This window comes from Sciurus carolinensis, chromosome 8, assembly GCF_902686445.1.
Source record: "Sciurus carolinensis chromosome 8, mSciCar1.2, whole genome shotgun sequence".
In the NCBI taxonomy this organism is placed as follows: domain Eukaryota; kingdom Metazoa; phylum Chordata; class Mammalia; order Rodentia; family Sciuridae; genus Sciurus; species Sciurus carolinensis.
The window spans coordinates 81,962,976-82,251,333 of NC_062220.1; the positions used below are offsets into that span (position 1 = coordinate 81,962,976).

The window sequence follows — 288,358 nt, forward strand, 5'->3', positions numbered from 1 at the left end:
GAGGCCACTAGATGGCGCTTGACCTGCATATTGAACCTGTCAAAGTCTCCTCACACCAGGAACCTGGATATTTCCAGGGTCCCCGCTTATCCTTCAGGCACTGAAAGTAGGCTACTTCAAGGGATCCAACAAAGTTTTCTAATTCCTTTTTTAAAATTAGAAGAAAAACTGATAAAATAGTCCTGAATTATAAACATCTTTATACCGATACAGTAATAAAATATACTTAAATATATATGAACATATATTTATATATATATATGATACACATATGATCATGTGCTGCTTACTGATTTTTCAGTCAATAGACCACGTGTATGATGTTCATCCAACATAATTATATATTTAACGGAGCTGAAAAATTCTTATTGCCTAAAGATCTTTTGGTCTCCTAAATTCATTAACTCCCAAGTTTCAATTCAGTGAATATGTTATTAAAATTGACACAGGTGCATTAAAATAGGTTGATGATCATAACCTATTGCTTATGTATATTTATGTATAAATATTTATTGCATTAATTCATGCTAATATTATATAATTATATATTACAAACTATATTTAAGTTTTCATGTGTTCCACATCTGGAACGATGGGACAAAACAGGTTAATTTAACAGTGGAAAGCGTCCCTCACATGTTTGTGGTAAAGTTGGTATTAACAACCTACTCTACTGCCAGTTGTATAAAACTTTAGTACAATCTTTATAAAACAAAATACTTGATAATGATAATAAATGACTACCACTACTTTATATATTTACTATATTCTCATCACTATTTTAGAGTAGACCTCCATTTATTAAAAAGTTTTCTGTAATGCTACATGGTGATACATCAGCATATTAAATATTGTATTAAATATTGGCCTCATACATCCAATATTTAATACACACCAAGAACCAAAGCAGGCATAAAGATATCAAGTTGAATGATTCCTGGTGCACATTAAACATTCGATGAATAAATGAGTGAATGAGAAAGGTCACCTCTAAAGATCAAACAGTTACTACATGGTGATCCAGCCAACCAAGCAAGCTGTGCCTCCTCCTTCCTGTGATTCTGCATAGCCACAGAATATTAGAAACTGGGCCAAGGGAGGATAAAGGACTTGCCCAAGGTCACACTGCCAGGAAGATGGTAGAACAGGCACCAGAGCAAAGGTTTCTGAGGGTCATACTGCTGGATCTTTCCACTGGGGCACTGGATGACATGAACCAAAGGCAGAGGAGAGCACAAGACGAGATCGGGCTATTTTCCATATCTAGTTGAAGATATTAAACAGCTTTGAACTGCCAGGATTAGGGTTGTTGAAAGAACCCTAATATTGGAAACTTAGAAAAAGAGAAGTAATACTGTCAAAAATGTCACTCCACATGGGGAGGACTTTGCATGGGGGGTGGGGAGTGAGAAATGCAGGAAGTGCCATCCACCTCCGTCACCCAGGATAACTTGTTTTCTGTTCATCCTCCTCACCCCGCCCCCAGCTACCCCACAGCAGCCAAGCTTTGGGTCTGCATCAGTTTGGCAACTCCAAAATGGAAGGACTGTTTGGAGACAAAGTGGCCAAGCAGTGCCAGCCAGAGAAGGGACAATGCCCCACACCCACAGCCTGCTGCTCTGAAGTGTCTTTTATCTCTATTTTTATGGACAACTCTTGGCTTTCAGGCCCTGTTTGTGCTTTGTCCCTGGTCCTTACTGACCTATTTGATTCTGAGGGTAAGCTTGGTCCCAGGCAAATGTGTTTTCACGCACAGTGGAAAACAGGGTTTCTTCTAGTGCCCCAAGCTGGGCCCAGCAACTTAACCTTGGTCATGAACTCCACCCAAGTGAAGGAACAAAAGGGACACAGGGCAAACAATGGTGCTCAGAGGAATGATTGATGGGTGGAAAGCTGATGGTGTTTCCTTCTGCATCTTCCCTGGAGACTTTCAGAGAAAAGCAGGAGGAGCAGGGAAGAACAGGAAGTCTTCCCTGCCATCTTTGCACTTTGCCTGGAAGGCTGCAGGTTGGGCCACCAAGTCCACACCAGAGTGTGTTCCAGATGCTTATAAATGGCAGGGGAAGCTCAACTGGGGATATTCTTAACCCTCACGACATCTGTGAGCAGCCACAGTGATTAGCCTTGGCAGGGCTGTTGATGACAGTGGAGAGGTAAATATTGAGCAGGGGAAAGGATTCTTAGCAACCCAAATGGGTGTTACTCACAGCATGGTTTACTGATGTCCCACCACCTTAACCGTGGATGCTGTTCCTGAGCCTCAAGGAAGTATAAGCTAGTGGCGTTCCCAATTCCTAGGTCGCTGCTGGCGACCTCAACATGGCATACCTGGAACTTACTCTGGGAAAGTGAATTTGCATTCACCTTGGCAACAGATGATCAGAAGTGCACTGGAATCACTGCCGGTTCCTGGGACAGGCAGACACCAGAACATTGGGAAAAGCCTGAAGCAACCTCCCTGTCCCCGCCCTCACTCTAGTCAGGCCAGTCATTGGTTACCAACATACCCATGGGGGCTTGCAGCTGAACAGGTGGAGTGGCCTTGCAATGGTGATGATGCAGTGGACTTTCCTGCTGCAGCATCTCTGGGTAGTAAATTGCCCTTCACCCAGGTCTGTGACAGTTCCCATCACTCTTCCATTAACTGCACACCTACATGTGCCTGGGGGCAGAACTGAAGACTTACCTGATACATACGATCCCAGCCCTTCACCTTCCTCATCTCCTTAGGAAACAACAGACCACAGTGCCTGACCCAGGCAAGCCTCAACATTCTCTAGTTCGGCTCCTTTCCCATCTCCTTGGCATCAGTATTAAAAAAAAAAAAAAAAAAGACTGCATTATATTGCAAAAACAGAGAACAAATATCCACTGGGTCACAAACCAGTAAAGCAGAGCTGCAAAGCCATTGCCTCATCGTGCTGACACACAGGCTTCCAACAGTGCTCCATTGTGCGTTTGTTTTAACCAGGCCCTTCAAGAACTATATTTTGGACTTAAAGTCTGTGCAAGATCCCCACTTGTCCACCAGATGTCGCTAATGTCTCGCATTTTGGTTATGATGGTGGCAAAGGCCTCAGTCAACAAATATTAATTAAGCAACAAATGTGTATTGTGTGCTGTGCTGAACACTTTATAGATAAAAATTCCTTAGTCGCAGCATTGTTTTGAGGATAACAGAAGGTAACATATAAAAATAATGGATTATCTCAGGAACTCTGCAGAGGAGAAAATTTGTTTGGTTGGTTGTGCAGTGTAAAATTGGAGTGGAAAGTTGGGACCTTCCTGAGGTTTGTTTCAAAGGCCTATAATGACATGTCCTTTAGTCCCATTGTGTTTCACATTGGCTAGTAGAAGCTTCCAGAATTCGTAATGGCCAAATTTAATTCACATTTCTGTATTTCTTCTGAGAAGGCAGACACCGACAGAGTCTGTGAAGTCAAAATTGAAAGTTTGGTTATAAAGGAAGAACATCTAGAGCCCCAGCTGGTGGCACCTGGATGACCTGCTGCCCAAGCAAGTGGGTGGTGTTTTGGGTAGAACTCTAGGGGGTTTGATGCTTTGAAGTCGTTCCACACGCCTACTGGGAATGCCGAAGGTTGGCCTGGAGTTTGAAGCGTGGTTCCTTAGTCAGTGCATCCTGGTGTAGATGACTGCTGGCCCACTAAGGTCTTGAGATGGAGATAGAGATGGATGAGGAGGGGAGTCAGTTGTAGGTTGATTTATGAAAGAAAAGCACCCACCAAGTATAATGTCAGGCCCAGGCTGAACTGACCCTCCTTTGGCTTCTCTTGCTTTGCTGTCTTACAAAGGAGACTTTAGAAATCTCAGGGCTCAGAGTGCGGGTTCGGTCCTCTAGTGCTCACGGTGACTTCTAAAAGCAGCCCACACCACAGAGCACCAGGAACAGAGCGGCCTGTGTCCTCAAGCATTGTCAGAAACGGCAATGCTTCTGGAATGCCAGCTGGAAACCTGGGGCCTGGCAGGTGGAGCTGCTGTTCAGGAGCTCCTGGCCTGTCGTCAAGGGGAGGGGCAACTAGGGGAACAACGGGGTGGGGCCCAGGAAGGCAACTTCTCCAAGAGTGTTCCTGAGTCTTCCAGGAAGCCATGGGATGGGGATCAGAAGATCGGAATGTGCTTAAGGTCTGATCTGCCTCTTTTCTTCCTATGTTAACACTAACCTTAGTATTATCCCGACTTGGTAGCCAGATGTGGACATCTTTATTGAGATAATTTGGCAGAGTCATTACATGGCCCCTGCTCTGCATGCACCGATTCCAAAAGGAAATCGTTTGGATTTGTCACTTTAGCATGTCACTTTAGCATGTACAAGGGACTGTCACATGAGTTGCCATTACATTACTCACAAGTGCTCCCCAGCAGGGGTGTTATTATTTTCTTGTTTGACAAGATAGGGAATAAGGATAAGAGAAGTTCAGTAATTTGCCCCCAGCCATTCACTCCCAATGGTGGAGTAAAAATGTGGATGCAAACCTTCAGATTCGCATCCTGTATTAACAATTATCATGAGCACATACTAAATATCAGGCATTGCATTAAGCACATTACACACATTTCCTCATTGTATTTCTATACAACCTTGTGACAAAGGTAGTATTTTGCTGATGTAAAAACAGCAGCCAAAGGCAAAATAGAAAGGTTCACCAGTTCCCCCAGCTCTTGATAACCTAGAGTTGTTTTCCAAAGAGTGATGGGTGAGACCTGCTGTAGGATTCAGATAAGGAATAAGGAGGACTTAGTGTCAGGTGCGGTCATCCAGGAGGACTTTGGAGTGGACTGAGCCTTGTTTGGCAGGTAGGGAAAGACTTCTGGGAACCTTGCATTAAGGGGTGGAGAAGAGACTGGGGCCCTGTGGGGGTCTGGAGCTGGGGGAGAGTGGGACCAAATGCAGTAGCCTGGAAAAAATGCAGCCAGGAGAATAGGCAGATCCAGGGCTGCTTGGGAGGCTGTAGCCACTTTGGCCCTGGAAAGCAGACCCTGGTGGGTGCTGGTTCCAGGGCTCTCTTGGGTTTGTTGCAGGCATGTGTCCCTAGAAGGAATGCAGAGTCAGCACTGGGCGCAGGGCATGGAAGGCCTGAGGCGTTCCTTTCCAGCTTCCTCCCACCGCTTTTTCCCTTCCAGCTCCTTCCAAGGCCCAGCCCAGGTCAATGGAATACAAAGACACATGAACAGTTATTTCCTACATCATTTTTTAAGTTAAGACACTTAAAAAAAATAACTAGAAAATGAATTCATTCTAGCAACCACAGATCCACAGCAGCTTAACTGCGTGGGTTGTGAGAGATTGTAAAGGTGGCCGGGCACAGCCCTCCACTGATGCCTGAATGGCCTTTGAAACAATCCTTGGTGGTTGGCTAAAAGTTTGTTTGCACATCTCTGATGGGAAAGAGCTCACTGTCCTTGAGGCAGTTCCAGACTTCTGTTAGGTCAACACACCCACATACCTATACTCACACACAGCTGTCTACGCATCCTTAGCAATCTGGCTTCAAGATTTAGCACCTTGAAAATAGCAAGGAAGTCTTAGGTATATTTTATTAATTAATTAATTAATGAATTTAACAAATGTTTGGTGCGTGTTATTTTCAACAATTTAATGAGCAGAAATCCATTTATCTCTACGTGTAGAATATGTTTCAAGGAGCACCAAAGTCAGATATGGTGGTGCATGCCTGTAATCTCAGTGGTTTGGGAGGCTGAGGCAGGAGGATAGCAAGTTCAAAGTCAGCCTCAGCAACTTAGCGAGGTCCTAAACAACTTAGTGACACCCTGCCTCAAAATAAAATAAGATTAAAAAGGACTGGGGATGTGGCTCAGTGGTTAAGAACCCCTGGTTTCAATCCCTGGTATCAGATTCCTAGAGCCTAGAATTTGCAATCAAGGTTTAGATTTGCCGCCTAGAGGGCGTCTCAATGGAAGGATTTTGACCTGAGGAGAAACATGATGAGGTCTGCTTTTCAAAGCTAGTTTCTTTGGAGTTTGGATATTACATGGAGGGAACTTTAGACTAGAGGGTGGAGGACTATGTAGGAGGTGACTGTAATGACTGAACGGATGGACAGCAAGGACCTGGACTCATGTGGGGAGTGGAGATGGAGAAGGGTAGGTGGCGGACAACTTAAGAAAGGCCGTGGCAGCAGAGCAGTCCAGTTGGATCCCACAGTTTGTACTTGAATGGACGGGGGCACCACTTGCCGCCCAAGGCTCTCCCGAGAAGAGAACTTTGAGTCTTGCCACATCGGAGAGCCACTGTTGCTGCAGAACTTGGGGAAGTTCTTGCCACTGCCTGAGTCTCCAATGTGGGCTGGTGCTTTTGACTTTCATCTCTCTACTTCGTATTCTGTGTTCTCTTTTTTTTTATTTTTAAAAGATTTTTAACATGTATTTATTTATTCATTTATTTATTTTTGCAGTGCCAGGATCAAACCCAGGGCTTCACACATGCCAGGTAAGTGCTCTGCTACTGAACCACAGCCTTACTTCTCCTCCCTTTATTTATTTTTTTTAGTGACGACTCCAAGAATAAGGTGACTCCTTCAGGGATTGTCTCAAAATATGCTTGTTTTCACTCAAGCTCTAACTAGAAATGATAGATTCTAGCCACAAAGACAACTTGGGAACTGCAGATGTCTGTGAGCAGCAAAGCGGCCTTCAGGAGAGGAAGCTCGACACCACTTCCTGTGGACATGGTCTCAGGCAGACCAGCTTCCAAGGCCTTCCAGGGTCTTCATGGAGAAAAGGCCAACGAGGAGTGCCTGGATCTCCACCTTCCACTTCCATGTTGCACACCTGGGAGGGCATGTTAGAGACACCCAAAGATACCATGGGACCCACTGTGGGAGCTTGTTCTATTCTTTCTGGAGAATTCTCAACCCTGTCAAGATTTTCAACATGGTATGACTGTAGCAGAAAGTAAGCGGCGTCATGCTGGGTTAGGCAGGGGCAGAGTTCAAAATGGTCCCTCCCCTCCCTGGGACTGGCTTAACCTGATTCACAAGTCCCATGCAAGGAGGACCCTGAAGCTCTTTTATTCCAGGTTGGGATGGGAGCCCTGGGCTCAGAGGAGGCTTCAGAGGTGGCCACCAAGCTCCCTCTGAGACCGCTGTAGGGAGGGGTGAAGTGACCTGGGTAGAAATGCTTACAAAGCTGCATAGGAAACCCTAACCCAGTCCCTGGAGGACCCTGAGCCCTAGAAGAGGGATTGTGATTAAGATCCACAGAGGGGACAAAAAGAAGGCTGAGTTCCTCCTGAGCAGATCTGCCATAGAGGGAAACAAACAAACAAACACAAACCCAAGGGATGTGACTTGACCCAGCTCTGCGTCTGGTTGGGGATGGGCTCTCAGGATGTCCCCAAGACCCCACAATTCTGTATGGTTTGCTCGCCCTGCTCATCAGGGGGCCTTTCTTGTGCTGGAGAGGGAACCATTGGTTCTCTGCTTAGTTAAGACAAGGCTCGTGCTGCCTTCAGGAATGCGTCACTGAAGAACCCTGGCTTGCATAAAGCAACATCTCCTGTGTTGAAGGAATTTACGAAAAGCAAACATAAAAGTTGCTCGCTGGGGATTCAGAAGACCTCAGACACAAAATGGGACCTGATAGGGAGCCGGGGACCTGAACTAAGATTCGGTGGCTAGTGCATCACAGCTGGGCTACCTGTTTCTTTGAGGTTTGCTACTTGAACAATAGGTTCTGAGTTCGCGAGAGCCTTGGTCCTCTTTCCAGTGCTGACTGTGAAGAAAACATGGTAGCATCCTTGGCAGTGGGCATTTCCCTTTCTTCTTGTGTACTCATCCAAAGCTAAAGCCTAGGGCTTTCCATTCTCCCTAACTCCCACCTGGCTCGATTCTAGGAGGGCCCTGTGGGGTCAGCAGCCATGCACGAGGTGATTAGGGAACCTGACAAAGCAGTAGAGCTCAGTGGTGCTCGCTCCTCTCTGCTCCTGGCTGCTGTGGCAGAGGTTCTGTCCTGTTCTCTCTTCCTGTTTGCCCTTGTCTCATGTGAATGCCAATTCCTGGAGATTAAGGGCCCTAGAAAGTTGTCTTCAGGTTACTTTGTTTTCCTGTATAGAGACAAGCCCTTTGCATGGGTATGGGTATGACAACAGGTGGCTTCATCCATCTGGTACTAGCAAAGCCAATCCTGCTGGCCACACATGGATTGAGGGAAAAGAAGTGTATTAGTCTGCCTGGGCTAAATTCCCCTAACAAGTCATTGCCAGATCTCAGGGGTTCAAATGCTGACATTTTATTTCTCACTTAAGTTCCATGTCCTTCCTAAACTGGAGTTTGGCTTCATGTTGCCGCTGCTCCAAGACTCAAGCTGATAGTGCTGCCTTTTTCTGGGACAGCGTGGGGCTCCTAGCAAAGCAGACATGGCAAGTATGGACCTTGGAAAGCTCAAAGTTACATGGGTCACGTGTCTCTCTCCACTTTTCACTGGACAGAGCAAGAGTTCAACATGGCAAGAGATATAATTCTCCTGCCAGGAGGGGTTACAACATGCCAAAGGCCTCTTGACTTTGATGGGCAAGATGTATACATGTCCTGAAGGGAGAGACTGAGAGGTTCTAAACACTGATGTGGCCTACCACCGCGCAGATGAAGCTAGTCTCTCCAGTGGTCCCAGAAATTGCTAGTACCCTTCTTCCTATGCCATCTTCTCCCAGCTCCTCTGCTTTCAGGGGTTTTACTCTAGGGCCAGGGTATCACCACTGGGCCTGGAACTTCTCTTAGTTCCTGGCCCTGCTCAAGTGGAGCAAGGAGTAGACAGTGGTTACCTGATTCCCCAAATCTCACAACAACACTGAGCCAATTTCTGACATGTGGTGTTCAGGGCCTGCCTGCCACAGCCCAGTGGCAGGGTAAGGGACAGGTTTCTGTGGGCAGCTTGAGAATCTCTTCGTCTACTTGTAACTCTTTCAGCGAGCAAATGATTTCTGAGTTCCACACCAAGCACCACATGTCACTGGAACATCATGGAAAAAGCAAGGAGTGATGAGCCATGAATAGTATCTTTAACATAGTCTTATATTTGGAAAAGCGGTTTAAAAAAAAAAACACTTGAAAATACAAGATAAGGTAATGTTACTTATATAAGTTTTAACCTTATATTGCTTGGCCATTTTTACATATAAATTATTGCTTACTAGCTTTGATAAATACACAACACAGTCATATATACAGAGGCAAAAAGCATGAAATAGGAGAAAGGAAAACACTGTTAATGGCAATTCTGGTAACTCAACAAATGTTTCATATTTACCAGCTCTTCTAATGGTGGAAAACTACCAAGTGTAGTCCCTGAGAAGTTAGGTAGACACCCTGATTGCGGGTTTTCTATTTTCTAATTGTTAATGCAGGCTGACAATGTCACTGGTACATTAAAAGGCAAGAGTCCTTGCTTCTGGTCATCGATTTCATCCTCTTATTTAATAACAGTGTAATACGAATACAATAAATAGGCTATGCAAATAAATATTGCTCTGCTAAAAAATGTTTAGTATATACAGCTTTGCTTTATACAGTAGTACATTTCATCTAACTTTTTGGCAAATATTAAAAAAAATTTTTTTTCCCTCTGTCTGAAGTGAAACTGGCCCACTCACTAATCAGCAGGCTGAAATTTTAAGGACACGTGTTTGAAGCATTTTGAAGAACTCCTGTGTTGGACGACTGCAGTGGACCTGATCTTCCAAATTGTGATGTTGTCGCGCAGGTTCTGAGAAGCTTGAACTGGCTGTGCCATTTAGGAGCAGGCGGTTCTGGATCTGCAGTGTGTGTGTTGGCTTAGCAAAACTGTAGTGCTAGGATCCGGGCCACAGCAAAGGGCCAGCTCCAGGGATCGGATGTCATCACCAGCATCCTCTTTTCCATGCTCCTGTGTCTTTCCTACTCATAGGCGAGTGACATCTTTCCCCTACAAATTGGGAGGTGTGGGTGTTCGCTTTATTCTCATGCTTCTAAGTTCAACGTATGCACCTCACTACCTCTGATCGGTACTGGTCTAGGGAAATGAATATGTTCTAAACATAATTAAGGATGCTAGAAAAAAAAGAAAGTAGGTCATAATATACATCACTACAACCATCTGGCAATTATACAGATCATAAGGGAGGGTATTTAAAATATGTAGCCTATGGAACATCTGCAAATGTGTACACATTTTTTTTTTTTTAATTGGAAAGCTTGTGATTTTTGCCTACAGAAACCTGTGTTCTGCTGTCCTGTGCTAACTTCCAAGCAAGCCTGGTTTGCTAGATGCTAATGAATCCAAAGACCCACAGGGCTGAGGGAGAGTCATGCTGTAACAGAAAGAACCCACTTAGAGGTGCCCATTCATCACCCACTGGTGAAGTTGCCAGATTACACAAGAGTTTGAGTGAGTGAAATTTTATGCGATCATAAAAATCCAAGGGAAAGCAGGAAAAGAGCTTTAACATCTCCCATTCGCCCTTCTAGTCAGAATGAAGGCAATTCGGAAAAGGCCTTGATGAACATCTGGAGAGGGAACAGGGCCATCCCCATTCACAGGGGGAGCTTATGTTCTGCAGTGGCCTGTTGGCTGATGGACAGCTCAGATTTACTGTCTTGGAAATCTCTAGAATCATTGGTTAAATTTCAGAAAGGCTTAGAGATTTTACATGTTCAGAGGACAGGGGTAGAAAAGCCAATCTAAACCAAACAAAATCATACCTTCCTTTTGCTTTGGAGGAGAAGACAGATGAGCACTACACAAAATGTATTTAGACACAATGTCCATGTGACTTTGTTTGACCAAGTGTACGTATCTGAACCGGGGTCTACGCAGCATGTGCTCTGCTGAGTAGGTGGATCTCCACATAAAATTAGTCCTCTAAAAGTAATCTCCAACTTGGCGCAATGTAGAGTTAATGTAAATATGTTCAATTATAAAACACACAGGCAATGTCAAAATGGCTTTCCATCACTGCACTGGTCAAACTCTGGTGGTTAGCTTACAGAAAAGACAAAAATGGGTGCTACATGCTTTCAGTCCATGCCATTCTCAGCCCAAGGGATGAGCCTTTTGAGTGCTTGATGGGTCATCAGGGAAGGCTGTTCTGCCTGGTTCTATGGTTCTGGTCTTATTTCATAATCAGCAGCATGAAGTGTTTCTCTGTGCGGACCAGCCCTGGGTGGAGTTGTTCCTACAGAATCCTGTGAATTTTCACAGGAGTGAACTGTAACATGTTGGGCCAGACTGTTTCTTTGAAAGTCCTAGCAGAAATGTTCTCCATGTGGTTCCTGGTAAGCCCAAGAATCAGCTCTGCTATAAAGGTGTCAGGAAGCACTCGACACACCTCAGTAATGAGGACGAATGGGGTGTTGACGAGACAGAAAGGAAGCAGGTCTGCACGGGCACTTAGGAGATGAACAGGCAGGAATGGTGCAAGTGCACCAAGATTCACTTGCTTGGAGAATAAAGGGTCCGAATACACGAAGCAAGGCTTTGTATTTTAGCAAGGTGACAAGCATCTAGCTAGCAGGGAGGACTGGATTATTTCCACCCACAAGCTTTTTTGTTCATTTGAAGATTGAGGGAGATCCTCTAAGTCAGTCCTTGGGAACAATAAGAGGACTTATTTGCTATAGGAGGCCCATCTTGTAGAACTAGAAATAATAAAAAAGACTCAGCAGATTGTGAGACTTCATGGGGGTGAGGAGAAAAAGGCAAATTATATAGCAAGGCTTCCTGCTTTGGCTGGGAGGTGAACTATAGAACTTCTAAGTCTCCAACATAAATTAGACATTTGGATATTTCTGGGCACTTTCTATTTGCTGAAAGACTGGTAATCCTTACTAAGCTATTATCTTGCTCTTTTTAGAGAGTGCTAAGTGCTTCCCACACCTAGTCTTACTTCACCTCCCTCAGGGGCTGGTCTCATTCCATCCTGTGGGCAAGGAACCCATCCATGCACGGTTATGCAAAACACTAAGGCTCCTCCAGGCACGGAAAGCAGACCTTTATGATTCTGTTACTTCAGTGCGCAGTTACTGAATGCCTACAGTGGATCAGGGACTGTGCTTTTTCAAAAATCATATTGTGTCCCATAAAAAATAAAAGCCTGCTTACAAATGTAAAGAAAACCCAAGAATTGAAACAATAAGTCAATTTCTTAAAGACTACTATTTTTCCTTATGGGCAAAGCAACATAGTCTACCTTGCCTATACTGCAAATCAGTTGTACAGAAACTAATTTCACCTGCAAGCATACATTGGTAAGCGATTGTAGATGCAAAGAAGTACATGCCTTGACATTTCTCCTCTGCACAGCAGGGCACGGCTGCCAAGCGGCAAGTCCTCCTGTCTCCCAAAACACAGTGGCTTCTGTTGTCAGTTTGTATTGACAGAATCCTCTCCCTCTCCCTGGAAATCTAGAGGTGCCACCGCTGTCTGTAGATTTTCACAATCCCTGGACAGCCTGTTGTATGCACACTCTTACGGAAATAGTAGTTCATTGTATGTCAAGACATGTTTTCTCCTCTTAATGCTGGCACATCTGAAATTGAAACTTGGACTGGATCAACCATGTGATCTTAAGAAACCAGACTGCTCCATTCCCAGAATGCTTCTGGCTCTTTCTGCCTTCTCATTAGGAGAGCAGCATGGAGGGCCCTCTCCCATCTCTGGTGGCTGACATCACTTCCTGAACACACTCTGGCTGGCTTTCCTGTGCATTTCTTGTGAGATACTGATAAAACTCAGCGACTTCTTTTCTCACAGGAAAGCGACTTGCTGGGCAGAGTCCTTCCCGTGGCTCAAAGTGCTGCAGTCACAGGGGAGGCAGGGCAGTGGGCTCATGCTCGGGGCTCCAGCCTGTGGGAGAGCTCAAACAGGGCCTGTTGGCTGTCGATGACATACAGGTGGTTCACATAGGACTTCAGCTCTTGATGCTCCTTTGGAGACACGTCACCTCCTATTTTTTAGAGGAAAAGCCAACAATCAATCTCATGAGAGCAATGATGTCATTTCTAAATGCCAGTAAATCCCACACAAAGGCTTAGAGTAAATCTTCCCAGTAGGTCCTCGCTCTTCAGAATCCCAGGAGCAGCATCCTTGTCCTAACAGTAGCAATCCCTTCAGCTAGGCCGAATTCCTCAGGTTGGGCTGTCAGACTGGCCAGGTGTTTAGAGTAGTCATTACCTGACATTATACCCTATGTAGAAGTTATGCTGCCCTCCTCTCCCCAGTGAGGAAACTGAGCACAGAAACACAACTTAGTGATGTGACCAGAACGTGAACACAGGCCCAGTAGCTCACTCCATGGTCTGAGCTCCTGTGCTGTGTAACCTTTCCACCCACAGGTGGCCTGCACTATTTGTATACCCCAGTCTGGAATTGTTAGACTGGGATAATCTGTTCAGCTTAAAAACACAACAACTTAATATTTTGTTTTTTTTGGTTTTTTTTAGATTCTGTACACTTCTTTGGTATCCTTATTTTGGGGGAAACAAATAGTGTAAGATTGAATAAAAGGATATAGGAGAACCTAAGGTACAGCTAACTATCACAGAGGGTTTGGAAAGTGTGTGTACAGATTGAGGTCTGCTCAGAGAAGGCCAGGGCTTCCCACTCACAAGTCCAGAGTGGTCAAAGAATCAAGGGGCCACAGGAGGGTTACTGTGCTGTAACATGTACATGCTAGGTTAGTGACACCTCTGATAAGGAACCAGAAATAAGTACATGGACAGTGGAGCAAGCCCAGTATCACAGTCAAGAAACAAAACCAGGAACAAACCAACTTGCAGTTTAGGGAGAAGGGATTGTTATGGTTTGGATATGAGATGCCCCCCAAAAGCTCACATGTGAGATAATGCAAGAAGGTTCAGAGGAGAAAGGATTGGGTTAAGAGAGTCTTAACCTAATCAGTGAATTAATCTGATGGAATTAACTGAGTGGTAACTGGAAGCAGGTGGGGTGTGGGTGGAGAGAGTGGTTCATTTGCGGCACGGCTATGGGGTATATATATATATATTGTATCTGGAAAGTGGAAATGCTGGAATGTCTGTCTCTCTCTGCTTCCGGATGATGTGAGCTGCTTCCCTCTGCCACACTTTTCCACCATGATGTTCAGTTTTACCTCAGTCCCCGAGGAATGGAGCCAGCTGTCTATGGATTGAGATCTCTGAAACCATGAGCCCTCAAACAAACTTTTCCTCCTTTAAAATTGTTCTGGTTGGGTCATTTAGTCACAGCAGAGAAAGAGCTGACTAAAACAGGGATCAAAGCACTGAAGTGAGACAGGGCAAATGTGGTCACAATGCATCCTCAAGCCTTGTGGAATTGCAGGCAGGGGTCCTGCAGGCAGGGTGTGACTCTGGAGCTTAGCTGGGGAAGGAGAGGGACCACGAAGTCAAGCAGATTTTGCAGTACTTTTTTCTCCTGGCAAAAATACCCCCCCCCCCCCCATACACACACGTGTTCTATGACATATACATTTTATGAGGAAATAATTAAGATTTGTCTGTCATTGGTGGCTTGTAACTCTTGTAACTTTTAGTTGCTTTTTGTTTTTTGTGGTGCTGAGGATTGAACATAGGGCCTCATAAGAGCCCTACCACTGAGCTACACTCCAACCTGACTCTAAGGTTCAACAGCAACCGGGCTTCCTGACTTCAGCGAATGAAAACCCTGGGAGAGAAATGCTTTCGTCATGACCCAAGAGCTGCGTTATTCTTGAATGCCTTCTCTGGAAGAGACTGAGAAACTGCTTTTGGGTTAATAAACACTGACTTGGGAAACATGATGCTATAAAGATAAATTTGTTATAAGTTTGTGAATCTCAAAAAGATGGTAGAATGAGTAGCCCCAACCGTGACAACTGGCACCTGTATGACACTGTATCATTTGTAAATGACTTGATTAACATTATTTTATCCCAAATACTGATGCTGGTTTACTAGGCCCATATAAACTGTTAAAATGAACTCAGATAATTCAGTCCCAACCCAATTTTTAAAGATATATAAACAACAGAACCCAAATTGGCTTGAAACTTTAATTTCTCCTTTAACTAGTGCTCTGCAGACACGCTCTGCTAGGTAGGAGGTTCAAGACCAGCCAAGTCAGTATAATCCTCTTGCCCACACTTGGAAGACAGGTAATCTAGCATTTCTTGATGGATGAGAATGATACGTTAGAATTAGCTGAATATCCAGCAAATATTGGAAAGAAAGTAAAGGAAGATGAAAGAACTAGAAAGCCATACTCATGAGTGACACTGGGCTTATACTTTTGAATGAATCTCCAAGATAATGATTTTATAACTGTTGCTATTATAACTGCATTGTACTTATATACTTAATGAATCATATAAGCACATATTAAATGGTATTAACTGATGTGAATACTTAGAAAATCAGGGTCCTGTTTTTAAATTCTCCTTTTCAAACAAAAAAACTTCACAATCCATACGGAAGTTCAATTTCTAATTTGCTTTGTTGGGGGACACAATTGCCAGCCAAGAGAGACACTGTGTAGAAAGTAAGTACTTTTTAAAGAATGCACACCAGATAGTAGCACTTTCCTTAAGAGGAGACTTTGAGTCTCTATTCTGCATATACTTTTGTATCATTGAGATATATTATTTAAAAGGAGGATGTGTTATTTAAGTTTTACTTAGCTGTCATCTTTGACTGATTCATAATTATTGGACTCAACTCTTTTTTTTTTTTTAAATCACACTTTTTATTTATAAAATCTTCACAGGGCAGAGCAAAGGCATGGGCAAGGAAGTTGGTCAGCCTCAGTTTGTACAACAGTTGCTGAACTGGCCTCTGAGCTCCAGTTTTCTGCTCTGTACTTACAGGGTTAACAATGCACATTCACTAGAATGGGTGTCAGGATTCTGCTACCCAATGTGAAAGCTCCTTCAGCTCAATAAAGCTGATTTCCTTCCTTCCTGCAATGTTCTAACACCATTTAAACACATTGTAAATTATGCCTGAGATTTTAAATGGGACAAATATTCCTACATACATAGTCTCAGTGGGGATTCTACAAAAGTGTTCAGAAAAATACTTTCTCAGCTAAAAGGCAGCTCCAGACAGGAAGTTTTTGTTGGAAAAGAGAAGATTCTGGAAGTCTGCTTTAGACACTTTTACAAACTATTCCCATTCTAAGAAGGACCCAAGCAAGAAAGTTAGGGACAGGGTTGCCCTGCTAACCTCACCTATAATTTTGAGGTGATAGGCAAGCAAAGCAGCATTTTTCTGGGGCAGGGGTTGGGTGGAAAGCTTGATTGTCTAAAGACACTCTGGGCAGGGTAAACTTGCTCCCATGAGGGACTGATGATCTGTCATATCTTGTCTTTCTCTACATCCCAAATATGCAGTGAGGAATCAAAGTGAGAGCTAAAATATGCTATATATATATGTATACATATGTGTGTATATTTATTTATTTTACATGCTGTTTAAATTAATGACCATAAACACTTGTGAGTTAACCACAGTCAGTACTAGTGTGTATTCTATATACATTCCTGATGTCAACTACTCACCAAACTGGTTAGTCCTGCAGTGTCTCAGGGTTCGAACGGTGTCTGCAATCATGTGCTAGAAAGTAAAAAAGGAAAAAATATATCAATGGAAGTGTTATTTAGGGTGTTGCTGAAGTAGCAGTGCTTTCTGGGAAGGAAGGAGAGTCTGACACCTTTAGGTGTAAAGAGATGAGCTATACTTGGAGCAGAACATAATTTCAATTGATTATATTGAGCTTGCATAACAAAAGAATATTTAGTCTTTGTGTGCAGGAACAGTGGCTCCCAAACTGGGCAGCACGGATTCTGGGCCATGGAAAAGCATGCTGTGAAGATATGCAGTCCTCCCACCCCATCTCCCTGTCCACGTTTGCTTAGGCTTTTCTCTGCAGGTGAGGTGGTGCCTTCTCTCTGTGAAGCCTTTCGGAGATCCCCCTTCTGGACCTGGGAGGCTCCTTTCCCACCATTCCCAATGTTCTTTGTGCTCTGTGCATTGTCCCTGTCATTACTCTTGGAACACAGACCACCAGAAGGCTCCCCAGCACCTACCATGTGTTGCACATGTAGAAGCCCATGTCAGAGCAGAAAGCTTTGTGGACTCAAAGGCTCAAATGGTGGCGGGATGTGGGATGCTTATGAAAGATCAATGCTTTCTACAACATCAACATCTTTACTAACTTCTGTTTATAATGTACAATCCCTCCTAGCATCTTCAGTATTCTAGTTTAATTTCTTTCTTTCTTTGGTTCCAGGGATTAAACCCAGGGGTACTTAACCACTGAGCAACATCTCAGTTCTTTTTATTTTATATTTTTTTATTAGTTGTTGATGGACCTTTATTTACTCTCAGCACCATGTGGTGCTAAGAATCGAACCCAGTGCCTCACACATGCTAGGCAAGTGCTCTACCACTGAGCCACAACCCCAGCCCCATGCTTTTTACTTTGAGGCAGGGTCTTGCTAAATTGCTGAAGGCCTTACTAAGTTGCTGAGGCTGGCTTTGAACTTGCAATCCTCCTGCCTCAGTTTCCTGAGTTGCTGGGACTACAGGTGTGCACCACTGCACCTGGCTTTTTAATTTTTTAAAGTCCTTATGATCTCCAGTCTTCTTAAATGTGCAGCTGCTTCTGACAAGATCCGGTCACTTTATAATTTGTAACTGCCATGGGCTCCTAGCTGTCTCTGCCAGTATCAGTTTTCCATGATGATGGACGCAACATTTTGGGTAAAACTGTTCTTCACAAGGATTCCTCCTACTCAGTTGCCAGAATACTGTTGTCATTATGTTCTAGTCCTCTGGAGTCTCTGGAGAATCTACAGTAACTCCCTACTTTGTTTCATACCAAAATCCAAACACGATCCTGTTTTTCAAGAATCAATATCACTCATTATCTGGCCTTCCAGAGCCCCGACTGGGGCACCTTCTCTCCTGTTTTGCCTACACGTACTGAACACAGGATCAGCCACATACAGCAAACCCTCAGTGGATTATTGCTGAAAGAATAATGTTAACACTAAATAAAATTTCTCACTTAAAATCCGGCAGAACAACAGAAACAGTGTTTGAATATGGCCTACTGATTAAATTGTTCTCACGACTGTACAGCTAATGTACTTCTACTCAACAGTGGAAAATTAAATGGGACAGTGGTTACAGCAACAGCTCAAGCGGCATGTGCAAAGGAAATGAGACCTGACTCATGTCTATGTGAATGTATTGTTAAATTTCCTTCCCCAAATTTACCCCTATTCCCAGGATAGTTTTCTCCTTGTTTTAGGCTGTGGTGTCATGTTGATCTCTATCATATGCCATTTGTGCAGTTCTTGCGAGTCTCCAGCTGATGTTAAGGCTGGGTACTGCATGTGGCAATGAAATCTGAGTCCCCATTCTCATTTCCAGGCTCTCTGAAGGGGGAGGGAGGGAATATGTTAAAAGATGATGCTCTTAATATTGAGGGATAAAAAGAAAAGGAGAAATCCTTTGTTTCTTCGTCATTTAACAGTTTGAGATGGAAACATTTAGAGTTGCTGAGGCAGCAAGGAACTTAGCCCAGGGAACAATAGAAATCTTATTAGAGCCAATGAGCACTTCTGGATCTGCATGTGGTCTGATCTAATGTGTTGGCCTGTGTCAGCCAGATAAAGATAATACACTGAATTATCTGCTAGCTGGCTTAAGTTAATATCCATCACCAGGAATTGGTTTCTCACGAGTTAATTCACTTAGGTTCTATTGGTTCATTATTGTGAAAGATGATCCTATTTTAACTTCAGTGAAACCCTGGCCTTTGCTAAAACATTTCTTAAAAATACTGTCTCTACTAGGAAGGTCAGTCTCACTCTCCAGCATTCAAGTATAATACAGATCTATGTGCAACATAAAACTGATTTTTTTTTTTTTTTTTTTTTTTGGTCCTTTTGGAAAAATTCTAACTTCACCCTCTCTTTCCCATGTAAGGATGAGTCAACCTGAAGCATGTTGAGTCTTAGGTGCTATCTTACATCTGAAGAGGACCAGGAGTTAACTGATAGCACCAAGTCTGCTCTGTTTAGAAATGCTATGCTAGTTACTGCCTGATGGTGTTGTGCACCGTGGGCCTGCTGTGTGCCTGCACAACTGTACCTATGTCCTCATTCTCTTCTCTAGAACTTAAAACAGATTATTACTTATGCCATGCTACTTCCTTAAACATTCTTAAAGAATTAAAGGTACTAGCTGGGTACGGTGGTGCATGCCTGTAATTTCAGTTTCTCAGCAGGCTAAGGCAGGAGGATTGCAAATTGGAGGCCAGCATCAGAAACTTAGCAAACTCTTGTCTCAAAAGAAAAAATAAAAAAGGCTGGGGATGTCGCTCAGTGGCAGAGCAATCCTGGATTCAATTCCCAGTACTGAGGGAAAAAAAATAGGTGTGTGTGGGGGGTGCATTATTAACCCTAGTGAAATCTGTATCATCTAGAATTTGTTTTGGTCCCGTTACTAGTTGGTAGTCTTAGCACATGAAAGCTGGCATTAAAAAGCTTCTGATAGATCACTGGAGAAAGCAGGAAAAGATCATTGATGGTGGAGAGAAGGAAAGGGTGTAGAAAGGGCACAGGAATTTTTCTATGGCATTCACTTGTGCCTTTATGGAATTGTTCTCTCATTTTGGTGGCGCTATCTAGGGGAAATGACACAGAAGTTTAACCAGATCACTGATTCACTGTAGGCTGAAGGTCAATCATGAGTCTGCACTTAACGGTAGGCAACAGTCAGGTCACAAAGAGCATGGCTGTTCTGACTTGTACCCTCTAGGTCAGGGTGAAAAAATGACTAGACCTTTATAGAGAATTCTACTTGGTGTGACCTGTCTCATCCCACAGCTTCACACATGTTATACCAAGCTCATCTGGTATTCTAAACCAGATGTGTTAGCCAGGAGTAAGTATTGATCAAAAGCTTCATATTACTGTAATCATTTAATTAATAGCAAACACTGGAGATTAAGGAGTTAGAGAGTAGAATTCTAGTGAGTGTAGCCTCTGGTTGCTAATAGGTATGCTGTGATCCACAAGACATCACACAACAATGAAAAAAAAAGTACACAAATAACACTTCATCCATTTCTGGCTGGGTTGGTTGGACTGGATTCAGAGTTGAACTCTGATTCTAAAATGTAGAGAGATTCTTGAAAATGTATTGACATTTCCACTTCCAAATTAATCAGCCAATGAAGCAATTGTCTTCAGAGTAGTTAGGTGCTGTGGAAAGACATCTGAAGATGTCTGCTTTCAGATTCTAACTGAGCTGGGGAGCTGTGCAAGAGCCATCAGGCTCTTCCTGTGCAGCTTGGCCCTGTGTGTGGCCAGTCAGCCTGACACTCAAAGCAGCTCTCTCATGAGGCAAAGGTCAGATGCCAAACTGTATTTGGACACATCAATTTGAACTGCTCTTTGGTCATGGTCTGTGGCCCCCACCTCAATCAACCTTCTCTCAGAGGCCTGACCCAGTCTCACTGGGAGCAGGGGTCAGTTCCTGAAAGAGTTCACGCGAGTCCATTACCATTACTGAAAAGGTCACTTGAAGGTCAGGATCCCTGGAGAAGGTTACCAGGATCATCTTTAACCATGACGGAACATTTAATCTATGACACTAAAGTTCATCTGTCAGACAAATCTGTTCTTCTGGGAGTATAAGTGGGTCTCTCTGGAGGACTCCATATCACAGCCCTTTGTCCTTACAGGTAACTCCTCATCTGCCCAGAGTCAGGCAGAAGGGCTTATGGAGCCAACTGTGGGACAGAGTACCTGGGAGAGTCCTGAAGAAATTTCCAGGAAGAGGCATTTGGGGAATATGTGGGAGACAGACTAGACCCCGAACTCATGAACAGGCAGTTCCTGTGTCAGAGTCCATGAGGGGTGGCCGGCCATTCTCCTCATAGGCTGATCCCACAAATCCCTGTTCATATCCAAGCTTGGGGTACTGGGAGGCAGACACATCTACCCAGGACTTTCTCATTTCGTGTCTCAAAAGCGATGCACATTGAAGCATCAGGAGTTGCTCTAGAGAAGCAAAGTTCAATCTTAGGTGTGTGAACTCTTCCTAACAGGAGCTTTCCATTTGTACTCTGGTTCCATGATACACTCTCAACCACTGATATTCACCTAATGAAGTGCTATTTTTAAAAATGAAAGGCACGTTTTCATATTTCATCTCTAAAATCTTGCTAGCACACTTATTTTTAACTGAAATACATGGTGTATTGACAATTTAGAACACGTAGCCAATAAGCCCCTGGAAGTCTCCATGTGTTTGACAGAGAAACATACAAGCCGACAGACTTTCTTTACAGAGGGAGAAAGGAGAAACGATTAAATTTACCTACCAGTTTTTCAAAATTGACGAGATTATCCAAAAATGTTTTATTTCCTTCATGAATAAATGTTACATCTGAAAATAAAAAAACAAAAAGACAAATGTACTTTAGGAAAGGGTCATGGAGCAGTGCTGAGGAGCTCTGGAAGCAATGCAACCTGTGAATTTTTCTTAAACCCGATGGAATTATTCCAATTATTCCACACATTTGACAAGGCAGTTTGAAACTAACCCCAAATAATATCTGCTATGAAAGTGCATGATTTCTGTGTGTGTGTGTGTATCAGTTTAACATTACTAAAAGAATGTACTCTGCACTCTCAGCGAAGTGTTGATTTCCACCTGCTAAAAAAGAAACTTAACATTATTCTCTGACTTAATCGGTCTTTTATATCTTTAGGCCAGACAACTGAGCAGAAAATAAATGAATACTCACACACGACAGGATTTTAATATTTATGTGTTTTTTTTTTAAATCCCTGGCAAGGTATATTGGACTTGCTTGACTTAAAACAATGACAATTTAGATTTAGCTATTCAAATTTAAATTTTTGACTCCCAGAGCTGGTGCCTGATTCTACATGGAAAGTGAGTTCTATATGGGGAGTGAGTGAGGAAAGGGGTGGGGCTGGGTAGAAGGAAAACATCACTGGGGAACAGGGAAAGCAGAATGAAGGTACACTTTTGGAGGGAAAGCTAAATTTGGTTTGAGACTCACAATATTCAAAGTGACCAAGGAGTTGCGAGTGCAGTTCAGTGGTAAAGGGCCTGCTTAGAACGTACAAGGATCTGGGTTCTATTCCCAACACACACACACACACACACACACACACACACACACACACAGGAGCTTCAAATAAAAATCTCTTTTGGCCTGCAAGATACAAAGATGTGCCTCCTGAAAGATAATTGGAAATCAGACATATCGAAGATAGTAACCGAAGCTCTGATAACAAATGATGTACATAAAGGCAGATCAGAGGGTCCATCACTGGGCATTAGGAATTCCTTACAGATGAGGATCACAATAAGAAATATACTATAATTTAAAGGGCATACAAATATTCATGTTCTATCACAAACATGGAAGGCCAACCAAATAAAAATAATTTTCAAAAATTGTATTCAAATAACCTGATAGGAAAGAGGGGAATGAAGGGCTTTAAAACTCCAATAAACAGAAAGAGATTGTATTTGCATTTAATTAGGACTTTTATTCTGCTGGTCCCTAGGGGCTAGTATAAGATATAGAGCTTCTGAAGTCTTCCTACAAAACACGAGGCCACTGAGCTTTGACTGTCTGCCAGGAGATGACTCCAGTGACATGTTATGACACACACAGATACAACTCTTTGACCAAGGTGTCCCTTGTACACAACTTCCAGTGTAGCATGCAATGTTTCCATAGGCTTCTTTTCCTTTTTGTTTTTTAGACTGGTGTCCTGATAGTAAAACAATTCACAATTAATTACACAATCTTCTTACACTCTCTGGTTATTATCTTTCAGAGATTTGCTTTCGGAAAATAATTGCAAGCTTTCACTCTGTGACACTATATTTAGAAAAGTATAGTCAACAGAGTTAGCTTTTACCTCTGGTGATAGCAAATAAAACACTGCTCACTGTCTACATTAAACAAAGTCTGGAAGCTTGGCCAACTACTTCCTCACAGAAAATTCGACTACAGACGCCTCTCAGAGTTCTTTGGTCCCTTTCTTCACCTTCTCCCCATGTTCCTAAGGACAATGGGGACAATGATGTCAGACACAGCTTGAAGGGTTTTACCTGCATTAACTCATTTAACCCTCACAGACGACTATCCAGTAAGACCCTACGAGGAAAGCAGGAGAGAAACTTGGGCCCGAAGGACACTGCCAGCTGATGCATGCCCCCTGCCACAAGCATCAGAGCCAGGATTCAAACCAAGGGAGTCTGGGTCCCCTCACCATGCTGTCCCTCCAGGCACCTCAACCTGAAAAGTCTTGGGCCTTTCTTGCTTCCAGTCTCAGTCAACCTGCTAAATTTCTGGCACACTTGCTGCCTCTGCAACTTTTGAAGTGTTTTCCTCCTCACTCCCTCCTGCCTTAAATCTCTGCTCTTCCTGGGAATTCCCTCTCAGGCTGAACTCAGGGACTCCAGGGCAGCAGACAGGGAGGTGAGGAGGAGGCTGGTGAGCAGGGAGCTAGCTAGACCAAGAGGGCGGGGCTGGGAAGGGCTGCAAGTGGCTGAAGATTTGATGTGGCTAAATGGCAGATGTGTGATGAGGAAAGAGTAGGAGAAAGTAATAGGTGGTGGAGCTCAAAACTAGGATGTAAGAATTTAAGTCAGGGGATGTGACTTTCCAGGCCCTTTCAATCAGAGGCACCTGAACACGGTCCAAACACCTCCTGAATTAGAACTAGATGAAAGGACACTGAAGAGATGGTGAGTGGTGGAGGGAGAAGAAACACACAGCACCCTGACAGTCCTTTCCTTCAAATACCCCCCAAGTTTGCGAAAATAATCTCTGCTCTAAGATACACATACAGCCCCCTGCAGGGACTACCGTTAATCCGCAAACACCTCTTGATCATTCACATTAGTGCAAGGGACCATCATCTTCAAAAATCACAGAGTCCACATGCCACTCAGCTGCTGGGGACCTTAGCTCTGCTGGAGCCTTCCTCCAGCACTCATTTAGGGCTTCCATTCATCCCTTTCAGAACTGGCTTCCACAGCACAGTGGGGAAAAGTACATCAAAGGCAACAAAATTCAACTGGGAAAGAGGAAAAGCTGGCAGCTGGAAGGATCCCCAGGTAATCCACTTACCTGATAATCTGCATGCTTACAAACACAAAGAGTGACACCTGGGAGGCCTGATCCTTCCTAAGCACCCAAGGGGTTCAGGTTGGTTCTGCTTTCTAGTTAAAAGCAACTCCAAGTAGACGGTACAAAACAGGGAGGAAAAAGAGTTTTCACTGAAAATTAAGCCAGTTGCTCTAAATCTACATTAGTTCATTACCACTTAAAAAAAATTACACAATAAAAAAAAATGTGAGCATTAAATAAAGTTGTGTATTTTTTAAAAAAATACCTCATCTTGGGCATGGTATATATTTAAAAAAATTTCATCCTGTTTTCTTCTGGAAATGATTTCAGACAAAAGTGGAAAGTTTAAATCATAAAGAATGCTAATATTGTTTAATTTTTGTAAGAAAAATTAAGGTAAAGGAAAAATAAATACTTATTTAAACTCAAGAAGACTTCTAATGAAAAGATGAAAAATGTTTTAATTTCCTACTTGTTCTTTTGGAATGAGTGAATGTATTTTCAGTAGAAAAAAGGAAAATTTGTTTTGCTGCCAACAAAAAGGTCTAGATAAACTCAATAGAGCAGAAAATTGCATCTAAGCTAAGATGTAAATGTGAGACACTTGACTGCATTAAACATTTTTGGGGAAGAACCACTAATACACAGTTCTGATCTATTTAAGTTAAAAGGATAGTATCAACTAATTTCTCATGACCTTAAGAGTATTTGTTTCAAAAATTTTTTTCTTACCCAAATCAATTCCTTTCCCACAACCTTCTGCATTTCCTAGTGTCCCTTCTTCTGTCTAAATGATTCTAAGTGCTATTTATTACCTGCCACCCTTTACCCTCCAGTTGATGTTTTATTTAGCAAGTAAAAAGCATGAGCCCAGATAAACTTATCTTAAAAGCAAATAAATGCCAAAAATCAAACAAACTTTTAAATTGTTACTTTGGCATAGCAATCTCTCCTTATTTCAGCCACTGACACAATCTTTTCAGTTGGAGTGGAACGTTCTGTGCATCTATCTTTGGGTTGCCTTTATGTTCTTGTTTCACGGGGATTCTTGCTTCATATTAGACAAAGAACAAATGAGGGGCCGTAGAGAAGGACAGGAACTCACAACAATCCTGCAGACTCTGGCTGTTCTGAAGCAGTTGAGGAAGGAAGCCAGTTTTATTGCCAGTGGGGTAGCAGTGGGGAGAGGCAGGCACTGCAGTTTCCATGCAAAGCACTTCCAGAATCACTTTTAGGGGTCCAGTCATTGGGCCTGGCCTGATCCTGCAGAAGTTAGCTGGATGAAGGGGAATTTCTACAAAATCCCTTCCAAAAATCAAAACACGTTCAAAAAAAAAATCCCAAATCTTCTTTTTCTGGGAAGCACACAGGTGTATCTATACACAGAATGTCAGGATTATAGACAGAACCCAAAAGTTCCCTTTCATTTGTCCCCTTGGTTTGAAAGAGAGATCACTGAGATACCAGTAAATTTAAATGACAGGTTTCATGATGAATTATATGGTGCTCTGAAGAAGAGAGTTCAGAGGTGTCCCTTGGAGCTGTCAAACGCTTTTCCAATTGAATTCCACTCCTTGAAAACAGAAGGTACACTCTCTACCAATAACTTTCATATAGTACATTGCTTTTGATAAAAGGGATTTCTCACACAACAGCACCCTATGGGCTGCATCTCCAAAACTTAGCTTACAAACACAGAATGTGACTGATCACCACTTGGGTCCTTTATGCCAGTCTTCCTCTTGTTTGAATTAAGTATATTGCAGACTTAAAGAAAATAACACAAGGCTTAGAAGAAAAGTAAAATAAAAACACAAAACAATGTCAAGCTTTGTTAGTCAAGTGAAAATCTTTGACATCAGATCAAGCACAATTAAGCAGTCTAGGTATCTCGAAAATATTTGAGTATTTGAAAAACTATCACAAGCAAACAGTTATGAATCTCAAAATTCCTGTAAAGAAATAAACTGAGATTCCTTTTTTTGACTTTCATAGAGTGATAAACTTCTGAAAGATGGAATTACATAGTATAAAAGGTAGAAAATAATTACCTTTAAGCAATAAAGGCATGAAAGGAATTTTTGGTGGCTTCATCTTTTTGAATGCATCTCTGTAGGCTTTGTGGTTTAGGGAAGGATCCTGCAGATTACAGAGATAAAGAAAAATCAATTGTGCTATAGAAAATTCCGAATCTACTTTTGCTATACAATTTGAACATGACTTAGATATAGAGCAGTTCTTCTTGAGAATAAAGTAGATAAAGGTTTCCTAGGAGAATAAACTCACTAAATTAGGGCAGGAAATTTAAGTAATGAATGAAACTCAAGTTATTGGTTTACAATAATGGGAAATGACTGTAAAAGAGAGACACCTTTTGATTGCCCTATTATTTTCCTCAAATAGGTTCTTTAAGTACAGTTTCCTCTGTATAATTTCTATCATGAGGTAACCTCAAAGGTCTTTTGTTAAGTACACTGGGAAGAAAAACTGCCCTCATAATGCAGACAATGCGGAGAAAACACGAGAACACTGGTTTATTGTGTTATAAAAAGAAAACTATAAACTTTGGATCTAAACCTAAGAAACAATAAAAAAAAAAGGAGAAAAGGAGGAAAAATAATGCAAAAGGTGCGTTAGTTGCTACTAAATTTATACCGATAAATTTCGTAGGCTTTTGAAATGGACCTGACTTAAAACCTGCCTTCTGAAAAACCACACTAAAAGGATTATTCTCAGCACCTTTTTTAACACAGAGAGGAAGAAGCAGTAACTGCCAGCTCACTTCATCCCTTAAAAAGCAAAGCTCCTATTTCACATGTAAGCAAACTAGCTGAGGCTCTCTGCCGGTGGAGCGCAGAATCCAACCACCAAAATCTAGGAGGAAATCTGATGCTCACATTAATTTGAAGAATAAGTCCCCTTTTAGCCCACTACTTACTGTTAAACTTTCAAGTTCAGAGAAAAGTTTCTTAAACTTCCCAGGGATTTTCTAAAAAACAAACAATAAAAGGTCACAGAAGATAGTTATTGTGAGAGGTGTTGGGAGATTTCATTAAGTCAGGCTTACCTGTGTCACATTTCTGAACATAAATACCTCTGTCATCTGGCTCTCCCCTGATTGCTTCTCATTATGCAATTTTCATCATCTTAATAGGACATTGCTTAGAAATGTTGCTAAAAATAGCTTAAAATAACAGTCACATGATTCAGGGAATCTAGCTGCTTAGACATTCCACACATTGGTGATTATTTAATAAAAACTTAGATTTTGGTTCCATAGCCTACCTTTGATGAATATGCTCATCTTCTTAATAGTCTTGCTGAGTGGGAAAGAATGATGTTGGCTGACATTTTTTTATATAAATGATATAATTGTATTTTACCGCAGGGGTGGGTTAGTGAAGGGCCATGAAAACCTATGTGACAAAGCTTGCCCTTTAATGGGTAGAATCACTGAATTGTCAGTTTTGACCACACCAACAGGCGGCATGTGAAAGGACAGGAATGGGAAACTATACCATCCTCCCAAAGAAAAATTCAGGACAAATGAAAATGGCCCGAAAGGTTGCAGCCTGTCTTCAACATGAGGAAGCGAACACCTGGATGTTTTCACACTGACCTAGCGACCTTCTGGGTGGAGAGCTCGAGCTTGCAGCCAGGCTCAATGTGAATTCTGACTCTGCCCCTTTCCAGCTGTGTATTTTGGTGAGAGTCTGCAAACTCTCTGATGTTAAGTTTCTTCAGCACACATAGTGAGTCAACTCATAAAATGAATACAGTCCGTGGCTGACACTTGACAAATTTCAGCAATTAACACTAATGATGTTCAAAAAGATGTCTGTGGAATTTGTTTCCAAAGGGAGTAAAAAATGATGAGGCAAACCCTCATTATTAAATGATTCATAAATGTTTTGTCCAATTTCATAATTTTGAGTGTGGACTCAGTTTTTCCCAGCAAGCAGGTAGTGCATTAATACATTTGGAAACTGCTCCCCTGCCTTCACCTCCTGATGAATGTCAGACAAATTTCAAGATATACAATGTAGACTTCTGCAACTGATTTTAATTTTTCTTCTGAGTTGTATGTTGTGGTCTGTTGGATATTCCACATGAATGTCCCAGTGGCACCTCACAGTTAACGTGTCCAAAGTCAAACTGTTCTACTCCAGGGGTCTGCCATGACTCAATTCTGGCCCATTGGCTGCTTTTGTTAATAAGGTTTTATTGAAACACCATCATGGCTATCCATGTATGTGGCTGTTCTTAGACTACAATGGTAGAGTTAAGGAGCTGCAACAGCAACAATATGGTCCTCAGAGCCTAAAATATATCTGGACCTTTATTGAATAATTTGATGACCTCTCTGATTCAGTTCCTCAAACTTATTTCTTTTACTTTATTACCTACTTCCTTTTTTTTTTTTTTTTTTTTTTTTTTTTGTGCTGGGGATAGAACCCAGGGACACTTAACCACTGAACCACATCCCCAGTCCCTTAATATTTTATTAAGAGACAGGGTCTTGCTGAGTTGCTTAGAGACTTGCTAAATTGCTGAGGCTAGCTTTGAACTCACAATCCTCTTGCCTCAGCCTCCTGAGCCACTGGGATTACAGGCATGCATCACCATGCCTGTCTAGGGCGTATTTGGGATAGTGTGTTTACTTCCATTCATCTAGTCACCAGACCTAGAGATCTTGTGATCATGTGTGACAGGGATGCCCACCCCAGACTCCAGCAACTCCCCACTCAAACTCCAAGGCCCTGCCGCTCAGGGTTCTTCTTTCTCTTTTGCTCCACCCAGGGGTGCTCTACCACTAAGCAATATCTCCAGTCCTTTTTATTTTGAAACCGGTTTCACTAAGTGGCCCAGGTTGCCTTGAACTTGCGGTCCTCCTGCCTCAGTCTTCTCAGTAGCTGGGGTCACAGATGTGAGCCAGGGTTTCCTGTTAGTCTTCTCAGCTATCCTGGGATGGAATGAGTCCCTTCACCTGCTCCTCCGTGGTCCAATGGAGGCAGGTTCAGGGCTTCATTCCTCATATGCACCCTCTGTTCTAAGATATCCATTTCCTATCAGCCAGGGCACTGATACAGTGCCCTGCACACAGCAGGTAGTCAACACTATGCAGATTAATGTGAGCTATTTAAACATAATTGAATCATTTCTCTTCCCAATATTTGCAAATCAAAGTTTCTCTTGAGATTTAATTCAAATTCCACTCCCCATAGGTCCTTGCCAGTCATTTGTCTTCCTTCTTCTCTGATAGGTTATGACATTTGTCACCCATCTCCTGTAACCTTAGGATGTGTGTGAATGTCTTGTTTGCTTAACCAGAGCAGGCAAGTCTTTCATTTCTTTTCTTTTGAACCCCTTTAAGGAACACTGATACTGACCCCTGGATCACAAAGTACATTCCACCAGAGATGGCCCCTGACTGAACCAAAGTGAATCCATGGAGAGAATAGTACAGTCCGTGACAGGAATGGCACCTGAGAGGACACAACAGGTGACAGGAATGGCACCTGAGAGGACACAACAGCGAGCCATACACAGGTTAGAGCCTGAACAGAAGATGCAATGGTTACAGAGTGAAGAGCGAGAGAAATGGTACACAGTGAGGTAGTCAGGGCAGGGAAAGGAGAGAGAAGGAAAGGCAAGTCGAGGAAGAAGGGGGCAGACCATGGAGAGGCGCAGGCTGAGTCTCACGTCTGCGGCTGGCTCTTTGATCCCTGGGTTAGGTCCTTCCCACGCATGTCCTCAGGGCCCATGTGACAGATATAGAGTGGCTCCTACATTTTCTAACCCCCAAACCCTTCATCATACAAAGAGGGAGAGCCAGCATATGGGGGCCTGAAACTTGTTACATTTTGTGGGCCTTCTTTTTAAAATTACTTTATTTTGGCAAATTTTACAAAGATATGCATTGTCCATGTGAACACACTTCCAAATGAGAGGCCCGAAGCTTGAATTCATGAACATCACTGCAAGCCCACTTCTGAGCACACACCATCATGCAGGCCAGACTGCGACCGGACTGTCAGGAAGCCCACAGGAGGAAGGGTGATTGTAGCTGAGGAACATTCTATGATTTTTATCACTTTCATATATATTAGAGAACCATTTTAAAGACCATTGGATGGAAATGCTTCCCACCACCTTGACCCATTACTGTTTAGCATTTTTAGCCTACTAGCACTTATCTCATTTAAACTATTTAAATCAAATCCATTTATTTAGCAATACTAGGGATGGGCCCTAGGGCCTTGAGCATACTACCACTGAGCTATATGACCTACCCATAAATCAACTTATTTTAAGTAAAGCTTTCCCTGGAATTTCTTTTTCTTTCTTCTTCTTCTTTTTTATTTTTTAAATTTGCCCATGCCCAAACCCCCTGCAGTGGGACCCCAAGGCTCACCTCCCAGGTCTGTGACAGTCGGCTGACAGAAGCAGTGTTGAGGCCCATCACAATGGCAAAGAAAGAATTCAGGTTTCTCTGGGCTTTGCAGCTATGGAATAAAGGAAAGCAGAGAGCATGTTGAGGAAACATTCTTTCAATGGGTGATGGCAAAAGATAAAGCTGGAGAGACTCTTTCAGGCCAGAGTTCAGTCTCCCTGCCCTTCACTGCCCAGGAGAGGAGTGGGAGCCCTCAGCTGTTCCTAAAGCAAAAGAAATGAGCCCAGTGCTTCCGCTGCTCTTTTGGGAAAAGGTCTATGCTCTTGACACCTCCTGACATTTCACAAGATTCCCCCCTCCTTTAAAATCTATTTTGTATGCATTTACAACTTCAACAGAAAATCTTTTTTTTTTTTTTTTTTTTTTTTTTTTGCGGTGCTGGGGATTGAACTCAGTCAGGGTCTTAGTGCTTGTGAGGTGAGCACTCTACCAACTGAGCTATCTCCCCAGCCCCAACAGAACAATCTTTAATTCATTTTTCTCTCTCTATGCCATACCCTCATCTCTTGAATTGGTGTGCTGTGCTTAGGTTATGACAGTCAAAAGTGCTTCTCACCTCATGAGCTGTATTCTCCTCACCCCACTCTACTTAGGCACATTTTCTATGATACTAACAAAATGACTACTATATTATGTATGTATTTAAAATAGAGCATATATCCTGGGGTTCTGTCTCACTTTCTCATTAAAAAATAAAGAAATAAAATGAAAGCTAAGATCACATTGAGACCCAGGCACTCCATGAGGTTATCCGTTCGGCGTAACATCAATCACTAGAGACCAACCTGGTCAATATTCCACTAATTTTCAAAGTCTGGAGAGAGGATTTGGATCTCAAGGCCAGTAAGAGCAACCTGTGAATTCCAGACACTTCTTTATCTGGAGAGCATTTGAACACCACTTCTCTGAAGCAAGGCTTTAAGAATAACAAACTGTTCTGCCATGATAATTAAATATCAATATGTTTAGCAGTGAGCTGGGCATGTGGCAGGTACCTAGTAATATTAGTTTAGCTTTCTTCAGATGCTGTCTCTTCCATCACATGTCCAGCAGCGTCTCAAAGGGAATTTGGGGACAGGGTCCACAACTCTGCTTTTCCAGGTAAATACCATGTTATATTATGTACTATAGGTATGTTGCTATCATCATCAAGGGCTACATAATATTTCATCAAGAACATATTCCATGATTCATTTATTCTGCTAGCGTTGGCCTTTAAGTTATTTTTAGTTCCTGACAACTTTTACTGTATTTATGATTTTTTCAGTCACTATATGATGGGGCAAAAAACTATGAAGTCTTTAAAGGTTCTTGATATACACCACAAACCATGGTCCCCCAAAGCCATAAATTTCCAGAGGCACAAAGAGTAAATAAGAATGTGTAGTTAGTAACCAGGGAAATGGTTTGGGCTGTTAAAGTAACTTGGAGAAGAGGCAGAGGCTGCTGCCTTGTGAATTAGACACTGTCCCAGCCCTGCTGCACCCAGGTTCCAAGACAGGGAGGAGGTTCTACCCTCACAAGCAGTGGAACCGGGAAGGCACTGCTGCCTCCACACCCAGTGTCAAAGATAGCTGGGATGGCACACGTCATCAGGCACCTCACTCTGGAGCCTCCGCTGGTAGGGCTTGTCCCTCTGAGTCCTGTCAGCTTTAGGCTGTCAGCTGTCCCTGAGAGGTGTGAGGCACTGGCCCTCATTTCAGACCACCCCTTTACCTGCATCCTTGTCAGCTTTCCCCTGGGTGGATCTGGCTTGGGACATTCCATTAATATGAGAATGGTTGCTGCCTTAGGCCTCAGTAACGTGCCTCCACCTCTCCTTGGCCATTAATTCACTCACTGCACTCCTTCTGCCTCCTCACACCCCTCAAAGCTCACACCAACCAGAACAGACAAGAACTAGCTCCACCTCCTAATCTGATGTTTTGAAATACCTGGCCCCCTGGGCTGAGGCTCTCTTCAGAAGGAATGTTCCAGCCCTCTGTCAGAAGCACCTTGCTGGGGGGTCTCTCTCACTCCAGGCCCTCCCACCTGATGGAGGCCCCAGTGGTTATATCATCCCTTCTGGGCAGTAGGCTCTTAACACTAGAGTATGTTCCCATTTTTTATATTCTGCCCATATCTGATTGCCCTGCATACAGCAAGCCTTTTACACAGCATTTCCTGAAGTTGAAAACAAGAACTTTTGGGGAAATAGTTTTATTATTTTTATGATAAAAAGTTTATTATTCCTGTTTTTTGGTCAGCATCATTTATCATATAAAATTTTAAATATAATTCACATCTTTTTATCTGTTAGCTCCCCACAAATAATTTTCCTGGTCCATAAAGCTTTTCCTTTATAGGCAAACATTGAAAAACAAAACAAAACAAAACAAACAAAAAAAAAACACATGCTGACACCTGAATCTGTTTAAAAAATAGAATTGAACTAATGTAAATACAATTTATGCTGAAGACAAATTGATACAGTGCAAACATCAGCTACCATTCCAGTCAGGAATCCTGTTACCACTGGGGTCATTCATTCCCGAAAAGAACAGACTGACACTAAACATTCCAGCCCAGCAAACACTCCTTTGTCTTTGGGAGGAAATAAAATCCACTCAATCCACAGAGGTGGGGGATGGGGATGCTGAGAAGGGAAACATGAATATGTAAATAGGATGCCTTAGGCAGGGAAAACACTTCATGATTGTGGAAATTACTGTTTTCCCTTGGTTGTTCCTACTAGTGTGATTATAAGGAATTTAACTTTACGTTTCTGTTGGCATTCCATCCCATGGGCCAGGATAGAGACCACTACCATAAATAATTCAGGAGCATGGAGCTATATGGAGAAGATATGAATATATTTCTTTTCCCTGAGGATAGACAGAATCTTATTCTAGGAATGAAGCTGGGGGTGTCATTTTACTCCTTGGAACATTGATGTCCTATTTCTCCATGTAACTGCCATTTCTAAGAAAGCTTTTTACCTAAAAGAGACTCACCTTCAGGAATTCCAATCTATTTTAGAATATACAGGTTGAATTAAAAAAAAAAAAAAGAAAGGAAGAAAGAAAGAAAAGCATTTGGCAAAAAGCAGTCCAAGATTCAACCTATTATTTTCTCTTTTATCCCAGTCACAGCAGACCTGGGTCGGCGCTTCCATGATCTCTTGCCTTGGGAAACACAACCTCCTTCTTTGGGGTCTCTTCACCTACAGCATACCAGGCCAGCCTATCTGAAGGGCAATTCTGATCAGATAGGTCTCCTGCTCTCAGGCTTTCAAAGGATTCTTTCTGCCTCCTTAATTCAGCTGAAAGGCAGGATCCTTCGGGGTTTGCTCACGTTTTCCTCTGCAGATAAATCTCTAACAGCTTCTTTACGAACACCTCTCGATATTCCCCACAGACTCTGCCTCTGTCTGCAGTGAGTGCTCTAGGAGAGTGCTCTTTAGATCTTTACCTATGGAACTCCACCCAGAATGCAAGCATGTCCTCAAATGCTACTTTCTTCACCATTGTTTCCTGATTTGTTCCACACCTTGGGATATGAGCTTTCCCCTCCCTAAAGTCCCTTATAGAATCAGACCTTACCCCACGGCATTCTCCAACTCTATTCTGCACAGCATCTAGTTGAGCTACAGGAGGATCCCCAGCTGACTGCAAGCTCCTTGAAGGCAGGATCGGGCAGACTCAGTCTGATTTCCCATGCTACCTTGTACAGATCTGTACCTAAGACTGATAAGTTCCTTGACTATGCTGCCTTGACGTGCACAGTCGCCCTCCAAATCTATGGGTTCAACATTTGTGGATTCAACCAGTTGCAGTTCATGTACTACGTGGTTAGGCCCATGATGGTTGTGTTTGCATTGAACATGTATAGGCTTTTTTTTCTTGTCATGATTTCCTAAACAGTTCAGGATAACAGTTATTTACAGAGTATTCATAATGCATTAGGTATTATAATCTAGAGAGGATTTAAAGTGTATGGGAGGATGCGTGTAGGCTCTAGGCAAACACTATGTCATTTTATATAAGGGATCTGGGCATCCTTTGATTTTGGTATCCTGAGCAGAAGCCTAGAACCAATCCCCTGAGGACACAAAGAGACAACTGTACTTGACAATTGTGTGATATAAAAACTACTTTGGAAGACAAAGAGAAATAAAGTGGGAAGCCTAGGAGGCAAAAGTAACTGGGGAAGATTTTGATCTGGGCAGCCTGCTTCTATTGGGGAGCTGTCCAAAGAACAGTCTTAAGGGAGGATACCAATCTTGTACTTGAAGAGACAAGTTATTGAAATTTCATTCAACTAACATTTACTGAGTCACAGCTGTGCACCACATTTTATGGCAGTCACTATCACTGATTAGAAACAGTTCTTGTCTTAACAGAGTCCAGTGAAAGAATGAAAAGGGTAAAACGTATGCATGTGCCCAGGGGAGTTAGTGCACCCAGCATCTATTTTTATTATTTTAATTTATTTACTGTTTTCCTTTTTTTTTTTTAATTTTGGACTCTGCATCTAAAAGTCATCTGGAGGAAGTAATGTTTGACCAAGGTCTTGAAGAACAGCAGCAACTTGCTGGATGGAAGTGGCCATTCTTGGCAGAGCCAATAACATGCATCCAGACTTGGAGGTTACTGTGCATGAGAGACATATTCAGAGTGGCTGCAACACAGGGTGCACCTAGTGGGTGAGGTTCAGGGGGAAGGTAGGGACAGCTGGTCAAGGGCCTCTAACAAGAGTTTGTAGAAGTTCATACTCTATGCATCAAAAAAGCAATGGCAGGATCCCAGAATGCACCTGATTTTCAAAACGTCTCACGTCACCTTCCTCCATTTGCTGAACCACATTGCAGGGTTGTGTTCTGTTATTAGTTCTGAGCATGGAACACAGCACTTCAGTCTGTTATTTTTGATATTTACTTTAAGATATAAACACTTCAAATGCAAAGACATAAGTACTCAAAAAAATTTGGTCACTTATCCTGATATTATGCTTTATCTCCCAACTCTTATCATCATCACAAAAGGAAAAAATAAAACAAAAAAATTAAAAAAACCCCAAACCACAGTAATTTCTCAAGGAGATGAGGAAAATATTACTTTTCACCACCAGAAACTTACTGAGCTGCGATTTTGATGAATTTTTTCACCAGCTGCACTCGCTTGCCCAGCTGGCTGCAGAGCAGAATCTCTGTGGCCACCCAGAGCTGGACTTCATTGCATCTCTGGAGAAGGAGGCTGAGGTTCACAGTGTGCTCCCCACTTCCCTGTCTGCTGAATGTGAAGTAGATAAGCTCTTGCTGAAAGAAAATGTACCCACGCCAGGGTTTATTTTTTAGTACAACAACAAGTGGACAGAAAATATAGTTCATTTTTAAGAGTTGCTTCAGGTATCCACACCCATATCATTCACATATTAACAGAAAATATAGCACATAATAGTATATTAAATTCAAAGTGATTGATCTTTGGTTTTAGAGATGCCTCATTCAATAATGCTCACCTAGAATCCTTGCACAAAAATAAATTTTTCAGACTGTAAGGAAGATAACTTAAAATGATAAAAATCAAAATATTCTAAAGTTATAATCACAGATCAAATGGAACCCCCAAACTTCTTATGTAGAAAACTCAAGTGAAAACATGAGCACTACTAGTGTTTGTTAAGGTACACATCAGACTTTAAATCAGTCATCAAATTTTAATGTGTTAGGACCACCTGGAGGACTTCTAAGCTAAGACTGTCACAGCCCATCCCTGATTTCTGACTTAGCAGGACTCTTGAGAGGCTGAAAATGCACAACTCTATCTAGTTTCCTAGTGGTTCTGAAGGTGCTGGTCTGGGTACCTGCTCTTTGAGAACCACTGATAATGAGGTATTGTCAAAATGTAAACAGAAAGAAAATCGAGATTAAGAGCAAGTCCTAAAGCAGGACCAGTAACTATTTATATTGCCTGTACAAAAAGCAACAGAAGAGATTTGTTTTTAAATGACAGTGTGTGCACATTTGACAGAAGTAATCCACACTCTCCCCTACATAAGCAGCAACACTTCCCACCCCACCAACATTGCTAAAGAGTCATTTAGCCTGACTGAGTTCACTACTTGTTCAAATTCAGATCGTAATGTTGAAATTTTTAAATGAGAAAATGTAAAGAAATACCCAGACAATCCAAAAGAAAAATGAAACTTAACGGTTCTTAAATAGGGTGTGAGGTTCTCCTTCAAAAGGAAAGGCCATTTTGGAATGAAAAATGTCATTATGTGACAAAACAAATCCAACATATGGTCACACAGGGCTGTAACATTTTTCATGTCCTGATTCCTATGAGCCTTTCCAGCAGTCAAATTTACTCATTAATTGTCTTTAGCATTTTGCTCCTAATCGATTATTCAAAAATGTTATACTCTATCCACCAGAGAGATGGTAATGGACATAAAAGTTTGGAAAATATCAAAAATTTGCAAACAAGTATTTGAAGTCTTAGAGCACAGTCTAAATTTATGGAATGTTTTTAAGTAAAAGGATGGATGTGCACATCCTTTACATATGTATGTGTGCATATAAAAATATGATTTTTATATAATTACTGTAAACTTCATGAAAAAAATGAAAAAGTCAAAATCAAATATAAAATCATTCTTCGATACCATTAGAGCATCATATATGTATGTATATATACATGCACACATAAATCATATACTCATTATTAATGTATATACAAATATAAAAATACACCATATTTTTAATACTTTACACAAGCATATAATTGCACTAGAAGCAAATAAAGCATAATTACATAATCTGATTTCCCTAGGGCGGTCGAACTTACAATATATTTTAAGTCCCCAAATATCTTTTGGATCATGCTATGCTAGTATAACTCTACCACTGTATACCAAAAAAAAAAAAAAAAATCTCTTCAGAAAGAATTCACAGTTAAAATAGCATTAGCGTTTTGATCTTTTCACTCCGTACTTACCTCGTGGATTGAATTGAACAGACTCCAATCAAAATTCATTAATTCCAGAGCAAGATCCCAGGTGTTCATTCCCAAAATCCTCATCGACCTTTGCTGTGATTCCTCATTTTCTGCAAACGGGTTCTAAACCAACAGACAAGCAAAACAGGAGCCTCAATAAGTCCCACATGTTTTACAGTGAATGGCTGCCTATAGAACGGCACCAGAAGCCCAGATTAGAAAGGTAATCTTTTCTGGGTACGCTTAATATTTTTTTCCCTGGTCTGTTCACCTTCAGTGAGTTATAGCCAATTTAGGAAATGGTCTTGAAACCAGTAGAATGTGATCAATGATACTTCACCTAGTTAGCTTCCTCCTCCCCCTCCCCCTCCCCCTCCAGTCTGCACACACCCACCCACAAATCTGATTATAAAACACTGCCCCGGCAGACAGCATAATGAAAGCAAAAGCCCTGAAATCACTTTGGCTTCTGGTAAGAATTAATGTGCCGGGAGAGTTAGTATAAAAACAAACAAAAGAAATGTCATAGTGCACTTCAATAAAGATAGACATGGCTTTTACAGGAAATACGTTTAACAAGCCTCATCCCAGCTACACATTTACAAGTTTTATTAAAAAGCCCGTGGAAAGTGAAAAAAATTCAACATGAAATAAAAAAAAATAAAAGCTATTTCATTTTTATCCCATGGTAATTCATTATTTTAAATATTAGCTGCTTTCTCTACAAAAATGGGGACTAATCACTATGAGGCTGGTGACAGAACTTAAAAATCTGGCCTGAAATAATTAAATGCCAATGCAACTTTAAATCTATCATCACTATTAAAGCTATTAAAAAATAATCTGGCACTTTTCCAAAATATTTGACACTTTTTAATTAAAATAGGAATTCTTCCACCATTCGAGGGGTTGGACTTGAATAGCTAATGACTTAAAGAGAAAGGGACTTTGCAAAAATAAGTGACATAGCAGAAAGAAGGGATGGTTTCAGATGCCATATAATAAGACCTACTTCTAATTTGAAAAATAAATGATTTGCATTTTAGAAGTTTTACATGTATGAAAAGGTTTCCTAATTAAAAACATTTTAAAAAAAGCAACTCATAACAAGACCTTCATAGAGATTTCCCTCTGAAGAGCGCTGATCCTCTTCAGAGCAGGTCAGGTATAAATTGCCTCTGTATCCCCAGTGCTGGACACGCCAAGGAGCTCAGAAAGTGCTGACTATATGAATGCGCTTGCAGGTATGGAGGTGCTGGGGTAGGGGACAAGGTTTCTCAGGGGTTCTAGGATGGGACCAGGCGGACTTCACCACAGATTGTCAAAGGGAAGCAACACTAATAGCAGCTGAATAATTTGGAGTTGTAAGGGTGTGTTCACTTGGCTTTTTGTCTAACTTTTCCCTAAATGTGCCCCTTACCCTGGGACTGACCCCCTAGTTGGTTATTCAGGGTTGTCCACTCCCTTGTCTAGGGAACATTTTATATTTCTTTATCCTACACCTACACGGCTCTAATTCCCAATTTCTAAAAGATTCTCTAAAAATGAAATCAAAGTGCTAGTGGGTTCCAAAATTTTCACATGGGTTATTCTTGTGTTTCCTGTGTTATTCTTCCCTTATGATGTTCTATTTTAACTGAAATTCTTTGCTGACGAAACATTTAAATCTATGATTCCCAAGGGGAAGTGTGAAGTGGTGCCCAAAGTTGGTGGGGAAGACAATCGAGGGCAGGATAGAATCTGGCTCCTCTGAGAACATATTCCACTGTACCCACTTATTCCATGGAGACATAGCACCGGCATGCCTCAGACTGAACAGTAGGAGCTTCGAGCTCTGGGGAGCTGCATAGAGGGCTGTGTGGCTGAGAGTGGGAGACAATTCAATTGCAGGTCCCTTCACTACAAGGAGCCCCACAGTGGCTACATGTTAGATCACGGGGAAGGGTTTAATCTATCTCAATATTTACGAAAAATACTGTGCAGAGCTGGGCTTGGTGGCTTATGCCTGTAATCCTAGTAACTCTGGAGGCAGAGGCAGGAGGCTCACAAGTTTGAGTCCAGACTCAACAATTTAGCAAGACCCTTAGCAACTTAATGAGAACCCGTCTCAAATGAGGAAAAAGAAAAGAAATGAAAGGTCTAGGGATATAACTCATGGTAGAGTGCCTCTGGGTTCAAGGCTCAGTTAAAAAAAAAAAGTGTTCAGTACTCAGTTGGTCATGTTTCACATGGGACCTGTGACCTGCTAAAGGTCAGAACAGTAAAGGTCCAAGTAAAGCAAATGCTTCCCACTCTTTTTCTTCCTCATCATCTATAAGTGAAAGGAATGGGCAGGAGCTTTAGACTCGAACATAATGGGATTTAAAATCCTAGTACTCTGCCACTGGGGCATGGTGGTACATGCCTATAATTCTAGCTACTTGGGAGCCAGAGGCAAGAGGATTGCAAGCTCAAGGCTGGCCTTCTTAACAAGAACCAGTCTCAAAATAAAATGAAGGCAAAGAAAAAAATCCTAGTACTCTCCCTAATGTGGTTTAGGAAGCTAGAATGAGTATCTCAGCCTTTCTGAACCTTACAGGGTTATTGGGTGTGTTAAATGAGATCCTATATGTAAAGTACTCAGTATACACCTATCGGGTAATAAATATAAAAATTGACAGGAACATTATTATGTTAGTTTGATATCCTGCAAATAATTTTACAAAAAAAATGTATTAAAACAATTTTGGTTAACTCATGTGGTATAGATTTCTCAATTAGGTATGCAAAAGGAGCCAGCCAGAAAGATGGGCCCCAGAGATGACTCCATGAAAGGAGAAGAGGCCTTGACTCTAGAAGCTGTGATCTCATCGTTAGAGTCTGCTCTTTCTAGATAATGGATCTAGCCTGGTTCTGCCTTTCAAGAAGCAACCCAGAGACTGAAATCTTGAGGTACAACAACAGCAAAAAAAGATGCACTTAGGCATAAATGTTCTTAAAATTCAAATTGAAAATAACAGAAAGGGTGTGTTCTACATTTCTTCAAACTCCTGTTCTTCAGTGGTGTCTGAAGTCCATCATTATGACCCCATCCTACACGGGGAGAGCTGATAATCCACCCTTTCTTCAGGGAAATGGAGCACTCTCAGAGTGTACCAAGTGCACTGAACCAAAGCATTCAGTCTGTTTCCCCCCTAAATTCAACCAGGGAACGTTTCTCAGCTTGATCTCCACATATCCACCCAAAAAAGAATAAGCTGAATTGAAATTCCATCGGAGAAGCAGTCACTTGCTTCCAATCCCTTATTTCAGGAGGATCAGAAAGCAGCAAGAGAAGGTCAGAGCTACCAAAGTGGGCCTCTCCTTGATCTGCAGAAGCAGTATGCTCTGGCAGCTGGTGGGGAGGAAACAGAATATATATATATATATACATAATTTTTCCATTACAAAGCATGTGGAAATATGCCTTGAGTCTGACATTTAGATTTTAAGTACAGAGCTACAGGTCCTTACCAAAGTGTCAGCCAGATCTTTCCGGTAGACACAGATCCGACCAGATGCCTCAAGGGATTTGGAGATAGCCAAGTCATTTGGCTGAAGTTCGTGTTTTTCTGTATTTTAAGAAAAAAGTAATTAGAAGCACAAGCAGGCCTACACAACACATGTAAAAAGAGTTAAACTTGCCCATGAAAAATATTCAAAAGTATAGTAATAACTAGGATTTAAAGTAAATTAGTTCAGTTCCACACACTACAAAATGACACCAGAGGTAACATGGATATCACTGCTCAGTTCAGCGTAGGCCTTAATCAGCTTGAATGCTATGGAGTAGAACTCTCCTGAAGTTCTTCCTTATAATATTTAGTCATTCTTTAGAACACAGGACAACTCAAGGAACAAAGTAAAATTTACTCATCATCCTGACTTTCCAAAATAATTATGCTCATTTACATATTTGCAGTTATTATACACATGCATTTATAATCATTCCCACACATATAGGTTTGTAATTGGGTCCATTTAAGGCTTTATATTCTGATTTTATTATAAGCACTTACCCACTTATCAAAATTATTTATATATGTCATGTTTAATTGGTTATGCAACAGCCCATTATGCCATCATTTTATCTTTCCTCTACTGTTGAACATTTAATGGTTTCCTTTTTATTTTTTGGGGAGTCATATAAATTAAATGACATGATACATGGTAAGTACTAGCACAGGGTCTGGCATATAATAGGCACTTGATGAATGGGTTCTATTAGCATAGTGGCCATAATAGATATTGCTGAAGTCAACATCCTTGAGCATAAATCCCAGTCTGCTTATAGATGATTTCTTAAGGTAGATTCCCAGTACTGAAATTATGGGGTCAAAGGGAAGGAATATTTTTAAAGTTATTGACACAAACTGCCAAATTATTTTTCAATTCTTTTGTTTAGAAAAACAGTATATTTTCCTAAAGATAATTTTAAAACTTGCACACTGACCAACACTGATTATTACTTTTTGGTAAGTTTCCTATTTCGCTAAAACCAAAAGTATGATTTTCAGTTTATTTTGTGTTTCTTAACTGCTAGTGAGGTTGAATATTTTCACATATTCCTTTTCCATTTTATTTCCTTCTTTGCAAACTATTCCTATCCTTTGACATTTTTTTTCTACCCCATAGTTGGAGCCCTCTGATAACACCATAGCTTTCTTCATAGAAAATTACCCTCTTCCAAACTACAGAACGCATACAGGAATAGCCTAGAATAATACTTAAGTGTATTCCAGTGTGACACAACCAACTTCTCCTAAGACAGCACTAGGTATCCTGCTTGACTGGGAAGTGCAATATCCCACATGCCTGTTCCTAGATAATCAGCTCAAATGCCAAATTCTGTTTTGAACATTTTTGCTTAATACAGAGCACAAAATGTTAATATAATATATTCTTAATGGTTCAGCATTATAAAGACCAATAGTAGTATAATAATGTCATGCTGTTGATGTAGGTAGTAAATGGTCCCACACAGCTGGGTTCTGAAAAACTTTCAAGTCTTTTGCTATACTGTAAAAGATCAAAACTGAACTGTAACCTCTGAATAAGTGAGTAGGTTACTGTTAGCACACACATATATATACACCCATAGTCTGGGTACAAAACAGCTAGATACCTACTAAAGAATAGTACTTTTTTAAAAAAAGAATAGTACTTTTTCTTTTAGAAAAATCTACAAACCTCCAACATTTCAAAACTTTTTTTCTTGATAAGACAAAAACAGATCTCATTGTCATTTCATCTGGAAGTAGCATTAAAACATTATTTGTGAAAAATTATGCAAAAAGAGCAATAAATACGTTAAACTTTTTTTTTTCTATTTAAAACATTATTGTTGCCAGGCTGGGTGGCATGTACACCTGTAAACCCAGCAACTCAGGAGGCTGAGGGCAAGAGGATCGCGAATTCAAGGCCAGCTTGGGAAACTCAGTGTGACCTTGTCTTAAAATTATAAATATAAAGGGCTGAGGGTATAGGACAGTGGTAGAGCACTCCTGGGTTCAATTCCCAGTACTGTAAGAAACAAAGCACTCCCCCCAAATCAAAAAAACAATAACAAAAACATGATTGTTTGGGAAGGTAATAAGATGCAGGCAGAAAGGTACTTTCTGGGTGGAGGTGGATTACTGGAGATTGAACCCAAGGAGATCTACCACTGAACTAAACCCCTAGCCCTAATTTTTTTAAATTTCTATTTTGAGAAAGAATCTTGCTAAATTGCCCAGGCTGACCTCAAGTTTGTAATCCTCCTGCCTCAGCCTCCCAGGTTGCTAGGATTATAGGCATGAGCCACTGTGCCTGGCCAGAAAGGTTTTTTACATATTTAAAAACAAACAAACAAACAAACAAAAACCCTAACAGATGGGAAATGGTGGCACATTTTCAAATCTGTGGGATAATTCCAGAGATAAGCTGACATTTCTACTGATGATTAGCAATGGACCCCATTAGAACTCATTGCACATCCTGATGAATCTAATTTAATAGAGTATGAAAATGATACTTCACGGCCATCAAATAGATATTGGGTAGTAAAAGAGCCACTCATTAGTTGCCAGATTCTGCAGGCTTGAAGTCAGCCCAGGGCCACTGGCAAATGTATTGCAAGGTTTACGGAAGCTCCTTCCTTCTCTAGCACCTTTGGTCATAACAGGGACCTAAAGATCACTTCCTGCAGTGGCTGCATCTTGAGCAGCAAACATTGGTTTTGATAAAGCTCAATACTGTTTAAAATCATTTAAGATTTTTGGTCACTTTAAAATTAAATACAATATACATTTATCATACTTATCTAAACCATATTATTAAAAATTCAACCACTTCTGCTGGGTGCAGTGGTATATGCCTATCATCCCACTAACTCAGGAGGCTGAGGTAGGAGGATTACAAGTTCAAGGCCAGCATCAGCAACTTAGCAAGACCCTGTCTCAAAACAGAAAATAAAAAGGACTGGGGATGTGGCTTAGTTGGAAAGTGCCCTTGGGTTCAATATCCAGTACCAAAAAATAAAATAAAATAAAATAACCACTCCTTGATTAAAATACATTGTATCTACATGGTTTGCTTGTTTTCCCCACTAGATAATTTTTTTTTTTTTTTTTTTTTTTGCAGGGACAGGTGCTGGGAATTGAAACCAGAGCCTCACATATGTGAAGCATGTGCTCTACCACTGAGCTACCTTCTAGTCCTTGATCATGCTTTGATAGGCTGTACAATGAGAGTTCTGGAGAGGGGAGACTCTCTTTCATTAGGTCTAAAGAGAAATGCCATGTATGAGGTGTAATGGACTAGTGTGTAGGACCATTTGACCTGCCTGTAAGCCTCAAAGCAATAGGAGCCAAATCTGTTACATGATGCTTTAACTAGTGTCATGTCACGTATATTCTCGGGTTCACCTCTTCCTATACAACAAAGGAAAACAGGAATGTGGTCTATCTGCTCCCCTCCCCCACCTGCCCATCTCTGGTTGATGAATTCACAGAGTACTCCCATTTTTCAACTTCTGATGCTCAGTCACTTTCTTTGTATTTTTCCCAGGGTTAATGAGATATTAAATAAAGATAGTAAGCCAAAAAGGAGGCCAACGACACTGAGATCTGACAGACCCCCATGAAAACGATGGGGTCTGTTCAGGCCAAGTAGATCAATAATGTCAGCTTGTAATCTGTGTGATCTTATTCAAAACAGACAATAAACCATTCTCTGTGGATAAATAAAGTCCACCAGAAGGCGAAGCTGTAACTAGGCCTTCGCTCCCCAGGTTCACCTAAGGTACATTGCTCTGTGAGCTCTGGCTTATTGTGCAGTTTCCTTTCTTCTGACAGGAGTCTTTATGTATTAAACTGCCAACCAGCAATAAGACTATTTCAAGGCTATCTTTTTTTTTTTTTTTCATCCCTCAAAAAATTTCATCCTTTAGCAATTTCTCAAGTTAATTTAAATATGAAAATGGAAGAGTTATCTAGAGTACAAAATATGAAAAGCTTTATAATGCATTTCAAAACACTGGTGTGCCTCACTATTCAGTTCTGGGGAGGAAATTCAGCATCTAATGCTACCCCACTGTTGTCATGGAAACACCTCTGGTAGGCAGCTTCTCATTGTTACTGTGGTCATCCAGCTGCGGGCCCAGAAGAGAGGAGCTGAGCGTTTATCCTACAAAAATGTCAACTCTCTCCTTTTGGAGGAAAGCCAGTGAAAGATTAATATGCGAGTACAGAAAATAATTTACCCCCAGAGAACGTGATAGCCACCAGAGCCAGATCCTCTTCTGCATGCTGGATCTTTTCTGCCACCACTTTGAGGATCTCTTGTGCTGTGCTGGAAACTTTTGCCTTCACACTGACATAGGAGTGCTCCGTTATGTACACGTGGCAGAAAACTGCACAAGTCAAAACAAATTGTGAACTCACTTTGTTGTTCTCTTCATTTTAAAGCATATGCAGTCAGATGTATGCATGTGTATAAGCATAGGAGTGCCCCAGATTATATACCTGTAAGTAAATGCCTGCAAACAAAGCTTTGATGTTATAAAGTTGGTAAACAGGCATAAATAGTAGTTAGGCTTCCCAAACTATCTTAGAAATGTGTGCTCCTGGCATGGAGGTAGAGACTGTCTGACTAGAATACAGCGGAATCTGTGCTAAACAGGACTGTACTTTTGAATCCCTTCATTGAGAATGGCTGAGATCTTCCAAAGCAGCATATTAAAACATCTAACTCATAATTTTTTATTTTACACTCCATTTCAGAACAGTCTCAGTGGATCAATCAAAAACAGCACATTTGCTATTAGAATTCTCATAAGCTTATCTAGAAATCTGTCATGTGTCTTGGTTTTTGTGTTCCGCTTTCTCTGTCATTAAGAATCACCCTCTTGCCCCCATATCAAAGTAGTGATGAGTTTAGTTCCAAATTGAGGTCACATTTCTCACCTTTATAATTTCCTCTTTTATTGTCTGTGGTGCTAATAATTATTACTAGGACATTATCGCCATCAGGGTAAAGGCTCCTGGAAAATTCTTTTTTGTTATGATTTAATAGCAGAAACTTTTATTAGCAATGCACATCATTAACACACTGCTTCTTAAATCAGCTGCTCTGACTGTATAAAACACTAGCTGCTTTAGAATAAACAGAAAGATAATAATATAATTGGATATTCTGCTCTTCTATAAATAAAGAATGGAGCTCTTAAGAGAAATTTTATATGCAATTTAAATGGCACCACAAAAATTAACCAAGACCTGCTTTCATAGAAATGCAAACAAAGCAAAAGTCTAACCATGAGTTGACATGTGTAGAACCTTAAAGCAAACACATTACTAGAAAGCACTTGACAGATTTTGCTTGGTTTGGTTGGGTGTGCCACTAAAAAATAGCTTCTAATAAACAGTTGTTTTATATTTTGTCAGTAGGCTTGTGAGGGGAAAAAAAGGCTTCCCTTCTTTAATAGAAAAAAGCAATTTTTGAGAAAGGCAAATATCCAGTTTACAAACCACTAAATGGAGTATTAGTTTACACTTTGCTTTATAAATAAATGAACAGAAAGAGGCTGGGAGCCTTAAAATACTTGGACTTTTTGAAGCTCAGCTTGGAAAGCTACACAATTAAATTAGAAGGTAAATGGTTGAGGGAGTTCAGAAATTAACACATCATGAGGTAAGATAATTTTGTTTGCTCTCACTTGGGGCAGCTGATGATGTCAGACAACAGACCCATCTACCTACAGCATTACACACAAACACCACAGAACAGAAGAGGCATACTTGTGACATTTTGTTTTTAAAATATTCAAGAAACTGAACACATATTAAAAGTCTCTACTTCAAATTTCAGCACTTGAAGAAATATGAGTCAAAAGAGAGCCTCAAAGTCATACTAGTGTGAACACTTTAATTCATTGTTTCCTGGCATTGGACTCAATCTTTCTCCCAACAGGAGGAAACCACTGCCACCATTTTGTTATCAAATCTTCAGCAGAATCAGCCTTTTTGGTTTCTGGGTTCTAACGGAATGAACCTTGTAGTCATGAGCCCCCATTGGCTAATGAGCACTGGCTGGGGACACACTAGGAGCAAGGTGCTGCCTGACGCTGCTTTGCTTTGAAGGAATTTCCACCATACACCCTTCCTTTCATTGCTCTCCAAGATTTTCTTCCCTAAATTTCAGGGACTGCCTCAGCCAAAACCCTGCACACTGGCATTGGTGGCCTTCCCAGTTAGTCCTGGGCAATGAACAGAGCCAGGGAGAAGATTTCGGGAGGAAAAGACTGAGTTTCCAGTGTATTGTGCCACTCTGCCCAAGAAAGCAAGGAGGTTCTTTGCACATTCTTCTTTCCTCGATTCTCAAATTTAAAAAAATATCCTCGGTCCATTGAACAGTCCTACAATCTAAGAAAACTACTGCTTAAAGGAAGAAAAGGGAAATCATCCCATCTGATGCTAACAGGCTTGTCAGAGGGGTATGAGGGCCAGAGAGATGGTTAAGGGTAAGCTGAAGTGTTCAGGAAGGAGAGCGATGGTGACTAACTGCAGTTGTATCCGCCCCAAACCCTCACTGAAAATCCGACTCACTTTCCTCTGCTTCAGTCACAGTTCCTCTATGCTGGAGCCAGTTCTCCTTAAGACTGAATTGGTGGAAAAGGGCCTTATTCTGTGAAGAGGGAGAAAGAGAACAATGAATGAATGTATTCCTGCCCTTTGGAAAACCACAGCTGTTTACAACATGTTCCAAAAGCGCTAGCCAATTTTTTTTTTTTTTTTTTTTTTTTAATATGAAATCCACCCATCCAATCTTAAAGAAATACTACACTCGGAGTTGCCTCAATTGACACACGAGAAGGTGGAGATTCTGAGATAGGATGGGCTGTGGCCAAGGCCAGGAGCAGTCAAAAAGCCCCTGTAATTACTCCTTGAATCAGCTAGAGAATACTCCCACATTTTCCACCTCTTGCTACTACAAACATCCAAAGAAACTTCTCCCCAGAAAGACAATTGCTTTTCCTATCTCAACACTAACCCAAAGTTACAGCTATCACAGTCTGAGCTTTGGCTTTTATATTTTTCACAAAAGCAGCTTGGAGATGGTTTCCTACTTCTCTTGTAGCACAATGACTGTCTTAAAGGTAACAGGTACATTACAGTCTCCACCTTCTAAAAAACTTGCCCCTGAGGTCTTATTTTGTATGTCCCCCTCATCAAGTTAAATAGGAACATATATATTGTTGCCATTAACTCCTTTTCTGTCCTGCTGAGAATGTAAACCTTTTCCTTATAAGATTTCCTAACTCCTGGGTGTTTTGGGCATGAATATTTTAAAATTTAAATTTTTGTCAGTCTGGGGACAGCAGAGAAGCTCTGAGTCTCCAAACGTATCACAAAACATTTAAAATGTCATAAAGTCAAAGGCTCATGGCTAAAATCAGATCCGTACCAGCACAGGGAAACCACAGCAAAGCAGAAAAGGGTGAGAAGCTGCAGCCCTGGGCCTCCCTGCCTTGCCCAGCTATGCCTGAGCAGTATTCATTTTAATTATGAAGAAAATCAAGTGGTGTCGTGGTTGCTCACACTTACAACTCCAACAACTCAGGAGGCTGAGGCAGGAGGATTGCAAGTTCAAGACCAGCCTCTGCAACTTGATAAGACTATCTCAAAATAAAAATTAAAAAAAGGATTGGTGATATAGTTCAGTGGTAAAGCAGCCCTGGGTTCAATCCCCAGTTCCACCACCACCATCAACTGAAAAATAAATAAAAATAAATAAAAAAAAGAGAGAGAAATGCCAAGTGAGGCAAGGCAAGGTCTCCAAACCAGATCTCCCCATTTCCAATACTGAAGGGTCTACCTACCTTCCTTTGTGGTGAATATTCATCTACAGTGCTGAAAAGAAAAAGATTAGAAGTCAATCTTTGTCCTGAATCCAGAATAATGCAGTTATTATCACAGAAGACTGATTTTTCAGGCACTGGCCAGAAGATTTTCCTCTTTAAAAAAGATAAAACACAGTTGGGCACGGTGATGCACACCTGTAATCCCAGCAGCTCAGGAGGCTGAGACAGGAGGATCTTGAGTTTAAAGCCAGCCTCAGCAACGGCAAGGCTAAGCAACTCAGTGAGACCCGTCTCTAAATAAAATACAAAATACAGTTGGGGATGTGGCTCAGTGACCAAGTGCTCCTGAGTTCAATCTCCAGTACTCCAAAATAAAATAAAATAAAATAAAAATATAAAACACAGTATTTATTAACTTACTGTGTTCGACACTCTTGACATTGGTTTTGAATTTCAAACAAACCAGGAAGGAAAGAAGCTAGCTATTCCACAGACACACCATGTTTTCTACCCACAGAATGTAAAGCTAAGAATTAAGGGAGAGACTGGATTCATTTGGTCCACTGAAACTAAATCCTCGGGTGGGTGTGGTGGTGCATGCCTGCAATTCCAGAGACTCAGAGGCTGAGGCAGGAGGATCACAAGCTCAAGACCAGCCTCAGCAATTTACTGAGGTCCTAAACACTTTAGTGAGAATCTGTCTCCATGTAGTGTAGTGGTAGAGTTCCTCTGGGTTTAATCCCCAGTACCATGAAGAAGAAGAAAAAAGATTAAACTTCATTGATGTATTTATCATATTTAAATGTATTGAACCATAAATTATAGTTTCCCAAGTACACAGGTCTGCCTTATGGCATAGAGCAACTCTCTCATGAGAGATTATTTTGACTTGAAGTTGTCCCTCCTCTTCTGTTTCATTTACTAGTTTATATATTCATACTAATCTTGTGCTATGGATATTTAATATAATGGAGACTGAGATAAAAGAAGACCATCATGGTTCACAACATTCATTTCTAACACACTGTCCTAACTTGCACCTGATTTTTAAATTTCTAACTGTGTAATTTTGATGATTGAGGACTAAAGCTTACACACGGTTTGCTTATACGATTAATTTATGTAGACATTTCATTTGAAAGGGGACCTCCTTTATTAAAATTAAGTCAGGCCTTACATCTTAATTAATAATCAGAAAGGCCTGACTAACATTTTCTATGAGAAGTGTGCTTATGATGGCTGATTGACAACATATGTGCTTCATGTTTACCACATATTATACTAGTACACTGTTGATCAGAGAACAGCTCTTTCTTTCTAATGAATTCTGCAGCCATATATGAAAACTGAATAATGACTTGATGTTTTCATTTATCAAAATTAATAAGGAAAGTTAGGGTAAAATCTTGGGAAAGTCAGGTGTTGCCATTAACATAAATGAAAGATATTTAAAGGACGCTTGCACACGCCAAGAGTCACTAGGTAAATGACTTTCTCCAATCTTTCTAAATTGATAAAGAAACTTCATGGAACCTACAAAACTGAGCTTTTAAAATATCCCATGACTCACTACTGGAGCTTGTTTATGAAACTTTTTTCCTATTCTATAGAGATAGCTATGAGTCCCCGACAAACTAAAACTGCAGACTTTTAAAATAAAAAATTATTAAATAACTCTTTTCAGGCAGGTTGCTGTGGCCCAGTTCTGTTTTGTTTTGTTTTGTTTTTTCCTCTTTCGGGTACTAGGAATTGAATTCAGAGGTGCTATACCATTGAACTACATCCCAGACCTATCTATCTATCTATCTATCTATCTATTTATTTATTTATTTATAATATACATTTTTTAGTTGTTGATGAACCTTCATTTTATTTTATTTATTTACATGTGGTGCTGAGAATAGAACCCAGTACCCCATACATGCCAGGCAAATGCTCTACCACTGAGCTACAACCTCAGCCCCTTATTTTTTATTTTGGAGGGGCTCCCTAAGTTGCCAAGGTTGGCCTTCAACTCTCAGTCTTCCTTTCTCAGCCTCCTGAGTCATTGGGATTACAGGTCTGCACCTCCATGCCCAGTAGTAAATAAGCGTAATTTAGTGTTATTTCATTTTGAGGTATAAAAATGAAATACTCAATTTATTACTAGAAAAGCTAAGAAATTAAAATGAAACCAAGTGTCAAATGTTCAAAACCAACTTTATGTAAAGGACACCCCAAATTCTTTTACACGTGCTGTGTTCATTAACTGCCAGAAGGAAAACTACTTACTGACGACGATGCATTCCAAGTATTTTTTGAAATTCTTTCAATTCCTTTTCAAGTATTGGATATTCGTAGACGTCATCTAGAACATTCCTGTATATGGTCTGGGGGGAAAAGACAAATGGCAGCTGAAATGGTTTTTTGTAAGGATCAAGACTCAGGGCTGACTGACGCAGCTCAGAGTGTGTTTGAAAAGCGCAAGTCCCTGGGTTCCATCCCCAGTAAAGCCAAAAAAAAAAAGAAGAAGAAGAAAGAAAAGAGTCAAGCAATGAGTACCCTGCCCAAAGTGGAATCCAGGACAATGCAGGGGTTTAATTCTAACTGCTCAATCAGCTGCTTTTAGGGGTTATGTGTAGGGAATACTAGAAAAAGAGACCCCTAGTTTGTCACCAGAGATTTCCATGCCTATTCTACATTTTAAAAAGTATTGTGTCCATCTACAACTACAAAATATTATTTAAAAAAGTAAGGTACACATAATCATTTGGGAGGAAAATGTACCAGTGAAACTAATAAGTTGTTTTGAAAATAATATAAGTGTAGATAAAGAGATCAGGTTTTCACTGGATATCTAAATGACACCTAAATGTTAAATTCAAAGTCATTTCCTTCATGAAATGCTGACTTGGTTTAGTTGCTTGCCTCTTCGAACATAGAACTCTTCCCAGCTAGAACTCTATTCTACCATGTTAATCTGTACACCTAATATGGTTTTGGAGTCTAAAGGAATCCAACTGTCTACTGATCAGCTCCAGAGAATTGTCTTTGCTGAAAAGACATTGCAGCCCAAATTGGATAAATCAGTTTATCCAATTCAAAATATAAATCTAAATATATTTTAAAAATTATTACTGCTTAAAATTCTTAAAATATGCCATGTCATGAAAAAGTTATACACTTATCAATAAAATTTTAAAATGATAATGTTTTGTCCAAGTATTATATACAGATATAGAACTTGTTAGTTCAAACTTACAATAAATCTCAACATAATAAATGGGATCAAGTTTTGAAGTATATTTTAGTTCACCTTCTTTATTTCATTTGCAAAGTTCTCATGACTTACATATTACCTTATATATAATACATATATTATCTTAAATTAGTGAATATAAACTTTGTCTTCTCTATTTTTCATAATAAAATTTTAACAATCAAATTTTTACTTATGCAGGAAAAGTCAAGCCTTAGAAATCAAAATTAATTTATATTTTCTCTGAATCACAACTTGACTATCAAAAAAAAGGTGAATGGGGTTGGGGTTGTGGCTCAGTGGTGAAGTGCTTGCCTAGCATGCGTGAGGCACTGGGTTGGATCCTCAGCACCACATACAAAACTAAATAAAATAATTATTAAAAAATTCCATTTAAAAAGAAGTTGAATGACTACTACCCACAAATAAGACTTTTGAGATGTATAACTGAAAATAAAATCTGTCATTTGGCATCAAAGAGTATCTGGGGGTGTTAGATTACCTTTAAAAACATTTTTGAATGTTCATCTTCATGGAGCCAGTCTTTGTAGAGAGCAATCCACTGGGAAACAAGATGCAAGACTTTACGTTTCCGACATGGAACATCTGAGTTTTCCTCTTTGCCTTGATACTTTTTAGCAGAATAGGTGCAAACGGTTAAGAAAGAATATTATGTTTTTGAAATAAAAAAAAACATAAAGAGATTCATTTATTTGTGTCTTTGCAAAATAGGTTAAAGCACATTTCCCCAAGAATCTGCAAGTACCTAAAAATTCAGGAGGAGAAAGGAAAAGCAAAAGGTGTGCACTGAAAAGAGCAAAAGCCAACCCAAGGATGTGTCCTGGGCGGGAGGCCCTGGCATGGAGGACTAAACCATTATACTGGCAGCTGCTGACATAGTCCCAGAAGCAGCATGAGATTACTATCCATTCAGAGATACCAGATGGCTGTTGATTTCAAGGGTGGCTTCTAGAGAAGACCTCTACATAGGTGAATACTATTTTAATAAAAGTTGAATCAGAATTAGGACAGATATTCTTTAATCCTCATAAACTTGCATTTTGTAATAACAATTACCCCTAAAGTAGTTTCAAATGAACATAGATTTCTGAAGCACAATTTGTGGTATGATTCAAACGTCTAATCCTAGGAATTTAGTTGAAAAAAGAATTAGATAAGTGCATAAACACATAGGTAAAAGGACAGCTAATTTTCATTTTCATTAAAAGAAAATTTAAAAATAATATAGGAAAGAACCTGAATGCTTCATCACTGGACAACAGTTAACTAGGTTACTATAATACCCATTCAATGGAATATCCTGCAGCCATAAAAACGATGGTCTGGTAGTTTACATGAGACATGGAAAAGTTACAATGTGCTGTTGAGCAGAAAAGCCATAAGAAAAGGATATGTTGGGGTGATCCATTTCTGTTAATAATGCTTACATAAATAATTTCATCATTTGGAAGGATATATGCAGAATAGTTAACAGTGGCTTCTAAGTGTCAAGAGATTTCAGAGTGCATGAATTATTTTACTTACTACCATTTCCTATTTGTATATAATGACCATGTGTTAATTGTTAAAATGATATACAAATAACAGCAGCTAGGCATGGTGATATGGGCCTATAATCCAAGAGACTCGGGAGGCAGAGGCACCAGGATTTTAAGATTGAGATCAACCTCCGCAATTTAGTGAGACCATGTCTCAAAATAAAAATAAAAAGGGCTGGGGACATAGCTCAGTGGTAAAGCACCCTTGGGTTCAATCTCCACTACAGGAAAGAGGGTGGAACAGAGGGAGGGAGGAGGAAAACAAACCAAAGGCAAAGTGTTTAAATGATTAGGAATGAGACAGCAGCTTGGAATTTTCTAAACTAATCTATTCTTTTTGCCTCCAAAACCATCATTTCTGAACATTGTGAACACACCAAAAAGTTAACTAGGTTTAGGAAACACTGTGATACCAAACACAAGTAACCTTGGGGTTGCCAATAGGATTATATATTTTTTAATGCTGATAAATAATTCTAAAATAGAAGGCTGAGGATGAAGCCCATTGGTAGAATGCAAAAGGCCCTCAGTTTGTTTCCCATCATTTTAAAAAGAACACAGACATTCTAACCAGGCTTTGCAAATATTTTTAAACATAAATCAGTCCTTGTCTCCCTATTCTACAAGAATCGTGGGGTCATCTTTAATGTCCGCCAGTGAAACAGAATCAGTGAAGCACATGAAAATCTGTTTTAGTTCTTCTCTGAAAGCCAAAATGTAAAGATTTGTCCTGCAGCATTTCTATTTATACAAATATTCTTTTCTTCTTTTCCTGTGAAAATAACATCTTAACTAATATAAAGAAAAAATAAGCTGGACAATGAAATATAACAACAACTTCTTATTTTCTTTAGGTCAGCACATATAATCAAAGATATGAGCTTTTAATTCAAATTGCATATATGTATTCTACAATTACAGACCAGCAGAATAAAGCAGTTTTAGGGGCTGTATCTATTTGTAGAAATTAACATTTATTTGTTTCACTTTGTTCTTTCCTCTCTGAAAGATACATATTTTTAAAATATCTACTGATTAAATTTGCATTTGTGTTATTGACTTTTCCTACATTAAGGTACACAAATTCTTTCATCTCTTGTCCATGCTAAATTATACTGATTTATAAATTCAGCTGGGGTGGGGGGACAGTGTGAAGGCACTGAGTGAGAGTTACAACTTCTGTGTAATGCATGAATATTAACTGGCCCAGAGCTATAGCTTAATGTGCTTTATGATGATAAAAGCTGAAAGCTACTAATCCTATTACAATAAAAATACTCATATAAAATATTCAAACCCACACAAATGGCTCTAATCTATAAATAATGTTTAAGAATCACAGGGAAAAAAATACCCCTCCCCAAATCTGCACTGCTCTTTAGAAATTGGTAGTAGTGGAATATAAAAGATATATTCACTAAGATGCACACAAATATCTCACATTAATAAGGATGCCATGTTTTTGTTTTCTTTTTTTGAGATTTCAAAGATGGCCATGTGTGTACAAATACAGAAATAATCATCTAGAAAGACTGGATTAAAATGTTTTAGATTTCATGGATCTTGATAATCCACAAAAAGTTTACTAAGAATTTGAACTAAATTTTCTTAGTCAAAGACTCAAAACATCTTTATAGCCAAGGAAACTTTCAGAGAATGCTTAGTAATATCCTCCAAGAAATGAAATTATCAAATGGTAATAAAAATAGTAGGATCATATTTAAAGGTAATAGTTTGAAGGTATCTAATTCACTATACACATATAATTCATATTACTTAATAGGTAGTAATGTTTTAGAAACAGGTTAGTATTAAAATGTAGATGAAATTAGTTCACAAATTTTTTTTTCCAAATATGTCTGAAGGAGAAATTTAAAACTTCATAATTATTGCTACATTTATTAGCAAAGCTCCATTTGGAAACTATGAAAGAAGTCCATACATATTGAAACTTTGCAAATTGAAAACTATGTTTCAAGATCAGAAATTTTGAATTATGAAACAAATCTAAAAATTGTCAAAATTCCTATACCTTCGCTTGGTCGGAAGATACAGCAAAGCACTCTAAAAATGATCACCATTTCTAACTTGTATATATTTTTAGGATGATATTACTTTTATTATTATGTACTCTGGGGAGTTTTAAAGTGTTCTTTAAGGCAAGAAAATGCTGTGAAGTTGGGAGACATGTAATAATTACTTAACAGGAAAAAACATTAAGTGGCCATTATCATTAGGTCTTAATAAAACTTTGGCAAGTACAAAAAGCATACTATTTTCCTGATTTTTTTTTTTTTTTTAAACAGGCTGGAATAGAATCTCCGCTTTGATTTAATGAAAATGTAAAGGTTTTTATTAAATGCTTAAAGTCTTTAATTAATTTAATTATAAGAATAAAAGTATTAATTAAATCTAAATTGATTTATTAAAAACTTAAATGCTCTGGAAGCAGCTTCTTTAAGCATTTTTGAAGCAAGAAGCCCATCTGGAGACTTTGGAGAAGTTGTGTGGCTTCGTCCTATGGCCTTCTGATGCTTCCATGTGGCATCCCTACTAGTTAGTGGGTAAAATTATAAGGCTATTAGCTGCTTAATCACATCCATCATTCTAAGACAGCACGCAGTGACAAAGCTCTGAGAGGGTGGCAGTTGATTCCAGGGGCAAGTTTAGACCTCCTTGTATGAGAATGATCTGTGTACCCAGGGATACTTGCCCAGGAACACAACATCACACATGTGCATTTGTTTTCTGCACAAGTGGTCTGACTCTGACAGACCAATTCTCCTCTAAGGCCACTTCCTGTGTGATACTGGCCTGTCCACTCAACCTCTTGACTCTGAGGCCCATTTTATCTCCAGATTTCTAAACAATCATGAGAAGCAGATGTAAAGCAAACATAACATAAGCAGTATCATTTACCCAGACCGTAGAATGTGAAAACAGCAGCTCTGCATTTCCATCTGCCCCTGTCTATTCTGTCTCATTCCATCTTTTACCTTGGACATCATGACATTAATATTTAACATGTCCGCACTCTACCGTGGGGGTGAGTAAATTAAGAAAGGCAGTTAATTCCTAATGTGGGACATCTGTCTGAGAGGAGCCCACGCAGCATCCTGAAGTTAATGAAGGATATTGCCTTAAGAGCGCCTGGCACAAGTCATCAGTTGTCATGAAGACGGTGTACGTGAGAAGGAAGTCATCGAGGAGGGTCTCTGCAAAAAAACAAATGCGAGGTAAGCAAACTGGTAACCAGGAGGGCAGCTGCGATCCAGCCTCTAATAGTGCATGAGGCAGAAACCTGGTCAATGATGGCGGCGGTGGGAAGGGTGGGAGTAGAATTTTAGCCACAAAACACATTATGTATTAAAGTTAGGAATTGAAAAATTCTTTACATAGAAAGCCTCAAGCAATGGGATATGTTTTCTTGCAAGGCTATCTAAACATACAACTCTCATCTTCCCCCTCCCCAAAACATGAGTTATATTTGTAGGTAAAGGTATTTGGAAAAAACAATGCACAAATAATGTGTTAAAAAATAAATTTTGTAAGACTTCCCAGTATATATACTCCAGTCCTACAGGGAACAAAGCCTTCATGTTCTAATAAATTAAGGTTTTCCAAAGCCATTTATTTACATTGAGGGTAAGAACAATGGAAAATAAAACCCAGAAGACACATATGAAGTACAAGGCCACTCACTTTCATCTCTCAAATGCATCTATCTCTAAGAAGTTGAGAAAATGATGTGTGATTTTCTGACTATCATGAAGACAGACTGAGCTGAGTCCACTTAAAACTGGGGAGCAGGCACAGCATAGCACAACACGCAACTTCTTAATTCCTTTTTCTTTTAAGAAATAGAGGTTCCATTTTTTAATCTCCTCTTTGTCTTGCCTGTTCTAGGAATATGAGGCTGCTAAACAGGCAAACTCAACCTCCAACGTAGTTTCCCAAACGATGGAAAAGATTATACGTAGGATGCAGAGTAGTGATTTTGACAGAGTGGTCCTTGTCTAGGCTCTTTAACTTAAAATTCACTTTGTATGTGATTTAACTTCCATTTTACATTTTGGTCATCAAATTTTTAATTGCATAAAATAGTAATAAGTTATACTGGTAAAAAGATTTTATACTATGATGGACTGAATGTTTATGCCCCCTCCTTCATAAATCAAAACCTCACTCCATAATGTGGTGGTAGTAAGAGAAGCTTTTGGGAGGTAATTAGGACTAGATAAGGTTATAAGGGTGAAACCTGCATGGATAGACTTAGTGTCCCTGTAAGAGTCCTGACTTCCTTTATCTACCATACAAGAACACAGAGAGATCACTACAACCTAGGAACCAGGAATTGAGCCCTCATCAGACACTGACTGCCAGCACCTTGATCTTCAGCGTTCCCAGCCTCCAGAGCCACAAGACATAAGCTACCAGTCCGTGGAGTTTTGTTACAGCAGTCTGAGCTGAGGCGTATACTACATAGTATTTATGCTTGCTAAGGTCTATACTTTATAAATGTGTAGGTATAAATAATCACCTGGTACACAGAGGTACAAATATAAGTTGAACATTGGATGAAAGAAAAATTCTGGAATTTTTAAAAACAACTAGTTGCATTTACTCTAAAAGTTGATTGAGGCAAACTACAAGGCCATATTTACACATACAAAATTCTCACATAAGAAGTTGTGGCTGCAGAGGCAGGGAAAACAGTATGGAGATTTCTCAGAAAACTTGGGATGGACCCACCATTTGATCCAGTTATCCCACTCCTCAGTTTATACCCAAAGGACAAAATCAGCACACTACAATAGCACAGCCACATCAATGTTTATAGCTGCTCAATTCACAATAGAGATTGTGGAAACAACCCAGATGTCCTTCAATAGATGAATGGATAAAGCAACTGTGGTATATACACATAATGTAATATTACTCAGCCATAAAGAAAAATAAAATTATGGCATTTGCAGGTGAATGGATGGAGTTGGAGAATATTATGCTAAGTGAAATAAGTCAATCTCAAAGAATCAAAGGCCCAAAGTTTTCTCCGATAAGTGGATGATGATACATAACAAGGGAGGGGGTGGTGGGGGCTGTAAGAGAAGAACAGAGGAACTTTGGATTGTGTAGAGGGAAATGGGGTAGGAGGGGGTGGGGGAAGGAAAGACAGTGGACTTAGACAGACCTTATTATTCTACGTACATGTATTATTACACAAATGGTGTGAATCTACATTGTATACAACCATAGAAATGAAAAGTTGTACCCCATTTGTGTACAATGAGTGAAACTGCAGTCTGTAAAAATAAAATAATAATAATAATAAAAAAGTTGTGGCTGGGCACAGTGGTGGATGCCTATAATTCCAGTTACTCGGGAGGCTGAGGCAGGATTGCAACATTGAGGTCAACCTTGGCAACTTAGTGAGACCCTGTCTCAAAATAAAATTTTAAAAGAACTGGGGATGTAGCTTGGTGGTAGAGTGCTTGCCCAAGATGTGGGAGATGCTCGGTTCAATCCCAGTACCTTACAAAATAAAAAAAAAAAGAAGTTGTAGCTGATGACTGTATCAGCTATATCAGCAGCATGGATTAATTTATTTCTATGTTTTGTTTGCTTACAGAACATTAAGGTAATTCTAATCCACACTAGTAAGTGGCTGCAAAGGGTAATGCCAAAAAGCAAAGCTTGTTTTTAAATTGCAAGATGCTGTTAATTAAAATGAACCAGAAGTGTTAATTAAGAGTATGAGATCTTCACCAAAGATATTTATGATATTTCTTACCAAAATAATAAATTTGACAAATGGCAACTAAAATAAGCTTAAACTTGCAATGCTGAATCTCACTGCAACATGCCAGCAATGAAGCAATCACTGGCCTAAAGCAAATCTCCAGGCAGGTGTGCGTGGGTTTTGCAGGGGGAGGTGGGGCCTGTATTAAGCCTATACAAGAAAGCTATGGTGGTGATCAGACAATGCACAGCCCGCATTCACAGAGGAACTAGAAGGTCCCAATTAGAGTCTCTGTTCACAAAAGTTTAAAATATATGTACAGAAAGGCATAAGAAGCTATATTCTAGATCTGCCCCAAACTAGTTCACCTGGCAGTACAAGTTAATGACTGGTAATTATAATGAAAAATTTGGGATAGTGACTTTTATTATAGTTTTTTAAATTGTTGAAATTGAAATCAACCATTTACATAGTGTCTGAAACCCTAGGATAGTTTGGAAATACAACTTGAAAGCTATCACTTTGAAAGCTATTTAATATTAACACTCCCATAATGGCAAAATTTTGCTGTAATAAATGTGATGGATTAAAATTCAACTTCTCCGGTCTGATTAGAAATTAAACTGAGTCTTTTTGTGTGCAATGTTAGATACAGGCAGCAAGGACAACGGAGTAGCCTAGAATCTATGTTGGGGACTTCAGTGGGCTCTTACAGGTAGGAACCACCAAAATACAAAAACCCTTGGGGGATAACGATAAGAAATTCACGTTTGACATTTAAAGTGCTTGATGTGACATACAGGTTCAAATTCTGGAATGTTTTTACACTTAGCTGTATTTAATGAGGTTGGAACTATTCTCTAATCAAGATTTACTCCATTAGTAGCTGAGATTAAAAAGTACACCATTAACTTTGACATAATCAGCCATCCTATGCTGAAGCAACCTTAATAATGAACTGAGTGGCTATGAGAGTCTTGCTAGATGGTGGCAAACCCATCTGGCATCCAATTCAATTTATCAGTTCACATACCACAATATTTTGTTAAGGGCTTTGACCCAGAAGTGCTTATTTTCCCCCAAACTACGACCATATTTAATATCCAACAGCATTTACCTAATTATCTCTCTGCCATAGAAAAATTAATTAAAATAAAAACAAGAGGCTGCATAAAAACATCTCCAGTAACATCCTAATGAACAGAATAATTAAAAATCTTAATGAATAGAAGACTCCCTATATTCCTACCTCAATCTTTTTCTTTTTAACTTCTATATTGTTCTGAAATTTTTCTAGAGCTTTCCATTATTCTTTTTCCGCATTGACATTTTTTTTCTTGCTATACAGATTCTGAAGTAATTGGGTAATATGAATTAAAAAACTGTAATCAAAATGATGCACTTCAAATAAAAGAGCATTTTATAATAGCTATGTTTCAAAAAAGTCTGTCCCAATGGTATTTAGAGATATTTTTAGAACCACAATGGCTATATGAATGATTCCCTGAAGACTATTAGTCCACAATAGACATTTAGAAAGACTAGCAAATCCACTGGCATCCATATTAAAACACTATAATTATCTATTATATTACATAGTACTTAATTAATAGTAATTTAAGGCTAGACAGAAAAGCACTTTTGTGCACATAAAAGCATCTTTCATTTAAACAAATTCATAGCTGCCATATATAATAATGCTCTGAATAAAGAGATGTATTCATTTTGATTTCTAACTCTCTGAATATCTAGGTATTAATATACAAAAAAAAAACAAAAAACTTTTCTTTGAAATTCTTGGCTCATCACTGATTTTTGTTTTTTAGACAAGGACTTAAAATGTTGCCCAGGCTGGTCTCGAACTCAGAACTCATGATCTTCCTGCCTCAACCTGCAGAGTAGCTGGGATTCCAGGTATGCACACCATGCCTGCTCCTCTTCACTACACTTTTGGTATCATCCTCCCCACTTCCATCAAAATGAACGGTGTTTCTGTGGTGCTGAGGATTGAACCCAGGGCCTCATGCATGCTAACCATGTGCTCTACCACTGAGCTACACCCCTTGTTCCCTAAAAAGAATCTTTCTCTAGTGACTCTTTTAACTCTTACAGTATAAAAGTAACACACAGCAATCATCAAAATAAGAAGGTAAACTATTAGTTTTAAGAACTATGTAACTTGAAATAAAATACATCAGTTTGCAATTAAAATAGGAATGGCTCTAAAATTCCTAGGTATAATTGTCATACTGATATAAAACAGAACTCCCTATCACTTGCTATTATTTAAAATTTTAAGGCCTAAGAAAGCAATTCCCCATTTTTATTTGATTCTACTTAAACATATTTTCTTTTACGTATCAATTAAAATATTGCTCATCCTTATTTCTAGTGTTAGCAAGCACTAAAAATTCCCATTTTATTTCCGCAAAACACAAGTGTCTCTAGAGTATCCCTGAGTTGTGTCAAGGTAGAACAGTTAGCAGTTTGGTCAGACCCTTTTGATAGCATTCTGTTATGCAAATGTAATCAAATTACAGAAACTGCTCTGAATATTACCAAAGGGTTAAGTTTAATGCCCTTCCTTTCTTTCTTTGGTTAAAAAAAAAAAAAAAAAAAGAACAGAACAAAACAAAATCCTTGAAATAGAAGAAATCATAAGGAGGGTAGAGTTACTTAGGAATAACTGTAGAAATCTACCTCTGTTATTTTTTCAGCACTCATAAGCAAAAATGCACTGTAATAATGAAACCACTCATCTGTTAAAGTGAATTACCAAGAAAGCAAATGAAGAGTCTGACAGGCAACTGCCTGTGGTAGCTATTTAATCTAAGTATGGTAATGTGAACATTCAACATCTCTGTGCTAACTCATATTCCCCTAAGTACTATTAGCAGTTTTGTTTCACCTGCACTTCTACTGCAGATGCAATGGAATTTAAGCCACACTAAAATATGTCCTACATAAACCTTTACTTCAAGGAGCCAAGAAAAGCTTTGAACTCAAAAGGGTCCATTTCTGGCCCTGGAATATTATAACACCATTATTTTTTGAATACTGCCAAAATGTACTATGTAATTTGATTAAGCACAAATTTAAAAAAAAAATTTAATGTTCAGACTTTGAGACATAAATTAAAGTGCTAAGCTATTAAAGCTATGATTCTTTCCTGGTGTATCTTACATTTCTGAAAGTGATATTAATAACTTTAAATATAGCTGTTTACCACGGCTTTTAAATTCATTCATTTCCTGTCTATTTTTTACAATTTCACCAGAGTTTTACATACCCATTCTAAAACTAACAAATCTTGAGATTTAATCCTGTTTTTAGGTATTTGTTGCACAAGAAATGCTTATTTATTTAATGTTGTTTGCATATAAAATCTTCAAAGTTATCTCTTTAATGGCAGGAACTTAGTATAGACAGGGTTTGGGTGTGCTCTTCAAATAATCAAGTCTATTTTTATTTTAACTGTAAAGTTTTGTTGTGGAATCTTTCCTGCTTTTCTTTGGGAAAGAAAGGTTGGAATCCAACAGGTATTATGTTCTTAGCTACGTTTAAATCCACACACTGTATTTGTAAACGGTTTCTAGGAGGCACAAGAAGCAATGACCAGGTTGCTGCGGCACACAGCGAAGGGGCTATGTTTGCAGTTCCCCCTCGGATTAGGAGGGGCAAGAGGTCCTATGAGCAACTTCTATCCCAGCCCCAATTAGTTGCTCTCAGTATAGGAACACAATTATAACCTATATGTGGCTCACATGTGAGTCTTCTAAGACTGCTGAAAAACCCAGAAAATGATATAAAAATACAAAGGGGATTAGAGAGTTGAAATTCTTCTGGGGTAGCCTGTAGTACAGTATGCCTAACCTCTCTGGACCTCAGTGAAGTCACTAGTGCAGTGGATGGCATCTTTATATCTAGCAGAGCTGCAGTGAGGATTTACTAGGACAGTGTAACTAAAGCAACCAGCAGAGACCCTGGTCCACACTAGGCCTTCCTTCAATACTGCCTGTCTTTTATTTTCGTATGATAAAATTACTCAGACTCTGTCCCAATTCTCCAAGTGTCACCAATCAACCAACAAAAGCTGAGTATAGAGAACTGACTATGAACTTCCCATAAGAATTAGAGGAGAAAGTTGTAAAGGAAAAGATGTGGGTGTGTCTGACTGATTCACAAAACTGCCCTGCAGGCCTTGTTTAGCAGCTTTTAAACATGGTTTTTGGTATTTGGCAATAATTAAAAATCAGAAGATCCTGGCAAAACGTGGCCTGCATCGCATATTGACAACCTGGTTTAGAGCCAATTTACCTGTTTATGCAGGGTGCCTGCTCCAGTTTATCATCATTCTGCCCTGGCTGGCTTTACTCACTCGTTTTTAACTGTATAGATGTGCAAGTTTGTTAAGTCCTGGTCTACAGAATAGTTGTAAAATGGCAATAGAGGAGACTTCAGAGTACAACAGAAAAGTAGGGCAAGGTCAACTCCTGGAGGGCCTCTGAGAGCTGGACTAAGGGACTTGGGGCTCATTCCATAGAAAAAGTGGAAGTTTTCAAGATGGGGAGTGATGAGAAAGAAATGGTTGGCTCAAGACTGCTGCATTAGCAAAGTCAGGAAAGAATAAAGAGAGGGAGTTGAGTTTACCCTTATAGACCTTTGAGCTGGCTTCCCTGGTTACCCTAAGGTAAGCCATTGGGCAAAAACCAAAGGTCGGCGGTTGCCAAAGAGGCTAGAGTTATGATTATAGAACCACTCTATAAATAGGAAGGCTGAGGCCACCATGGTTTCACTGGAAAGACAGTAGTGGTCTAAGGATGTGAGCTGGAGGTAGGGGTATTGCATGTTTTGGGCAATGGTAGAAAAAGGAGAATTAGGAGAAGAAAGCAAAGAAAAAGAGAGTAGAGAATTGAGAGACACAAATGTAATAGAGTCCAGAAGGCTAGAGGATTGGAACGCAGACACTGCTGGGAGGAGGTTCTGTGTGTTCTGCAGACAGTCCCTGATGTGATGGCCTTGGAGCGGTGGCCCTTAGTAAATGTTGGAGACATGGTCTAGTGAGACTAGAAGGAACTAAGAATATACCTACAGCTCTTAACTACATATCATCCTTCCTCCAAAGACTCTTGTTACAGTTGTAGGGCTCACTGATTTGGAACAGCAGTCACTCTCAAAAAATAAGCCAGGAGAAAGAAATTCTTCATGATCAATGTGAGTAACACTTAATTTAACAGTATAGATCAGAGCATGGGAATTGTCATGGGTATGAGGCCTTCAATACCAATCTGCCAGCATCTACCAATAAAAATTAATATCTTTGTTCTAGGATTCACTCAGTCTAACATAATTGACTCTCTGAACTGCTGCTTGTTCACATGATTAACATCACATAGTGCTAAGGCACAAACTGTGTTCCTAAGTGCTTGTCAACTAAACAAGAGAAAGCTTCAGAAAATAGAGAAAAATTAATTTAAACATATCTTAAATTAGAAGCCTGAGACATGGTTATTTCAAGCAATTAATAGTCACTCTAATACTTGAATCATCTCAGGTCCAGGTGTGATGTTTTTACTTCTCAGGCACTAAGAAGAATCTACATTATCAGCTTCTTTCCAAACGTGAAATACATCACAATTCTGAAGGTTAATGTTTTTCTGGTCACTTGGAGTCACTAGCACTGAATTTTAGACAAAATCGTTTTGTTTTGTATCTGGTTAGGACAGAAATTCTAGATCTAGTGGAGAGAACTTATTTCCCTCAAAGTTAAGCAGTGGATAGCCAACTGCCTCTTTTATAGTTAAGAATTTGCATTCAAGAAAATTTAATGTATTGCCCACATTTTAAAATATTCCAAGGACAAATATATCAACCAATGAGTGGTAGCAGCTCTGCCTTATGTTCTGAGTTCCAGAGCAGTCAATGGAGTTCTTTAATTCTTCTGAACAACACATGGTTGCTTTCTTTCACAGACAGGTGAAAGGGAGATTAGGGTTTATGTTCTATCCACCAAAAAAAAAAAAAAAAAAAAAAAAAAAAAAAAAAAAAGGTTTGGTCAGCTACTGTTTACTCAAATCCTCCTAGTAAGGGCTGATCGCTGTGTTCTCTGCTGCGGAAGACATGAAGCTGTTTGCAGGGTTTTGGAATCTGCTTGGTGATAATCAAAGACCACATTAGGCAGCCTACAAGCCCCAGGCTGATGGATATCCTGCTGGTGTGAATGAGCATGCTTCCACCCCTGCCCACCACTACCAGCACATCTTTCAGTCCCAGAGACCCCAAATTTGTTTCAAACCACGCCTATTCCTCACTCTGCACCAAAATGGCAGCAGCAGCTTTACTGGGCAATAAGGAAAAGCAATGGAGGGAAAATGATGGCGACCACTGCATTTGAAAATAACCCTAACAGTCTTCCTTTACTGAGCACATATTGCATACTGGCACCAAGATCTTTACCTACAGATCTGAACTCTGCACACCCTCCCTAAGAGGCAGGCCTTACGGTCTCTTGAGATGATGACAGGAGGTTGTTAAGTGAGGTGAATACCAACCTGAGGCTCCTCAACAGGGTGGTGTTGGAAGGGCCTGGTTCCCAAAGTCAGCTAAGCCCCAACTCTGCCACTATTGCTCACTGCACTTGGCTCTCCTGAGGGTGTAGGTGCAAACAGTCCATGCTGGTGGGTGGGGGGAAGGAGTGCAGGAGCATCATGGAATCCCCAAGTATGGAGAGGGGAAGAGTCATAGACACAGGAGCCTGATCTTCGGCTATGCATAGTCAAAGGTGCCTGTGTGTGAAGTTGGTTTCCCTGAGTGCCAGTATGCTGGAGTTCCTTTGTCCCTACTCCAATGGTATTTTGTTATTTTCTACTGGCCACAGTCAGTAGATATAACTGAGTAGTCAATTTGCTCTTCTAAAGGTAGAATTGACCATCACATGGAAGGGTAAGACCACAAATTCATTAAATGTTTTAATGGCCAATTACACATACTACTTTTAAAAAAATTGAAATGTTAAGGCAGAAACTTTTTTTTAATGAGAGAAAAAAAAATCTTTCCTTCTAGATAAACTTCTCCACAGCAAACATTAGAGATACTGAAAATTATTAACCAGAATTACATTTTGTTCACTCTTTCCTAGATTAAAAGAACTGACTTCCATGTCAAAGCCTCGGTGGTCTCTCATCTCAGGTATGGTCTACGCCTATCAGCCCAACACCTGGGCAAACAGATCATTAAATGTTTCAGGCTGTCATTGATCAAGATTTTTTTTGGCTAAAATATGTTGAGCACACTTATGCTAAAGGCTCTCACCCAAGTTCCTTAGTTTTAAATGGTTCTAATAGCTCCTTTTGATTTGTTTTGTTTTTTGGTGCTAGGGATGGAACTCGGGGCCTTCTGCTTGCTAAGCACATGCTCTACCATGGAGCTACAATCCTGGCCCCATTTGTTTTTTAACAAATGCGTGTATTACTGAAACCTACAAACGTCATTAGGCCTTCCTCTTACTACTGAAATCACATGATTAATCATGATATATTACAGATATGTAAAAAGCACATGGATTCTGAAATATCACCGAGAATAATCTAAACACAACATAACAAAAATTTTTTAAAAAGTGATTTGTCTACTGTCAACACACTGATTAGGCGTCCTACAATTCAGTTCTGACACTAACTACCTGGGGTTAGTACAGACAGCACAGGTTAGGCGCTTAGTTCTATGAGACTTCACTTCTCTTCAAACACCAGACGCAAGTCCTAGGTTGTCACCTGTACTTCTGATAACTAGCTATAAATTGGGAGCTTTCACAAAACCTTCCTCAGGTCTGATAATTTACTGTAATGGCTCACAAAACTCAGGTGCACATTCCCTGGTTCATTATAAAGGCCAGTGGTACAAAGGAGACAGATAAAAAGTCAGGTAGATGAAAGGCTGCATAAGGTGAGCTCTGAAAGGGCCCCTGTGCAGAAGCTTCAGTCCCTGTGGAGATGGGGAGTACCACCCACCTGGCAGATGGCTGTGTTCACCACCTGGAAGCTCTCCAAACTCCACAGTTCAGGATTCTTATAGAGGCTTCGTTATGTAGGAAGGATGGATTAAATCATGGGCCACTGGTAACTGAGTTAGTCTCCCAGTCTGCTCCCCTCTTTGGAGGTGATGGGATGGGTTAACCATTCCACTACTCTGGTGATAGTCTTGGACTTTCTGGTGACCAGCCCTCATCCCGAGCTATCTGGAGACCTAGTCACCAGTTACTAGCATACAAAAAGACGCTCTTATCACTCTGAACATCCAAGGCTCTTAGAAGCTCTTATGTTAGAAACCAGGGACTGAGATTGACTATTAAAATAAAAGTTGCTCCTATCATTCCTCTCTCTCAGAAAAGTGTTTTTTAGAGCTGAGTGTCAGGCAGGCAGAGACCAATATATACTTTTTACTGTTATAATAATATGATACAGAAGTATATGCTATAAGCTACTCCTATAATTCATTTTACTCGTGACTTTGTTTTTTTCTTTTTTTTTTTTTTAAATATATGAAGTGTTTCTTAGGATAAGTTTGATTTCTTTTATGAAAAGGTAGCACATGCCTATAATCCAGGAGACTCAAGAGGCTGAGACAGGAGGACTGCAAGTTCAAGGCCAGCTTCAGTGACTTAACTAGCTCAGCGGTAAAGTGCCCCTGGGTTTAATTCCCAGTATCAAAAAATATATATACATATATATAATATATGTAATTTGTATATATATATATATATATATATATATATATGTAATATACATAAACGGTCTAAGGATTTTAGAGTGAAAGATGTAGAATTCTCAAACATGAATTCAATGGCCCAAGTCAGACATGAGGAGGTACTTACAGTTAAGTAAATCTAGCATTCTAATAAAAACAAGATTTGTCCTAAATTTTTCTTTTTTAGTACTGGGAACTGAATCCAGAGGAACTCCACCAGCGAGTTACATTCCTAGCCCTTTTTCATTTTTTACTTTGAGACAGGGCTCACTAAATTGTTCGTGTTGGTCTTTAACTTGCAATCTTCCTGCCTCAGCCTCTGAGTTGCTGGGATTACTGGAATGTCACCTTGCCCAGAATACTGACTTGGTGAGGTGAATATAAGAGCTTATCCAAACCATCTATAGGTTTTTAAAATGCTTTACATCACAATATGTTTATGTTTCTTTGACAGAACATATATATAGTTGTGGTTTCAGGTCTACAGTGTCAAAAAAAACAAAAACAAAAACAAAACAAAAAAACTAAAGGACAACTTCCATTATAAAATTACATGTCATTTTCCATTTCTCTAAGAATCTGGGCATTTTGCTTCTTAGATATTCTGATTCAAAGTAAAGAGCAGTGCATTTTCCAGCTTCACTTGCAGCTAAATGTGACCATGGGACTATGTTTTGGTCCACAGAGGCCCATGTGATGGACATGTATATTCATGCTTTCTGCATCCTGCTGCCTGGACCAGCATGCTAGTAGCCATCTGAGCCTGTCAGATGAAGGTCTGACTCTAGGGACACTGGAGTTGGAATGAATCTTAGCACAGGCTGATATCAGAGTGGCCTGATCAGCTTTGGACTGCATTTCTCCATAACTATTTCATATTTATACCATGTTTAAACTGCTCTTAGTTTTTCTACAATATGCAGCCAGTGATGCCTAATCACAAATAATACATTTACACTGCACATTTTCAAAGGTTCAAGCTTGTGATCAGTAATATAATCTGGTTTTCAAGTTTCTCAATTATCAACAGTAGGAAAATAATAGATAAGCAGCAATTAGGTTCTGTGGATTTATCCTGATCTCACTACTATGGATTTCTAGAATCTACTAAAAACACATTTGCCTCAAATGTTTTTGTTTTGAAAGACCAACCAATCTCCCCAGGAGACTGTCAAATGGTGTAATATGTCTTAATTCTGAGACATGCATGCTATGCCAATCAACCTTGGCACAATTTGAGCTGGCCAAAATTGTCTACAAGTGCCATTAGTGATTTTTAAAAATAGCTTGCATTGTCTCCAAATTCACATCAAATTGAATCAAGATCTCAGAAGTCATATTTTGTATGTCCAATTCTGCAGAGAAGATTCAAAATTAGGATGGGTGCTGGGGTTGAACCCTGGCCCCTGCCCATGCCAAACACATGGTCTGCCATGATCTACTCCTCTAGTCCTTTCTTTTCCATGATAAAACACATGACATGACACTAGATTTGAAAAATCTATAAATCTGTGACACAAATCACAATAAATGACACCAAACAAGACCAGAAGAAAACGTGGGGCCAGGGAAACCTAAGTTGCCCCAAGTACTATGTGAATCCTTCTTCACAATGGAAACATGTAAAGCACACTGGAAGGGATATAAGATAAAGGAAGATGCAGAAGAGTACATCCATACATCTGCCTAAAACTATGATTACTTTTAGTCTGGGAATTTAAATGTCAGTATCCAGCAAGGTAATTTCAATGGGTAATTTCAACTTGTAATATTTACACTAAGTGGAGCTCATGTAAAAGATTTAAAAGACAATTCACCAAATATCGTTAAATGATGAATAGAGACAAGACTACCAAGTCTGGAGCAGAAAAGGGAATTGCTCTGAAAATTATTTTCTGTCACATTTAGATTATGACAAGATTGTTTGGGATTTCTGGGGTTTAGTTATCTGTTCACCTATATTCAACAATTACTTCTAATTCTGTTTATTTCTAAGATGTGGGGGAAGCATTGCCAGCCCAGTAGCAGGCGTAAGCTCGGGCAAAAAGTTGCAAACACAATAAAAAGAATGGTTTCAATTGTACATCGAGAGAGCCCAAGGGCAAAACACGAGAATCATGGGAAATGGGAGAGGACAGTTATGGTAAGAGAGAACACAAAGAGAACTATGAAGAAAAGCTCAGTTAATAGGTAAAGGCAAAAATTCTCCCACACAAAGAATATTCCTTTTACATACGAGCTTGTCTGTGGTATTACAACCTTTAAATGAAGCAATAATTTGATTGAAACATGCTGTGAGAGGTTAACATGCAGTGATTATAATTCAACTAAGGGACATCAAGTAACACTTCTGCACACTTGCAAGACGATCTGAAGTACACACAGTTACGCAATTTTTTTTTTTGTTTCCATTTTTTAGATAGGATACTAACTGTTGAGGAAGATGTCACAGTATTTTAAAATTCAGACAAGGACATCTGATACTCTCACTTTAAATCCATCAGTTGTCTGGAGAGATGACACAAGATCTCTGAGACACAGAGAAAGAGACAGGGAGAGAAAGAAAGAGTTTTACCAATCTCTGACTTGTCTGGAGCAATTTCACATTTTTTTTTTTTTTTCCCCCAATGTGGGGATCCAAGCCAGGGCTGCACCCATGGCAGGCAACTGAGCTACACTCCCGCCCCTCAAGCAATCTCATCACTGGTGTTAGAGGAAAAACTTCATTGCGCTAAAACTATTTATTAATTCTCAAACTCCCTATTGACACAGTGTCTTGTCTTCATGAATGTCTCCTTTCAATTTCTGTTGCTCCTTCAGAAAGGCCTGATTTATACCACACATTGAAAGGTGATTCTGGAAATACAGCAGGGCACGGACAAAATAACACGTCTTTCTACTAAAATCCAGTTTTAAGTATGCCAAGTGACACAAAACTTACTGACAAAATATGGTTTAAAAACTTGAGAACAGAATTTTCCTTTTAAAAGAATGAAATCCCGAGCTACCACTAAATTGAAAAGCTATGCTGTAGGGATGATTTTTCTGAAGAATTACAGATAGAAAATTAATGAGTTAGACTGAGGATTTGTGTTTTGAAAGCAACCGTCAACCAGCTGCTGTGGTGCATGCCTGTAATCCTAGTGTCTCAGAAGGCTGAGGCAGGAGGATTGTGAGTTCAATGTCATCTCAGCAACTTAACAAGAACCTGTCTCAAAAAATAAAAAGGGATCTGGATGTAGCTCAGTGGTAAAATGTCCCTGAATTCAATTCCTGGTACCAAGAAGCAATTTTTTAAAAAAAAATTATTTTACATCAAGAAGACTACGTAGATGTAAGCCAAAGTCTTATTTGTATAACCCTAAAACTAAGGACTACTACTGGGACCTCATAATTTACATTAACTTCCTGACTTTTTTTTTTTTTTACTTTATTAATAAATATACATACTCATTTACATAAATGTCAACAGTGGACACAAAAGAAAACAAGAGGAGAAACTGAAAGAGAAAATACATTAAAAATTCGATGAAAATGTTCATTTCCCCTAGTTTCACCTACAAATATTGGGCAAGCACACATAACTGACTCTGCCTTTCACTGAAAACTCAAACTCATTGAAAATGATCACACCTTTTATGAATCTTTTATGCTGAAATCATTTGCAAAATCAAATTAAAATTCAGATTATAAACCGTAGCAAAAGCATGGAGTAAACAGGAAAATGATGCAGTTTTAAAAAATGCATCCCAGTGACCCACTCTCATTCTGAATGGGCACTATTTCTCTGAAAGGTATGCTGTACACCTACTTATCACAGTCTTACCCATTAAACATCTTCCTTTGCCCACTGGTTATGCTGTAATGAAAATGTCCACATTGCCATTATTAGTCAGTGTATGTTAATGAGCTCATACTTCAGTTCAGTCCTCACTCATTTCATCTGCTTCAGTACCAACAAGGGTATTAATGCAGCCACAACGACTGGCAGTGTTAAAGCATCAATTCCCTTGTTATCGTACATAATATTGCATGTTAAAAGGTGGTGCAAATAGATGTAACCCAGAAGATGAACATCTTAAGTGAAATACAGAGACAATCTGGTTTTCAGGTCACTTATCCTGAGTGGTCTGATAGGGCGTCTAGAATCTCTCCCTCTTTTTTTAGCATTCTCAAGCAATTAGCTGGCCATCTTGCTCACAGCTGGAAATCAACAAGCAGATTTTTGTGTTGAAGATCACCTTTTTTTCTTAAGTCGTGGTAAGGGAATTAATCCAGGGGTACTCTCCACTAAACTACACCCAGCGCTTTTTATTTTGATTTGAGACCAGAAATCTCACTATGTTGCTGAGGCTGGTCTTGACTGTGATCCTCTTGTCTTGCCTCCTGAGTGACGGGATTATAGTGGAGAACCACCATGCCTACTGATTAGTTCACTCAGTAGGGAAGTAGCCTGACTTGAGGAGTGTACCACTTGAGTTGGATTGTACATTTTTTTTTTTTTTTTACTTCAGTTATATATTGTCATCCTGATTTCTATTCCCTAACAAAAATTATCTTTAGACTAAAGGCTAGGAGTATAGCTGAGTGCTTTTCCAGTTCAATGTCCACGCAATTACTGAAGCAACTTAGTTAACTTCTAAACTCAGCACCTAATGTCATTAATGCAGACAATTATTCTGCCCAAGGATCCATCTAGTGGATGAGGCTTGCATAAATGAATTGAGTAATCTTTGACCCTGGCCTTCAGGTCCGAAGGGTCCTGCCATCAAAATATCATGCAGTCTGGGGGCCTCTGCTTTATAAACGAAAGAACATTTCAACCTAGTTCTAATTATCTCATCACTTTGTCAACATAAATTTATAAAATCTCCCATGCTTCCATTAGTGGTTGACAAATACATTACATTCTCCATATTAGTCCATCAGGAGAGAAGCTAAGGGAACTGGCCAACAAAAATCAACCAAAACAAACCAAACAAAAACCACCACGGCACGAACAGGACAGGGCAGAGTAGAAACCCTATTCTAATTTGGGCACTTTTATTTCAGTTCTCTCTTGACAGCATTTGGGGAGTTTTCCGGTCACCAAGGATAGCTGCTTCAAGTCTGCTTATGTGGAAAACAGACCCTTGCTGAGCCATGGGGCTCTTCCTTTGCATCAGAGGCACACCCAGGGCAGCTGGAGTTTGTGGCAAATGAATTCGGTCTTCCACTCATTTTTTTTTATTAGTATGTATGCAAGCAAAATTAGCCTAATATTTAAAAGTGACAGGTTCATAAAGCTGAAAAGACCTTGAGTGCATCCCAGTTCAGTTATTCATCTTGAAGAAAGCTTCTTTCACAGTTTAAGGTAGTAAAAGGCTGATATCCTTATCAAACATTTCTATGCACATAGATTCTATGGCCCCAACAGCAGCTATTTACCAACTCAGGGAAAATGTAATACTTTAAATTTCTTTATTTCTCTTATGTTATCTCTTATTTTAATTAACCTCTCTTTCTTTTGGCTCTGAACTTTATTTCAAGTTGATTCCGAAATACTTTAAATACATTAAATTATCTTGCAGCCAATGTATTTTTTTCATCTAAAAAAGTTTTATTAAAGTGTAATTGGCATAAAATAAACCTGATGTACTTAAAACACACAATTTGATTAGTGTTGACTTACTCATACACCTGCAAAATCTTTATCCTAATCAAGATAATGATCTATTTTAAAGACACGTGAGTACAATTATCCTAAACTAGTTCCTATAATGATATTGGCTACTTAGCACTTACCTTTTAACATATAGTAATTTCAATTTATTCTGTATAACTAATCCCTTCCCTAGAAGATAAGTCTCCATGAAGATGAGGTATTTGCCTATTGATTTCAATTGTACCTTTATGCATTTAGAATGATGCCTACATAGTACTAAGTCAAAGGTAGTTACATGTAGAAAGATGGAAACAAAGTTTTCTAGAGTATTCATTCAAAATGTATTTAGAAACTATCAAAAATTAAAAGTGCACTGTTACATTTTTACAGCATCTGTAAAGTTGAGAGTATGAGAGATATATGTAGTATATTTCATAACTGGGGGAAAACTGCAGCTTTTCTCTGGCATAGATTATTTCTGATATCCCAAAAATGACTTGGTAAATAAAACTCTGCAAATGGATTTACTAGCTGCTGATAAATCAAGCTGTTTCTTTGGAAATGTTTATAGCATAATTTCTCATAGGAACTTTAAAAGTTTCCCATTGGAACCGGATTATATACAAACACACTTAAATCACCACCATGTATGGCCACTGAGCCTTGGATTCCAAGCGCAGCACCCCACCAACATTCTAGCTGCTCCACGAGGCTGAAAAAATGCCGCAGCAAAATTAGTATCATGAAGTCAGTCCTAATTCCTTCTGTTCTCATGCAATGGCTAAGTCATGATGTTTTTACCCCTAAAATGACCTCAAGATTCTGGAGGTCATCTACCTGCATTCTCAGGTCTCCCTGGATTCGAATTCTAGGGCTCTCTGACATATTTTGTAGCAAAAAAGGGCACCGAGTCCTTTGAAGCAATATCTTAGTGATGAAGGCACCTCGGAGATCATTTTACTTACACCTTGCTTGATGTCTCAGGCTGGTTTATATGGAGCCTGGATCTGGGACTCCCAGCTTTACAAGATCATTTCAGTCCCTTTTCTACTGTTTGTATGCGTTTTCTCTCCGTTCTTGAAACATTATTTTCAACAGAAGTAGTATCTTGGCCATGAGACCAAAGGGGCACCCAGTGATTTCTGTAGGGGCAATAGAACCCTTGTAAAGTCCAAATGGGTTTCATTCACTAAATCATCACCTCATTCCAAGAGCTGAGAAGCCAAACAGTTGTGTGGCCTCTAGTTATGTCCTTTACTCAGAACTACTTTAGTGGAAGGAAAAGAGTACAGTTAGTGAATTGCGAACTTCTCAGAATGCTAAGGTTCCAGGGACCTGTGGACATGCTGCTGGATATGGAGCCCTGGAGAGGGAATGGGAAGAGGGAGAAGAAAAGCAGGGATGATGGCCCTAACTCTAAGAGGCAAGGATACATGTGAAAACATTAGAAACCTACAGTAGGTATTTTAAAAGATGTAAGTGAGACAGACACAGTCAGTGTTCTATTTTAGAGATTTCCAAACCTGGTCACATGTTAGCATCACCTGGGAAGTGCAAAGTTAGGAAGACCTGGGTCCCAACTCAGGCCCACTGAATCAGAATCTTTGGGTATTGGCATTTGTTTAAAAGTGCCCTGGTGCTGCTAGTGTGCAGCCACAGATGAACTACACAGGTCAATTTGTTACATGGTTTTATAAATAAAAACGAAAGGGACTGAAGGTGTTGCTCAGTGGTAGAGTGACTTCGTAGCATGCACAAGACCTTGGACTCAATCCCCAGCGTCTTGGGGGGAGAGTATCAAATAAAAAGAAAAGTATAAATAAATACAAGACAATTTAAAGTGCACCTCAATTGCGTATGACCATAGACTTACCATTACCTGAAAATTTCTCTACCTACCCTCAAAAAGTTTTAGTCCTACCACAGGGATGGCTGCTATAGGGTTATGATGGTCTCAGGACCTGGGTGAGGAAGCACTGTTCCATCCTAAAAGTCAAGTAAGGAAGTAGAACATTTAAATTGTGTTCTAGGGCTGGGGAGATAGCTCAGTTGGTAGAGTGCTTGCCTTGCAAGCACGAGGCCCTGGGTTTGATCCCTAGTACCGCAAAAAAAAAAGTAAATTGTGTTCTACTTTTCCAATGATCAGAAGAAAAGCATTCTTAATTTTCTTCCATAAAAACCACATATCAAGGGCTTGTTATGGGCCTGGTGCTGTCAGGGATGGAGAGAAATGTAAGAAAAACTGAGGCATCTGTCCTAGTTTTATTTGAAATTCTGTCAGTGCAACACTCAAAAAAGCCACCAGTTTGACCACCAAGAACTTCTGGACTCTCCCCATCAAGTGAGACACTTCTATACTGGAAAGCAGGCACTGCCACAGAGCTGTAGCCTTAGAGGAGCAGGGAGGGACTCCCTTCTTCAATTACATGCTCTACCCACTATGTGCTGCTAACAGTGAACCACCAACACTGAGGCATCCATGGAACAGTCAAGGCAAGTCGTACTGACATTTCTACACCAAGGCACGTTATTAGAATATAGAATATACAGAAGGGTTTTAAAAAAAAAAAAAAAATGAAGCCATACCTTAAAGAAATCAGGTCAGGCTTAATGAGAACCAGCCGCAGGCTTTCCCTACTCTGACTACCTTGTTCGCTCTGCTTGCTTGTTTTCCTTGGAAGCCTATCATCATAAGTGCATTTTCTTCAAAAAGATGAATAAGGAATTAGGAAATGGGAATAAGGAAATGGAAAATAACATTCCCTCTCATGTCTTCCCTAAGGCAGACTCATCACAACACATATTCAAAAAGAAAGATCAATATCAAGGTTTTTCTCTATATAATCAATCAGATACAGTTTCCCCTCTGCTTTAAAACAGAAGTCATTATTTTCTACAGACGCATCTCTAAGTCACACAGACTTATCCTCTCCAGGGAAGGGAAAGGGTTTCAAGTGGGGCCCCGCTGGGACCCCAGGGCTCAGGGCTGGCTGGTTCTCATCTGGTACCTCCATCCTGCAGCCCCTCTACTCACGGCTCCCTGATTTTTTTTTTTTTTTCTTTCAGTCCTGCCTTTCCTGTAATTCTCGTGGGCTGAGAATGCCCAATGATGCCTGCCCTATTTCTGAGAAGATAAAAGATAGAGCTACAGAAACTGCTTCTTTTTTCTCCAGCCCTCTAAAATGTTTCAAGTCAGAACTTGAACCCTGAAAGAAAAAGAAATCTTTGACAACAGCTTCCATCACTTTCCACACTCACCAATAAACATCCAAGGTTTAGTTTTTCCATTTCAAAAAATGAAGAACTATATGGTATGAGGAGGGGAAAGGCTCAAAAGTTTAGATTACAAACAATTTTAGTGCCGTTTTCTATTTGGAAGTTACCTGCTAAATGAGTAAACAGAAGAGAAAGTATTAGATGAGAGAAGATTTCAAAGTCGGTTGCGAAGGAAGATCTAAATGCTTGGTTGGTTTACCTGTTCCCTACCAGCATTCTCCTCTCTTCTGTTTGAGAGTTTAGGGAGACTTGCTCACTCATCATTCCACAGGTATCCCTGGAGGACTCCTTGTGCCTGGTACTACCAGGAAGGCAAGGTCTGTAGCTGGGTTGATGAATGTGGGTATGGTGGGTGGGTGTCAAATCATTTATGAAAATCATTAGTAGGCTGCTTTTCAGCATCTCTACAACAATTTTTGTTTTTCAAACTCAGCTTGATTTGGTGATAGAGTACTGTATGAATTATTGAATTGTTGCTATTCTATTCTCCATTCAAGTAGCAACAGAAATAAATGCTTTATCTCAAAAGTCTGGCATGCACCTTTCTAGTTCACTCAATTCAGTAAACTTTTCTACTTGCATATTAATATCAATTGTCCTATGTGAATGTAGGAGACCTCCTCATTGCGGTCTGTGTCTACATTTTCACAACCAAGTGCCTTTTGTGGGAAAGAGAAGGGAAAATACATCTCTTTCTTGGTTGTCTTCCCCAGTCTCTGGTGGATACAGGAATGTTGGGATGTAAGAATCCAGAACAGGCTCATCCCGATTCCAGGACCATTTATTTCTTCCCGCGTATACTTTCCTCCTCATTGCCACCAGGGCCATGTGGAGGGGCCACCATATGGCTCCCCTGGCCCCATATGGCTCTACCTCGCTAAAAGGGGCGCTCAAGAACATAAAAATGCTGCTGCAGGCTTTTATTGCAGCCCCTTCTCGTTTTCCTCCATCTGTCTTCCATATGGTTTATGCGGCTCCATTAGGCTCTTGCACACACAGGCCCTGATAACGAGGGCTGCCCCCCACCCCCAAGATAAAGAACTAGAACTCACCTCGGTCAATGGCAAGGGGCCTCAATGACTTTAAATATACCATTCGTTTAGTATTCTAACGAGCACAAATGAATAAGCACTTTTCTTCAACGTACATGCAAAATTTATTTTGTTTTCTAAAATTTTATCAACAAAAATCACCTGATGGCTTTCTGGTTGTATTTTTCTCCAAGTGCTGCACTTGAAGTTTTGAAAAGTTTTACATGGGGCTTCCACTTAGGTGCCCCTTTTATATGTACATAACTCTCTCCATAGTTGACTTTCTCCTTTTTATCAAATTCTCCTTCTATGGGAGGAAAAGTTGCTAGTATTTTTACCCTCAAATGTCTCTGTAAAACTGAAATTTCATGTGTTTCCTCCCTCAAACTCTAAGGAAATAAGCTGGAATCAGGTGGGGCTGACCCTGACTAGATCCCCTCCTCCTCTACTTAGGTCAGGGCTGTGTGAATCAAGTCACTGAGTCCTGATCCTCTGCTTTGCGTGCAGGTGGCCAAAGTGACATATTTGACCTTGGGGTTGGTATAATTGAGAATAAAAATCACTAGATACCATGTACATCCCCATTCCCAACAGAAGACAACAGATGGCATTATAACAGTAATAAAGGTGATATGTCATTCCCATGTTAAATGGCCAAACTGTTAGGTGAACACCTGGGTCATTTTTCTTAAAAGTAAGGAGGATAGGTTGAGGGTACAGCTCAGTGATAGAGTACCTGACTAGCTTGCACCAGGCCCTGGTTTCCATCTCCAGCACCTCAAAGAAATGGGAAGGTGGGGTGGAGAGAAAGAACAGAAACTAATGGCAAGTAGTAAGAAAAAAAAAAGAAATCAAATTAAATAATTTCTATGCTTATGATATTAAGCAGCAGAAAGCATCCAACACCTCCAAAGCTCATCACATTTCAAGTGTCCCATCCTCTTTCCATGACAGGCAACTTGACTACCTTCTAGTGCAAACCACCTGTGTAAAGTAGTCTGGCAATCAGTATGTGGGAAAGTATGCCCACTTCCATGATAATTGTGCCTGATGAAGCAGAACATGGGAATAGTGCTTAAAGTCATGAAATATTAATCTGCAGACATACAAAACAACCCAGCAAGTGTCACAACAATACTTTTCTTTTAGCTTATTGTGTTGTGTATAAATGAGAGTTATTGATTTTCCCAATTAAATGCAAAATATTTACCTGAATTTTGAAATAGACAATAACATTATTGTAGGATACATGATTGAATCACTTTCTTTTTTTTTTTTTTTAACCAATTCACATATTTCACACATCACTGTTTCTCTTATTGACCTTTATAATGTAATATAGATCCAGCCATAACTCATGTTCAAACAAAACTAAGATGCTGGGCACAGGGCACACAACTATAGTCTTTGCTTTACTCAGGAGGCTGAGGCAGGAGTATCTCAAGTTTGAGGCCAGCCTGGACAACTTGGTGACATCTTGTCTCAAATAAAAAAAAATAGGACTGGGGATGTAGCTCAGTGGTAGAGTGCTTGTCTAGCATTTTCTAGGCCCAGGGCTCAATCTCTAGTAACCCTTCTCCCCCCAGCAAAACAAAAAATTACTGAGATGCAAGGAAACTGTATTTCATGATCTCTACTGCATGGTAAAAATCTAAGTGGTGATTCTGTACTAATACACCCTATGGCTCTCTTTTCTTGATGCAATCAGTTTTGCAAAGTGTGGGTATCATAGGTGCTATGGTAGCCACAAAAAGTGCTTTTTTGTGAGGGGATCAAGTTGCAAAATTCAGGCCAACACCAGAGTCCCATTCACTGGAATAATTGCTCCAGGCTGGAACAAATTGCAAATTCTGGTTCAGAGAAGCAAGTACTCTCCCTTCTGTGATAAAGGAAATTATGGGTAAATCATTTTGCAAATGGAATAGTAGTGTTTTTAAAAGTGCATGGATAAAAAAGCTACGGGTACTTTGCTCTCAGGTTGAATAAAAAGGACAAATCTGATCAATAGGGCTCCAAAGAATTACAGTTTCTAGTCTGGAAAGCTGAGTATCATTTTCTGCACCCCAGGGCTTGCTCTGAGCTGCAGTTTGTAAACCACTTGGAAAAAAGCAGAAGTTGCTGCTGAGCATAGAGCTGCTGAGTAGTTGCAGTAATTGTTGACATTTCGGCAGGGAAGCTGCTGCCCCCAGTTCAGCACTTCCTACATGCCAGGTAAATGCCGCTAACCTCCCTTCCCTTGTATTTCTTTCCATTGCACAAGGGTTATTGAACACTGGCCTCTTGCCAGTAGCCTTTAGGTGAGATTTGGTAAAAATTACCAAAGAGAAAAGAACATCTGCCTTCATATCATTTTCTTTGTACAGCTACTTCCCAGGCAGCTGCTTAGTAACTACATGTGTCCATTTACTGGATTTAAACAAAACAGCACAAGGCAAAGGGGGAGGCACACAAAGCATATGCTATTTCATCCCACCTGGTTTCAGCCAACAGTGGGAGCCTCGCCCCTAAGGATACTGACAAGGGCACCAGCAGCTTCCTGCAAGTCGGGAAGCATGAGACACCCTATGCCTTACCTGTTTCTTTGTCCTGGACTTCCTCCAGGTGCAAGTCATTCAAAAGGTGCTCCAAGATCTTCTCTGGGGTCCCAGACACCACCACGTATCTGTCAGAGAGCAGAGAGTCCACTGAGTCATCCTCGGTGGAAGACTGCGAGCGGCTGCTCCATTCATCATCCTCATCCTCCTCGTCGATGTATTTGAAATAAGGCACATCGAAGGTAGGCAAGGGCAGCTCTCGGTCTGAGAGCACCGCTGAATCTTTCCTCTCTAGATGAGGGTCAAAGACCCTCAGCCGGGAGCTGCCCATTGTGAACAGTTACTAACAAAGGCATCCCCTAAATGCTAAAAGATCTTGCCATCCCTGTCCTTTCACTGGGAACTGAGTCCATCTGGCTGCTAAGAGCTCTGCAGTCAGCTAGAACGCCGGAGAGGCGAGAGGCGGAGAGAAAAGAGGGAGGGAGGGTAGAGGAGGCAGAGAGCGAGTGAGATGGAGCGAGAGAAGGGAAGGCAGCAAGGGAAGGAAACGGGAGCGCGTGCCTGCGCGGCTGCAGGGGAAACTCTCACCTCCAATCGCTCTCCGCGCTCCCCGCGGTGGGGGCAGGGCCACAGCACTGCACTTTCTTCAGCAGCAGGACGGTCTGGTCTTGCTCTTTAACCTGAACAGTCGTCACTTCATCATCTTGCTTTAATTGTGAACAGGAGTGATGGATGGGCAAGGGAAAGAGGGAGAGAAAATTAAAAAGGAGCTAACTAGTGTTGCATGTGCTAGCATGGCTTTATAGCACCATTTCTTTAAAGATTTGGAATAAATCAGGAGTAGGGCCAAAAGTCTCCCTCTAACATACAGAATCTAGACTCCAGGTCTATAAAACATAAAGCAGTAGAGAGACACAAATTGCTTAAAAGAAAAAAAAAATTTTTTTAAAGTAGAGGTGGAGATGGGATCCAAAAAGTTCATTTAAAACTATCTGAACAATTTGAATTAGAGAATACAAAGTTCAAAGTTTAAAAGAAAACACAACATACTAACTGCATATAGCTTTTGTTTTACCTGGTTATTGTTTTTAAACACTCTTTTAAAAACCCTGGAAATTATATAAAAAATATACATTATTTAAACACTAAAGAATGAGCACAGCCTTACTTGAAAACTACCCATTCAACCATTCAGATAATTTCCCCCCCCAGATTCAAGATGGTCTTCAAATTTATCATGTGCTTGTTTTGCCAGCGTACAAGCAAAAATGGATCTCTAGTTAGAATCTAATCGAGGCTGAAATTTGGACGTCATGCGTGGCTGCACTGACTTTCTTCACCTCAGTCCCTTTTTAAAAGGAGAGAAGGCTGAACCATCATTCATTTCTGCACACACAGCTTCCACAGCCCAGAGCCAGTGTGGCCCGCTGACGTGGCTCAGTCGCAGAGGACGCTCCCTGCTGACCCAGCAGTGTGGACCCAACTCTGAGTGATGAACACTTCCAGAGGGTTTAGTGTGAAACTCCCAATGTGCAACACCCAGGAAGCAAAAGGTAGCCGGGGGAAAAAGAACCACAAGATGCATGTAAGAGAACCTAACTTCTATACTTCTGATGATTTGAGCAAAAAGGTGAAAGCAAGAAAAGTTCAGAACACGTAGGTTTCACCTTAAAAATGATGCCACCTCTTTGAACAGGTGTTAGGATTTCATGTTTCTGCTACTAACAGAAAAATCCCACCTATAATTAGATACAAACCTAAAGGAGGTTATCCCCACCGCTGATGACTAGAATGTGCCATGTCCATTGTGCCTTATTAATTGCTTCTATAGGCCAATCTGGGATGCCAATGATTTTATTCATCTTTCATAAGAATGGAAAGGTACTAATCTTGTCATAATTCCCAATCAACTCAATGATTGTGATTTTAATTTCTAGTGTTCTGATTTCTAAGAGATATAGAGATCTAGTCATCTAAATCCTCCCAGATTTTCTTAAAAACAAATAGTATTGGTCATTCTAAATAGCAGTTTAATTTTATGATCATTCTTTTAAAATCTTTTAGTGGGAAATCATTTTACTATGTAAAACTGATGTATTACATTTCAGCAAGGTCAGACACACAGTTTCTGTGGCAATTAATGTTGGATATTCATTGTTCAACTCCCTGAGGATGGCAGTGTGACTCCCGAAACATGAATACCAATGTGTAATTGCTATCTTTCATTTCTCTGAAGCAGTTCTTTTGTTATCCATGTGGCTGAAGTGAAATAAAGAGGCTAGAGAGAGGAGCATATATTGACCAGAAAGGAAAAAAAAGAAGGAATGAGGGTTTGCGATACTAAGACCCATAGACAAATAATCGTGTGATTTGAAAGGATAAAAATCTTTCCCTGGTTTCCTCTAGTCATAAGCCAATACTCATTTTATATGACTGCTGTCATTCTGAAGTACGTTTTACATTCTATGTGTACGTGATATATGGCATTATTAACTTCCGTGGGCCACGCGCATACATATGGATGGGAGGGCTTCTCTAATGTCTGTGCAACGGACATGTATTACATGACTGTGCACAGCAGCCATACTCTACTAGGCAGGGCATTAGCTGAACCAGATTGATGTACTATCAATAGCATCTTATGTCATTGTAATAGGTTCCATTTTGAAAACCTGTTAAAAATAAAGAAGAGAAAAAACAGAAAAATCAATGAATGAAGGGAGATGTAAGTTATCAAAAATTTGCCATGAACACATAATAATCCTGTGCATTACATCTGGCCCTCAAGAAAGAAAGTTAAATGAATGCTTATGATCCACACACTCTTAACAATTTTTTCATCCTGAAAAAGAGCAGAGGTAACATATTTGAGGTTCTGGGTTTGTAATTTTATTCTGGTGCTTGCTTGGTTAAGAGTAAAAGTATTAAGAGAGTTGATGATGAAAAATATGTTCCATGATAAATACTTCATGAAAGGCAAGTAAAATGTTCCAACATTTAATTGAGCCCAGTGTGGTGGTACACCCCTGTAATCCCAGCAACTTGGGAGACTGAGGCAAGAGAATTGCAAGTTCGAGACAAGCCTCAGCAACTTAGCAAGACCCTGTTTCAAAATACAAAATACAAAAAGGACTGGGGTTGCACAACCAGGGCCTTGTGCATGCGAGGCAGGCACTCTATCAACTGAGCTATATCCCCAGCCCAACATAAGGATAATTTGATGAGCACCCTAGGATGTTTCCAATTGCAAGAAACAAGGAAAACGTAGAACCTTCAGGATTTGCCAGTTGAAGATAAGTATGGTGATCAAGAGAATGGGAACACCAAATGGGAAAAAGATGTGCAAAGATTGCTTATGGGGAGACTGAGCAGTCTGTTTCAGACAGCTGATATTTTAGTACTGATAAGACATTATGCTGGAGATGTTTGGCAGGCAGTTAGAAGAAAAAAAGAGAGTGAAGAATAAAGAGGGAGAATATTAGAGTCACAGGGAAATCTTCCTGTTTTTGAGACTACAAAGAACAAAACCAAGAGGAGTCAATAAGGAAAAAGGTTGCCGCAACCTTGTAAAGTTCACCAAGACAGTCTAAGAAAAAGTGAGGAGGGGATCACTTGAGGTCAAGAGGGGGAAGAGGAAGTGTTAAGGCAAAGTGAACAAGAAGGACGGGAACAGAGAAGGAACAGTCTCTCGGGGTTTCATTATGGAGCGAAGGCTTCAGCTTGAAGAGGCTGTGCAGCCGGGGTTAAGCACAGAGGTGGGAAGGGGACAGTGGGAAGAGCTGACAGAAGGAGGAACACAAGTGGAGAGTCAGGCTAGAGAAGGGACAGATTTCTTCCTTTTAGAAAGGCTGAAGATGCAGGGTAAGGAATAAGGAAGCTGAGGTAGATCGCATGAGATGGCCTCTATCCCGTCAGTAGAGTGGGAACTGAGACATCCTCTGGAAGGGGGCACTGAAGTGAAGCTGGTGGCCTGAAGAGAACATTACTGGAAAAGTGGCTTCAGGGAGCATAAGGGGATAAACTAGTTATGAAAAAAGGATTGCCACGCAGCTTTGCAGACTGCTGAGGCTACAAATCCTGTTTATGGTTTGATGATGTTCTGCTTTAAGTGCTCAGGAGCCTGAGAGGAAAAGCGCTGAAGAGCCCAGTATGGACTGGTGAAGGAGACGAAGAGAGACGAGGGAGGCACGCGAGTCCAGGCCCACCGCCACTCCAGGGAAAGAGCTCATCATCACAGCGTCTGTCTGGCTGGAGACAATTATTGAGTTGTGAACTCTGAGGGACTGAGGACCAACTCCTCACAGGGGCTTAGGTGCAGCTCTTGATGGAGGAGCCAAAGTCTGAAGTAGAGCAAATCTAAGTGGTGAAGAGGAAGAAAGGAACCGCCCTGTGAGAGACACATATTTTGAGTTTTTTCCATGGTTTCTGACACAGAGATCCTGATAACCCTTATAATCTCCTATTTGAGAAGAGCACTAATATCTTTTATTAAAGTATTTGGTGACCTTTTGTCCTTGGCTCCTAATGCAGCTCCAAAATAGTTCCAGAGGTAAAAAGGTGAAAGATAGTCTTTTGTTGTTTATAATAGACCTTTCTGTGCCACACTAGAATTTAAAGAGGTACATTTGGGAAAGTCCCTAAATAACCACACCATGGGGGACTGTTTGCCAAGGGCACCAACCACCAACTCAGAGGGCTGGGACTCAAAGCCCCAGTCTCCACCTCAGAGGAGGGCTGAAGGTGACTTGGTCATAATGGTCAATGACTTAATCACACCTACGTAATGAAGCCTCCAGAAAACCCCCTAATAACGAAGTTCAAGGGGCTTCCAGGAAGGCAAACAGAAATTTATCCACTTTCCAGGAAAGTGGAGCATCTCAACTCCACAGGGAAGGAAGCTCCTGTGCTTGGGATCCTTCTAGGTCTTGTCCTGTGCAATTTCTTCATCTGACTGCTCATTCATATCCTTTAAAAGATCCTGTACAATAAACTGGTAAATGTTCTCCTGAGTTGTATGAGTCACACTAGTTGAACCCAAGGAGGGGATTGTGGGAACTCCAATTTATAGCCAATAGGTTTGAAGCATAGGTAAAAGATCCTGAAACTTGTGACTGGCATCGAAAGGGAGCAGTCTTGGAGGACTCATATGGGGGACTCAGCTCTCAACCTGTGGGATCTGATGCTGTCTCCAAGTACACAGTGTCAAACCTAGCTGAACTGCAGGACATCAATAAGCTGAAGTTCACTGCAGAATCATTGCTCCGAGTGTGGGAAAACCTCACATATTCGGTCATAAGTCTGTGTTGGTTGCTGAGTGGGAGAACGGGGGAAAAACAAATTGCTGTGATTTTTCCCTATATTTTCAGATCCTGACACCTGGAAGTTGGCCTGGCACAAGTAGTTAAGTCTTGGTATTCTGTTGTAAGTGATTTTGTAGAGAATCGACACTAGACACCACCACTATGTGACCCTGATGGGACATAGAACAAAAACACAGCCACTCAGCAGTCATATCTGAACACAGGCATGCACATGGTCTACCCCACAAGACACTCAAAAGCCCAAATAATGCGAGTGACTGTTGTTACTTTTTTCAATGATAGCTGTAGCTTAGCCCCACTCTGCCCTCTGAGGAGAGAGTAAGATTAAGTAAGAAATTCAGTCACAAAGTTATCCGTTTCTTGACAGCATCTAGTCCAGCGTAAAATCCTACTTCCTTAAGTGTTCCCAAACTCTCCTAACACACACCCACGTGCTTTCTTCTAGCACCCTCCTACTGAGTTGCCCCAGGGGTCCCTCTGGTGTGAGGTGTCAAGATCCTTACTCCCACAAGCAACAAACTCAACTGGAGGTGTGTTTCTGGTGGTCTTTGGCTGGAGGGCACTGACGAGGTACCAGAGGCTGCCCTGCCCTATGCAGCGATAATGAAGACAGCAATTATGGAGGTAAGCATAAAACACATTTCCGTGTCATGGTGATGAGAGCTATACACAGAACATTCCCGTCAGTGATGGCCAGGGATGGGGCTGGAGATGCTGAGGTAGGAGCCAGACAACAAACTACCCAGGACTGTGGGAGAACATCCTGAGGCACCTAGCTCAGGGGAGGGGCTGTGGTAGGTGTGATGATGACACAGAAGGGAAGTGGGAATGGGGTGAAATTACAGGGGAATCATGCTTTCTTGCCTCCGCCCCTGGTGCTGAGCCCTGGTGGTACCTGCCCCTCCTTCCAACATACTCTTTAGCCTCCAGGTCTGTAGAAACCAGTTCTTATCCCTAATCTCTTGAGGGGATGGTAGGAGGAACAAGGAGCCCCAAAACTGGCCAGATGGATCCTTCACAGCTTTGCCTGTGGGGTCATTATTTGGGATGAGAGGGAAGGTGGGGAAAGAGGAAGCACAAAGATAAACAGGTGCTCTCAGCTGAAAGTCGGGGAGCATAGGTGATAAGAGGGAAAGCCATTTGCTCATGGAACCCCAGGATTCTGAACAGAACCCATCAGGAATATGAAAACAGCAAGGCTTCTGAGTTTTTCCTTTGTTCCATATTTTGGATGAGCACCTCTGATCTATTTTCTGTTTGGTTACTCTATCATCCTACCTAAGAATTCCAAACACAAAATGGAACCAGTGCTTTCCTCTAACTTAGATTAACTTCCATGATCATGACCGGTTTTTATACTACTAAATCTAACTTGTAATTTGTTTCTTTCATTTATTCATGTGACTGACAGACTTATTTTTAGGAAGAAAATACCTAGAGAGTCATAAAAATATGGATTGTTTTCAAAAGGTAAGGTGAAGACTTGATGCTCATGGTTTAGCAGGTCCTACTTGTACTGTCCTGGGTCAAGCTTCTGACTGTATTGGCTTTCATGTATCACTAGCACTACCAAGGAAAAGTGATCATGGAGGGATTTCTCAGTCCTGCAGGAATTGTCACATACTTGCTTGGTTTTCCCTTTTCAGAGATAACGGAAAAGATTCCTCTCCCGAGTACTCCCGGGAAACGGCTGGCGGCATGCTCTAGGTCAGTGTGTCCTTGCTACTTTATGAGCCAATACTTCACAAGGGTCCTGAGATGGGGGTTCACTGAGGGGCTTCAGGGACTCAGAGAACCCTCTGAAAATATATGGGATTTTTATGTGTGGTCTCATTTTTCTAGGCAGAATCCAGAGTTCTCAATCTAACTGAAGTCTATGAATCCCTAAAGGAACCATGCTCAGGAACTCGAGTATTTATCACCTCATTTAAGGAGCTTCCCTGATAAGTCTCCTGTCCCTAACCTCTCTGTGCAGATGGGATATCCAAGGAACCCTGTTAGGGTTTCTCTCTTTGTCTTCTCCACTAAATGAGGACATCTTGAAGGCAGGAAACGTGCCCTCCATTTCTCTTTCTAACCCAAAGGCCAGGGCCTGGCATATGACAGTCACTTGATGAAGATTCACTGAACATGCAAATCAGTGAGCGAGCGCAAAAGGGAGGTAGGTGAATCTCTAGAAGGCAGAACTCGGTCTCAGGGGATCCAAGGCCACCCTTACTAGAAGGCTTCTTCTTCTCCACTCAGTGCTTTACCACCTTGCTGCTCATCTCCTGATGGACCTGTGAACTTATGTGTTGTAACCAGTTCTCTTGTCACTGACATTTAAGAGGCAGGTAACTAACATGCTAGGAAGGTGTCACCAAATGGTACCATCTCTTAATTGACCCATGAATAAAACAAATGGGTGGCCATGAACAGGTCAAACAGCAAACCAAATTGTGAACTGGGTCTGTCTTTTATGCCATTGATGTCCCTTCCTGCTCTACTCTCCCCTAACCAGGATCCCCACTACTCCTCATGGGACCCACTGCTTCAAAATCACCTAATTCAGGCAGCGTGAGAGAATCTTTCAAATGAAAAACAGTGAGAAGCACTTAATTCAGTGATAACACTAATCAAGAAGTCATACAATGGTGAGTGTAGTGGTACATGCTTATAATCCCAGCTAGTTGGGAAGATCACAAGTTTGAGGCTGGCCTGGGTAACTTAAGCAAGACCTTATCTCCAAGTTAAATTTTAAAAAAGCATTGGGGATGTAACCCAGTGGTAGCACTTGCCTGACATGTGTGAGGGCCTGAGTTTGATCCCCAGCACTTCAAAAATGGAAAAAAAAAAAAAAAAAAAAAAAAGAAGTCATACAGGTAGCACAAGTTCTAGTGCTGTGTTCCAAGTTTGTGAACACAGTTGTGACAGGTGACAGAGAAGGAAGGTGGTGAAGCTGAGGTGCCCTCCAGTGACAAGGTATACTCCAGTGCCCAAACCCAGAAACACAGATGTCCCCTAAGGTGATCAGTGTTCTTTATTATAGATCACTGCTCTCAAAGTGCTTTGCCAAAGCAAGACAACTAGTGTTGGGGATCAGGTGCATCAAGGCCCTGGTGAAGTTCACAATTCCTAGAATAGGCAGTTTGGCATTACAAATGGCCCATCTGGTTTGGGAACACCATCTAGGGGACTGAATTTGAAAAGAAGAGGTACTGGGGCACAGCTCCATCAGCTCAGGTCAGGCAGAGCTCAAGACACAGCAAGGGGAAAATGAAGGGCTGACAGGGACCTGGGCAGGGACCAAGGCAGGAAGTTACACATGGCAAGGACTGTGTAACTGACACATGTCTGGGCCCACCTACGTCCATAAACTTGGGACCCAGAGACAGGTAGGTTAAGTGTGATAGAGGCAGGACTCCCAATACAAAAGCTGCCTTAGGCCTAGTAGGCTCAAGAACTGGACAGAAATTGGACAGTTCACTTTAAAATGATTAATTTTATGTTATATAAATTTTACCTCAAAAAGGAGAGGGAGAGAGGGAGGGAGGGAGGGAGAGAGAGAGAGAGAGAGAGAGAGAGAAAGAGAGAGAGAAGCAGACATGAATTCAAGGACACAGGGATTTTCTGACTGAAATACAAAGGACTCTGCACCAAGCAGTCACCAGGGTCTCTGAGAAACATGCCCTAGGAAGTTCAGTTCAGGTAGCTGGAATGTCTTAGACAGATGAGATCAGAAGAATGAACGAAAGTAGGTTATTTCCACTCTCTGAGCTATCTTGCCTTGTGGGAGAAGGAATCCTGGACTTACTCATGATGTTCCAGAAAGGTAATTTTCCACTGGTGGGTGGCAAGATAATGGAAGCTGATTGGGGCTCGATTTAAGAAAGCGCTAACAACAGAGGAAGAATGAGCCATCTCCCAAGCTGGGGCAGAGCCTGTCAACAGTATCACAGAATGAGCAATGATGATTGTGGATTGAGAATGAGGGCTAGGCTCGACATCCTTCCCATTGCTAAAGTTCTACGAAATTCATCTGTCTTGATTCTGCTTTTCTCACACAAGCCCCAAGGGTTGGCTCTCTTAAATAGGAAGAAGGCGAGTGAATTAGCAGTCAGTATCACTTCCCATCTTGTGCTATGGATATTCAAGCACAGCTTAGCAAACCAAACCACCAATGCCCGCATCCATTTTGTGCTATAAATGCGGGTTCAGCAGAATTGGAATACTTATCTGGAAAAAAAAAATCTCTGGTCAAAAAGAATTTTGTCTGAGACCAACTTTCACAGAATTTGCTGACAGTGTATCTCACGATTCTTCTTTTTTTCTTTTTTCCATGTAAAAACAGAATCAAACACAAAAGGACAAAAGAACATTGCGGGCAAGACAGAACTGGTTAAAAGAAAAAATAAGTAAGCAGATGTGTGTCAAGGCGAGTCATTAAGACTACAAGACCAAAGGTGCTGGCCTTACAAATTCATCTTTGTACAGGTTACCCCAGCAGAAGGAGAGTAATTAAATAATAATTAGTTCTTTATTTTTATACCAGGCATATTAAAATTAATAACTCAAAGTAAGGCCTAATGGGACTAATAAAATTCATCATCCTCAAATGTACAGAACCTAGGTGAAGTCTGACTCTCACAGGTGTAGAAGCAAACACAAATTTACTGTGGAACTTGACCAAACACTCTAAGAAAACCAGTAAATATGTTTGGGTAGAAAGCAACTAGCTGCTAAGGAAGAACTGCTTTACATCCTACTGCCTCTAAGAATTTTATCATATAAACAAGTTTTCTAAGAATCCTAAGTTAAGAGCAAGCCCAGGAACTTGATGCTGGGCCTACTTCAGCTAGTAAACCTACTGTACAGTAAAGCAGAAGAGATGGGGATAAACTACAGCATCTTGAAATACACAGTCTATGTGTTTTTATCACGAGGATATTTCAACATGCTGTCCTAGCTTGATGGATCATCCCAGATACCAGCAGAAAGTGTTCAATGGAGGAGCTATTGACAGAAGCGTGGGCAAATCTGAGGAAACTAAGCAAAAATGGAGAGAAAATCATGAGCTAGCAAAGAGAGGGTGTTGACCACCACTGGGCTAAGAGGGTCAAGTATGGGTAAGAGAGAGTACTGGATCCTGTGGGAGCTGGAGGTGTAAACGAGAGGCACCAAGCAAGACCTGTGGTCACTGCCAGAAATGCAGGAGGAAGTTGGGCAGAGTGGGAAACAGTACCCAGACCCACTTCCTGCCATTCCTGCTCTATGGTCTGTGTCTCCCATCAAATGAGTTCCATTCAAGCTAGAGAGCAAGAGAGGGGGCTGATGCAGTCCCAGGGGTCAGAACTCACTGCCCACAGGCACAGCACATAGGTGAGAATGGGGGAGAGGATGCAAATGGAGACAGACTGTCATACTTCACAATCCATGGTCTCTAAGAAGTGGGGTCAATTTAGACTAATTTAGGCGACACCATATGGGTCCTGTCCATTTTCCTGCCGTCAGGAAAACAGCTAAAAATCTAAAAACTTTGGGGCAGGGTGTATATTAGCATTTCCATATTTGACTGAGTTTAATTCCTACATACTTTATTGTCCTAACTCTTGTCTGTAATGCCAACACTACAATGCAGTGCCTATAGCTTGCTTCATCCTCCACTCTTTCCATGTGACATTTGACAGGTGTTTAATCACACAGATGTTGATTTTTTTATTCATAAAAGCTTAAATTTTATTAAATCTTTTCCAGCAAGTCGTCTAGTCACATTATAAAAATTTTGGTTAATTTCCAGATTTGGGAGAGGGGATGGAGAAAAGAAGATGAAGGAGAAATGGTAGGGCCAGTTCCACTCTAATGTTAGTTGCATGAGGACAGGAACTTGTCTGTTTAGTTTTCTGTTTCATCCTAACCAAGAGCAAGTGCCCATTAAATGAATGAATGGCCTGGTGTATAAAGGAGAAGAGGACGGATACTATAAACTGGAATAGCCCAAAAGCAAGGACAGAGATGTTTGGTAAAGGCCAGGAGGCAGAGATCCAGCTCCAGAGAAGCTAAGTTCAGAGAATAGGGAAGGACAGAAAAGAGAAATTAAAGCTACAACAAAAAGGACAAGATCTAGAGGATCTGAGGCTAGGAACTGACACTGAAGCATCTGAGTCATGGAAAAACCTCTCTCAGAGCAGAAACAGAGCTTGATTTTTGACTCTGGGGTCTTTTGAGCCACTTCTCACCCAGGGAGAGACGGGTCCTCGAGAAGAATCAGGTTCATAGCTATAGTCAGGATCTCAAACTGTACTGAGAAGATGGGTGATATGGGTTGTCTTATCTCGAGTCAAGTCCTGACAACTATCATTTAGCTGTGTTTCTGGGGAAAAAATATGTATTTCCCAATTCCCAAAGCATCATCTGAAGTACAATTTCCTTCAGAGGAATTTTAGGCATTAATAAAAAAAAAAAAAAAAAAAAAAAAAAGAAAAAAGAAAAAGAAAAGAAAAAAGGACCTACTATAGGCCCAACTCAACTACCATTCAATCACTGATGAGTACATAAATCTAATTTGTTAACAATCCACATGCCTTACCAAGATTCTTTCCACTGAAGCCCATGCTCCATTTCTCTCTCTTTCATGGGTAATAACAATTCTTAACAGCATAAAGATTGAACTCAGATGGCATTCCTTCAAAGAACTTATGGTCCAAATAAAATTCAACTGATATTCAACAAAGCAAAGATAGATCTGCCTGGGTTCAACCCTAGCCTTGCCACTTACTAGCTGGATAGTCTTAATGAAGATGTTTAATCCCTTTGAGCATCAGTTTTCTTACCTCCCTTATAGACTCAAGTCAAGTGCTAGACATAGAGAAGTCCTCAAAAATAGGATGCAGAAAAACACCCAGCTACACTGTAACAATAAACCATTCAAGTAGAGGAATACCCAAGTATTACAAAATTGGATTTATATCAGGGCCTTGCTATAATTTTGTTCATATATATGTGTATGTAAATATCATCTGAATTTAAGAAAACACAAAATAACACTATCAAACCTTCTTTTTCATTTGCAGTAGAAGCCACTGTACCACTGACAGCAGAGAGCATCATGGGAGTTAATTCCAGAGCTCACTGAACCTGGAAGAAAGGAGGTTCCATACCCTCTGTCACAGGATGACTGGCAATGATGAAATGGATCCCTTTCATGGGAAGGCAGAATTGCTTCTCTCTGGCAATCACCATACCCTTCAACTTGACATCTCAAATCCCAAGGACACACCTCCAGAGACCAAAAACTAACAGAAGGGAGACTTAGAAGAGCAGATGTCTGTGCCTCTTACAGTTTGTAAAATAGAATTTCAAGAGTTTAACAACTTTGGGGCCCTTTGTTTCTGGGTGGGGTTACTGATGATCTGCAGGGGAGTACCCACATCCTTTGGTGTCAGCATAACTCAATCGTGGACAGGGGAGAACCAAGCAGGGCCTGACATCAGCCACGGTCACTGGAGGGTAGGCAGCTGGAGTTCTGCTATTGTCTGCCGCTTCTATGTTCCAGATATGATGGTTATTTCTTTCTGTTGAGACTCATGAGTTACATCCATTTGCCCTGGTTGTTTTAGTAGTTCCAGGGGAATATGTGATGGGCCAGCTGAGCTGAGAAATCACCAAGAATTTTTGAGTCACCAACCACCTGTTTGCTGAAAAGTGGGCGTCATCAGCATCCCCAGAACCATGCAGCCTGGGCCAAAGGGCAACTGAGGGCACTGCTTTCTGCACGCATGCACATGCACACACACGTAGGTACACAGGCATACAGTCTGATACAGGTGTTTGAAGGTATAGCACTAAATGGCTAGCCCTGACTGGTTCCTATGGCTTTGGCTTCTCCTTTCAAATTCCTCCTACAGGATCTGAAACTCAGTTGCATTTGATTCTTCCTGAATAAGTGAAGACCTGATTCAGAAACTGAAATTATTTAAAAAATAATGTATGTGTCTTTTTAAACTCTGAACAGATCCAGCAGAAGTATTCTTCAAACTTAAAAGGGAAGTAAAGAAAGTATAAAGTAATGCACTTAAAAAATAGAAATTATTGAGGCAAGAAACTTTTTCCAAATCTTTCATGTGCGTGCATGAGGATATACTTTTGGTTGTGTGTGTGTGTGTGTGTGTGTGTGTGTGTGTGTTCACACACGTGTGTGTGTAACTTCAGAAGGCAAAGCAGGAATGAAAGGCAGCCCCAGTATGTATGCAAGTTATGGAATGAAAAATTCCTAGTTACCATAGCAACTGCTAGATCACATGGGATGGGTGCAAGGAGATATGAGGCATCTTAAGCAAACACTTGCTTTTTTTTTTTTTCCATGTTTTGTACATTCCTGGGTGCTTTTAGAGAGGCTTGCCTTTAGTATCTGTGGTAACCATCTCAGAAACTTCATTACACAGTTGGAAACAAGACTGGTAGGAGGAAAGACAATGTGTCGCTCCTAGTGCATTGCACAATTACAGACAGTATTAAAAAGGGTTGAGAATTTAAAATGCAATGAAATATTCCTACAATGATTTGGAAGTCAAACAAGCAAACAAACAAAACCAGGAGGTAAAACAGAAGAGAGAAGGTTAAAATAAGACAAAACTTTGACTTGAATGCTTGAACTTGGGAAATGTTTCCTACCGTCCACAGTTGTCACCTCTATCAGGTCCAGTTCCACCAATGCTGACTGAAGGGCTAGTGTCAGACGTGGGGGATATAAAAGTTCAAATGAAACACAGGGACCACACTCAGAGAGTAAATTCTTCATATGAGAGACTGACACATAAAAGATATAAATTAGCATTTTTTAAAAACAGTGGTTTGAAGTTATGCTGTGGGTAGTGGTCAAGTAAGGCATCCAGCCAATAGCAATAAGAGACCATTTCTTGTTATTTCCAAGAGTTCAAGGCAATTAAGATCTACTGTTTTTTCAGTTTGCCAAGATTTGGGAGTTTCAGATCTCTTCCCTCTCAGGACATTCTGAACTCAGCAAAACAATTCCAAATATTTAACAACTTGACTTAAAATATGGCTTTAATACCCTGATAACAGAGACAGTTCTAGCTGGATATGCTAGATTAGCCATCTGTCCCATATCAACACCATTTCACAAAGAATACATTTTTAGAAGTTCTTTCCATAGGAATATTTTGGGAACATAAGAGGACAGAATGATTCTTGGCAATGATAGGCATATTCAATTAGAGTAAAAAAATAAAATAAAAGTTACTTGAAGCTTTCAGAGCAATTGGTATCCATTAGAAAATGGTGATATTTCCCTCCAAAAAGTTCAACACTCAAAGGTATAAAGGCTGCTGGATTTGGGGAGGAGAGTCTTCAAGGTAAGAAAAGAATTTAGAGTCAGAAGAAATCTTATATCTCTGATATCCTAATTTAATAGATGAGAAAAACTGAAGCTCAGAAAAGTAAAATGACTCAATAAACTTATACTTGATATATTTAACCTGGGAAGAAATTTGTGAACAGAATAGAATTTCAGTTCCTCCAGAATAAAATGGATTCTGTGTGTGTGTGTGTGTGTGTGTGTGTGTGTGTTTGTGTGTGTGTGTTGCTAGAGATTGAATCATGTGCATACTAGGCAAGCATTCTACCACTGAGCTATACCCCCCAGCCATAAAATGGAATTTTAAAAATCCTAATAACAAAATAATAAGCTAACTGATTAAAAATTATGAATGCAATAGGTCACCAACAAATCTTACTTTTACATTATAAAAAAATCATAGCTATACTAAAGACTGAGCAAAAAGAATGATTCTAGTAGAAATTTAAAAATAAATAATATTGAGTGTCTGGTTACAAAATGGGGAAAAGCTTTCTAATATTAAAGGCATTTAAATTTTTTTTAATTTATCTTTTAATTTTTTACAGACTGCATTTTGATTCATTGTACACAAATGAGTACATCATTTCATTTCTATGGTTGTAACACAATGAAGATTCATACCATTCATGTAATCACACATGTACATAGGGTAATGATGTCTGTCTCATTCCACCATTTTTCATACCTCCCTCCCTCTCATTCCCTTCTACATCTTCTAAAGTTCCCCCATTCTTCTCTCACTCCCCATCCCCCACCCCCCACCTCCCACCCCCATTATATATCATTATCCATTTATCAGGGAAAATATTCGGCCTTTGGTTTTTTGGGCTTGGCTTATTTCACTTAGCATGATATTCTCCAATTCCATCCATTTATTTTCAGATGCCATAATAGTATTCTTCTTTATGGCTGAATAGTATTCTATTATGTATATATACCAGTTTCTTTGTCCGTTCATCTGTTGAAGGGCATCTAGGTTGGTTCCACAATCTAGCTACTGTGAACTGAGGTACTATAAGCATTGATGTGGCTGTTACTGTAGTATGCTGATTTTAAGTCCTTTGGGTATAAACCGAGGAGTGGGATAACTGGGTCAAAAGGTGGGTCCATTCCAAGTTTTCTGAGTATTCTCCATACTGCTTTCCAGAGTGGCTGCACCAATTTGCAACTCCACCAGCAATGTAAAAGTGTGCCTTTTCCCCACATCCATGCCAACAACATCTATTATTGTTTGTTTAAATTTAAAAAGAAAAAAAATGAACAGTTTCACTCATGTGAATAAAAATAACTAAATAGGAAACAAACTGAGGAAAACTATACATAATAAATATGACAAAATTTTGTTGCCTTTTGTATGTGAGGAACTTTTCCAAAACAATGAGAAAACTCCCAGTGGAAAATGGGCAAAGTGTGTAAATGGAAGTGTATTTATGGAAGAAAGAAATATAGGTTGATATAGCTGCAAATATTCAACTTCATTAGGAAAGACATGCAAATTTGAATAAGACAGTATATCCCTCTTCCCTCTCCCCCATCAGCCTGACAAAGATGCTGAGTTTCTTCTATGAAAAGGTGTGGCACTCAGGGAGGTGAAGGTGAGGGCGAGGGCTTGCAGGGCAAGCGCGTTCATGTACTGCTGATGTCAGCAAAAGCCAGCCCGCGCTTTAATGGAAAGTAGCTGGGCGAAAACATCAAAGGGATTAACCTGATTCATACCTGTAATTATGCTGCTAGGAATTTATCCTTCAGAATATACACTTTGGTAGAGATTTTTTTAGAGTGGGGCATGACAGATCATTTATAAAAACAAAATTTGGAAAACACATTTGCCCCCCAGTGGAAGGGTGGCAGAGAGAGCGTGCTCTGAAATCTTGAGGGAAGCCTCACACTGCCAATACTGGGGACAGGAGGCAAGTGAAGGGGAAGGGCGGCTCACCACTTTTTCTTTGCAAGCTCTACCATAGCTTCCTATGATTTCTAAATTCTCTATGAAGGGCATATATTACTTTTTCCATTAGAACTTTTTAAACAGTAACAAAAAAATCTGTAGCAGAAATGGACTAAAAATTCCAGCAAGTGGCCTGATACCTTATTCTGAACACCTATAACCATCTTGCAGGTGAAGCTTGTTTTCAGAACAAGTTCATTCAATAAAATAGGCCCAAGACTATGTAAAACAATCAATTTTGTGGGGGGAATATATTTTGTAGCTAGAATATGGAGAATGGGCATGGTAAACTGAAATAACGTGGCTTTCTTTAGATTTGAGGTGTATGATCTTTGCCATTTACGATTTGTATCCTGAACAGGTAATCATCCAGGAAGTGAAAGATGATGCTTAATTTAGCAAATGCTTCATAGGAATGTGAGGAAGTGATTTTTCTAGAAATAAAAACCTTATTCAAAGAAGACTGTTTTCTCCCTTCTGGAAGCTCCTCCTAGCTCTTTCTTCTGTCTGCTTATTGACTTCTTTACTCTCGTCTGTCTTCTTGTCCTTCTCCCTAAGTGGTGTTGTCTTCAGGGCTCAAATCACATCTTGTTTATTTCTTTGTCTGTTCTGTTTTGTAGGATGCCTGGGTCACAGATGCTCAGCAAATGCTTCTCTCAATGAATGAAGAAAATTAATTTAGTCCCTAAAAAACTTGCTCTATGCATGAAAAAAAGACAGTTGTACAACACTAAAAATCAGCTATGTCTTCAACAATGTCAACTTCATGCATTGTAGAAATGACCACTGCCAGTCATCCCACTCCTTGGCATATACCCAGAGGACTTAAAATCAACATACTATAGTGATACAGCCAAATCAATGTTTATAGTAGCTCAATTCACAATAGCTAAGCTATGAAGCCAACCTAGGTGCCCTTCAATAGATGAAGGGATAAAGAAAATGTGTATATATACACAAAGGAATATTACTCAGTCATAAAGAAGAATGAATTTATGGCATTTGCTTGTGAATGTTTGAAACTGGAGACTATCATGCTAAGTGAAATAAGTCAATCTCAAAAAACCAAAGGCTGATTGTTCTCTCTGGTATGAGGATGCAGACTTGTTTAGGTGGGTGGGGGAGGGAGGAGTGGAGGTTCACCAGATTCGGGAGCAGGGATGGGAATAGGAAAGACAGTAGAATGAATTGGACATAACTTTCCTATGTTCGTATATGAATACATGACCAGTGTAGCTCCACATCATGAACAACCACAAAAATGGGAAGTTTTACTTCATATATGAATATGTCAAATTACATTCCGCTGTCATGTATAACTAAAAAGAATAAATTTAAAAGGGAAAAGCAAGTTACATAGCTATTTGGCTCTTACTGTCTTTGCACAGTGTGATTCTTTCTAATCAGAGCCTCTGAAGCAGCTGCTAATGGTGGCAAAACTAAGCGTCTGCCCCAGGCATCAGCGTGCTGGCCTCCATCTGAAGACCCGAGGGCAACAACCAAAGCCACCAAGTTCCCTGGCGTCTGCTCACCAATTCAGGTAGGGAATGTTTCCATTCCTTCTGGGACTTCCTCAGGCCCGTGCACCCAACTCTTCTCTCCTTCATGGGGTCCCCCAGGCTGAGATGCCTGCGGCTTGCTCTCTTGCCATTGGAGCAACCTCAAAACTTGGGTGTGTCAAAGCCGCCTAAGTTTTTTTGACCAAAGTGTCAAAACAAGACACTTCTCCACTGCATTCTTTCCCAAAGGTTCTGGACTAGCTGGATGTGGAACATAAAAGAAGTCTGAGTGAAGACGTAAAGATGGCAAACCACAGGGGGTGGAGCAGAAGGACAGAAGCAGCTGCAGCTGCTGAACACACTCAGGGCCACTCTGATCTTTATTCATGAGGATTTTTCCAGGGTGTGGTGGATTTTCTCAGGTCTGGGCAGATCTCCTCTGTATGCCAAGATTATGAGTAACACCGAAGGACAGGAACCTCAGATTTACTGACTTGTGACGGAAATGGGATCTACTTAAAATGGAGATGAAGGTCAGATGTGCTCGCCAAGCTACAATGGAAATGGCATTTAATGGTTCAGCAAGTCATTAAAGGATTCGGTGCACAGGAATCTGGCATTCAAGTATGTTCCTTAAAGACAATCAGTAAAAAATTGGTTTTTTATTTATTTTTTTCCTGGTGCTGGGGATCCAACCTAGGGCCTTGCACAAGGTAAACAAGTGCTCTAACACTGAGCTCCATCTCTACCCCCAAATCGGCCTCTTGCAGGCTCAACATCTTTCCACCACCTCCTGGGTTTAACCTTTAAGAGCAAAGCTGCAGGTCTACCTCAGCACCAGCCTGAGCCACGTGTGCTCCTGCCTCTGCCATTCTATATCCTCAATCATCTTTTAAAATTCCAGTCCTATATGTCATTAGAGGAGATGACATTACCTCCATGATTTTAATTATCCTCTTTCCCCATGTGTTTATAGATATGAGTATTGTTTTAATACTGAGATAATTTTTTGGCCATGTGCTTCCAAACGGGTGTTTAATGAGAAGCACTTAAGATTGCCTGCCTCCCTTGATTTTTTGGTGGTGGTACTAGGAACTGAACCCAGTGGCACTTGACTGCTTTACCACTGAGTTTCATCCCCAGCTCTTTTTATTTCTTTATTTTGAGACAGGGTCTTATTAAGTTGCTGAAGTTGGCCTAGAACTTGTGATCCTTCTGCCTCAGCCAAGTTGCTGGGATTACAGGTGTGTGCCTCCATGTTGGGCTTCAGTTGCTCATTTTCTGATGGATAACAGATTTTAAAAAAAAAAAAAGAAAGAAAAAGAAGGAAATGGTTCCACAAACACATTTTGTTGAAGGCAAGGGTCACTTCAATCATGTTAGCCTCAAGTTAGGGGTCCACAAAATATAAGTTCAAGAACAAGAGATAAAAGCACAAAGACTGAATTATAACATCCCTCTAACAAACCTAAAGGATCTCCACTAATTACTATTTTTATTAATCATTTTTTTTTTGCTTCTGATTACAGAGACTAAAAAGATTATACTTTACCAGAAGAATATTATCAATGAAAGGAAATATTTTAACATTTTCTCCTGTATACTCCTCTCTCCCTCCTTTCTTCCTCCCCCTCCCTTTCTCTCCCCCACTCCTCTTTTGTACTGGAGATTGAATCCAGGGGCAGGGGTACTCTACCACTGAGCTACAGCCTCAGCCCCTTTTATTGTTTTTAAAATTTGGGGGACAAGGTCTTGCTTAGTTGCTGAGGATAGCCTCAACTAGCAATCCTGCCTCAGCCTGTGGAGTAGCTGGGATAGAGGTGTGTGCCACCAGACCTGACCATTTTAATATTTTCATGTGATTAACGGACTTCCAAAAGAATGAATCAATCATATCGTATTTATTGCCCATCTTAGAGGAAACTGTTTGTAATCCTGCTTAGCAGGTGCCAGTTTGTGAAACAAAGTTTCTTTATCAAACCAACAAGACACATGATGATCTCTAAAGCTCCTGGGGATGTCCATGATTCTCAGAGGAAAACTCCAAGGTACGCAGATTCATTGCGAAGAATCACAATCCCCTAACTTGTAATAACAGTAAGTTCACTGAGCAGGGAGAATGTGATAACGTTCACCAACCATAAAATTAAGTTTGGGATTTTATCATGCATTGTACCATTTGGGTATCATTAGAACACTTTATTCATAAGGGTGTCACCATAAAGCTTGTTCTACCTCTATAAATCCTAGCTAAGGCAAGATCATACAAGGTTTAAAGAATCCTCTGGATGAAGTACCTCTCTTTCTCTCTCTCTCCTTTGATGGTGCTGGCCAAAATTTCACCTTGATGTATTCTACTCCCACCACCACCTTTGAGGTCACCATGATATGCTCCTATGACTCATTAAGTTTTCCCAAGACCCCTTGCAAATCCTTACCCCCAAGCTACTTCCTGTCATCTTAATTGTCTTATGATCTACATTATCCTCTCCTTCTTTGTGTCTCTTAGATTTCGGAGAGCCCCTAATCCTTTACTATGACTCACTGGGCCTTAATCATGCTCAGCCATTCCTGGAACCTGAACAGAAAAGACATTTACAAAGGTCTGTTAGAACTGTTGAGCCCTGTTCACTTAATTATGTACATTGTACAGTAAATGAACACACATGCTACATTTTATTTCTCCACCATATATATATATATATATATATATATGAAGGAAATATAGGAAAAAGGGGTGGGGCAGGAGCGGCATGAAAATGTATTCCAGGTAAACCTAAGTGCTATAGCACTGACCTCTAAAACCTGAATAATAATTATTTTTGCTTCAATAATGGAGTAGACAGCTTCTTAAAAATTAAAGACAAATTTTATGTCATGGAAAATAAGAACGTGATTATGTTTTAAGGAAAATGTGGACATTTAACATGATTTATTAGAAAAATATGCATTGCACACTTGCTTATAGTCTGTGATGTTCTGTTATGATATTTTCAGTAATCTTCTATTTTTGTTATCTTAAAACAACATTTAGGACTGCCTGGTACCAGATGGAATCTTTCCTTTCCTCCCACTTCTCATGGCAAAAGGAAACAAGCTTCTTTGCATCCTACATGGAAATCTTTTATAAATCTTTTAAAAAATTTTTTATCAACTAAAGTATGTGAATCACTGAGAAACCACCAAACTTTGGCCAAATCAATATGATGCATACACATATATAGCAGAGTAAGTTGTACTTAAACTGAACATAGCTGCCTGTATAATGCTCATTAGCAAAAAGCTTTCACATTGCTGGTACCCACATGCTCAAAATTCACCTCTACGAAACCAGGATGACTCTAACTCAACTTTCTAAAGGAAAATAATGATAGTGTAGCAGTATGTTTTAGGGTATAGTGAATCAATTAGAATTGAGTTATCATTGGGCATTTTGTCTTCACCGGCACTGAGGCCCCAGAACTTGAGTTCTTTGCAGCAAATCTGTAACATGTATGTCAGTTACTGCTTCATGTGAAACCAAGAGAGAGGACTGCAAGGAAAGGAGAGTCAGAAAGTTTTCAAAGGAGTGAGGGTGACCCATTCTTCCCTTTCAAACCTATTCCCACACTGAGGCAGAGGAATCTCAAAATTTACTTCTAATCGTCTTTCTCGCTTTTGCTTAAATTCTTGATAGCAGCTTGATATTGCTCTTAGCACACAATGTTAGGCTAAGCCCATGAGGTCCTGCGTCTTCTGGCCCTGCCTCTCCAAGCCCAGGACACTGTGGCCTCTTGCTTCTGCCATGTCCTCGCTGCATCAGGCCCCTGACATCATGACATCTGTTCTTTCCTCTGCCTGGCTTCCCCAGCCTCCTCACCTCCCCTCGCTCTTCTGACAGCTTAGATTCTGTCCTCTAAGGGAAATCTGCATGACTCCCTAGACTAGTTGAGTCCCTGTTAGAAGCTTCCAGAGCTCTTCATAAAACTTACCACACAGGTCACTGTGAATTCAGCCTTGGAATTTCTTGTGGAGCATCCAACTCCACAAAAACAGTGGCCCCTCAGGGCAGTCCCTGAGCGGTCACAGTCCTGCTCCTCCGAAGCCTCCTTTTCATTTCTCCAATTCCCAGTGGAACACAGTTATCAAGAGTCTCCATCTGTCTCCATCTTTTCTGCAATGTTTTGTCCTTAATTATCTTATTATAATCCCAAATAAAACTAAACGGCCAAAAGTTTCTAGAATTACTTGACCAGACAATAGTCTATAGATATTAATATTGTTATATTAATGCAGGTCAGGCTTGCATTAGAGTAGTGATGAAAAGAATATAAGGTTGTCTGGGGTATGTTATGGAGGCAGCTAGACTGCTAGGGTCTGGGTGTGTGTGTGTGTGTGTGTGTGTGTGTGTGTGTGCACGCATACGCGTGTGTGTAAAAGCCAAAGAAAAATAACCTAATTTTTAAAACTTCACTTTAACAATGTCCAACTATCCTGGAGATGATATGGTCATTTAAATTTCATAAGAAAAACAACCTATTAAACCTTAGAAGCAGCATCCATACGGCACAGAATAAAAGACCCTTTGACGACATAAGTTTTTGATAAATCAAACTAACCGAGCCAGTATCCATTTTCTTAATTGGGCCTTTAAAAATAAACTTGAACATTTTCAGAAAAGTAAACAGCATAATGACAAATTCTTCTTTCTTAAAAAATGCTGAAACTAATTTAAAAAAAAAATGTCAAGACTTGCAACGGGCTTCCTTCAAGAACCTAAAAATACAGCTAATGAGCAGATGGCTCCACCAGGCAGCATGAGCACATCACTGACTCTCACTGACAGTCTAACTGCCATTTGTCTGGAGGGAAAAAAAACCCTCAAATTTAACTAAATGTGTAAACTTTGTGCCTGAATGAATGGGAAGAGCATGACTTGCTATTTGGAACTGTGTTTCCAAGATTAATTTCTCATTCTCTCAATACCTGTGAAAATTATTCAGACACTTCATTAAATGGTGACACCTGATGGAATGGTTATTTTCCACGTGTAAATCCTGTTCCTAGCTAGACTGTAAACTTCCTGGAGTCGAGAACTACCTTCTACTACTTTTTTGTTACCCTGTGGCCAGGTGAATCCTGATTAAAAATGGGACTAAAACTATTCACTCAAGGAAATCTGTTTTCTGTGAAAAGATATTTTACTACCAACCCAAGTCAGGATTTTGTTATCAAGAAAACAAAAAACAAAAAAACACTAATGTGGTAACTTCTTAGCTTATAGGTGGACAACTTGATGTGTCAAAAACAACTGTCTGGGATGGGGGGAAGGAAAAATAACAGAATGAGACAAACATCATTACCCTATGTACAAGTATGGTACGACTCTACTTCATGTACAACCAGAGAAAAAACAGTTGTACCCCACTTGTGTACAATGAATCAAAATAAAATAAAAAACTTATCAGTTCTGTATTCTGGTTTTTAATACTAAACAATAATATTATAAAATTCTAGTTACCTTTAAGTAATTTTCTTAGATAAAACCAATGTACTGGTATACTTCAAACAATGATGAACTTGCTTAAACTTTTGCTCATCTGGATGTAGAATACAAGTCTGAACAGAGTGATAAAATACTTTTCCTTTTGTATTCTAAATAGAGCAAACAGAGGATTTCCACCTTCTGTTTAATTGCATGTTAAGAAAAAAAAAGAGGCCAAATGAAAATCAGAAAAATATGGAACCAATTTTTAATATGTAAAATAAGAGTGACAGCAGCTGGAATACTCCAGACCACTTCTCCCCTACTAATCCTTAAACAAGGAACCCTTTGACGTAGGCAGAATTCCAGGATGAGGCTGCAGGAAACAGGGAAAAGGAAATTCCGGTAGAGGCTGAGAGATAGGGACCCTGGTGTAGGCAGCAGGCTATGCCAAGATTCAGTTTCAGAGTGTGCAAAATCCCCTTCCCACCCATATTTCACGAGTGAATTAGAGAAGGGGAAGGAAGTAGGGTGGGTCCTCAGACTTAACAAAGGAACTGAAGAAAACAGGGTGGGGAGAGGCAGGGACACGGCAAGGCCCCTCAGGAAAGGCTTGCTGAACATGATTTTCACATACATTTTATAGCTCCTCATTTCTACGTATTAGGAAATCAGTTCAGGAGCTGTGGTTGGTATTTCTAATCGACAACTTAATACACTACAAAGCATAAGCTACATTTCGGGAAAAACACAGCTTCCGTTTTTCCAGTAAATAGTGCAATTATATTCCAGAAAACAGGACCCACATCTAGACATCTACTTTAATCCAGCTATTTTCCTGATACTACAATGTGAACAGCTTATGAGCTTTTCAAACCTAAGGTCAGGCTCGAATTAAGCACAGACCCCGTCTTTCCCCCTTTCCTTTCCTCCCCACACCCATCACCATCCCTTCCTGTCTCCATCCCCCAGGGCTGCCCACCGAGCCATTTCCCCTCCTCAAGTTTATCGTGATCCTGTCATCTCAGCTTCCTAGCCTCAGGCTCGTCCTCTCTCCAGTGAGGATGGCCGAGGGCAGACACTGCCCAGGCGATTAGACTTGCTTCACTCTGGACCCAGATCAGCTTCCGCTGGCTAATCTGTCAGACTGAAACAATACCATTTATCTCACGAAGGAAGGCCCCACCCCATCTTCCTTTTCAGTGAGAACTAACAAAACCAAATTCTGGCTCTTTATTGTTTTAAAAACAAAGTAAAACTCCTCAGCCCTCAAAATCCTCCACAGTTGGGTTCCAGCCTCAATTCTCACTAAGTCATTCTCCTGAACCTTTATCAAACTCCTCTCCCATCCCTGACTTCTCCTCCTTGTACTCTGGTGACAAGATGGTTTCAGATTTCTGAAAAATATATCTTGGGGTTTGTCATCTCTGTGTATTTTTTTCTAGTGCTATTCCTTGCTCTGGGAAGGCTTTTCTTCAATTAGAATTGTTTAAGTCCAAACTCAAAACCTACGTTAGGGCCTAGGTTGAACTCTGTCTCTGCCACAAGTTTCCCAGTTGTGGCCCCCACGCTCATGCCTGTGTGTCTCGGGATTCGCATCACAGCTTTCTTGTATTGCTGTGATTCGTTTCTACATCTTTTCTCCACAACCAGATCATAGTTCTTGAGGATAAGGAGCCACCATGGTTATTTTAAATCTCTAAACATTCGCTGAAATAAAAGTCTGGTAAATGAAAGAATGATGGAGAGCATTCTAGAATAACAGGATTAGTCAAACCAACTCAGACACATAAAAATAGGTCAGGAAAGCAACCCTAGGAGACACAGGAAGTTCTGAAGAAAGCATCGATGGCATTGTAGCAAAGGCCAAGGCTTTGGACAAATAAGCCAGTTCATTTGAAGTTACCAGAAATAATCTCCACCTAAGGTGTTTCAAGGGGATTGGTTTGAAAAGAAAGTTTATGTAGTCTCCACACTGTTAGCTGGAACCCCAACCTAACAATTCATTAAGGAGATAAATACTAAGATGTCAGATACCTGAAACATACTACAGGCAAACAAAGCAAGGTCTAAGGCTCAAGTGACTTTTGGGCAAAGGTGACCACCATTGCATCGATAAACAGAGCATTCCTGCATCTACCCTATACCAAAGAAGTCTTAATCAAAATTCAAATATCACGGGGCTGGGGTTGTGGCTCAGTGTTAGAACCTTTGCCTGGCATGTGTGAGGCACCGGGTTTGATTCTCAGCACCGCATATATGTAAATAGAAAAAATGTTCATCGATAACTAAAATACATATTTTTTAAAAATTCAAACATTATTTCTCATAAAAAAGAACACACAACCCCATTACCACTCTCAAATTCTGCCAGTGTTAGTGCCTATCTGGCTCTTGAATTCTACCACCCTCTCAGTCCCCAGTCACTGCCTGGGTTAGGGTAGAACCTCTCACCTGACTCACTGCAAAAGCTTTCTAAGGTTCTCTCCAACATTTCTTTCTTCTTCGCTCACATTTTCCTCTAAACCAATGCCAGAGAGATCTGACAAAGCTCACTCCTGATGCCACATCACTTCTTTGGTGGCTCTTCTTTGCCAGAAAGGCAGGCCTGAACTCCTCAGGGTGGTTTATTAGGTCTTTCACAACTGAATTTTAGCCTCCCTTCCAGCCCACCTCTTTCCATTCCCCACAAACCACCAGTCTCTAGTTACATTTTCCTGCTGGTTCCTCTGTCTAAAATGCTCTTTCCTCCTGTCTTTCTCTATGACCATGAGTCAAGCCCCAAGTCAAGGGCAGAAGTCCCCATCTGGAAACATGTGCCCCCTCCTCTATTGATACAATCATAGGATTATGGTTAGGATAAACACAGCCCACATAAGAGGTAATTTCTTTAAAGAATTAGTGACTAAATGTTAATCTTCCTATTATAATTTAGAAGACACACCTCCCTGCTGTACCTCCCATCCTCCTCGTTAAGGACTCACATTATAATTTTCAACACGTAGGAATGAGTACTGCCTAATTTTGCCTACAGTTAGTTAATAGAAAGCAGGAAAACTGAGTGCTTCCTGAGAAACCTGTGATAATTACACACTTAACTTTTTTTTTTTTTTTTTTTTTTTAATTTCAGAAACACCCTGGCACAGGCACAGAGCGAAATGTTTCTCTAATTGCATGCATTTACAATCGTGGCATTTACCAGTTAAAGAAAATATTAGAAATGCCTACTCACAAAGCTCTAATCCCCTTCAATTTGTAACAAGATGTAACAGCAACAAAGCCTTTGTTCTATCAAGCGCTCCTGTCATTCCCAAGGCAGAAGACTTCAAAGTAACTTCCTCATTGGTGCATATGTATAAAAAGGGATGGAGCACTCTAGATCTAGAGCAGCAATGGAGCTTAGTAAAAAGAACAACTCAATAGGCAATTTGGATTCTAACTTAAATTTCTGCCACTGACTGTTTGACTAGCAGGAGCTCAGGAATGGTAGATGAGGCAGATGAAGTATTGTAAAATAATAAAAGAAAGGAAACCTGTATTTAACTCCTGGGTTTGGTCATTATTGTTAAAACAAGAAGAGGAAACAGTAGAACTGGGTTTATGTTAGTTAACTGCAGTTTCTTCTGTACATGCTGTGCGTTAGAACTGAGCTTCCCCGGGCAAGAGATGACTGTGATTACAGGGGGAAAGAAAAAACGCTGCATCCATCTCAGGAACATCGTGAACTTGGTGGGCCAGCGGAGGTGTAGCTACAGCAAACCCTCAGGACATGAAAGATTAAAATATAGTTGAGGGTTTTATTTTTAATAGGTTATCATAAAAAAATGTCAGTATCTAGTATCCAGTAATTCATTTGGCAGAACAGTATATCAACACCAGCCCTGAGAATGGACTGGTTCAGGAGGTGTCATCTCGCAGAAGGGAGATCACAGGATGGTCGACTTTACACATGTCATGAAGAAAGAGAGATTCTTGGTGTTCTCCTTTCCTTACTTTCAGTTTTACAGGAAAGTCATAATTGCAGCATTCATTTATACACCATCTTCCCTCTCAGAAGCATTAACACTTCCAAGGTGTTAATTCACCATCAAACAACACCATGTAAAAAGTAGAAGACCTTAGTGTTCTATTTTACAAACTTGAAATAAAGTCTTAAAGGTAAAAGAGCAAATAACCATAAGCAAAGTTGCAAATCTTTAACCACTAAATTTCTGTCTCATGTCAAAAGCCTTCTGCTCAACACTAAGTTCAGATTTTTACTGTTACATCTTTGGAGGGTATTATAATCTCATGAATTATAACTATTTGTAACATTCTGAATTGGAATTGAACTAAGCATAAGACAAAGGCCACACAGGTATCTTGTTAATAAGCATAAAGTTCTTGAGGCCTAAAGCTGAAGACCCCTGACTTCAGTGAAGTGGTAGCCTACATTCAACTTGGAAAGATCTTGCCCCTTCTCAAGCAGTCACTGGTTCACTGCATCTAATCTGCAATCGATTACAAGATAGAGTATTCATTTTAAGGACCACTAGGAAAAAATGCTCAAGAATACACGATGATGTTTTTGTTTTTGTGGTATTGGGGATTGAACCCAGTGACTCACACATGCTGGGTAAGTGCTCTGTCACTTTTTAAATTCATTTTTTATTTTGAGAGAGTCTCACTGAGTTACCCAGGCTGACCTCGAACTTGTGATGCTGGGCCTCAGCCTCCCAAGTAGCTAGGATTGCAGGCATGTGCCACTGAGCTCAGCTGCACTATGATCTGTTTTCATATCATCAATAGTTAAGACCCTGATTTCAGACAAGCTAAAATGTAGGGACATGTGCACTGTGAAATCAGTAAAACAAGGCGTAGGAAAATTATCGCTCTTCTGACTGAAATGAGTCAAAAGGAGTATTGTTTTCGGAAATTTAAGCTGCAGAGTACGGTATTCAAAATCCTAAGCACATGGATATACTCTGGTATTCTTGAGCTTCAGGGTGCTTTGAACAATTTAAACAAGTCCCTAAAGTTTTCCATAGTACCTGCCAAAGTGAAGGTGTCTGGGATTCCTAGCTGCACTTAAGGTCAATAGTCAGCCCTGAAATAGTTCAATCACAAGGCTTTGAAACTGCCTAATTATTCTCCCCCTTGAGACACTGTTAAAATTTGAGGCCACACTGTTAGAGAAGTGCTGTTATAAACTAAGCAGCCAGCCAACCTAGAACATCTCACCTTCTCTCCTGCTCAGCAGGACCCTGACAGCTGCACTGCCGGACTCGGAGTAGAAAAAGCATGAAGCAAATTTTCCCCCTTGGAAGGGAATGAAAATAAAATTCCAAGGGAAAATTAAAGTCAGAGAAAGACATGTTTATAAGCCCCGAGGAATGTTCCCTTTCAAGAGCAATCCTGGAGAGTGCTGACCGAAACTGAAGTCTTACAAACAACAACAAAATCAGAAGACAACAAGGTTTAGCAGAAGAAAGTGGCTGCTCTGGCTTCCCAGTGGGAGGGCAGCCTTCTCAGTTCTAAGGCTGGAGCTGAATCACTGCTTTCAGGGCACCAAGCAGAACGACCTTTTTCCAGCTATAACTGCGTCCAAACAATGTCGCACTTGTTGGAACACGGCATTCACAAGACACAGGGGAATCTCCCTCTGACCCTCCCACTTGGTGTGAGCATCTACATCTGTTCTGTCCTCATCTATTTCTAGTGACTTAGGATACATTCGTTTGGCACCCTCATGCCAAACATAAAAGTACACCAGAACATTCTTTCAAAATCCATATTCTTTGAACTATCTGATGGGACAAAACTTCCAAAGTCAAAGTTGGAAGCCATCAAATTGGGGTCATAATCGACAGGCATTCATGTTTGCCTAAATATATTCTCATATATCTATGAGGCTTACTTTAGAGAGCGTTCTTTCACAAAGCTAGTGTCATAAATCACTAGCTTACAGTTATGAATAGCTGTCATTTTCACTAAGGAGGATACTTTTGGGGAAGGAAAAAACCCCAAACCTAAATAATTTAAAATAAACTATTCTTTCCTTCAAACATATAACCAGGTAGAAACATGCTCTACCCCTTCAAACCTGCATCGCCAAGAGGAAAAGGGCTTACGTGTTCAGGCTTCTCCGGTTCTTTTTTGTCTGTCTGCAAAAACTGACAGTTTTCTCTCGCCAGCTTCTGGACCAGTTCAATGCGTGCGATATCATCTCTCTCTTGAAGCTTGCACATCACCCCGGCCTTAAGAGTTGGAGAAAAAGCGAAAATATACTTAAATCCACAGTCCCAGGACATGGCACCACTGCAAAGTTCACCTTATAATAGGCTCATTTTTTTCTGTGACCTGGATTCAGTCATGATCTTCGTAAAATATTCCTCTGCCTTTCCCAAACTGAAATGATATTATTTTAATCTAGAGATGTCATGCCAAAAGACATGAAGTTGAGATCATGTATCGGTCTACATTAAGAGAGCGAAGGGCAAACTAAATCATTTGCTACTACGTGTGTGCCTGATATGCTGCTATTTGTCTGTCCCTGACAGCCTGTTTCCTGTTACATAAGCAAAGCCTAGCAAGAGGTTAAAAATTCATGGGAAAGTTAGCCAGGAACCACTCTGGCAAAAAGGGTGAAGTGATACAGAGTCCTAAAAATAACAGTCTACAACTTCTGAATTCTTTAGCTTCACTAGATCATTCCGTAGACAAATGCACACTTAATAAAAGGATTACAAGATGATTTTTTTTTTTTGCTCACAACTGGAAAATTACTATGCAACATGAGTAAAATACTCCCAACGTTGCATTAAAAAAAATAGTGGAAATTTTATTTAAAATAAGAACTTGGAAAAAGAAAGGTTAAAATTTTTATTCAACAGGGTTTGGAAATGGTCCACTAAGTATCAAAATTTTTATTAGGTCCAAGTATCTAAGGAATAATCATGAGAAAAGAGGTGAATCTAGGACTTTGGAAATGAAAATACATATATATATACATATATATGCATATAAATATATATAATGAATATAAACGTATATGGAAACATACGAAACATGTATATATACATATACACATATATATTTATATGCATTCATTCTAACACACAATTTATAAACTTTCTGCTCAAATTCTTTCCAAAATGGTTCACACTGACATACCAAAGCATGATCTAATAAAGAGATCTGACGTTATGCTTCAGGGAAGTAGTCAAAACTATAGAATTCTTATTTTACACAACACAGCGTGCAGCATTTGAATGTAGTACTCAGCAACATGATCAAATATGGGGAAGGAACTCAAAATTGATACAAAGCTAGATGGTCTTCATGGTTCGTGCTAAAGCCACCATGTTGTTGAATGGGTTTCATAGAAATGGAACTGTCCATTGAAAGCAATGACAACAACTTTATTCCCAAGGGCAGTGACATCCCTTTTATTTAGTGATTTCTCCAACTCAGAAGGAAAGAAAGAAAATCCTTCAAGTGGCCCGAATCACAGATTCCCAGAGGACAGCAAGTAGAATTCCTCCAACAAAGTCAGAGAGAGATTTTTACAACATCCTTCACTACTGGTTTTCTGTTCTTTTTCTAAGTTTACTTGGACAGAGATCTCAGTTTATCTGAAGACAGACCATACACTATTGTTGGAATATCCCACATCACACTAGACGAAATTCTGAAACTATGTAATGTCAACCCATGAATACTAGTTTTGTCTTTTAAAGTCATTGACACTAGGCCTATCCCTTTTCCAAAATGACCATCTTTCTAATACGTAAATATAAATATTAACTATGTCCTTTTAATATTTTCAAGATACATGCCCCTAATTCTTGAAGTTATTTTATTTATCCATTCAATCACTCAAAAGACTTTATATGAGCAACAACCCACTATACTGAGACAACAGAGGTCAGTAACATCAAAATTTCAAGGTCCCTCACATCATGGAACTTACATTCAATAAAAGTTGTAGACTATATAACATAAATAGAAATATCAGGTGGTAATATGTTACAGGACAAAATAAAGCAGAGTAATAGGAGAGAGATTGATTAGACATATTAATGAGATAAAGATGTCAGGGAAGTATTCTCTAGGAATACAACTTTGGAAGGAAACAAGGAAGATGTAGTGTGGACACCCAGAGGAAATGTGTTCTTGCTGAGGAACAGCAGTGCAAAGGCCCTGAGACATTCAAGGACCAACAAAGAATTGCTACAGCAGAACAGGGTTGGTCAGGGGCACACTGGCAAGACTGTTCACAGAGGTGTAGGACCAGATCACCTAATTTCCTTGCAGACTGTATAAAGAGTTAGGATTCTTTCTCTGAGTAAGATATAAATCCTTTGGAATGTTTGGAACAGAGGATTGGCATTATTTAATTTATACTTTGGAGGGTCATTATGTATTCTGGGCAGGGTGGGAGGAATCTAGAAGACCATTTAGGAGACTGATTTTCACATAAGGGACAGCGTGGGACTTGGGGCAGTGGTGGACATGGCAAGAAGTTGTTAGAATCTGGATATATTTCCAAGGCAGGGCCAGCAGATCTTGATGTTTGTGCATATTGAAAACATCAGGCCTGAGCAACTGGAAGGATGAAGTTGTCATTTATTGAGACTAGAAAAACTGGGGGAAGGTCTAGGAAGGAAGATATCTATTGTACATCCCAGTGGGGTTGCCGGAGGCTCAGGGAAGGAAGGTGTAAATTGGAATCTGGGGACGTCAAAGTGCAGACACTTCTCCAGTTTCATGAATGGAAGGTTGTAAATCCAGGAGCTGAGTCAAATGTTCAGACACTGGGAAGATGAGTGATCAGAAAGGAGACTGAGGAAGAGCAGCTCCTGAGGAGAATCTGGAGAGTGTTAGAGATGTTTCAGGGCAGAGAGAGGAAAAACCTCTCTCTAGATGCTGCTCAGGAATTAAAGATGTTCAAAATAATTGACGTTACATTTGACAAAAATAATCAGTGACTCTGAAATGGTGAGGTGGGAGAGACACAAGCTTCATTAGCAAGCGCTCAATCGTGTTAGGGAAGGAAGGGGCCCCGGCTGGAAAGCCAGGTTGAAAGGAGTTTTGCTTGATTGCTCATTGGTGTTGAGATGAGGGGCATTCCAGCCCCTTGATCATATTTGATTTGATGATTTCATATTTATATCGGAAGTCACTGGGTGGAGAGGGAAATTTGATGATGCAGGAGGGGGAATGTGCACTTTCACGAATAATGTTCTTGAGCAGGAAAGATAAAGATCCTCCCTCAGAAGACAGAAATATAAATATTTCATCTACTGGAACAGGAGGGAAGGGAAAGTAGAGGGACCTTGGGGAAATTCTTTTCTGAAGGCTTCCACTTCCCAGAAAAGTTATTAGCTGAGAGCAGGGATGGGGGACGGGCGTGAGAGGATGCTGCAGGTCTCACCAGAAAAGAGGCATGTAATAGCCACTGAGTTGCAAACGCTGGCAAACATCTCTGCAAAGGGGCCAGAGAGTACATGCTCTAGTAATCGCTTTGTGGGCCACAGGGTCTCTGCCACAGTGACTCAGTTCTATAGCAGTAGCCCAAGAGCTGCAAAAAAACAGCAAGTAAGGTGGCACATGCCTGTAATCCCAGTGACCCAGGAGGCTGAGGCAGGAGGATCGCAAGTTATAGACCAGCTTTGGCAATTTAGTGAGACTGTCTCAAAACAAAAAAACATACTTTGGCAATTTAGTGAGACTGTCTCAAAATAAAAAAACATAAGAAGAGTTGGGAATATAGTGAAGTGGTTAGAGAGCCCCTGGGTTCAATCTCCCGTACCACACACACACACACACACACACACACACACAAACACACACACACAAATAAATAAATAAATAAATGAGCATGGCTATGTTCTAATCACACTTAACAAAAAAAGAGGCAACAGGGTGTGGTGTATCAACTCCTGGCCTAAGGTAAGAGGAAGGTAGCAAAGAGAAGGAGCGCTGATTGCTGGGTTGGCCGGTAGACCAGAGGTAGAGCGCTCGCCTGGCACACGCGTGGCCTGGCTTCAGTCCCCAGTGCCGTCCCCACTCCCGCCGCCAATCAAGTATTATTAAGGGCCCACTTGGTTTTTACCACCCTGGCCTTCCTAATAAGGGAATATTTCTGTTTGTCAGTATTTCAATGGAGCCCATAAACAGAGATGATGCTAAATACACTGACGATCGGTGAAGATGCTCTTACAATCAATTCCGGGGGGCGGGGGTAACAAGAGGGCCAGGGGTGCCAAGTATTCTTTTAAAGTAGGAAGGCATGGGGACTATTTAGGGCTATTTCTCCTTGCAAGCGAGTAACATTTTTAAAACATTATATCACTTAAAGGAATATGTTTCTGTTATCTAGAAAATTAATTTATGCCTGAGCCCAAGACTGATTCTAATTCAGAAACAGTCTTTCCTCTGGTTGTGGTTCCTCTACACAGTTTTTTTTTTTTTTTTTTTTAACAACTGATAACAGCATTAATCATGAAAGGCTGGGACTAAGAAGAGGCCTTGGCTATTTTCTTGGTTTCTGTGGGAAGACAAGCTTGTAAGGAGCTCTAACCATTCTTCACATTATGATTAGCATCCTGAACACAGGCTCTTCTTTTAGGAGGAAACATTTTTATTAGAACCAGATATTTGGGTGCACCAATCAAATACAAATATAAAAAAATAAGCATCTATCTAGCTATCTGTCTTGCAATAAGGAAAGAACCCAGGACCTCCGACGTGCTGGGCAAGCATTCTGCCATCAGGCTACATTCCCAGATCCAAATATGTGTTTTAAACACAAAATGCTATTACTTTTATAAATGAATTTCAGATTAACTTAATTACTGTATATTTACTCCACTATCTTCTAACTGAAGAAGCACTAATACTGCCTTGATTCTCGAGTCCCACATAATTTCTAGATACATTTTCGTGAGACAGTTTTATAGCACTCATTGCAAAACAACTACCAGAATAACTTTCAAGGAGGGTGATGAATGCTGCTTCATCCCTTGGGGGACTTTAAGCCCAGAGCGATGCCTGTATATGGTTTATAAGGTAGTGCTCTTGGGAAGAACGACGCTAAGCCAGATGTCCTCCGGGTCCCTTTCACAGCTCCATAATTTAGTGATTTAATTCAAGAAATCCATGAATTTATTATGTGATGGATTCAAACTAAAACACTTCTTCTCAGCAAAGGAAACAATCAATAACGTGAAGAAAGAGTCTACAGAATGGGAGGAAACCTTTACCACATGCACTTCAGATAGAGCACTGATCTCTAGGATATATAAAGAATTCAAAAAACCCAAATAACCTCATCAATAAATGGGCTAAGGAACTGAACAGACTTCACAGAAGAAATACAATTGACAAACAAATATATGAAAAAAGTGTTCATCATCTTTAGCAATTAAAGAAATGCAAATCAAAACTAAGATCATCTCACTCCAGTCAGAATGGCAGTTAGCAAGAATATAAACAACAATAAATGTTGGTGAGGATGAAGGGGAAAAAGGTACACTCATACACTGCTGGTGGAACAGCAGATTGGTGCAACCACTCTGGAAAGCAGTATGGAGACTTCTCAGAAAATTTGGAAAGGAACCATTTGACCCAGCTATCCCACTCCTTGGTTTATACCCAAAGGACTTAAAATTAGCATATTACAGTGACACAGACACATCAATGTTTATAGCAGCTCAACTCACAATATCTAAACTATGGAACCAACCTAGATGCCCTTCAACAGATGAATGGATAAAGAAAATGTGATGTGTGTATATGTGTATACACACACACACACACACACACTGGAATATTACTCGGCCTTAAAGAAGGATGAAGTTACAGTATTTGCAGATAAATGATGGAGCTGGAGAATATCATGCTAAGTGAAATAAAACCAAACCCAAAAAACCAAAGGCCGAATGTTTTCTATGATAAGTCAATGCTAATCCATAATGGGGGTGGGTACAGAAGAATGAAGGAACTTTGGATTGTGCAGAGGGGAGTGAGGGGAGGGGTGTGGGGATGCGAAGGATGGTGGAATGAGACAGACATTACAACCCTATATACATGTATGACTGCATTACTGGTGTGACTCTGTATCATGTAAGCCAGAGGAATGAGAAGTTGTGCTGCATTTGTGTACAATGTGTCAAAATGCATTCTATTGTCATGTAAAACTAATTAGAACAAATAAAAAATAAAGAAATCCATGAATAATAAATCCATGAAATCCATAATAAATTTTTGGAGCTTTGTTATGGCAGGAGAAACAAGATAACTAATAGCCCTTCATCTAGACTTCCACATTTTTGTCTATTTAATATAGCTATGTGAAATTAATTATATACAGTTTACCTAACACTGCTGAGCCAGAAAAAAATTAAAGATTAATGTGTAATTGTCAGAAGCATCATTTAAGAGTCTTATTTCAAGGTCTGTTTTGAAAAAAAAAAGAAGTCTTTGTAATGTATAATTAAAGCTGTTTATATGGTTTTCAATATTTAAGAAGAGAAATGTTATGGATGTCAATGAAAAGTCTGTTTCCTTTATAAATGGAGTCATAAAGTTGTTGGTCAATCCCCTCTGGAAAAATATGAAAGCTGGACAGAATTCCCTTAGGAAATGGCACATGGGTGATAACCGAGCAATCTTTCTGTCACACAAGGTAAGATAGCACAGTTCCAAGTCTGCAAATATTCTCTGCATCATCTTAATTTTAAATATCACTTTTTCTCTAAAATACCTTGGCAAAGCATCATGCAAAAATTGCTATCAGCCCTGGGTACAGGGGTGCACCCTTATAATCCCAGCAACTCTGGAGGCTGAGGCAAGAGGATCACAAGTTCAAGGCCAGCCTCTGCAACTTAGTGAGGTCCTAAACAACTTAGTGAGACCCTGTCTCAAAATAAAAAATAAAAAAGTCTATGGATGTGGTTCAGTGATAGTGCCCCTGGGTTCAATCCCCAATACCAAGAAAAGAATAAAAGTAAAAACTTACATTAAATTAAAAATAAAAATAAATTGCTAAGAGCAAGGCAAAAGCAGGAAGTAACAGTCCATCTTTCATGAAAGCACTGTTTGCAAAAATAGAACAAATGTCACTCAATACAATCTAAGGGTATTCTAATGTGTTCTTATTGATTGCTACATGATATATTTATTCCATTAAAAATTAAACTTTGAAGAGAAATTCACTCAATATTTTTTTTTTTTTTTTTTTTTTTTTTGCGGTGCTGGGGATTGAACCCAGGGCCTTGTGCTTTCGAGGCAAGCACTCTACCAACTGAGCTATATCCCCAGCCCTTCACTCAATATTTTTTATCACTTCTAAACGAAAATATAAATGACAAAATAAAACTCTGATGAGTTGGGATGATACATTATATTACTCAGCTGTATACCCCTACTTCCCAAACGGAAAATATTAAGTATTCTTCTCAGGAAAATTCAGAAGACAGGGCATAGCAAAAAAATAAATAAAAATTTTTGAGGGGCAAATATTTATTTCCTCAAACTTCTTCAGGGGAAAAAAAAAAGAAAAGAAAACTATGAAAAAGCTCTCCATAGCTGAGATGGACAAACATGTCATCTGACCATTGAGGAAGAATGACAAGGGGCCCACAGTGGCTGCACAGAACAGAAAGAGCGACGGTCAAGGCAGTTTTGCTAAACCCCTGGTGTCACCGCAGCAGACCCAGACCCCAGGCTGGGGCATCAGGCAGCCCTGGAAACCACTCCATGCCTCTGAGCCCCTCACTGTCCCGGCAGGCAACAGAAGTGCAGGGAGGTTCCCTCTTCTGGGCCCATGAGTGGAATCTCGGGGTGGATGCGCAGCCTGCTGGGACAGAGCCATCCTGTGCCTAGTGCAACCTCATCCTGCCAGAGCCTGCTGAGAGCCCAGGAGGAGGCGGAAACCAGCCCTGTGGAATTCATAATCGCTTCCCTCAACTCCTCTCTTAATCTTCATACTTACAGAATGTTCCCTCCTGGTTAAAGTCATAATATAATATGATAGATTTACATAGTTGATGAAGGGGCTCATCCATTCCACAGGCTTGATTCCTGGAGCTTTTACAGTAGAGTAGGGAGGCCACCAATATTTTATCTTGTTTCAGTCTGAGAGAAATTACAGCTCAGAGTTGGAAGCAGAGCAGCAAAATTGAAAAATAGTTAAGACACCAACAAAGGGAATGAGCAACCTAATGAATTACAACATGAAGGATATAAAACAATTATGTGTTTTGGACGACAATCCAAATATGAGTTATCTTTAGGGTCTTTTTTTTTTTTTCTTTTTAAAGTACACGTTGGCTACTGATAAAATTTTAAATATTTACCATTAAGTTGTATAATTTACAATTCTAATCACCTAATACTAAAATGATTGATTCAAATGGGGGATAGGAGACAGTGAAAATAATTATCAAATCTTGTGGTCAGTATCCAACTGACTCAAAGCAAGAATTTCCAAAGTTCAACCAATTACAAATTAGTCATTAAAGATCTCATTTTGAAAAAGATTCTTTAGGGAGTTTCAAGATGGCGGCCTAGAGGGCAGCTGCATTTCACGTTGCCCCAGGACGCAGGATTCAAAAGAGGAGAGGGTGAGAGACTTGGGACCAACTCAAAGCCGCCGGGTGAGTCTCTCCCGTTGGGGAGGCGTCCCGGATGGGGCGGTAGCCCCGGATCGCAGGGAATTTGTGAAGTGGAGTTGCTCGGCGAGACGCCCCTCCCCCCGCGGGAGCGGTAAACACGGACAACTGGGATCATCGTAGAGGAGGCAGCTCAGCACAGCGCTTGGACTCGGAGCAACCACTGGGGCTCCGGGTGGCTGCCTGAGGAGGAGCTGCGTGGTGAGCTGTTTAGACCCAGAACGACCGCTTCTCAACACCGGGAGGTTGCCCGGAGGAAGAGGAGAAGTGCGGTGGGTCGCTTGGTCTAGGAGTGACTGCATCAGAGCCACAGGTGGTTGCCAGAGGAGGAGGCGAGTGGTGAGTTGATAGCACTCAAAGCGACCGCTCCTGAACACCGGTGGCCTGCCTGGAGGAGGAGCGCGGTGGGTCACTTGGTCTCGGAGCCACCGCCCCTGAACACCCGAGGGGCTACCCCCGAGGAGGAGGAGGAGGAACAGGGCGGGTCACTTGGGCTTGGAGTGACTGCCTAGGGCTACGGGAGGTTGGCGGGAGGAGGAGACGCGAAGTGAGTTGCTTGGGCTCCTAGTGACTGCGTTGGAAACCGGGCTGCTGTCTGGTGGAGGAGGTGTGTGGCGGGTCTCTGGGTGTCTGAGCTATTGTACAGGGCTCCAGGTGGCAGTTCAGAGGAGGGGCCGCATAGCCAGGTGATTAGGTGCAGAGTAGGGTCCCAGGAGCTAGGTGGCTTCTTGCTGGAAGAGCCACACAGAGACACGCCTAGGGGCGGAGCGAAGGTTCCAGGACTGCGGGCAGATTCTCTGGGAGAGGCAGCCTAAGGAGATTCGCCTGCGGAGGGTGAGGCCCCCAGGCCCAGGAGGTAGGTCCGGGCCCCTGGGAACATTGCAGAGGAAGACAGCCCAGCCCAGGCGGTAGTTGTAGATTGAGGGGAACCTCTAGGAGGGCAACTGACCAGCGAGACGTTCCCACTGAGTGAGTCTTCCCTACCGGGAGAGGTTTTCCCACAGGGACGGTAAAACCAGAGACACAGGCACAAACAGGACTTGCCTCAGCCCGCAGCCTAGTTCCCCGTTGGATGACCATTGGTTAACAAGTGGAGACACCTCTGACCACTAGCAGGGAATATACGCCACCTGAGGGTCACCACCCTAGAGAGGCAGCTTCTTCGTGGAGCTCCGCATTATCAACTTCCTCCAAGACTTCAGGCTACTGAAGGATAAGGGGATATACTAGCAATCTTCAGGGACATTATAAGTCGATAGAGGAAATCTGCAATATCTTAGTGACCCACTGATTCCTGAACAATATGAGAAAACAAGGGAAGAAAATGCCCCAAACAAATCTAGATGTTACATCAATAGAATCCAATGATAGCATGGCAGAAGAAATGACAGAAAGGGAGTTCAGAATGTACATAATTAAAATGATTAGGGAAGCAAACGATGAGATGAAAGAGCAAATGCAGGCATTGAATGATCGCACCAATCGACAGTTAACAGAGCAAATTCAGGAAGCAAAAGATCATTTCAATAAAGAGTTAGAGATATTGAAAAAAAACCAAACAGAAATCCTTGAAATGAAGGAAACAATAAACCAAATTAAGAACTCCATAGAAAGCATAACCAATAGGATAGAACACCTGGAAGACAGAACTTTAGATATTGAAGACAAAATATTTAACCTCGAAAACAAAGTTGAACAAACAGAGAAGATGGTAAGAAATCATGAACAGAATCTGCAAGAACTATGGGATATCATGAAAAGGCCAAATTTGAGAATTATTGGGATTGAGGAAGGCTTAGAGAAACAAACTAAAGGAATGAACAATCTATTCAATGAAATAATATCAGAAAATTTCCCAAATCTGAAGAATGAAATGGAAAATCAAGTTCAAGAGGCGTATAGGACTCCAAATACACAAAATTACAATAGACCCACACCAAGGCACATTATAATGAAAATACCTAACATACAAAATAAAGACAGAATTTTAAAGGCTGTGAGAGAAAAGAACCAAATTACATTCAGGGGGAAACCAATACGGATATCAGCATATTTTTCAATCCAGACCCTAAAAGGTAGAAGGGCCTGGAACAACATTTTTCAAGCTCTGAAAGAAAATGGATGCCAACCAAGAATCTTATACCCAGCAAAGCTTACCTTCAAATTTGACGATGAAATAAGATCATTCCATGATAAACAAAAGCTAAAAGAATTTACAAAAAGAAAGCCAGCATTACAGAACATTCTCAGCAAAATATTCCATGAGGAAGAGATAAAAAACAAAGAAGCAAATCAGCAAAGGGAGGAATTATCCTAAAGGAACTGTCAAATAAAGGAGGAACCAAGATGTGTCAAAAATTTTAAATATGAACCAAATGACTGGGAATACAAATCATATCTCAATAATAACCCTGAATGATAATGGCCTGAATTCATCAATCAAAAGACATAGACTGGCAGATTGGATTAAAAAGAAAGATCCAACAATATGTTGCCTGCAAGAGACTCACCTCATAGAAAGAGATACCCATACACTAAAGGTGAAAGGATGGGGAAAAACATACCATGCACATAGGCTCAGCAAAAAAGCTGGAGTATCCATCCTCATTTCAGATAATGTGGACTTCAAGCCAATGTTAGTTAGAAGGGATAAAGAAGGACATTTCATACTGCTTAAGGGAAGCATAAATCAGCAAGATATAACAATCATAAACATCTATGCCCCAAACAGTGGCTCATCCATGTATGTTAAACAAATCCTTCTCAATTTTAGAAACCAAATAGACCATAACACAATAATACTAGGTGATTTTAACACGCCTCTTTCACCACTGGACAGATCTTCCAAACAAAAATTGAACAAAGAAACCATAGATCTCAATAACACAATCAATAATTTAGACTTAACATTTATAGAATATACCATCCAACCAAGAGCGAATACACTTTCTTCTCAGCAGCACATGGATCCTTCTCTAAAATAGACCATATATTATGCCACAAAGCTAATGTCAGCAAATACAAGAAGATAGAGACACTACCTTGTATTCTATCAGATCATAATGGATTGAAGTTAGAAATAAATGAAAGACTAAAAAACAGAAACTACTCCAACACCTGGAGATTAAACAATATGCTATTATATGATGAATGGATAACAAAAGATATTAGGAAGGAAATTTAAAAATTCTTAGACGTAAACGAGAACAAAGAAACATCATATCAAAATCTCTGGGACACTATGAAAGCAGTACTTAGAGGAAGATTTATTTCATGGAGCGCATTTAATAAAAGAAGTAAAACTCAAAAAATAAACGACCTAACACTACAGCTCAAAGCCCTAGAAAAAGAAGAACAGACCAACACCAAAAGTAGTAGAAGATAGGAAATAGTCAAACTCAGAACTGAAATCAACGAAATTGAAACAAAAGAAACAATACAAAAAATTGACAAAATAAATAGTTGGTTCTTCGAAAAAATAAACAAAATTGATAAACCTTTAGCCACACTAACAAAGAGAAGACGAGAGAAAACCCAAATCACTAAAATTCAGAATGAACAAGGAAATATCACAACAGACACGACTGAAATACAAAACATAATTAGAAGCTATTTTGAAAATCTATACTCCAACAAAATAGAAAATTTCGAAGACATCAACAGGTTTCTAGAGACATATGAATTGCCTAAACTGAACGAGGAGGACATACACAATTTAAATAGACCAATTTCAAGTAATGAAATAGAAGAAGTCATCAAAAGCCTACCAACAAAGAAAAGTCCAGGACCAGATGGGTTCTCAGCCGAGTTCTACAAAACTTTTAAAGAAGAGCTCATTCCAATACTTCTCAAAGTATTCCATAAAATAGAAGAGGAGGGAACCCTCCCAAACTCGTTCTATGAAGCCAATATTACCCTGATACCTAAACCAGACAGAGACACATTGAGGAAAGAAAATTTCAGACCAATATCCTTAATGAACATCGACGCAAAAATTCTCAACAAAATTTTAGCAAATCGCATACAAAAACATATTAAAAAGATAGTGCACCATGATCAAGTGGGTTTCATCCCAGGGATGCAAGGTTGGTTCAACATCAGGAAATCAATAAATGTAATTCACCATATCAATAGACTTAAAGTCAAGAATCACATGATTATTTCGATAGATGCAGAAAAAGCATTTGATAAAATACAGCACCCCTTCATGCTCAAAACACTAGAAAAAATAGGGATAGTGGGAACATTCCTTAACATTGTAAAGGCCATCTATGCTAAGCCCATGGCTAATATTATTCTAAATGGTGAAAAACTGAAAGCATTCCCTCTAAAAACTGGAACAAGGCAGGGATGCCCTCTTTCACCACTTCTATTCAATATCGTCCTTGAAACTCTAGCCAGAGCAATTAGACAGACCAAAGACATTAAAGGGATACGAATAGGAAAAGAAGAACTCAAACTATCCCTGTTTGCTGATAATATGATTGTATACTTAGAGGAACCAGGAAATTCCACCAGAAAACTGTTAGATCTCATAAGTGAATTCAGTAAAGTAGCGGGATATAAGATCAATGCACATAAATCTAAGGCATTTCTATACATAAGCGATGAATCTTCAGAAAGAGAAATTAGGAAAACTACCCCATTCACAATAGCTTTGAAAAAAATAAAATACTTGGGAATCAATCTCACAAAAGAGGTGAAAGACCTCTACAATGAGAACTACAGAACACTAAAGAAAGAAATTAAGGAAAACCTCAGAAGATGGAAAGATCTCCCATGTTCTTGGATAGGAAGAATTAATATTGTCAAAATGGCCATACTACCAAAAGTGCTATACAGATTCAATGCAATTCCAATTAAAATCCCAATGATGTACCTTACAGAAATAGAGCAAGAAATTATGAAATTCATCTGGAAGAATAAAAAACCCAGAATAGCTAAAGCAATCCTTGGCAGAAAGAGTGAAGCAGGGGGTATCGCAATACCAGATCTTCAACTCTACTACAAAGCAATAGTAACAAAAACGGCATGGTATTGGTACCAAAATAGAAAGGTGGATCAATGGTACAGAATAGAGGACACGGACACAAACCCAAATAAATACAATTTCCTCATACTAGACAAAGGGGCCAAAAATATGCAATGGAGAAAAGATAGCCTCTTCAACAAATGGTGCTGGGAGAATTGGAAATCCATATGCAACAGAATGAAACTAAACCCATATCTCTCACCATGCACGAAACTAAACTCAAAATGGATTAAGGATCTCGGAATCAGACCAGAGACCTTGCATCTTATAGAAGAAAAAGTAGGTCCAGAGCTTCAACATGTCGGCTTAGGACCAGACTTCCTCAACAGGACTCCCATAGCACAAGAAATAAAAGCAAGAATTAATAACTGGGATAGATTCAAACTAAAAAGCTTTCTCTCAGCAAAGGAAACTCTCAGCAATGTGAAGAAAGAGCCTACAGAGTGGGAGAAAATCTTTGCCAATCATACTTCAGATAGAGCACTAATCTCCAGAATCTATAAAGAACTCAAAAAACTCTACACCAAGAATGGAAGTAATCCAATCGACAAATGGGCTAAGGAAATGTATAGACACTTCACAGAAGAAGATCTACAAGCAATCAACAAACATATGGAAAAATGTTCAACATCTCTAGTAATAAGAGAAATGCAAATCAAAACCACCCTAAGATTCCATCTCACCCAATTAGAATGGCGATTATCAAGAATACAAGCAACAACAGGTGTTGGCGAGGATGTGGGGAGAAAGGTACACTCATACATTGCTGGTGGGGCTGCAAATTAGTGCAGCCACTCTGGAAAGCAGTATGGAGACTCCTTAGAAAACTTGGAATGGAACCACCATTTGACCCAGCTATCCCAGTCCTTGGCCTATACCCAAAGGATTTAAAACCAGCATATTACAGAGTTACAGCCACATCAATGTTCATAGCTGCTCAGTTCACAATAGCCAGATTGTGGAACCAACCTAGATGCCCTTCAATTGATGAATGGATGAAGAAACTGTGGTATATATATATACAATGGAATATTACTCAGCCATAAAGAATGATAAAATTATGGCATTTGCAGGCAAATGGATGAAACTGGAGAATATCATGCTAAGTGAGATAAGCCAATCTCAAAAAACCAAAGGAAGAATGATATCGCTAATAAGTGGATGAGGACACATAATGGGGGGTGGGAAGAGTTAGTGTTAGGGTTAGAGTTAGGGTTAGGGAGGGGGGCAAGAATGGAGGAAGGACTGTATAGAGGGAAAAGGGGTGGGAGGGGTGGGGGGAAGGGAAAAAATAACAGAATGAATCAAACATTACTCTATGTAAATTTATGATTACACAAATGGTATGCCTTTACGCCATGTACAAATAGAGAAACAACATGTATCCCATTTGTGTACAATATTAAAAAAAAAAAAAAAAAAAAAAAAAAAGATTCTTTAGTCCTTTACTCCCACATAGAGAATGAAGTGGCTAGACTGTTTTATTTATGTGAAAATACAATGGCAGACAGAGAGTAATGCAGCATCCCTGCCACTTAAATATTTAAATAAAAACAATGAGACAGATGATCACAGAAGCTAAAATATCTGAGTGCTTACTATGTACCAGGCATTGTACTAGTTGCTTCACATGCAGTCATTTAATTTTCAAAACAAACCAACAATTATCCTTATTTTACAGAAGTTAGAAAAGCAGTTTGCACAGAGACTAAAAGCAGGGGTGCAGGAGCCAGGCTGTCTTACTCTTATATAAAATGATGGTGATCACACGATACCTTGTGGGGTCTGTTGTGAGGTTTAAGCACACGGGCAAAAACAAGGACCTTAGAAGAGTGACCAGCATGTCCGAAGTGCTGAGTGTTGATACTGGATGTTATCAGCAAAAAGAAAGAAGGGGCCTGGGAGAGCTGCCTTGCCCAAGGCGACTGTGGCAGAGCCAGGAAGAGAACCCAGGCCGGCTGGTCCTGGAGGCCGGGCTCTTATACCTCACACTGTGCTGCCTAACCCTGGCTGAAATTGGTTTATGTGCCAGAACTACAGGTGTTTTCATTCTAATTTTAATTTAATTTATTTTTTTTCAGGGCTGCAGGCTAAACCCCGGGTCTCTCAAATGCTAGCAAGTGCTCTAACCACTGAGAGCTACATCCCCAGCCCCCGGACAGACACTTTTTAAAAATTTGCCTGTATTTTTTAATTTGTTCTTTTTGAGATATATACATGGGAATAGAGTCATATTAGACATACATGGAGTATAACTTATTCTAATTTTGATCCCATCCTTGTGGTTGTACATGATGAGCAGTTACACTGGTCGTGTATTCATATGTGAACAAAGGAAAGTTCCATCCAATTCCTTCCACTGTCTTTCCTATTCCCATCCCCCTCTCCCTTCCCTTCATTCCTCTTTGTCTAATCCGATGAACTTCCATTTTTTTTTTTTTATAGTTTAATGTATTTTAATAGCAAACTTACAGGAACAGCACAGAAGACAGACAACATTAAAAACATGTACTTGCATGTAGGACAACTCAGTTAGAAAAGTATAGTGAATGGATGGAATCTACTGTATGATAAAAATGCTACAAACACCATTTAGTTGCCGTCAATAAGAAATTTACTTGTTTAAAAAAATCCAAATGCTGGCATTGTCCAGAAAAATTTAACAGTTTTATTTGTAATTGTTATAAAGTTGAACTGCTGAAACTTGTTCACTGAAACATTTTGACTTGCATTAATGCTTTACATCCCCGCATTTATATTAAAAATTCACACACAAATGAAAATGGAAAAATGGCCAATACCTGATTTCTGTCCCCTATTTTTCCACTTGCAATCATATACTTAGGTACCTTTTGACCCCATGGAAAAAAATATCTAACGTTCAGAACTACCAATAACAGGAAGAAGAGAAAAAAAAAATTTTTTTTTGAGAATGAAATGTTTCCCATCATAGTGAATTCTTAAGCACGTTCTCCACGTATGCGGCGTGCTAGTTGGATGTCTTTTGGCATAATTGTTACACGTTTGGCATGGATAGCACACAGGTTGGTGTCTTCAAAAAGGCCAACCAGATAGGCCTCACTTGCCTTCTGCAAAGCACCAATAGCTGCGCTCTGGAAGCGCAGATCTGTTTTGAAGTCCTGAGCAATTTCTCGCACCAGACGCTGGAAGGGGAGTTTGCGAATCAGAAGTTCAGTGGACTTCTGATAACGTCTAATTTCACGAAGCGCCACAGTACCAGGCCAGTAACGATGAGGTTTCTTCACCCCTCCAGTAGAGGGCGCACTCTTGCGAGCAGCTTTTGTAGCCAGTTGTTTCCTGGGTGCTTTACCACCGGTCGATTTGCGGGTGGTCTGCTTTGTACGAGCCATGGTAGAAAGATCTCCTTACTTACCCCCCTTCTCCTTCTGCTGGAGCTCGGCAAGCTAGAGGCGGCGCTGGCGTTAGAGAGCGACGGCGGCGCGGCCTGAACTTCCATTTTTGACCATCCCCCTTATTGTGTGTTAGCATTCCCAGGGCAGAGAGAACATTCAGCCTTTGGCTTTTTGGAATTGGCTTATTTCACTTAGCATGGCAGCCTCCAAATCTTTTGACATGACTTCATTTCAACCTCACAACAACCTTACATCTCAATTTTACAGAAATGAAAACTATTCATAGTAGGTAGTGCCCAGCACAGTGGGGACACCATGGCGACAAAGATGTGGTAGTGCTACCCAATGGGAACTCACAAGTTTAGAGCCGCTAAGAGACTTGCTCAAAGTCACCAGTCATAAGGAAGAAGGAACCATGCTCTCTTGGTTCCGATCATGTGTCACACAGTGCTGAAACAGGGAGTTTCTTAGGTAGAAAAAATATTTTTAGTGAGAGAAGGAAGAGAAGAGGCAACAAATGAGAAGAGACTAGAGTTCTCTGGTAGGAAGGAAACCTATGTACGACAGGGCCCAGTCTCTCTAGGGTTAGTGACCATCAATCCTTTCTGTGCCCAAAGTGGGGGCATTTCTTCCAGAGTAATAATATTTAATTAAGTACCACAAAGAATGAATGACAAACAAATGTTCACTTAAATTGTTTAATTTTTATACCTTGGAGTGAAGATTACCTGTATGCCTGGAGTCTGGCATACAGGTGTTCAATCAATTACATATACATGAAGCATCAAATAAATAAATCGTATAAATTATACACATTTGTACATCCAGGAGCTTGCACACTTATTTCTAATTCTGCCTAGGAATCCAAGGGCAGAAATTCTGAAAATTTTCTTTAAGCTCACCTGCCATGACCTGAAGTACTGATTCCACCCAAAGAAGCTAGACTGGTGGGCCTGTGAATCAAACCAACAAAACTGGATGTTCCAGGAGCTTCCAGGTGGCAGCAGATGAGGCTTGACAGATCAGAGCAGGTGACAGTGGCCCTCCTTCCTGCACAGCTTTGTCCTATGCCACTCATAATTATGCTTTCAGTGAACTTGACTCTGGATTTAAATAGAATCTATTCCTCATCCAATTACTGATTCATTGGTTTCATGGTTTCATTCTTCTCTATATCCTGTAGATATGGTTATATTACTGCTGTTTAATAAAATCACAAAATCTCAAAGAGCAGGATTTGTGTGTCCTTTTGAGAAATAAAATTGAATTCAAACTGACTTCTGCCTATCGAATAAATTCAAAACAAATGAAGAGTAAGAGCAGTTTAAATTTAGAAACATTTTGGGCTGGAGATGTAGCTCAGAAGTACAGTATCAGCATGCATAAGGCCCTGAGTTCTACTCCAAGAACCACAAATAAATAAATAATTTAATTAACTTAGAAGTATCCCACCAATAAATTAATGATTTACAAAATCTTTGCAAAAGTAGTAAATGCGCTAAGTTGGGGATTCCTACACAGGTTTGCTTGCAAGTCTGAAATGTAATGTCCATAGGAACTTATCTTTAACATTATAAAAGCAAAATAATGTGAATTTTAAAAATGTTACAGCCTGTTTAATCTTAACTGAAAAAGTTAATGGAACTATTCTTTTTTTAATAATTTATTTATTTTGATTCATTGTAAACAAATGGGGTACAACTTGTTTCTCTGTTTTTACATGAAGTAGAGTCATACCATCTGTGTAAACACACATGTACATAGGGTAATGATGTTGGTCTCATTCTGTTATTTTTCCTCCCCCCCCCACCCCTCTTTTTCCTCTATACAATCCATCCTTCCTCTATTCTTGCCTCCCTCCCACCCCCATGTTATATATCATCATTCGCTTATCAGAGAGGTCATTTGGCCTTTGGTTTTTTTGGGATTGGCTTATCTCACTTAGCATGATACTCTCCAACTTCATCCATTTGCCTGCAAATGTTGTAATTTTATTCTTCTTTACGGCTGAGTAATATTCCATTGTGTGTATATACCACAGTTTCTTTATCCATTCATCAATTGAAGGCCATCTAGGTTGGTTCCACAATGTAGCTATTGTGAATTGAGTGGCTATGAACATTGGTGTGACTGCATTACTGTAGTATGCTGATTTTAAGTCCTCTGGGTATAGGCCAAGGAGTGGGATAGCTGGGTCAAATGGTGGGTCCATTCCAAGTTTTCTGAGGAATCTCCACACTGCTTTCCATAGTGGTTGCACTAATTTGCAACCCCACCAGCAATGTATGAGTGTGCCTTTTTCATAATGGGACTATTCTAACCAGAATCAACAGATTTAGAAACGTCAAGGTGAAGGGCAGCAGGTCAACCAGGCTATGAATCTTCAGATATTCCACTTTGATATAAAGTTTCTGACAGCCATAGGGTGTCCTAAGTGTTTATGTCACAATGGTTTCTAGAGAACAAGCTGCCACCAAAGCACACCCGCATGCCGTGGCTTAGTGACCACGTCACAGCATGGAGCAGAGCATCTCTGGCAGTAGAGGCATGGAGCTCATTTATAGGGACAGCTGTGGCTGTTGGTGCCATCAGCTGCCCATGCTTTATTTTCTTGCTTTCTCTGGAAAGTGGGCTGTCTCTCTTAATACAGTAGTTCCCCTTTATCTCCAGGGGACATGTCAAGAGTCCCCTGGCGGATGCTGAAACCACGGCTACTACTGATCCCTATGTCTACTAAATCTTTTTCTTGTCATGTATGCACACATACCTATAAATCAGTCTCACTAAGAGATTAACAACAATAACTAATGATAAAATAGGACAATGGTAACTACACTACAAAAATGATAGGAACGGCGTCTTTCTCAAGATATCTTATTTACTGGATTCACCCTTTCCTTGTGATGTGAGATGAGGTGAATGACACAGGTACTGTGACATGGTGTTAGCCTGCTGTATAAGGGTTACTTAAACACAAGTCATGTGGGACCTTGACAGTTCACCTGATAGTTGAGATAGTTACTGAGCGACAAACAGGTAGGTAGTATATACAGCATAGACACGGTGGACAAAGGCATGAATCAAATCCTTGGGAGGACAGAGCCAGAAAGCACCAGATTTCATCTTACTACCCAGAGTAGAACACAATTTAAAACTAATAGTTGGGCTGGAGATGTAGCCAAGTGACAGAGTACTTGCTTAGCATGTATGAGGCCCTGGGTTCCATCTCCAGCCCAGCACTACAAAAACCAAAAACAAAATATCACTATGAATTGCTTATTTCTGGACATTTCCATTTAGTATTTTTAGATAGACAGTGGGTAACTGAAACTGCAGAGTGAAACCCTTATAAAGGAGATTGGCAATTCAGGGTCCTTCTTGTGAAGTACTTATATACCAAAACTAAGTACTTTATTCCCAGCAAATGGCTATTTACAGAACACAAAAGGTAAAATACGTATCTTTTGCAAACACCTATACCATTTCACCACCCTGAACAGAGGAAGGCAGAGCAAGGACCTGCCGCAGAACTGACAGTACCTGAGGATCCAGAGTCCCCTCAGCTTCTGTCTCAGCCACACGTTTGTCACTGTCCTCGTCATCCTGTTCAACTGCTTAAAGAAAAAGAACAAGAGAAAACAAATTGTAGCACCATAAGAAAAATCCTTCATGTAATTTTCTTTCAGGTAGCAATTTGGCAGGAAAAATGATGCTAGGTAGATTCATAAAATGTAAATAGCAGCACTATTTCTTTTTTATTTTTTTAGTTTACAATTTCTTGATATTTGGATGAAAAGTTAAATACATCACTAGATATTTTTCATGTACATTATATCATCTATTAAATCAATGGCAGCAGGAAAATTTAATCTCAGTTATTCACCTAAATCCAACCTGACATTGTATCAGTGTTGTGCTTCACCAAAGGGAATCTGGGGTACAGATAAAGGCTTCTATTCATTTCAGTTGAGAGGAATCTTTTTTTTTTTTTCTTCCTTTTTTTGAATGAGGTTTTCTGGCAGGCAGTGTAAATGTCATACAGTAAAGGAAACATAACATTTTATATCTTGGTTGCTTGGTGCATTGTTACTACAAAATTCTAAACTGAGTCCTGAGTCTACCTCTCTGTTCACCAGCTTCTCCCTGTCCAAGTCCTTATCTCCCTTCACTCGCTATTGCAATAACCTCCTACACTAAGCTCTTGATTTCAGCCTCTTCCTTATCTAGTCCAGCTTGGGCACAACTGCTAAAATAATCAGTCTCAAAAAGTATAAAAACAAGTGCCAGGTGTGGGCCTATGTATTGTTTATCTTACTAAGTGAACAGCTCATCACAGAAAGCCTTCCTCCAACACTCTACCTTCCTTTAAATCTCCATCTTCATACTAACATTCAACAAGAAAATGTATTTTATGTAATTCAGATCAAAATGTGATGACTGGATAACTTTTCTCTCTATATCACCTGTACTTTTCATTTTAACTACTATTTACTAAGAACCTACTATGTGCCTGCCCCTTCCTATGAGTAAGGCAGATAAGCTCCACGAAGCATACATATCACATCTGGGAAAATCGTCAATAACAACTACTACTGTAAATGAGAATTTAAAAAAATAAGATGAAATTGAAAGTCACAATAAGGGCCTTAAAGAAACAAAGAGGGGTACAATGGCACATGCCAATCATCCCAGCGACTCAGGAGGCTCCAGTAGGAAGACTGAAAGTTCAAGGTCAGCCTGGGCAACTTAGTGAGACCCTCTCTGAAAATAAAAATTAGCTCAGTGGTAAAGCAAAACTGGGTTCAATCCCCAGGAACGAGAAAGAAAGAAAGGGGGAAGGGGGGAGCATGGCAGAAGACCAACTAGCAGAGGTCACTGTTCAGAGAAGGTCACGGGTGGTGCTTCTTTAAGAAAGTGATACTGGGGCTCAGACCTGAAGGTTGAGATGAATGAAGCTACCCAAGGCAGGGGACAGCGACATGAGCCAATCCTGAAGGAGTACAGGCCACAGTAAATTTAGATTTGATCTTAAGAACATGAGGAACCATTAAAGAATTTTATCTGAGGAATTGCACGATTTGATATATGTGTTCCAATGTTCTTTTTGGCTTATTCGTGGAGAACAGAATCAAGAGAGTCAAATGGAAGCAGGGGGACCAGTTAGGTGACTGTTGCTACCATTCTGCCTAGAAAGGACAAGGGCTCATACCAGAGGGTGACAGTGAGCAGGAGAAACTGCAGGACTTGAGTTTTTTTGTTTTTGTTTTTGTTTTTTAACACAGAATGGACACAACTTTCCAGTGAACTGAATGCAGGAGATGAGAAGAGGGAGAGGCAGCAGTCAGTGATCTCTTCTAAGCAGGATAAGCTATTCCTTCTATCCACCATAACGCTGACCCTTTCTGCCTTCTCCAGCAAAAGCACAGCAACCTAGCTAACAGTGAGTAACCTGCTTTACTTATGGATTCACTTTGCATTATTTCGAGTACTTTTAAATATTTGCTCTCTGCTCTGTAGTTTTTAGAATATCACTTCATGTGCCTTTTGCTTTTGTATGCCTTTCATGCCCGGGGTTTGGCCTCAGCATGGAGCCCCCTACAGTGCTGTGAATACAGCACCCCGCAGCAAGCCCTAACTGGGACCAACAATTCATCCCCAAGGGACCACAATGGCACTACTTGACTACATCTACTTACATAATAAGCTGCTTTTTTTTAAAGCTATTTGTGAAAGATGAAGGAAGGAAAATTCTGTTGAAGCCCACAGACCACTAGGGTAAGTCCTGCAGTTGAGCATCTATAGGTCAGCAGGAATAGTGTAAAGGGGCAGAAACTTTTCTCCTGTTTTCAGGGGAAAAAAAAAAAAAAGTGCCATTCATACTTGTTCAAAAGGGGCCCCTGGTGCTACTGTTGCCCAGTTTAGGAAGAAACTTCAGAATGAAGAAAAGCACTCATGTTTTCTTGGAAAAGCTAGAGGTGAGAATAACAAAGGAAAAACAAACTCTAGAATAACATCGAAACTCTACTTAAAATGGCAGAGGGCTGCAGAAATGAGGAACTTCCCTCAATCAACTGAAATCAGAAGTACCATCCTAGATGGCAGGTTGGATCATGGCACATGAAGACCAGCCATGCCTTGGCATTTCATTTGTGCTTTTGGATTTTTGCTCTTTAAAGCTTTAGTTTCGATGAATGATGAAGAAAATTAAATTCTGGGCTATTTTAATCTACTAAATTCACTTTTTTGTTTCGTTTTAAAACAACAGTGTTTTGGGGTGTAAACATTTCTTTCTCTTTCTTGCCTTATTAACCTAGGACATAGAACATTTAGGACAATGAATAACAATTTTAGGACTGAGAGTTAACACTACATGTTGTTGAGATTTAGGCATGATTCTTAATATAAAGAAACAGAGTTATAGTTACTAGTAATACCCAAGTTGTTCATTCCCATCATTTAAAACATTAAAATTTCAGAATAAAAGTAAATGGTACATGGAAGTTAAAAACAAAACAAAACAAAACAAAACAAAAAGAAAGAAAGAAAGAAAAGAAAAAGAATTATAGGAGGATTATACAAATATAAAAGCAAACTTTGGATAAAAAGTCAGTTCTTTTTTTCTAGCTTTTCCACAACACAATGCTTGCTTTGTTCTCTCATTCATCCATTTTGTGGTGCTGGGGATCAAACCTAAGGCCTCCTGCATGCTAGGCAAGACCTCTACCACAGAACTACATCCCCAGCTCCCAAATGCTACATTTATTGTTGCAACTTTGCAGACTTTGAAATCTGCTATTTGGCATTACACTTAAATTAACAGAGAATGAGAAACACAAGTTAGTTAAGGCATTACAGTTGGCACACTGGAGAGACTTTCTGCTGGACTCTGAACCCCAATACCCTGATGGTGAGGAAATGACAATGTTATAACACATAAGCAACATTATTTTCTAGGAAATACTGAAAAATCACAATTCCAAGGATGCATTTTAGCCAGTGGCTCACATATGCCACTTGGGAACAGAAACTTATTTAATCTGGATTTACAAGGATTTATGATCACCCCATGAAGTCACATGCATGAAATGCGTGGCTGGAGCTATCTGAAAAGGAATGCTCGCTCTGTTGAACCTTTAATACGCAGATTAATGTTAATGTCAGGGAATAAATTAGGAGACAATTTCCCTCTTCATGCCTCCTACCAGTGAGGAACCTGTGGTAGAAGGAGGAAGAAGAAGCTATTCAGATTTGTGAGTCTAGTTTTTCTTTTATCTGATCAAATAAAGGTAGGTTGGGCAAATTTTCCTATGCAAATATTGACTCTGGGACAGTTTCTTCCAGCAGAACTCGTACACAAGGAATGACAGCTTCTGGGCCCAGGGAGGCTGGGACGCTTGGTCTCTGCCAACACAAACCATCCCCTTATCTCTCCACACTCAGAATCTAAAGCAAGAAACAGCCTTTGAAAATAACTTACCACAACAAAAACACAAGTTTAAGATCTAGAGCATGTACTCTGAATAGTGAACATTAGAGCCCACAGGAGACCAAGAAAATATGTGAATTAATTAGCACTAATACACACAAGAATATCTAGTTTAAATGTATCTATTTGTAAATTAGCCAAAAGGGATTCAAGATGAGTGACAGTTGACAGTCCCCAAGGATCCCAGGGCTTGCTTTGATGTCACTTTCTTGTTGACTTAGGAGCAAAAGGTTTTCTCCCTGCCACCCCATCCCCAACTTACTAAGATAGGTGCTAGGAAAACTCTCCTAGTAACTCCACTAAAAAAAAAAAAAAAGGGGGGGGTTGGGGGGAACTGATGTCCTTTCAAAGTGAGGCTTATTTAATCTCTGATCAATTTTGTACAGGTAAGAGCTACATTAAACACACAAGGAATATAGGGCACTACAGTTGGGACCATTCTTTAAATGTTAAACAACGCTTTTTTTTTTTTAACTTATAAACAAATGAAAAATTTTCCTACAGACAGAAATTTAGTATTTTAAGTCTCTTTGTGAAAAATCAACAAATAGAGTAAAGAAAAATAATTCGTTAGGTTCTTTGCCAAGAACTTAAGTTTGGGCAATAATCTTTCACCTGCACAGCATTTTTTTTTTTTTTTTCAAAGAGAAATCCCTTTCATAAAGGATTCATCTGACATTCAGCCTGAAGAGTTGGGCAGGTAAAATCATGCCCATTTTACAGATCAGGCCATCAAGACTAGCAAGGTGAAGTTCTCTTTTCTAGTCTTCATATGTAAATGTCTGTATCTGCAACTGTTCCTCTCTGCTTCAGTCAAGGATGGAGCAGAACAGCACTGATCAAACTGATCCCAACCAGGACCTTTTTTTTTTTCCTCTCTTTTTCCAATACTGGGGATTGAACCTGGGCCTCATGCGTGCTAGATAAGTGCTCTACCGCTGAATTATATCCCTGGCCTTTGTTATTTTATTTTGAGGCAAGTTCTCAAGAAGTTGCCCAGGTTGGCCTCCAATTTTTGATCCTCAGTCTCTGAAGTAGCTGGGATTAAAGGCATGTGCCACCACACGCAGCTTTTGACCAGGATTTCTTTTCATTTTTAATGAAACAGAACACGATGCAAAAGAAAGGATAGGGAATAGAGCGAAGATTGAAAATGCATCACAGCTAGTATTTTTCACAAGTGGGAATGAGATGCATACCAGGTCAGGATCTTTATGTGTTCTATGGGTTGTGGACATAAAAATGTTAGGAAAACACTACGGTTTCCAGGCTGCAGGAGGCAGGACCCAGTTTCTCTTTATGTAAATAATCAGCTGTTTTTTTGTACCCTCCTGGAACTGGTCATAATATTTACTTTTGGAGGCCCCACAAAACAACATGCCATGCACACTCAGCAAGGAGCACATCCTGTGCGGGAGGGAGGGCAGGGAACCGAGCCTGCAGGAAGACAGGCGCAGAGAGCAGACTCACTCTTGTCAGTAAATAACCCAAACGCTTCCCAGTGCTCAAATCTCTTCTGGTCTTTACAAAGAAAAGAAAATGTACTTGCGACTTTTTACATCACCTTTTGTTTTGTTTTGCTTTGCTTTTAGCATTGACATTTGAAAATGAGGGATGGGTATTCACCACCCACACACTCCACATGGGGTTACAACCTGGTCTGTCCAGAGCCACTGGAGCTCCTCTGAATGCTGACCAGTGACAGCAGCTTCTCTGTCCCAACAACCTGCTCTCAGCCCCAAGCTGTGCAGCCTCTCACCCGAACCTGAGACTGGTGATTTATAGCACTCTTTTCTGCTTCCTGAACCCTCAGAAAAATCCAAGCCTGCCCTGATCTCCCTTCCTTCTCTCTTCTCTTGGTGATCTTATCTGCTCCTATGGTTTCAACTCCTCACTGTCATGCGGGCCATTCCCACATCTCTGCCAGCATCTCCACCCTCTCCTCTGAGGTCCAAGCGTGCAGCGCCAGTGACACGGCGAACACTTTCATTTCACACACTGCGACATATCACCTACATGCAAGCTGCGGCCCAATCTGTCCCTGAGAAGGAGTGATCCTATGGAGCGAGGACACCAAGGCCGTGAGTCACAGGCGTTACCTTCGCTCTGCTCCACAGCCCCTTCCTCTTCCTGGGCTTTGTATGTACTTTAGATCAGCACCACCTTCTGAACCGGGAAACCCCAGGCGTCTGTCAGCCTCGCACCACATCTGTCACTTCTCCACCTACAGCATTTCCACCCTTCTTCTGGGCCACTGTCATGGCTCATGACCTCATCGGCTCTCACCTGCTGCTGTCACAGCCTCACTTCTCCATACAGTTGCCTGAGCTGCATTTCCAAAGCGGGAGTGTGATCGTGTCACCCCCCACCTGGCCTCTGCTACTTAGAGAACATGACACTAATACCAGACCAGCTCCACAGTACCATCCCCAGGGACGTGTGGCCCTGGAAGCTCTGACACCAGCACTCCACTCTTCAACAATGACCAACATTCAGGCTGAAGCCCTCACCTTGGCCTCGAAAGCCAGGCCATCGGGTCTCAGACTCTCTCCCCAGGTGCATCTCCCACATTTCTTGTTTCTGGTCTGGAGTGTCCTCAATCTCACCTCCACCAGACAACACTGTCCTAGTCCACAGGTTCCGGGGCCCAACTACCCCTTTCATGAAGAGGCCTCTGAGTCCTCACTACCTGCATCTGAGGCCCTGGACAAAATGAAGAGCCCCCTCATGGACTAACAAAGTTTTTTCTGTACACTACTGTTTTTATCTCAGTGTTTTATAGTTAGCAAAACAAATAATCTACTAATCTTACATCTTGAATTGCTCAAAAGGAGAGAATGTTTTCACATTCTCAACACAAGGGATAATTTCCAGTACACAGTATGCTGCACAAAGGTGACCAATTCAGAAAGTAATAATTATAAGTGAGATCCAAATGGAATAATGTAACATCCCCTGGGGAGGAAGGGACTGAGATAATGCAAGTGGCTACGAGGAAAAGGTAGACTTTGACAGGTAGATTAGGAGAGGAGAGGAAGGCAGTCAAGGTGGCGAGCTGACAAACAGAAGAAAGTTGGAGAAAAGCTTGGGAACAGTGACAGTGCAGTGTGGTGACAATAAAAAAACAAAACTGGGAAAGAAATTGGGCTTTACTGTAGTTTGGATCTGGAACATCCTCCAAAGTTCTGTACGGTAAAGGCTTGTTCTACCCCCACCCCCACCACCTTGGCACCATTGGGAGGTGGTGAACCTTTAGGAGTTGGGACCTAATAGGAGGTGTTTAGGTCACTGGGGCATGGTCTCGAAGGAGACTGTGGGACCCTGATCTCTTGCTTGCTTTTTCTTTCACTTCCCAGCCATGAGGTGAGTAGTTTTGCTCCTCCATGCACTTCTGCCATGATGTGCATCCTTGTCACAGGCCCAAAGAAACAGGGCAAATCAATTATGGACTGAAATCTCCAAAAGTGTATATAAGACAAAAGAAAACTTTCCTCTCTGTAAGTTAATTATGTCAGGCATGTATTATACTGACGGAAAGCCGACTAACACAGGCTTGAATTTTGGGCTAAGGAGATTGAAGTTCATTTAGAAGCAAGTGAGGTGGTGTGGGCAAAGGAAATATCACCATGATTGTGAGAAATATGTACGTTCTAACTCTTTCAGGCACTTGATAAACTTTTAATGTGGATTATCCCATTCAATCTTCCCTATATCCCTGTGGTCAAGATACTAGCATGCCTGAACTAAAGGCTGCTGGGAGCAAGTTAATAATTTGATACCTTTTAATGTTAATATGTGTTAAATATCTGTTCAGCACTTATTTAGTTGGACTAGTGAAAGGCTAAGTTTCTATTAATAAAAGATGAATACCATTTCTTGGGATTCAGCATTTACCTTTTTGAAATCATCTCATTTGGTAATTTCTAAAATTATTTTTTTTTATTTTAAATTGACAAGTTATAATTGAATATATTTTCTGACACTTCTAATACTTAATTTTTATGATACTCATAATTTTTCTTACACAGTTATACATGCATGGATAAAAATCACACTGTCCAGGCTGAGAAAATCCTCATGTTTGATTTGACTTTAGAATTATGACTAATCACCATCCAAAACCTCGCCAGTCTACAGGTTAGTGGGGCCCCGCCTTGGTGGGCCCTGAGTAACGTGCTTTGATGAGAAAATATTCTCAATATTCACTGCGAAAGTGTTCCTTGGTGGTACACAGATAGATCTGTGTGTGTGTGTGTGTGTGTATACATTTATGTCCAGCAAGGAGCATTTATAAACTTCCAGTAGATAAGACCAACTTCCTTGGCAAAGCAGACTCCATTTACATTTTGTCACTTTTATTATTCTTCATATAGAAATCTGAGTTAAATGAGATGATGTATCTGTTATCCCAGTGATGTATTAGGACAGGTGTACAGTTGAACCCCTCCCTAATCTGATTCCAAATGCCACTAATTATCCTCATTTTACAGATGGAAATGCTGAACCTGAGAGAGGCTAAATAGCTTGTCTAGAATTACACAGGAAGTCAGTGGAAGATAAAACCAAGTACCGAGGTCTGACTCTATCTGTACCAATAGGCTGCAAAGATTAAATTCTCTAAGCACAGTGGTGCATGCCTATAATCCCACTCAGGAGGCTGAGGCAGGAAGATCACAAGCTTGGGACCAGCCTTGGCAACTTACTGAGACCCTGTTTCAAAAAATAAAAAGGGCTGGGGATGTCGCTCAGTGGTAGAGCACTTGCCCAACATGCATGAGGCCCTGGGTTTGATTCCCATGAGTGAAAAAAAAGAAAAGAAAAGATTAAATTGTCTTAAATTAATTAAACAGAAGTAAGGCTGAAAACTAAGAAAGCAGGAGGTTTACTGCCAACCATCTGAGCAAGAACTGACTTGAATCTCCTACTAGTTCTGTGAAAATTAGAGCCATAATGACTTAAACATTTTTTAAGTGCTCCTGCCCACTCCCTCCTCCCAAGCCTTACAAACCATGCATTTATATAGAGCAGATTTTAAAAAAAATGTTTGCTGCATAAAAGAAATGTATTACTTTCACTCACATTTGAATAAAGGTGTGTTGGAAATCCACCACACACAGAAAACACAATCAATCTACAGTGAGGAGACTAAAATAAGATGTAGATCAAAAGCTCTGGCATCCTGGCAGATGCTCCCCATGGTACACACCCCAGGCAATGCACTGAGGGGTTCCAGGGCAAGGGAAGGGCTCTGGCTGCCCGCCGCCGCCGCTGCTGCCTCACGGACTCCGGGATTTATCCCAGCCCCAAGGCAGAGAGGATTCCATGTCAATTCTGTGTCTTTGACTCATGGACAAGACCTTCCAAACTTCCTTCTCTTCCATTTCTTAGTAGGTTTTTATGGTGTTTTCTTTTAAGTAAGAATCAATATAAGCCCAGTTAATGGAAAAGTTACTCAACAGAGAAAAATGATAATGTCACTAGAGGAAAGGTACCCCATATCAGGTCCTTTAATCTGAGCATAATCATTTACCCCATTAACCAGAGCAATAAAGAGCAATCAGTACTTGATCCCAGTAGCCCGTTTCTGTTCCTATGCTTACCAGGCAATGTACCAGGGGAAAAAAAAATTGTAATGCAAAGACAGTTTGTATGTTATCCTGCTAAAATAAACCCTCAATGGATAAAAAGCAAAGTAACCTTAGCTATAATTCTTTGCCATTTTTCTTGAAAGGCAGAATGCTTTAGCTTTTTTTACATTCCTTTCGAGGATATGTTCTGGTGACGGGACAGATTCAGGCCAATCTGCTATAATCACACCGTACAAGACAGGAACAGCAAAGGCTCTCAGACACTGCACGGTGTTCATTCATTTAAAAAGACCTTAGTATATGCTACTACTCTACATAATTTCTCTCAGGAATTAAATTTTAAAAGACTTATCTCGGGTAGTAAAAGAAATAAGGTTTCAGAGTCCGTGTTATGCCATCAAAAAGCTATGTGCTTTATGCAGTGTCATTTAACCCGCCAATAAGCCCCAGAGGCACGTGCCATTAGCTCCATTTCCAGAATAAGAAAATGAGTCTCTTGCAGCCACTAAGTCACAGCAAGTGGCTAACCAGTGCTGAATGTGAGTCTCTTGATTTGCTCATGACAGCTTTTCATAATTCTGCCGTGGGGACTGTAAGCCAGAAAACAAAATAGGTCAGCTCTATATGGAACACTCGTATTAACTAAGGCTTTATAGGAGACAACCTACATGTTAATGATCACATTCATACAAGTTTTTGACACTCGTCCCATGCTCTTTTTGTTTATTTCCAAATTGTCACTAATTCTACTGCTAAATCTTCCTGCTGATGTGACCGTGTAGAATTCTAAAACATACAGAGGAACCACCAAGAGTCCCCTGGGAGTCCCTGTGTTCGCAAACAGAAGCAAGGACACCATATGGGCCACTGAATAAAAACATAAAAGGAGGAGTACAGCGTAAGAAGAGTCCAGAAAAGACCTGACATTTCCCTCTACCCTCATCAAAATTGATCCCACTAGAATTTAAAGGAATTTCTTTTCATAATACATTTGGGAAGAAATGTAGCAGTACTTCCAGGGTACTTCTAGTATATGACCTATATCAAGTTCCTATATCAACTACCAAGCTTCAGTTTCGTTTCTTGTAAAAAGGGGGAAGGATACTAATAACCATGACCCCAGGATGGATGTGTGGAAGGAAGCAGGGGTGAGAAGCACTTAATCACTGGCAGCAACTTCTCTCTCTGTGTATGATAACGTGCTTTGCTCTTTTGTGTTTTCATCTTGAATGGGATCTAATCAGATCATGTGTCCTCGGGATGGAGCAGAAAGTAAGAAACATAAAGACAAAGTCATTAATATTCATACGCCAACGTCCAAGGTAGACTTCTGCAGCATGACAACCGGACAGATCTGAAGAGGAATGTGACCCGCCTCTGTGCCTCAAGAACCAACCATGTGACTGCTGGATCTCGTACTCTTCTATCCTGTGATGAACAGGCCCCGGGTTTGTCCCCCTTGAGGGAGGAGGTCAGAAAATAATGGGCTGGACAAGCTTGAGCTGTCCCAGGTTGCTTCCAGTGCACAGTGGGAAGGAGGGAACGAGGCAGAAGAGATGGGTGGTAAGCACGGGGGCCCATCTCCCCTGGCTGGGCTTGGGCCTGAGAGGTGAAGCCAGGTAGAATTCAGAGAACACTGAGGACAGGTAGGCTGGTTTACACACAAATTCAGGCTTGAGACACAGTGGAGACTGCCTTAGGGTTGGCTGCCAACCCTCTCACGAGGCAAGCAATCTCAGAGTCCATCAGCAGCAAACACAGTTAGGAACTTTATTTTTCCTGAGTGCTTCTGACCCAGGATAAGGAGCTCTTCTGCATTTATGAGGTGCAATGTGGTTATTGACATATGTACACACTGAGGAATGATTTTATATTATTATATACAGTCATCCCTTGGTATCTGAGAAGACTGGTTCCAGGACCTACCAAAATCCGAGGAAATCCCAGGCCCATAATAAAATGGCATAGTGTTTGCATACAATCTACATGCATCCTCCTGTATGCTCTAAATCATCTCTAGACTGCTCATAATACCTAAGACAATGTAAATGGTATATAAATAATCATTATACTGCATTATTTAGGGAATGAGGACTAGAAAAAAGAATCTCTACATGTTTGGTATAGACACAACCATCATAGGCCTAACTACATAGTACACAAATGAGACGTGAGGTGAACAACACTCAAAATACAGGTGCTGGAGAAACTGAGGATCCAGGGAGAGGAGGCGGCTCCCAGCAGGGTGCCCTCCACCACTTCAATCATGTGGACGCAGCATAGTGCTCAGTGCATGGCAAATTTGTTTTACCCATTAGTACTTTCTGCCAGTTTTTAAAAAGTATTTTTGATCTACAGTTGACTAAATCCACAGAAGTACACCCTGTCAGATATGGAGAGTCAACTGTATATATCTATTGTGGAATGATTATATAAAGTTAACGTATACAACATCTCTTGTATTTATATATATATTTTCATGGTCTGTACAGCGTCTGTACAGCAAAGACTTCTTCCTCCTAACTGAAAATATGAACCCTTTGGTCAACATATCCCTATCCCCAAATCCCACCTAACCTTGCAGCCTAGCCAAGCCTCTGGGAATCACCAGTTTGCTCTTTACCTTTTTGACTCTCCCCGCCTCCACCGCCCCACATAAGTGAGACCATGCAGTATTTATCTTCCTGTGCCTGGCTTATTTTGCTCTGTAAAATGTTATCTGGATTCATCTATTTGCCACAAACGACAGCTGTTATGGCTTAAACATGAGGTGCCCCTCAAAAGCTCCTGTGTTAATGCAGGAATATCCGGAGATAAAATGACTAGATTACAAGAGCTGTAACCCAATTAGTCCATCCTCATTTGAAGGGACTAACCAAGTGGTAACTGTAGGCAGGGGGTACATGCCTGGAGGAGGTGGGTCACTGTTGATGTTCCCTGGAGGTGTTCACATTCCCTGTGGCCTCTTCCCCTCTCTCTCTGCTTCCTGGCTGCCATGAGGTGAGCAGAGCTCTTCCACCACACCCTTTGGCCATGATGTTCTGCCTTGCCTTGGACCCAGAGTGATGGAGTCAGCAGACCCTGGACTGAAACTCTGAAAACTATGAGCCAAAACAAACTTTTCACCTCAAATATGTTCTTGTCAGGTTTTTTGGTCACAATGACCAAAAACTGACTAACACAATGGCATTTCCTTCTTTTTAAAAGTAGTATAGTATTCCAGTGTATATTTCTATCACATTCTTGTTCTCCATTCATCCACTGATGGACACAAGAATGACCCACATTGTGGCGATTGTGAATAACACTGCAGTGAACATGGGGGCACAGATATCTCTGCAACATAATTTCAATTCCTATGGATAGATGCCCAGAGGGGGACTGTTGGATCATATGGTACTTCTATGTTTAGTTTTTTAGCCTTTTGAGGAACCTCTATACTATGCTCCATACTGGCTGAACTGATTTACATTTCCACCAGTAACATTCAAAGGTTCCCTTTTTTCCATATCCTCACTTTACCTTTCCTCTTTTTGACAATAACCACCCTAACAGGTATGAGGTGAAATCTCACTGAAGTTTTAATTTGCATGGGTCTGATATCTAAGGCTACTATTTTTTTCATATATCTGCTGCTCACTTTTGCTGTTCACTTGAATGAACATATATTCATTAAAGTCTTCTGTCCACTTTTAACTGGGTGTTTGTGTTCTTGCTATTGAATTATCTGAGTTCCCTACACATTTTGGGCATTTCTCCTCATCAGATGTATGACTTACCAACGTTTTCTCCCTCTGTCTCTTCACTCTTGTAACTGTTTCCTTTTCTGTGCAGAAGCTTTCATATCAATGCAATCCCATTTGTTTATTTTTGCATTTATTATACTTTTAAGGTGTTTTATAAAAAATGCATTGCCAAGACCAATGTCATGGAGTGTCCCCATATTTGTGTGTGTGTGTGTGTGTGTGTGTGTATGTGTGTGTGTTCGTGTTTATAGTTTGGGGTCTTAAATTTAAGTCTTTAATCCATTTAGAGTTGAGTTTTACACATGATGTGAGATAAGGGTTGAAGTTTATTTTTCCACATGTGAATATTTAGTTTTCCCAACACCATTTAGGGAAGAAACTGACACTGTGTATATTTTTCAAGTCCATATTGAAGCCATATTTCCTCTCAAATGAATAAAAGTATATGTATTTGAATTTTTCACATAAACTGACAAAGCCATAGATGAGACTGTTGGGTTACAAGACTAACCATGAAATACACTGGCTCATGTAGGCCTGATGTTACAAGTAAAACAAAGTAGCTTCAATAACTCAGATTTAGGTGCACATATTAGATCTGAATTCTAAGTCCACAGTCAGTTTTGATGATGACTGAGGACTGGAGGTGCAAGGCGCTCAGGCGTTAGAGCCACCACACCAACTGTATCAGCACCTGTGGAGGTGTGATGATGTAATCTGCCACTTACCTCACCAGTCAGATGGACACACCACTGCCTGGGGACACACTCCCCACAACACACAAACACACACACATTCCTCCACTGTCAGCAAGAAGGGTTCTCAACCAGAGATGACTGACAATATCTGATTTCTCCTAATCATCCCCTCACCCCACAACAGGATGGGGAAGTTTGCTTTCTTACTCACGGGCTAAATTCATGCTTGATGTATAAGGCATCCCTGGGACAGAGGGGAAGAACCTGCACTTAATTCCACTCTTCCAAACACACTAAGATAAAACTCAAACTCAAAATGAAGATAATTAGAACCTACTAAGCCAAGGTGGAAAATGCATCTGTCTTGCTTTGCTCTCTGTGGTAACTAGAATGGAGGTACATAGACACTATTTACACCCCCCTTTTATTTTTGCTGATGGAGGGTAACCAGGAATTGAACTCAGGGGCACTCCACTGAGACACATTCCCAGTCCTATTTTGTATTTTAGAGACAGGGTCTTGCTGAGTTGCTTAGAGCCTCACTTTTGCTAAGGCTGGCTTTGAACTCGTGATCCTCCTGCCTCAGCCTTCTGAGTCACTGGGATAATAATCATGCACCACTGCACCCAGCCCTCAGACACTACTTCTAAAATATTATCCTCCATTCCCAAGGCTATAAAGATAACCTCAAACTCAAATTTTTCACATTCTTCTACCAGAAAATAAAAACATGATAAGGTATAAACTTCTCCAGTTGATCTTAATAGATCAACAAATGCTTTGTTTTTATTAAATGTTTGCATTTTCAAGAATGGAAGTTAAACCAGTTGGCAAAAGGATAACCCACCAAGGCCATGGTTGGTTTGGGGCACGTCACTGAAGCTAGGTTCAAATTCACTTCCTCTTTTATCAGTGCAAATCAGCTCCAAAAATGTTCCTGACAAGTTTCAAATAGAAACTTCGGTCAGAATATTTGCTATTCCTGACTCTGTTCACCAAATAAAGCTTGAGAATAATTCTCCTTACTTATAAAGCTTTTAATAATAGTGTCATGAAAGCTTTACAATTCTGTTGTCATTCCCATCAGAAAATCTCTATTTAGGTAGAGAAATACTGACAAGTCAGGCAATTCTGCAATAAATGAACCAATAGTAGAAGTATAAAATGTGTTTTTAATTTTCTTTACCATGCCATGTGCATTAGAACAACAAACAATGGTTTAGGAGGCTGAGGCTGAGGCAGGCAAATCATGTTCCAGAACTGGTCTCTTTTACCATATTACTATAAGCACCTTAAAAGGTGTGGAGAGCTGGGCGTGGTGTTGCACGCCTGTAATCCCAGTAGCTCTGGAGGCTGAGGCAGGAAGATTATGAGTTCAAAGCCAGCCTCGGCAAAAGCAAGGTGCTAAGCAACTCAGTGAGACCCTGTCTCTAAATAAAATACAAAATAGGGCTGGAGATGTGGCTCAGTGGTTGAGTGCCCTTGAGTTCATTCCCCAGTACCTCCCTCCCAAAAAGAAATAAGAACAAATGCCTTTCATAAAAAACAACTCATTCCCTGAGTCTGCAGATCATATAGACTTCAACAGGTATTTGTCAAGATCTAGCATTTAAATCAACTAGGGTTAAATAGAGCCTGGTTAAAATTCTGATGCTGGGGCCTCTAACCACAATCAAATGAAGGCTCAAGAGGCAGGAGCCAGAAATTAGCACTGTATCAGGTAACTATATATAGTTATCTGTATACAGATAACTGCAATACTAATTAAAATTGAGGACCGCTCCTTTAGAAAATCAAAATTTCATTTAGTCAAGGAGGAACATTGGGGCTAGGGTTATAATTAAGAGGTAAGAGAGTTTTCTGAGCGTGCACAGGGGGATTCAATACCCAGCATCACTAAAAAACGAGAGATAAGGTTTTACCATGTTTTGTATCACTGTGACCAAAACACCTGACAAAAGCAATTCAGCTCATAGTCTCAGAGGTTCAGCCCACATAGCTCTGGGCCTAAGGTGAGGCAGAACATCATGGTGGAAAGGCATGGCGGAGAGAAATAGCTCAGGGCATGGCAACCAGGAAGCAGAGAGACAGTTCCACTCACCAAGGGACAAAATATACACTCCCAAAGGCACACCCCCCAGGAACCCACCTCCTCCAGCCACACCCTACCTGCCTACAGTTACCACCCAGTTAATCCCTATCAGTGGATTAACATACTTGATTAGGTTACAACTTTCATCATCTGACCATTTCACTCTTGAACATTCTTTATTGCCTCATATATGAGCTTTTGGGGTACACCATATATCCAAACCATAACAAAGAAATGTCAAGGGTTGATGCAGCTATTTAGAAGGAGACATGGGATTATTTTATAAAGTACCTATCCATAACTGTTTACACATCTCCAAATAAAAACACTTAATGTCCAAATGTATTGCCTAAACTAAAAGTGTATAATATATGCCTTCACTGGCTGCAGGATAAAAATATTTTATCACTAAATCTCATCCCACAAAAAGATCTCAATCACTGTAAGACAGTATTAGAAACAGTATTTTTATAACCTATCTGAAAAACGCAAATAGCTGGAACCACAGCTTGTTTTTTTCCACTCACAAAGAAAATGACTTAGAAATCCTCAAATGTTAAGTATTTATGTGTTATATAAGTGAAAAGAATAATGCATAAAGTAAATTTCACTTTTGCCATAAGCATTACTTACCCTGGTAGAATTCATTTAAAACAAATTACAAGCTTTGAGTTACTCACTATGGAGCTGAGAACTGCTCCATTTTCATGGCTATTTACACAATTAGACTTTTAATGTGACGAATGATGGACAATAGCTGGGTCATATGGCCAGGATGAAGATTTCCCTTGATGGCTCTTACTTGTCAATATAAATGACAGCAGAAAATGTCCCCTGGAGGGAAGGGAAGGACCTTCTGTAGATTTTCACTGAGAAAAAAGTCAATGACATGAAAAAAGTTTGGGAAGGAAATTAAATTATCTGCAGTTATTATTTCTACATTCTTATGGAGTAAGATAGCAATGTGTAATTGAGAGATGTGAACTTCTCAGCACTTAGTACCTAGCACATGACCTTCTGGGAGGTACATTCCTTTTATTAAAAAGAAAAAAAAAAAAAAGAAGAAGATGTTATCATAGGTAACAGCCAGTGTAGGAATCAAATTTCCTGACTCTATCCCCAGGACTGCTAGATTTTGGTGCAACACTGAAAACAGCATATGGCAAGTATTCTTAAGGAATATTTTAGTACCTATTAGGGATGACTTTAGCTATGAATGCAGTTTTCCTTTTAATTAGTTGATCAACTTCTAATATTTCCTTTAGCATTTTAACACTTCATACTTAAAAACATCTATGGATTTCTTTTATTTGGCACCTTAGGGGCATAAAGAGAAGCTGTCCCAAAATTATAAATTCTGAAAGTGAATGATGGACAATCTCCTTACCGCACCTCCACTACTGTCTCCATGCATCCCTAAATATAAACTTTTAGATGTTCAGGGTTAGTCAGATACAGGGTTTTTGGTGAATGCATGTCCTGTTGGGGCACCTGGTGATTAGCATAATAGCCTCTGGGCCCTGCCCTGAGTACTGGGTGCCATATATCATGTGTTCATCCGGGAAACAGCTCCCACTCCCCAGAGAACCAAGAACAAAGGAGCTGGCAGGCTTCAGGGGAGAGGCTGCCCAGGCAACAGTGTGTTAAAGACACCCATTAGTTGCCTCAATCAGCTAATTAGCTCAACAAATGCAAAACCTAAATCATTAAATCAAGTGGCCCTATGACTGCATGCTGGCTTCTGATTCAGTGTCACTAACCCAGCAGGGCGAGAACAGAGTAGTTCCACAGAACACAAAATGCTGTCCACACTGGGGAATGAGAATGGGATGGGACTAGACTTTTTTAAGAAAGTTGAGCCCTGCCAGGGAGTTTCAGTGACAAAAAAAAAAAAAAAAAAAAAAATACCATGGAGACCTCTGTGTTTATGCTTTGAAATTTAAATCAATTTAAATATAAATTGCTCTTCCTTTTTGTCATTATGAGAAAGAAATAAAATGTGGGTTTCAGATCTCTGGTGTACAAATGGTCATTAACTTTCATTTGACCTTGGGTGTAGAACTAATATTGAATTGATGCACAGGGTACTCTCATTATATTCATCTAGTTGCCTTACAGAAAACACGTTCCCAGGAGCTGCAATGCTAGAAGCTACTTCTTAGATTTCAACTAAAAAACTTGATTGTCCCTTTAATGCTTCTCCCCCGCCTCTCTGCTCTAAGCCCCAGGAAACTGTTTCTCAGGATTCACCTATGTGAATAAAACATGGGCAATAACAAATAGGAATCTGGGCTGGGGAGATAGCTCAGTTGGTAGAGTGCTTGCCTTGCAAGCACAAGGCCCTGGGTTCAAATCCCCAGCACCACAAAAAAAAAAAAAAAAAAAAAAAAAAAAAAAGAAACAAATAGGAATCTGAATATCACAAAATCATCGTCCTGGAGCACATAAAAAGAACCTGTTCGGTGTATCACCACATTCCAGGGACAGACCATCAGTGTCCTCTTCTCCTTCCCAGAGTCTAATTCTCTACAATAGGAACAAGCTCCCTGTTAAAGTGATTTAATTACCTTTGTCTATTGAGTGTTATAAATGTTACAAATCCTCACTCAAGTGTCCTGTAGCACATTTTTGAAAAGTAAGGCCTCAAAAACCTGGCATTTCTGGAGTCCACTCTGCTGTGATTGCAATTATTTACTCCATGGAAAACAGTTTCATTTACTATCTTAATGGACATGACCATTTTGTAGGATAAAAAAGAAAATCATCTTGCCTTGTTTTCTTATTTCCTTAATTTTAAACAATCTTCAGGGTTAAAGGAATCTGACTTCCTATACTTGATACCCTCAGATTCTTGCTATTCAGAAGAAATCAGCGCAAAGGGTGATTTTCTTTTATAGTATGCCACTGAATGGTTATTTATCATTTCAACTTAATGGCTCTAATTATAAAAGACAGTGTCACGGGATTTTTTTAAAGGCAATTTTCTTTGTATCCCAGTGGGAGAGTTAGGAAAAATTTACAAAGCATCTGCTGCATGCATTTTCAATTATTCCTGAGTTTCACCAGGGCTATTATTTTCTTGATTGTAAGAGTTTCACATTTTCAATATCCTTTAGCTTTACACTACATTGAGAATTACTGTTTCAAGACTCTTAATATGGTTTTAAGCCACTACAAAAAGAAAAAAAAAAAAAAAAAAGATACAACCTGTCAACCACTGAACCGATCACTGCTCGATAAGAACATGCCCTGGTGGAGACAGGATGTGAATGTACGAATCAGTCAGCAAGCAGGGACGGAAGAACTGTCTCTGGGAATGTTCGAACAAGGAATTATTATAGCACTGGAGAAGGAGAGCGATTTTACAGACTCAACAATCAGCATGGTGTTAGGCAAAGCTCTCTCTTCTAGGGAAAACACTCTAGATCATCCATCAATCAGGAAGACAATGCTGTATTGGTTATTTTAGGGGAAAATACATGTTACTTCTCTCCTTTTGATTGACGAATACTAAACAACACATTTATTGGGGGCTGGAAGACATCAGGGAAGGCCTGTGCTAACCACAGATGAGAGTGATGGGCACTGGCAGGGACAGCACCCAGGAGGTGGCAAAGGAAAGGAAAAAAGAACAAAAACAAAACAGGTGGAAAAATTAATTCTGAGAACACAGGTGCACCCTTTGAGGACAGCCTGAGAGTGTCTTGGAAAAACTGAAATGGTTGAAAATATATCACCAAAACATAAGCAAAATCTCTTGATTATTTAAAATACAATCAAAAGACTTATGTTATAAAGTAGCATTTTTAAGCTCAAATGTTCATTATTAGAGCACTAACAGATTAGAGGGAAAAAAAATCTTTTAAGACAAGATCACAATAGTTCGTTAAGAGCACTTAAATTTTTTCAGTAAAAAAATTATCACACAGCATCAGAAAAGTACAAGGAATTTGAGATACAAATAATTACTTATACTAGCAGGTGAGTCTGTCTTCATTGATCCTTAATTTTATCAACAACTACTCTAAAATTCCATGCCCCTGAATATGAGCTGTTTACAAAAGGATCAGAATAAAGTCAAATATGGTGCTATATTTTAAAAAGAATCCGTTGGTTAAAAATGAAAAGAACTTAGAGTACATAAAAGTAGGAGCAATTACATAGATTTTCAAAGGGATTTTTCTTCTAAATGTGCAAAAGAAAAGGCCTTATTGTCTATTATTCAAAGTAATCAAAATTAATTTCATTTCTCATGACAAAGAATGAAACAAGAATATCTTTTATTTGGAATGTGTCGGCTCTGAAGTTGAACATGACTTTTCAATTGTATCCCACCTCAAACCTCACAAATGCCTCATATCAAAACAACCTGTAACACGTGATTCCCCGGCGTTAAATATATGTTCTTGGGAGGGGATTGGAAACTGCTAAATTTTCCTAAAATGTGTTATTGGTGACCAGAGATTATTACTAACAGTAGTCCTAACGAGCTGGGACTTTACCTAGGTTACCAGGGTGATGAAAACACCCACACCTGGTCTAAGGGTGCACCATGATCACTAGGTCCAAGGGGTCGCCTACTTGAATGATCTACACAGAGTCCCGTCTCATGGCAATTGATAGTAACTGCATTGCTGAGATCATGCTACCATTATAAATGCCTCTGTAAGCTTGAATGTAGGATTCAAAGATGAGAGAACATATATTCTTTGAACACAGAATTTGAAGATGATAAAACAAACTAGAACCTATAAGACTAGAAGAAACAATTTAACACTAAACACTGGCTTCCTTTTCATCTTTCTAACATAATAAAAACAATGCTGTTTTCTAAAAGCTAAAACTAAACACAGTAAGTGTAATCATTTTACACACTTTTTAAATTTATTCCTGGGATTTGAACTCAGGTCCTTGTGCATATCAGGCAAGCATTCTCTCACTGAGATACATCCCCACTCTATTTTAATTTTTTTTTTTTTTTTTAGTTTTGAGACAGGGTCTCACTAAATTTGCTCAGGATGATCTGGAACTTGGGATCATCCTGCTCCAGGCTCCCAAGTAGCTGGGAATACAGGCATGAAAACCAAGGCATCCAGCCATTTTATACATTTTTATATTATATATCTCAAAGAAAAACACTAAAATATCTTTATACACAAATAACACTTTAACCTAAAATCCCTGACTGGTTCATCCTAGAAACAGAAAAAACAATGCTGTTATCCACAACTCGAAAAGTTTGAGTTTTCACATTATTCCTTCCCATTCCCAGTAACAAGAATGTTCAATGGGAATTCTTCTTCACAAGTGACATCTTTAATGTCACAATGCTGAAACTTATTTGCCAAAAATGGGAACATAGCTGTAAATGATAGTACTTGGGGAGGAAAACAGGTTTACTTGCTGTCTGCAGACTTCAGCCTGTGTGGGGTTACTTCCACTCTGAATCTTGAGGTTGGGACAGTGCAAACAATCCCTCCTGCAGTGGCACATGCTCTTGCCTGTGCTGCAGTCCTTTTTCCCTTCTATTGGTTTTCTTAGTGGAACTGGGTCTGCCAAGCCTTGGTTCATGTGCCTTGTGTGGCCTGGCATGACCTCTCCCCCTCCCCATCCTGCCATTGTCCTACTGTTCCAGACAGGAGCATTTCATCCTTCCAACCAGATCCCTCATCAACCCTTCTGCAGGGCTGCCCTGACAGAGGTCCTCTCCCACAGAGATTGTTAAACTGCACAGATTCTCCAAGCCAAGAATCTCCCTTTTTTGTTTTCAATTGTTTTTCTGTCATGTACACATTAAAGAATCTTTTTTTTTTTTTTTTTTTTTTTTTGCGGTACTGGGGATCGAACTCAGGGCCTTGCGCTTGCGAGGCAAGCACTCTACCAGCTGAGCTATCTCCCCAGCCCCACATTAAAGAATCTTAAATAAAGCAGTTCCAAGGTTGGGACTAAGTAAATGAAGGTAAAAAGTAAAAATATTAATATAATTACATATTAGAACTGGAAGATACTTCCACATTTACTGGATTCTATACCAATCCCCACATGATGCAAATTGAAATCACTTAACTAAAGTCACAAAGACGTTTGATGACAAAAACAGACTGCAGAACCCTTTTAATCTCCCCAAATTTGAATATGCCATATATATAGGTTTAAAACACTTAACCAGCCAGCTATGGTGGCACATGTCTATAATCCCAGCAGCTTGGGAGGCTGAGGTAGGAGGAGCATATGCTCAAAACCAGCTTCAGCAACTTAATAAGGTCCTAAGCAACTTAGTGAGATACTGTCTCAGAATGAAAAATAAAAAGTGGCTGGGAATGTGGTTCAGTGGTTAAATGCCCCTGGGTTCAATCCCAGGTACCACGCAACCCAAACCTAACAAACTTGGGGCTAAGCAGACAGAGTGAAATTTAAACACTGCCAGGGACATTTACCAATATAAGATTACTGGACTTCCAAAACAGAAGCCCACTGTGGCACAAATTTCATAGAATTGAAAGACAAATGGGAGTTAAACATTTGGCCTTGGAGTCCCCAGAAAGTGGCAGAAACACATCTGTCAAGACACTTATGAGGTAACTAACATTCGCATTGGGATAAGCAACACAACAAAAATAAGAGCAAGAACTGTTCATTTTTGTAAATCTTGCAAGGCCTTCAGATGTTCTTTACATCCACTAAGGTTAGCTCGAGGAGAAGAAAAATGTTTAAAGGCACATCCTAATGGCCTCTTAGAAAATTACAACAAAATGGATTTTTTACTAAGCTAGAGTCTTGAATCATTCATAGAACCTGTATTGATTGGCAGTCACTTTTATTTCTATTTGCACCATGAGCTAAAACTAAAACTTTTTCTTTATACTAATGCTCATTTTAATAACCCTTTGCAGTCAGACATAAATCTGGCATAACCACCTGAGCCCTAATTAGCCATTTTACTGCAAGACAGAAGATACTAAGGTAATGAATTCCTCTGTCAAGCTCCAGATGTGCCAACTATCACTTTAATACTTTTTTATTTGATGTATACCAGCTTCTATTTCCTCTCCCTTAAAAAAAAAAAAAACAAAAACAAAAACAAAAACAAAACAAAAAAACTCAACATAGTTTTAAAAAACAAGAAGCTTACATAGAAATCCTCATACTGCAGCTGGAACTCTAATTAAGGCTGTGCTTAATGGTTCTGTATTTTATCACCTCCTAACTTCACAATAAGTTTTCTTTTTTCAGACAGCCATTGACCCATTAATGCATTTTATTTATGAAATACATGTTGTGCTTTAAAAACAGCAGGGGCCAGATTTGTCCTTGCTCACTATCATATTCTACAACGTAAGAGCATATGGCAGGGCCTGACTAGATGTGGAAGGAAGGAATGAATATAATTCTGAGGACTTAGGCTCTCTTGTACCTTGCCATTATTACTTTTCATGTCAACTGAAGTACTGAAAATATAGGGTAAAACAGGTGGGTACTTCTAGAATATGCATATCTGAATTCTCTGAACATAATAATACATACTCTTGGTTATTTTTACCTCTAAGTTGTTCCCTATTTGTTGTGGCTGGAGGGTGTATGAGAAAGGATTATTTTTGCTTTTCTCTAAAATAATCTTCTTTGTCTACATTAATTTTCTAAACAACAATAACAACAGAAAATCCATTATATTTCATTAAAGTCAGGGACAAAAGAAGAATGCAACTATTATTGATATTATCTACCCTTATGTTACAGGACCCTCACTAATGAAATAATAGAAAAAAACAAGGAAGAATACAGATTGGTAAGAAACAAAGCAGTCCCCACTGATAGGTGATACGTTACATAGAAAATCTAAGAATTTTAAAACAAGCTACTATAATTCATTTGAATTTAACACTTGTATGAGACACAAAATCAAGAATTTGCATATAGAAAAAAAAAGAAAAAAAAAGAAGAAAAGAAAAAAGTCCACTAGATAGATAATAAATGAGGATATTGGCAAGCAGATTCTAAAGTTTATGTGAAAAGTGAAAAGACCCAGAATAGCCAAAGCTGCACTGAAGAAGAAGAACAAAGTCAACAGAGTCAAAGGCCTGACTATATGTCATTTCAGAATTTACTATAAAGCTATCGTGAGCAAGACAGTAAGGGATGGAGTAAAAGAATAGACAACTAGATCAATGGAACAAAACAGGCAGCCCAGAAGTAGACCCACACAAAAGATAGTCAACCAATCTTTTTTTTTAAAGATTTTTCATTTTTTTTTTAAATTTGTTTTAGTTTAATTTTCCCTAGTGCCCCCCCCACCCTATTGTGAATTAGCATCCACATCTCAGAGAAAACATTCAGCATTTGGTCTTTTGGGTTTGGCTTATTTCTCTTAGCATGAATGAGTTTCTCCAACTCCATTCATTTACCAGCAAACGTCATAATTTCATTCTTCTTTAAAGCTGAGTATATACCACATTTTCTTTATTCATTCATCTCTTAAAGGACACCTAGGTTGGTTCCATAGCTTAGCTATTGTGAATTGAGCTGCTATAAACATTGATGTGGCTGCATCACTGTGGTATGCTGATTTTAAGTCCTTTGAGTATAAACCAAGGAGTGGGATAACTGGGTCAAATGATGATTCCAAGTTTTCTGAGGAATCTCCACACTGCTTTCCATAGTGGTTGCACCAATTTGCAGTCCCATCAGCAATGTATGAGTGTGCCTTTTTCCCCACATCCTCACCAACATTTGTTACTTGTATTCTTCATAACTGCCATTCTGATTGGAGTGAGATGAAACCTTAGAGTAGTTTTGATTTGCATTTCTCTAATTGCTAGAGATGTTGAACATTTTTTCATATATTTGTTTGTCAATCATGTATCTTCTGTAAAGTATCTGTTTAGTTCCTTAGTCCATTTATTGATTGGGTTTTTTTTTTTTTTTTTGGTGTTAAGTTTTTTGAGCTCTCTGTATATCCTAGAGATTAATTTTTTATCTGAGGTGAACAGAGTTACTTTAGATTATGTAGAGGAAAGTGAAAGGAGGGAAAGGGGTATTGGGGTAGGAAGGATAATAGAGTCAAACAGACATTATTACCTCATGTACATATATGACTGCATGACTGATGTGATCCTACAATATGTACAATTGCAAAAATAAGAAATTATACTCCATTTATAAATGATTTATCAAAGTGCATAAATGTATTCTACTATCATGTATAACTAATTAGAACAAATAAAAAATTAAATATAAAAATTTTTTGGCTTAGTTTAGATGCACACAATACCTTTACTTTATTTATTTCTTTTTATGTGGTGCTAAGGATCTAACCCAGTGCCTCACATGTGCTAGGCAAGCACTCCACCACTGAGTCACAACCCCAGTCTGTCAAGCAATCTTTTATAAGAAGTAATATAATGAAGAAAAGATTGTCTTTTCAACAAATGGTGCTGAAATAACTGATGCCAAAAAAAAAAAAAAAATGATCTAGACACAGACCTGTATACATCACAAAAATGAATTCAAAATGGACAACAGACCTAAACGTAAGACATAAAACTATAAAACTCCTAGGCAATCACATTGGAGAAGATCTAAATGATTTCTGCTTGGTAATACCTTTTTAGATGCAACACCAGAGGCATGATTCATGAAAGAAATAATTGAAAATGCAGATTTCATTAAAATAGAAAACTTCTGTTTTACAAAGACATGGTCAAGAGAATAAGAAGAAAAGTCATAGTCTGGGAGAAAACATTTGCTAAAGGCATATCTGATATGGGATTGTTATCTAAAATAAGCAAAGAACTCTTAAAACTCAAAAAGTAAATGAACAAGTCAATTAAAAATAGACAAAATATCTGGACACTTAAGCTTACTGAGGAAGATACACAAATGGCAAATAATCACATAAAAGTGCTCAGCATCATATATGAATTAAAACAATGAAAATATCCTATAGGATGTACAAGCAAGCAGTGAATCCCAATCGGAGCTGTGGGCTTTGGGTGATTATGATGTGTTAATGTAGGTTCATCAGTTGTAATAAACATACCACTCTTGGGCAGTCTGTTGATCGTGAGGGGTGCTATGCAAGCATAGGGACAGGATGCACATGGAAACTCTCTATACTTTCTGCTCAATTTTTCTGTGAAGCTTAAACTGATGTAAGAAATAAAAACTACAAAAACTTTATTGAAAGAATGAAAATGATGAGATATTACCACACATCAATTAGAATGGCCCAAATCCAAAACACAAACAACATCACATGCAAGTGAGGAGGTGGAGCAACAGGGACTTCCTAATTACAGGTATAGCTACTTTGGAAGATAGTGTGGCAGTTTCTAATAAAATTTAACATATTCTGATACACAATCCAACAATCACACTCCTTGGAAGAACTGTGAACATACCCCACAAAACCTGCAGCAATGTTTACAGTGGTTTTATTCAAAAATGCTCAAATGTGAAAGCAACCAAGATGTTCTTCAATAGGTGAATGGATCAACAGACGATGGGACATCTAGATAGAATATTATTCAGCACTAAAAGTAAGTGAATGATAAGCCATGAAAGGACAACGAAGAACCCTAAGTTCATATTACCAAGTAAAAGAATCCAGTTTAGAAAGGCTACCTATTGCAATGATTCTAACTATAGGACATGTGGAGAAGACAAATTATGGAGACTACAAAATATCAGTGGTTATAAGGGAAACGTAAACAGGTATAGCAAAGAGAATTTTTTTCCCCCAGTGCTGATGAGCAAACCCAGGGCCTCATGCATGTTAGGCAAGTATTTTATCACTGAGCTACACTCCCAGACCAGACAGAGGACTTTCAGGGCAACAAAACTACTCTGTATGATACTATCAGCAGTATGTGGGTACATTCTATTATATGTTTTTCCAAACGCATGTAAAGTACAGCATCAAGATAAACCCTAATGTAAACTATGGACTCCAGGTGATAACAGTGTTTCAAAGTAGGCTCATCAATTGCAACAAATGTTCCATTCTGGTTTATGATGTTGAAAATGGGAAGACTACATATGTGGGTCAGGAAGTACAAGAGAACTCTATTCTTTGCATTCAATTTTTGCTGAGAACCTAAATCTACTCTAAAAAATAAAGGCTATTTTTTAAAAAAGATTCATAAAAGACAGCCTGAGGTACTATTGCAGAATGAGAAGAGGACGATTTAAAATAAAAGAATAAATAGTTCTTGTGTAACCCAAACCACAAGATAATCCAAAAATACATCAAACGAAATTGTGCAACTTTTAAATGGAGAAAAATTTTAAACAGTATTGAAGAGCTAAACAAATGGAAAGATACCCTATGTTCCCTGGATGGAAACATTTGTTATCTCAAAAAGATTTGAGATAATAAATGAACACTTTTCTATAAATTGAACACTTTTTTTTTTCTTTATGGTATTGGGGATTGAACCCAGGGTCTCAGGCATGCTAGGTAAGCATTCTGCCATAGAGTTACACCACCACAAACACACTCTTAAAAATCCTTATTGAGATTTTCATGGAATTTGACAAATTTAGACTGATAAGAACAAGAAAACTAAGAAAAGATTTACCTTTCCCCCTCACTTACTCAAAAAAGTCTTATTATAAAACTCTGGTAATTAAAACAGGATACTGTAGCCACAAGGGTAGGTAAATATAACAATGGAATAGAGAGACCAAAAATAAATCTGAGTGTACATATGACCTTCAATATTATATGATGAAGTTACCATAACAGGTCACTGGCAAAGAATTCAATGAATTTTACTGGAGTAACTGGCTTAACATGTAAAACTTGATTTCCACATTACATCACATATATAAATAAAGTCCAGATGACTTTAAGTTTCAAATGTGAAAGAAAACTTTAAAACTGTTCACACTTGGCTATTGATCTGGCTATTCTACTTTTATTAATTTTTACAAGAAAATAATTGGAAAAGAGCTAAAAGATCTATGTATAAGAATATATGTTCAGGTCCTTCTATTATTCTTTAATGAAAAAAGATTCTTAAAATCTAAATGTGACATAGCTGCTCAGTTCACAATAGCCAGATTGTGGAACCAACCTAGATGTCCTTCAATTGATGAATGGATAAAGAAACTGTGGTATATATATACAATGGAATATTAGTCAGTCATAAAGAATGATAAAATTATGGCATTTGCAGGCAAATGGATGAAATTGGAGAATATCATGCTAAGTGAGATAAGCCAATCTCAAAAAACCAAAGGACAAATGATATCGCTAATAAGTGGATTATGACACATAATGGGGGGTGGGAGGGGTTAGTATTAGGGTTAGAGTTAGGGTTAGGGAGGAGGGCAAGAATGGAGGAAGGAAGGATTGTATAGAGGGAAAAGAGGGGTGGGAGGGGTGGGGGGGAAGGGAAAAAATAACAGAATGAATCAAACAACATTACCCTATGTAAATGTATGATTACACAAATGGTATGCCTTTACGCCATGTAGAAACAGAGAAACAACATGTATCCCATTTGTTTACAATAAAAAAAAAAACCTAAATGTGAATCCCAAAATTAATTACATAAATTGTATAGTATATACAGCTAATAAAAATGATGATGCAGATCTATATTATTGACATAAAGATTAATTCTATGACAAATATTTTATATATAGTTATGGAAATCAAGACCATTGTATTCATGGAAATCAATGGAATTCACTTAATAGAACAGAAGAGAGAACCTAGAAATACACACACACACAAGTAGCTTACAGAATTTTCAACCGAAGTGCAAAAGCAATTTAATGGAAGAAAAGATGGGGTTTTCAACAAATGTCGTAGCAATTTCAGAGGCTAAAACCTCCCCCCAGCAGGGTCTCACACATTCTAGGAAAGTGTCTACCACTCAACTCCACCCCGCATACTGATCTTTTGCAGTACCCTGTTCACACTGCCCTCCCTCCTCCAAACCCAAGATGGCCATTCCATGCTTCCTTTTCTCCACCACCTTCATAATGTCCAGTCCCTGTGTCCTCAAGAACAGCTGAATGCACAAAGGAAGTGACATGACTGTAATAAACTAACTCACGCTAAGGCATTTTTGATTCAAAAAGTATCTGCGAGGTAAGCAAATCTTAGAGCTTCTAACTGGAAAAAGAAAAATATATATAATGCCTGGCCTATGTTAAGACATTTTTGTGCACTTTACTTCCTTAAGTTTTGCCATCATTTTGATTTTGTCATAGTCTTTCTGCCCCAAATGTCTTATCCTAACTTAACTTTACACAAAGAAGTACTTCCTTTCTGATTTTTATTCCATTCAACACTGACTTCCTCCCTCCAAACAGGGAGGAATGACACAAGATGCTGCTTTCTGCCATTTCTCCCTAAGCAAGCATTTTTCTACTTCAGTGAGTCTCTATTTCATATTGGATTTCAGCAGAGAATGTTGTTTTCTCCTTTGAAATGTATTTGAAAGCCCCCTTTTCCTTTCCACATATTACTTCCATAGATTATATCCCACAGGTAAGAGGAATCAGATCTATAGAATGAGTTCTATGAAAAATTTGTTTTGAAATGTCATTAAACAATTAAAATGCTTTCAGAAAAACTAATTTTAGGTTAAGAAAAGTATACAGTCTTAAAAGAAAAGACACCCATTATACTACTTATTGTTCTCTATTGTCATGATATGTAACGCAAGGTGATTATTTGCTTTTTTTATGTAGTTAGATTCCTTTCAGGGATGCAATGAACTACAAACTTAGTTTTAGTTTATCCTTGAAATCTGAAATAAATTAGAGCAAAGCAGTGAAATTTTACCTTAAAGAACTACATATAACATCATGTGGTAGAATGAATCCTATTAAAAACAATGGTGACACTTCTTTGCATCCTACACCAAAGCATTCAACTGAGATGCATTCAACTGCACACTTACAGGTGATATGTGAAATATCCACAAAGAATTATAATCTTCCCTCAGCCCCATAAGAGACTACTCACCAGATTTCCTTGCTTTCAAAGCAATAACAGCTGCTAGCTCTCTCTGCACCTAATAAAATATTAGAGAAAAAATCAAATTAGATGAAGAAAAACGTAGCTACCAAAGCAGTACTTTGATTTCAGATATGCAACCCCAATTAAGACCAGTTGCAATGAGGCCTAAGTTTATGCCATCACTGTTTTTTGCTCTTAATACATGGAAAAGTCTCTGCATAAGAATTATAGGCCAAAAATCTGGAACAATCATACTGAATTACTTTTTTTCTAAATCTAGTTGCCAAATGTATACATTGTGAAATATTAATGTAAATATGCTATATGTACTTCAAAATTAAAACTATGTAACATTCAGAAATAATGCAAATATGAATTAAATTATTAAAATATACATGATATCCTGACGAAGATATTAAATATTACTTATCCCTCAAAGATGCTAGTTTATGTACAAATTCTAGAAACATCGAGATAGTTGATTCTGACTTAACTGAACCTTTGCTCAAATGCAGTGAATGTCCACTGCAGGCCTGACAGGTTTACAGTAACCATTTGAATAATACAGCACCAGAAACCAAGTGTCACTAACTCACCGGAGGTGCAATGTGAATATACAAAATGACCCTTAATATCTCAAGTGTTTTAAACCTGTTTATCTTCCAAATTTTTTAGAACTGACATGCCTTCTTGTCCCTCCCACTGTGAAAGCTTAAATCCCTCCTTAAACACATTCTCAAAGAGGTACATCAAAGACAAAAAACATAAGCAAAGTTGCTTTCAAAGATAACATGAAGATAATCTTTGTGAACTCTATGCTAGGTTGCAATAAAAAAAAAAATGCCTGAATGAGTAAGGTCTTCCCCTTTGCCACACAAGCTCTGGAGCTCAGAAGCACGTGTGTGTTGAGTTATTTTGGAGGTGGTGACAGTGGGGAGTTGGGGAGGGTCATGCAGCTGAATATATTACGATAATAACACTTCAAAGGGGGAGTACGGGAGTTCAAGGTTAAGTTGCAGATTTGCTATTCAAATTAATTTAATTTATATTCATTTACTGGAAGGTGAGAGCAGCAATGTGCTAGACTCAGACTCCACTCAGGACTGCTTTCCCAGAGGCCAGGGCGTCCTCACCCCAAGGGAGGCAGCTTGAAGTGCTTTCCCTGTGTGCTGATGTGCATGTCATGGAGAGTGTGTCTTCATGATTTAGCTCATCTTTGATGCTGTTCTCTCAGGACAACTGTACAGTAGCTAGAAGGTAATCATTCCCTGTCTCTCCAACACTGGGAGTTTGAACTCTGAAAAAGCTCACGGCTGGAAAGTTTACTGTTAAGACTTAGGGGGAGAAGAGGACAGGATGGGAAGGTGGATGGAAGTCATGAGTGACCAGAGCAAAACCTTTATGAATACGAGGGTGTATATTCCAATAAACAAACAAGCAACACAATTAAAATATCATTTTGATTTTGTCATAGTCTTTATACCCAAAAAGTCTTATCCTAGTTTAACATTACTCAAGAAGTACTTTCTGATTTTTAAAACATTTTTTAATTTTATTTGTTCTTATCAGTTGTACATGACAGCAGAATGCATTTTTACATTTTGATAGGTAATACACAGAGTGCATTACCTATCAGCATGTATTTATAAAGGTTTTGCAATTCAGCCAGACCTAAGGAACTTAGTAAGACCCTGTCTCAACATTTGAAAAAATAAAAATAAATAAATACATCAGAAGAGCTGGCCCCAGCACCCACCCCCATCCCTCCATAAAAGAGTTGGGCATGAAAGTAGGTGGTACAGTACCCCTGAGTTCAATACCTAGTGAGGAAGGTAGGGCAGGGAGGAGAAATGCATGGTTGTTAATTTGTCAGGAAGAATAACCCTCTCCTACCATGATCTATAACTCCTTTCTTATCCCCATAGGGCCAAATGAACTGCAGAATTCAAAATTTCATAAAGGCATGGTTTCTACATCATACCATCAGTGAGGTCTGAAGCAGTAACTTGTCAGACACGTGAATGTTTCTGCAATGCTTATGATTCATATCAAATGGAATAGAGGAAGACTAGAAAAAGCCTCAGGTTTTGATATCCAATATGTTCAGTTTCGGTTAGATTTTGCTACCATGTAAGCTATGAAATACTTTTGATTTTCAGAGCTCTTCCATTTCAGAATTGTGAATGTGGGAATGTAAACCTCTGCTTACTTTACACTAAGTTTCTCTCCCTCATTTTTCTCATGTTTCCTCCTGTCCCACAGTTATTTAGTCACTACTTCTTGTCTACTAAGTAATACTTTCTTTAAATAGGTTGGATTTTCATCTATTCCATTAGTTCTTAAACCTGACAGTACTTAGAATCACTTGGGGAGCTTGAAAAAAATACTGATACACCAACCCCAACTCTCTGGGGCAGAGGCCCGGGTATCAGTAGAAGCTGTTTCCAAACTTCCCCCATAACTATAGGTTGCACCTGGGGCTAAGAATCACCACTCTGTTCCACAAGACAGAGTAGTTTCCCTAAGACTCCATATTACAATCTTATGCTCATCTCAACTGACAATCAATCTTTATTTTTTATTATGCTGTCCTCTAATTTAATTCATTTGTAAAGGAACATGGCCTTTGCTGTGGCTTAGAGATAAAATTATGCTATAATCCAATCAAATGATTAGATTCACTTACTACATCAGCAGGTTGACAGACTCAAGTACATGGAAAATTGCAAGGAAGCTTTTTACAAAGCTTCAACTTTAATTTAAAATACTGTTTACTCAATACACAAAGCAACTGTATAATTCAAAACACATACAACTGAGGGCATACTTGCCCTTGTGAATATCAATAGAAATAGAGAATGATTAAGGGACTGATAAGACATATCCCCAATTTCACCTTCTCCCCAGTGACACAGGAGAAACTACAGTTAGAAACACGCAGAATATTTTGGCTTTCTATCTTCAATAACCAGCAGGATAAGGAATACTAGATATCTATGCATAGAAGAATGAATTTAGGTCTCTATCTTTCACCCTCCACAAAAGTCAAATCAAAATGGATAAAAGACTTAGAAATTAGGCCAGAAACCTTAAAATTGCTATAAGAAAACTGGATCAACACTTCAGAGGGGCAGGCACCAACTTCTTCATCAACACCCTTAAAGTTCAAGAAATAAAATCAAGAATCAATAGGTGAGATGTCATCAAATTAAAAAACTTCTGCACAGCAAAGGAAACAAAAAAGAGAGTGAAGAGGGAGTCTACAAAATGGGAAAAATCTTTGCCAGCTACTCCTCTGATGGGACTAATATCCAGAATATATAAAGAGCTAAAAAAAAACAAAAAATAAAACCTCAGTGCCAAAAAATATACATAGCCCAATCAATAAATGGGAAAAAAAGCCTAAATAGTAACTTCTCAAAAGAAACACAAATGGCCAAAAAAATAAATAAAAAATTGTTCAGCATCTCTAGGAATCAGAGAATTGCAAATCAAAATTGCACTAAGATTTCCTCTGATCCAGTCAGAATGGCAAACATCAAGAACATGAATAATAAATGCTGATGAGGACGTGAAGAAAAAAGGTATACTTTTACTTTGTTGGTTATACTGTAAATTAGTATAAGTGTGGAAAGCAGCATGGAGATGTCTCAAAAAACTAGGAAGGGAACAACCATATAACCCAGCTATCCCACTCCTTGATGTTTATCCAAAAGATCCAAAATCAGCATACTATAGTGATAAAGCCACTTCAATGTTTTAGCAGCACAATTCATAATAGACAAACTATGGAATAATCCCAGATGCCCATCAATAGATGAATGGATTAAGAAAATGTGGTATATACACATAATGGAGTTTTACTCAGACATAAGAAGAATGAAATAATGGCATTTGCTGGTAAAGGGAGGGAAATTAGGAGAAAATCATGGAAATGAAATAAGTCAGACTCAGAAAAATCAAAGGTTGGACATTTTCTCTCCTGTAGAGGCTAGAGCAAAATAAAGGAAAGAAGGCAGTTGGGGAAGAGATCAGATATCACAAAGATAACAGTGAAGATCAATGCAGTAAAAGAAGGAGAACCAGAGGGAGAAAGGAAGGAAGGGAAAGGGGAAGATAAATGGAATGAATTTAACAAAATCATGCTATATGCATATGTAAAGATACCAAAGAGAATTTCAGTTCTATATATATGTAAAAGAAAGGAAGTTTCATAGAGTAGAGGAAGAAGGCTAGTGGAAGGGAGGAGGTAAGGAAAAGGAGGGGAAATGGGGCTTAAAATCAAATTGCTTATATGCATGATTTTCTCAAAATGAGCCCAATTACTATATGTAATTATGATGCTCTAATAAAAAATATGTAAAAAATAACCAGCAAGACTGATCACAAAATAGCCCTGAAAGTCAGGGAGAATTAGAGCCAATCTCATTTCCAGCATTCTGTCTTCTTTCTTCCCTCGCCCTTTCCTGGGCATCTTCAGTCTCAAACCCAACTGCTCACAAAGCTGTTTTGCATCAAAGCTAAAACTCCAGAGGCAACAGGAAGTGTTAAATGCAACTTCTGAGTACTAGAGAGCATTGGATGGAAGAGGTTAACTGAGAAGACATGAGCAGGCTTCCTGGAAGAAGAGACCCTTAAAAACAAAGCGGAGAGCTAACAGAAAGCTAATGAAGGCTGAACAGAAGAAAGTTATGAATACTGGAACATCTTAGCCACCCAAAAGGTTTTCCTTACAAACTAATTTTAAGTAGAACCAACAATTCAAAGATTTCCTGTAGGTTTTCAAAAAATGTAGAAACATTTAAATTTTGATACTGTGATAAAAATGTTTTGAAAACATGGAGGCACTGCTGGGTATGGTGGCTCATGCCCGTAATCCCAGCAGCTCCGGAACTTAGGCAGGTGGATCAGTTCAAACCCAGACTCAGCAACTTAAAAAGACCCTAACCAACTTAGCAAGACCCTGTTTCTAAATGAAATATAAAAAGGGCTGGGGATGTGGCTCAGTGGTTAAGAGCCCTGGGTTCCATTCTCTATACCAAAAAACAAAACAAAAACTATAACAAAAAACACATGAAGCCCCTTTTCTAAATTTTTAAAATTAAATAAAAGAAAAAACACACCCCAATATTCTTCAATGTTTTATTCCCAAACATACTAAACTTTTAAACCACTATAAAATCTTAAGCTACTATAAGCTTTAAGAATTCTAGAAAAAAATAAATAAATGTGCTTCTTAATCCCTGTCCTTTTATATAAGACACAAACTCAGCAATGAGGTGTTTGGACTTTTCTCCTATGAAGGAGGTGCACAAGCTGAGTAGTCATTTTCTTTGTTTCTCAGAGGTCTGTTTTCCTATTTGCAGGCTCATTATTTTATTCTGAAGGACTAATATTGCCACAGTTCTGACACATAATCTTGTGATTAACTGTTCATGCCAACCAATAATTAGAAATTAAGAAAGTTAGATGTCTAGAACTACTATTTTCTTTTTTAAGTTTTATTTAACAAATATTTGTTTCTCCAATAATTTTTGTCACCATTTCAAAGAGGTGTTTATTAAGTATGTGGGGATGATAAAATACATTTATGCTTACTCATCTGTTTCAAGGCAATTAAGGATATTTAAGAATCTCTCCTATGGATTATTTTGTTGAATGCACACACATAGCTTATTAGTCTTATCATGACTAAGATAATAACTGATCAGTCATTCAAAGCCTAACATATGTAGATGTGGTTTGAAACCAACAAAATGACCTGGAATAAAGTCCTTCACTGAGATTTTTAAAAATCTGTTATTTAAGTCTGCTCCATGAACATCTAATTTGACAGAGGTTCTCATTAAGGCAAGCACAGTGGTGCACACCTGTAATCCGGCTACTCAGTAGGCTGAGGCAGGAGCATTTCAAGTTCAAGGCCAGCCTAGGCAAATCTAATGAAACCCTGTCTCCAAATAAAATATAAAAAGAATTGAGGGTACAGTTCAGTGATAGAGGGCTTACCTAACATGTGCCCTCAAGGCCTAGGTTCAATCTCCAGTACAGGGGGAAAATAACCTGATGGGTTTAGTTTATCATAAGCATACTGCAAACTAACAACAGAAATGGGATTCTTTAGAATGGATAAGAGTGTTTTCAGGAATATTACTAGAGGAATGATATTCAGGTTATAAAAAAAAATGGATTCCAGAAAGATAAATATCTAGTGGAGGTATCTTTGTTTTGGTTCAAGAGCTATAGAATATCTACAGGTGGGCAACCAGGAGATAGTCACCTCCTGTAGCTAAACTTGATGGACACAGCAGTCCTCATTTACCTTGTCCTCCTTACACAACTGGACACTGCCAGTCATTCCTTTCTTCTTAAGCACTGGGGCTCTGTAACCTCATATGCTGTGGGCTTTTCTCCTTCTTCCCTGACTACTACTTCTCTTCTCCCAAGGATCCCCTTTTCCTTTGCCTTTTCCCCACCCCAGTACCACAGATTGAACCCAGGGGCACTCTACCGCTGAGCTACCTCTCCAGCCCTTTATATTTTTTATTGTGAGATGGGATCTTGCTAAGTTGTCCAGGCTGGTCTTGAACTTGTGATCCTCCTGCCTCAGCCTTCCAACTCGCTGGGATAAGAGACGTGCACCACAGCACCTGGCTCTAATTATAAACTTTGATGTTCCTTAGTGATCTCTGTGGGCTCTTTCAGCCCTCCTCTGCTTCCATTAACTCACACGGCTTCCATTAAATCCTTGACTCCAGTCCAGACCTCTTGGTCCCCAGAGCCCAATGTCCACCTACCTTCTGGATCTGAAAGTTCCACTAGTAACTCAAACTCAACATTTCCAAAGGTGAAGTCATTTTTATATCGCTTCCCTCTACCTTAAAAATCTGCTCTGTGTCCCATATATCCAGTCCATGAATGGTACCACCAGGCACCCACAGTCTCAGGTCAGGAAGCGAGATATCCCTGATTTAGCTCAGTCCACCACTTCTTCCCACGCAGACCACAACCTCTAAGTTATCTCCCTTCATCCCACATCATTCTTTATTCTAGCCAAACTAATAACCCTAAAATATAAAATTTATGGGCTCACATCTCTTCCAGCAAATTCTTCAAAGACTTCTCCATGATACTATGACAGAGTTCAACATCTAATATGTTTTTTAATATTTTTCTGATCTGTTCTTCACTATCTTCTCTATTTCTATTACTCCTTTCAAAATCATACTCCAGCCTGGTGTGGTGGTGCATGCCTGTAATTCCAGTGGCTCGGGAGGCTGAGGCAGGAGGATCTAGAGTTCGAAGCCAGCCTCAGCAAAAACACAAGGCCCTAAGCAACACAGTGAGACCCTGTCTCTAAATAAAATACAAAATAGGGCTGGGGGATGTGACTCTTGCCAACTCTCTGGTGGTCCAGTGCCCCTGAGTTCAAATCTCCAGTACAAAAAAAAAAAAAAAAAAAAAAAAAAAAAAAAATTCATGCTCTAAATTAAATAAATAAATAATGATAACCTATGCTCTATAAGACTATGCTCCTAGTCTTATTAAAATATAACATTTGTAATTCTCTGAATGTGTATGTTTGTTTATTCTGGGCTTTTCCTCGTGCTGTCTAGAATGCTTCTCTGCTGCTCAACTTTGCATGGCTGTTACTTATTTGTCCTTCAGGCCATAACTTAATTACCATCTTCTCCTGAGTGCCACCTGTCTCCCCTGATTGAGTGAAGTCCTGTTTGGACTCCCATAGCATGCTACGCTTATCTCAATTATAATAGCACTTTGCACACTCCAGCAAAATCTCCTCTTTAGCTGGGACTCTCTAACACTAGATTTAAAAGCCCCCTGAAACAAACTCTCTTGTTCTTCATCCTACCCTGGCTCCTGGCCTCATTCCTCATGTATATATATATATTTGTGATTAAAAGAAAAAAAAAAAAAACAAGCTCTTATAGTTGCTAGTGTGAAGACAAGACTTGAGGAGAGAAGATCAATGATCATGTTCTTCAGATGTTTGAACTTCAAATGTTTGGAAGATAGAGGGTGAAAATATGACCAACGGATAGAAGCTGCAAAAGAGCAAGTTAATCCTTAGAACTTTCAAATATCCAGAAGTGCCCACAGTGGAGATGGTTCACTATGTGAGGTTCAAGGAACAATGCTTCATATGGGAAGGCAAGTATCAGAAGCACCCAGGACAAGGAGTGACTCTGGAGATTTGTTGTACAAATGCTTGCTTCCCCCATGACCCTGCTATAGTCTCACATGCGGAGTGTTCAAGTCACTAGGATGGTGACATGCCGGTCTGCAGGTCAACAGTTGTGATATTATAGACATCTATGCCATCTGACAGAGATACAGGTGGTGACAATCTGAACAAACAGATGAAAAACAGCTGTGGGAAGCCACTTCTTATTGTGGAAATTTCATGGCCCAAAGAACAGGGAAGCTACAGATGTTTGAAATAAATCCAAAAAAGCAAGCCAGTGACACTAATTTCTTTCCAAAGAAGCAGTTTCATCCACTCCTTGGGCTTTCAGAGTGGTTCATGATCTCTGATCAATGATGTCTCCAAAGCCCTAACTGTTGGCCAATACAAATGTCCTGATCAATAAAAATTTCATACATATGAAATGAATTTTAAGGAAAAAAGTATATATTGGACATATTACTTTTTTCAATAATGAAATAAAAGATTCACTATGTTCACATCATTAAATCTTTTTTTTAAGACTTTATTTATTTTTATGTGGTGCTGAGGATTGAACCCAGTGCCTCATATGTGCTAGGCAAGTGCTCTACCACTGAACCCAACCCCAGTGCTACATCATTCAGTCTTTAACTTTTATATCTCAAGTTACTTTTTTCCATTTTCTGGTTAGTCCAGAGGATTTTTACATGTACATGACATTGTAAATATTCTTCAATAGATTTTCATGGTAAAATGTAATAAAGTATTCACAAAGACATAACATAATTCACAAATCTACACCTTACTATGCCTTTTCTTTCATGGCACATATACTTTCTTACATGAAAATGCCTTTTCTCAATCACTGCATTTTTTGGAGTCATTTGAAGCAATAGTCTAACCCTGTTTTAGTCAGCTATTTCACTGCTATGACTAAATGATCTGACCAGCACAATTATAGAGGAGGAAAAGTTTATTTGAGGGCTGACAGTTTCAGAGGTCTGAGTCCATAGAAGGCCAGCTCCATTCCTTGGGGCTCGAAGTGAGGCAGAATAAATATCACAGCAGAAAAGTGTGGTAGAGGAAAGTGGCTTGCATCATCAGGAAGCAGTGAGAGACTCCACTATCCAGATACAAATATGTATACCCCAAAGCCACATCCTACGTGTCTCTAGTTACCACTCAGTTAATCCCATCAGGGATTAATTCACTGATTAGGTTAAAACCCAGTCATTTCTCTTCTGAACCTTCTTACATTGTCTCACATGTGAGCTTTTGGGGGACACCTGACATCCAAACCATAACAAGCCCTATCACCAGTCAAATCCCAGACACCAGGGATCTTCTGTGGAAGGGGGTCTTCCATCTGTAGGAAGAGGTTTTTAGAGAACCTTTTTGGGATATTACATCAGAAACACTCATACTGGGATAAACCCAGATTAACTAAGACCCTTCCCAACTGCAAAGTCTACAAAAATTGCTCACAAGTGAGGGGTTCCTTGAAGAGCAAGATTCAGAACCCAAGACCCAAAAGTCTAAAACAGGAGTAGGAAATCTCCATTTATTTTATACTTTCAGAGCAACTGTAGGATTCCAGGTGGGGACTGTGAGATTTAAATGAGTTGATATATATAAAGCTTCTGGAAAGGTCCCTGGCATGAAGTAAGTGTTTTTGTTTGTTAGCTATCATTGTCACCAACACATTATTATAATTAGTATCCTTGAGCTGCACAATAGATAACAATAGAAGAAGGAACATATCCAGTCCTTAGTTGCTTTAATATTTGAAATGCTTAATCTCCTTCTTCCCACCTAAATTGTAAACTACCGGGCAATCAGTTTGGCCTCAACCCATTATGTTTCATCTACCAGCCCACACACACTGCAATTAGCATAAAACTTTCAAATAGAGTTTACTTTTAGGGGTTGAAATGTTTTATTAAAAAGTCCTAGACAGTGCTTCAAGTGCATATATTTTCAGAGTTCACTTTAAAAATAAACTTATATTTACACAAGACCCTGAAGCTTTCAGAAATGTATGAAGGATAAATTTTAGTTGCAGAATTTCACTTTGAAACTTCATGGGTATTATCAACATAACTAGCTATGGCCTGGCAGCTTTTGATATTCAAGGGAGAAGGCTGTTATAAATCAAGGGATCATGGACATGTATTCAATAAGGAATATATATTAATTTATATCTCTGCTGTAGCAGATTACCACTCATTTAACTGCTTAACATGACAGCACTTACTATCTCATCTTGCTGTGGGTCAGAAGTTCATGCTCAACTGGGTGGTCAGCTTAGCCTCACAAGGCCAAATCAAGGTATCCACAGGACTGTATTCCTACTGGAGGCTCCAGAATATGCTTCCAAGTGCCTTCAGGATGTTGGCAGAATCCAGTTCTTGCATCTATAAGGCTGAAGGTCCCATCGCCTCACTGGTTGTTACCTGGAAGCTGCCCTTAGCTTCTCTGTAGCCCTCTTTCTGGTCCTTACACACTAGTGCCTACATTTCAGTGCCAGCAATCAAATCCTCTCAGGCTTGGAATTCTCTTCCCTTTCTCCATGACGTTAACCATAATAATCAAGACTTATTTTTTATAACTTTAATTTTTTTGTCTCTCATCATCATCAACACACAATATGCATGATCTGAAAAATACATTGCAATGTATACTTATGTTTTTAAGCAAAACTGCTTTTTTGTTGTTTTGTTGGATTATTTACTTATAAGTCATATGCTTATTTTCAAAATTTGGAAAATGTATAAAAATAGAAGGGTGAAAAATCACCCACAATCCCAGTGCTCAAAGAATTAATCCTGTGCACACTCACTGCATGCTGACTACCTGATATAAACTGTAAAACTGATTTATTAATCAGATTATTGTACCTATTGCTCATGGCAACGTTTTTGGTATAAAAAAATATTGGAATCACAGGATTGCAGCTAGAAGTCATGCAAAGATCACCCTATTCAATTCCATATTGGGTACCTTAATCTCCTACACACAGTACAGAGCATAAAATAACTAAACAATAAATTGCACACTTTTGTGGCACTTACTATATGCCAGGACACTGTTCTAAATGTCTTTCATGTAGTCACTGCCTTAAGGATCTGCATATTGCCTTACATACCTGACCTATGGCAACCTGTGCAGACAGGCTCTTGAAAATGTTTTGTAATTTGTATAAACATGACCCAGAACAAACTGAATTCATATTTGCACATCATAGCTCACATGTGTTTGTAGTTCCTTACTCAGTTCCCTGGTCTCTTCAGACTCTTCTACAGACCACTGAGGCCTGAACTAAAATAATTTCCAAAGATCCACAGACTCCTTTGTTTTAAAGAACAAAGTTTTATTGCATAAGTAGAAAAGTCTAGTAGGTTTGTCAAGGGTTTTATGATTTTTTTTCTTTCTTTTTTTCTTTTAATGGTGCTGGGGGTCGAATCCAGGACCTCATGGATGCTCAACATGTGTTCGACGACTGAGTTACAACCTAAGCCTCCATATTTTAAAATCTTTTGTAAGTTTTTTGGGCTTACTTCCAAGATACAGTTTTGCTTTGTAAATTAAGTATTAATATATTTAAGCCTGTCCTACTAGGAGATGCTTTATTAGAATTTATTCCTTAGTATTTCCTCTAACCGAAATTCAAATCGAATTAAAATGCTGTTTTAATTTTTCTATGATTAGCAAAGAATCTATTAAGCTTGAAAAAACTACTATGTTATCTGCTAAGAGATAATATATTCTCAGGCATAGTTTCCTATTTCTGCTCTAGATAACAGTATATTGAATGAGATTTGTCCTGTGGTCTTAGCATTCCTGCTGAAACACCAAGCCAAGGACAATTGGAGGAATCTGCTCAGAACCAAAGGCCAGAGCTAGAGCATCTCTGCCAGATTCCGTCAGCCCCGGAAGCAGCAAAATTCTTCAAAACCCCTACAGCTCCTCTCATCCACTTCATTCCAGGAAAATATCAGGGAGGCCTGAAGATTATTCAAGAGTTGTCAACAACTGGACTTTTAGTATTTGAAGACACCGACTGATTTGCAAAAGTGAAGGAAAGTTATAGATCTACCCAAAGCTTCACCTAGGAGTGGGAATGAGATACTCAAAGCTGGCTGGAGAGAACAGTGGTGAGAAAGATTAAAGTGTTTTTCTGCTTTTATCTTATCAAGTCCAGCTCATTTAATAAGCCATTTAGAGTTGTCTCCCTATATCTATGAGGAATTGGTTCCAGGACCCCCCAAAATACCAAAATTCTCAGATGCTCAAGTCCCTTAAATAAAATGCTATGGTATTTGGATAAATCTAGGTACATCCTCTCATATACTTTAAATCATGGCTAGACTATTGATAATAGCTACTACAGTATAAATGCTACATAATTGTTATACCGTGTTACTTAGAGAACAATGATGTGAAAAAAAATTTGTACATGATCAGTACAAATTCAATTTTTTTCCCCAAATATTCACAGTCTGAGGTTGGCTGAATATGGAACCTGAGGACATAGAGGGCTGACTACATATACTTGGTTTTACAGTAAAAACAGACACAGGAATGCAAACATCATTCTACTTGTTATTTATGTCTTAACTTTGCCTTTTTCCCTTATTTTATCTCTGAGAAGGTTTTTCTTCCATCCTAAGCAGATGCTTCAGTCACCATCATCTTTTGGGTTTAATCTGCAATATCAGGAATATCTGCCTAACTGAATTAATTATTTTAAAAATCTAGTTGAGGAAGCAGCATCTGCTAGTCTCTGATGCAGTGTAAAATTAAGTTGGAAAAGAAAAAAAAAAAAGCATATACCCCACATGAACTTCCGCTTCAGAGTGCTTCCCCACCTTCCTCTCTTGGCTTGGGTAAGATACACAAGGGATGGAAAGGAGGGCATTGTGAAAAACATGCATGAATTTGCCATCCACACTATTATTACCTGGTAGACCCATTCCCTCTTGCCCTCAAAACAACAACAACAACAACAAAAAAAAAACTGTTTTGTTTTTGCTTTTGTTTTTGAGGGATTTTGCAGTCTCCTCTGAGAAATTTTTTCACCATGGGTTTTTCTATTCTTATCTGAAGCATAAGCAAATGGAAAAAATGACTTTGAAGGCTTCCTTCCCTTCTCTCTTTCTTTCAGAGGGATCAACGCTGATGTTCTCAAAAAATCAAAAATTCCACTGAACTATAACAGCGTCTTATTCTATGTCTTTTTTTTTTTTTTTTCTTTTGGGGTGCTGGGGATCGAACCCAGGGCCTTGTGCTTGCAAGGCAAGCACTCTACGAACTGAGCTATCTCCCCAGCCCCTTCACTTTCTTTCTTTGTCTTTTTTTTTTTTTTTTCTTTTTAACAGCGTCTTATTCTAAACACTGAGGTATACTATAGTACTTGCAGCATGAACGTACTGAACAGCTCGCTGTTCAACCGAGTTGAGCTTAATGAAACCAAGAGAGCTAACGGGGTCTTCTGGGTTCACTTAACAGTCTGATTCTTCCTCCCCATTTGGATCCATCCAACAAAGATGTCAACGGATAAAGCTCCTTACTGCACATCCCAATCCTCTCAGGAGCTTCAGTGGCTATTTCTGTCTGCCAAATGAAATCTCAACCCCTCCCTCTGCAATGATAGATATGAGACAATTCACCCTGCCCACCTTACACATGAGATTCTGTATCATTGCCACTTATGCACTGCACACTCCTGCCACACAGAAATGATACCCATTCCTTAAGCATACCCATCTCTGGCTTTTTGCTCATGCTGCTCTTTCTAATTGGAATGCTATTCTCTGTTCACTCTCACTGTCCCTTATGTCCAACATACATCCAAGGCACCTTCCTCCATGGGACCTATCTTAAACCCATGAGCACCAAAACTTTTTCCTCTGACTGTCAAAAAACATTGTACTTATACAGAAAACTGATCTTATACTACCTTTTTTATTTTTATTCTTTTTGGTTTTATCCTCTGAGTTCACACAGTGAACCCCAAAAACCTGAAAACCAGTCTCAATGAACTTCTAAACCACTAAATCAGACAAACATACTTACAAATACTTACAAATTTCTAATAGGTTAAAAACCAAAATGCTATTTAATATACCTTAATAGGCATCATTTCATGACAGCCCCCAAATAAAGAGAGAACTCCAGAATCAAAATCCAAACCCAACCTGTTGAGGTCCAGTCAGTGAAACCAAGTTTTCTAAGTGATAATAGAAAACTATCTTTTTCAACCCTATACTGTTGTTTAAAATTCATATGCACTCTTAATTCAATTTTTAATATAGCCTATTATAAATGCTTCATCTCTTCAAGTGGATAATGCACCCTGTGATGTAAGACTGAACTGTGAGGGTGCACAGAAAACATCAACAGAACTGGACAAGATCAAAACCCACCAAGTACCAACCACTCCTTAGCCTCTTACACATTTCTTTCTTGTTCTTCATAAATCAACAGCAGGCAAATTCACAACACCTGCAAACTAGTTCTTTAAAAGATTTCCCATATAGAAGTTCATCTCTGCATTTTTTTAACAGCAAAATATTGAAAATAATCACAAAATTCAAATATAGAGGACATGCTAAATCCACAACATGGGATATGACAGCACCACTGTAATTGTTGTAGGTAATACCATTAGCCCTGGAAACACAGTAAAAGGTAATAAATACAAAATCAACAGTTTGGGGTTTTTATTAAAATAAATATACACACAAGAAAAATGACCTAGAAAATAATAAATCCTTCAGTGTTAATAATGGATTGCTTCTGAAGAGTTTTTCATTTGGGACATTTTTTGGTTAAAAAATCATGAAGTTTTTACACTCAACTTAAAAAAGTTAACTGTCAGATAAATGTAAAAGAAACTGTAAAGCAAGATCAATAGTGTTGATAACCGTCAGATTTACCATTATTTTGACCTTCACAGATGTAGGAAAGAATTCAAGCTATCTCTACCTCATATCTACATAACATCATTATATCCTCATTTGTACAGCAATATGAAGTAACAGAAACTAATTCAAAATTTACCTTATCCTATCATCATCCCCCCCAAAAAAAAGACAAAAATTCAAAAATTTTCCCTTTTTATATGCCCCTCATCCTTGTCCACATATGGCTATAACAGTGACTTAAGTGTGCAAAATTACTTTCATCTAAGGCAGACATAAGAAGTCCTATTTTAAACAAATGCACACAGAAGTGAGCCAGTATGAAATGTTCATGGTCATTCTTTTATAATTCCTTTGGCTTCCCTCAGAGAGGATTTCAGTAACTTCAGAAACCCATGATGTCAATATCTAGACTGAGGGCTGAATGCTATATTTCTGTTCCTTACCAATTATAAAAGTTCCTATTTTCTATATGTATTGCATATCAAAGTGGTTTTCTTCATCTTGAGAACAGACACCAACACTATAATATTCACACACACACACACACACACACACACACACACATACACACAGCAAACACACACAGCGCTCTTCCTCTCTTCCTGAGGGATTCACCCAGAAACATTTTACTCTTGAATGGGCTCTACTCACTCATCTTTCTGAATAGATACTTTATTTTTTTGGCGCTGGGAATCAAACCTAGGACTTCAATCCTGCTTAGCATAACTTATACTGAGGAACACCCCAAATCCCTGAACAGACACTTTAAAATAAATGTCCCCGCAATGGGCTCATTTCAGTAAATGAAACAGTATGTATTAAAACAAATTCTCAAAAACCAGATTCTCCCCAAAACCAAATTCTCAGAGTTAGAGTTCCATAAGATCACCACATAATCTGGGTAGACTCAGATAGTTTATCGGAATTAGAGATGGACTTAGTAATTATTTTAAAAAGGTATGTGCATGTATACACACTTGTATTTTATGGTGTTTGTGGATCTATTCCCAGGATGATAAAAACGATTTTGATGTGAAACAGCCATTGAACATATAACATTTTTGATTAACAAGGGCTGGAAGTATACTGTTTAGCCATCTATTCAGGTATCAACAGCCACAGACTTGTGAAGTATTACTGTCAGATCCCAAATTAGGAGAACTGCAGTTTTTTAAACCTGCTCTGCATGTGTTCTCACAGCCCAAGGACCTCTGAAGGTGGTAGCCAGGAAAGGGCGGCATTGAAGCAGGGGCGGGGTAGGGAGGAGCAAGCCCTGTGGCTCCCAATAAACAAAACAAGCAGCCTACACCAGAGAGGCACTACAACTGCACCTTTAAAACGCACCTCAAAACAGATCTGAACTCTTAGGTCTTGCGTGACACCTTCTCTCAGAACTCAGTCTACCTGGCTCTTCCCCAAATCATGCAGCAGCTCCTAAGCCACTGGAAGGGCTGGAGCCAGACTAAGGACTCCAGGTAGGAATTTTACATTCCCCATAGATAAGAAATAGAAGGTAACAAGATGTTTGTGAACCTGAGGCAGCCAGACAGAAGGTTAGTCATTCCCTGGAGGAGTGACTTAGTTTTTTCCTCTGAACAGACAAGCCTGCTCAGGTCTGTGAAAAACTGAGGGAAGGAGATTAACTACACTCCATTTCTCAATTTCCCAGAAAGAAAGAGGCAGATGGCCAGTAAAGGGAGTGAGTAGAAACTAGGTGTTTGTGTTTTCAAAACCCATTTCTAAATGGTTTTGAAAAAAATTATCACTTGATTGTGCTCGTGACGCACTCAATGTGACAGATACTGCCCCCTTCCACTCACCCAATATTACTCAGACCTTGCTAACTTGGCAACCAGTCCCTTAAACAGGTCTCGAGAAGCCTATCATTTTAAAGGTTCATTGAAATCCAAATCCCATGCAATTTCTGCTTCTTAAACAAGTATCAATATGATAGTTTCCAATTTAAAAAGCTGTCACTGCTGTCTTCAGATACTACCACTCAGACAGGAATTTATCCAGTGTATTGAATCCAGATTGTTGAGTCATCAAGAACTGACAAAGCTGGGTGTGGTGGTGCGGGCCTGTAATCCAACAGGCTCAGAAAGCTGAGGCAGTAGGATTTCAAGTTCAAAGCCAGCCTCAGCAACGGCAAGGTGCTAAGCAACTCAGTGAGACCCTGTTTCTAAATAAAATACAAAATAGGGCTGGGGATGTGGCTCAGTGGTTGAGTGGCCCTGAGCTTAATCCTGGTACCAAAAAAAAAAAGAACTGACTAAAGAACTCCTAGCCACTTTAACTCCTTCATGCACCAAGGAAGGGTTATAAATAGACTCCTGTGACAGATACAGCTCAAAGAAAACAACTGAACTTTCAGATGAAAGATAAGTCATGGCAAATGGGAGAGGAGCTTTAAATGAATAAAAGGAAAACATGAGAACAGGCTCTACTGCTGAGAAGGCAAAGAATCTTTAAAAGTTGGGTCTTTGAATTGCATTGTGTCATGCTTCTGCTGACAGAACCACTGTTCTCATTAAGACCAGGCTCCTGGTGGTTCTGTAACAAGTACTGTCCAAGAGAAGTCTAAGGAAAAGAAGGCCTGAGAGGAGAATCAGGTTGAGTGCAGGCCTTGTTAATAAGAGCACAATCAGATCAGTTTATCTATAAAGCAGGATCCCAAATGGGGGAAAGTGAGAAGAAGACTTCTATAAAAGAGGATGCTAGAAAATCTGAGAGAACAAATTCATGGTTGATGTGAAACAGATGGAACTATGTCACATTCTCTAGACACCAAGCAGTGAAAAATGCTTTTGTGAGGTTGACATTGTACAGCAGTTAGTTATAGTCACCTTTTTTTTTTTTGCCCTACAGAGATGGAAAGAAAAAAAAAAAAAATCCATAGCAGGGCCCTTGTTCTCTGTTTCACCTAAAGTTCTATATCCTAGTGTAGGTTTGTGCTTCTTGGGTTTTAGTTCCTTCCAGATCTTCTCAAACTGAGAGCAGACATCTTCCTTTATAACTTGGGTTCAGTTGACAAGATTCCAGCTCTGTGGTATTTCTCAGAGGAGTGATGACTTCAGGACCCTATCAGAAGGAATTTGGAAAATACCAATATACACATCGGAGGCTGCAGCTCTATGTTCAAGTCAGATGAACTGAGGAAAATGAGCCCAGGGATAGAGCAGAACCACACAGCTAGAGAAATCTAAATGGATGAAAAGATAGAGTGAGTCAGCTCTGATGAGGAATACAGGGGTGCCAGTCACACGGCCCAGGAGCATTCGATGATGGTCACATCTCCATTGATCTTTCTTCCTAAATTCTGAATGCCCTTTCATCACTTTAATTCCTCTCTCAAGATATGGCCACAGACTCCCCACCAGCACCAGGTCTGGGTTTCGCTCTAGACACTCAAATTGTCTTCTCTTTCACCAGCCTGAAGGGCTGACTTTGCCAGACCAAGCAGCACAGAGGACACCGCGGGCTGCTGCCCCTTTATCAGTGTCTCTCGTGTTTCCATCCAACCAAGTACATTTCACAGCTTAACTGAACGCACATCACCTCAGGAGTTTGACAATTAAACGAGGAGCAAACCTCACAATGTTTACTCAAGCCCAGATTAAGATGTCTATATTTCCTGTCTCCACAATTCCCATTGTGAAAATGTAGCCATAAGAAACAAATAACGTAGTAGGTGTTGTTTTGGGTGTTGGTCTAAAGTACACAAGAGTGAAGACTAGAATCAGTTTTTACTCCTATTTATAAGGATGTCCCTGCTTCCATTACCTGTCTTTGGACACTTCCCAAATAACTTCTCAGTTCTCATCAATGCCTCAGTGTTTACCTTATTTTCTAAATTGACATCCTTGACAGCTGTGGCTTTGAAACAATCCATGATGTACCATAAAATTTTCCCTGTGTTTACTTTAGTCTTGAGCACGCAGACTCCTAGGTTATAATGTGAATATATAAAAGTTACCTCATCAATTCTGAATACTCTATTTGTCAAGAACACTAGAAAAATTAAGTTTAAAAATAAGATAATGCTAAGAATTTCAAGGATGGAAACTAATGGGCTAAGAGACTCAAGGGCCTTTCTCAGTTGACCAGTAATGATTGGCCCTCCATAGACTCAGAGTCGAGGAAAAAAAAGGGGGGAGGGGTTCAATTTATCAAAAAAGCCAGGGGATATTAGAAAAGAGGCCAAAGTGCTAAGGTATAAACCATATGTGCAACAGGGAAAGTCAAATTGAGTCCAGATCACAATCCCCAGAGCATTTGTGAAGACGTCACATAAAGGCAAGGGTCTCTCACACCCTGTCCTTCCTTAAGCTGAAAACTTCTTATAGAATTAACTATTTAAGTTTTTGTTTGTCAGGCACTGAGAAAGGTCAACCTTTCCTGAAAAATTATTAGAAACATGACTGGAACATTTTAATCATTTATGTTTTATATAAAGTTGACAATTATAAATCAAAAGGAATCATAAAGACACATTTATTTCTACTCATGCACTGTTCATCATGTTCCTTTAATATGAAAAATCACCAGAATTTTCTTCCAGAGTAGAATTTCAGGTATTTTTTATAGATTACAGGATCTTTCCTGCTGATAAATCCAAGAGAAGGACTAGGAAATAAACTATTAGGACTAAGGAAATGAGGATTTTTTTTTTTAAGAGACAGGTATACAAAAAGCTCCCAATTTTGAATTTAAAAAGATGAATCTGCAAGAGGGCACAGCTAACTGTACTGCTAGAAACCACTGCCCCCTTTCAACTACCCACAAAATACCTTCACCCTCAGAGAGAACATGGGCAACTCTACATAACAAACACGGCTTTTGCTTGCATTACTTTATTGCCAGTTGGGGTCATGGTAGAGGAGAATGGTTAACTTGGGTGATGCACCCTAAACATCTCCCTTCCTGCAGGGGGTTAGCACTTGGGTAGTTTAAAATGTATCTACCAGTGCCAACAGGTACTGCCACATTCTGAAGAGGTGAACCTAGAACAACAGTCCCTTAATAAAAGGTAACAGAATGGCCAATTATCGAACTTGGAGGGACCTTAGAGATGATCTAGTTCAACCACTCAACTTGGCGAAGGTCACACTGTTAGAAAAAAACAAGAATCAAAATCCTCAGTCTCAGCACAGGAATTTTTTTTCATTATTCTAGGCTAAGCAAGCATCAATTGAAAAGATGAATTTTCTCCTTCATCCTTTATTTTTATTCCTAAATGCCACTCTTATATTTTACCTCAATTTATTCAATCTTCAACTTGAGTATTTTCCCGGTATGATTACTTCAATGAAATCCATAGTAAACTCTCTCCCTTGAACTTGACTTCCAGGGTAAAAACCACAGAGTTCCACTTCCTCTCCCTGTCCTCTCAACTCCCTGGTAACCTCTTACTGTGGGTCTTCCCAAGACTCCTTTATCTATTCCCAAGACTCCTTTGTCTACCCTGCTCTTCCATTTGCCATGTCTGTGTCTGCTTCATAGGACTTTAGTCCAATCTCTGTGAGCACCAGACTCATGTCTCCAGGTCTTCCCTGAATACCTGTATGTTCTTATTTCCGTAAACTCAGTATGTCCCACCGAAATCATCTCCCTTTCCACATATTTTGCTGAACTTCTTAGGACTATCCTTGTGTGTCCACGCACAAGAGTATAGAACTTTAGTTGTCTGACTCCTCTTCTCCCTTTTCTCAGTCCTATTGATTTTTAAAACTTCTTTATGCTCCTTATTGAAATTGTATTTCTTTTGATTTCCATAAAATCCACTATAACCTACGTTTTCCTCAATCTTCTAACAGTCTCCCAACTCCCTTCTTTCTTAAAACATTCACTTCACCAAATTAATCTGTTGCTCAAAACACTTTTTTTTTAAACTAATGCCTTCTCCTCTAACCAGGTAGGTCTACTAACTACTTTCCCATTGCACCTTCCCATTCCCATGCCTGCCCACAATAAGTCCTGCAGCTAGAGGACACCTCCCAGATCATCACCTGCTCAAAGCCCTGCTGTCTTCAGTGGTGATTCAAGAACAATCACCTCAATGGTGTTCTCTGCAACTGTTTTTGCTTTAATGCCTAGACATCACTTTCTCTGGTGCTCAGTTTCCAACCACTTCATATGCCAATTTTCTAATATACCTATCTTGCCTTCTTGATATGGCTGTAGGAATCAAAACTTTCATGTCTTTACCATTTCTGAAATAAATATTCTATATTATGAAAAAAATGAGAAATGACATTTAAAAGAACCGGATTAGGAGATAAAACATTTCCAAGTTGATTTGGGTTTTGTTTCTTCCTAGCTAGGTGAAGTTATATAACCTCTACAAGATTTCATATCTGCAAAACAGAGTTAATACCAGCTACTTCGGAGAACTGTGGTACAATTTAGCAGAATGTACATGTATGTGTACATACACACATACACACACGGTATGTAGCATGGTATCCGGCCCAGAGTGAGTGATTTTTTTAAGATGCCAATTATTATTTTGATTATCACTCCTTCATTTTGGTCAATATTTTAAATAAAGTCATTCTAAACATTTTTTTCATAACATGCTGTCAAGATTTCATTTCATGTGACATTTTACACCACTGATCACCACATCTGATTAAAAATTACTTTCCTAAGCTGCATTCCAGAGGGCTAGGACACACAACTTTCATCCTTCAAGTTATGCCCAGGTGACAAGACTGGTGCATAACACTGCAGATAGTTTCATCCATACGTATAACACAATCAAGCATGATTTTATGCAATTATCATTTTATTAATAGAATTCAAGCAGAACTAAAGAATCTTTGGGCAAGGTAGAAAAACTTCCCAACAGCCAGGTCAATGGATAAGATTTTGTAATATAGGATTGCTAGAGCCTATCAAAAACAAGTTTGATGATTAATGACCCCAGCCAACTTTTGCTCAGAAGAAAGCCATGAACTTTCCTTCAACCAGCAATGCTATTACCAATAGTGGATCAGTGGCTTTAATAACCACAACATTGCAGTACAGTACATTAAAAACCAATGTCCTGACTGAGGATGTAACTTCGTGGTAGGGTGTTTGCCTAGCAAGTGGGAGGCCCTGGGTTCAAAACAAGTACTGCAAAAATACAAAAATAAAAACTAACCAACCAACCAACCAATAAAAACCAACGTCCTGCCCTTTGGTTGCCTAAAGTGATTTTTCCCTAGTGAAACAGATTGTCTTTTGTTCTTTGTGCAGCAGGTCACAATTTTTCCTATGTTAAGTCATACTGGATTTAAACAATCAGATACTACGCCTCCACGAAGACTACAGGAACTTTCCACCAAGGCTATCTGCAATCTTGCAAGAGTGTCTGCATCAGGGCACAGAAAGTCAAAGCCACTGTCTCACTCTGCCATGCCTTGGACGTCCCACAATAAAGAGCAGCCAACGGGCAAATCTCTCTCTACACCATCACCTGAACAGGATCCCTTGGAAGACCCAGCCAAATTACTTCTGTACCCCTAGGCAGTGAAATTGCATGGCCTTACCGCAGAGGTTAGACGAGCAAGAATCTCATCACTGCTTTCTTCGGAGTCTTCGATTTTCTGATGAGACCTTTGAGAAACAAAAAACAAAGCGCTCAACTGTGGATGCTCAAATTTATCTACCAAGTTATAGTGAATAAAGGGCAAAACCTGATGTCAGCGTTATGACATAAATGAAAGTATGCCAATAGCATTGTCAGTAAAGCCACAGAAACACAACTATTCCTTAAAAATTAACTAGCAAGAATCTTTTTACATTTGGGCTCAGTGTACATGCCTGTAATCCAAGCAGGTGGGGAGGCTGAGGCAGGAGGATGGCAAGTTCAAAGCCAGCCTCGGCAACATAGGCCCTAAGCAACTGAGAGAGACCCTGTCTCTAAATAAAAAATAAAAAGGGCTGGGATGTGGCTCAATAGTTAAGCACCTCTGGGTTCCAAAAAGAATCTTTTCACAATGCACCAACTTAATTCTAAGGATCAAGGACTGTTCTTCAAATATCACAGAATAACCCTGACATACCCAATCTACAAATATGGGTATGCACAAAAGTACATGAGCATATATATTAGGTGGTGAAGCGCTAAAATTCCCTTGAGATATAAATGAAATCCAAGTTTTAAAAAATACAAAATGAGAATTTTCCACTACACTTGAGTTTTAGCTTAAACAAGTTTTCTGTGAAATAGTATGTTATAGGCCAAATACCATGATGGAAGTTATGAAAATACAAAGGCAGAAGAAATTTGCTTTATCACAAGACCAAAGACCAGTTGGAAAGCCAAAAACCAAACAAACAAACAAAAAAACCATGCGTATGTGAAATGACTAATAGGGTGATATCAGTCTGTTTAGGAAAAGTCACATTCAAAATGTTTTTACCAGTTCATAGTTATACATAATAGTGGGGTTCATTGTGACATAATCCATTTCAGTCCCAGTTCTTCCTTTTTCTCTCCTTTCTTCCTTCCCTCAACTCTACAGGTCTTCCTTTTATTTATTGATTGATTTGTAATTGGAACTTTATGTAGCTCTACATATGGGTAGAATTCACTGTGGTATATTCAGATGTGTACACACAGCGTGATTTGGTCAATTTCATTCCACTGTTCTCCCTTTTCATGTCCATTCTCCCTCCCCCTCAATCCCCTTTCTCTACTCCACTGATCTTACAATTTCATGGGATCCCCTCCTCGGCCACCCTGCTTTTATTCCTTCTTTCGCTCTAGCTTCTATATACAAGAAAAAAAAAGTTTGATCCTTGACTTTCTGTCTGGTTTATTTCACTTAGTATGTTGTTCTCCAGTTACATCCATTTAACAGCAAATGCCATAATTTCATTCTTCTTCACAGTCAATTAAAACTCCATTGTGTATACATACCATGTTTTCTTAACCTATTCATCTGTTGATGGGTACCTGAACTGGTTCCATAACTTGATTTTTGTGAGTTGTGCTGTTATAAACATTGACTTGCCTGCATCACTACAGCATGCTGATTTTATTTTTTCAGCATAAATACCAAGGAGTGGGATAGTTGGGTTATACGGTAGTTGGTAGTTTCATTCCTAGTCTTTTAAGAATCTTCACACTGGTTTCCTAAGTGGTTGTACTAGAAAAATCACATTTTTAAATTAAGTTGTGAAAAGATTTTCACAAGACAAATATATACTAATATTGAATTCTCTACTAAAGAAAAATCTTACAAATTACATTTTTTCCTGGTTTTATCAAAGAAAAAAAATTGACTAATACCAACTGAATATATAAAATTGTCTCCCAAATCTATTTCCACAAGTAATCCCTTTCGGCACATTCTATGCATGTGGAGGGTTTCACGGTAATTGCCCTGTAGAGCCATGTTATCAGAATCACAATTCAGTGATTGATTTCAATCTCAGAAACGGCAGTGGGCCAGCTGGAGCACAAGCCTTTTGGGGCAGGAAGGTTTCTCCTAGCTCACAGGAGAGCTGAGCGGCAACTCTTCAAGAAGGGAAAAGCTAGTCGGATCAATTCCAGCATTGGCTTCTTGCTTCTGTAAATGTTATTATACCCTTTTTCAGGGGAAAAAAAAAAAAAAGTCACAGCCTTTAAATCAAAGCAATGAATTACAAGCCACTGCCTTTACAAGAATTGCTAGATGCTGGTATAAAGCAGTGTTCAGGTTGTCAAATACCTTAATTACTCATGCAGCAGCAAGGTGTCTGAAAGTCTTGCTAATGATCTGCCCAATAAAAACAGTAGGAACCAAGCATTATGCCTTAACATATTAAAAAAAAAAAAAAAGTTACCTGGATAATGAGTCTGTCAAACAACAAATTTTATTATTAAAATTCTACTGAGATCTATCTGAAACTCTTTACAACCTAAGCCACCAAATCAGACTTACATGATTAAGCTTAGGTCACTGAAGGGATCTGACAGGAAATTAAGAGCCAAGCACCCTAGAGACAAGGCACCATGCAAGGGCTTCTGCTTTGTCTACCTTAGAGAGTGTGGGTTAGTGCTGACTCTTTGTGATTCTCAGACCCCAAAAGATCCCTGGAGGATTAGTTAATGGGCATGAGGTGTTTAGTGCTAGCACAGATTCTGCCATGAATCTATTTTCAATAAACTGCTGAAAGAAACTCAAAATTCCAAGGGAAGCACATGTGTACATGACTGGTAATGGTTATTTCATGAGCAATCGGCTGAGCTGTGGTTGCTCTAGTGACAAATAATTCAGTCCCTGTTCAGAAGCAAAACTATCTTTCATCATTCTTCCAGCACAAAACATGCCTTGGCAAAACGTTTCTGAAGGAAACAGGTATGAAAGAGAGTGATGATCTCCTGGGTGCTATCCCACGGTCCATATCCCACTTTTACCACCTCAGTCATCACGATTTAGATTTATACCCAGAATTCCCAAGTCATTCTCTAGCTTCGGAATCCCCCTGAGCTTGCCCTGTTTCTCCATCGCCTTCAAAGTGACTCCGGCTGGCAATTCCAGGAACTTTACGCTCAACCATGCGAACTGCACCTAGCTCACCCTGACCCTCTTGCCTCCAGCCCTGACCATCTCTCCAGGCCTCCCACTCCTCATGGCGCTCTGGTTACACTATGGTCGTCCCTTCCTTGGCCAACCACCAGATCCTCTTGCTTCCCTTCCTGGAGCTCGGCTTTCCTTTGGTCCCTCCCTGACAGGCCTCTCTGTCAGTGCAGGCATTCGATCTCTCTTGAGACTTTCCAATCCACTCGTTTGGCTCTGGTCTCTCTTCTTCTGTCCCATCTCCTAAGATAGATACCAGAATCACCTTTCTAGAGCCCAGGCCTGGGCTTGCTATTCCCAGACTCCAACCCTTCAGGGATTATCCCCACTGCCTGCTGAGAGCTCTAAAATTCAGAAACATTCTTCCTTCCCTATCAGCAGACCTCAATCTCCCCTCCACCCATAGTCACCTGCCTCTCACCCGGAGTAAAGGAGGTTCAGGGGGAGGACCTTTGAAGAGCTTGAGAAGGAAGGAAGGGAAAAGGAAGAGAGAAGGCAGCCCTTGGCCACTCTCCTGCTCTCACCACCATTGCCACTTTGTACCTTACTCCCTGTACCCAACCTTGTCAAAATGCCAGAAATATGATGCACTTTTCTTAGCAAATGCATTCTTACAAAATGTAGATTAAACTCTCATTGTATAAATGCAAATACACATCAGTGCAACCCAGGAAAGACAAAGTTCTTACTTATCGAATGAAGCAGATAATGAAAGAGATGCTGCAGAAAAAAAATCAAGTCTAATATATGCATATTTGCCATTATTACCAAAGGGGGCTGTGTTGCTCAGTAGACAAGAGAGAAGAGAATCTGTGACTTTGGTGTGTCAGTGGTTGAAGAAAAGAAACAAGGAAACTCTGGCAGGAATCAGCAACTAATGGCAGTGGCAAATGACAGACAGAGAGAAAGGGAGTGACTTCAGGAAGGGAGACCCACCCCTAAGTGTTTGTGCCAGCAGGAAGCTCTAGGCCAGCAAGCTCTCTCTTTAGGAATTCTCCTGCTTGCTTCTCAAGGACTCTGTTGATGAACAGTCCAAGCCAGACCTGGTTAATTCTCCAAGGGAAAGTGCTTAGTCCTGGTGAAGATGTCTTTATAAGTTGCTGAAATCTAACATTGAAGGGTGCTACTATAAGGATGTGGGGATGGCGGAAGCGTTGCTCCTCTGCCCTTGTTCCTCCAACTACAGAACTGGACACATTATCATTCCAACCACCCCTCCTCCACAGAGAAAAGAACAAAAGGCCCTGCCCTTCCTCCAGCCTTCCCCACCTTACTTGGTGGCAACTCCACCCTCTCAGTTGGAAATCATCCTTGACCTCCCTCTCCTTCACACCCCATGCTGTATCCATCTTGAAGCCCACACTACCACTGTGGCCACAGCCACATGTCTCGCCTGGACCCAAGAGTCACAGTGATCTTGCAAAAATGTAAGATACCGCATGTCTCTCCTCACTCAAAATCCTTGAGCGACTGACTCCCTATCTCACTCAGATAAAACCAAAGTCTTCTTTAAGAAGGAAAGAGGGTGTAAATTCACCATGTCCAAGGTGGTGATTTGCTCCCCCTGTACATCATTGGTCAGCCTCACTGCCCACGCTGTATGTCATAGCCTCAGAACTTGCTCAACGTATGACTGAAAGTTTGAACCCTTGGATCAATGTCCTCCCCTTTTCCCACCCTTAACTGAGATATTCTGAAGAGGTCCATATTGCTTAACAGAGCAAAGTCCAATTTAAAAAAAAAAAAGTAAGTAGGAGAATGAGAATTACATTTTTCTTGAAATCTTGATATCATGAATGCAAACATCTGTTCACCTTGAAAGAAGATAATTTTTCAGAGTCAAGCTGCTAGTTATGCTGATAGAGGAAATTTACAAAACAGTGATAGATTGTGAATATGACAGGTTTCATTAAAGGTCCAGTGATGCATTAGTCTAAAATTAAATAAAATCAGATACTGGTGTCTCTTTTTCGCATGTTATCTTGAGGAATTGAAGACTAATACTTCATATTTAATTAAACAGCTTCATTTCAAAGGCTAACATACTCCAATCCTAATACTTTTTTTTTTTTTTAAACTCAGGACAAGTACTCTACCATGAACTACCCCAGCACTCATAAGTTCAATTTTTGCTAGAATTCCTGTAGTACACTTAAATAAAGATGTGCTCTGATGAAGATTAAGCCATCTGTTCTCATATGTGGAATAAGCCTTGTCTATAAACAACGGAAATTTCGTGCTTGCTCAGGAGAGGGAGCAACGAGTAATAACAAAGAATAAGAGCAGAGTAATGTTTTCTAGAAAAATGTTTAAAGAGACAAATGGAAATTTTTGTCACCTAAGATCTTAATAGAAAATTTCTGCGGAGTTTCACTGTGAAAATGATTTTGAAAAGTACTCGAAAAATTTTTTTGTTTACCTGAACAGTGTTGCTTTCTATCCAGGTGTCATGAGAATCAAATTAGAAAATGTCAGAAGTACAAATGGTAGGTTTGGGACATTGGCATGGCAGACTTGAACTTGAGCTACCCAGTCAGAGGCTGTGAATCCAGAACCTTTCAGAAACTACGGCGGCCAATGGAGTTCTCCTGTCGCTTACACATGTCAAGTAGAAAAGGAGAAATTAAGCAAGATGGAGCATAATGAGAACAGGGGTAAAGAGGTGAGGGGGTGGGGACGGAGGCGGGCTGCAATGCTTCAGAGGATGCTAAGGGGACCTGAATTTTGGAAGCCATTATTGTAGAGCTGCCACTAAATATATGACTGGGTGAGGGCACTTTCAGAGTGGTAACAGGGAAGCAGAGAAGACCAGAGACTATGGGACACTCTGTGTTTCAAGGTCACTATTTTAAAACACAGGTTTTATTATTGTTTAGGAATGGCCAACCTGGATAATCAGAAGCCCATGGATCCAAAGACAACTACCACTGAAAAGATAGATTGCTACCATTCCCAAGAAGAAGGGGAATGACATACTGTGAGGGACTGCATGGTCAGTCAGGAGGCAGGGAACATACTGGCAAGAATGTTTTGCAGTTCCCATAAGAAGTACCAGATAAGGCAGGATATACAGGCTGGTAACTAACTAGTTTGAATAATTTCACCAGGCCCTGGGCACAGAGGCTGTCCCAATTGCTTGGTACCTAGACCTGGGGTGATTAGAAGGTGGAAAGTGGCCCAAAGAGTTGGGAATGGGAGAAGGCTGGGACAGGATTGGTTGATTGCATATAAAAGGTATGCTCCCAGGAGCTCTTTGTCTCTAGAAAGTGACTAGTCTTTGAATGGGGCAGTCTCTCCAGAGTCAGCATGACATCAAAACATTGAAGCTATAGTTAATACAGTCAGGAAGATGAAGAATAAGCAAGGGAGTCTAAAAAAGAGAAGCCAGTGGAATAGGAGAACCAAGGGATGCCAAGTGGAAAGACTGCTTCCAGAAGGCAGTGATCAGGTGTGCCACATGACACTGACCCGTTGCATAAGATGAAGACTAAAAATCAACCACTGCATTTAGCAACACGTAGACTTGTACACATAACAATAACGCTTCCAGTAGAGAAAGTATCGCTGGGATGCAAGAGCCTCCCATGTCTTCCTCTGTCAAGGACAAGAGGCCCAGGGGCCCACGCGCTCAGCACATCTCTGGATAATTTCTAGTTGAGGAAAAGGGAAAGATGCTTTGAGGCTGAGCTCTTGTACCAAAACATGCTCAGTGGTTTAAAAGGGACTTTTTAAATTACTACGTTAGATTGATTTTACTGGATTGGACAAAAATTTGGGGGACTTCTTTTCCTTCTGACTACCCAACAGGATGGTGGCTCACGTAGACAACAAACACCAAATCCCCTTAGCAAAAGACAAAGAAGCTACATTTTTTCTTTACAGATCTGAGTGCAACCTGAGTTCAATTTTGGCAACCCTCTACAAGTCTTTTAATAATAGTATAAGCGTCAGCTGCTCTGTAATTGGAAGGACATAGTTTTATATATGCAAGGATCACAGGCTCTGCCTGCTCAGCCGCCTGCCTCTCACACACTGGGTGAGCTGGGAGCTGCTATAACGGCAGCTGAATTGAAGTAGGCTTCCCCGCAGTCTAAATCCTCATGTTAATGTTGGCGAGAAACATCGTCCCAGTTCTGAAGGAATTACTAGACTGACTCTCTACACTGTTTCTTCCTCACTCTTTATCAATTCTCTATCTCCTCCCACCCAAAACACAAAAACAGAGTTTAGAAAAAAGTACACCCTGGGTAACTTGACTTGGCTGTCAGTCTGAATGAGGAACCATGACTGTTCTCTTTTCCCGAGATAGCACCCTTGACAACCAATTCTCTCCTTTTGAATTATCTATGCATTTGGGGTATAAAATTTATTTTGTTTAAAATAACTTTTTATTTTGTTGCCTCATACTAGCCTGGAAACTTGCAGCAGCTTCATTTCCCCTCCTGCTTTAAAAATTCATTTTAAAAATCCCTAATTTTTTTCTCTTTTAGAAATGCATTTGTACAGAATAGAATTGTGTTCATATAGAGACATTAAGTGGTTCTCTCAAGTTCTTTGAAAGGCAGAGAGAAGATGGCCTATTAGAGGGACCTAATGTTGAGCTTCATAGGTAGACCCTTAGAGCTTTCGAATATCAAAAAGCTTATTAGAAGGACCAAAGAAAAAGGTTTTCAGTCCATAAATGAATAACATGCATGAACAATATAAGAATTCCGAGGGCTTTTAGAATGGACCAAAATGAAACAACATACAGCTAAGAGTGACACAGAAGAATGGATTAAAATTTTTTCTTTTTATTTTTTTTTTACTACAAAGAACAAGAGCAGTAAGTCACCCAAAGCAAGATCAACACAGAACAGCACACAATGAAAGTTTTGTGGTCAAGGTAGGACTTGGGCTCCCCCTTGAGGGTTGGGTAGAATTTAACTCACAAGTAGGGAGACAGGAGAGAACAAGAGCATCACATCACAGGAGGAGTAACTAGTATGGGCAGGAGGCTGAAGGGATGCAGACTGCCAGGTCAGAGCAGGAGTTAGGTTGGAAACACAGGCATGGAATGATGTGAAGGGTTCTGACAATACAAATGCCACAGGACCAAGTCCCTGTTCATTTCAAGTCTATATAATCAGAAACTTGGCTTCCCAAAATTTATCCAAGCACATTCTACCATCACATATGAATTCACTTATAATTCTAGCACAGGGGGAAAAAAAAAAGGATATTCTTTCTCTCCAGTAATTTTATCTTTTTATATTCAATACTTTCAATAAGGGAAACAGACAGGTTCATAGGGTCCCCAGTGACCATTTGTCTGTAGGAGTCAGTGATCCCTCACAAATGCACATGTTCACACCAACAGTAAAAACTTGCTGAAAAACATGGCATGCTACAGTGATTCTCAACTCTAGAAGCTGACATTTGTGTCCATAGTGATCAGTGTGACAAAATCTGCAATTCATATTAGGACTCAAATTTTAAAAGTATTTTCATTTTTAGAAATTAGAATAGACTCAGGCTTTCCGCAGAACAGTCATCTCACCCACTGGCGTTCTGATTTGCTTTCTGAGGTGGGAAGAAGGAGGTAGTGTTAAATCACAAAGACTTCTTGCAAGGTGATTTCTGCTGCCCTCCTGCCCCTGTTAATCTGGGTACACCCATGGGATTGCACACATATCCATTCTGCGTGCAGAACAGGAAATGGTTGAGAAGAGCTGCTAGCAAATGCCAGTCCCTCAGAGTCAAAGCCAGTCACACCATCTATAGTTTATAAGCACCCCAGTCCTTAGAAAGCCCACTGAAGTTTATTGAAATGCTCCTTGCCTTTTCTTAGGATGCTTCTGACCTTATTAAGAGCACATTACAATAAAGGACATTTCTCATACTTGGCCTATTTGGTGATACTTGAAATTTGCTTTCTTATTGTAAGGTCCTCTATAAGAAGCAGCGGCGGGAAATCTATATCATTTCACAACTCAAACATTTTCCACAGCTTCTGTTTATAATCTTTTAGAAGGGGATACTAGAATGATACCCATAACTTCTGAAGATTCCATAGCAAGTGTTTACGGAAGGGACATTAGAGCTATATAGAAAGGATCCAAACACTGAGACTCTGTGCTTGCCACTTTTGTGTGACTTTAACTAGTTACCTGGCCTCTGTGCCTCAGTTTCCTCACTTATAAATTAGGATAATAACAGTATCTGTCTTATGGAAATCTTCTGAAAGTGAAATATGGAACATAAGGTGTTTATTTAGCACAGTACCTGACATAAAATATATTCTCTACAATAAATCTATTAGCACAGCATCTCATAATATCCTGAAACTTTTATCTTCCTAAAAACAAACTATTAACCATGCAGCAATGTCACCTTTTAATTAATAAGAGTAACTTACCTTTGTTGCATTATATTGACATGTCTGTTTGAACCTACATTCTTACCTAAGAATGAGGACAATCCATTTGCTCTTGAAAGAGTCAACAATATGGAGATATATTCTACAACCTGAAATGTTCTATATATATAAGAAAGATTTCAACTGAAATTTTAATTTGTAACTCATTTCTGAAATAAGCTTGTCACTATCATTAAGTATAAACAACTGCATGGCAAAGTCTATATCATGGCTCAAGTTTTGTTCTTAAGCCTCTTCTAATTTTAATTAATTTTAATCATACAGTGATTCAGTATCTTCATGTGATAATGATTTATGTGTTTTAATTTGCCAAATATTGCATCTAGATTATTTTCAGAAATGTCTGCTGAGCTCTTTCTTAGCAAAGTCACGACTTGGAATACTGGATAAGAAGTGAGTTATTATTTCATTTCGTCCTTAAGCCCAATCATGATTATTCCTAATTTAGATCATCTACTCAAATCAGGAGTAGTGTGGTGCAGCTGGTGAGGCATGGACATCTGGGATTTGAATACCAGTTTGGTCACTTAGGAAGCGAATTTAATTTTCAGAAATTTATTTTGCCTTCCTGAACTTGCATCTGAAAAATGGGAATAGTACAACTACCTCCTAAAACTGGATAGTGATCTTAAAGAGCAGAGTGAAGTCCCTGGACACAATATGTCTTCTCTAAGAACAATCCAACAATAGCGTATGACAGCACCCACTTACAGCTCACAGATGCCAGCTCTCGAAGGAATGAGAGGAACAAGTTGCAGCAGAAGTTTGACGCCATTTTGCCATTCTTCTTCTCTTTCAAATTCACAGTACAAGTAGCTACATTCATCAGATGAAAACTGGTAGAAAACATAAGTGTCCTGAAAGTACAGATGCTGGTCCACTATTTGAAATTGAAAACAAAAAAAAAGATGTGGATCAGTTTTTAAAAATACATTATTTAGAGAGTCAAAAATCAAATAATAAATTGAAAACCAATAATTATGAAGGAGAAGCCAGAGGTAAGACTATGAGTCTACCTTTTAAGCTCATTCATGTTTACTATCCCATTGAATCAAAAAGGATTTAACCAGCCCATTTTGATTACTTGAAGTTTTGCCAGTAGATTCAAATGTATTTGATAATTCTTCTGCTTCAGAGATAAGAGCCAATGAAATCAATATTGACTCAAAGAGGGTGGCAAGAAATGTTTTTCAGTGCACAAAAGCAAACTAATATATTTAATTTCTTCAGTGACACGCAAGTACTACATGACGGCAAGTTTTAGGTTAGCAAGAAACTAGGTGTGACTGTGCCCCTCTGAGAGGACATTTGGTGATGTCTATAGACATTTTTGGTTGTCAGAACTGGGGTGTGTGTTTGTGACCGTAGCACCTAAAAGGCAGAAGAAAGGGATGCTGCTCAAATTCTGTTATGTACAGGAGAGCACCTGCAATAGAGACCTACCCTGTCTAAAATGTCAATACTAACATGGTCAGAATCCCGAGCTTGAAGGAATTAAAAGTTGTAGACTTTTCCAAAAAACATTAACACAAAATGTTCTGCTAACCAGAAGGCTGAACCTAGCAATTGAGCTGATAATACCTCCATTCCTCAAAGGTAGTTAACTGATTTTCTAAATAAGAGTATTAGGTGCTAGGTATTATTGACTAAGAAGATTACAACCATGTCCCCATCTGTACCACTCTTTCACAATGGCACCAGGGGTATTCCCTCAATAGTCATTACCTATAGGGAAAAAACAAAAAAAAAAGCCTTCTCAGGGACCAGCCAGCACCTGAGAGATTACACTAAATAAAGTATTCGAATTGCTTGGTTTCCAATCCTTCAATTCCCTGGGCTCAACTAAGAAAAGAGATATCGCCATCTATTTTAGTTTCCAGTTTACATCTATTTTCTATCCTGTTTAAACAGCTAATCTTCATAGGTCATATCTCTAAGCATTCATGATTACTTAGTCAGTTAAAATGGCATACACGTCCCACTCGTAAAATCAGTTTCTGATGATTAAGTACAGCAAGATAAATAATGCATTTGGAGCAACTAAAGATGTCACTGATTTAAAAAGTCTGTGAGCAGAATCTTGAGTAGAAAAGGGATATGGTAAGGGAAATAGTTTTAAAGGTATCAGTCTATAAATCAACAAGTACCTAATAATTTTTTAGAACATATGAAAAAAAATAAGTGAATCAGAAGTTGACTTGGTACTTTTAATTAGAAAATAAGAAAGAATATGGATATTTACCTAAAAACAATTTCTATCCAGGTTGTAACATAATCTAGAAAATCACATATATTTTGGTCTAACAGTTTAATAAAATAGTGATGATTCTTTAAAGCATGTAAGTACTAACCTGATGACATGATTCCCATGTCTAGTAGGAGCTGCCAGACTCCTATGGCCATAGATCTGCACTGGACAAAAGGACAGTGTTCGAGAAGCCAGTCGACTAATTCTGACCCAACACAGCTCCTCCTGGACCAAAGCAAAGCAATTCACAATGAGAAACTGGCTTCATATTTGAAAACAAACAAACAAACAAACAAAAAACCCTGATGTAAAATACCATTCCTTTCCTTTGCTTGCTTTTTTAAACAAGCCAAGAACAAGTGACATAACCTCTTATTCATCTCTCAGATTAATGCTTAAATATCACTTCCTTAGAAACACTTAAGAGTTAAATGCTCTTGCAGTGTTTCTTCAAATTACCTACATGTAGTAATCCTACATATTTTCAAATGAATGATATATGTTTCTGCCTCTAGAAAATAATTTTTACGAAAATAGGGACTTTGTACAACTTACTGTGAATCCCCAACAATTACAAAAGCCTGAGGCACACAATAAGTTCTCAAAACAATTTCATAATATTTGAATAAATAAGGGAATAAATTTAGCAGCCCTTTATATAAACATAATGCTTCTGCCCTGGTAAAGCCACATAACTCTCAAGTTGATGGTGATAAACTCTGGTTCAACCATTTGTAGATTTGTATCTAGTCCCTTTGAGAACAAAAAAATATTCCAAGGCGGCTGGACAAAATTGTAACCATAGTAGGTGAAGAATAGTTTTGTTTACAATTCTTCCAAGATTAGACCCCAAAGTTTGTCTCAAACAACAAACTTGATTGTTCATCTAATATAAGTTAAATAATCTTATTAAACAGCCTAGATCATAAGTTCATAAATCCAGATGTATGAGTAACCAAACACAAAACACCTTCTTCGTAATCTGTCTTAAAATACTATAATGCCACAGCCTGGGTACTACAAACAGTATCTTCATGCCTACTTTTCCATTAGCATCAGCCTTAGGGGGAAAACAAAGCTTTCTGAAATATGCTTTTTCATTCGCAGAAATGTCATTGAATTTCATCCTCCTTTATGAGAAAAGAAGGTGGAATTACATTAAAATGTAAAAAAAGAGAAAAAAGAATGAAAGAAAAGAAAAAAGAGTGGCATCATGTAATGGAGATCTTTAGTCTATAGTCAATACTGAAGGATCAGAGACGTCATTGTTTATTTGTATTCCTAAACATTTTTTTTCTATCTCTTGTGACTGGCATGATCACAAATACCCTGGAAACATACCTAACTGACAATACACAGGACTGCCATGAGGTGCTACATTTTTAGGGCTGAAGGAAAATAGGCAATGAACTTCTCTGCTGAGCTACTTGGTCAAATATTCTAGCTTTTGATAAAGCATGTTTTTTGGGTAAAGTATCACTATTGAAAAAGATACCCTAAGGCACTTAAGCCAGTATCGGACATGTTCACTTGCAAGTGAAGAAAACAGAAAAACTAAGAGTCAAATATATGGATTTTTTTTTAAACAAAATGAGAAAACAGATATCAACAAAAGAGGCATTTAGACCAAATGGTTGGTATTAACTTCTAATTTTATAGGACATCTTTGATGTTCAAGGTTCAAAGTGTTAATTAACTAATTCCTCAACGCCTCTCTCAATTAGCCAATGTCTTTGGGCTTTGAGAGCAATTTTGTCCCACAGATTAAATCCTGTATCATCTGAATTCATTTTCTCAAAACAATGGGGCTCCCTCAGCCTGCTGAGTGTATGACATCACCTGGAATATAGAACCACATAATAAAACATTTATTTACTAAACAAACCACCAAACTGCAGAAGGTGGCCACGTGGATACATCTGCTTGTACAATGGTGATGTAGATCAGGCTTCTTGGAATTGTGCTTAGGAGTCATCTGGGAGGGTAGGGGAGTCTTGTTAAAGTACAGATTTTGATGCAGCAAGGCTGTGTGGGACCTGAGATCTCACTCCTAATCATCCCCCAGGTGATACTGGTGACCACAAAACCCCAATCCCCCACCTCTCCCTTCTCTTTGGGAAAGGCTCACCCTGTTTGGGGGGAAGGGCTCTGAGCCCATAGGCTAGAAGATGGTATTGTCATGACAATCTTAATAATAACTATGCCTCACCTTCAGATAAGCTACTGTTTGCTTTGCACATGATCCTTTTCTACCTCTCCCTTAATTTTATGTTTTAAATCACTTTCCACTTATACCAGGGAAAACGTTAGGGATAATGATAAGCAGTAATATCACTAAAGCAAACAAAAGGAGGCGAATTGCCCCTGCATTTAATTCCTAGACCCCTGACTTGCTGACCAGGTTTGCAACGATCTGGTCAAAATATCATCATCTCAGCACAAGGAGAGCAGTGAGAAAGCACACAGGGGTGGTTGAAACAGAGCAACTTCATTACCGACAGCAGTTTTTACCCACAGTGTATTTTCAGTCTTGTATTCAATCCAGAAATTGTTCCCGGTACATGCAGATCTAACTACAGTTGCAATTCTAGGTAGGAACACTGTGATACGGAGGTGATGGAGCTGCAAAGCCTGTGCGTTTGCTATAACAAAACATGAGTTTTACTAATCTCTGGAGTGGAAAATTTGGTTTTTCTTGTCCTCCTCCTCTCTCCCATTACAATTTTAGCAATTAACTAATGGTAATGCATATGCTAACCTCAAATGTAAGTGGGATGGTGGTATTTAGTGACTGATTTATGCAAAGGAAATGAAGTCCCAGAAGCCAGTGGGACTCCTCCTACAGGATGAAATGAATAGAAAACTTTTCAAAGTCTTGAAAGTGAATTCTTACATAGTACATGGGGAACACTTTGCTTCAATTTACTACCAGACAAATGAAAATGACCCACTCGAAGCAATCATACTAGCACCTCATCTTTAAGTCCAGAACATCAATCAGTCTTTAGATTAATGCTGTTCTGTCCCAATCACAGCAAAATACACACTCCAGACTCTGCTCGCACTAAACCCGAGCTTGGGCAGGATGGCTATTTTTCCTGACTAATGTATACCTCCCAATCCCCTTTTTCAATCTGTATCCATGGAGACCTCAACAAATGAAAATAACACCAACAGAAAACAATGATAGCCCTTACACACAGCCTGTGCAGGAGCTGGAACAAATCCCATGAGTCTGCTTACAACTAGATCCCAAGACTTACACATATGATTGTACTTTTTTAACAAGTCAGATGTGCCTAAAGTTGACACCATCACCTACTGAATAAATGAATCAAAGACAGACAGACAGACAGAAAGAAGCTCTATGTGAAGTAGTCCAACCACTGCAGTCCCTATTGGTGCCTGTCCTGTTAATGTGGCCTGGGCTCTGAACTAGTTATTCTCAGATCTTGGGCTATGAATCTCACCTGGAAAGAATAGGGCACAATGATGCTTTTTGAAGATATTCATGAGCCAAATATGCAAAAGCACTGTTCATAAACAGAACAGGCAATGTTTAGCCTATAGCACCTTTTTCAAAACTTACGTAAAGGCTTATATGATTTCATACGGGATTTTAAAGAGTTAATTCATTGTGGTTCCTCCACATACTTTGTATTTGCTTGATTAATGGCTCCTAAGAATACAGAGCCTGCCAAATTTTTTATGTTGAAAAAAATATGGTTGGTTGCAAGGAAAGGTTACTAACTTCTTAAAAGGCATAAAGGAACTTTCTGAGGCATGAAAATCTATATCTCCATAGTGGTCACACAGATAATGATTACATAAGTGTGTAATGAATAAAAATTCATCAAGCTGCATACTTAAGGCTTGTGCATTTTATTGTGTATAATTTATGCCTCAATAAAAAGACTCTTCTTCTTCCAATAGCCTGAGTATTGCTATCCTCAGAATCCAGGCCATGATGAAATGTGTCCCATCTGTGGTCAGTGGAAAAAACAGGAATATTATAAATATGAATTTTTCATAAAGCTAAATTTATTTAACTTAAAGGAACATCTTTTATTCTGAGAATACTTCTACTTTTTTTGTACTCATTTATCTGAGTACTATTTCTACTCTTTATGGTATTATAATGTCATTTCTTAAAGAAAGAAGAGTGTAATAAATGGTAGTTGTTTCTACTTGTTTTATTTTTGTAATTTTCTATTGGTATCATTCAGTATGGCTTCATATCTTCACCTGGCAAAATAAAGAGCTGATAATCCACTTTTGGCTTTCCATAAATTATAAACATATGCTCCAAATGTTTTAGGTATTCACACTATTGGTCCAGCTTTACTTTTTTTTTTTTATTGTAAACAAATGGGATAAATGTTTTTTCTCTGGTTGTACATGAAGTAAAGGCATACCATTTGTGTAATCATAGATTTACATAGGGTAATGGTGTTTGATTCATTCTGATATGTTTTCCCTCCCCCCACCCCTCCCACCCCTCTTTTCCCTCTATATAGTCCCTCTTTCCTCCATTCTTGCCCCCCTCCCTTCCCTCATTATGTGTCATCATCCACTTATCAGCAAGATCATTCCTCCTTTGGTTTTTTGAGATTGGCTTATCTCACTTAGCATGATATTCTCCAATTTCATCCATTTGCCTACAAATGCCATAATTTTGTTATTCTTTATGGTTGAGTAATATTCCATTGTGTGTATATATATATATATATATATATATATATATATATATATATATATATATATACATACTACAGTTTCTTTATCCATTCATCAATTGAAGGACATCTAGGTTGTTTCCACAATCTGGCTATTGTAAATTGAGCAGCTATGAACACAGATACGGCTGCATCTCTGTAGTATGCTGATTTTAAGTCCTTTGGGTATAAACCGAGGAGTGGGATAGCTGGGTCAAATGGTGGTTCCATTCCAAGCTTTCTAAGGAATCTCCACACTGCTTTCCAGAGTGGCTGCACTAATTTGCAACCCCACCAGCAATGTATGAGTGTACTTTTTTCCCCACATCCTTGCCAACACCTATTGCTGCTTGTATTCTTTTTTTTTTTTTTTTTTGGTGCTGGGAGTCAAACCCAGGGCCTTGTGCTTACGAGGTGAGTACTCTACCAACTGAGCTATCTCCCCAGCGCCGCTTGTATTCTTGATGATCACCATTCTAATTGGGGTGAGATGGAACCAGCTTTACTTTAAACCTGGCCAAGAACACATTTGTTTACTTGAATACATCTCTGCCCTTATTCTCTAGTCAGGGAGGGGAAGCCTCATGCTCCACCAATCTGCCTCTCCCCACTCTGAACTCTACTTTTGATGGGACTTACTCTCACCTGGAGAGCAAGCAACTCTCTCTGCTCATGGACCTCCAAAGAATCCCCACAGGGCCTTGATTAAATCCCTAAAGAAGGGTCCTGTATTTCTTATTATTTCTCAGTATAACACCTTCTCAAGAAAATATAAAATACCACATCTCAGAGGAAGTACAACAGAATCCACACACGTAGCTGGGGATTCTGTACCCTAACTTCAGAACCAGAATCTAACTATAAACAAACAAAAAGATAAGTTCAACAAAAGAAAAGTTACTACCAGAATCCTCAACAGACAGAACACAGCAACCTCCCCACTGCCGGTACTGATATGGCCCCACCTCTCTGTGATCAAGGTCATGATTTAACATGAGCTAGGTTTTTGCTTTTGTTATTTTGTTTTGTTTTGTGGGGTTCCCTCCCCCCCCGAAGTAAAATTTTTGACACAGTGTAGGAAACTGTTACCTGTAAAACCCCTTAAGATTCACTCTGTCTTTCACCAGGTCAGCTGCCTGAACGATTATAATATTCCTCAGTGCTCTTCCTGCACATGAAGAATTCTCTCCATAAATCTGAATGAAAAAGACAAACATTCACTGCAGATGTAGAACAATAACGTGACAATGTGTAAGCTCCCAATAGCATGCTATATATAAAAAATCATGACCAAATCCCTAAGCTTGAGACACATTTTAGCCTATGTAGCTATAGACCTATAATTACCTCATTTTATTTTAGCTACTGGTCCACTTATGCTATTAAGCTATAATAACTATTTTCCAAATGCTAACGTACTTTTCCTAAATATAATTATAAATAATTTTCTTTTAAAACACAAAGTTTTCAGTGTAAAATACCCACTATATTTAAATATAGTTTTTTCTATCACTGCAGTAAGTTGAAGAATACTTATATACTAACTCTGCCATATTGATAATGCATTCATATAAAGGTCTTGGAAGATGGGAAAATAATTTTTTCCTTATTCAGTGAACATCTTGAACCATGACACAATTTGACAGCAGGCTGTTTTGCTCCGAAGCTTCATTCAGCTGCTGAACTCACAGCTAATTCCAAGCATCCTGGTTTCATCTATAGTATTTCACGATTTCATCTATCAGATAAAAATTTCATTTAGCTTCTTTTTTTAATCTTTGAATTCCCTCATAGGAGTCTATGATTCTCAGGAATGAAGGAGGGCACTTCTCGGCTCTAGAGAAGTCTCGGTCCTACTTTTTAAAACTTCCTTCTTTCTAATTGCACCTTTCTCCATAGCACACAGCTATCTCATAAGCAAAGGAGGCTAAATAAAAATGAGCTGTCTGCATAAGGTAAATACTCATGAAAATTTATATATCTTGGTGGATGCAAGTTTACATCTTTTTAAATGTTTCTGGTTAAAAAATATGGTTTTTTTTGGTGGTGGTTGGGATTGAAACCCAGGCTCATGCCTACTAGGCAAGTGCTCTACCATGTGGCTATGTCCCCAGCACTCTTGGTAAACTCCTTTTGCACCAACAAAACATTATGTATCTTCTCTTGAAGCAAATAAATTGATAATCTCTTGATGATAACCTGACAGGGAACATGTTAACCACGCTCTTATACTTCTTTAATCAACACAATACCATCACCAAAATGCAACCTGATGAGAAAGTGAAAAGGAAGTGATTTATTTTTAACATGTTAAAATATTTTTTAAAAAATCAAAACCTGGAACAAGTCAGATGACAGAAAGTATTACCAAGGAAGAGGTATGAGTCAGCTGACACTCGACTAGTCCTGACATCCTAGGAGGTTCATTCAGTCAGTCATTCAAGAGACATGGGTTGAGCAACTGCCAGTATCAGGACTTTTCTAGATGCTGCAGATACAATGGGGAACAAGGTAGAAAACATTCTTGCCCTCAGAAAGCTCAGTCTCCTGAGATCCTAGAGAATGTAAATGTTTGTCAACTGATTCTTTCATGCAACCTGGGGAAGATGTCCCTGTCCTTTCTCAGCAATGAGCACACAGGAAGTACCCCTCCAGTAGATAACTATACGCATACATCTTACACTATTTGCAAAATATGCTGTTTCTATCAATAGAGAAAATTGAAAAATATATTACATATCTACTCTGCTGCATTGATAATGCATTCATATAAAGGGTGTGGAAAATGGGAATCACCCACACCCATCTTGTGAACATCCTGAATCATGACACAACGTTCAGAGCATCTCAAACACCTTCACCGTGTCATCCTTGGTGGAGAGAAAATCACTGCAGAATCCCTGCAAAACCCCATGAGGTCAGGAGCAGAGGCGACAGCAATAACTGAAGAATTCTGCACCAGAAATTGTGAATCATTGTTACAGAAAATGCTGTAAGAGAAAGAAAAATGAAAAATCATACCTGAGAAGGAGTATGTTCAAGGTACGGATTGGAAATTCTTCTTGACAGAGTCTATTTTAAGAGGAAAAACAAGAGGAGAGGTTAGAATCAAGTAAACCTTTGTAACAAAAGAGAAGACACATGCAACAATGGCAGGTCCAGGAAGTATACCTGCTAAAAATTGAGTTTAAATCTCAGTCATGGACCACATGGGATTAGCTTCCTTTTTCTGACAGGGTGTTATTCTTCCTTATTCTGATCAACATTCATACCAAAAGGGCCTCAGGACATTCCACTTGACCAGATCCCAAACTGGGAGTACAAACAACGAAAGCACCATAGAAAGTCTGGGATTCTGAACTCATCACTTTATTCTTAATGTGACTGGGATTCCATTCACTTTCATTTCCATTTTCACCTGCTCCGTTCAGACCCTCATCACTGTCTGCCTCAGCTGAAGTGTTAGCTTCTCAGTGGATTCCTCTGCCCTCTAGTCACCCCCGCTTCAAGTCATCCTGTCAACCTCAACTAAGCTCCCCAAACCACCCCTTCCACATACAGGGGGTGCTTTATTGCTTATGGGAGTGAACCCTACGCCACTGGCCCCACCGCAGCCTGCCTCCAAGAGGTTTCAAGTGTTCTCTGTCCCTCTCCCCACAATCTTCTCCAGTTGAGTAAGATCTACTTGTCAGAAGAGCATGCCACTCATACCCCTGCCTTGGATCACACCATTCTGCATGTTAAAAACTTCCATTTTCCTTGATGATTCCCTGAATCCCACTGACTTCAAAGCCTAGGTGTGTGCATGGCCTCCTGAGCAAAGCTCCTCCCACAGGGTTTTGTTCTTCTTTGGAGCTCTTTGTTTTACTCTTATGCTCACAGTAGTCCCTGGGTGCTCTGCACTGTGCAAGCCTTCCCCCATGGAATCCACAGGCTCCTTAAGGGAGTGTTGGAACCTTGATTGCTTGGTTTTCACAACATCTAGCACACAACCTTACATCAAGATGCTTATTTTTCTATTTATTTTAGCTATCCATATATCCATATCAACCAAATAAGTATTTGCTGAATGGTTTGTATTCCATGAGCTAATTTCTCCTCCCCAACAATCTCATAAGCAGCACCATCACCCACACATGCCTGAGCACAATGGAGAACGATTATCACTTCCTGTCGCAGTACAGGGAAAAGAACAGAGAACCTAACATTTACTGAACTTCCAGTCTATGTTTAAAAGCTCTTTATACCTCCATTCCAAAGCTTGCAGTCTTTTGACAGCCCAGAGGTTTTAGCCTGCCGCCTCCACTTCTTAGAATAATTTGCTAAATTTACAAAATATACACCACCAGTATCTGAACCTTCTACCAAACTTTAGCCTAAAAAGAGAATTTCCATTCTGCCCTGTGCCCACTCCACATAACTCCCACACTTCTTATCTTTTAATTAAATTGAAATAAAATTATTGACTCTTTATTCAGAAATGTCAACTGATGCTCTGCTAAAGATGTACAACTTGCATCAAAGAAAATAAATGTTATAAGGTAGGTAACCCATTTTGAATCCCCACTGTTCTGGTCTACTCTCTACACATTCCCAATTGGCCTTGCCGAGGCCTTTTGTCACCTGACCTAGGTAATATATTCATTTATTTTTAAAACTTGCATATGTGCCAGATGTATAACATGAAAATGAATCATGTTAAATTATTTCCCTCCTAAACAAGAAGAATTTTTAAAAAATATGGCAGACCAGAACTAACAATCTTTATTGCTCTTCTAATTGCCTGAATTAGCTCAAAAAAGAAATCCTTCACATGGTATAGTTAAAGAGAGAAATTTTTAGGTAGAAACAAGTTCTACAAAACTAGGCAGGGGTATTTTTCACAAAAGAAAACAAACCATTTGCCCTTCTCTCTGCTGCCACCCTAAATCTGGCTGTCTCCACACTAGTATTACAGACACACAATCCCACTTAACAGAACATCCCCCATGGATGGCTTGTATCCAAAGATCGGTAAGGTGAGTAGATAAAGCAATGGGATTCTTCTATACTGAATGGATAACACTGCTAGATAAGCTGCTAGCCCACAGGGAATGGAGAGTAACATAATAAGAACTGTCTTTTATAGGACACAATTCCTATATTTGTTGTCAGAAGCTCCCGTGAAGCCCTCACTTAACAGGTCCCAGGGGAGCTCTGTTTCATTAACACTTGAGAACAGTAGTTCTCAAATTTGTCCACTGAGCTGGGGGGAAGCCACAGGGCTCTTTGGGGATCTCAGTAAAGTACTGACCCCTTAAACTTAAAATAACTCTTCTAACTCTGTAGCTCTGTAGAAACCATTTTGTTAGTTTTCAAACTGATCAAAAATAGCAAAGACCAAAGAAGTAAGAAGAAAAAAAATAACATGAGGGTTATTTTATCCATTACCTCATTTTTAACAGGTATTAAGAAAGAACTACTAGTTAATTTTATGTGAGGAACCCATGGGCCTACTGGCTGCTGCTCTATGCACCTGGGGGACTGCTCTTGAGCATTTACTGGGAGAACATCCCAAGAATACCCTAGAAAGTGCAACCCCCTCTTAATATCCTTCCCTGAATACACAAGTACTCAAGTTGTTCTCCTCCCACCTTTGAATCTCCTGGTTTCCCTTTTCCCCTCAGCAGTCCAGGGCTTCTTCTCAAAGCTCCAGTGGTAACTTACTTCCATTCATTTCATATTTATGAAGAAGCTACTGAGCTCCTTGTCAGGTACTGTGGCCACTTCCAGAAATAGATACAACAAAAAGAAACTATCCCTCTTTGTGTGTGTGTGTGTGTGTGTGTGTGTGTGTGTGTGACGCATGCACGCACGCAGGCACATGCACTACTGGGGATTGAATACAGGTACACTCCACGACTGAGCTATGTCCTCAGTCCTCTATTTTTTATTTTGAGATAGGTTCTCACTAAGTTGTGAATGCTGACCTTGAACTTGCAATCCTCCTGCCTCAGCCTCCCAAGTCGCTGGGATTATGAGTGTGTGCTGACTGTACCTGCTAAACCATCCCTTGTTTACACGACTCCTTTATCAGAAGATACAAGACTTAAAGAATGTTTTAAATCCAAGAATTCTCCTCCTTGGTCCTGATTTTCCTGTCAGTTTGCTCTGTCATCTCGGGTGGCTATCTGCCACGGTCAAGCATCCTCTTAAAGGCCCTCAACACAGCATCTCCTAGGCGCAGCACACTGGCACGGCGATGATTCCTTTCCTCTTACCTCCAACAGCCTAGAGCTATGTAATCTGGATGACTCTCTCACCAAAGAATCATACACCCCACAGAGAGAAGAATATGAACAACACAAATGAAAACGAATTTTACTTCTAATTTATTTCTCTTCCTTTCCATTTTAATGAACCACAGAACATGGTTCCCTAAATGATTCCAGGCAGACTTTATATTTTCAACATTTATTAGAAAACTGCAATCACAAATGGACTTCAAGAAAAAATAAAGGCACAACTCAAAAGGATAAGTGATGAATAATACGTTACCATTTTTTTAGTTCAGTGCCTACTCAATTTAAACTATAAGAGTCCATGAAGCTGGGTCTGAACCACACATGGAATTCATTCCGAAGGTGCTAGAAATATCTTGCTGAACATATTTCACCAGATCTTAAAGGGGATGCCTTAGTCCATAGGTCCAGTAACTTAGGTGACCAAAGAGTAAAAGAAATGAAAGGAGAAGGATTTCAACAGTCACACTTCAGCAGTCACAGAAGTATAACCTGCCCTTGTTACCAACATGAACCAATAAGAACTACCAGTTTATTGATAATGCAAGAATTCAGCTCATGATACAACTTTTTGTCACCTTCAACCACTATCCCTTTTCCCATTCTGGGTGGTCAAATAGAATATGAAGATGGAGTGGTAGAGTAAGCACATTTGAATTTCTTAGAAACCTAGGAATACAAAATGCTTCTATAAGTAACTGATGGGCACAACAAGTTTAAGAGGTTATAGAATAGAATAAAGGTGGTGATCTGTTAAACTCACCAGCAGATTTCTGAGACTGTGGGTCCTTTCATAGTCCCAGGATAAACCTGCATCTCAATGAAAGCTTGATTAAGATTAAAAGGACAGAATTCCAGGCAGTCTGTGGGCTTGAGAACTGCACAGGCATCACAAGTTAGTTCAGTGCAAGGAAAACTAGAGACAGGAGCCAGCTGCTAAGATGGAAGGGCAGGGAACCACAACACTTTCTGTCAGCTCTGTTTGCAATTTGGGTCCATAACCATTTCCTCAGGGATCCGAGGAACAAGTCCAAGACAATAGCCAGTCACGGCCAAAAAGACCATTTGTAATAACATCTCAACATAGCATGGCCACACCAGTCAATGATGTTCTTGAAATTATATTTTTCCACTGCCCTGTGATGTGATAAGAAAGCAGAACAAAAGGAAGGTGACAGAAAAGAAAAAAAAAAAAAAGGCACCTCTTGTCTTAAGCACTGCCCTATATTGTACACACCTATTCCTATTTTCACAGGTAAGAGGACAGAGAATCAGAGAAACAATATGTTTTATTTAAGGTCCCAGAACTGGAAAGTTAGAGTCAAGACCAAGACAAAATTTTGATTGATTCCAAAGTCACCCTCTATTAGAACATGCTACATGTTACAAAATAAATAGTATTAGAGTTTCTACTATGTGCCAGAGACCAGACTAAGTATTCTGCCTGCATCATATCACTTCATCCTTAAAAAACTACAAGGTAGGCCCTACTAATATTACTTTGCAGATGACAAAAGCAGACGTAAGAGAGGTTAAAATTTTTGCCCAGTTTGCAATCCAAGCCTATCTTTAGTTACTACTAAGTGTATCTAACTACATCAAGAAGTCACAAATCGTCTCTGCGAGATCCAGTGGTTCTCAGCCCCAGAGGTAAATAAGACCACCTATTTACATTTCCTTCAGGCAACTGATGCCAATCCAGTGTCCCATCATACTGAACGAGAATCTCTTTTTCTCTGAGTTCCCGATGTGGTTCTAATGTGCAGCCCCGTTTAAGTAAAACTATAAAAATAAGTTATTGAGAATGGCAGTTTGATCCTCTCCTCACCTGTTTCAGCCATGGGGCTTGGAGCACTCCTGATGTCACCTCTCACGCACCACCTGCTGAAGGAAGGCGGGCGCAAGTCATTTGCCAACAGCTCTGGGATCTGAGGCAAAGACTCCAAGAGACTCAGGCAAAACAAAGAGCTGCTGTTAGGCAAATCTCACCCTGCACCTGCTCGTGTGGTATGAGTTTCCATAGATCCCATCCTAGACACAGCCCTAAACCAAAGTATCTTCACGTCTGCCACCACAGCATAGTACCTCTGTACCTTCTGAAAGGGCATGTCTATTTAATGGCATCCCAGCATCAAACTTAATTTTGATTTCTCAGTATTAAATGGCTCCCTTCTAGTATAAACACAGCTCCCTACTTAAAAGCTACAATTGAAAAGGAAAGTGAGTTCTGGGGATACTTAAAAACATTTCATAATCTTACCCACCGAGGAAGATAAATCAGCAAGAACCCAAAGCTTCTGGGAAAATATACATTCTAGGTACAATGGAAACAAACCCTAAAGCCTCATCAATTTGATTTTATTCAGTCCTTGAGAAATTATTTCTTTTTGGTTATCTTTATAAACAAGCCTGCTAGGGTGGGCTTTCCTGGTTAATGTAATCACAGAAAATCCTTTAAAATTTAGGAATCTAGTAACTCAAGGTTTAGAAAAAAAAAAAGAAAAAACTTAAATTAGCAAGTTTACCTCCACTTGTCACCAAATTTCCTATTTTCATAATATGAACCTACCCCTGGACCCTTCCCACAGCAGCCAACTTGAAGTAACTCCTACTGTTCAAATCTGGGACACTTTGAGCAACAAAATAAATAATGAAAGTATTGGATAACTATCCATGAATCTCTACTGATGTAAAGAAATAATTGAATAAATAAATGGGAATGAGGGAGAAAAGACAGCTTTTCCTCACAGAACAATTCTAGTTACTAAATGCAATAAAAGAGGGAAAACAAAATCACTATTAGGAAAATACCACAATAATAAATGCTGCAGACAAGAATCATCAGTGCATGCTAAAATGAGATACAGGATATTTGCACAGTGTCAAAGTATCTCTTCACAAGATACTTAGTATGTACAGAGGAGAACATAGTCACTTTACAGTGGAGCTTAGCAGATACCACCTTAATCAAGTGATAAAAACCATGGCCTATCAGGAGACATGATGACATCATCTATCTCCTGATGTCAAAACTGAGGTGAGCAATTTTAATGGTATTTTTGTCAACATGCATAGCTGAATTTCATAAGGAAATGTCCAACAACTCCAAAATGAGGGCCATTCATTAAAATAACTAGCCTGAACTCTGCTAAAATTGTTAGCTTTTGGAGAAGCCAAAAGAAACTGAGGAAGTATCCCAGATTGGAGACCAAACAAAACTGCCAACCAAGAGCACTGTATGTCCCTGATCTAGGGCAAGAAGATTAGTAGCACAACGGGCAAATGTGAACAAGTCTGAATTTTAGAGCATAGATCAATATCGCGTTTGAGAACTGTACACATGAAGTTGTGTAAAAATGTTAGCATTGGGGGCATCTGAGGACGGTCCCACGGGAACTCCCTTTAGTACTATTTTTGAAACTTTTCAGAGTAAAATTATTTTTAAATAAAAGTTGTTTTGTTTGTTTTGTTTTAAAGTAATGGCCTCCTTCATTCCTGCAAGTGCAAGCTCAGGAAAACATTCAAATATCATTCCCAAATACAGCGTTTATTTCTTTGCTAAATGCTGTACTGCCCTCAACATGATTTCCTCAGGATACACAAGGGACAGACACCTCTACCTACTGGCTTTCTTGCCTGCTCTGGCCTCCAGCACCTTCACACAAATCAGATCAGTCTCCCTTAAACATATCTTTTCATATCACCTCATTAAAAACAAAAACAAAAACAAAACAGCTCCCCGCACCCCCAGGGCTCCAGCCACTCACTGTTGCGAGTTTCGACCTTGCAGTCAGCACCCTCACCAGTCTGCCACACAGTCCCTGCCTGCACCTTTCTTCTAGAAGCTCTGCATTAGCGAAGCAGGTCCTCTGAAGCCACAGGCCTTCTTACCTCTGCACCAAGCCCTTGCCACCACTCTGCCCTGTGCAGTTCTCCACATCTCGGCACCCTGCCCCTCCTTCAATCCACACTAGTGAAACACAAAGCCCATCCAAGCCCTGAGCCTCCAGGATTAATCTCTTCCTCCAAACCTACAGCACTTGCCTATACCTGCCACTTGAGTAGAAAGGCTCCTGGCTCCACCTGTGGTTCCTTGCCATCTTTCCTCAGTCTCATAAACCCCAGTGGGATTTATGCCTTCTGAAAGCCTAGGCTCTTCTATGATGTATGGCAAGAGCTGACTGTCCAGTGGTGACTTTTCCTGATGGCACTATGTCTAGTAATCCCTGAACTCTCAGGTCAAAATCTGCTAAGCCCATTGCCACCTCTGTCCTGCCTCAATCAACCCTGCTTTAAGTGATCATGCATAGAATGTATCTATACACAGCTATATGCTGAGTAACATGTGCTTGCTTTAAAATTTAAAGAGTCACAAGAAGACCATGACTTCATAGTGAAAAACACAAGTTGTTTTGTGTAGGTCTTCAATAGCTAAAAAAAAAAAAGTACTCTTTTCATTTCCTGTATTACTCACATGTTAGAAATGAGAAAACTGAATTGCCGGGCATAGTGGATGACATGCCTGGTAATCCCAGCAACTAGAGAGTCTAAGGCAGGCAGATTGCAAGTTTGAGACCAACCTCAGCAATCTATCAAGACACTGTCTCAGAAAAATGAAAAGGCTGGGGATGTAGCTCAGTGGTAACATACACCTTGGTTCAATCTCCGGGGAGGGAGAGAGGGAGGGAGGGAGGGAAGGAGGGAGGGAGAGAGAGAGAGGGAGAGAGGGAGGGAAGGAGGGAGGGAGGGAGGAAGGAAGGAAGGAAGGAAGGAAGGAAGGAAGGAAGGAAGGAAGGAAGGAAGGAAGCTGGAGCTGAGGTATATAGTACTTGCCTGGTATGTGTTAGGCCCTGGGTGTGATCCCCAGCCCTGTTATAAAAAAAGAAAAGAAAAAGAAAAACAAACACAACTTGAAGTAGTCACTTTTCTTTCCTTCCTTGGCAATTGGAAACAAATTAGTCTCTTAGATGTTTCTTGTCAAACTGTGCATAAAATTTTGAAAGTCACAACATATTAAGGGTGATAAGTAGTCTTCCAGTGGAAAGAAGAATTTAGAAATCTAGTTCTAATTCTTATTTCTCAATTACTCAACTAAGATACACAAATGGTACTAGGAAGGTACTTCTGGGGTGACTTGGCCCATTCCAGAACTTATTTCACCTGAACTATGTAAGACAGCTAGGAACTCAAATTAGAGGCCCATGGACCAAACCCCATTGCTACCTATTTTTATAAATAAAGTTTTATTGGAACATGGGTGCCATATGTTTACATATAAGCCTGACTGTTTCCTACTACAGCAGCAGAATTAAGTAGTGGACAGCAAAGCCCAAAGTACTCACTATCTGTCCCTTTACAGAAAAGCTTCACTAATCCTGGTCTAGATGGAATTCACAGAGCAAGATGAGTTCTATGTTCTCCCCAGCAGCATACTGTAGCATTTGATCTGTCTCACCAAAATTACCTCTGCAATTTCAGATTCTTTCCTCCAGCAAGGTTTAAGGCACATTTTCCTCTTCACTATGTTACATTAAAAGAAATAGCAGCCAAAAATGTTTTGACCTAAGATCAAAACAAAAAGTGAGGGGAGGTACCAGTCAAATGGTACTAATTTAAAATTAAGTAAAAGACCTCAGAATGGTACCTGCAAGGTGAATGCTCAGTGCTTATGAACTCACATTACTGTGCAGTACTCGTCAAACTTTCCCATGAGCAGATACAGAAGTGTGGGTATCTGTTACTAGCTTGTAAGCTTCTCAAAGGAGAGAACCCTCTTTTTCCCCCATATCCCTAGACATGGTAGAGTATCATGTCACAGAGATAGGTTCATGGAACACTTTCAGAATTCTCTACATACCAAGATACCAAGTTTCTGTTACACAAAATGAGAAGTCCTAGTGATGTGCTATATAGCATAGAACCTACAGTTCACAATGCTACATTGTATACTTAAAATTTTGCTAAGAGAATAAGTAGATCTTATATTATCACCAAAAATAATAAAGAAGAATGGAAGAAACTTCTGAAGGGATCAATGGGTTCATGACCTAGATTATAGTGATTAAAACAAGGTATATTCTTATTTCCAAATTCACCAAGTAGGTTATATTAAATACGTACAGCTTTTTGAGCATCAGTCATAATTCAATACCCTGGTTTTTAAAAACAGATGGAAAAGGAGTTTTATTCCTGACTCATTTTAAAACAGGAACTTCCAATCTATATCACAATCTAGACAAGTCTAAACTGCATAAAACTAATAATAAGGGCCAAATATACACAAATACTAGTAAATTCAAGAGTACAATATGTTGTTTCAAACATCTGAATCTTGCACATGATATTTTCTTTGCCTGGAATGACTTTCTCTCATACATTTTTTTCATATAGTTTGTTGAAATGCATTCATATATGCTCAAATCACCCTTTAGAATTCATTTATGTGTTTCCAAAGCACTTTAGATTCCAGATTATATTTGGATTTCCTGATTCATTATAAGAATTTTAAAAAGACAGGGTCTATGTTGCACTCAAATGTCCACAGTGTCTAACATGATGTGCTGCATATAGCTAATTCTCATTAAACATTTGTAAAGTGGGGAAAACCCAGTTCTCATAAATGCCCTCTTTATCCCTGTTCAAACCTTTCTTAGCTCTGCTCACCTTTTGGAGTCTACAGCCCCTTCCTTTGTGCATTGCACCTTCTGGAAGGCAGTCTTGCATGGCCGTTGAGTAGAGCTCTGGGTTCACACTGCTAGAGTCCAAAACCCATCTGTACCTCTTAAAAAAGTATATCTTTGGACAAGTTAACTTCTTTAGGCCTTTGTTTCTATCTCTTTAAGTGGATGAGATAAAAACTGTTCATAATGTTATAAAGAATAATTTATTTAAGACAGTGACTCTCAAACTTCAGCATGCATCATCAGAATCTCCTAGAGGGCTTATTGAACAGATTGCTGGGCCCCTACACAGAGTTTTGCATTTAGTAGATCTAGGGTGCGGACTGAGAATCTGCATTACTAACAAGTTCCGAAAGAATGCTAATGCATTGGGTCCTGAGAACCACTAACTTAAAATTAAGTTAAAGAGCTCAGGATGGTACCTGCAAGGCGAGTACTTGGTACATGTTAACTTGCCTTACTATGCAGTACTCTTTGAACTTTGCCATGAGCAGATACAGGAGTGTGGGTCTCCCTTACTAGCTTGTAAACTTCTCAGAGAAGAGGATCCTATTTTTCACCCACATCTCTAGGACATGGCAGAGTGTCATGTCACAAAGATAGGTCCATGGAACTCTTTCAAAATTCTCTGCATACCAAGAGAGAATCGTCTCACCAAGGCTCCTCCTGGTCAAAAGGGAAAATAGGATGCATGCTAAAGAAAATCCTCCTAATTGCAACCTTCTTAGGGCTTTTACACCAAGCACCTCCTGGACATGGGTTACTTCATTCATGCACTTGACCCATGAGTTTAGGTCCCATTTCCCATACTTGGGAGTCTGGAAGGGCTAACTTGGAAATAAAAGCTAACTTGTTGTTAAAGTGCTTAGAGTCAGGACACTTTGCCAGTTGGGTACAGAGCTGCTGTGGGTTTCTGTCAGTGGCAGCTTACTACCACCACTGTTTATAACTCCAGGTACAGTCAACTGCGATATAAACAAAAGTTTTACCTGGAGGCTGACAAGTGAAAACTTTATAATTCACCTCAAATCCACAGCCACTCCTGGTTACGCATCTTCCTTGGGGCTCTTAAATCTTTTTTTTAATATTTTTTTTAGTTGCCTATGGATCTTTAATTTAATTTACTTATTCACATGTGGTGTTGAGAATCAAATCCAGAACCTCACACGTTAGGCAAGTGTTTTACCACTGAGCCACAACTCCAGCCCCTCTTGAGTCTTTTAGTTAAGAATTCCTTTTAGAATTCAAGAGTATCAAAATTAAACTAGTAGTCTTCAAATTCATCTATACAACTTTAAAAATGTATGACATGCATTCTCCCAGGGTTATGACACCGATCCTCTGTAATTCTGCCAATAATCCTAACAGCAGTGCTGTAATCCCACATTGCAGACTCTAGGGATCACAGAAGGTCATTTTTCTAGTTCCCTTGAGGTCATCTAGGGTAGTTAGGGACTTTATTTCTATCTGGTAGAATTCCAGTTTTAAAAAATTTTCCTCTTGAGAGATAAGGCTAGTGTCTCTCATTGGTTAACATCTTACTCTGCCACAAGAAGGAGGCTTATGCCTTCCTTCTTTTTTGCGTTAATCACAGATAAAATTGTTAGCTTTGTTCTTCACTTCACTTATTTCACAATACCCAAGTTTGTTGGAACTTGAGTCTTATGGGTTTGTGAGACTTTATTCTGAGTCACATGACCCTCTTCCCTCATGCATGCATGTCTTCTTAAAATCTGAGGTCCTTCAAAAGTTCACTGTATAGCCACACTGGTCTCTTTCACTTCCTTCTACTTTTCTAATACATTTGAACAGTAATACTAAAGAACTGGAATTTCATTCACATCTTGTGCTGTATTCAGTGATGTTTAATGTTTCCAGCTATGACACCCTATCACTTCTCTTTATTTGATGAAATCAGATTCCACAAAGTGCAGGGTTCATAATAGGGTCCTTTCTGCAGAGGTTCCTTCTCTCTAATGGTAAGAGCCTGATTACTATTGTACTGCTTCGATGCTGACAACTTTCTTGCCTTGTGGATGCCCCTTGACTTATAATAGAGTTATGTCATGATAAGCTCATCCTAAGTTGAAAATACACTTGATACACCTAACCTCCCAAACATCCTAGCTTAGCAACACAGTACACACTACATTATTGATTGCTCTCCTTCCTGATTGCTTGGTGGACTGGAAGCTGCTGTTCACTGCAGCTGCCCAGCATATCAAGAGAACATTGTACCATATAAAGCTAGCCCAGGAAAAGACCAAATTTGAAAAAGTAGGGTTTCTACTGAGTGCATATTGCTTTGGAACCATCATAAAGCCAAGAAAATCTGAAGCTGAACCATAGTGAGTCAGAGGCCATCTGTTTATCCTAATCCTTCCGAGCTCCTTGATGCTGATTTAGATTTTCTTCTACCTTCACCAAATCACCTTCTTTCTCAGTTACTCACTATATTATTCCTTCTAACCTGTCTGGACATCCTTTTTTTCTTTTTTTTTTCTTTTTTTTTTTTTTTTTTCCTCTAATAAGTCATCATAGAGTCTTTTTGTCAAATTGTTTCTTCCTCCTTCTTCCTGCAACTTTCCACTCTGGTACAAAGACTCGCTATGTGCCAGCAAACATCACAGTGGTCCCTTCAGCCAGAATGAGAAAGGCACCCATACCCTGCAGGTCACCACAGTGTGTTCTGATATCCTAGAATTCAAGGGGATCTCTGGTCCTCTCTGGAAATTCCCCTTCCAGGGTAGCAGGCATCAACCAACTGCCAATCTGTTCTTGCTCATTAGGAACCTCCCATAAGACTCCTGGAATGTGAATAAAGTCACCTAGTAACCACCTTCCTGGAACCCATCTCAGCTAATCTCCAAGTGGCAGTAATCCACAGTCACCTACTCCCTTCCAGAGTGTGGTCTGTGGACCAGCACCATAAACCTCACCTGCATGCTTCTGGGCCATGCAGATTCTCAGGCTCCACCCCAAAATCAAAAGCCCTCAAGATATTAACAAAGGTCCTCCTGAAAAGGACTATATGTGCAAAGAGTCTTGAAGATGTTGCTTACTCTATTTTCTCTTCTTAAGGAAGAAAAATGGGGCTGGGATTGTGGCTCAGTGATAGAGTGGTTGCCTGGAATGTGTGATGCCCTGGGTTTGATCCTCAGCACCACATATAAATAAATAAATAAATAAATGTCCATTCACAACTAAAAAAATTAATAAAAAAGGATGAAAAATGCACATAGTTCTATTAAACATGTTAAGGCAAATAGACCTGTTTAATCCAGTATTTCCCAAACTCATCTGACCAAGGAATCTATAAAATGTATTTATTTATTTAGCTAAACATCCATGATCATCTGAAAGCACATTGTTGCTGTTAACAGAAAATAGTATATTAAAAGGCTGTTTCAATGTTTAATCACCTACATTTGACAACTACAAAAACTACTTCTCTAAACCTCTTCGGCTGGCCTGTTTACCAATGACTTGTCAGTATTAATCAGGTTTAGATGTTAAGTTGCCTCCTACTTTCTTGGTTGGGGAAGTCAAGCAAAACCATGTCTCCAAAGTAGTTCATTCTACAGTCAAAAGGAAAAACGGTAGAGAGGTCGACACTAGAGCTATCAAATCCTCAGCGTGAAGCTACCTGTGATTACCTACAACTTTCTGGACATACCTTACCTCCTCTTTATTTTCTTTCATCATTTAAGAAGAAAGCCACATTCTGATTCCAGTTTACACATATTCCAGTAAATGACCCAAAATCAGCTATAAGATTTTTGTATTCACTCCTTCTTTTTAAGAATAACTGTAATAGATACCTCAGAATGAGGGGTCCCATTGTAGAGCACTCTGAGTAATCAAGCTTCATTGTTAACACCTACAGCTATACTCCTGCTTTCTATCTGAATTAAATGAGCTAACAAACTTAATTTCTTCCCTAACTTTATTCAGCCCAGCTAGAGTAAGTCACAACCCTGATTTTTTAAAAGAGGCTGCTTTCAAATATGTTAACACTGACAGATTATCTGTCTCCAGATGGAAGACCTAAAGTTAATACAGCACCCTACATTCCAAAAGCAGAGGACTAGGGGCTCAGCCAACACAAGACACATTAAGAGACCTTTTGCTGGGGTACATTTGCTACTCAAAGGGCTTTATAACCCGCGTTTCCCCAGAGCACTGTGCTCCCTCCATTCCCTCACTCCCAGGCCTCATCCCTTCCTGCACCTTCATCTGGGTACAAGATGAAACATGCATCTCTTACACATGCTTTAGCGAGCTGTGACACATGAAATTTTTCTGGTGAAAAGTGAAAAATAAAAGTAAAACTGAAGAAACAGCATAAAATCAACTATACTTCAAGCAGAATCACCTGAGACCAGCTTAGACAACTAAAGTAAGATGAGAACCCACCTAAGAAATAAAACAAATTAAATAGAAAACAGTATAAACCAAAATGATAACATAATGGGCTTTATATACTGGGCTACTAAGTAGATTTTTAAACCAAATATATTATACTTATAATCAGGAATAAAAGTTAAAACAGCCAGGCACAGTGGCACATGCCTGTAATTCTAGTGGCTAAGGAGGCTGAGGCAGGAGAATCGCAAGTTCGAAGCCAGCCTCAGCAACTTAGCAAGGTCCTAAGCACCTTAGCAAGACCCTTTCTATAAATAAAATATACAACAGGGCTGGGGATGTGGCTCAGTGGTTAAGCACCCCTGGGTTCAATTCCCAGTACCATCCCCCCACTGCAAAAAGCTACAAAGCAAGATAAAATCTCCACTCTGACCACCATCCCTATGAAGGAATATTCACAAAGAAAATGGCTACTCTTCATTACTTAAAGGATTAAGACTATGTCTACAGTCAGAAAGAAATCCAAACTCAAGTGAGCTCTGAGTATATTCATGGGTGGGGAAGAGAGAGAACTCCAGACAGGACACGGTTAAAGCTGCTGCTGGGGAGGATGAGCTTATTCATGCCCCTTCTGCTCAGTGGAGTCCATTCTGTCACTCTGCCTGCTCCGAAGAGACCTGAGTGTGGAGGAGACCCAGGAGCATGCATGGAGCCCTCCAAGAAGGAAAGGAGAGAGAGAAACCATGGAGAAAATTCAAACAGAAACAGCAGAGTGGGAAGATAGGAGGCAGTCCTTATATTTCTAAGTGTGGCCCATCCTGGATACAAATTGGGTCCTGTCCAAAGTAGAAACATTCTAATAACCTCAAAGCTCGGGGAGTCTACTTTGTGACCAATTTGCTAAAGTATTTAGGATGACTTTCTCCTGCCATTTACCTGCAAACAGTCAGTTCTGAAAACATCTACAGAAAGCAATTCAGGAAGAAATAACCCAAAGTCAAATATCAATAATTTCACTGGCTGAGTTCCCAGTAGTTGAATTTAATTGTTTGTGCACAACCAAGTTCTAGAACAGCTTCAAAAGACTGAGTGTGAGCTATGCAATGGGTTATGATATGACAGCTACATTTAATACATGACCTGAAGGCACAGGTCAATGTATTGCTAATAGATTCCAAATCCCTCCTCTACTGCAGAGTACGGTTACCGCATTTACTACTCACTGTTGGATATGCAAATTGCACATCAATTTTTAAATTTAATTTTAATTTAGTTTTTAATTTTTTAATTGGGATCCTTACATGTAAGACACTGGCTTCATTATAGCCATGAGCAAGAATTCACCCTTGTTCCCTCCCTCACAGTCCTACACTGTCCATCACATTCCTTCTGGGTTGTGCATGCCAACTCTCCAGTTGGATACAAGTCAGTGCTCCAGAGTTAGACCATGCAGAGTAACAACCCATGGGAGGAAAGGGGTTTTTAAAGATCCTTGAAATACACGTGCAATTAACTACTTTTCCACACAAATCTTTTGCTGGGGATGAGATTAAATCACTAGGACATTTGTTTTTGAGCAGTTACTAAGCTAGAATGGAAACTATTTTAAAACTCATAGATGGAAGATAAAAACTGAAAGATTGAGTCTCTTTCTTCTATGAGATATGCCCCTCTTTGGGGTAGAAGGCCTGCAGAAGCTTGTGTGTCTCACCCTTTTGAGTTTTGATAATATGTGTGTTCCTTGAAACAAAAGACCTAGAAACAAAAATAGCTTCAGGAGGTATTCAGCTGACCAAAAACTTTCCAGAAAAAAGTACATTCAGAAAGGAGACCACAATGAACAGGTAACCAAAGATTTCCTTTTACTTCTATAATATACTTGAAAGTCATGAATTAGAAGACCCTTTTAATGGGGAAAACTCAGAACACTGAACTATTACTAAAATCTTAGGCATACTTTTAACAAAGCTTTTATACCCATCTGGCTTTAAACCTATGATTTATAGATCGGGTATATGACCACGTGAATGTACTTAATGGTACTGAACTGTACATTGAAAAATGGTTAAGAGGTTAAATTTTATGTGTTTTTTTTAACCATAATTAAAAACAAAAACAAAGTTGGGTGTGGTTGTGCATGCCTGTAATCCCAGCTACTCGGGATGGGGAGGCTGGAGGATTACAAGTTTGAAGCCAGTCTGGACAATTTAATGGGGCCAGTTCTCAAAATTTCAAATAATAATAAAGACTGAGAATGTATCACAGAAGTTAACTGCCCCTGGGCTCAACAACAACAACAACCACAACAAAAAAAAAAAGGAAAGAAAAGGAAAAAAAAAGAGAGAAATAAACTTAAAAACGATATTTGATGGATTCTGAAATTCCAAATGTAGTTGCAAATGGTTATCTCCAAAACCAACTAAACCCATAACTAAAGCCTCCAGGCTGATAGTTCTGTTACAGGACTCTGCCTGTAGATCGCTGTGCCTGGTGCCACGCAGAGACTTACGACTTGTCAAACCCACTACTTCACCTCAGTGAGGTTTGTAAATGGCAATGCTAGAAGCACAACCATGAGCACATGAAGCTCCAGGAGTTAATTAGCACAACTATGTACCCGTGTTTCTTCTTACAAATGTGTACTTAAATACAGCCCAAAAGTCATTGGTACAAATAAAGCCTTGATATGAAGGTAAAAATGAGAACTGTTCCAACTTCAGAGAACAGGACTTTCCTTTTCCTGGAAAAGCACTTTCCCCCTCCACTCTCACCCACGGTTCTGAAGTACAGATTCAATGCTAACAAAAGGTTTTCAACAGCCATCCCCATGTCTTATTACTGACAAGATTTCACACACATGGGAAACGTGTTTTTGAAAAGGTTCCAATTATAAATTAATCCCATGACTCATGGCAGGCAATTCTTTTCTCACAACCCTCACTTAAGTCCTATGTATCTCAAGCTGGACAACAAACATCTCTACACAATTACTGTTCTATTCAGCATCAAGTGATACATTAAATCTTTAACCACCTTCTCTCTGACTTTCTCACACTTTTCTATGCCTGAGAGAGCAACTGCTACATCATGTGCAGAGATATTGGAAGATGCTGTACCTGTTTTCTTCAGTTGCTGGCTTTCAAATCTTTTTTTTTTTTCCTAGCAGTGCTGGGGATTGAACCCAGGGCCTTGTGCTTGTGAGGCAGGCACTCTACCAACTGAGCTATCTCCCCAGTCCTCAAATCTTTTTTTAACTACAACTCACCATGAGGAGTATATTTTATATGGTTACCCAGGTCACAAAAACATAGGTACAGGCACACAGAGTTTTAATTAACCCCTTATGCCTGCCAGGAAAGATTAAACTCTGAGCTCATCAAGTTATGCAATATGGATACAGGGCCCTATTAAATACTAGCATTGCATTAAGTCGATTCTATGATTCTCACGTTAAACTGTCAGTGAAAAAAAATGTCACTTTTTAAAAGTTACTTCGAATCTTCAAAATATTCAATAAATGAATATTTAAGAACTTAACATGTTTAAAATCAGGCTGATCTAATGACTATATACCTAGATATTCTAGGTGTGTGCCACTCAGGGAAAGGGTACAGCTAACCAATCTCAGGACACAAAACAGCAATTCAACACATGGGCTACATACACATCAAAGATTTTTAAGTAAAGTTTCTCTATAAATCGACTGTATTCTGGGTTTGCCTGAATAACCAATGCTACTAACAATCTTACCTTAAAGAAAAGACTATTTCAACAAAAGAATGGATAGATGTAATTTTCTTTGAACCAAACTGAAAGAAAAGAACATGTACTGCAGAAGTGCCTGTTCTTTTTTTATTGATGCTACAATTTTAAAAAGAGAAGAGTTTCTAAAAACTATTATAGAGGTAAGGTAATTTACATTCTACAAGTTTCCATTTTGGCTGTTTTTCATTTAGCAAAAATAACAGGAGGAAAGAGAAAAGAGATGTTAACAATAATCATAAAAACAGTATCAGAAAGCAAGACACATGTGGCAGAAAAAAATTGACTACCTACAAAGGTGGCAAGGTAAAACTAGAACCCAAAGAGTAGCAACCACTGGGCATGGGGGTGCATGCCTATAACCCCAGACACTTGGGACACTGAAGCAGGATGATCACAAGTTCAAAGACAGCCTCAGTAACTTAGTGAGGCCCTAAGCAATTTAGCTAGACCCTGTCTCTAAATATAAAAATGGCTGGGGATGTGGCTCAGTGGTTAACTGCCCCTGAGTTCCAACCCTGGTACAAAAAAAAAAAAAAAAAAAAAAAAAGTAGCAACCAAGAACTTTTATGTATCCTCAATTGCCAATAATGTTGTCTCAGAAAAGGTGTTTTTAAGAGAACCGTGAAGAATTGAAATGTAGTTCTTAAGCAAAGATTGGCAGTGCATGATATGGGAAAGTCGCTACAAACAGAGAAGGGTGGTGCACAGAGGGGACACCTGTAACCTAGGGTGTAACCTGGCATTTACTTAGCAACATTTGCCAACATACATATGTCCAGATGCTCTTCATCTTAACATGGAATTATACCCTGTGTGATAAACCCATCTAAATTGAAAATATCATAAGTCAAAAAGTGCACCGAACACACCTAAGCAGTCGGATATCATAGCTTAGCAACACAGCACATTTCCCACTGTCACTTATCCCCCAGGGATTGCTGACCAATTGGGTGCTACAGCACTGCTGCCAGCATCACAAGACAGCCTCATGTTGCATATCGCTAGCCCAGGAAAAGAGCAAAATTCAAGATTTAAAGTATAGTTTTTGCTGAAAGTGGTTTACTTTCACAGGACCATGAAGTTGAAAAATCTTGAGTCAAATCAAGTTAGGGACCGTCTATATACACACAGGCTGAATCAGTAGTAGGTACTTACCAAACATTGACATACTCCCTTTTGTCACTCACTTTTCTAAGTACATTTTGCAAATAACAATGCTTTTATTATTCATGACTATTTTTGGTGGCACAGAGAGGTCACTGCCCATGGTCATTCAGTTGGTAACTGGCAATGAACCCCTGGATGGCTGGTTCCAGCATCTGTACTTGGAATCTCTCCACCTGTGTCTTCTTCCCTGGAGAATGATGCCCTTAGTTCCTGCCCCTTTTGAAGTCTCTCTGTCTCTCCCTTTGGAAGTCAGTTTCTCTCTCTCTCTCTCTCTCTCTCTCTCTCTCTCTCTCTCTCTCTCTCTTCCTTCTTCAAACTGACCTGCATCCCAAAATCCTTCCAGTAATTTCAGAATTCATTTCTCTTGTCTGCAATCAAGACCCCCGACTGACTCATCCCAAACCCAAGTCTCCACCATACCCAGCCCCAGGACGAAGTCAGTTAACAAGGGGCAGGAGCAGAGGGAAGTAGGTGCAGGCTGGAGGTGTAGGGGCATGTGTGTCATATAAATGAGCCACGTCCTCAACTCACTTGGAAGGAATCAACAGCTCTTAGGAAATTTCTTAGTGTAAGAAGGAATGGTGGTATTTGTTGCTGTTCTTAGTTTCAGGACGGTGGGGAGTTTCACATGGTCAGCTACAGAAGTTCACAGTGTTCCACCAGAGGCTCCTGGGAAAAGCAGCTATGAGTATCATTAAGCCAGAATTTCCTGGACCCAAAATACACAGAAATTTAAGAAGTGGAAAAGTCAGGAGTGGACAATGGGAATAAACACCTCCTTTATATCCAGTCAGCTCCCTTGCTTCCCACCTTATCTCCCTCCACCTCACCCAAGGCTGGCCTTGAGGGAAGCTGGCACTGGGTTTATCTGGTCCTCAAGAGGGAGATCTGGCCCTTGGCAGATGCCATGTGAGGACAAGGGCAGGGGGCAGGGCATCCATTTCCATCTGCTGGAAGCCACAAACCAACACCAACTGCAGTGCCTGGGGGACACAGGGATGGTTGCAGACTGCAGTCCTGTTCTCCATCCCTGAACAAAGCATGGAAATTTTAAAATATATGTCCTAAAAGAAGCCTGTTCTTTCCCTCTTCCTCTTACAGAAGGTAATTTATGCAATTAAGATGATTTTTCAGGGCTGGGAATATAGCTCAGTTGGTAAAGTACTTGCCTCGCAAGCACAAGGCCCTGGGTTTAATTCCCAGCACCGCCCCCCCCCCAAAAAAAAAAAAGATGATTTTTTCAGACAGACAGACAGACACACACACACACACACACACACACACACTCACACAATTTTACATGTAATTTCTTAAGAGTCTTGGGAATCAAGGAGACTTTCTATATAGAACACAGACAACCTTTGGTCATATTTCTGACAGTTAAATTCCTCTCAAGATCAGGATCTGATTTTTGTGTACTCACTAATTTTCAGCTGCTTATTAAAACAAAAGCATATTACTAAGTCCTAGCTTCCTTTCCATCCCACACTCTGGCATCTCATTCCCAGTGCCTCTTAGGCCCCTCCTGTCAGCTGGACCACCACCCTATGTGACCTCCAAGACTTTCACCTCTTCTTTCTTCATCCTGCATACCACCTACCATCCTAATCTGTCTAGATAAGTGCTTTTGTCAATTGGTAGTGTCTGCTTAGTCTCTCACTCTGATGGCATCTGCCAAGTCCACATATAGTCTCACCTTTATTCTGTCAAAAAAAAAAAAAAAGAAAAAAATATATACACATATATATTGCAAAAAGTGGTTCCCAAATGTTAGTGCAAAGCACAATAGGGCCTCTGATATATTTTTAATAAACTAAATTCACTTCACTATAAAATTACTGAATTATGAAGAATAGTGCTCTATTCTGGTGGCACAGGAATAGGGTTTTTTTATGGTTTTATTTATTAGGTATCCCCCCAAAAGCTCATGAGTGAAACAATTCAAGAACATTCAGAGGCAAAATGATTGGGTTATGAGAGCCATAACCCAATCAGTGAGTTAATCTCCTGACAGGTATTAACTGAGTGGCAACTGTAGGCTGGTAGGGTGTGGCTGGAGGAGGTGGGTCCGTGGGGGTGAGGCTTTGGGGTGTATCTTTGGTGAGCTGAGCTTAGTCTCTCTCTCTCTGCTCCCTAATCATCAGGTGAGCTGTTTTCCTCCACCACACTCTTCCTCTATGTTGTTCTCCCTCATCTTGAGCCCCAAGGAATGCAGCTGGCTGGCTATGAACTGAGACCTCTGAAACCATGAGCTCCCAAATAAACTTTTGCTCCTTAAAATTGTTCTTGTCAGGTCTTTTGGCCACAGTAGTGAAAAAACTGACTAAAACAAGGTTATATACTAGTCAGGGAAGACTGATCTTGAACAAAACAAGTACATTCTCATTGATGTTCAAAGTAGCAGAGGAAGGAACGAGACATGGGGAGGAGGTAGATGTTGTCATCGTAAAAGAGGGTGGCCAAGGGACCTCACTGAGAGAATAGTCTTTGAATGAAGACCTGTAGTGGGTATCTGGAGAAAGAGGCCTTAAGATTGAGAAACAGAAGGTGCAAAGGCCCTGAAGAGACACCATGTCCAGTTGGATGGACAAGAAGACTAGTGGGGCCACAGGAGTGTGAGAGGACAAGACCACAGTTGAGGAAAAGACTGTCGTCTTTGTTGATAAAGCACGTTCCCTGCAATGTTAACATACTCAACAAAAAACGTCTCTACTCAACAAAAAACGTCAGAATTCTGGGCAAGTCACAGTACTGCATGTACCTCTGTTATCTAATGACAAACTCTGGTTGTTATTCTACACTTGTTCTTTGTTCTTTCATAGAATACCAGCAAGTTTAATTTTTGAGATCAAAGAACTGTCAGTAGCATAACTGCTCAGTAAAGTATTTTTAGCAAGTCTTCATTAAAACGACACTCGTGTGCGGTGTTTGATTTGAACCAGCAGATCTGTTCCATTGCTGACAATTTGCTCTCATTTCTTTCTGAGGTCTCAAAGAATAGGTAAGCCTATTTCTTAGAACTAGATCACAAATTATTAGTTTAGATGTTATGTAGCATACACAAGTTGGATAACACCACCCTTACCAAGGTAACATAGACCTGAACCTGGTAAACGGCTCAACCTCCTCTCTGATATCACCTCCACACTGAAGTTTTCCTCTTGTCCCCAAGCACAGGGAGGTAGATTCTACACTTTTGTGCTCCAGAGGTATTCTTCTTCTGTCACAGTAGCCATCACACCGTGTATTTTGTAATTTATACAACTTTGTAAAACTAACTTGTTACTATCGACATGTTCACCTCACCCACTGGTCTTCGAATCTCTGAGGACCAGTTCAGGCCTTCATTTGCTTCTATATTCTCGTGTCTAATGATGGAGGTAGATATCACTAACACTTGTGCTTCTCTTCCTCAAGGGTCTGGGAAGGATAACGCTTCCCGCATCTTAACTAAGTGAGGTCATGTAACTGGCTTGGCCAATGAAATATGAGCAGAAGTGACTCTGGGCAGAGCACTTAAAAGTCCATGTGAAATTCTCCACTCTTTCTTCACCTGCCACAGTTACTCTGAAAGAAGATGTGGACATGGAAATGTCATAAGATAGAAGCAGAACTGGCACCTGGAGGACAGCTACCCTGGACAGCACCCTACACAAAGTGTTCTCTTTGTAAGCAAGAAATAAACTTTTTTGTTGTGTTCAGCTATAAAGATTTTTGGTCTCATTCTAGCAAAACCTAGACTATCAGATAGTAGGTGCCCAAAAAAGGCTTTAGAAGAAATAAAGGTATCAGAAAAGGTATAGATAGGTGACTGTAGTGGACAGCTGTGTGGTCTGTGTCAGACGGGTGCTCCATCACAGGATGCTGCCTGCAGTGAAGGAAAGAATTAACAAAAACATTAGTCCACTTCACTTGGTCTTAGGGTTAGCCTTGTATTCCCAAAGCTAATTGCTTAAATAGAAGTCCCCATGTTTATTACAGTCATTAAGAAATGAAACTGGTTTTGAATTTCACAATCTTACTTCTCACTGCAGCAATACTTTCCTGTGTGTATCCTTTATCCAAGGCAGAAGTCCCTGTTTAAAACAAGTAGGTCTGAAAATATAAAGCTAATTAGCAGTCAGTACATCTGTACACTTTCCGTTCCCTAATGCACAACAATTGGAGAGTGGCTCTCAAGCCCCTACTACAATTCCTCTTCATAGGGATTTGAGAAGTTAAACAGTCTTGGAAAAATTTAAGAGAGAGGTTGGGTTGGGAGAGGGTTTCTGGAAGAGTATTAATAGGCAAAGGTGGCCTTCAGCAATCCAAACTCCTACAAAGGGCATCCAGCACCCTGTCACAGATGAAACAGAGCCCTCAGCCAAGGCCAGGTAAACTGACAGGTGCAAGAGTGAAGAAATGGGAGGGCGTGCGGTTAGACAATGAGCGCACACAACAGGATGCACTGACTCAGAGAAGAGGCATGGGAGAAGAGCCCGCCAGAAAGGCCTTCAGGGAAGAGCATGGGGAAACAGGAATGGCAAAGCCCAAGGAGATGAAACGCAAAGTGAAGAGGGGCTCACCCAAGGGAAGTGAGTAACGAGGTGAATCTTCAAACACCAGAAGAAAGGCTCATGAGAGATATCTCAGGTCTGAACCAGAGCAGGAGATGCTAAGAACAGAAAGGGCTTCCCTCCCAGGTAGGCGGCTAGGGACAATTTTCATTCTAGCCCGGAGGTGAAAACAAGCTAGATTTTGCAAGAACCATCCTTTTTTTTTTTTTTTTGCAGGTGAACCATCCTTTTTTTTTTTTTTTTTTTTTTTTTTTTTTTTTTTTTTTTTCCAGGTGGTGGGGTACCTATCAGGGATTAAATTCAAGGGTACTTGACCACTGAGTCAAATCTCCAGTCCTGTTTTGTATTTTATTTAGAGACGGGGGCTCACTGGGTTGCTTAGCCCCTCACTTTTGCTGAGGCTGGCTTTGAACTCAGATCCCAAGCCTCTGGGATTACAGACGTGCACCACGGTGCCTGGCACAAGAACCATTCTTGCTCCAGGTCTGAGACAGGAAAAGGCAGTCTGTGTGACCAGGAGCCCACTGCCACCCTCCTCCACACAGAGCTCCTCTCTATTCCCCAACCAGGACACAGACTCTCCCACCAGGGCTGCTGTGCTAGAACCCCTCTCCTCTTCCCTGGTCACAAGTGATGCTCAAGCACGGTCACTTCCAGGAAGACTTTATCTAGAAAGGCTCCACCCCTTTCCTGGCACATCTTGGTCCCTCCCCTCTGTGTTCCCAGTAGCTTGTCTTCTCTGTGTATCCAGCTTGACCAGAGAAATGACCAGAAAGAAGGGAAAATGAAGCAAAACCACAGGATCCGCATGCATTAAACCTGAACAACGTGATTCATCATGATTTGCCTTGAATGTATGAAGTCACACCCTGGACTCGCTCACACATCCAGGTTGATACATAAACATACAAAAACCCAGAAAGAGGGAGTAAAATCTTCCAGAAATGAGTTTTTCTCATAGAGAACTCTTCTTCTTAAAAAAAAAAAAAAAACTGTAACAGGGCTGGGGCTGTCGCTCAGTGGCAGAGTGCTTGCCTAGCATGTGTGAGGCACTGGATTTGCTCCTCAGCACCACATCAAAATAAAGAAAGAAAATAAAGGTATAAAAATACAATAACATTATAAAAATAAAAAATAACTATAACAACAGAAAATGTGTTTGTCCTCAAATGTTCCATTTCTTAAGACAAGGTATCTAGCCTTTACTATCCTTGTATTACCCACAAAAGCTGAGAAGTTGTTTCAACCTGGTATGACATTTCAATCTAAAAGGAACTGATAGTCATATAAAATTGCTAACTGTGAACCTGCTTCATGGTGAGATTAGTATAGAAGATGATTTGGCTGAGCACCAAAATCATGAAATATGTTTTTTATCTCACTGACACACCCATCATTGGCACCACAGGCAAAGGAACCAAAGGTGTAATTATTCTATTCAACCATTTGTTACCTTGTGAATACAGTTTTGGCAGGCATTTCAGAACATGCTCAATATACTGTGTCAAAAATTAGCAAGATCAAAGTACCACATCAAGGTTTTAGAACTCCTGTGTACAGGCTAACAAAGCTCAGGTGCCTGAGAAAAAGGCAGGGGCCGAAAAAGAAACCAGGCAAAGGCACGCAAATCCCTCATTAACTGCTTCTCCGATTCTGAATCCTACCCATCCAAGGCTCTGCACAGGAATGGCACTCAGGTCTGTCCTACACAATCGGCTTCTGACCAGAGATCCAGGGACCTCTCAGGACCCTCCATGGGTCCGAGCATCACTTTCAAGGTCAGGCCCTTCCCTTTCCTCTCTTCCTTACCTTAACCATGCCCAATGTCCATTCCATTCATTTGCTTCTTCACACCATGATGACACCTTCTATCATCACATTTTCCAGCACTGCTCTTACCTGGGCTCCTGTACCAACCAAAAGTTCTCTCAGAAAAGAGCCTATCAAAGATGTGTGGGCAAGGTTCACACACCCACTGGGATGTGCTGCTGCACATGGGGGACTTTCACAGCTTATAAAATGTTCAACAGCTGGAGGCAGAGGAACAAGGGGGAGATGGAACGCCACTGGAGGCTGAGATGGCTGAAGGGGTTGCCTAGTGGGATCTGCTGTAATAGCTGTTCAGTCACCACCTACACCCTAGGGAGGAGGAGGAGAACCTCTCTCCTCCTGGCTCCCACTGACTGAACCCAGACCAAAGCCAGAGGACAAGGGAATCCCAGGTATCAGAGTCCACAGAGGCAGCCTCCAAGGTGCAGACTAGAACAGAGATGTGCAGAGCCTGCATGGGATGGACAGTGATCAGCACAGGGGCCACAGGCCCTCTATGTTCCAAATGCTCATTTTTTTAAATTGTTTAAAACAATAATTTGTTGTAACCTTCTCCCTCAGAAACTCTTTAAAATTTCCAGAATGAAAAATTCTACCTTCTATAGGATGAGTAGGGTCCAAATTAAACTTCCAGGTTGCGCTCTTAGGCATCTTGTCTTTCTGCTACAAAGTTAATTATGATGCAGCAGCAGCATCCTGACAGCTGGCCATGTGATCAGAGAGTCCTACTGAGCATCCTCTATGTAACTAGGTGGAAACCACCTCTGCTTCACGGATGCTGACTTGACAGACTAACAGGATGCAGAAGCAAAGCAGGAAAACTCAAGTCACTTGCCTCTGCATCCACAAGAGAAAGAAATACCTACCTTATTCTAGAGTTGGGAAAACAGAGAAATAAGAATGTGTGCAGGAGCACTTTGTAAATGAAAGTATTATGCAAACGAGAGCAGTGTGAATACCCAATGACTGATAAGTTGAATTTGCTGAGGATATTATAATTTTAATCTCATTTAAGATATCAAGGTAGACTAGAATAGGTCTAGGAGGCATTTTTTCCTTAAGGAATTATGTGCCAAAAGCCATGCTTTTGGCTTTTTTTTTTTTTTTTTTTTTTTTTTTTTTTTTGTCGAATGCTTTGACAGGTGCCATTTCAAAATTTGTGATAAACTTATAAAGGTAGAGGAAAGAAAATACTGATGCTAATTTTAGGCTAAGAAGTAGCTCTCACTGACAAGAAATAGCAATAAAGCCTCTTCTCTAAAAGGAGAAAAAACCACCTGGGAAGGTCTCTGACAGTCACGACAAGGGGAATGCCACCAAGTTCTCTTCTGATACTTTGCCCAGAATTCAGTTTATAACCAAATGACTTAATTTTCTAGAAACAGATTTAGAGATATGTTCTTTTCATGTTTTTGATGTGACAGATTCTTGTTTTAATCAGATTTCTCTTGCATCTTCAAATGCTCCTTCTGCTAGTACATTATCTTCTTCCCCAACCAAAGTGATGTAGTGAATATTTGTCTAAGATGTGCCCAAAGTGCTCTGCAGTTTGAGTAGACATCTCAATGTAGAAAGACCACTATTCTGACATTGGTCAGAAGAGGCTTCTTGCAAAAAATAAAAATGAATTTCCTATCCACTATTGATTTCCATGATAGAATATAAGTATCCATCTTAGAAACAGGGACTCAGATAGGTTGTTTGACTTCCTCTGGATCACGCAGTCATTAAGTGACAAACTTATAGAAGAATATTCTCTCTACTATACTACAGCTTAATTGTATTTTAATGAATTGGAAGAGGCATCAGACTTCCCTAATCTCCAAAAGTTTCCCTCACACCTACTCTTCTCTAATTAAAAACAAAAATGTGTACAAAAGATTTCATAGCTATATATAAATCCACAGAACACTATGATGAGACAGCATTTGCAGTGTTTGCTCACTGTAGTCAACTCATGGAGAGGTCCAGCAAGCAGAGATAAGCTGCTCACTTCCCTGAATAGCAACATAAGAGTAAAACAAACTCAGCCAGCACCAAAGGCGCAAGTGTTGGGCAATCACAAGTATTTGCATGTTCACTCCGTAACAGCTACAGGCAAATGATTTGACAAGGTCAAGTTCAACCGGAGAAAACCACCAATGGGGCTATAGTTTAAGTTGCTAGACCAGTTAGAGAGAAAAAAAAAAAATACAGGAAGACAACTAACAACAACGCAAAAAACCTGGTTTTCAGGAGTCCAACTTTAGTTAAGACTCGTTTTACCTAATGAGAAATCCTGAATTATGCTTTCTCTACAGACAATGCAAATGGTACAAAATGAAAAGAAATGTCCCATGAACAGAGCAGATAAAATACAAAAAGGATTAACTGAGTCACAGGAGGGAAGATCTGCCTACTCACCACACAAATTACAGTGACTCAAGAGCAAGTCTATTGTACATTTTATGGAAGTTATTGGGAAGTCAAACTTAAATTTTACTTACTTTAAAAAAACACACACACAACCTATGAGGAAACCAATAATAAATCACACACACACACATTTTTAACTTCCCAATTAGAATTTGGTTTCTTCCATCTTCAACATTACTCTATAGCTCTTTCACCTTTTGTAGGAAAAATTTAATCTCCCCTGACATTTAAATCATTACCTAAGTGATATCAATGTTCATATAAATTGTTAATAGTCTTAATTTGCATTTTCATACATCTATAAATTAATAGGGATTTGTTTGTATGCACCATTTTAAAACTTCGGTATTTTTATAAATTATGCAGCTACATTTTTAAAAATGAAAACAAGGTTTACTATAGTTCTTTTATTCTAAGGCACCAATAATTTTAAGACATGCCATCAATTTAACAATAGCTTTACAAGGGAGAATAGAACTCCTTTGAATGAACACATCTACTCTAAGATGCATCCCAAATACAAAAGTGTTAAAATGAAGAGAAAAAAAAAAAAAAAAAAAGTACTGTAATCAACGCATTAATTATTTAGAGAAGGGATACAAAAGATTTGTAGTTAGATGGCTCCATTTGGAGCTAGATGTCCTGGGTTCATATTTTGGATCCTCTGCTTCTTTGGTGATCTTAGACAACTTACTTAGTCCCTCTGTGCAATGAGACAATCTGTCACATCGGGCTGTGTTACTAGGATGGAGTTACTGTTCTTAAGGTACTCTGAACAACCAACAGGATAAATGTTATATAAGGACTTATTAAATAACACCACCACTGACCAGGGCTCATAGAAACATCTGCTACACTCAGAGGTGAACAATTTCCAACTCAACAAACTGATAAAATATTTTAATTCAATAAAATATTTACAACAGAATGAGTACTTATGTCAAAATTTTACAATTAGTTTAGATAAATGGTAAATTTATTATATAACCATGGTCTTGGGTGGAGAGAAGATTTTTAAACCAGAGGTCTGTGTGGCCCAGGCTTTGGAACATCCTCAAGCCACCTGAAATGAGAAGCAAAACTGTGTCTGCATGTGTGTTTTTTCTGCAGTGCTATCTCCTGATTCCTAAAAGTTCCTAAAAAAAAAAGATCCATTCACTTCAGTAATCATGCCATATTCAACAGTAAATAAAGATATTAGTATATTCTAAGTTATTTCATTTAATTATAAATGGGTTCAGTGACTTTGACAGGTAGGTACACTCTGATTTCCTGATAAGAAATTTCTCTCTTTCTCCCCCTCACCTTTTTTTTTTTCTTTTGAAACGACGTCTCATTCTGTTGACTTTCTCCAACTCCTGAGCTGAAGAGATCCTCCTGCCTCCACCTCCCCTGTAGCTAGAAGTACAAGCACATCCCACTGTACCCAGCTTCAGAAACATAAATCCTGGGTCACAAGAAACTCATTCTCCCTCTTCTTTCAGTTTTTCATACAGGCCAGAAAAGCAGTTTCCTTGTTTTATAACTCTCTAAGGAGATCATGGAATATGGAGCTGGAAACAAGTGTTTTGCCATGAGTCAACCCCAACCTTTGAGCCTCTTGCAGATTGGCTGGTATGCTGGGAGATGACTGACAGCTGCCCAACTCAAACTGCTGCCAACACCTGTAGGTAATGAGCGCCTGGTCCTGGAAGCCACCACTGCAGACACTGGCAAGAAAACAAATTATGTTTTACACCAAGACTTGCCATGTTCTGTGTGTCCACTGTTTCAATATGCTACAGGTTACTGTGTCAGTGTTAGATGCCTGGTATTGGGGAAAGGCCATGGTCTCTGGAGCCAGGCCATCCTGGGCTCCATTCCCACTCTACTGTTTCCTAGCTGGGTGGCCACGGCAGTGTTCTCGACCTCTCTGGATCGTCATTTCCTCATAAGTGAAAACAACTCCTCCTTTTTGGACACTATGGAGGTTTGAATCTGATAAAAGACCTGCCACAACAGCACCTGTGGACTTTCCCCTCTCCACACCCATTTATGAATGGTTGAATGTAGAAATATGGGCCACAAAAAGTTAAATTGGTGAGCTGAATTATTTTGTGTTCACATAAAATCTTACAACTTCTAACAAACTACTTCCAAAATACATATCATTACCGGAATTACCAGTATTCCTAACAAGGGTTGTTATGTAATATTGAGTCAAGAATTTTTAAAAAATCACAAGCACTCAAAGTCATTACCAGTGACTTAGCTCCTACCTTTATAACTATTTTTAGCTATACAAGTTACAGATTACTGCCAAGCCAATTTAAGAGACAGTGCAAGTGTGAAACTCAGCCTATTTTGTTATGGTACTAGGACTCAAGACACCAACTAAAATATGCAGTATGTGCTAGAAAATCACTTTTTTAAAAAATGGAATTTGACATTGCATACCAAAGTAAAAAACAAATTGTGCCTAGATTTCCATAAACACATTTATGAGAGTTCATTTGCCAAGCATCTGGACAGGGAAGGAAAAATTTAAGCTCCAATGTACCTAACACTTTATCTACATTGTCTCTATTCTTGGGAAAGCTGGCCTGAGGTGTACCTCACTACAGAGGAAGAACCAGAGGCTCCTGGAGTTCAGGGCTTAACTCTTGCAAGAAGACAGAGTAGTGGCACTGGGTGTCAAAACCAGTTCCCCAGCCATGTCATGCTCTTTTCCTCCCATCTAATCTTGCACCCAAAGTCTGTTGGGGTTGGGAGATAGGGAAGACATAAATGAAGCATTACCTTGTCACTGAATTTCTTTGCTAGAATTCAATGAAAGTAAAATAGAATAAATAAATCTACAGTTTGGTTTCCTCCTTCCCAAATACTTTTGGAGGTTTGACATTTATAGAGTTTTATAGCTGGCCCTCTATATTGTGCATCTGCAAATTCAACAAATCACGAATCAAAAAATAGTTGGGGGGAAATAAAAAACCATGTACAGACTCAATATAGTAAAACAACTACTTACCTAGTATCAACATTGCATTAGCTGTCATAAGTAATCTAAAGATGATTTAAAGTACAAGGGAAGATGATGCAGGTTATATGCAGATAGAATGCCCTTTCACATAAGGGACCTGAGCATCTGTGAAGTTGGAATCCATGGGAAGTCCTAGAACAAATCTCCCTCAAAAACTGAGGAATGATCCTACTTTCTCTGTCGCCATGATTAATAGTCTTATGGCACCCAGGTTCAAGCTGGTAGTTGGTCAGCAATCGGAGGCAGCAATGCCAATGTTTCTAAGTTCATCACATGTTCCTATATCTGATCTGACTCCCTTCCCTGGCAGATGTGGGCCTCCTATAACGGCACTTATCTTCTCAGAGCCTACCAAGAGCAGATAAGAAAGAGGTACGCTGGGCCACTTCACAAGGTTTTTGGATTGACCTTATCGGGGTGAACCTGGATGATTTTTGCTGACACACTGAACAATATTTTTAATTTTGGTAAATATTAGTGTGGGTATAAAGTGTGCCCCAAAGCCCGACATGTTGAATGCTTTGTCCCTAACACAGCCGTGTTCAGAGGTAGAGATTCAGGAAAGTGAGTGGGTCATGAGAGCTCGGACCTCACCGGCAGTTGACCTCACTGGCCACTGATAATTGAATGGACTACTGGGAGGTGGTGGAGGCTCTGGGAGGTAGGACCTTGTTGAAGGGAGTGAGTCCCTGATGGCATGCCCCTGGGGGCTCTATCTTTTCCTCCAGCACCATCCTCTCACTTTCCCAGCTGTCAGGAGCTGAGTGGCTTTCCTCTGCTATGCCCTTTTGCCATGATGTTCTGCCTTACCTCAGACATGAAACAATGAAACCACCCAAACATGGACTGAAACCTCTGAAACTGTGAGCCAAAATATATCTTTCCTACTTTAAGTTGTTTTTCTCAGGTATTTGTCACAGTGAGGAAAAACTGACAAACACCATTTGTTATCGTTCACCTCTAACCACAATGTTTGTCCCCACTCCTCTTGCCCCACACCCAACGGAAGAGCCTCTCGGTGTGTTCAAATGAATGAAAGTTAAAGGCTGGCATGGAGAGCATTCAGTGACCACCTTCAGAGTGGTTAGGCAATATGAGCAGGTGTTATAAGGCTATAGGAGTTTTAAGTAAATAAAACCTTTGTCCTCAGAGCATTTGAGGAAAACTTAGACAGTCAATTCAGAGCATGGATTGGTCTCTGTGCAACCAGGCTTCCTGGAATCAAACTTCCCTTCCCACACACTCTGGGATCTTCAGCAAGTTACATCTGTGTTTCAGTTTCCACATCTGTAGAATGCAAATATCAGCATCTAACTCATAAGCTTGTAAGAGTTAAATTATCAGAACATGCATCGTACATTATTAAGTCCTATGATGTGTTACCAACAGACTTCAATTTACATACAAAGAATGAACAAGATGCTTTGCCTGGAAGCTATGTGTTTAAAATGAGTATGAATTGAGCATCCTGCTATAACGTGGAGCAATACATATTTCTCAATCAGCGAAGTCAAGTTTCCGGCAGAGGAGGGTGTTTAGTCTGACCCACAGCACTCCAGCTGGACAGAGGAAGGGGTTACTTTGTTCCTCTTTGAGAGGGAATCACAGGGGAAAGTGACTTTATATGAAATAAGAGAGCCTCATTCGGAGGGCTGCCAGCACTTCTGCCCAGTCTCTCCACTTTGAAAAGTCACTGCTTAGCGCAGGATGGTTAAAGAGAAGGGGTCGAGGAGTGGAAGACCGCCACCCTTTCTGAGGTCTATCCAAAGACTGACGATCATCCGGAGAACTGTGGTGAAGTCAATATGGCACAACTGCGAATCACTCTGGCCGCTGTAAATCAAACGGATTTCAAGATGATGAAGACAGAGGTAGAGCCGGCCGGAGACATCACAGCAGCAAAGACCAAAATAAGTCAGGCCCGGTATTTTGGCAGTATATATAGAAAGAGGGAAGGGTTATTAATAGCTATTTTATTGGGGGCAGGGGGACACCATTCTTAGAAATAGCCTGAATAGAAGGATTAAAAAAAAATGAATGAATTAAGGTGAAGAGTTAAAACCAAAGTAAAGATAATGCAGCAAGAGAGACAGAAGTTAGGAAAAAATGAAATGTTTTCAGTAAAAAAACAATCCATGCTCTTTAGAAAAATGGCTCACTTTGGGGCTGGAGCAGGAAATAGAAAAGATAAGCCTAGAATATCTCCTGCCAGAAAGTTCTCCAAATCTACTGAGGTCATATAAAAAGTATATAGGACACAAGGACAAACAGAGCACTAAAAAGAATATTTACTACAATGAACTAAAACCAATATATTAAGATCTATAAATTCTTAAAGATACTTAGAAAAGTTTAGTTTTCAATGGAAGTTGTTAGGGCCACAAATCATTACTCTGAAAATTTCATAAAGGGAAAATAAATCTTTCCTCTGTCTTTCCTGCACAATCTGAATTTGAGGAGACTCAAATAATTCATGAGGGAAAGTTCTTTATATACAACATTTCAATAATAAATGCCAAGGTAGGATGAATTTAGAATTTCACCATTTTGTGCTCCCTAATGAAATGAATATTCCACAACCATTTATAAGGCTAAAATCATTAGATAACGGTGGAAAGAAAAGGGAACACTACCTGAACCCACTAATCAATCTTTTTTTTTTAATCCTGACCCCCAATACTAGGGACTGAACCAAGAGGCACTCTGTCACTGAGCTGCATCCCCAGTCCTATCTATCTATCTATCTATCTATCTATCTATCTATCTATCTATCTATCAGGACAAGATCCCACTAAGTTGCCCAGGTTTGCCTTAAACCTGCAACCCTCTGCCTCAGCCTCCTGAGTCACTAGTGCTGCCCTGCCTAACCTGCTATTCAATCTTAATTTCTCAAAAATAGAGACATGCAGACATCACGTGTCTCACAATGTGATACGATGGATTTTACACAGCAACACTCATGAAAGATACTTACTTGTCTTTGAGCCTGAATCTGATCAAGGCTCCATAGCTAACTGCCACATTGTTGGGAATGTGAAGAATAGAAGAACAAGGTAAATGACACCACAAGCAAACCATCAACTGAAGGAGTGGGACATTGCACTGGACAAACCACCTACTCACTCCTGCAAATCGATGGCATGAAAAAGGAAGGGTGGGGACTGTAATAACATAGTTTAAAAGTCTAAGGAGCAAATGTGACACAAGGACCTCATTTAGTTCCTGATTCCCACAATTACAGGTAGAAAAACCATATTTGAGAAAATTTAAATATGGGAATTACACTAAAGAATTGTTAAAATTCTTAGGTATGCAAAAGGAACAGAAGTTTTTTGTTATTGTTTCACGTTTAAAATATCCCTACTGAAGATATAAACTGAAACATTAGTAAGTGAGATGACACTATGTTTAGGATTTTGCTTTCAAATATACCAGACCCAGCCCCTGCAAAAAAAAAAAAAAAAAAGTCAGGATGGGGGAAATAAATGAAACATGATGGGTAAAAGTTAATAACTGTTGAAACTTGAGGGTTTATTATGCCATTCTCTTATATATTCCATTATATAATATTTTTAAATAATTAACTGTAGCTCTGTGATAGAACATTTGCCAAGCATGTGTGAAGCCCTGGGTTCAATTACAATTACTGCAAAAAAGAAAGAAAGAAAAGATTAAAGGGTTTTAGCGGGAATTCAAGTTGTACCTTACTTGCCACTGAGGTTTAAGGGGTGGCAGGGACCTCCACAAAGCAAAACTTAGTTTTTGGCTCACTTGTCCTAAAGAGGTGCAGCGTCTTAACCAGTAGGCACCATGAATTCAATACTATTAGAAGTGACTGACCTGAGGAACCACGTAACTGCTGTATCAACCAAATGACAGCTCACTTTGTCCCAATAAGAGATAATCTACAGTGCAACTGGGTGGAGCAACACAACCTACAAAGAACTGAACTGATGTCAGATTGTCCAAATTTGTGGGAGCCCAAGGCAACATGGATAAAAGCCAAACATATTCCTAATTGAGAATTTGGTCAATACAAGAATTAAAAACTTCACCAACTTGTGTAATTCACAGAGTTCCTCCTTTACCAGTTGTAAAAATGTTCTGTTAACATGTCCCTGGATTCACTCAGCTCCACTGGACACAAGGCACCAGCCAACCAGTCTAAAACATATCGTATCTGCTTTTCTCTTTCTTTCAAACCCTTTCTATTACGAACTGAAAGTTTGTGGCTCCCACAAAATTCTTAAGTTGCTCATATTGGCCTTATATTGAGACCCAAATCCCCAATTTGATGGTATTTGGAGATGGGGACTTTGGAAGTATTTTGAATTAAATTAAATAGTGAGGGTGAGGCCCTCGTGATACAGTTAGTGGCCTTGCAAGAGGAGAAAAGAGAGATGTCTCTCCCTCCAAATAACCAAGAAAGGACACAGAAGCACATAGCAAGAAAGTGGCCATCTGCAAGCAGGAAGAGAGTCCTTGCCAGAAACCTAATCAGCCTGCACACTGATCTTCAACTTACAGCCTCCAGAACTGTGAGAAAATAAATTTATGTTGTTTAGGCCACCCAGTCCATGCTATTTTGTTATGGCAACCCAAGTTGCCTAATACAGGTACACAGTTCACTTGTTTTTCTCTTTCTTTCAAACTCTTTCCTAACACTCTGATGGCAAAGGTTCCAACATCACAAAAGTAGTTCAAAGTAAAAAGAGGAGGAAATTGTTGAAAATCATGGGTTTCCAATAATGGAAAATTTGACAATCTTCCCCCAATTAAGAAAATGGATGTTCATTTGCTTAAGTCCCAAGAAAGAACTAACATGGAACTAAAATTAAAGAAGGGTTAATAAAGTATATATTATTCAAAGTAATTTAGACAATAAGAGTAGATATGTATATTGGCAAGCCACACATCATCCCAGGCAGTGAGAAACGGAAGTGTCTATGTAGATGAATGCTACAGATCTATTTATACAGAAACGCTCAGCAATTCTTGTTGCAGATTGCCTGGCTGCCCTCAAGTCTTCAGAATTCTGTGCCATGAAAAAGTAACTGTCAAGGATAATAGGAACACAATTTGACCTACTTTTCCCTAGATTCTTGCAAAGTCTATAACTCTGGTTCTTGTGTTTATTTAGCTACCATGTCTTGGGAACACATTTCCTTGCTTTCTTTGCAGGTAATTCTATGTGCCACATGTTAAGGTCATTGATGGGCAGTTCCAAAAACTCTCCTGGTCACCTACTTTAAGAATGTCCAATTACACACAGCTAATCCTCAGAACATCATCCTTCTGAAAAAAACACCTAGGAAAGGAAGAGTGTGACCTAGAGAAGCTCGAAGACCTGCATCAGTTCTGACTCTTCCCCACCCAAAAGTACCACACCAACACAAATGCCCCAGAACCCTCAAGTTTCCACAAACCCGAAATGCAAGAGCTAAAAGTATCCCACTAAGATCTTTTTAAAATGGACAACCAAGATTTCACGTTTTAAATTACAGTGCCAAATCATGTTCACTGTTGCAACTTCTCAGTGAAGACTACTTAATGATGAGGAATTCCTACAAACAGTAGGACCCACCAAAGGTGCTCCCCTTGTGAGCAAAGAAGTCTTACATTCAGCCTGCCCAGTATCCAGAAACCCTGCTGGGGCCTCCTGAGTGGCTTAAAGATCCTGAAGGATAATCGGTAGAGCTTTCTCACCTCTATGCCAAACATGTCTGACCTGCTCAGGTCATTAGATGCACTTAGCACACAATGAGGGGCACTCCTTGACGGAGTAATCATATTTGAACACACCATCAGTAAGTCAATATTTAAGATTCCTGGGGGCGTGCACCCTCTGTTCAAGGGGATGTCCGGAGTACTAAGTGCTAGAGAGGCCGGAAGCTAGGATCTATAAGATCATCCAGGAACTTTCAACTCCTGGATCTCTCCCTCTGCCATGGGGGAACGCCAGAGCCAGTCCCTATGCCCACAGCTTGCAACGGGATGTCCAAACCAAGTACACACGTCGCATGCGTCCTGCCAACTGGGATCCCACTGGTGGGGCCTGAGGCTTACTGTCGGATAGGGCTGGCTGGCTGCTAGACACCGGACACCTGCAGCTTCCCCTCTGAGAAGAAGCAAACAGACCTTCCGGCGATGTCCGAGTTCAGCAACCTAAATCCAGATGCCTTTTGGTTAAGTCAGGTGCATCTGGGGTGGGGAAGCTGTCGTTCACCTAAGGGAACTCCCCAAACCCACCGTCCCGGGCTCCTCTTCAGCGCAGTCCGGCAGAAAGAAGCCCCTTCCGCCGTCTCCCCAACTTCCAGGCGACCCCCATAATCGCCCGGAGGGTGGGCGCGGGCTCCACGTGCGCGCCGCCGGTGCCCCATCCCTGACCCAGACCACTCACCCGACCCCCGGCGGCGCTCCGCTTTCTCCGCAGCGTGAGCCCGCTCCGCAGCAGTGCTGGCAGGTCCCTCAGCCGCGGCCGCAGCGACGCCGGCGGTTGCTCGCGCTCCTGCTCGCGGGCGCTGGGGCTGCGGCGTAGAGCGCTGTCCGCCGCCGCGACCGCCGCGGCCAGGGCCGGGTTCTCGCACGGCGGCTGCATCTTGACGGAGCCCACCGCCATCCTCATGCCCTCACGGCGGCTGCGGCGCCGGCGGCTCCTCTCCACCGAGCTCGCCTCCGCGCGCCTTCGCCAAGCAGCGAGAGGGCGCGACTGCGGCTCCCGAGCAGGGCGCGCTGCCAGCCGCTGCCCATTGGCGCGCGCCTCGGCCCCCGCGAGGCTCAGCCCCGTGCACCTCCCCCTCCCGCCCAGGTGCGCCCCGCCCCGCCCCGTCCCGCCCCGCCCCGCCCTCTCCGGCTGCTCACCTCCGCCTGAAGCCCTGGCCCCTCAGACACTCCCACCCGGTGCTCGAACGGAGGAGGAGTCCGCGGGAAAGCACCCTCCTGCACAGGTGCTGCATTCCCAGAATCCTCCGTTAAGCCCACTCCTCTGCTGTCTTCTTCAGCCCCCCATTCCCTTCGGACTGAAAAATCCCGGTTCACTTCCCGTTTCCCAGCAATTAAGCTTGACCTGGACTTCGACCAAGGCCTCTGAGAAGTCGTCTTCCCTCCCGCACTTGACACACAGCCTAGCCCCACATCATACTCCTTATTTCTAGCGACTGTTTTCACCAAAGAACTTCAAAACAGACTCTATTCTGCTACAAAACGAACACCACGACATAGAATTGCCCCACTCTGGCCCCTCTGGGCATACTCATCATTAAAAGATGAGGGGAGAAAACTTCTGATGGTTATGATAGGTGTTCAGCAAAGTAGGTGCGAGTCTGGCGACCCGAGGGTGAATCTCTTGTTAACGTGTTGGAACTTGACCTTCCCTGAAAGCCTGCTGCCTGTGATGAATGTGCTTGGTAAACTGCGAAGGCCAAGCGTGGTGTGAATCATTGTTTATACCATTCCAGGAGTAGGAATCCTGGAGCACCCAAAGCGAAACCATTCCAGCAGGGCCTTAACAGAGGGGCTGTGACCCTTCACATTCCAGCTCCATCTGGCTTCAATAGAGCCAGCCAGGGCTTTTCTTCCTGATGAGTAGGACACTGGAGTCCCCGTTTTTCCCCATGTCTTACAAGACTTGAATAAACTTGTTCACATTTCCTTTTTAAATGGCAAGTAAGAATTATATGAAGTCAGGACCTTGATCTGGTTTACCATTATGCCCTCAGTCCCTCCTTGCGGTGATGCTTGACAAATATAGAGAGAAATGTGATCAGGTAAGGAAAAGGGTGTCGATAAGCATATAGCAAAACGAAGACTTAGCCCTTATACTCTTACTAATAGTATAAGAAGAAATGCTTCTAAGTTAAATCAATGAAAGGAGGGAAGTTTGAACTGTGCCTTAAGTCTGAGTGGGGAAGATTCAAGGAGGCCGAGAGGAGGGAGAGGGTTCTTCAAGTTAGAAGGGGAAACGTAACCAAAATGCCAAGGTGGTATCACACAGCATTACTATTGGACAGTAAGACTATGTCATGCTGGTGGGAGAGGAGGAAATATAATGAAGAACTAGGAATGGATGCCAGTGACAGTGCAGAAGGCCTTAAATCTTGTCACATTACTAGAAAGAACTCTATAATAAACTCCATTATCTGTTACAGTTTCCAAATACCTGTCACATATATTTATCCAAGGCTGAAACCCTACTTCTGTGTACCATGTCAGACTATCTGTTCTTATAATGTTCAAACACTTCAGCTCCAGTAGATAGTCATTGCCTTGAGCCCCAGAATGCCACCTTCCTGGGCCTTCACACTTTCCCCTGATACACCTGATCTACCAGAGTCACTCCAGGACACTTCTGGTGAACATTCACCCTGAGGCAACAATGTTTGCACCGTATCACCCCTAAAAGTACAATTGGAATTATCCCATGAACCCACTCTGCTCCAAACAGAACATGTGTGTTCTGTCACCTGGTACAGGTTCTAGGTCTTCATGCACTTCCCAATGCAAGGTCATAGATGTCATACAGTCTGTGACATTGACCAAGTGTCTAAAACTTGACATCAATAAGGACCTTTTGAAAATTGGTTTGAGTTAAGGTGATAAATGACAAAGGCTATGTATTCTCAGTATAAAAATAGGAAGACAGAAACGAAAAGAAGAAATGGAAAACAGAAGAACCATGCCACAATTTCAAATCAAGCAATGAAACACCCTCTGCACTCACCGTAGCCTCTGCTGTGAATGCCACTTCTCTACAGTGCTATCCAAAAGCACTTTTTACACTGATTGAAATGTTCTGTTTTACAGTCATTTACCACGTGTGGCTACTGAGCACTTGAAATATGGCCAATGTGACTGAAGAACTGAATTCTTAACTTTATTTAATTTTAATTATATAAATTTAGAGCAGCATATGGCTAGTGGCTATCCAATATGGTATAGCACCATTCTAGAAATCCACATTTCTCTTCCTCATTTTGTTTTTTATATTCAAATGCCACCATTTTAGTCAGGCTTGCCCCTGACCGTGTGATTTTAAATTACAGCCCTTCCCATCCACTTCTTTGCTTCTTCCTTTCCCAGTCCTCCACAGAGCTTATCACCATCCAAACATCTATTTAGTATACTTATTTATTTTGTCTATTGTTGGCATTCCTACAACTAGAATTAAATTCCATAAGGATGGATTTTTTTTTCCCTCTTCTGTTTAGTACCTAGAATGTATTAGTTGAATACTCGAATGCTTCCATATATCAGAACTTAGTTTTTCAAGTGTAGCTTAACCTTGATTTTTATATAAAATCTCCTGATTTTGCAACATTAAAAGCTTAAAAAAATGCAAATCCTGTATTTGCTAACAGCACAAAGGTCAAACAAGACTGCTGGCCAGCAGTTTGCAACTTTTCCTAAAGGCTAAGTTACCAGAGCTGAGTTTTACTTAGGAGAATGAGCGTATCAGAGCTGAGCTTGTGGAAATATCTACAGTGAGAAAACACACATTTTATTGACTATTGGCAATGAAGGGGAAGTGGAGAGAAGGAAGATATCTCTGATAATGAACTAAGATGCAGTGAGAACCTGGGTTAGTCATAGCAGTGAAAGCAGAAATGGGAGCATTGATATTAGACAGTGTAAGAGAAGAGTAGGAAGAATAGCAAGTTACTTCAGATGGTGTTGCAGACTATGTGTTCCAAAGACAATCACTATAGCATCTCCTATCCCCCAAGCTCATCTGTGATATGACCACAACACTTCCCCATAAGGACTTGGGGTTTATATCTCCATCCCCTTTCATCTGAGCAGGCCTTGTGAATGTTTTGCCCAAGTGAACACAGAGATGACTTTATCAGTTCTGTAAATAGCTCTTAATTGGCCTGATAGTGTCTGCTTCCTGCTACCTTGGAACACTTGTTCTTGGAGTGTGCCCACTCAGGAATCCAGCCTCCTTGTTGTGAGAAACCAGAGCCATGTGGGGAGTCCAAGTGAAGTTACTCAGGCAATTGACCTTCCATCAAACAACAGCCTCCATTCTGGCCCTTTGGAAGCCATTTGGACACCCCATCCAGTGAAGCCTGCAAAGAACGTCTGTACCTGCTGGCATCTGACTTGCAACCACACTTGAAGCATAAGCAAGCACTACCCAGCTGAGCGCCATCAACCCCATCACACTGTGCACAAGAATAATAAATTATTTAAGTCTTAAGTTTAAAGTGGTTACACAGTAAAAGATAATCAGAAGACTTGGTTCCAAAAAAGTATGAAGAACACACTCCCTTGTGAATAAAAAGGAAGGAAATTTATATTCACTTCTGTGTGAGCATGAAGAAACTCTAGAAATTTCTTGCAAATGGTTGGCATTGGCTAAATGGGGAAAAAGACAGGAGAGTGTTCAAAAATAACTTTAAATATATGTTTTTAAACATGTGAATGTTATTACTTATTCAAAAACAAATTTTTAAATGGCTCTAGATTTAGCTGAGGGAAGTAGGGCAAGCTGGTTCTGTGGGCTTTAATTTTAAGTAGCAATTACACAGACTAAACTAGAGAGGCACCCAAGTGAAAACCCAGCCAAGGAGAAGAGAGGGAAACTGGAACTGTTGAGAAAGAAGAGAGAGAGTTGTGCCAGAATTAAAAAACCTGGTGGTGAAGAGCAAGCAACCCCCGGCTAGGAGATTCAGAAGGAACAGAGACAGTCTGTCCCTTGCTAAGGTTCAACCCTAGGAGGACATGCCACTTGTGACTTTCCTTCCCAGTTGTATGGTATTCATGTAATGCTTTTTTGTGGCTTTTCCTCTTTTAATTATGTGTCCCCATATGATTACCAAGAAAACTAAGGAAGTCATGGACGACCTGGGGTTTCCCTTGCGTTCCTCACTGCCTAGCTACCTGCTTGTTTTCTGATCATTGTAGAGAATGCATGTCAGACTTACGACATTCTCAACACCACAGCTATTGGGACTTCGACGAATCTTCTTTGGAATCCATCTTCCCATCATGTCCTATTTTGAAGTTCGTCCTGATTGAAGACTTTTTTGTATTGCTTTATCAGCTTTCAAGAATAAACTTGTGTATAATTTTGTCTTTCTGTTCAACTCTGCCAACCCTCCAGTATGTGATGACTAAAATGAATTAAGCACGAACATGATCTTTAGGAAGGCTAAGGTTGAGTAGGTAGGTGATCAGAAGGCAGATCCTTGTATAAGAAACCCAAGGCTCCCCATACTGCCTCTACTGATAATACCAGATAGAACCGTTTACATATTTGATGCTAATGCTATTTTTATGTTTTATTATTGAATGCATACACAGCTGAGAGAAATGTAGCAAAATAATGAAACATGTTTCAAACCTAAAAATGTTAAGCCTTACTCACTTTTAGTTTTCAAGAATCATAAATAGAACTATATGCCATCAGACTAGTCATGAGACACCTGTGGGATACCATGCTATTATTTTTACAGTACATCATGCACTATACATCCTGCAGATATTCCCCTTGGTGGGATGGTAATCTCTCCTGTATGACTTGCATTGGTGACTCCAGCCAGCAACAGTGACTGATAAGGATGGGTGCCATAATGGGCCATTCCTTCAAAGTTCGTCTTCTATTCATTATGAGCTTGAAACAAAATCTCAACATGCCTTTTCATATGCTATTTACTACACTACTATCATTCTGGAAACTCCCTTTTTAAGTCAGGTGTTCAAAGTCACTGACCCTTTGGGTACTTGGACATTTTTGGGAAAAAAATAAGATTCTGTTTGGTCAAATAAATGCCCAGGAAGACAAAGAACAAGGGCAACAAAGAAACTAACTTAACCAACAGACAGCAAGAAGGCCAAATCAATCCTGTTCCATCTTCCCTTCTCAGCTTATGGAAATTTACTCATCCTCAGACAGATCAAACAATACCTCCTCCTGGAAAGCCTTCTCTGCTCTTCCCATCTGGCATTAATCCCTACTCTGGTAAACCTTGGCATTCACCTATGACTATGATTCTACTTTTACCACTTCTCTTGTCACAGTCTGTGCCATATTTGAATTAAATCACATATGCTTATCTAACCTATTTGAAGTTGTAGACCTCTTGAAGGCATAAATTATTCATCTTTGTATTCCTCTCTAGCATTCAATAAAGCACCTAGCACCTGGTAGATGCTAACTAAATCAATGCATGCATGAATGAATGGTGGATGGATGAATGAACAAATGAATGAGCAAAGCCATGACTACCGAAACACTGCCATCCTAAGTTAATGGTAGCATTACAGAGGTCTTGGCAGATGCAGAGTCTCTAAGGTTGTAAGAAAGTACATTATCCCAAGGGTGATGGGAGGCTATAAATGGACTCCAGATGGTGGCATGTTCAGATCAGCAGGGAAGGAAGATGATTTTAGCATCAGTATGTAAAGTGCTGTAGAATACGGAGATGCAGGATGCTGGGCAGCCAACAAAGCAGGTTACAGGATCCCAGGCATGAAGAATTAAAATGGTGATCCAGTGAATAGAAGCATCTTCTGTGCTTTTCTTAGGCAATTTATATTAGTGGATTCTGTGCACACTTTCTGTGTTAGTTAAATGAAGTAATGTTTATAACAGTGCTCCCTCCTGAACTTATATAAAGCACAGCACAGAGAGCAGGGAAAGAGAAGGGGCAGATGAAATGCTGCCTAGGAGAAAGCAGAGGCTGAACTAGGCTGAGAGAAGAAACTGGGAGAGGAAACAGGACATTTCCTGAATTAATCCTGAAATTAAAGACCTTTGAGGATACAGTAGTCTCTCCTTATTTGCAGTTTCACTTTCCTTCATTTCAGTTACCCATGATTAACCATGGTCTGAAAATATTAAATGGGAAATTCCAGAAATATGCAACTAAGTATCATGATGAAATCTTATGCCATCTTGCTTCATTTCACCTGGGATGTGAATCATCCCTTCATCCAGCATTTCCATTCTGTATATGCTACCTACCCATTAGTCACCTAGTAGCCCTCTTAGTTATCAGATGTACTATCACAATATGAGAATGCTTGTGTTCAAGTCACTATTACTTTACTTAACATGGAAATTGTTCTATTTTATTATTAGCTACTATTGTTAATCTCTTACTATGCCTACTTTATAAATTAAATGTTATCACAGGTATGTATGTATAGGAAAAAAACATAGTATTCATAGGACTTGGTACTGTCCACAGTTTCAGGCATCCACTGGGAATCCTGGAGCATACTCCCTGTAGGTGCAGATAAGGATGCACTACTGTATGCATATTACTGTTTGTGAATGTTATACATTTGCAACATTGACCCAAGCTAAGTACAGAATGAGCCACGAGCAAACCTATCTTTGGGCATACTAGCAATATTGTATGAGCTCAAACTGGTTTTTGCAGATTCTGGTGAGAACATATAAATCTGGGCCAGAGAACACTGGGAGCAGCAGATCTCCAAAGTTATTAAACATGAAGAAGGTCTTTAACTTGGAGAAGATAACAGCATCCAAGTGAGTTGTTTTCAAATATTTTGAATACAATAAAGAGGAATTGGACTCACTCTATGCAGAGTTTAGACCAAAGAAGACACTAAAGAGAAAAAAAATTTCTTCTCCACATAATAAAGCCTTTTTGATGCAAAGTTCTTTTTAAACATAGAATATTGGTTGCAATGCTTGCCAAATGGAGAGCTTAGAGTGGACTTGGTGGGATTTTGTTTCATCAAGTGTATGATTGGACTAGAGAACCTACAGTGACCTTTCTAATCAAAGATGCAGTTGTTTCACTGGCCCTCATGCATACTGAAATGACTATTGGGCAGGCCTTCTCATTGTGGTCTGGGGACATGAGACTTGCTCAAAACCCTCTTAGGGGTTCTGCAAGGGCCTTTTAAAAATAATACTTTTTTTTTTTTTAACAGTACGGGGAATCAAAACCAGGTAGGTGGTTTACCATTGAGCTACATACATCCCAGCTCTAAACTATTTTATTGATGGCTGTAGACAAGAAAAGTTGCAACAGACAGAATACAGGAACACATATGAGAACTCAGCTGCTCTCTTAAGGCAAATGTCAAAGAAACTAACAAAATACAAAATAGTATCACTCTTTTCACTAAGTTTCATGGGACTAATGACACTTTTATCCTGACACAGAACTAGTGACTTCTACACAGGTGGCTGCTCTGGAGACCTGGGGTGGTAAAGTGGAAGAACCAAACTTTGTCATCAGACAAGCCAGGTTCAAGTCCAGGTTTCTCTACCTTCTAGTCACATGCCCTTAAGTGACTCGGTCTCTCTGCCTCCATGCTCTGTTCTGTGTAATACTTGTGCTACTAGTTGGGAGAGGACTGGACAAAGTACACATGAAGAATCTAATTCAGAAAGATGCTGTGGGTGCCTTGGTTGGCACCATGCTGTCTCCAAGGGGCTGGTACTGTTGTTACTTTATCCCCAGAGAGCCCCAGGGAGGCCACATATCCTGAGGAGCAAACTGTGGCCTAGATACAATTTCCACCAACTTTCTTCCCTCACATATTTCCCTCTCTAGGCAAACTCCAACCTTTCAGACAGGTTATTCCTGAAGCACCTTCTTTACTGCCAGCCATCGAAATATGACTTCCTTGTCTGTCACACTGGACACGCAGTTGTGGGTAGTAGAACAAACATTGAGCGTGGAGTCAGAAAAACCTAGGTCAAGCCTCGCAGGGATGATTTATTGACTCCTTGACCTCAGTCTGGCACTTCACCTCTTTATAAAACAGAGCCTCTTTCCTCGTCTATAAAATAAGGATAATAAAACCCAACATGCAGGGTGGTTATAAAGGCTAAAGTAAACAGTGCTTATGAAAGCACCCTGTAAACAATAAGAATATATATGTCAGCTGTTATTAATTTTCATCTTTTCTATGTTCAGAAATGGTGTAGGCCAAAATTCCAGAACTGATATTTAAATCACACACACACACACACACACACACACACACTTTTTGGATAGTCACATGAAATTTGCATATATTTTTACAAATATGTAAATTTTGTGAATGTGTTATTTTGGTCATCCCCCCAGATTTATTTTCCTTTTCTAAAGTTTTACATCGAATCTGATGAAAAGAAACACTAGGACTTATATCAATGCTTTAATTTCTAAATAAATCTTCTAAAAATAGGTAATATTGATAAGAGCAGCAAAGAAGAACTTTCTTCCAAATTTTAAATGTGACACTCATCTGGATGACATGGTCCCTGGAGGAGGAGGGCTAGGGGAAGAGGCACTTGAAGGGTCGTCATTCTTAACTTCTATTAAAAGAGCTACTAACTTAGTGAGACCCTGTCTCAAAATTTAAAAAAATAAATAAAAAGGGCTGGGGATGTGGCTCAATGTTAGTTAAGCACCCCGGGGTTTAATAATAAACCTGAGATTTATTAAAGAGCTGTTAACTAAATCTTCCATCTATGGGTGCTCTGTTATGATGTCTATTTATTTACAAGTGTGAATAGCTGTTAGTCATAAAAGTTTCTGCTTATTCCTGGTGAAATGTCAGAACCTTCATTGTCAAGGTTGAGAGACTATGACTCAGTTCTCCAGTCCGTTGGGGGAGGGGCACAGGATTAGCCTTAACCCACTGTGTCTGCATGTTTGCTCCCTGACTCCTGTTTGGCTGTGAACTGGAACTTATGTGTAAATTCTCCATTATTTACAGTATGGTTCTCCACATGGTAAGCTATTACATAGAACTATAATTTTATGATCCAGATCAAAACTGAAAGTGTTTAACTTTTCTCATACGTAGATGCGAAACGTTCTTTCAGATACCTTTTGTAATGGTAACAATAGAATTTTTATACTTATTTAAACAGGAGACTCAGAAGATCAACAAGTCTTATTGTTTGTAATATTTTAATAGTTCTTCCCAAGATATGTGGACAAGATAATTTTTAGGTCTCTATTGACAATGTAGACATTAGAAAAGAACAAGAAATAAATTTAAGAGCCCATGAAATCACAGGAAAGGTTTGGAAGCATTGTTGTGTGTTATCTGTCCTCCTTTCTTATCTTTTTGATGGCTTCTAATCCTAAATGAGCAGAACTTTATTGCCAGAGGGTCTCTGGGGCCAGACTAACTAGGTTCGGTTCCCTCTCTGCCTTTAACCAACTGGTTAACGGGCCACATCTTTGGCCTCAGTTCCCTCATTTGCAAAATAGAGATACTAATAAGAGCTGTCACATAGGATTATCATCCAAATAAATGGGTTATTATCTAAAACACACTTAGAAAGGTGCTGGCAGTCAGGAGCATGAGGGCATGAGAGATTGTTTTCATCATTCATTTCAACTGGGGGTCTACGGGCTTCTGGAGAGCTAAGAACCTCCTGAAATTATGTTTAAAAATGCCCACGGGCTGGAGATGTACCTCAGTTGGTAGAGTGCTTGCCTCACATACACGAGGCCCCAGGATCACAAAAAATAAATAAATAAATAAATAAATAAATAAATAAATCTCATGTACTTCTCTAAAGAAGAAACAGAGATCTCATCAGATTTTCAAAGTAGGCAATATAATAAAGAAATCTAAGAGCTACAGCATTTGGGTCAGAGCCTAACTGCCTAAATGTGGCATGTGTAGAAAACCAAAAACAAACAGATATCAGCTGCCCATCTACACTCAGGCACTAATTATGAATTCAACTATAATTTGAAGGATTTTTTTCCCTCGTTTTGGTGGATATCCAACTATTTTGAATGGATGTTCACCACCACCACCAGCATCACCACCAATAATCAAACTTGAAAATGACCAAGGTTGACACTCTACATGGCTTTTGTGAGGTGGACCAGTCCCTGCTGGCAAAGTGATGTGGGGAGGGATTAAGAGGCATTTAGTCCAGGATCAGGCAAAACAAATGGAAATTCAACACCCAGCACATCTGTTTATACTCGAATTCTAAAAATACTCTGAAGAAGTGACAATCAACACAGGATGGCATAGGAGAAGTAAAACTGGAGAGCAGAAAATGACAAGGCGTTCCCAGAGGCAACTTTATTTTGTTTCATTGTTGCATTTGTCTACTTGAGGCAACTCATGTCCTCGCAGAGAAGAAAATCACAGATGGAATGGCAGGATTTGGGGGCTGCATTTTCTGGTGCATTTACTAGAGAATTTATAAGTCCTCATTGTTACTGTTGGGTAGGTATGGGAAAAATTTTCCACCATGACAATAGGTAATCCTCAGAAAATTTCAATCCCTGACAAGAGGGCAGGATGTTGCTTTTCTAGCTTTTCCACCTTGCAGCTTACGTAGTAATAACCTTGAATAGCTACTCAGTGTTCTAAATAATTGACGCTGCCTTACTTTGAAATCTGCTTTATTATTCTTGGTTTAAAACCAACCGATTCTTTCTTCTCTCTGGTCAGTTTTGACAGTTTTCTGGAATAGGTCTTCCTGGCTTGGAAGCCTCCCCTTTGGTTCATATTAAATATCTTTGGAATCAAACTAGACATAATGCTAATTTTGCCTTTAAAAAGATAGCAACATGGGACTGGGGATATAGCTCAGTTCCTAGAGTGTTTGCCTCACAAGCACAAGGCCCTGGGTTCAATCGCCAGCACCACATAAAAAAAAAAAAAAAAAAAAAAAAAAGGTAGCAATAATTAACATTTTGGGGGTCATAGTTCATGCCCAGTAAGCAAATAATCAATAATTAGAGAATCCCAGTCCCATCCTTTTCAGAATCGGGCTAGCTACAGACATGGATGGCAAAATTCATACTCCAAAGGACCTTAACATCTTACTGGGAAAGTCAAAAAAGGAGAAAACTTTTTAAGCTCCACTGTATTCTGATGCAAGATGGAAAGATGACCAAGTCAGGGGTTTGTGCCTTCTGCAGCAGCCGAGTTCTTATTAAAAACTGTTTTAGAAATAAGAGTTTATAAAACTTCTATAACATCAGTGGAGGAGACGAGTAGGAATTGGTATAGCAGAAGAAGACATTGCAGCTCAGCTACATTTTGAAAGATGAGAAGAATTTAGACAAGGAATGGGAAGGAATCAAATCATGGGACTAGCAACAACCAGGCTGTCTGTTGCCCAAGGTCAGGAGCTGTCACTTAGGTGATAATTTATGTGAACAATGTTTTTTGTTTTTTTGGTACTGAGATTAAACTCAGGGGCCCTTGACCACTGAGCCACATCCCCAGTCCTATTTTTTTGTATTTTATTTAGAGACAGGATCTCACTGAGTTGCTTAGCACCTCACCATTGCTGAGGCTAGCTTCAAACTCGTGATCCTCCTGTCTCAGCCTCCCCAGCCACTGGGATTGAACAATTTTTTTTTTTTTTTTTGGTGTTTGGTACAACACAATCTGCAAAAGCAATGCCCATTGATACTGGAAATGATTGGGCCTGTCAATGGTATGTGGGGAAAAACAAAATATATTAGGGAGTCAAAAATGAAAGTGTGCTGGGGTGTGTGGGATAGGCTGGATTATGGAGAATCTTGAAAATCAGGCAGAGGACATTGGGAGGTGCCAGGTAAGCCACAGAGAGCACGCATGTTTCTGGGCCAGGGAGGAACATGGTGGAAGCATGTATTAGGACTGTTAGTCCATTAACAGGAGGCAAAGCTTCCTGGAATATTGACAGATGTATCAATGAGGACAGCGTGAAGGCATCACAGTGATGCTGAGCAAGGCAATGTAAGCTACAAAACATCTTGGGTTACAAAATGGTCAAAGCAAGAGTGAAAAGGAAAGGGAGAATTTAGATATATTGAATCAAAACCCCACAAGATGATGATATGGGATACAGGAGGTGAAAGGATTTAGGCCAAGAGGACACCTGCTCCCACGGAGCTGCCAAATGCAGCTTTGTTGGTCAGGAATCATAAGATAATGTCGAACAAACTCGTTTGCTATTGTTGAAACAACATAAAAATAAACATTTTTAAATTTTGGAAAATAAATTCAGGAAACCAAATGGGATTTTGTGCCTCAGGGTTAATTCCTAATTCCTTTTGCATCAGGTCTGAACTAATGCCCCAACAGGTTGCTAGGAGAAATTATCTTACTAAACATGTTTCAACTACAGACAGGATTAAGACCCTCATCATTTTACAGAATGACCTATTTCAAAGGAAGTCCATTCAAATGTAATGGGTGGATTTACACAGGTTAGTAGATTTGCTCAGGTCTGAATTGAAATCTTCCCTCCATACACTTTAATCAATTCAGAGGGAAGGCTTTTTTATTATTAGAGGGAAAATACTACAATACTAGAGTACCACCCATTTTTATTTTCCTTTTTATGGGTAAAGAGCAGAAGGCAAGTAAGTTGGCTGGAATGTGTGGAGGGGTCAGCCCTTTACAATGGTGGTTCTGACCCTTTGGTCCTGTGCTGATGACCAGGCAGTACTAACTCCTGTTTAAAAGCCATGCTAGTGGACCTCAGAACATTTCCTATAAATCCCCTAAGCTGGCAATACTTCTCAGGTTTTATGCGTTAACATAAGGGATTTACAAAAAATGCAACAGAGAGAGGTTCCGTGATAAAACCTTTCCAGAAGAAGCAAAAATGAATGAGCTCACTGGAAAAAAAAAAAAAAAAACCTGAGGAGGTTAACATGTGGGCAGATTAGTTTTTGCTAAGGGACTGCAGGCTTAATTCAGGTTTGGGGGTAAACAGTCTGCAGAGTGTCCTCCGAATGCTGGAATTTCCTCAACATGGAGTGTCCTTAGCATTGCTCTGAGTAGACTTAAACCAGACATGCACCCTGTCAAACTGTAAGTAAAGGAGAACAGCCTTGTGAGCAGTGTGTACCCGGCCAGAGCTTTGTGCACACATAAGACAGCTTGTGCCATTTGTAAGAGGTTAAGTCTGTCAGAGTCTCCTGGACTCCAATTCAGAATCAACCCCAGCCCCCACTGACAAACTCAACTTCACAGCAGATTTTGTACAGCCCCATAAGGAAATATCTGGGTCAGACACAAGACAACCTATTAAAATCATACAATGCTGATGCAAACACACTTGCCCAAAATATAAACATGACACAAGAGTAGAAGCTAATAAAAACCCATAGCATTGAAAGGATTGGCTTTCGTGTTTATGGAGAAAAGGTGCACAGTCGTTGATCTGAGGCAAAGGCATGTGTGTGAGGCAAAAGACAGGCCTGGGTGAGCACCCCTCCCTGCAGGGAGAGTCCACTAGGGTTCACTGGAGGAGGGACAACATACTCTAGGATGAGCTCAGTGTGGTGTGTCAGCTTGACAGATTAGAAACAGCAGCCGCAGCTTTAAATATGGTGTGACTTCATGCACACACATTCAGGTAGCCAGAAAGCAGGTTCTAGTAGATGCTAGTTCCCAAACATCACACCCTGAAATTAGATTTGAAAGCTAGTAGTTTACCTGGGAAATGCTCCTAGGAATCCCACATGTAAGATTTCCTCTTGGGAGGACTTCAACAGGAGTTAGGAGGGGAGCCAAGCTGCATTAACAATGAAGATATCACTTGAGTGAAAGGAGCTTACTTCTGCTGAAGAACTCTGGAAGCCAGTATGGAGTTGCTGGTGCTACCCCATTTGAGGGTGAGGAAGCTGAGGTGCTGATTCTCAACTCCCATCAGTCCACTCGGCATCAATTCTCTGGCACACCTAGTCTACCCTGTGCAATGACAGTAGGTCTCAACCACTGGAAAAATCATTCCAACAGGGATGTGATACTGGCAGTTTAAATTCTGGCTGGTGTGAGCCTCAGGGAAAAGGCCTGAGGGGCATGGACAGGCATTGATAGGATCTTCCATATTCTCAGCAAACCCCCCAGATATCAGTTTTTCAGCACACATGCTCTTGGAGCATTTTTTCTCCCATTTTCTTACACCACGCAGCCCACTTGCAATTTTCTGAAGCTGGGTGACTAAACAGAGGCTAAGGTCTAATGAAGAAAGGTGTCCTGGTTTGTGAAGAATGGCAGACTTGGCCACCCCAAAACATGCCATTTTGGCATCAGGATTATTTTGAGCTAAAGGCACTTTAAGAACCAGCAGGTGCAAAAAGGGTACTCTGACCCTCCCTTTGTCCTCCTGCCAAGGGGAGATAAAGCCCCACATACAAGATGTCCTCCCTATACAAGGAGGAAAGTAACATTCTTATCACCAACAATGGGAAGATAAAAGCAAAAGAAATCTGTATAAACAATCCTTGTTAAATTCTTCTCCATATCAAATGTGCTCACTCAAACCCCTTTGTCTTGTCATTTTTTCATAATTTACTATTCTTTGTCCAAGTCACCATATAAACATTCAACCCTAGCGGCTTCTTTGGGTATTCATTTCCTTATGAAGCCTCCTGTGTCACATAAAACTTGTATTAAATAAACTTGTATGTGTTTCTCTGATTAGTCTGTCTTTTGTTACAGGAGTCCTAGTGAGAACTTAGAAGACATAAATGGTATTTTACCTCCTTGACATTGGCTAAGATAGCCATAGCAAAAGACCAATAGCAGAAGTTTATTTCTCACAGTTTCCGAAGTCTAGAAGTCCAAGGTCAAAACGTTGGCAGATTCAGTCACTGCTAAGGCCTCTCTCCTTGGCTAGCAGGTGGCCACCTTCTTGCTGTATCCTTACATAACCCTTTTTCTGTGTACATGAATCATTGCCATCTCTATGTATGTCCAAATTTCTTCTTCTACTACATACACTTGTCAGATTGGATTAGGGTCCTCCCACATGACCTCATTATCTTAACTACCTCTTTAAAAGCCCTGTCTCTACATATGATAGCATTTGAGGGACTGCAGGTTAGGACTGCAACAGATGAATTTGCATGAGGGTTGGGGAACACAATCCAACCCATAATAGAGTATAATTATGCACATTCATCACTTAAAATGGTGCATATCGCTGTTATGAAGGAAAAAAGTATTAAGTAGGTTGAAACATGTAATTACAATTAACAATACAAATCTATATTCTAATTGTTGTCTGAAGTTGAAAGAGACCTTTTTGTAAGTTCCTCGTGACCCCTATGATGTGACCACTTGCAATGGAACCCCTGGTGTTTAGTACATCTTGGTTCTACTCTATTAAATGCCACATGCAACTTGTGGACTGGCTTCAACTTGAGTGCCTGCTGTGCACAAGGTACTGAGTTAAACAGTCTATACCATTTGAGTGATTCCTACAGTTAGGCAATTATTCCCATTTAATGGGTGAGGAAACTGAGATTTAGACAGGCAAGTAATTATCTTTTTAGCTCTTTAGTATAGCAACTGAACTTGTCTCCTAATAGTAATACAAAGAAAAGTTTCACTTGTACTGCAATTTTTATATATTCAACTCAATAAAGTGAATCTATTAAGAACTGAGTTCAGCCTTGGGGGAAGGTGGGAAGAGGTAATTAATAAGGCTTTGGGTCTGTTTCCAAGAAGCTAACTATGCAATAGGGAGAGGACAGAAACATGCTAGGTAAGGAGGAGATAGAAAAAAACAACTGCAGTTCAGAGCATGTGGAAGACTCAGGCAAAGAAACATTGGGCCCAATAGGAGGGACACAGGAAGTCTTGAACCACAGGGCAGCTGGTTCTTAAGGGGAGTAAATTGCCATATGAGGCTTTGAAATAGGCAGGTTCCCCCACTCCTCCATACTTCAATATCATGTGTTCCTAAAGCTGGATCAGAGAATTAGAGCACAGTTTCCAGGAGCACTTAAGTTCAGAAGGTGAATCTGACAGCAAGCAGATTGCAGCTGAGACACTGTGGTGGGAGCCAGTGAAGTGGAGGCAGAAGATGGCAGCCCATGGGCTCAGCATGAGCTTCAGGTGTGTGCTGTCAATATTCCGCGTTCATAAAACCAGATGAAACATTTAAACACTGGGCAATTTCTCCCGGCACTCCAGATTGGGGACTATGCTACAAAAATCAGATCTGGCCACCTGGGCTTGAAATGCCTCACATGAACAGTGACTCCTCTTTCCCTAGGTTTTTTACAGCCCTATCACTTCCTGTTCTCTCACTCCAGCTGACCTCACTCATTTAAATTACCTGCCAGGCCCCTGTAGCAGCTGGCACTATTACTTGGCTGGGCATCAAGGTAATTCAGAAGACTACAAAGTCAATGGTATCTGCTTTTAAATTTTGGCTCCATTGTTTTACTAGCTGTCTGATTTGCCTCACTATATCTCAGTTTCTTCACCTGTCAAATGGGTATAATATTGTACCCAATCTTCAGGAACCACTTACTATGTGTAAATTACTTAGCACAGCACCTAACTCCATGGAATGCTGTAAATAGAGGTCAGCTCACTCTTACTATTGTTGTTTCAGGTATTGCCAGTGTGTGCAAGTTTGTCTTTGGATAATTACCTGCAATAGAGAATAATGCCAATGGAACCAGTCTTCAGTTTGGAGCAGTTATATAGGACTGTGAGTTGTACATTGTTCAAAAAGTAGTTCTGCAATTCTGATTCAGCTTGACCATTTTTTACATGCCATTGTTCCTAAAAGACACCAGGAAAATAGTCCTTTGCCCCATTGCCAAAGAGGTCTTTTTAGTAGACCAGGCACAAATATTTATCTTAAAAAACAAAACAACAGGGCACCGTGGTGCACGCTTGTAATCCCAATGTCTTGAGAAGCTGAGGCAGGAGGATCGCAAGTTCACAGTCAGCTTCAGCAACTTAGTGAGACCCTGTCTCAAAATTAAAAAAAGGGTTGGGAATGTGGCTCAGTGGTTAAGCACCCCTTGGTTCAATTCCCAGTACCCAAAAAACAACAAACAACAAAAATAAATCAAACAAATACCCAGTCTCTAATGGACTGAGGAATTATGCCACATGCACATTTATTCCAAACCAAACGGTATTCTGTCTAAGAGGTTAGGTTGTAAATATCAGAGTGTTCCTGCATGACAGCACTGTAGACAAGATAAGAACAGGAAAAAAATATTAATCCTTCCATCATCTGCACACGAGTCATGTATGTTCACAATTATTCCTCTGCTAATAATAACCTGACTTTACATCATCTGGACAGACGGGGATTGATTGATTCCATGATAAGAAGAGGAGGGTGAGATGTGCTAGATGATTAATTCTCTGGGCATTTTAAATTTGCATGGAGTAAATCCAGCAAGGGTTGATGGAGATTGAGAAGCCACATAGAGAGACCAGACGGGGATGGTACCTCCCCTGTTCCTTTCCCTGATGTAGTAGAGGCTGAAATCAGGACCCAAGCTTCCTGGTTTCAAATTCTACCCCTACTGTTAGTTATGTCCTGAGCAGGCCACTTATCTGTACCTCAGTTTCCCCACCTGAAAGAGGTGTTTGATTAATACCTCTTGTGCCAGGTTATTTTGAAGATAAAATACACATAAAGGGCTTAGTCCAGTGGTTGACATATCACAAGCACTCAATAAAGTAAGCCATTTATATTATTAATAATGGTCAGTTTATCACCCTTTAAACACAACACCCAAGGTGTTCTCATGAACTGGAAAGAATCTGTGTTCTTTCTGTTTCTCTCTTGATTCACTGTGACCATTGTGCCTAGAAAGGTGAAGAAACACCTGTTTTCCCTCCTCAGGGAAATGGAGATTTGTGAAGAGGAAGAGGGTCTGTATGAGGTTAGCTTGGAAAATCCAGATATAGGAACTGCAGCAAAACAGTGGACAGAGCTGCAGAGTTGAGGGGACAATGACAGAAACAGGGGAAGACAGAGGACACTCAACATTTTAAGTTCATCTTCCCCTTCATTCCAGCAAAACACAGAAAATGCAAATGCTGTAGTTATTATTGGGCACCCTGGTCTCCTTATGGGTGAGCTAAGATGAACATTTTTAGCTTCATTTTTTTTAATCAAAGTAACATTCATTTATCATGAAGTACACAGTGGATTAACATTTCAGCACTCCCACCCAACAATGAACTTTCAAATCAGGTATGAGTTAACCCTACTGAGGACAATTTCCCATGCTAGGGAATTAACAAAATGTACTTTGTTCAGGAACAAGTTTCAATACTTCAATATTCTGGATTTATAACCAGACATAGGGATAAAAGGTCCATGGAGACATTAACTATTAATGTTTTCTCCTACGTCTGCTTGAAGAACTCCCTCCCTGTCATCACAGGGTGTACAGACCCTGAGCTGAGCTCTTAATGGGTCCCCACAGATGCACATGCTTAGCTAATGAGTCTCCTCACCGCTCTCTTAACCTATGACTTCTGGGCACTTCTGTGTGTGAATTTTATGACAGATACTAACTTATACAGGCTTATAAAGTGTCCTTTACTACCTTACAGCCTTTTCTCAGGAAAGCAAACCATAGGAGCTGTAGCAAAAAAGTATAGACTTGACTAGAATGCAGGCAGGGTGCCTTGGGAAATCTAACTCGAAGCCAATGCATGGTCCTAGAAAGTGCATTGTTACAGGACTGAATGAAGATGTCAGCCACGTCAGAGTACAGGCTGTCCTTTCTGTGCCAGAGGAAGCCATCCCTCTCTGGGAAAGAGCTGGGACTCAGTAATCAGAGGGAAGCTGAGATGCCTGCTGGACAAGACTGGGGACAGAGGCCTCCAGAGACAATAATTAGTGATTAGCAATAGAAGCGAACGGGCAGGGCAGAGGTGAAAGCAGTACTGGCTCTTGATTTTTTTTTTTTTTTAACCTTTTCCTTTTACATCTGAAAATCACACTAATGATCATTGTGCTGGAATCTCCAGAGCTTGATTGGCCTATTCATCTCTAAGTGATCATTTTCAGAGCTGCTGTATACTTTTGTCTTAGGTTCCCTTAGTACGAGTGACAAGCATGGGTTTAGCTATTGCCTGGGTCACCCCCTACCAGCATGGGGGTTCTTGGAAGGGGTCTCTCAAGGACTTAACAAATGGGTCAGAGAAAGGCAAGAGAGGGACCCCTTCACACAGTTCTACTGGATGTCACAGAATGTAAATTCATTTCACTTGCTACAAACTCTGAAAAGCTCCTGAGTATTTGCATTTGCTTACGAAATATGCTCTGGACTTGAGCAAATGAAAAATGATGTGAACCCTGTCCATAGGTTATTTACCCCAGCATTGAATGCTCAGTGTCTAAGATTCTATTACCATGGAAGCCCCTATGGACCTCAGACTCTTTTTCTCTGAATTTAAATAAGCCTGGTGCCTTTGCCTTTGTCCTCGCAGGTCATATTTTTGAATGACAGAATTATCTTAAAGCTTCTGCTCTGGACCTTCTGTAAGAGAAGGCCAAGTCAATTGACCAGGACTAACTCCCTAGGCCAGAGGTCAGCAAATTATAGCTCACAGGGCAATTCCAACCTGCTGCTTGTATTTTTTTTTTTTTAAACAAAGATTTATTAAGCATGGCCCTTTCTCCAGACCTCACTACAAAGATTGGTAAAGTATAGGATGAAGGAGGAAATGGGTTCCCTTTTTCTTCTCTGTGCACAGGGACCTTTCTTTTCATATCTCCCCTCCTTCTACCAGGAATCACAAAATTCCTTTTATTCTTCTTATATCTTTGACCCTGAGGTTCACAGAGGTGCCTGAATTATGCTCATCAGTCCATAGCAGGACCTCACTGGGCCATGACTGCCTGTTTTGTTTCATTTAACCCTTTCCTTTCCAGTCCCCTCTCACCTCCTCCCCATAGGCATGCTATTTTAAAGTATCTGATATGTGTGCATTTTTTAAAACAGGGACTGTTATTGGTTATATATTTGTGTTTTCTAATGTATGCTGTAGTCTGCATATTGACTGTTCCCACAAAAGCCCATGTGTTCAGTAAAGTTTCCACTACTGGGAAGTGGTGAAAACTTTAGGTGGTAGGACCAAGTGGAAGGTCTTCAGGTCACTGGGTTGTGCTTGCCAAGGGGATTATGGGACCCTGGGTCCCTCCTTACTCTCTCTGGCTTTCTGGTCATGAGATGAGCAGTTTTGCTCCATCATGTGCTCCCTGAGGTGCTGCCTCCCAAAGGCTCAAAGCAATGGGCCAAGAGCTCATGAACTGAAAACTCCAAAACCGTGTGCATAAACAAACATTTCCTCTGTGTAAGTTATTATCTCAGGTATTTTGTTATTGTGATGGAAAGCTGACTAATAGAACTAACATAAATTCTATTGTGTTGTAAATCTCATTTCAGTTCATGTATTTCACTGAAAACTATTTCACTCGACACCATGTTTTTAAGTTTCCTCTATGATGCTTGTGTATACCTTGTTCATTATTTCTAATTACACTTCAAAGCTTTTAGGGGAAATGAAGAGGAGAGTGTTCTCTCAGGTGAGGGGCCTTTGGTATGTGAGTTCTTTATAACATCTATGACACAGCAAGTCCCCAGAGAAGAAGGTGCAGTGCTTTCAAAAGAGCCTGCCATACATAAATCACAATTGGGTTTTCATCAATGAATAGGGGCCCTGAATTCTTTTATACACCCTTTGTCAAGCTCAGTAATGAGGGACTATTTCAGACAAGCACTTAGCATATTATCACTGAACACCTCCTAATATAGTCTTATAAGCTAAGTTATGTCTACTTTGAGTTCTCAGTGAAGAAAGAGAAGGCTTGGGATTTCTCAGAAGATGGAGATTCAGATGGGCCTATCTCTAAAATGGTAAGAAAGAGAGCTACTGGGTCAGCACCTACAGGCACACTCATCAGAAAGAATTCATAGGACCTCTGTGTCCTCTTCCATTCCTGCATCCTGTGCTCTGTTAGGAGGGAATGTATGGTTCATATACCTTCCAGCCCTGAGGTTCCATGAGCTGCCAGGAGTTGGAGGGCCAGGTGAGTGGGAATCACAGGAATTTACCAAGTGAAAATGGTTCAATCAATGATTTTGCATTAGACTCAAGGGAAGAGTACTCTGATCATTCATTATTTCCACAAAATATTGTAAATAGTTTTCTAGTCAAAACTTTGAATCTCAGCTCTTATGAAAATTCATGCTTTTTGTTTCTGTGTTATTAACAAAAGAATTACGTCTTGACACCCGAAACTTTGCCGATATAAGAGCAGACAATAAATGGTAGATGAACATTAGAGATTTGCATGTACATTTATAGTAATATTTGAATTTTAGTGATGTTAATGTTGCCAAGCCCCTATTAGAGATCTAGACAATTTTTGTGGCATATCTAATGTACTATTCAAATTAATTCTATTAGTTCTCTCCTCCCCTTCAAATTTTAGGGCACTCCTGACATATTTAGGGCAGTATCTCAAGATGGGACAGTGGTGAATTAGAGAAGGGCTCATCTGCAGTGTATGCTAGAGCAATCTATGGGAGCTGAGGCTCTGTAGAGGATGGCAGCAAGGGACTTCAGTGTGGGCAAACCGTTCCTAAGTTGCCCCAGGGGTTCAAACCAAAGCTATTGGCAATTCTACTAATTAAAAGGTTCTTGATGGGCCATAATTCACCACTTTGGTTCCCAATCAATATCTCCTTCAAGTCAATTTCCTAAAATTATAAATGAGATGAAGGGCAGGTGGTTCAGTTCATGCCTGATTTGTGTTTATTTGTGTATTTGTTTGGTTTCCCAACACACAAATCAAACTTGTGAGACTGTCATAAGCCAAGCCAACTCCCTGCCTTTTGTCTCTGGGACTGTGATGCATATCCATACCTACCTCAGTATTGCAGACAGACAAGCAATCTTTCCAATTTGCACTTGACAAAGGTTAAGAAAACCTCTAAAATTTAATCTGGGAAATGCCATTCTTCTGGTTTATAGCTAAAAAGATTGCACACTAATTAAATGCCTATCAGGATTAAAGCAAGTTCTATGAAAGGAGGAGTCTTTAATAATGAAAAAAGCATAAAACAATAAAATTCATCAAAATATTTTTAGGGTCAACAATAGCAGTAATGAAGATTTTCGCAAAGGAGGTCATTTTATGAATCCTAAGTAGATGACTAAAAAGCAATAAGAATTTGGGTATGGTGGCCCACACCCGTGATTCCAGTGACTCAGGAGACTGAGGCAGGAGGATAGCAAGTTCAAGGCCAGCCTCGGCAACTTAGCAAGGCCCTAAGCAACTTAACAAGACCCTGTCTCAAATGAAAAATAAAAAGGAATGAGGCTGCAGGTCAGTGGTAAAATGTCCCTGGGTTCAATCCCCAGTGCCAAACCCCGCCCCCACAAAATACAAACAAATCAAGAACAAAAAACAAAAACCCTGAACAAGGCGACTGCCACATCCTATTGCAGAATTGAGCACACTTGAACACTTTAGCAGTCAGTTAAGGACCTTTCTGCTTAGAAGTTGTGCTACTAAGAAATCTTCCTCCTCTTTCCTGTTCCATCCTCAACTTACTTTTGAGAATTTAACTCAACTTCTACACAGCTCCCAAAGATTTTAGTTCAACTATTTATCATTTTCTCAACCACAGTCAAAGTCAAAAGTTACTATCATTTTTCCTCCAGAAAACCAAGAAGAGTATAACTCCTCATGTTAGTGAGGCCTAAGGAAGTGCAAAGTTCTTAGAACTTAAACGATTTGAACAGAGAAGGGCCCAAGAGCATATTCTTTTCTGAACAAACTATTCAGAATACGCTGAATTTTTAAGTTAAAAATGCGTAGAATCACTGGGCATGGTAACTCATACCTATAATCCCAGCAGCTCAGGAAGCTGAGAGAGGAGGATCACAAATTCAAGGTCAGCCTTGGCAACTTAGCGAGGCCCTAAGCAACTTAATGAAACCCTGTCTCAAAATAAAAAATAAATAAATAAAAGGGTTGGTGACGTGACTCAGTGGTTAAGCAACCCTGGGTTCAATTTCCAGTACCAAAACAAACAAATGAAAACTAGAAACTACCTTTATCTTAATGTAACTCTATTCATTTAAAAAGTAAAGCCCTAACTTACCTAGTCAGAACTTTTCATGGACTTAAAGCTATAAATATATGAGCTCAACATTTTTCACATTGGCTTTTTAAAATGTACTTACTGAATTCATGTATATCTGCACTTTAACACATTTTCTAAAGGAAATAATAAGCTGCGTTACTCCTCCACCGCCTAACACTTTCAGAGTTTTGGTTCACTTACATTGTAAGTAGTCTTTAAAGTTTCAAGGCTACATTAGTTTCAAAAGTATTGGCCAAGATTAGAAGGAAAAATGAGAGATATTGAAATGAAACATTTCTGATTTTGTTCCTATTGACACGTCTAAGGATAGAAGCTACTAAGTTGTCTTCTCATTCTCCGGTTCTTTTCTCTCCCTCTCCATTCTGTCCTATTTGCACCCAGAACCCTCTGTTTCGCCATCATTATTGAACTCTTTGTAGAAAAACAAAGGGTATGTCAGAAATTCATGAACAATTGAATGATACCTGGTTAGTATAATGCTTGGAATGGGACAGGAAGGAAAGAATTGACTGCTATGATGCAAATATTTCTATAGTATTTAACTCTGACATAACCTTAATCCATTGCCCCAACCATAAAGATAAATTGCTTAAGAATTACTCTCTGGTAACTTCTTTCAGGGTCCCACTGTCCTATCCAAGTAAGTCCCACATGTGAGGACAACTCAAAGCCCACGTTGAGTTTAAGGATTATTTTCTTTTATTATTATTTATCAAGATTATTTACCAGCCCATATGGTCATTGAGAGGCTGTGGTTAGAAATCAGCAATACATCACAATATGGTAATGATCCCCCTTGCCTTAGAAATCAATGTACTTAATGCCATTAATATCTGAATGGTGAATTACCTTCAAAGTTGCCAGGATGGAAGCTTCTAGAGGACAGGAACACTATCTGTTTGCTCACCAACATTTCCAAGAGAGTAGAAAGTACTCCACATGTTCAATACTCAATAAATAATGGTTGATGAATAAAGTTAGTGCATGCATTAGGCACTTGGGAATGGGAAGTGGGAATAAAGAGGCAGGTAGAATCCACTGTGTGAGAAGATGCCACGGGCCCCTTACAGATATCAGTCTTTTGGGAGGCCTTGCATTTTGAGAAGGTCAGATTTTCTTTTTAAGTGTAACTGACTCACACAGATACTAGCTGGCAAAGGAGACACAAATGCAATGACATTGTGATCTGCACATCTGACCTTTTCTAATTGTAAAAGTTCATTAACAATGCCCTTTCCCCAATATGCAAAAATAGTCAAGTTAATGAAGACCGTATTTCCAATTTTGAGTTTTTCTCCAGTTTTCTTCCTTAAAAACCATCATTTTCAACTGCAACTTGTTTATGTGTGACACGAGCTTGGCAATAGCTTGGGTTTTTTCACTGCTCAGCATGGGTCAGGGTTCTCATCATATCTAAGGGCCACTGTAGAGTCACTTCTGCATTGTGATCAAAGTCAGCGGCCCAGAGATAAGAATCCTGAGCTCTAACCCCAATTCAGCACCAGCATATTAACTGTGTGACCTTTGACAAGTCAGGATCTCTATCTCAATTTGATCATCTGTAAAATAGGTTTGAATTCATATATTCCATCTACCTCCCAGGTTTCTCAATGAATTGTGAGACTCAATGAATTGAAATGGTTATGATATGAAATTTCATGGCAAATAGGAAAAACAAACAAGAAAGAACGGTGCATTGGAACAATACTCCACTCTCATTTCTGCCCTAGAAATAACAACTTGAGGAACTAGAAAATTCTAATCAGGTCTTCCAGATAATTGCCTGCCTTTGGCAGCTGTGGGATCCCTCAGAGCTCTGGTGCTGGGGAAGGCAGCTTTGGTTCAGTATCAGTCTGCCACTCAGCAATTACTCCTCAAGACAGGTCATCTCTCAGCTCCAGTGCCTCCACCTGTCACATGGGAATAGTGAACAGAGTTGCTTGCTATAAAGAATAAATGAGAATGGTGTGCAAGAGATTCATAATTACAGTAACAATGTCTATTTGCATGTTAGTTTTCTCAGACATAGGATTCAAACTCAGGTCTTCTAATTTCAGATCTGGTCCCCTTTTCATCATTGCAGAGTTAGACTTGTTATTAGATAAATCTTATGTTCGTTCCTTATGTATTGAGAAAATATCAGCGCTGTTTTGGCATATTCAGTGGTATGTGCCTCATTAAAGTGTCATCCTTAAGACCTCACCCTTAAGACAGATTGTAACTGGAGAGACAATTTTCAGAATTCTTTGTGTCCTTCGGGCCTCCTTAAGCAAATTTTGCTTAAAGCAATGAGTGTTATGGTCAGTCTTGATGTCCAGTCTCCATAAGTAACGCATGTAGCTGTTGTTTAAATTAAAGGCAGAGGTCATGGTGAAGAGCACTAGACTGCTACCCCCTTGCAAAGATCTGGGCTGGTCTGATGGCAGCTCCGTTACTTACCCTAACTCCCTGCAGAAAAGAGCTCCCTCTTGCCAGCTTCCTGAGTCTTGTAGTTCTCCTAAGAGACCATATCTACATACATGAAAAGTCAAAACAAAACAAAAAACACTAGTGAGAAATTAGTTGAGCTGGGGCTGGAGAGGACATTTTAATCCTGTACACTGCTTGTGGAGGTAAACTTAACCTTGCTTGTGGGGTAAAAGAACAAAGTCTACTTTTGTTTAAAGAAAGTTGTAAAATACACTTAAAATTTATCATTTTAGGCATTTTTAGGTGTATAGTTTGGTGGCATTTAGAACATTGACATTGTTTTATGACCAGGACCAGCCATCTCCAAAACAGTTTCATCTTCCTTAACCTAAACTCTGTACCCATTAAACAATCATTTTCCATTCCCCTCCTCTCAGCCCTGGGTAATCTATAACTTTCTGCCTCTATGAATTTGACTACTCCAGTTACCTCATGTAAGTGGAATCATGCAATACTTTATGCCCCATTTGTTTCATTCAGAAGGATGTCTTCAAGCTTCATCTATGCTTTTGGTAGTATATGCCAGAATTTCATTCCTTTTCAAGGCTAAATAACATTCCATTGTATATATAGACTATTTCATATTTTATTTATCTACTCATCTACAAATGCACTTTCAGATTGTTCACTGTGATTAGTGGCATTGTTCCACTAGTTTGGATACTGTTGCTGTGAACACTGGTATCCAAATAGCTATTAGAGATCCTGATTTCTTTTGGATATAAATCCTGTGTAGAATTGCTGAATTATATAGTAATTTTTAAGTTTAATTTTTTTTAAGTAACTGCCAACTATGGTGTTTTTCACAGTGACTGTACCATTTTACATTTTTACCAGCGATGCACAAGGGTTCCAATTTCTCCACATCCTCATCAACATTTGTCATTTTTGTGTTTTGCATAATAGCCATCAGAGTGGGTATGAAGTGGTATCCCCTCGTTGGTTTGATATGCATTGCCCTAATGATTGGTGATATTCAGCACTTTTTGAATCAACGAGAGCTTCCTGACTGGAGAGTCAAGGCCCCACAGCATAGCCTCACATTCTATATGAGCCTATTATGTATCCTCTCTGCTTAGCTTCCCACCCTCCAACTTCCTGCAGGTATCCTCCTCCCTGCTACCCCTTGATTCTACCCAACAGGAGCAAGAGGGTGGAGGGAACTTTTGATGTAAAGCAGATCAGCCTCCCAAGATGCAGGCAAGAGAAGGTTCATAGGGAGACTGTATCTGGAAGGTAAAATGGAAACTATCTGCCATTCTAGCATTCAAATAATTATTCTAGGTCCAACACATTATATAGGACCATCATGGGATCATGGTAAATAACAGATACTTATGAATTTGATCTTATTTTTTGCTGTATGTCTCAAAGCAGAGATTGAGATTAGGTCTTACTTTTCCTATGGCTCCCAATAGTTAATATAGACCCATCCCTGCCATGAGAGACAATTGATTTGCCTTTCCAGTGGATACAAGTCCCTCATTATCTCTTCCTGTCATCATCAGTCCCCAGGATTAACAAATGGATAATTACTGAAGTTGGATGATGGTTACATAGTCTCTACTTTTTGTGGGACTGGTGCTAAGGATTGAACCTAGGGCCTCTGACTTGCCAAACACACTACCACTGAGTTGTAACTCCAGCCCTACTTTTGTGTATGTTTGAAGTTTTCCATAAGAAAAAGTTTATTCAGATAAAAAATTTCAGGCCCTACCACTGACCATGTGATGGAAGGGACCACCCAGGGACATATTTGCCCCTCTATTTAAGTTTTTTATTGAGTAATTAATTTGAAGTGGATGGGTAATCGTTACTGGATTTAATTTTTAATTTATATAATTAATTCTGCAGTGACCAATGTTCAACACATTTTCTATATCTATAACATACTAATTATATTATAGGTCATTTTAGTCACTTCAACTTATGCTTCTTATTTGATGATATAACATCTAAATAGCATTTAAATACCTCCTATAATTACACTGAAATTTTTTCCCTAGTGTTACTGAAATCAGTTGCAAATTTTACTTCCAGATACATAAAGTACTAGAAAAGTAGCCAAAAAAGAGACATGGACTCAACATGCTGCCAAAAATAATAATAGAACTTTAAATGTTAAACAGCTTTTTAAAAAGCTCTTCTCTGGAATGAAATGCATTTACTCAAGTTGTTTTCTCCCCCCCCTTTTGCTTCTCGCTGGAGTCATGCCTGTCTGGCTGCCTTCTTGGTGGGTTGGAAGGGCCGTCCCACTGAGTCAGCCGGTTGCACCTGTTCTGTACGGATGTGTGGAGCTGATGGAAACCCAGACAGAGAGTGGATTGGAGACTGAGCACTCTGGGGAATTTTAAACTGGAGAAAAAGTACTAAGTTCCTGTGGTGAGGGTAGGTTTTTTGCCCTTCATCTCCGGTAGGTCTCACAAAATTCACTTGTTTGAGGCCCAAATTAGACTGTTTGATTTGTTTCCCTGGTGAAAAATGGGAGGAGCAAGGATGGTCCTCTGGTTGGCATCACCATCCTTTCAGGCACAAATTATTTCCTGCTACAAACGGTTTTACAGGTCACGTAAAGGGAGATGGGAGAAAGTTCGTCATTTTCCCATCATCACTTTGGAAAGTCCATTGGGACATTTCATTCCAAGCTGTCTAAGTCTCTTGTCCCTATTCGTGTGTTCAAAGGCAACTGGCAAGGGGACTCAACACAGTACTGGAGGTAGCCATCTCCCTGGTCCAACCAGTTCAACGTGGATCCTCAAGAAGCTCAGGCAGTGCTGATTCCTTTATGCAAAAACTTGCTCAGGTCTTTCCTCTAGGACATGTTCCTGAAGCCAAGTGCATGCTCAATGAGTTTCCCCAATTTTAGGAGAACATATTTAATGCCAGTACTTTCAAACAGTCAACACTGATGCTTTTTCCCTACCTTTGGTACTAGGGATTGAACCCAGGGGCACTTCCACTGAACCATATCCCCACCCCATAGGTCTTACTAAGGTCTTCTGGAGGGTCTCATTAAGTTGCTGAGGCTGGCCTTGAACTTGCAATTCTCCTGCCTCAGCCTCCCAAGTCACTGAGATCACAGGTGTGTGCTGCCATACCTGATTACCAATGCTTGCTTTTTGAAATGTTAATAAAAAATTAAAATTAAGTAAGACATGTCATAAAGCATGTAGCGTTGTGCCCAGCACATTGTAGAAGTCAATAAATGTTAGCTGTTCTTTGTGATTATCCTAACCCTCAGCATGGCGAGCTTCATTCTAAGTTATTCGTTCATTTGTTTAACAAACAATTATTGAGCACCTGCCACGTGTCAGGCACTGTTTTTGGTCAATAAGGAGGTAGCAGTGCACAAATGAAGCAGGATCCCTGCTCTTATCAAATACTGTGGGAGAGAAGACACAATACATTGTAGAACTAAGTAATTCCATTTAATAATTGTTATAAACAAAACAAAACAAGGTAATGGGGTAGGGAGTGATTGAGGAATATGATGGGGGGAGGAGTTGACTCTAGATAGAGTTACCAAGGGAAACTTCAAGGATGAGACTGTTATGATTTGGATGTGAGGTGTCCCCCAAAAGCTCACATGTGAGACAATGCAGGAAGCTTCAGAGGAGAAAAGATTGAGTTGTAAAAGTCTTAACCCAATTAGTGAATTAATCCCTGATGGGATTAATTGAAATGGTAGGATATGGCTGGAGGAGGTTGGAATTGGGGCGTGACTGTGGGGTATATATTTTGTATCTGGAGAGTGGAGTCTCCCTCTGCTTCCCTCTGCCACGCTCTTCTGCCATGATGCTCTGCCTCACCTCAAGCCCCGAGGAATGGAGCCAGCCTACTATGGACTAAGACCTCTGAAACCATGAGCCCTCAAATAAACCTTTCCTCCTCTATAATTGGGCTGGTCAGATCATTTATTCACAGCTGCAAAATAGCTGACTAAAACAGAGACTTAGATGATCAAACGGAGCTTGACTTGGGTAGAGTCAGAGGTGGAGTATTCCAGACAAGGGGAGCAGCAGGAGCAAAGTCCCTGAGGAAGACCCCATCTCAACCCTGAGCTGCATTACTACGGACGCAAAGCTACATTCCTCTCTGCTGTCATTTAACACTTTCCATTGTCAAGGCATCCAAGTACTTGACCAGCAATCAGATTAAACTGCCATCAGGAGAGCTGTGGTACTTGGGTAAGAACTAATCCATTTATGTAAGTAGTGTGGAAATTTTGGTTAAACCAAAGATAAGAACGGACTTAGTGAGTCAGAATTACTTGATATCTATTGCTTATTTCACTGGGAAGACTCACCTAAGATGCTGGGACTAGGCCCCTAACTCACTGCCATTCATATCAGATAGCGAAGAACCAGAAGACAGGCTGGGAGGAAGGCTGCTCTGCCAGCAACCTGCTGGATGCTCTTGACAGTTTATTTAGACCTGCTCTGAATTGTTCATCTCTAAAACAAGAGGAATGGGTTAGATCAGTGCATCTAAAATTTTAATGTGACTTCCACCCACTGGGGATTTTGTTCCTGGCACTCTGTGACTGTGATTCTGCAATTCTAATCAGGTCACAGGTGATGCTGACACTTCCCACCTGGGTCCACACTTTTGAGTGGCAAGAGTTTAGATCACCTCCAATGTGCCTTCCAACTTGAAATCTAGGACTCTGAGTTCTAGGCTTATTATGACTTGAACTTCATGTCCTTGATCTAATCTTAATTACCTCAAGACCTGTGATGATAGACATGTGACCTTTCTGCAACACCCAATGTATTCTGCTTTCTGGGTCATCCAACCCTTGGAAATCAAGGTCACTGTCTCCCACCTCAACTACCTCCGACCAACACCTCTGCATCCTAGGGCAGGACCAGTGAAACTCCTTATCACTTATCAAATTTGCTGAGATGAAGCAAGGAAGCTTCAATTTCATAAGAGTGCCAATACTCCAGCTGGAATGGAAGGATTTGTTTACCACAATAAGCAATAATAAGGGAACCGGATATTTTAATTTGCATTATTTGACTAGTAAATGTGATCATTGGGTAAGATATTTTTTAAGTGACACAAAACCCTATACAGTTTCAGAAGTTCAATGAAAGATGTCATTGTGGATTTTACCTTAGTTATCTATGCTAGGATTTGCCTGGAGGGGGTTGTTAGGCAGGTGACAAACTAGATTCTTATAAATAGAAAGTCCTTCAACTCTTCTCAGTGAACTCAGTTGCCCCCTTGGCTTTTTACCTCCAAAAAGAAGAGCTGAGGTGTGGGGTTTCCCGCAGCTTCTCTGAAGATCCACTCTTCAGCAGGCAAGGGGCAGGGAAGCGTGAAGACCAGGAACACAGGAGTCACCAGTTCCCGCTGAAACAACTGCTGTGCTATTTAGAGTAGGGAAGAAAGGTGGCATCAGAAGGCACACTGTCACAATGATGACAACTGCTTACATTTGAATGTCACCTCAGAGTTTTCAAAGTTTTCAGGGGGTGACTATGGTTATCTCCATTTCATGATGGAAGAGGCTGGAGGCTAAAACAGAAATTCACACTGATAACTGATAAGCCGGGGTCTGACTTGGGGCTTCTAACTCCATGTGATTTTTAGCACATGACTTGTGTTCTGATCACAGAACCTTAGTCTACAAACTTTCCTAGGCTCACAGAGCATGGCACACAGATGGAGAACAAGACTTCTCTCTAGCTCTCCACCCTCTGGTTGTCATCCTCCCTTGCCAACCCGGGACTTGTGGTTGACTTGATTGGACTGTTAGGACCACACAATCTATATTTCCTATCAAATGTGTTCTTCTGTACAGTATCCCCCGGGGATAGATTGAGCCTAGCCAGGATGTCAATAAATGGCATAACGGAATTAACTGACATTTCATTTATCCTTCAACGTTTTTTCTCCCCAGACATTAGTCCAAAGGATCACAGTGTCACGGGGCATCCATCAAAGGGGAAGTAAACAAATGAAATAGGACTTATTTGCTCTAATCCTTTTCTGGCTATGCAGGGCACTCCCTGGGGTAAAGCTAACCATTTCAGAAAAAATACCATAAATACTTGTCAGTTGGTACCTGCATGTTCAATCATCATTTCATTTAATTTTTAATGTTTGCTATTAAAGAAGATCCTCCAGCTGGCTCATGTGAACATACATTTCCAAACAAGTGCTACAGCTGAATGTTACGAAGACGCCACCTCTTTTGTAAAGAGCTAGTAGAAAATAACAAATCACATTAAACATGCTGCTTGGCTAAAACCTGAGATCAGTTCAGGGCAATAACAAGGAAGAGAGGTATTTAGCTGTGATTTCCACCTATTGTGGGCTCCCTATCTTGTTCATAGGCCACAACAAATATTTGTAAGTGATCATGATACATAGTTGGTTTGATTTCATTGACTTCCTGGATCCAGCAGAGATTTGTAATATACAATCATGCCCAAGGTGGGAGTCTCTGTTAGTTATGTCATGCTCAACATTTGAAAAATTAATTCCAACCCAAACCAACGAGACCAAATCAGGGACCACAATATGGAGTTAAACATCCCCATTTCAGACACAATGGAGAGCCAGACATCAGTAGAAATATCCATGATTTGTTTTATTTTTCTTTTCATTTTTAGCCTGTCTCTTGTTTTTAGTAAAACGACACTGGCATTTACAATTGGCATGCTAAATTGAAGTCTGGTCCTAGCATGTCTTCTCCCTCTCCCATACTGATGGCCCTGGCCTTGGCTGAGGAACACAGTGACTGCAGAGAAGACCTGTGGCAGTAGTTTACTCCAGAGGGTCCCAGCCTCACGCTACCAGTGGGTCAACCCTGACGCATCTATATTCGACTATGGTAAGACACTGCACCTGGGTGACTTCAGATGGAGTCATGGGCAGCTGACTTCCCTTGTCTTTTGATGACTCTGCCTGAAGGTGATGACAACCACACATGTTCCTGGTGCGACCACCTGGAGTTTGTGATCACTTGCTATCCTATTTTGGGGGGGTTAGAGGAAGTGAAAGTGGCAGAATGGAGTCTGAGATAGGCTGTAGGGCAGAGGTATGGGCAATGTTCTGGCAAGGTGGAAAATTTGAAAAAAAGGCAGAGGACACAGAGGACCAGGTACCCTGCTTCCTTATCCCCCAGTTTCCTCTTCCTCATACATTTAGAGGACATCAATTATATCCTAGGAGCTACATATAGGGGCATATGTGTGTGTGTGTATGTGTGTGTGTGTGTGTGTGTGTGTGTGTATATCTGGCCCCCAAAGCCATTCACTCACCTAATGACCAGTGGGCATCGATGACCACAGCAAAGTCCTGAAGGAAGGGTATCCTGACACCAGAGGGATATTCTCCCATTGAAAGGACTTGGATTCCATTTCCTGCCCTCCTACTCTGATTTAGCCCCATTTTGTCTGACTCTCTAATGATGAAGATGCTTTCCCAGGGGCGTAGCAGCATGAGGGAATGATGTTCAAGGTCTTTGGACTCCCTTTCTTGGTAGGGACAATGGATGGAGAACTAACACCAGAGACCACCCCCCATGGCCTGTTTCCACTGCAGAGAATGGGTCTAGCTTGGCTCCTTCCCATGCACAAGCCCTTGCCTGATAGTCACACAGTCACACACACCTTTCTGCACACTTCCTGGAAGCCCCAGGCAAGTGAGAAAAGGTGTCTGGAAAGACCTGCAGTCAGTCCTCCAGAGCTGAAGTAGTGTGAAGAATTCCTGTTCTGTGGCTTCACCTTGCCAGGTTGTAAGTTGCTGGCTATTAGAAATGAAATCCCTGGGGATTCGCACCATCAAGTGCAAATCAGAAAGACTGGACTCTTGGCCCAGTGAGACTTGACCAGTCATTCGAGCTTGCTCAGGCATCTCTTGGGCTGTATGCCCTATCTTCAGTTCCTCCCCTTGCGATCCTTGGTAACCTAGAAAAGAGCTGAGAGATGCAAATAATGCTTCCGATAATGGAGATCTGGGACCCAAACAGCAAAGAGGAGCCTGATTAAATCCAAGCTGACTCAGAGATGGCGGGCAAGGATAGCAAGGAGAGCAGATATCTGCAAGGACTTGGGCAACTCATTAGGGAGGAATTTTAGGAACAGAAGAGGGAGAAGCTGTGGCGCAAGCTGGCACCATGGAATAAGAATCACCCCTGCACCACCCCATGCCAAGTCAGCCTCTCCCTGCACATGGCTGTGTTTGAAGGCACTCAGAAAGGGCCAAGGACTGGGTGATTAAAAAAAAACAAAACAGTGTGCAAAGGACTCTCTGTGTTTGGGGGAAAAGGGGCTAAATTCATTGCCATCTGAGTTTCATTTCCATCCACATTAACTGAGTACCTCTAAAATTCTAGGCACTGTGATCAGAGAAGACAGAAATGAGAGCAAAATAGTTCCTGCTTCTAGTCTGGAAACAGCTTTATAAACTTTAGGTTTGGATGCTTCTCTTAGCTCCTAACAAGTGATCAATGTTAATCAAGAGGAGAAGGAAGCAGTGATCTGAACTGCAGAACAGAGAACCTTGCTCAGGAAGGAGTCTTGCCCCACCCCATCCAGCATGACCCAGGGACTCAAGGCACCCACAGCTGCACTTACTGATACACTACCAGTCAGTAACATACAGGTACTTGGGATATATCAGTAGACAAAATAGTGAAGCCACCAGACAAAAATATCTGCTTTGTGGAGTTGACATTCTTGGGGGGAAGATACTATTCATAAATACCAGGCATCTGACTAAATAAATTACATAGTACGGTAGAAGAAGCACATATATAAATAAAGTAATAGGTAGAATAGGGTAAGAAAATCAAAGATTCTGCAATTTAAAAATAAGGCGCTCTAACAGGGCAGGCACAGTGGTGCACTCCTGTAATCCCAGAGACTCGGGAGGCTGAGGCAGGAGGATTGAAAGCTTGAGGCCAGCCTTAGCAACTTAGCAAGACATTGACTCAAAAAATAAAAATGGACTGGGGATGTAACTCAATGGTAATATGCTCCTGGCTTCAATCCCCAATATCAAAGTAAATAAATAAATAAAATAGGGTGCTCAGGGTAGGTCTCCTTGCAAAGGTGGTGTTCCAGTAAAGACTTGATGGGCGTGAGATCCACTCAAGGAGTAGATGTTGAGGGTCCTGAGACTAAGCCTGGGCCTTTGCCTGAGAGAGTCAATTGGGCCAGCAAAGGAGAACCCCTTGGCAGTTTCCAGGTTCCAAAAAGCAGGTTCTGCATATTCCTCCCTGGTTCTTGGTGTCTTATTCCATTATCTTCTATTGCTACAGCAAAATACCTAAGGCTGGGCAATTTCTAAAGAAAAGATTTATTTAACTTGGAGGCCCAAGCACATGGCACTAACAATTTGCCCAGCCTTTGATGAAGGCCTTTCATGGTGGAAAAACAGAAAGGCAAGTGACTGTGTTGGAAGCAATTGCATGGTGACAGAGGAAGCAAAGAGAGCCAGCCTGGAAAGCCAAACTCACTTTATAACATTCTGCTGTCATGGTAACTAACCCACTCTTGTGGGAGCTACATTAATCTCTAAATGAGCGTGGAACCCTCTGGGCCTACTACCTGATAAAGGTCCTACCACCTCTCAACACCATTACTTCGGAGACCAAGCAGCAGTATGGATTTTGGTGAACACGTGGGAACCATAGTGCTTAGTAAATGCTCAGTTAAAATCCAATGATGAGGCACATGCTAGAACAGTCTCTTAGGCCCACTCTGATGAGAACTTTTTACCTAGACTGAACAAGACCCTGGTGGAATGCTAGACATAAACAAACTGATAGTGCAGCACCTTAACAAGAGGGGACGTTGAACAAGACTTTAAAAATAGTTTTCCATCTTGAGACTCTTGGATTACATTCCCTGCATAAATGCTCAAATGGGAAATATATCTATAACCAATGAAACATTTTCTGTCCAGCCTAAGGTTGTTACATAATCTGGCTAGAAGTGCAGGTCTTCCTAATAAGCCAATGTGATCACTTTTGCTCCTTCCTGTATCATCTCATCTCAGATGCCTCTTTGGATACTCAGGGTTTCACCTATCTACCAAACCCTCTGCCTCTTGCTTAGCTGCAGCATCCACCACTGAGACTGATTCTATAGGGCAGGTCAACCTGTTACCTACGCCCCATCCCCGGGTCTCTACCACCTCTGGATTCCATGAACCAGGGACAATGGTGCAAGATCTGTATCACACCCTGGCCAGGTGTTGCAACAGGAAGTATGGGGGACTGAAGGAGTGAGCAGTTAATTACCCTTTCTGTTTCAACCTCTCCTGGTCTGTCCCAAGAACAGACAGCCCACAGCAGAGAAAGGTAAAATGGGAAGGATTCTGCTTGTTCCTCTGGGTTCACGCCCCAATATATTTCTGATGTCTTTGCTCGATGTGCAGTTGTACCCATAACAATTCAAGATTAACTCTCACCCTGAAAATTCAATGCTTCCACTTTTTCTAAAATAACAAACACAAAAGATTCAAATTCTTTCCAGTGAAAAAGACCATGTGATTTTCTTTCACTTCTAAAGTCTGTTTTAAAATTCTTGTCTCACTAGTCCTCCGCTTTCTTCTCCCTGTAGGAAATGAACAATAAATGATACTACCCTAGGTTAGGGTTGTTCTCCAACAGACACCATTGACATGAATCATTGCCTGGATGTGCCTCTGTGTGTGTGCGTGAGCACGTGTGTATGCGCTTTTTCTCCCTTACGAAAAACAGTTAAATGCTTTTAAGCTCTGCTTTGAAATCTTTTTAAACTCAGATAATTTTCCAGAATTTTATTCAGCTGAACTCATCAAATGCACTTTGTTTTTTCCATCTTGGATCAGCAAAGGCAATTTTCAGAACGGCTCTGGAGGGATTATGTTTCTAATGTGTTTCTTCCCTGAGACAACTCACCTGTCTGCCTCCTTTTGAGCTGAATCTAACTCCATCCTGTGATAAAGGTTGGCATACTGGGTCTTTTTACAACATGTTTCTTTTGATCAGTGGGGGCTCCTAGGTTCATGTGTTTGCATTGCTCATAGAGTGAATTTTCATGAAGTTTTGATGCCTGGAGGCTTAGCAGTGCACTCCTATAATTCTGCCTAGACTCGGTAAGCATTTCTTCATAGAGCAGGAGAGGAAGAGCTGTCTGTGCTGGGAGTGTGTACCTTGGCAGGCCTCTGGGGCTGATTCAGAAGCTCTAAAATACAGACCTTACTTCCTGGGCCTCTTTCCCACAGGTTGGTTTATGTAGTGAGCTAAGAACAAAGGCCGTGTACAGAGGGTTTCAGAGAGAGATTCTGGGCTTACTTTCAACACACATAATTCCATGGGCTCTTCTCCCTCAACCATATTTTAGGGCTCTCACCTTTGTACAAACAACACTTACAATTCCTTAGGTTGACATGCAAGACCTTTGCAGAACAACTGCCAATCATCTTTCCTTTCAATCTCGTCCCCAAGGCACACTCCTCTAACAGCAGGACCCGGATCCCAGAGCAGCCTCCAAATCTACCATCCTCAAATCCACCTTTCCTTTTGCTCACCTCTGACCCTTTGCTTATGAAATTCCCAATCCCAGAAAGTTTTGCTCTCACTTTCTGAAATATATCCACTTTTGCAGGCATTTTCTCCAAGAAGCTTCCTGATAGGCATTCATTTCTTCTCCTCTAGCCCCTTCACACTCTGGGTCACTATTTTGTGAAGTTCATTAGAAGGATGGGAAGAAGAGGGGAGGCCAGCAGATGTTTGGGGTAATTAGGAGAAACTGGGGCAATCATGTCCAGGTGTTTGGAATTTCTTTTTATTTTTCTTTCTTTTTTTTTTTTTTTTTTTTTTTTTGGTAATGAGGATTGAACCCAGGGGTGCTTAATCACTGAGGCACATCCCCAACCCCTTTTTTATATTTTATTTTGAGATAGGGTCTTGATAAGTTGCTCAAGACCTCGATAAATTGCTGAGGCTGACTTTGAATTCCCAATCGTCCGACCTCAGTCTCCCAAGCTGGGATTATGGGCATGCACCATGGCGCCTGGCAGGCGTTTGGATTTTCACTCCCTGTTTTGTCAGGGGAAGGATATTCTTTGTGAGACAGAAACCTGGTGGTAGCAAAGTAGGAAAGGTTGGTGGGTTTGAAGAGAATGGAATATTCAAGATGCTCCAGTATGCTTAGGGGTGAGACTTCCAAAGGAGAGCCTGGGAAGGGGATCAAGGTATTCAAATCCAAGGTAATGACTGAGAGTTGAAGTTTGATCTGGGTCTGTGTTGGTGGTGATGATTAGTGAGTAGCTATAGAGAAAAGTTGCCTTACTTTTGAAGAGCTGTCCATATTCTCCTGATCTTGGGGGTTAAGACATGGTTGACATGGCAGGAGTTAATAGGGCTACAGCACTTACCATGGACAGCTTGCTGGCTCTTGTCTTTGCACCTGTCTTGTTACTTTGGCTTTGAGCATCTCAAGGGCAGCCATCAAGTCTACTCATCTGGATACCTCCCACATCTTGGCACTCAATAAATAATGGTTGTGGAATTGAATTAACTTGAATACACTTGGTAAAGGTTTCAATCCTAGTGGTCTCTTAATGGCATCTTTAAGAAAAGTAGACTCAAATTTGTGCTGCTTTAAAACATTTTATTTAACCCAAATCAGCATCAAGGAGGAAAATGCTTCTTTAAAATAGGTATGTTTGTTTAGAAATATAAAATCATCCAGTAGAATAGGTCTTCTTATGAAATATTATCTAATCCCTGAGCAACTCAATCTTTAATTCAACAGTGTGATATGCTTTCTCTGTATTCTTTGCATTAAGATGTAGAATATTTTTCAATTTTGAAAAGTTCTAATATAGAGAACTCAAGTCAACTTTATAATTGGGGACAAATAAAAATATGTACAAAAGAGAAAGTAAATGCATTCATACCACCCAAAGATAAATGCTTTTCATCAAAATTTTGGTGTGTGACTTTCCAAACTTTCCCTTGCACCCCTGCACTTTCCCTAGGATTCAATAACTATAGGGGTCCAGAACCCTAGTGTAGGACCATGACTGGCATCCTTTCTACTTGATCCTTGCCTGTGTCTTGTCTTGAGCTCTTTCTGAGTTCTCTCCCACTCATTCCAAGGTCTCCCACTTTACACTCTCTCATCTTTCCCTTGACATACTCTCAGGAAAATCCTAACTCACTCTCACTAAAGTATAAATGGTAGCTAAGCCTTTGCATGCTGTCCATTCCAGAAATATTTGTATTTAGAGGTGAAAGCCTTAACTGAAAAAACTGGTGTTATGATTTAGATGTGGTGTCCACCAAAAGCTCACATGTAAGACAATGCAAGAAGGTTCAGAAGAAAAATGATTGGGTTGTAAGAGTCTTAAACCAAACAGTGATTTAATCCCTTGTTTGGGATTAACTGAGTGATAACTGAAGTGGAAGGTGTGACTGGAGGAGGTGGGAATTGGGGCATGACTTTGGAGTACATATTTATATCTGGCAAGTAGAGAGCTTTCTCTTTGCTTCTGATCTCTATGTAAGCTACTTCCCTCTGCCAAACTATTCTGTCATGATGTTCTGCCTTATCTTGAGCCCTGAGGAATAGAGCTGGCCTTCTATGGACTAAGACCTCTAAGACAGTGAGCCCCCAAATAAACTTTTCCTTCTCTGCAGTTGTGCTGATTGGATCATTTAGTCACAGTAACAAAAAAGCTGATTAAAACATAAACTGGTACTGTGTCTAACCTGACCATGTGGTTCAGAAGTTTTTTGAGCTTTTTGGAATTGGTGGGAGGCATTTTGAGATGTTTAACAGTGTAAACTGAAAATAATTTAGGTTGTTATAAGAGGAGCTTAATGGCTGATTCTGGTCGGAGTTCAGAAGACCAGAATATCAATAGGACCAGGGACAATGAAGACAGGGCTCAAGAGGGTTCAGAGGACAACTCTATTGGAATTTGGAGTAGAGGCTATCTGTGTTATGTTCTAACTGAGAAGCTGTTTTCATTTTGCCCACGTCCAGAGACTTTCTGTGAGGTCAATTTAGAAGCAATGGCTTTCTTAATCTGGCAGAAGAAATTTCTATACAGCATAGCATTCAGGTAGTAGCATGGATATTGCTGGCAGTTTTTAGCTAAATTTGTTGTGATAATCAGGAGCAGAAAGCAGAGCAGAAAGATTTGGAAAAAGTGAACTTGAAAGACTGGAGTAAAACTAGGGCTAAGGAAGTTGCACTTGTTAAAGACATTACTGCCACTACAGAAATGCTAAAGACTGCCTAGAGACAATAAGTAAGGTGACTTGAGGGCATCTCAGGAGCTGGCAAGAACACACCCATCTCAAGCTCAAGGGAGTAAGGGTGAAAATTCTCTTGAGAAGAAACCAATGGGGCACCCTTCTTGCACAAGGGGAACTAGGCAGTTGATTTAACATGCTCAGTCACCCAGACAGACACTCAGAGGCTGCTGCCACAAGGGTGCCTGAAGGCTTGGCTACTACTCAAGATGGCAGAACTTGGTGTCAAACACATCGTGCTGGTTCTGAAGGAATGCAGGATGCTGGAGTTAGGGGGTCATGGAGGCTTCCACCAAGATTTAAAAGGAAGGCCTGGGAGGCCAGGCAAGGTGCATCAGGGTCAAAGTTCTGTGGGCAACCACTGAGAAGTCAAAGTGTGGAGATGTGAGGAGGAAGTGAAGTTATAGTGGAGACTCCCGAGATTAAGAAATGCCGATAACATTGGACATCTTCCTAGGAAAGCTATAGGAATCAAACAGAGAAAAGACAATAGGAGGGCCATTTGAGCTGCAACAAACAAGGCCACAGGGGCAGAGCTACACAAGACCTTTGGAGAGGACATCATGCCATGTGCTCCAGATACCAGACACAGATCTACAGGACTTGTTTGCCAAGCTGGATTTTGGTCCTGCTTTGGCCCCATCCCTTCTATCTTTGCCCCTAATTTTGTGAATGGAAATATTTACTCTGTATCATTATATATTGGATACTCGTAACTTGCTTTTAATTTTACAGGAGCTCAAAATGTGAGATTGCCTTGAACCTTAGAGAAGACTTTGAACTTGAACTTTGAGCAATCTTGGAACTATTGAGAATATGGGGACTTCTGGGAATGGACTAAATGTATTTTGCATTGTCAGATGAGTATGAGCTTTTTGGGGGCCAGGGGTGGAATGTTATAGTTTAGATGTGGTGTCCCCCAAAAGCTCACATGTAAGACAATGCAAGAGGAAAGGAGAAATGATTGGGTTGTAAGAGTCTTAATCCAATCAGTGAATTAATCCCCTTATAGAGATTAACTGAGTGGTAACTGAAGTGGAAGGGTGTGGCTGGAGGAGGTGGGAATTGGGACATGGCTTGGGGTATATATTTATATCTGACAAGTAAAGACCTCTCTCTCTGCGTTCTGATCACTATGTAAGCACTTCCCACTGCCACACTCTTCTTCCATGATGTTCTGCCTTACATCAAACCCCGAGGAATGGAGCTGGCCTTCTATGGACTAAGACCTTTGAGATTGTGAGCCCCCAAATAAACTTTTCCTCCTCTGCAGTTGTGCAGGTCGGGTCATTTAGTCACAGTAACAAAAAAGCTGACCAAAACAACTGGATTCCCACTTCTGAGCTGTAGAGCCCTCTCTAATAAAGTATAATAAAGTATTTTACATGATCTCTGGAGGCATATTCAGGCTCTGAGAACCCTTCTTAGTCAAAATAAATCAAAATTATGAAGACAAAATTAGGTATAAAAGAATATTTACTTAGAAGAATGTCATGTAAATGAGGTAACTTCAAGTTCAATTTTTAAGAACTTGACTATGAACTTGCCCCTGGCTTTTCCAGTGAGTCTTACCATGCAGTGAAATTGGCAAGGTATGAAACATTAGCCCCATTTTATAGAAAAGGAAGTCAAGACCCAGAGATGTCACACGGTCAGCCAATAGAATCATGTACTGATAGACATGGGTGGGTGTGCTCACCCTAGTGAACTGAAGCCAGGAAGAGCTAAAGAATGTGCTGAAGCAAAGAGAAAGTGTTGATGATCTCCTGTTCTTACTAGTATCTGGACCATCCACTAAACTGAGGCTATGACTCGCAGCTACTGAACCTCAACATTTTCCCCCATGACCTAATGTGGATTTCCACCCTAATAAGAAAAAAAGAAAAATGACTCTTTCTTTTTTTCAGATTTGATCTTTTGTACATACAAACATGGTGAAAAGCAAAACCAGGAGTATTATTTTAATATGCCAGGAGTCCTGAGAGAAATAAGGATGTGTAATGTTTCACATGATAGGCGTGCTCAGAAAATTTTCATGTCAAATTTGTACGAAGTAAATTACATGGTGAATAGAGAACTCACTATTTCGAGGAACTCCATAATGAAATCTTTTGTTAAAAATTAAAAGAATTCTTGTCAATCAAAGAGTAACATTCTAATTTCTCTTTTGACACTTTGAATGTTCAAACCCAGAGCTTTTTTGAAGGCAGAATACAATTGCACACACTGGGAAATATACTGGCATTCAGGCAGGCCCCGAAGGTGGATGGAATTAAAACCTGTGACATGGTCTGGATTCATTCAACAATAAGAGCTGACTTCCACCGTGTGGAAATGTACGTCAATTCCTGCTGGTTTTATTGTCATCTAAACAGTTGAGTGATGCTGCCAATATGGCTTCCTGTCCTATCTTTGCAATTATTCTGCCTATTGTTTGTAGCCATGGCCATGATTGTCCTTGCATACCTGGCTCTATGTCCTTTTCAGTGTTGCTTTGCACTCTTCCCAGAAAGAGGTGGATTCTATTTCCCCACTCTTAAAATATGGGCTAGTTTGGTGACTTGCTTAGACCCACAGAGTATAGTGGAAGTGACTGTGTGCCAGTCGTAAGCCTAGGCCTTAGGAAGACTTTCAGGCTTCCAGTCACTCTCTTGGTCCCCTGGGACTGCAATTCAAACAATCCTAGGCTAACTTGCTGAGAATGAGAGTCAAAGGATCCAGGACTCACTTTTCCATCTGCCATTGCCCTAGCTGCCAGTTGTCATTTTCTAGATGTGTAAGGCCATTCTGGAGTACCAGTCCCTGACCAATTGGCTAACTGGCTGCAGACCACAAGCAAGTCAGTCTATAATCATTTAAGCCTGGCCCAGACCAAAAGAAGCAAACAATCCATGAAGTTATGAACTGAATAAGTGAATAAGTTAATAATAACGTATTAAACTTTGGGGAGGTGTGTTTCTGTAACCAACTAAGGCAGAAAACAATCATAGTGCATTCCTACAAAGAATTAGCTACTTTGAGAGCATTTCCTGCATAATAAAGACCAAAATCTTAGAATTGATTGTTATTCTACCCTTCATCTGCTTGAACTTCTTAGAGACACCCATAAATTGTTTAGTCTGAGTTTCAATAATTCCACACCATGGATATTCTCCTGTGGAGAACATTTGGCAAGAACATTAAGCTGGCAGTCATTAAAAAGCAGGAGAAAAAGAATTTTCAGAACAAAGCAAACTTTTTTGATGAATAGATCTGAGTACATACTCACTTACTCTAGAAATTCAGTGATTTCCCTTTTGACATTTCATCAAATAATTAAAACTTTTTAGACAGGCTGTGTTAATTCAATAGAATAGAGACTTGGCGAGCTGGCTACCTATATTTGTAAATGTGGTTTTATTATTGTTTGGATATGAAGTATCCCCCCAAAGTTCCTATTAATGCAGAATATGCAGAGGGAAATAATTGAATTGTGAGAGCTGTAGCCTACTGAGTCCATCTAGTTTGAGTGGACTAACTGGGTGGTAACTGTGGGCAGGAGGGACATGACTGGAGGAGGTGGGCCACTAGGGTCGTGCCCTGGAAGGGTATATCTTCCCGGTTGTCTCTTTCCCGCCTCTCACTCTGCTTCCAGATCCTACCACGAGCTAAGCAGCTTGACTCCTCTGGGCCCTTCTACCATGATGTGCTGCCTCACATCAGACCCAGAGCAAAGGAGTCAGCCATCTATGAACTGAGATCTCTAAAACTGTGAGCCCCGTATAAACTTTTCCACCTGTAAGTTCTTGCCAGGTGTTTTGGTCACTATGATGGAAAACACTGAGTAAGACAAGGAAGCTTTATTGTGGAACAACTTGATGTGGAACAGTCAGGTTTATTCACCTATAGTATTGCCCATGGCTGCCTTCAAAGTGACAACAGCAGAGTTTAGTCGTAGTTGCATCTAATACAAACCTAAAATATTTGCTATCTGACTTGTAAGAAAGTGTTGTGCACTCCCTGCCATACACCACAAAAATCCTTCTAAAGGAAATCCACTAAAACAGCTATTATTAAGGTACTCCAAAGATGCCAGCTCAGACTTGACCAAACCTAATGAACAGCATTGCAGGGGGAGATAGTAAGAAAGGGAGGAAGGGCAAGTGGTAGTGTTGTCTCACATATAATAGGAACATAACCACTGTTGGGCCTACTGGGTGGATTTCTTCCAACTAAGTGACAGTCTATACAAACAGGTGAACTAGAAGTCATAAAGGATTTACACCAAGTCAAGCTCTACTGAGTTTGCCTATCTGTTTTTCTATAGCCTATTCATTAATCATGTCCCTTAGGAGTCAACTGGTTTCCTGTGCCAGAACCACGGTTTAGTTTCATGGATGTTGGAACTCAAAGCCAGGGACAGTGGACGGGCATAGCATTCACCTCTCCATGCTCCTGTCTCCTTGTTCATGACCACCAGGTCTCTAAAGTCCCTTGCAGGTTGGACGCTGTGACTCTGAGCTGGCTTTAGTGGTTATGGTGCTGCTACGAAGATAGTAGTTGTGGCTGCTAGTGGCACAGTGCCATCAAATCAAACCCATTTATGCTCAGGTTTGATCAGATCCTACAGACCTGTGGACCCCAGCTCAGCTCAACCTGGGCCTCAAACTCAGGCAACCTCATCTTACAGAAGGAATGGGATTCCTGGCTGGTGCTTCACACAGCAGGGCCACAGGTGGGCAAATGGCAAGTGGTGTGCCACCACCTTGTCCTAAAGAGAGAATTTACCTCCCAGGAAGTGATTCTGTGCACCTATATGTTAGTGGGATAACTCGGGGCGGTAGGGATGCTAGTGCTTTTATTCTCTTCATTTTATGGATATACATTCTTCTACAATGGAAAATGTTAATTGTATAAAAAGAGAAAAAGAAACAACAAGGGGTGTTTTCCTAAGGACTCTGATGACATCACTAAGGCAGCATGACTGGAAAGATCAAAAACCAGACTCTTTCTGAATCTGACTACTTCCTTCTTCAAACCCAGCCTTGAGGCTTGTTTTTAATATCCCTTCCGCGTATAAAAGCAGTACGGGGTGATCTGTCTTGGTCCCACCCCCAGGGCCACAGGTCTGCTCTGGCCTATCCATGTGCCGGGGACACTTTGATTCTGCTATGGCAAGAACTCCAAACCGTGCCAGGCCATTAGAAACACCTGAGAGAATGTAGCACAATGTTATATCCCAGGGTCCAGACTGGCTGAGCAGCTCAGGGGCAGGACTGGAATAGTTGCCCTTTACATTTTCTCAGGGGAAAATACTCTAAAAATAATATGAAAGACCTCTACAATGAAAACTATAGAACACTAAAGAAATTGAAGAAGACCTTAGAAGATGGAAAGATCTCCCATGTTCTCAGATAACCAGAATTAATATTTTCAAAATAGCCATAGTAACAAAAGCAATATATAGATTTAATGCAATTCTATTAAAATTCCAATGACATTCTTCATAGAAATAGAAAAAGTAGTTGTGAAATTCATTTGGAAAAATAAGAGTTCCAGAATAGCCAAAGAAATTCTTAGTGAGAAAAGTGAAGCAGGATACATCACAATACCAGACCTTAAATTATACTACAGAGTTATAGTAATAAAAACGGCATGTTATTGGCACCAAAACAGACAAAAAGACCCTTGGAATAGAATAGAAGACATATAGAGAAACCCACAAAAAATACAGTTATCTCATACTAGATGAAGGCACCAAAAACATACATTGGAGAAAAGCTAGCCTCTTCAACAAATGGTGCTGGGAAAACTGGAAATCCATATGTAGCAGAATGAAATTGAACCCCTCTCTCTCTCACTCTACACAAAACTCAAAGTGGATCAAGGATCTACGAATTAGACCAGAGACCCCCCCCACATGCACAAAAGAAACAATAAATGGGGTGGTATCAAACTAAAAAGCTTCTTCACAGCAAAGGAAACAATCAAGAACGTGAACAGAGAGCCTACAGAATGGGAGAAAATCTTTCACCTGCACCTCAAAAGAGCATTAATCTCTAGGATATATAAAGAACTCACAAAACTTAATACCAGTGGTGCACACCTGTAATCCAAGTGACTTGGGAGCATGAGGCAAGAGGATCGCAAGTTCAAAGTCAGCCTCAGAAACTTAGGGAGGCCCTAAGCCACTTAGTGAGACCCTGTCTCTAAACAAAATACATAAAAGGGCTAGTGATGTGGCTCAGTGGTTGAGTGCCCCGGGTTCAATATCCAGTACAAAAAAACAAAACAAACAAACAAACAAACAACACCAAAAAAAAAAAAAAAAACAAAAACCCAATCAATAAATGGACAAAGGAGCTGAACAGACACTTCACAAAAGAAACATGAATAATCAACAAATGTATGAAAAAAGTTCAACACCTCTAGCAATTAGAGAAATACAAATTAAAACTACACTGAGATTTCACCTAACTCCAATCAGAATGGCAACAATCAAGAGTACAGGTAACAATAAATGTTGATGAGGATGTGGGGAGAAGGGTACACTCATACATTGCTGGTGGAACTGCAAGTTGGTACAACTACACTGGAAAGCAGTATGGAGATTCCTCAAAAAACTAGGAATGGAACCACCATTTGACTGGGTAATACCACTCCTAGGTATATATCCAGAGGTGTTAAAATCAGCATATTACAGCGATGCAGCCACATCAATGTTTATAGCAGCTCAATTAACAATAGCAAAGCTGTAGAACCAACCTAGGTACCCCTCAACAGATGAATGAATAAAGAAAATGTGGCATATATACACAATGGAATATTACTCAGCCATAAAGAGGAATGAAAATAGCACATTTGCTGGTAAGTGGATGGAACTGGAGACTATCATGCTAAGTGAAATGAGCCAATCCTAAAAAAAACAAAGACCAAATGATAGGTGGATGCTAACACACAATAAGAGGTGGAGAGAGGGAAGAATAGAAGTGCACTGGACTAGATAAAGGGGAATGAAGGAAAGGAAGGGGAGATGGCAATAGGAAAGACAGTAGAATGAATTAGACATAACTTTCCTATGTTCATATATGAATACACGACCAGTGTAACTCCACATCATGCACAACTTCAAGACTGGGATCCTAATTAGAATAAGATATACTCCATGTTTGTATAAATGTGTCAAAACATTCTAGTACCATGTATAACTAAAAAGAACAAATAAAAAATAATAAAAATTTAAAAATAAATGTTAGTATATTACGAAAAGTACATATTTACATTTAGAAATAATATTATTTTCAGTAAAGAAGTAATCTAACATAATTATTTCCATATGCTTAATAAGACCACATTAGGTTTTGATATTTTGCTAAAATAAAAATCTAAACATTCAAAAAAATAAATTTCCCCAGGGGATTTTAATGATCAGCCCCATTTGGGAACCAGATCCCTGTGGACTTACAGCCAGAATGTGGTTCTGATCTCTTTGATAAGTAGGTCAAGTCTCAGGCTGGATCTTACAAAAGTCAACAAAGTAAGCATGGCAAAGGAATGAACAGGCACCTCTTGTCAATCAAGGGGCTTTTTTTTCTTTTAACGGGCCAGAAAGCATTTTTTTTTTCTTTCTTACATTGATTGAGAGCCTGAAATCTAAGTCCAAAATTTGGTTTGACCAC

The 288,358-nt window shown here is 40.1% G+C and overlaps 2 protein-coding genes and 1 non-coding gene across 5 annotated transcripts; all 3 read right to left on the reverse strand.

Annotated features, from left to right (window-relative positions):
• Window positions 1–10,111: 10,111 nt before the first annotated feature.
• On the reverse strand, window positions 10,112–240,784 carry Rapgef5 (Rap guanine nucleotide exchange factor 5). Of its 3 annotated transcripts, none has more exons than XM_047562082.1 (26): window positions 240,505–240,784; window positions 203,048–203,098; window positions 201,116–201,222; window positions 195,415–195,536; window positions 193,775–193,943; window positions 183,625–183,691; window positions 160,985–161,033; window positions 130,934–131,004; window positions 110,441–110,566; window positions 81,332–81,450; window positions 80,783–80,871; window positions 56,910–56,988; window positions 52,717–52,861; window positions 51,248–51,345; window positions 48,995–49,025; window positions 47,721–47,799; window positions 45,377–45,526; window positions 41,110–41,207; window positions 37,618–37,740; window positions 35,755–35,933; window positions 30,599–30,689; window positions 27,122–27,172; window positions 26,235–26,322; window positions 21,385–21,449; window positions 16,544–16,598; window positions 10,112–12,958 (listed from the first exon to the last, which is right to left on the reverse strand). In XM_047562082.1, exons 1-26 carry the CDS (start codon window positions 240,727–240,729, stop codon window positions 12,840–12,842), a joined length of 2,646 nt encoding a protein of 881 aa, XP_047418038.1. In that variant the 5' UTR covers window positions 240,730–240,784; the 3' UTR covers window positions 10,112–12,839. The 3 variants fall into 3 exon arrangements, with proteins under 3 accessions (XP_047418038.1, XP_047418037.1, XP_047418039.1); XM_047562081.1 differs by having other exon boundaries at window positions 130,934–131,007; XM_047562083.1 differs by lacking the exons at window positions 130,934–131,004; window positions 160,985–161,033; window positions 183,625–183,691; ... (3 more) ...; window positions 203,048–203,098; window positions 240,505–240,784 and adding an exon at window positions 110,670–110,822.
• On the reverse strand, window positions 117,561–117,634 carry Trnas-cga (transfer RNA serine (anticodon CGA)). Its single transcript has one exon. It is a non-coding gene; the product is annotated as a tRNA-Ser (tRNA).
• On the reverse strand, window positions 126,470–127,444 carry LOC124991216 (histone H3.3A-like). Its single transcript, XM_047562084.1, has one exon. The coding sequence runs from the start codon at window positions 127,388–127,390 to the stop codon at window positions 126,980–126,982; it is 411 nt and encodes a 136-aa protein (XP_047418040.1). The 5' UTR covers window positions 127,391–127,444; the 3' UTR covers window positions 126,470–126,979.
• Window positions 240,785–288,358: the final 47,574 nt, after the last annotated feature.

Coding starts and splice junctions, on each gene's coding strand:
- LOC124991216 (XM_047562084.1), bottom strand. CDS start 127,390: ATGGCTCGTACAAAGCAGACCACCCGCAAATCGACCGGTGGTAAAGCA.
- Rapgef5 (XM_047562081.1), bottom strand. CDS start 240,729: ATGAGGATGGCGGTGGGCTCCGTCAAGATGCAGCCGCCGTGCGAGAAC. Junction 41,208..45,376: donor GGCTATCACGTTCTCTGGGG/GTAAATTATTTT, acceptor CTTAAAATACAG/AAAAACACGAACTTCAGCCA. Junction 12,959..16,543: donor CTGCAGGACTAACCAGTTTG/GTGAGTAGTTGA, acceptor TCTAAAAAATAG/GAGGTGACGTGTCTCCAAAG.